This window comes from Nycticebus coucang, chromosome 16 (genome assembly GCF_027406575.1).
Source record: "Nycticebus coucang isolate mNycCou1 chromosome 16, mNycCou1.pri, whole genome shotgun sequence".
Taxonomy (NCBI): Eukaryota; Metazoa; Chordata; class Mammalia; order Primates; family Lorisidae; genus Nycticebus; species Nycticebus coucang.
The window spans coordinates 12,606,250-12,860,272 of record NC_069795.1 but is presented as its reverse complement, the minus strand read 5'-3'; the positions used below and the strand labels follow the sequence as shown (position 1 = coordinate 12,860,272).

At 39.6% G+C, this 254,023-nt stretch overlaps 4 protein-coding genes and 1 pseudogene across 19 annotated transcripts; all 5 read right to left on the bottom strand.

Annotated features, from left to right (window-relative positions):
- Positions 1-11,924: 11,924 nt before the first annotated feature.
- CFAP298 (cilia and flagella associated protein 298) lies at positions 11,925-36,827 on the bottom strand. 4 transcript variants are annotated; one of them, XM_053564851.1, is made up of 7 exons: positions 36,103-36,827; positions 33,679-33,846; positions 32,269-32,336; positions 29,201-29,359; positions 27,944-28,075; positions 27,076-27,171; positions 11,925-12,815 (listed from the first exon to the last, which is right to left on the bottom strand). In XM_053564851.1, the coding sequence occupies exons 1-7, from the start codon at positions 36,239-36,241 to the stop codon at positions 12,558-12,560; spliced, it is 1,020 nt and encodes a 339-aa protein (XP_053420826.1). In that variant the 5' UTR covers positions 36,242-36,827; the 3' UTR covers positions 11,925-12,557. The 4 variants fall into 4 exon arrangements, with proteins under 4 accessions (XP_053420826.1, XP_053420828.1, XP_053420827.1 ...); XM_053564853.1 differs by lacking the exon at positions 11,925-12,815 and adding an exon at positions 19,495-21,264; XM_053564852.1 differs by lacking the exon at positions 11,925-12,815 and adding an exon at positions 26,481-26,787.
- A 3,790-nt stretch (positions 36,828-40,617) lies between these two features.
- SYNJ1 (synaptojanin 1) lies at positions 40,618-133,362 on the bottom strand. Of its 13 annotated transcripts, none has more exons than XM_053564843.1 (33): positions 133,265-133,330; positions 132,124-132,269; positions 108,903-108,989; positions 106,885-107,152; positions 101,984-102,209; positions 101,225-101,308; positions 95,897-95,958; positions 94,009-94,105; positions 92,525-92,694; positions 91,185-91,266; positions 88,134-88,286; positions 85,239-85,404; positions 83,495-83,518; positions 80,736-80,927; positions 78,659-78,743; positions 71,448-71,588; positions 70,919-71,111; positions 70,490-70,648; positions 69,502-69,658; positions 68,892-69,009; positions 68,579-68,794; positions 65,091-65,169; positions 61,057-61,219; positions 57,669-57,878; positions 57,399-57,542; positions 56,766-56,804; positions 55,008-55,055; positions 53,580-53,618; positions 53,372-53,442; positions 51,649-51,757; positions 51,174-51,394; positions 46,523-46,546; positions 43,481-43,616 (listed from the first exon to the last, which is right to left on the bottom strand). In XM_053564843.1, exons 2-32 carry the CDS (start codon positions 132,245-132,247, stop codon positions 46,526-46,528), a joined length of 3,948 nt encoding a protein of 1,315 aa, XP_053420818.1. In that variant the 5' UTR covers positions 132,248-132,269; positions 133,265-133,330; the 3' UTR covers positions 43,481-43,616; positions 46,523-46,525. The 13 variants fall into 13 exon arrangements, with proteins under 13 accessions (XP_053420811.1, XP_053420812.1, XP_053420814.1 ...); XM_053564845.1 differs by having other exon boundaries at positions 46,523-46,543; XM_053564846.1 differs by having other exon boundaries at positions 85,239-85,395.
- Positions 133,363-138,920: 5,558 nt separating this feature from the next.
- PAXBP1 (PAX3 and PAX7 binding protein 1) lies at positions 138,921-184,230 on the bottom strand. The gene is made up of 18 exons (XM_053565167.1): positions 183,691-184,230; positions 182,151-182,279; positions 174,011-174,187; positions 172,107-172,328; positions 169,510-169,613; positions 167,302-167,519; positions 166,615-166,804; positions 162,597-162,720; positions 157,861-157,960; positions 157,657-157,772; positions 153,863-154,062; positions 152,679-152,823; positions 151,622-151,743; positions 150,151-150,227; positions 149,744-149,810; positions 144,037-144,183; positions 142,264-142,418; positions 138,921-140,078 (listed from the first exon to the last, which is right to left on the bottom strand). The coding sequence occupies exons 1-18, from the start codon at positions 184,037-184,039 to the stop codon at positions 139,961-139,963; spliced, it is 2,760 nt and encodes a 919-aa protein (XP_053421142.1). The 5' UTR covers positions 184,040-184,230; the 3' UTR covers positions 138,921-139,960.
- LOC128567722 (phorbol-12-myristate-13-acetate-induced protein 1-like) lies at positions 171,272-172,088 on the bottom strand (annotated as a pseudogene).
- Positions 184,231-198,850: 14,620 nt separating the features above from the next.
- Positions 198,851-217,675, bottom strand: C16H21orf62 (chromosome 16 C21orf62 homolog). The gene is made up of 3 exons (XM_053565825.1): positions 217,594-217,675; positions 208,495-208,549; positions 198,851-202,411 (listed from the first exon to the last, which is right to left on the bottom strand). Coding segments are annotated over exons 1-3 (768 nt in total). The 5' UTR covers positions 217,596-217,675; the 3' UTR covers positions 198,851-201,700.
- Between the last annotated feature and the right edge of the window lie 36,348 nt (positions 217,676-254,023).

The window sequence follows — 254,023 nt, the reverse complement described above, 5'->3', positions numbered from 1 at the left end:
GAAGGCTGGCTATTCTGAAAAAAATAATGAAAATGCATAGGTTTTTAAATGAGGTAGATCTGACATGAAAAATTCTCGACATCGTTATTAAATAATACATTATGAAACCATTGCTATTTTCTTTCTTTTAAATACAGAGTCTCACTCGGTCTCCCTGGGGAGAGTGCCATAATGTCACAGCTCACAGCAACCTCAAACTCTTGGGCTCAAGCGATCCTCTTGTCTCAGCCTCCCAAGTAGCTGGGACTACAGGTGCCCGCCATATCACCCAGCTAATTTTTCTATTTTTCATAGAAATGGGGGTCTTGCTCTTTCTCAGGCTAGTCTCAAATTCCAGAGCCAAGTGATGCAACTGCCTCAGCCTCCCAAAGCATTAGGATTACAAGCGTGAGCCACTGTGCCAGGCCACCATTGATATTTTTTTAAAAGACTCAAAAACTATTTTCCTGCATGTGTATAGAAATCTCTAGATCTGCCCCTAACATTTGCAGAGTCTGAGAGAAGAATGGAGCCTCACATAGCATACAGCTAAGTATTATGTTATAGTTAAGCCACAAAAAAGTGACAAGGAATATGTTCTCTTCTTCCACCTCAAAGGCCAAGCTCAAACTTAGAGTGCTCAGGGTTTGGTGTCATGATTTGCTTATGGAGGCCAGGGGAGGAAGGGGAGGATTGCCTCCAGCCCAGGCCCCAGGGCCATTTCTCTTCATACTCCAGCTCTGTCCACTCTGCGAGGGGCCACACATTCATGTGAGTAGACAGTGCAATTCTATGTTCATGCTCTGTCCCACCCCACCCCCCAAACAGCCACCACCCGACACTGCTTAAAACCAGGGATGTGCACCCCAGGGTCAAGGTTCTCCCTCAGGATGACAGGTGGGAGATCCCTGGCTGGGCCTGAAGGTGGTGTTGCCTGGATAGCTGAGCAGTTGCCTTTCCTATACACTGCCTCAAACAAGTCTTTAAATCTCTGATGTCATGGTTTCGTTGGCTTACACTGTCTCCAGAGGAGGAGGATGAGTGGAACTAGAGGTAAACTTTAGAACAAAGCACAGTCAGGTGCTACAAGTGGAGCTTCTCAAAGACTGCTGGCCTGGAAGCAGAGCCCTGAGTTCCAATTCCACCTCCGCCACCCATTAGCAGTCATCCTTGGACAGTTTTTTAACCTCACTGGCCCTCAATTTCCCCATCTGTAAAATGGAGACAGTGATTTCATATACCTCTTAGGGTCACTGGGAAGTAACAGCAGATGAGGAGCTGCTGAAATTCAACAGCAGAAAGGGAAGGAAAATGGGTCTTAAGGAAACCAAGTAAAGTGTGTGATCAAAGGCAAAAAGAAAAAATTAATAGAAAGTTGTAAAACAAGGCATTTCCTCCTCAACGGAAGGATCAGATTGGGATTTCAAGGTTGAGAAATTTTAAGCATTCTTCTTCTCTTGAGCGTTCCTGGGCCCCGTGTCCAGTTTAGCCCTACTCTGCTTTCATCCAGGAATCCCCAACCCATTAGTGCCAGACAAATTCCTACTGGTTTTTGAGGCCCATTGCAGGCACTACTTCCTCCATGAAACTTTCCAGATTCCTGCAAGGAGATATAGTGTTCTCCCTCTCAGGATATTGGCCAGGTACCAAGCTAACCACTTGGAATTTAAAGAATAAGATGGAGCCCCTGCCCTCCAGGAATTCACACTCAAGCAAGACAACATAGAGTGCAAAGAACGTGAAATGGAAAATTAAAAACGATACAGAAAACCTTTATTAAGCACTTACTATGTGCCAGGCACCGAACTCATCATTTTATAGTTATCCCTTGGTATCTGCAGGAATTGGTTTTAGGACCTTCGTGATACCAAAACCTGTAAATGCTCAAGTCCCTTATATAAAGCGATGGAGTTATTTGCATATAACCTATGCACAGCCTCCTGAATGATTTAAATCATTTCTAGATTACTTACAATACCTAACACAATGTAAATGCCATGTAAAATATATTTTTATTTGTATCTATTTTATTTCAAAATTAGAGTACAAATGTTTTTGGTTACACATATGCTTGAATCAGTGTTATAAGTGTGCCTATCACCCAGATAGTTTCGTTATACGTATTAGACTGGTTTTCACTTTTCACCTTCCCCCTCTCCCCTGTTTGATTTCCACTGAGTTTTACTTCCCACTGTGCACACGTGTGCTCAGTTCCAATTTAATAGCTAGTGCATGTGGTGTTTTCCCCCCCATTCTTTAGATACTTGACTTTGGATGGAAATGGAGGCAATTATCCTAATTTTTGCAAAAGGCCTTAATTCATCCTTCGTCATGACAGTAGTACTCCATAGTACACATATACCACATTTTCTTAATCCACTTGCAAACCGATGGGCACTTGGCTTGGTTACACATCTTTGTAACTGAATTGTGCTGAAATCACTCATATGCAGGTGTTTTTTTGATAAAATAATTCAAAGGAAAAGAAGTCAACACTCAGTGGTGGGATCACTGGATCAAATGGTAGGTCTACTTTTCGTTCTTTGGGGAATCTTCATACCATTTTCCATATAGGTCGTACCAATTTGCAGTCTAAACAACAGCATACAAGCATTCCTTTTTCTCTGTAATCATGCCAGGATCTACTGATTTGGGACTAATAAAAGGCATTCTGACTGGGGTAAGGTGATATCTCATTGTGGTTTAAATTTGCATTTCCTTGATAATTAGTGATGAGCATTTTTTATGTTTATTGGCTATTTATCTTCTTTTGAAAGCTTCTGTTCAAGTCATTTGCCTGATTTTTAATGGGTTGTTTTTCCTTGCTGATTTGCTTGAGTTCTTTCTAGATTCTGATTATTAGCCCCTTGTTAGATGTATAGCTTGCAAATATTTTCTCCCATTCTGTAGGTTGTCTATTTACTCTGTTGATTTCCTTACCTGTGCAGAGCTTTTCAATTTAATGAAAACCCATTTATTTTTGTTGTTACAATAATTACTGTCTTCATAAATTCTTTGTCTAGGCCTATATCTGGAAGATTTTTTACAACATTTTCTTCCAGAATTCTTATTGTTTCATGTGTTACATTTAAGTCTTTTATTCATCTTGAATTTTTTTTTTTTTTTTGAGACAGAACCTCAAGCTGTGGCCCTGGGTAGAGTGCTGTGGCATCACAGCTCACAGCAACTTCCAACTCCTGTGCTAAAGCGAAACTACTTGTCTCTGTCTCCCAAGTAGCTGGGACTACAGGGGTCCACCACAATTCCTGGCTATTTTGGTTGCAGCCATCATTGTTGTTTGGTGGGCCGGGCTGGATTCGAACCTGCCAGCTCAGGTGTATGTGGCTGGTGCCTTAGCTGCTTGAGCCTTGAATTAATTTTTGAGTGGTGAGAGGCAGGGGTGCTGTTTCATTCTTCTGCATGTGGCTATCCAATTTCTCCAGCCCTCTTTATCAAATTGGGCTTCTTTTCTGTAGTATATATTATTGTCTTCTTTGTCAAAGATTTGGCCGTATGTGGGTGGTTTTACATCTGGATTCTCTGTTGTGTTCCATTGGTCTATGCCTTTATTTTTGTACAGTACCATGCTGTTTTGGTTACTATAGCCTTGTAGTATAGTTGGAATTCTGGTAGTGTGATATCTCCAGATTTGTTCTTTTTGCTTAAGATTATTTGGAACCAAAAGGAGCCCAAAAAGAGAAAATAAAGTGTAGACTTATTTTTCCTGGATACATGAAATATGATGTTGGTATTTTGGTGAGGATTACATTGAATCTGTAAGTCACTTATTTATTTTTTGATCCACAGTTGGAATCCACAGATGCAAAACCCACAGATATTGAGGACTGACTGTACATTGTTATTCACCAGAAAACCCATGTGGGCCTGGATTTTCTTTGTGGAAGTTTTTAAGTTAGTTCAATCTCTTTACTTGTTATAGGTCTATTCAGATTTTCTATTTCGTTTTGAGTCGGTTTCAGTAGTTTTTGTCTTTGAATTTAAGTTGTCTGAATTAGTTAGCAAACAATTGTTCATTATATTCCCTTATAATCCTATTTATTCTGTGGTGACATCCCATTCTTCCATTTTAGTCAATCTACCTATTGGTTTGTCAATCTTTTCAAACAATTGATTTATTTCATTTATTTTCTGTTTTTCTATTCTCTATTTCATTTATTTCCATTTTAATCTTTATTATTTTCTGTTTTCTGATTGCTTAGGGTCAGTTTGCTCGTCTCAGATTCCTAAGGTAGAAGTTTGGGTCATCTGGATCTTTCATTTTTAATATAGACATTTGTAGCTATAAATTTTCTTACAAGCATTGCTTTTGCTGTTAGTTTGGGTATGTTAGTTTTGCTTTCATTTATCTCAAATTATTTTCCAATTTCCCTTGTGCTTTCTTCTTTGACTCATTTGTTATTTATGTTTAACTTCTACATATTTTTTAATTTCCCAAAATTCTTTGTTGATTAATCAAGTTACACTATTTCCATGTGCACTTGAAAAAAATGTATATTGTGCTGCTGTTTAGTAAAGTTTTCTATAGATGTGTGTTAAGTCTATTGTTGATATTCTACCTAATTTTTCTTTTTGTAATTGAGGGAAAATATGGAATTCCCAACTATTGTTGGATTCTCTATTTCTCCCTTCTATTTTGTCAGGTTTTGCCTGCATTTGGGGGCTGTTGTTAGCTGCATATGTTTATAATTGTTATTCTTTCATGCTCAACTGACCTTTTTATCACTACAAGATTTCCCCCCTTATCTCTAGTAACCATTTGTCTTGAAATCCATTTGTCTGATAATAATTGCCTCTTCAGCTCTGATTTCAATTTGTGTCTTTTTCCATCTTTTATTTTCAATCAACTTATATCTTTGAATATGAAGTGTGTCTCCAGTAAACAGAATACAGTTGAATCATGATTTCTTTGTCCAGTCTGTCAATTGTTGCTTTGATTCAATTGTTTAACCCATTCCTATTTAATATTATTACTGATAAGGTTAGACTTATGCCTGTCACTTTGCTTTTCGTTTTTTATATGGCTCGTGACTACTTTGTTTCTGTTTCACCTTTACTTTTCTTTTGTCTTATGTGGGTATTTTCTAGTGTACAGCTTTATAATTTTAACTATTTTGAGACAGAATCTCAAGCTGTCACCCTGGATAGTGTGTCATGGCATCATAGCTCACAGCAACCTCCAACTCTTGAGCTCAACTGATCCTCTTGCCTCAGTTTTTCTATTTTTAGTAGAGACAGGGTCTCGCTGTTGCTCAGGCTGGTCTTGAACTCATGAGCTCAAGCAATCCACCCACCTTAGCCTCCCATCGTGCTAGGATTACAGGCATGAGCCACCGTGCCCAGCATAATTTTAATTATATTTTTGAGGGGTAATTTAGGGGTTTCCTTGTAGCTTACAATATGTATCTTATCCAAGTCTACTTCAGATTTATACTACCTTAGTTGAAGTTATGGAAATTTTACTCCTGTATACCTTCATTCCTTATCCCTACTCTGTGATTATTACATATGACAATATGTATTACAAGCCCAATACTATACATTGTTAAAATCATTGCTTTTCATAATCTTATGTCTTTTAAAGAAGCTACTAGAAAAAAAGGAGAGCACATATTTGAGGACTTTTAATGTTAACCTTCCTGATTACTATTCTCAGTTCTTTTGTAGTTAGTTCAAGCTACTCTGAGAATACCACAGCCTCTTCCAGTTCTGGAGGCTATTAGTTCAAGATCAGGATGCCAGCAGGGTTCTTAGTGAGGGCTCTTTCTGGTTTACAGATACACACTTTCTTGCTATGTCCTCACATGGTGGAGAAAGAAGGGGGCAGGTCAAGAAGCAAACCATCTCGTGTCTCTAACAGGCCACTAGTCACATCGTGAGAGTGCCACTGTGTGATCTAATTACCTTCCAAAGGCATCATCTCCAAACACCATCTCACTGGGCATTAGGGTTTCAACATATATATTTTAGGGAAACACAATCATGCGATCCATAACAATTTTCTTCATTTCTCCCTGTGGATTCGTGTTCCATCTTATTCATTTCCTGACTATATAGTTTCATGTCCAACCTTTTGTGTTTATGTTGTGAAATGTATTTATGTATGTTATAAGCCCAACAATACAATTTAATATTTTATACAACTGCTTTTAAATTAGTTAATAGAAGAAAAAGCAATAAAATTATGCTGTCTTATTACCTATACAATTCCTTTCGCTGGAAGTCTCTCAGTGTTGTGTTTGAATTATCTGGTGTCACTTCCTTTCAGCCCTGGTAAACTTTCTTCAGTTATTTTTTGAAGCCCTGTCTGCCAACAATGAATTATCTCAGTGTTTGTTTATTCAACTTTTACTTCTGAAAGATAAATTCCACATCTTGCTCTGACAGTACCTAGGGGGTTCAGCCTCAGACAGGTCCACAGCCTCTGGTCCCACAGGAATGTGCGTGGTCCCAGGAGGGCTCTTCTTAGCTCTCTCTTTCCCCAATTCTGTTAGATTTCTGGCTGGCCTACAGTTTTTCTTGCTGATACTAGTAGGTTGGAGCTACCAGCCCAGGATTGCTTAAAACCATGCTCTAGGCTCAGCGCCTGTGGCTCAAGCGGCTAAGGCGCCAGCCATATACACCTGAGCTGGCGGGTTCGAATGCAGCCTGGGCCTGCCAGACAACAATGATGGCTGCAACCAAAAAATAGCCGGGAGTTGTGGTGGGTGCCTGTAATCCCAGCTACTTGGGAGGCGGACAGGAGAATCGCTTGAGCCCAGGAGTTGGAGGTTGCTATGAGCTGTGATGCCACAGCACTCTTCCCAGGGTGACAGCTTAAGGCTCTGTGCCAAAAGAAAAAAAACAAAACAAAAAACCATGCCCTAAAGCAGGCTCTGTTCCAGATAAAGTCAGGCCTTTCAGGCAGAACTGTGCCCCTCTCCACACTGAAGATCTGCCCTTCCCTTTTCTCTAACCTCTCTGCCACTGAACAGAGGCCATGGCAGGGGCCCACCTGTCCAAGGAAAGAGTTTAAAGGAGGGGCAGCAGACCTGGTCTTCTCACCTTGCCCTTCCTGGTGTGGAACCTCTGCCCTGAAAGTGAGCTGGACTGAGGGCAATCTTTGCCCCAGTGTTCTGGACTTGCTGTGCCTTTGAGAGTCCTCACCCTATAGATAGAAGCTGGATGGCGTAAGGGAGCCAGTCTCAGTCACACCCGCCCACAGCACTTCTGCAACACCAGGCTGGTGGGCGAGAGTTGCTGGCAGCCTGCTGTTCTCTGCACCAGGGCCTTGGGGGAGAGTGAGCACCCCTACTCCCCAGTCACTCCCCATCCTTAACCACCCCCCACTTCCTTCTTGGCCACAACTGCCCAGAGTAGTTTCTGTCACATATAGCTGGGAAGGGCATACGGGCAAGTGATGCCTGTTCAAATGCCACAGATTCTCAATTTACTGGGATTTGTAGGCTTTCTGGAAAAATTGTTCTCCCATTAACTGTATGCCCTGAGGACAATATCCAGAAACTTTGAGCGGTTGGTTTTTATTTCATCTTTTAAATAATGTTCACAGTTAAATGTCCACAGACAAAGCCTCCGGAAGGCAGGACCTGTGCTACCCGCATTTCTGGAAGCTGCACTGTCTGCAGTGACCCACACAGAGACGGCTACTTGCCGCCTGACTGCCACACTAATTTTTCACTCACTGTTTGCCCACGGAGCAGGGCACAGCTGCCCCGGACCCACGTTTTCTACCTGTCATTTTACTTCTTTGCCTGACATGTGGACCTCAAGGGGTTGAATCCTCAGTGGACACTAACCGTACTCTGACGAATTCACAGATGTAACATTTCTGTACCCACTCCCTCCTCAAAGTCAAGACGCAAGTAGAAATCAGTGTCCCATGTCAGCTAATAGCTGCTACAGGGGGAAAGGAGAAAATGAAAATACTCCTAGTCTCTCTTGAAAAGAAATTTAGAAATCTCCAAGACCATCAACACTTTTTTCAGGCCATTCTATGCAACCCTGATGAGTATTTATGAGTGTGAACTTTTTCTGCCGTCTTTCTCTGTGTCCCCGTGTCTGTCCGTCTCTCCCAACCTTATTCTCTCCTCCCACAGCACTAGATCCTAGAAGCGCATGCTGTGGCAGTTGAACTCCAAGCGTACCATAGAGAAGGTCCTAAGGAGTCTAGCAAGGAAGGCCAAGAATATCAGTGCCTTCTTTTGGGGGGAGCCCTGCCTGTGGTTTGCCTGATGCTGTGTCCACGCAGCTGAATGGAGAGCACACACAAGGCCCCACCATCTGCTACAACTTCTAATGAGAGCATCAGGTTGCTTCACTTTGGGCTGGAACCACCTCATCTCAGTTACCTCCCACAGGTATGAGGGATGACCAAGGAGTCACAGATGTTTTCAGTTAGTAAAAAAATGTGAAATAAATGCATTGTTCCTGACATTGTCTAACACTTTCAAAATACGGAATCTTTGAGCACAAGGAAAAAAATCGGAAAAGAGGTTGGCAGAGAGGGAGGTGAGTGCCCCGACTGGTGAGGAGAAATTCTCTCCCAGTCCCCACCAGCACATCCCCTCCATGACTTCCTTGTACCTCCAGGCTCTGGGATCAGGGCTTGCTTCCCAGATGACTTAACCTGAAGAGGAATTGGTCTTGACCACCTCTGCCAGAGGAGGGACCAGCCGTGCCTGGATTTCGTGACAACCTCCCAGCTCCACAGAAGGCACTGGCCCCGGAACAGGCCTGGCATCTTCCTCTCTTCCTCCTTTGTCTGAGGCTCTGTCCATCCATCCCTACGTCAATTCATTCATACATTCATTTAGTGAATCTTTGTACCAGACGCTGCTCTAAGGCCCTAGAAATAACAATGGTGAGCAAAATGTAGACCCCGCATGAGGGAGTTTCGTTCTGGTGCGGAGACAGATAGGAAACAAATACATGCAGTCGAAGATGCAGTTGCCCGTTAATGAGCGCTGCGAAGAGGCACAGGGTACTCAGGACACTGGGGACAGGCCCTAACTGCGATTGTTGGCTCATGTGGAAGCACCCAAAAGAGGTCACTTTCCCCTCCCCACCCACCACCTCAGCTCTGGTCATAGGAAGCCAAGGGTAAACCCCGAGACCATGGGGAGAGTCTGAGGCTCAACCATTTTCTAGGAGTTACATTACCAGCTGTCTTGGAGTCAGAGTTGGCGTTTTAAAGTTCTGATCTTGGAACCTAGATTTCCTTGTGAAGAAAGCTAAGGGTGGGGTCATAGAGAATCCACACACACTAGGAAGGGGCCTCTTGGGGGACAGCCCTGTTCCTCTACTTGCCCAGCAAGGACAGAATTAAGGAATCACTTCAGACCAGGGACAGCGGGACCATGGGGTGGGGGTGGGGGTATCACTCAAGTGGGGTGAGACAAAGAACATCACCTCCAATTGCAGGAAAAGTAGCCCAGAGTGACCTACAGAGTTGAGCAAGCCAAGTGGCCAGGACTCCTTTCATGTTGTAGAGACCTCAGGATGTCATCTGAGGAGCTGGTCCCCTGACTCCCAGCACTTGGCTCCTGTTTCACAACAGGTTAAATTTAGAAAGGGCCAGGAGCTGATCCTGTCTCTGTTGCATACTCAGCTCTGGGGAGTCCCAGGGGAGCCTGGAAGTTTGTCGCCCACCCTGAGTTGGGTTCCTGCTCAGAGACAATTTGGTGGTGGAGGTATATGGTTGAAGCCCATGCCTACCTTCCAGAGGTGCAGGGAGGCCCCAGGGAGCCAGGTCCCAGCTCTGGGGACCTTGGGATGCTCCCAAAGCAAAGGCGGTGGCCCTCTAGCCCACAGCTGGCAGCGAGGTTGGACCAGGATTGTATGAGCCCCAGCTCAGGCTGGGTCCTGGTGGGCTCCTGAAAATGTTTGCTCACAACTGTTCAGAAGCAGCTCTGTGGTTTGGCCCTTGTCCTCTGAGCTCTCATCCTATATTCTGTCCCCATCTACCTGGCTTGTCCCAAGGCCTATGCGCTGAAGCCCAAAGGTTGTCCACTCAGGTCAGCTTGCTCACTCAGCCCCAGAAGGTGGAGGAGAAGGGAAGGAGAGAAAGCACAGACTTCCAGGATGGGCTGAGGGAGGGCTTAGAATTTCTGGAGGCATGATGTTGAGCTGTCTTGATCTGTGCGGATTCCTACCCTGACTCTCCCAGGCCAAGACCTCCAGCACTAAGGCAGGCCTGGTGCTCAGCCGAGCCCATCTGCAGCCCTGCCCCAGCTCTCTAACACCGGCTGAAGACATCTAAAAAGAGATTCCACCCCCCACCAAGAGTTGTTGAGACAGACACTCAGGGTACAGGGCCCAGGGATCTGCATTCCTCACCCAGACTCCTTAGGGGTTCTGATGGGCAGGCAGCTAAGAGCCAGGCCTGCCTCCTAACCCAGGCTCCCTGGACCCCAGCCCAACTCCTGAAGTTGGGCCTTTTGCTCATTCCGTATAGGAAATCTTTCATTTTCCCCCAACAGATCTGCTCTCCACTCTCCTCCAGCCTCATCCACTCTTGTGCCTCTAGACTACCATCAGCCATCTCCCCTGACTGCTGTTGGGTTCAGGCAGTGGGGAAGCCCCAGCAGAAATCAGCTTTGTCTCTCTCTCCCCGCCCCTTCTCCTCCCTCTTTGATAAGTTCTCTCTCTCACCTAGGCTGAAGTGAAAGCATATCACCATAGCACACAGCAACCTCAGACTCTGGGCTTCAAGTAATCCTCCTGCCTCAGTCTCCCCAGTAGCTGGGATTACAGGTATGTACCACAACACCTGGATAATTTTTCTACTTTTGTCTTGCTCTTTTCCCAGGCTAGTCTCAAACGCCTGACTTTCCAGCCTTGGCCTCCCAAATTGCTAGGATTACTGGTGTGAGCCACTGTGTCCGGCTCCATCAGCTTTTAAAACGCTTTCCTTTCCTGAATTCTTATCCTGGGGCTTGTGAATTCTCAAGGGGACCACTGATCTCTTCCAAAGGTCCATGAACCCTCTTACGACTTTCTCATGGGATTGTAATGAGCATGAAATAATACTAGTGATGTCAGCTTTGATAACCACTAAGGGCTCAACAAATACAAGGTATTACCAACGCCATAAGACTGAAAGAGGTTAATGTACGTCTCTGCGTCAACAGTGCTCACGAAGCTTCCTGTGCAGGAGCGGCAGACAACAGTCAGCTTTATAAGTCATCAGAATGAGAGGCTGAACCCTAACTTCCAGAAGGTGACATGGCAGAGGCCACCCAGAGGTGTGGATCTGCTTAGACAATGAGTCAGTCACTGAAAATAGAGAGCACGCGGGAGAAAGTGGAAGGGGAGACGCCAAGGTGGATGACATGGCTGTACAGCAAGTTTGCTGTTGTCCACAAGGCAGCCATAAAAGCAAAGTAGCAGCCATTTCACCAGTGCTTTTGCTCGTCGGTCATGGCTGGCATCGGGCAGCTCTCAGGGCTCACCTCACCCCTTAGGAACGGCACTCCAGTGGTTTTACTGCAGGGACTCCACGGTGGGTTGAAGAGTGTCCCCCAGAAATTCAAGTGCACCTGGAACTCAATGTGATCTTTCTTGGAGATAAGGTCTCTGCAGATGCAATTAGTGAAGATGATGTCACACTGGATCAGGGTGGGCTCAATACAAGGGCTGGTGTCTTTGTAGAACAGGAGATGACACACAGACGTACGTGTGTGTGTGTGTGTGTGTGTGTGTGTGTGTGTGTGTGTGTGTGTGTGTGTGTGTGTGTGTGTGTGTGTGTGTGTGTGTGTGTGTAGAACGCCACGGGACAACAGAGGCAGACACTGGAGTGAGGCAGATACAGACCCAGAAGTGCCAGCAGCCACCAGAGACTGAGAGGCAAGGAAGGCGTCTCTTCAGCCTGCAGAGGTTGTGCGGCCCTGCCAGCACCAGGATCCTGGCCTCCCCACCTCCAGAGCTGTGAGAGTGTTTCTGCTGGGTCCTAGCACTTAGTTTGTACCATGTTTTTCCATATATAACATGCACACACGTTTTTGGCCCAAACTGTCAGGAAAAACTTTGATTTTAATTTTTAATTCGAAGTCAAAGCTTAACGCTTGCAGTGTTCAAAAACTGTTGACATTTTCCAAGGGATTTTCCCATAATTTTTTGTAAAAATGTCAGCTAGATTGTTAGCTCCTGCCTAAAGTATACGAAGAGAAATACATCACTCTTCGTTAGCTAAAAATACTTTCATTGCAAATTCGTTATAAGTTCAACGAAACCAATTACCATATTCCAGGGTATTTTACATACGGATATCATTATTGCTTTCTAGAGTTACACTTTGAACGCATAAGCATAAATAAAACTGAAAACGTTTACATAGAAATGGAATTCATATCCCTATGTAATGTGCCCCCTTATTTTTCCCTCAAAAGTTTGGGTAATATACACATACACAGCAAAAGATGGTCATTCGTTATCAAAGACACAGGAAACAGGATAGGTTCCAGAGCCAGTGCCAGAGCTGGCAGTAGCACAAGGTGAGCTGTCACAGGGGTCCCAGCAGAAGCAGGTGACATACCCACACTGGGATGAATTCAGGAACTTATTTATGAGTTGTGAGCTGAGCCCTGTTCTGTGCCAGCCACACTGGGCTGAGCCAGTGGGTGCAGGGAAAGGTAAGACAACCAGTGATCTGTGGGAGAAAGTCTTGATTTGTAGCATTTGCCAATTTCTGTGGTATAAATACTCCCTCTGTGGTCAGAGCAGGCTACCAAAATGCCTCGCAGATGCAGAGCTGGATGGAGATGCCTGTAGCTCTCATCACACAGTGCTTCCACCCTGCAGGGATGGTAGATGTCGGTGCCCTGGACAGAATAGATAGTAGCAAAAAGTGAAAGGATTAGGATGTGGTGAGAATTGACTACTTCTGCGCCTAACATGATCTATGCGATTGTAAGCTTACATAATTAAATTGTTACTGATGTCTGTGATAAACAGCCAGTTTGCAAAATTTCTGAATGTTTAACACAAGCCAGAACCAACACACAGCCGGATGAAGTACAGCAGAGAAGGCAGATGGCAAACATAACCTCAGCCTCGTGGGGAGTAACACAGTGAGCTGGCTCCGACCAACGCTTGGGAAGAGGCTCCCGAGGCACCTCTCCCTTTGACGGCTGCAAAGCTGCCCTGGAGGAAGTGTGGTCCACAGAGTGACCTTGGCATTTGCTCTCAGCTGGTTTGGGGGGCCAGTGTGGGGTAAAGAATGCTGACCTACATCTGTGAACTCTTGGAGAATCGGTTGACACCCAGGTCCCCAGAGATGGACTATAAAATGTCAAAGGGCACAGAGGGGGGTGGGTGCTCATGTGCGCACAATGCACACACACACATCCTTTTTGCATTTTTACCATCACAATTTCCTCCAAAACAGCTATTTATTGACGGCTCTTGTGTGTCAGGAACCAGGCCAGGCAATGTAAACACGAGAAGTCCACGTTCAGGAATATTAATACGGAGAAGGCAAAGCCCCGCCTTTCCAGAAGCTTACGATCTAGTGAGAGGACTGTGGTTGGCCACAGCGGCCTAAGTCTTGTTCTGGGGCTGATCCAAGGAAGCTGTTGGTCACATCTCAGCCCTGGTGTCCATTGTCAACTTTATCTGTCCTGAAGATGACAGGTGGTTTCCGGTTGGTTCAGATCCCAGGTGGGAAACAGGGTGCTATTTCTCAAGCCCTCACAGATACCTGAATTTGGCATCATGTACGGGGTAGGGTGCAGATGCAACGTGAAGTCACATGGTGGGAAAGCTTGGTCACCTGCGCTGGGCTGTGTGGGGCTTTGTGACTACTTCTCGTAGGTACTGTTATCTCCGCGAGGGTGACCAGCAATCCCTGGTTGCTGGCGATGGAGGGTTTTCCTGCAACGTGAGATAGATGGTGCTAAAACCCAGGGGAGTGGTCCTGAGCCATCTGTGATGAGGGGTGTCACCCTAATTCTCACCTGTTGGCAGCTACAGTTTGAATTCTGAAGCCTACAAGGACCTTTTACTGAAACCTGCGAGGATGTATCTTTTGCATTTCAATCAATGGCCCCTGGGTTCTAAATCTCATTTCCCTTAAATCTGTTTCTGTAAGAAATATAGCATTTGCTTCTTTTCACTTTATAAGACATGTTGAAAAATAGCCATTCATTTCTAAATCCCTCTTTTCAGTCACTTTTAATATTCTTTTAAAAAGAAAAAAAGACTCTTGGGGCTAAAACTTCACATACTTGGACCAAACCCAAAAGGTGAATATTTCAGCAAAATTCATTCAGGGTCTTGAAAGTCAAGTGCGTGAATATAAAATACACCTTTTTTAGCCTAGGATCATGCCCTTTTCTGCGCGTGGATGGCTAGGCTATGAAATGTCACTTTGACATACTCAGTGCTCTCAGGAATGTGACCCGAGAAGAAAGAAAGTGAAGCGTGGTGCTGGCAGAGACTGCCAGGCTAGTAGGTGGCTTGTGTTCTAGAAAGGTCCCATCCATCTGCTCCCACCTTAACCCACGTGGTTCTTCCTGCTCAGGGCTCACAGATCTGGCTGTCACACTGGAGGCATTCACGGGGGGAGGGGGCAGGGCAGATCTGTCAGTCAGCGCCTTCAAATTCCAGCCCTCATCCCCGCCAAGACAGAGCGCCAGCTCACAAAGCTCATCCAGCACCAGAGCGGCACACAGGGCTTTCATCCTTCCTTGGTGCACTCACTCCCTCCATCACAATCGTTAGCTTCTTGTAGGACAAAACACACGTGCCCTATGTGTGGGTCTGTTCACTCATGGACGTGTGCACGTCTGTGCTATTTCCCCCAATCCTTAAAACACATTGCAAAGTGGCCAGGTGTAGGGTGTCATTTCTTCTTTACATCTTGAATAGAGGCCAGCCTGAATGGGGTGCTGAGGGTGTCTGTGGCTTCAGTTGACCTGGGTTCCAATCCTGCCACTGCCATATGTTAGCGGTGAGGTATTGGTGGCTTGCTGGCCACCCTCCTCCCTGTGCCCCTGTCTGCTCATCTGTGAAATGGAGATTTCAGCAGCAGCAAAGGTCTGCCTCAAGGAGTAAATAAGGTAAGGACTGCAAGGTGCTGGCATAGGACGCTTGTGGGGCAGTGCCAGTGAGTGGTAGAGGTTGCTCCCCCAGGATACACCCAGTTGTTTTAGCTTCAACAGCCACACTCCCTGATGCTGTGTTGAGAAAGGCTGGTTTAGGCTGGAAAGTGGGAAATTTTTTTTCTCTTCTCTCTGGTCACCAGTCCAGCCACACAGGATTCTCAGGAGATTTGCTTGGCTGTCATGAAAAGGAAACTAGGGAGGAGAAGAGAATGGAGAGAAGATGTGCACTCTCTGTGCACAGCTGGCTGGGCCCGGGGTTACGAGCCCTCCCTATGACCCAGCATGTCTCCCTGGAGAAGGCTTAGTTCACCTTGGGCCCAGAGAGTGAGTCACCAATGGTCAGGACCATAGCCTGCCCTTTACCCTGGAAAGCCTTGGGTGGTCCACACAGCATACGGCCCATGGACACCCACCCTGCTTAGCTCTCCAGACCCCTGCCAAGATGATCACGGGATGTGATGCCTTCTTAAAACCTAATTTTCTAAGGTTCACCTAGGAAAACAGTAAAATTAGCATATTTGTATATAGAAAATAAAGACATCTGGTAGGATGTACTGGGCTATATAATTCCTACATATGAAAAATCAGCATTAATACAGTATTGTTCATAATACCCAAAAGGTGGAATCAACCCAAGCGTCCACCACCGATGGAGGAGCAAAATGTGGTCTATCCACACAGCAGATATCACTCAGCCTTAAAAGGGGATTCTGACAGGTGCTACAACACAGACGAACCCCAAGGACATTACAGGAGAAGAGCCCTGAGCTGGCATGCTCTTGCCTTCACACCATGTTATGAAGCAGCAAGAAGAGCCTCACAGATGGCAGCCCTTCAACTTTGGACTTCCCAGACTCCAGAACCATGAACTAAATGAAGCTGGATTCTTTATAAATTACCTAGTCTGTGGTATTCAGTTGTAGCAACTAAGAAAATGGACTAAGACAACATCTATGAAGTTGATCAATCTTAGTTTGAACTGCTTTAACAAATCATCACAGCCTGGGCTGCTGAAACACTTATTTATTTTATTTTTTGCAGTTTTGGCCAGGGCTGGGTCTGAACCTGCCACCTCTGGCATATGGGGCTAGTGCCCTACCCCTTTGAGCCACAGGTGCTGCCCTGAAACACTTATTTCTTACAGTTCTGGAGACAAGTCCAAGATTTAAGGCACTAGCAGAAAGTGGCGAGGGCCCACTTTCTGGTTCATAGATGGCAATTTCTTGCTGTGTCCTCACATGGTGGAGGATAAGGGTCCTCCCTCCAGCCTTTTAGAAGAACACTAATTCCGTTCATGGAGATTCAACCTTCATGATCTAATCACCCCAAAGGCTCCACCTCCTAATACCATCACATTGGGGGTTAGAACTTCAATTTAGTGGCCACAAACATTCAGTCCATAAAATCATGAGATATTTCCCTGATCTGTTAGTATGACAGATTTCCTAATTTAACACTTACATTCCTGGAATAAATCTCACTTGGTCAAAATGTTATCTTAACATGTTTTTGGATTATGTTTTTTTATTTTTATTTAAAACCTTTGCAGCTCAATTTACAATCGCCAAAATGTGGAAACAGCCTAAATGCCCACCAACCCAGGAATGGATTAACAAGCTGTGGTATATGTATACCATGGAATACTATTCAGCCATTAAAAAAAAATGGAGACTTTACATCCTTTGTATTAACCTGGATGGACGTGGAAGACATTATTCTTAGTAAAGCATCACAAGAATGGAGAAGCATGAATCCTATGTACTCAATTTTGATATGAGGACAATTAATGACAATTATGGTAATGGGGGGACAGAAAGAGGGAAGGAGGGAGGGGGGTGGGGCCTTGGTGTGTGTCACACTTTATGGGGGCAAGACATGATTGCAAGAGGGACTTTACCTAACAATTGCAATCAGTGTAACCTGGCTTATTGTACCCTCAATGAATCCCCAACAATTAAAAAAAAAAAAAACCTTTGCATCAAGCTCTGTGCCTCAGAGTACTGGCCACATACAATGGGGCTGGCAGGTTTGAACCCAGCCTGGGCCAGCTAAAACAACGACAACTACAACAAAAAAAATAGCTGGGTGTTGTGGTGGGTGCCTGTAGTCCCAGCTACTTGGGAGGCTGATGCAAGAGAATCGCTTAAGCCCAAGAGCTGGAAGTTGAGGTGAGCTGTGACGCTACAGCACTCTATGGAGGGTGACAAAGTGAGACTGTCTCAAAAAAACTTTTGCATAGATATAGTGAAATAACAGTGTCTTTGTCAGTTGTGATAATATTACGTTAGTTTCACTAAAGTAACTTATAAACTTGACTAATGTTTCTGTGCTCTAGTAACAATTTAAGCAGCTTTAGAATTAACTGTTCTTTAAAATTTTGGTAGTGTTCCTTGGTGATTTTTTCAGGTCTAGTTTCTCTCCTCTATGGAAGTTGTCTTTATATGTATTCTCTGTATTTTAGTCAATTGAACACATTTTATTTTCCTAGGAAATGTATCCATTTCATCTAGGTTTTCAAACGTATTTGCCTAAATATCATTGCTGTGGCTTGAATGTTGTTCCCTCCAAAACTCATGTTGAAACTTGTTACCCAATGTAATGGTAGTAAGAGTTGGGTTCTTTAAGGAATGATTGGGTCACAAGGGATCTACCCTCATTCATTCAGGGATTACTGGATTAATGTGTCATCACGGCAGTGGGTTATTACAAGAATGGGTCTGTTATCAAAGCCAGGTTGGCTATCTCTCGCGAGTCCCTTCTGGGTGATGGCCTGTGCCACCCTGGGGCTCTGGAGAGAATCCTCACCAGCAAGAAGGCCCTCACCAGATGCAGCTCCTCAACCTTGGGCTTCCCAGTCCCCAGAACTATAAGGAATAAATTCCTTTCTTTATATATTTACCCAGTCTCAGGTATTCACTTACAGCAATAGAAAATGGGCTAAGGGGGTGGCGCCTGTGGCTCAAATGGGGTAGGGCACTGGCCCCATATGCCAGAGGTGGTGGGTTCAAACCCAGCCCTGGCCAAAAACTGCAAAAGAAAAAAAAGAAAATGGGCTAAGACATTAAAAAAATACTAAATCGTTATTTTCCTTTTGTCCTTATTTTGTGTAATTGTGACTTTAAATTATGTCGGTGACTAGTTTCAGTTTTGTTGAGTTTTTCTGAACTCAGGTATTCAAATTTTGCTATTCTTTCTCAACTCATTAAATTTCTGCTTTGATCCTTATTCATTCCTTCCACATACTTTCCTTGGCTTATTTGTTGGTCTTATTCTTTATTGATATGGTTATTTTGTTTTCATTCTTTACTGATTCCATTATTTAATACTATACATTTCCCCCTATTCCTGTTTAATCCCCTCTGTAAAGGCCTTCTCTCCAAAGACAGTCACCTTTTGGGGGTTGGGGCTAGGGCTTTAACAGAGCTTGGCAGGGGGGAGCTTGGAGGAGAATGACGCGACTTACTGCCTAACGGTTTAAAAAATAATGAAGTGTCCACACATTCTGAAATGGTTCCCCACCCCCCAATTATGTGTCCCTTCCTTTTCTTCCATCTCAGCTCAGAATGAATTTTCCGATGGAGACCATGTCAAACTTTAATAGGTCAAATCATATTTGCTAACAGCCAACTAATGGCATTTGTTTTCTAGATGTATTCCTTAATTTATGATTCCTTTCAGCGTAAATCTATGAAAATCCTGTATCTAATAACTGAAATCATGTTTATTCCCCAAGGAAAAAAAAAATCAAGAGCTCTGCCACTCAAACCTCCCTCTGCTGTTGAATGCAAGTTACCTCTAGAAATACTATGTTTGGGGACCCAGAAATAGTTGCCAGAAGAGCTGGGAATCTGATCCTGAGTGTTGCGTTCATTTTGTCTAGCAGGCAAGCTCAAAGCGGCTCTCAGCGGGGGGGGGGTTGGGTTTTGCCTTTCAATGCCCTTAATTGCTTTATCTTCCCTCTTACCTTTGCAATCAGAAGTGATTTAGCCAGAATTTATGATCCTGGTAGAGTTTATATTTTGCTAATTTATCATCAGCTCTGAGCTCCATCCCAGCACCGTACCAAAACAAGGAGGGAGAACGCAGAAGAATAAAGCTCCCTGCCTTTTTTTTTTTTTTTGGCAGTTTCTAGCTGGGGCTGGGTTTGAACCCACCACTTCTGGCATATGGGGCCAGTGCCCTATCCCTTTGAGGCACAGGCGACACCCTCCCTCCTCTGTTTTGAACAGGGTATGGCCATGCAGCAGGCGTGGAGGACGGAAAGGAGGCCGGTGGTCAGCTTTTATTATATCTGTCATGTCTCCGTGTCTTGGCATCCCTGGACACCGAACTGTGTCTCCCAATGAGTGAGGGGACAGTGACAAAATGCACATGGGTACCTGGGGCTGTCGTACCACCTTTATTCTAGAAAGGGTTCAAGAGAAAGGCAGTGACAAAGCTGCAGTTATGTGGCTTCTTGGCAAGGCTGCCACTCAACATGACCGGGCATAGGGGCGGGGATTTAGTTACAGAACTACAAATGGGGTTTTTGGCACTTACATTCTGCATTTTCTAAGGATGCTGGCTCATGTGCTCTCTTGGAATCCTGCCTCACTGCTGGAATAGCAAGACAGCTACACTTATTTTCTTGGTCTGAATACAGACGTTTGACTTAAGGGGTTACGTCCCAATAAACCCAGCGCAAGTTAGAAGTATCCTAAGTCAAAAATGCACTGAATACATCTAACCTAGCAAACATCATAGCTTGGCCTAGTCCACTGAAGTGTGCCGAGAACACACATTAGCCTACAGTTGGGCAGAATCCTCTGGCAACACTGTCCTCTATAGGGTATGGGTTCCTTACCTTGTGATCGAAGGGCTGACTGGAGCTAGGCAGGAGAGAGTATCTATACTGTTAGCCTAGAAAAAGGCAATTCAAAATTCAAAATTTGAATAATGGCATCTATTCAATGTGTAGCATTTTTGCACCATCATAAAGCCAAAAAATCTTAAGTCAAACCCTGGTAAGTCTGGGACTATCTGTATATGGAATTCAATCCATTCAAAGTAATGACAGACCAGGACTTAGCCCATGGGAATCCGTTTATACTCTAACTCTGAACCATGCTGGAATGACCAGAATCCTACACTGGGTCTGCAAGCAGGTGAGGGTTTCTTCACCAGCTGGCATGCAACCCCAGCTGCATTCGTCTCTCATTTGGAGCCGTAGTTCTCAGATTGAAACAAGCTTGTTTTCACTTAAAGCATCTCAAGGATGGGCTCACGTATCTTCCTCTAACCCCCTCACAACAGTTGGTAAACTACTATGGACTGAATATCTGTGCCCCTGAATTATTTCCCCCCCCCCCCAAAATTTTTATGTTGAAACCTAAGCGCAAGGTGATAGCCTTAAGAGTTTGGCTGCTGGGAAACCAAAACCCTCATGAATGGCATTAGTGTCTTTATAAAAGGGACACAGAACAGCTCTTGCCCCTTAAGCCATGTAAAGTTACAGTGAAGAGACCAGCTGTCTATGAATGAGAAGGCCGGCCCTCACCAGACACGGAATCTATCCTGCTGGCACTTCACTCTTGCACTTCCCAGCCTCCAGAACTGAGGAAGAAATCCATGGGATTTGTACGGCAGCCTGGGCAGACTACAACATGAACCAAAGCCGAGTCTTGGGAACCACAATTTCGTCACCGTTGGCCCACACATTAAACTCAAAGGCTGTCATCTCTCTCCAAATAGGCCACTCTTCTTTTGGGCCCACCAGTTATATACTCCACAGACGTCCACTTGTCACTCTTCACTGGCAGCGATTTATAACGACATCAGGCACAGTGGGGGGAACTTAGGGCAGACTAGGGCATACAGGTGATTAAGATGCTTCACCTTGAGCAACTTAACCTTTTGGGGCTTTGGTTTTTTAATTCATGAAATCACAACAGTGGTTTATTGTCACATCTCATTCCTGACACCACTTGCCAGGGGCCAGGACTGGCCAGGGTTCAGGCCGGCTTAACTAGGTTCCGACGCAGACCACTCAGTTACCTCGCTCGGCTGTCAGGTGCATGAGGGCTAACTACTTCAGCTGGAGAGAGAGTCTTAGAGTAAAGCAGTCTTCTTAGATAGATCCTAGTCTTTCGTATAGCTTGGTAGTCAGACACGCCGCCATGCTGGCGTTCTGCAGGCAGAAGAGAGAAGTCAGAGTAAGCGAGTCCGTGACAGAATGCGCATGCTCCCGACTGCCTTCTCCTCCAGCCTAATATAAGGCTGATCTCGTGCCTCTCAACACCACAGGTGTAGAGACTGCCATTTCACCACTGCTCTCATCTCACGAGCTCTCATGCTTGTTAGGAGAGCTAAATCCCTCTCCATGCCCTTTTCACCAAGGTGTTCCATTATTGAGCTACACAGGTATTTCTTATAACTCACTCCTCCTAGCCATAGGCTATACGGGCTGCTACCTGTCCCCCCTTTTTTATATACAGGCAAAATTTTTAATGTGGTAAGGGCAGTTCTTTCTATTATCTAGCCCTTTGATAGGCAAAAGAATAATTATCAAAAGTTCAGAATTCCAGGTATGGGCTCTTTAAATGAGGAAGCCCAATACAGATGTAAACTATTAGCCACTGCTAGGGAAAAACGATGATTGTAATGTTAATTCCCTTAAAGGTCTTTTTAAACTGAGAATCTTTACTGAGAGAATTTACCATTTCTTTAACTGTACAACTTTCCTTTGATATTTACTTAATGGATGAACAAAAGAGCACTTTCCTTGCAATCTTTGCAAGCAAGGATTTTTCTCTGGCTATTCCAAAGGCTTTTCTACTCGCGGTTCTAACAAATCCACCCTTCACAGATCTCAAAAGACTTACTCATGGAACTAACGGTCCCACACTTCAGTCTTCTCAAAGGCTCTGTTACTCGTGGTCCTTCAGTGGTCCCGCACTTCACAGTTCCTCAATAGCAGAGTTTTTCCTGCTTTCAAGCTGCTTTTCCAGCAGCATTTTTGCCAATTGATTCTAGACTTTTTCTAATGTAACTCCCTAGCACAAAGGTGGTTTAGCTCTCACTCTTCCCTTTGTCTGCGCTCTCATCTTCCAAAGGAGCCACTTGTGCAGTGTCCCTTTCTCCTTTGGGCCGTGTCCAGGCTCTTTAGCTTGACCCGGTTATGGTACACAGACGCTGATGAGAGGTGGGTTACCCCTTCACCACGCGGGATAACCAAATATTCCACAAACATTTCATCTAATTGTCATTCATTGGTCTGGTTTAGTTTCCTCAGTTTTATGCTGAGGCACCACAGGTCTAACCAAGCTGGCAGAATGCTCCCATAGCATAGAATTGAATTATACTGTTTTTCTGAGAATAGTTTGAAATGAAAATATTAAAGAAACTGTTTTAACTTTTTGCATTTACCAGTGGGTCCTATTCTGGCCCAACTGATGATTGCCCTATAGTGAAGGTGTTCCATCTTTATCAAATTGAGAACAGCATTCGTTTGCCCAATGAAAGCCTTTTTTACACTTGGGACATACACCTGGAGGTTTACACGCTCTTTGTTCCTTTTCTTTAGCACTCAGCATTTTCCCTTTTAAACACTTTCTCTTATGACCTAACTTCCCACATTTATGGTATTTGACGTTAACTGGGGGAATTTACCCTCTGATCTTCCAGCTGCCCAATTTGAGTTGTCATGTCAATATAGCATTTACCTGCTTCAATAAGATTCATCTGATCTCAACTGTTTTATATCAGCTGCCATGATCTTAATCTCGTCTTTAAGCGGTTCCATCTGACACTTCAACTGCTGTATCTCATTTGCCATGATTTTTCTGACTTTCTTTCGGCCTTCTACTTCTTACAATTTTTTATTACCATTTTTCCTTTTCAACTTAGAACCTTTGGCTGCCTTAAAGGGACAGAACTCTTTAGCTGTGTCTTTTTACTCTGGAATCTTAGCTGTTTTACAAAGCTTCCCTTCCTCTATTTCTTCACCAGCCCCCTTGATCTGCCTCAATTCAGAGCTCTTAACTGCCAAAAAGGGGATTCGGGCGTCGGTCTCTCAAAAGCTACTTCCTGCTGGCAGTGGGCGAAGATATAGGGGAAGGCAGTTAGAAGTTCTTTCCTAACTTAATAAACTCTTGCAACCTGTTCCCAAACTTTTCTCTTTGCTGTTTTACCGAATGTTTTTCTCACCCCTGAGGCTAAAGGCGTGTTTACTAAAGGTTATCTCCTAGTTCTTTCTCTTTCCCTCTTGTCTAAAGGCTTTCTACCTTTTTTTCCCCAGCCACTTCCCAGAAGAGGCTAAAGGCTTTTAGTGGCTTTTCCCCAAAGAAGTAGTTAGAATTTTGAAAGAAAACATAGGAAAGATGAGGAAAAACCAAATGAGAAAGGCCTGTTTTTGGCTGTCTTAGATATTTCTTTTCCCTTTAAGTATTTCTATTTCTCTTCTTATTTGCTAAAGCTTATTTCCCTCTTGGTCTGCGTTCACGGGATCCTGCCGACTATGCCATTTGTCACATCTCGTTTCTGACACTACTTCAGGGCCCAGGAGTGGCCAGGTCTCGGGCCCGGCTTAACTAGGTTCCAGATGTGGACCACTAAGTTACCTTGCTCAGGTCTGTTAGGTGCCTGAGGGATATCTAGCTGGAGAGAGAGAGTCTTAGAGTAAAGCAGTCTTAGAATAATAGATAGATCTTAGTCTCTAGCATAGCTTGGTAATCTTCAGCAGAGAGACGCCGTGCTGGCGTTTTGCAGGCAGGAGCGGAGACAGAGTAAGCCGGTCCGTGACAGCATGGCTCCCGACTGCCTTCTCTCCAGCCTAATATAAGGCTGATCTCGTGCTGACTGCCAATTCACCACTGCTCTCCTCTCGCGAGCTCTCATGCTTGTTAGGAGAGCTAAATCCCTCTCCATGCCCTTTCCACCAAGGTGTTCCATTATTGAGCTATACAGGTATTTCTTACAACTCTCACTCCTCCTAGCCATAGGCTATATGGGTTACTATAGGTTTTTTCCCTAATTTGGCTGTTACGAGATATTTTTGAAGGTGTAAATAGAAAAAACACAGATAAAGTGCTTAGTACAACCGTCTGGGAAATAGTAAGATCTCAATAAATGCCAGCTGCCATTACTGTCATCTCCAGTATTGAACTTTACCTGGAAATCAACCACAGCTCTTTTTGAACTTTCTCTGTGATCAGCAGGACGTTCAACATGGAATGGTGACTCCTAGGGTCTTGTGACAGTGTGTGTGGTGGGGTGTGAGGGTCAGGGTCCCCTTGTCACCTCTCCACGGGGGTTGCTGAGGCTTTGGCAGAGCATTTGGCTGAGTCCAAACCCCTCGAGGCTATTGTGTTCTAAGCATGTAGCTGGTCATTTCAAGCTTGATGGCACATTCTTCACAGAGCAGCTGCCAAGGAACGAGGTAATCTTGTAACAGAAACACTGCCTGCTGCTGTCAGTTTGCTGGTCAAAAGGGTTTAGGTGGTGCCAAATTTTATTATCAGCATTCCTGGTCTCCATGAAATAATCATGTAAGAAGACAAATTATGTCAACGGACAATATAATGGCCCCAGAGAACTTCCATATCCCACTGGGTTGATAAGGATTCCTGATGACATGGAAGGAGGGGTGCTTAAAAAGATCTACTGTGATCACATGGCTTCATTATCTTTTTCTTGCAAGTGTGCAAATTTAATGCACATAAACATTGACAAAGAATGCTCATTAAACAAAATCATAGGATTTTTTTTTTTGACAGAGCCTCAAGCTGTTGCCCTGGGTAGAGTGCCATGGCATCACAGCTCACAGCAACCTCAAACTCCTGGGCTCAAGTGATTCTCCTGCCTCTGCCTCTTAAGTAGCTGGAACTACAGGTACCTGCCACAATGCCCAGCTATTTTTTGGTGGCAGCCGTCATTGTTTGGCGGGCCTGGGCTGGATTTGAACCCGACAGCTCCGGTGTATGTGGCTGGCGCCTTAGCCGCTTGAGCCACAGGCACTGAGCCAAAATCGTAGGACCTTATTGCAAATTTTACTTCATCTAAAGCCAGAAACTATTCATGGGAGTTTTAAAATGATAATCAAAGTAAAAATGAAAATGATGCAAATTTGGCTTTACCAAATTTGACACTTGACTGAAAGAGTACGTATACCAAGATCCAGTTGGCCACAGCTCACTTTAGGAAACACCACTCTGCGATTAGGTCTGGGGTTCTGGCCCTGAGATAAGGCTGCCTGTCAGCAGGTGGGCACTGACCCTTCCACTTGCCCTCACCTGCACAGCTCCTCTTTCCAGGATGGTGGGGCGCTCAGGCACCCAGGCAAGAAGGCCAGGGTGAGGGAAATGTCCCGGGTCCCCCACTTCCCCTCAGGGCATGTGCACTGTCTTCTATGGCAGCAGTTCTCAACCTGTGGGTCGTGACCCCTTTGTAACAATGAAAATACATCCTGCAGATCAGATTTTTACATTACGATTCATAACAGTAGCAAAATTACAGTTAAGAAGTAGCAATGAAAATAATTTTATGGTCGGGGGTCACCACAACATGAGGAACTGTATTAAAGGGTCATGGCATTAGGAGGCATCAGAAAGGTTGAGAACCACTGCTCTATGGGAACATAATCTTGCAGGTGTGAGGCAAGCATAAGGCAAGCGTGAGGAAATTTCTAGGCCCAGGAAGTGTTTTTCGGATGCTGAGATATAGGGTTTGAGGCTACCTGAATGGTTTATGAGGATGTGGAGTGGAGGCATTTAAAGTCAAAGGCTCCCGCTCCCTAACATGATGGGTCCAGTGAGCCTGAGAGCTGGAAGCTGAGCCTGAAGTCAGACCCTGCCTTCCACAGGGACAGCCACACATTTTTACCAGGCTCTGAATTCATTTTCAGGACTTATCCCGAGGAAGGAGATGTTGAGAAGCTGAGAAACCACAGAAGAATTTAAGTGTCAAGGTTAGCCAGTTTGGCTGCTCAATACCTAGCACAGGTGAAGCCTTTACTCCTAGAAGAAAAGGCCAGAGAGGCAGCAGCCAGGAGGTGAACTTTCCCCAGGGGAATGCCCAGCTTCAGAAGACTGTTCAGTGGTTTCATAGGAATCTCTAAACAAGCTTCAGAGTTCAGCTTCCAGAAAAATCTACAAACAGCACCAGAAAAGGGCTCGTGGGTGGCTAGCGGCGCCTAGTGGTCACTCGCGGTCAAGTTTCCTATCAAGTGCCTGACTTGCTAAGAAGGAAAAGGTCCTTTCAGATTTCCTCCACTATGAGTTATCATGACAATACAGAACAAAGTAATGAGGGAGAAAAAAATGTTTGTAATTAGTTTTGGTATTTTCTCAAAGAAAACCCTGAGATATTAAATAGCTGTCCTGAAACAAAATAAGTTACACATTATTCTTCTGAGGATGTATTTATTAAGTTCTAAAACCTTGAATAATTATTTTGAAAATTCAAACTATAAGAAAACTAGAAATTTCACCATATTTTATAGTGAGTGGCCTTTTTTTGGTGGGTGTCCTTTTTATTATTATAATTACTTTGCCTAAAAGCAAGGCGAGGTAATATTTTTGAAAGCTTCATCAACTGGTGAACTTCATCTTGGTCTCCACTTTATGTCTTTCACCCCCTGAAAATGTCTTTTCAAAGCAGTGTTATCTGCCCATGGAGAATTTAAACAGGTGTCGTCATCATTTTCTTCCAGTCTCTGGAAATAAATACATTTTACTCAGGAATGCATTTCAGGAGAATGTTTCACACATAGATTAAAGAAAGAACCCATGGCTGCTCTCCCTTCTGGGTTACCCCAGAACAGGACATGTTTAGTGTCTAATGCTGGGGGTCACCTGACAGGGCCCAACAGCTCTCGGACAGATGTAAGTTCCAGAACCATGCACCCCAACACCCTACAGAACTTACTGTCCCCGACCTGCCCTGGTAAGACATGGAGGGTACGCCCAGAGTGCCAGCTCTGTGGCAGACCTGTCTGCTATACCTTGAGCTCCTCTTGTCTTCTGTGATAATACAGCATCAGCTGCTTCTGCTCCTCGCTGCTAATAACAGGCTCGCGGGCTGGAGCTCCCTGTCCCCTCTGAAAAGATTAGGGCAAAAGCAAATCGTGGATTACTATGTTCTTATAGTGACAATCCGAGAAGTTATAGTGAATGTTTTACAATTGCCTGTGCCAACTGCTAAAGGTGAACGAGTCATCCCCATCTGGTCATCTGGAGTGAGTCATCAAGGGAGGTCTTGGTCTTCAGCAGCCCTGACTCTAAACTCTCATGGTGACAGAGACCAGATGCTGTCTCTGTCATGGCCATTCCCATGGCAGCCACAGCAGCTCCAGTGGGGAGGGGAGGCACCTCAGAGCCCCAGGCTCTGAATATTGATAACGGTGGTGGCCTCGTTTCCCCCAGTTGCAGTGCAATGATTCTGAAGCACACGCAACACCAAGGCAGCCAAGCATATAGAGAGTTCTACCTGACGCCCTTCAGTGGCCTCGGACCCTTCCTCCTCATTTACAGAGCACCAGCAGTTTGAAAAAACTTGAAACCAGTGTTCTGGGGTGTGTTTTTCATTCCAAGAAACACTCTGTTTATGTGTGGCCCTCTTTTTAAGGTTGAAATTAACATGGCATATTCTTTCTCCCTCACAAATGAAAACAAACTGCAGATATTGCTAGTCAATCCATGTTTTCTTCCAGTTCTGGTTGGTGTGAAGAAAGGATGTTTTTAGTTTAAGCACAAGCCAACTGGATTAAAATATTTGCACAAGAAGTTTAAATCTTTCAGAGTCACTGTAAATTTTTACTAGTTGGAAGGCAAACAACAAAAATACTGACCTGTTAAAGTTCAAGTACTTACTTGCTGAATCTTGACGATAATTTTGGTTTTTTCATTTTTCCCCACATAGTCTGAAAGCTTCTTTGATTTTCTTAACTCCTTGGCTGCCCACCACAGTTGTGCTTCTGACTCCTTTATGACATTCAGTCCTGCCTGGGAAGACCAATTGTAAGGACTGGTGTTAAGGAGCCTACCAGGGCCCCCACACGTGTGTGGTTGCACCCAGGGCTTCTGGCCCCTGCTGTCTTCCCATACCACACCCCCTGTGGAAAGCCCTGACTCCTCTACCTCAAAATCCTCAATTTTAGTACCCTCCCTGTTAGGTTTCAAGTGGTACCATGATTCAGTTAACTTCTTGCTCTGGGAAATGGGGGAACTTATCTTATTTGCACCCTCATCCATAATATAAGGTCCTTCTTGGATAGAAGGATAGATTTGTAGGTTATTGCCAGGGAAGGCACTGGGATACTGCTGAGTTGGTTCTTGTTTGTTTTTGAGACAGGGTCTTAGTCTGTTGCCCAGCAGCACAGTGGCATCATCACAGCTCACTGCAGCCTCAATTTCCTGAGCTCAAGAGATTCTCCTGCCTTGGCCTCTCAAGTAGCTGGGACTATAGGCACCCGCCACAAGACCAGCTAATTTATTTTTTGTAGAGATGGGATCTTGCTATGTTGTGCGGGCTGATCTTAAACTCTTGGCCTCAAGTGATCTTCCTGTTTTGGCCTCTCAAAGTGCTGGGATTACAGGCATGATCCACAATGCCTGGCCCCTGCTGGACTTTTTAATAGAGTCACAATGGGTCTGTTGTTTGCTTTTGCATATTCCACCTATTTAAGATGTCTTAGAGAAATACTGTCCAACAGGATAAGGAATGAGTGAGGAAAACAAAGAAAAATGGAAATAAAGGTAAGAAAATAACATGAAGCAAAGGGTAAGACTAGAATACCAATTTCCAAGCAAAGGGACTAATACATTGGGTATAAATAGAAACAAATTAGGTTTCTGGCTTCCCAGCAGCCCAGGATAGTGGAAGTGTTATTCCTGATGGCCAACTCCCCCATCTGCCTCTGCTGCGTCTGGGTGTGGGGGCCCAACCCTCAACCGGGAGCTACTCAGAGGAGCACACCTCTCCTGCATTCAGAACTCTGCTCTGAAGCACAGCATGACAAAGACAGAAAGCTGTGCAGAAAGCAAACGCAGCATCCATCAGAGGAGAGTCAAGTCCAAACGGCTTTGGGCACAGGAGCTCAACTTCCAGAGTACCCAAGAAGCACACACCTGAGTTCCTGACAAATCTTCTTTATTTTCAAATTCCATCTGGATGGGATCATACGGTGGCAACCCCATGGGATAAACAATCATCACTGCACCTCGAAGCTGGTCCAAGGCGTCTTTCACCATCTCCATAGTAACACACATGCTGGCTTCCACGTGTTTCTGCAAGTGGACAGGCGTCATTGTCATTATCTACAGTGTGGCTCATCACTGCAATATTTACCCATCAAGTTCTTGTACCAGACCCTTACCAGATACTGCCAGAGCAACAAAGGGGAATCAAACAGTTCTTGCTCCCGAAGTGACTGCCATCGATTTTAGGGGCTGAGCCAAGTACCCCATGGTCTATATTATAAAGCAGACAACAACAGCCCACTTGGTGAGGGGCAGGAAAGAGAAGGCTAAGCTGGTGGGGTAGGCTGGAGTTTGTTTTTGTTTTTTTGAGACAGAATCTCAAGCTGTTGCCTTGGGTACAGTGCTGTGGCATCATAGCTCCTAGCAACCTCCAACTCAGGCTGAAGTGATCTTCTTGCCTCAGTTTTTCTGTTTTTAGTAGAGACAAGGTCTCGTTTTTGTTCGGCCTCCCAGAGTGCTACCGCAGAGTGTGAGCCACAGAGCCCAGCCTGGAGTTTGTTTTTGAATGGCCATGAAAGCCAGGCTGAGGAGCTTGAATTTACTCTGTCGGCTGTGGGCAGCAATCACTTATTCTGGCAAGGACAGGGAAAGTCGGGAGATCAATCTTGGAGTGGAAGTGGAACAGACCTAATTGGAGGGACACCAGGGAGCAGGCTCTGAAGACTACAGAGCAAGGTGTGATAGCATAAAGAATACATCTGGTCTTTGTGCTCGATTCCTGGCACAGAGCTTCAAAAACCTGTGGGATTTCTGAGTGATAGGAGTGTCTTTGTTGAAGAGACCCTTTGTACCATACCTCAGTTTGGTACAAACTAACATGGTAACCCCCAAGGAAGGGTTGGCACAAGGAAGTGGCCAGGAAGACCAGGCACATGATTAGCAGGTAGGAAGTACCAGCCTCACTCCTACCTTCTCCAAGGCAGGGAAGGGGCTAAAGACAGAGTTCACTTACATGGCCAGTGATGTAAACAATCACACCTACTTAACAAAACCTTGATACAAGTTCTGGACATGAAGGCTAGTGGAGCTTTCTGGATAGTGAATACACTGACGTGCTGGTGCTGCAACTGGATTCCACGAAGCGAGAGCATGGAGCTCTGCACCCCAAACCCCTTTCCCACCTGCTGTTCTTGATGTAACCTTTAGAATAAAACCATAATCACAAGTATTTGCCTTCAGTGAGTTCTATGAGTCACCAGTGAATGACTAAACCTGAAGGAGAGGTATTGTGGGAAGCTCCAACTTGTGGCCAGGTCAGACAGAAGTATGGGCTGCCTGGGGACCCCACTTGTGGCTCCATATCTGAAGTAAGAAGAGTCCTGTTGGTCACCTTGCCCTTTAACTGGTGGGATCTGATGCTAACTCCAGGTAGTTAGTGTCAGAATTGAGGGACTCTGCCCCTCACCTGTGGGGTCTGGGCTAACTCTGCGTAGTGTCAGAATTGAATTGAATTGTAGGATGACACAGTTGGTATTGGAATGCAAAAGGCCATAGAAGGGTTTGAAATAAAGTGATAGCTTAAATAAAGTGGAAATGAAAGGAGGTGGATTTAAGAGGTATCCAAGGAGGAGACAGTACGGGATTGAACTGAAGGCACATGGGTGATGCAGTGGGAGGTGTTGACGGTGGCACCGAGGACTCAGCCTATAGAACCAGGACCCTGGGGGCTCTGGGACTGGAAAAAGAAATGCAGGACATGCTTATCCTTGGGTGCCAAACACAAAGGCAGAGGAGTGAGGAAACAATGAATTCGTGTCTAGAGACCATGACTTTGAAGTGCTGGCTGGATGTTCAGGTAGAACCATCTTGGAACCAGCTGGAAATTCAGGTAGCAAGTTAAGGAAGATGTCATGAGGACAGGACAGAGCTTTGAGAGTTATCTGCAGGGGGCAGAATCTGCATTTGCAACATAGAAAAAAATGCCAAGGAGAAAGCACTCTGAGAAGTACACAGGCCAAGGGAAGATGTAATGAACAAGTGGGAAGGATTTCCGTGCAGAACATGTGGGCACAAAGGGTGCGGAACAATGTCCAGACCTCTGTTTTCTTACCATGTTCTCAGATCTGCTGATGTGACTAGGTGCTATAATTATTATTTGTACTTTTTGAAAAAGTTTCTGTGGTCAATGTGTTTTGCAGACACTGAAGCAAGGCTTTCCTGTAGGGCTTCACGGAAACTTTACTTTACAGGGGCAGACTTTCCTGAAGCTCTTAAAAGATTAGTGAAGAGCTTGAAGAGTTTAGGAAATATTGTTTTGGCAGTAACAGTTTTGCCAAGCAAGCCAGGAGGAGTAGAAGAAAAAGCAACAGTCAACCCAGAAGATTTTTAAAAGAGGGTGGTAATAATGTCACCAACACATAAATAAAACCAATAGATACAAATACCAATTCTTTGAAGATCTTTAAATTCTTTTGCTGCAGATATGTGATATTAGCAATGGTATAACCGTATGCTTCTCCCTTTATGAAACGCTTTTTGTATACGTACTTAAAACGATAACAAAAAACTTACTTACATTAAACATATGTCAATAAAGTATCTGTAAAGCTATTCAATGGCCTTGAAATTCAAATCTCCCTGACTTAGCTTTCTCCAGTTCTTCAAAAAGGTAAAAGAAAATCAGTATGCATAAGTTTATATCTAAATTATACATGAACCTATATTTACATGGCCAACAAAAATTTGTGTCTGCTCATAAGAAACGGAGGATTCTGGTCACAATTAGGAAAAGGAAAAGCTGGGGCTTACTCCAAACATGCTTCTTTCCTCTGCCTCTGGGAAATGAAAAGAAAATAATGGAAAAGAAAAAAAAAAAAAAAGGAAAAGAAAAAGGTGGGGGGAGAAAAAGAAAAGGGAACAAAAGACTATGAGATAAGTCTTAAATGGAGTTTGTATCTCAAAAGACAAGTTTTAGAGCATCATTTAGAAAAGCTAACCTTAGATATTATTGCTTTGGCTTCTTCTATAGTCTTCTTTAAAACTTGCTGCATTTTTTCATTTGGAGCTATAAAAATAAAAAAGGACAGAAGGAGAGACAGCTTCTTTAAAACGTTTCTAAAATATCTCAATCCCTTCTGTTTTATTTATTCTTAATAAATAACAATATTAGACACTGAAAATACTCTAAGTACAAAATTATATTAGAATAGAGAGGGTTAATTTAAGAACATACTGGTTTAGAGATGAATAATTAACTGCTAACTGGTTCATGAGATACTGTTTTGTTTTGTTTTTTTCATTGATATATCGTAATTCCTTCTGAAAAGCAAAGACTTCTCCAGCTTGAGAATGAATTTAGGTATGAAAGGTGTGGGAGACAACTACTTTCTCAAGCCACAAGTCTAAGGAAATAATACTAGGAATTCCTATTATCTCTGATATTTTATAAAATATATTTTTGAGCTTGCAAAGGCCTTCCAAAGATACTGTTTTTATTTCTTCTGCTCCTAACAGTGTTTTAGGGACCAAAAAGTACATTGTAGTTTTTTTTTTTTGTAGAGACAGAGTCTTACTTTATGGCCCTCGGTAGAGTGCCGTGGCCTCACACAGCCCACAGCAACCTCCAACTCCTGGGCTTAAGCGATTCTCTTGCCTCAGCCTCCCGAGTAGCTGGGACTACAGGCGCCCGCCACAGCACCCAGCTATTTTTTGGTTGCAGTTCAGCAGAGGCTGGGTTTGAACCCGCCACCCTCGGTATATGGGGCCGGCGCCTTACCGACTGAGCCACAGGCGCCGCCCCACATTGTAGTTTTTTAAATGGAGCTTTTAAGACAGGTTAAAAGGGATACACTATCAAAAAAGATCATCCTTTCTTCCTTCCAAGTCCACATGAGCAACCATACACTGAACAGAGAAGAATTTCTTCAGTGTTCTGGCAGGGTCCTGCTGAAGCACTGCCCCAGAGAGAGGTATGCCCTTGGCCCAGGGGGAACTCAGTGCTGACATTCCCAACCCTTTCCCACAGAGTCTCTAAAGAAACCCCAACATCTGCAAACAATAGCAAAATGCAACCTCCAACACATTTTCAATGGTATCTACCAAAGTGATTAGGTTAAAACATATGAAATTGTCAGTTCTCAACCATTTTGACTTACAAAAAATGGTAATTTCATCTAGTTCATCTATTATACTTAAAAGTGAGCTGTAATTCAGTAAGAAGACAAACTTCCTTTATACCTCCAATTTATCATGGATTTGAGTTTTACCACAGAGGTTACATAGCACAATATTTTGTTAATTTTGTATAGAAATACTGAGGTCAATTTTTTAATTTAAAGAACTGCTTTCATACTTATTGGTATATTCAAGCATGTGTGTATACACAAGTGAGAGAAATGCTCACTCACCTTGCCCATTCCTTCGTCCAATATCATCCTTTTTAAATACTGAACCACCACTGGGTACACATTTTTCACCCCATTCATCCTTCAACTTCAATTCTTCAATCTGGTCATCAGTCAGACCTTGCATATTAGGAGGGAGAAATATTCCATGTTCTGCTAATTCTTCCATTTCTTAAAAACAAGAGACAGACAAAGGTATCATAATCACCACAACACCTTATATCCCACTGGAATGGAAGGTCTCAGGGCAGGGTCCTGACCATCTGGTTCCCTATTTTATTGAACACAAACACACCACCACTTGCTATTTGCCAGACCTGTCCAGGACCCTTGACAAAGAGTCACTGACTCATCCTCAGTCAACAGACGCACAGAGCTTAGGAATTTGCTCTTGTCCCAGAGAGGCTGGCTATAAATTCTGTGATCTAATCCTCTGGGCTACTTGTGCTTCCCGGACCTCAGGAGGTACAAGATTAACCCTCACCGAAAGTCTGAACACATATTCACATAGGGTTTTATATTTTTCCAAGTGTTCAGTTAGATGATCACACTTAATTTAACCTTGTATGTAGGCAAGATAGTTACCAATACCCCATCTTCCTTCATTTACAGCTATATCATCTGAGGCTGGCTCAATTGACATAGCTAATACTTGATAGAAAAACTTTGTAAATATATAAATCAGTGAGGAGGATTTGAGGCAGCTCACATCCCATGAAAATAGGAGACAGAACAAGGACTTTGACTTTCCAGTATTACATGTATCCACTATTTAAATGCATGGCTATATATTTTTCCTAATCCATATGTTTACCACCAAACCAATCCACATTTTAACCTGGAAAAATTGCCTGCCTTCCTTTCTCCCTTCCACTTTCCTTATCTTCCTGCCTGTGAAGGAGGCACATGGAGCTGGGTGTTCCCAGAATGCTGTGAAGCGCGCATACAAAACTATTAAACAAACTGGTAAAACTGAATCCGATGTTATTGTCTTTCTCTCTACCACCATCTAAGCAACTGGGGGGCAGGAGGCTGATCTCACTTGGTCTTATCAAGGCCAAGTACTGGTATCTCAGTCACAGTTGACACTAGAGACTGTGGAATAGTTCAACGGATTCTAAGTTCACTAACATGACTCTTTAATGTTCAATATCACATTTCCGATTTATAATGTTATAGAAAAAGAATTTGAGTTTCTTTTTTCCTCAAGTGCTTTAAGTTTTAAATAACTTTTTTTTTTTTTTGGCCCAGGCAGGTCTCCAGCTCTTGGGCTCAAGTGATTCTCTGGCCTCAGCCTACCAAGTAGCTGGGATCACAGGTCCACCCACTGGACACAGCTTAAAAAAACATTTATTATTGAGTTTGTTTTGCAAGCACAATTAAACCATATACAGGATGGCCATAAAGTTCGTGTGCAATCTAAAATAGACAACTATTCTAAATTGTACATGAACTGTATGGCCACTCTGTGTGTGTGTGTATACATGCTCCATCAAGAGGCTATGACCCTTAAGTTCTCCATAATGCAAAATTCACGTATTTAATTTATGTAATTTAATAAATCACATAAAGTAATATATTATTACATATATTTATGGATTTTATATATACTTATATAAATACTCAACTTGTTTATAATAATATAATGGTACTCTCATCACTGCAAGTTTGACAGCGGGGCTAATTCAGAAGGTACTAGCAGCATTAATTAAACAAATTCAAATTAAACATAATTAAAAATTTAATTGCTTGGTCGCACTAGCCACATTTCAAATGCTCAATGGCCACACACGGCTCGTGGATACAGTCGGATGGCACGAAGGCACATTTCCCCGCGGGGAAGTCCTACTAGACAGCGGTGCTCTGGGGAGGATGCGGAGAAGCGTGGCCACAGCCCTGTGACTGGAGACTCAGAATCGCGTCTCCAGGAGCGGTGGAAACCCAGTGACCAGAGTGTGCGACGCCAGGGCTTTCTCACCGTTTTCCCACCTCTGAAGGGCAATCCCAAAGCCGGTGGCTCGCCACCGGAAACTGCTTCACCTGGGAAGTCTCAAAATAGGCAATTCTCCTTTCAAAACCTCACCCAGTTCTCACCCCACCGCTCGGGCTGGTTCACTACACCTGCTCTCCAGCCCGGTCTCTTGGCTCCCTCCTAGGGCCTCTTTCCTCTCGCAGCTCCCCACACTTGGCGCCGCCCGCTGGCCACCCCGGAGCCGGGGGCGCCAGACAGACCCTACTTTCTCTGGTTCTTTATGCATCCCCACTTAACTCCAAAGTCCTACTTCAACTCGGCTGCTGCAAATCTTTTGCAACCTTCCACAAAACTGACTCCTCGCCCGAGCCTGCCCATCTTTCTCCATCACAGATTGCCGGTTTTCTTCACCTCTCCCGGGCCCGCCCAGACCTGCCCCGGCCGTCTGGCCACACCTGAGCAGAGGCGCTGCACCTTGAGCCGCCCGTTGTAGACCCGGGCCACCTGCACCGTGAGCTCCTCCAGCTCGGTGCTCCCCAGGGCCTGCAGTAGGAACTGGCTCTCGTCGCCCCGCTTCACGTGCAGCAGAACCATGACCGCCCGGCTGAGTGGTTGGAGCGGCGAAAAGACTCCGGATGCGCGGCCCACGGGCCCGGCCGGCCGAGGTCAGCCGGAGGGGCGAACGGCGGCGACCCACTAACTGTAGCTTAGACGGCGGAACGCCTGGGCTCTGGCGCCAGCGGTGCTGAGGGGAAAACAGCACTATCTCCTGGAAACAGCTGTTGCCAGAAGCAACGATCAAACAGTCAGAGGAACTGCCAGCGCAAGATCAGAACCCGAGGGTGGAGAACCTGGGGTGCGTGGAGACCCCCCCAGCCCACCCCGTAGGGAGCTGCTGCCGCGGCAACAACCCACACAGGCTGGGAGGGAGGCTGATCACCGACGCACCAGCCGAGCTGGTTCACAGACCACGCTCCCGGAAGTGGCTGTTGTCCAGGCAACCCTCAAACACAAACCAAGTTGCTGCAGGCTAGCGCGAGTTGCCCCGTCGATTAGCCTGGGGCCGGAGATTCACTCAGGGACAAGGGTGGGCCAAGGTAGGGGGTGCCAGATGGAACATGTGTGGGGTGGTGGGCATCACCGGTGCCACGTTCCACAGCAGCCCAGCGGCGGCCGCCTTCCCTACAGCCACGCCAACTCCCGGAGTCGCTTCCGCCTCCAGTAGTCTCCACTTCCGGAAACGCCTCCTCGCTGCTTCCGGTCTGCAGACTATTGGCTTTCCGGACCCAAGAGCGAGAGCGAATGCCCGAACTTCTTTGTGGAAGCTGTTTGGGATTGGCATTCATCTAGGGTAGCCCCAACGACTGCTGCTAGAGCGACCCTCCCCCAAATACCCGGGCAGCAGCCATAGTCCAGCAAATTCTTTCTGAACGGCAATCGGGGCCAGGCGCAGTTTTTCAGGCGCCCTGGATCCAGCGATTCACTGCTCCCACACATCTTATATTTATGTGTGATAAAGAGAAAAAAATGGACGGACAAAATTCAAATGCAGGTATAAAGGAAACTAAACAAGGAGATTGATTTTTTTTTTTAGGTTGGATGGTTAGGCAGTGCCTTAAGGGGTGGTTAACGTTTGCAGTGGATAACAGACACCAGCTAAACATGATAGTACGAGGCCTCTACCCATGGTTGTCTCTTCTTGGTAGGGAGCAGGGCTGGTAGTGCTGAGTACAAAATGATTTGACTCTTACAAAGCATCCTCTACTGTCTGTTCCAGAAACTTTAGAACTTGTGTGTGAAAGAGAAGAGTCTGACTGTAAAACTGGGAATGCCCAAAGCCAATTCTAAGTCTTCGTATGAAGACTGACACTAGATAGAAAGGTGACAGACTCTAGGGAGAAGGGAAGATGTGTTATCTCTAGTTAAGTGTTGAGGCAGGGATCACCCAGATCCTGAAACAGGCAGTATTAGTGTGACTGGCAAGTATTTCCCTAGGAAGAAGTGGGCTACTCTGTTTGTTCTCTTAGCTCCTACCAGCTGGCCATAAGGTCATCCCGTTTCTCCTGAATCCAATTCTGCACTCATCAAGCTAACTTCTTAAAATTTAGTTTATAGTCTAGCCTTCTAGTTAGAGAGAACCACTTGTCCACAAACTCATGTATTACAGGGTCTCTAGACATAATTTTTAGTAATGTTGAGAACTGCAGTAAATTGTTGCGTAAAACCCCACATACTATTAAGTTTTGTTTAAAATATGTAGTTTATTAATCATCTGGTGGCTGCCAGGCATGGTGGCTCATGCCTGCAATCCTAGCACTTTGGGAGGTCAACATGGGAGGACTGCTTGAGGCCAGGAGTTCAAGACCAGCCTGAGCAAGAATAAGACCCTTTCACCTCAAAATATAGAAAAAACTAGCCAGGCAGGGTGGTGAGTGTCTGTAGTCCCAGCCACTCAGGAGGCTGAGGCAAAAGGATTGCTTTGCTCGAGCACAGAAGTTCAAAGTTGTAGTGAGCTGTGATGAGGCCACTGTACTCCAGCCCAGGGGACAGAGCAAGAAGACCCTGTCTCAAAAACAAAACAAAATAAATAAACCTTCAAAAGTTAGGGTAAAAAACCCATTTAGAAAATGGGCAAAAGAACACAGATTTCACTGAATAAGATAGAAGATGGCAAATAAGCACTGGAGATGTTCAACATCATTAGTTATTAGAGAAATGCAAATTAAAACAAGGAAACATTTAGCATGCAAAAATAAAGTGACCACAGCAAATGAAGGCAAAGATGTGGAGATGGATCACTCATGTACTGCTGATGGGAATGTAAAATGGTAGGCTCTCTGGAAATCGTTTGACAACTATTTATCGAGACAGAGTCTCACTTTGTTGCCCCTCATTGGGTGGTCTGGTGTCACAGCTCACAGCAACCTCAAACTCTGGGCTCAAGGGATTGCGTTGTCTCAATCTCTGAGTCGCTGGGACTACAGGTGCCTACCACATTGCTTGGCTAGTTTTTCTTTTGGTAGAGGTGGGGTCTCACCATTGCTCAGTCTGGTCTCGAACTGAGCTCAAGCAATCCACCTACTTTGGCCTCCCAGAGTGCTAGGTTTACAGGCATGAACCACAGCACTCACCTTGGCAATTTTTCAAAACAGAAGCATGCCCTTACCATGACCAAGCAATTGCATTCTTGCGCATTTATCCCAGAGAAATGAAAATTTATGTTCACAGTAGCTTTATTTGTAATAGCCCCCAAATGAAAACAACCCAGGCATCCTTCAGTGGGTGGATGAATTTTAAACTGGTATTATCTATACCATGGGAAACTACTCAGCAATAAAAAGGAACAAACTATTGATACAATCTAGACAATCTCCAGAGGATTATGCTGAGTGAAAAAAAAAAAAAAACAACAAACCCAAAGGGTTACATACCATACTATTCCATTTAGATGACATTCTTGAAGTCACAAAATCAGAAATGGAGATCAGATTAGTGGCTGCCAGATGTTAAGAACGGGAAAGGGGACTGAAAAAGGGCAAAGTGAGGGATCCTTTGGTGATGGAAATGTTCTCTATCAATGTCAATGTCCCGGTAGGACTGTAGTTTTATGTTACACTGGCTGAAGTGTGCATGAGATTTCTCTGTATTTTTGCTGATAATTGCATATAAATCTGCAATTATCATAAAACTTTAAAAAAGCCTATTATTCTGTAACTTAATCCAAGGTTAGAGAACATAATTCAACTAAGAATCAAGGTCGTTTTGAATATTAATCATGTAAGTCTGACAAAAAGGCAACACTCAGAAATCACTAGAGTTGGCCTCTTAATTTGTGCCTTTTTAGTCAGTCCCTTTTTTGGTCTGGCTATTTGGTTTTTGTTTTTTATTTCTATTTATTTTTTAGAGACAGAGTCTTACTTTATTGCCCTAGGTAGAGTGCCATAGCGTCACAGCTTACAGTAACCTCCAGCTCTTGGGCTTAGGTAGTTCTCTTGCCTCAGCCTCCCAAGTAGCTGGGACTACAAGTGCCCGCCACAACACCCGGCCATTTTTTTGTTGCAGTTTGGCTGGGGCAGGGTTCGAACCCACCACCCTCAGTATATGGGGCTGGCGTCCTGCTCACTGAGCTATAGGTGTCACCTTATTTATTTATTGAGACAGAGTTTCACTTTGTTGCCCTGGGTAGAGTGCCGTACTGTCATAGCTCACAGCAACCTCAAACTCTTAGGCTCAAGCAATCTTCTTGCCTCAGCCTCCTGAGTAGCTGGGACTACAGGCACCCACCACAAAAGACCAAGAGCCATCTTGCTCTAGTTCAGGCTGGTCTCTTAACTCATCAGGTTAAACAATCCGCCAGCCTCTGCCTCCCAGCATGCTGGAATTACAGGCATAAGCCATTGCGCCTGGCCTTCTGGTCTGGCTGCTTGTGTCCCAATTCCTCTCTGCTCCCCAGTTGTTTCCTCTGATGTGGGTCAGAAACTCACCATTCACACTTCCTGTGTTATTTTCAGGCCAATATGATTTTGAATGAAGGCCTCTCTTAACAGAGTAAGTACATGAGATTTATTTTTTTCTTGGCTGGTGCTGGGTTTGAACCTGCCACCTCCAACATATGGTGCTGGTGCCCTACTCCTTTGAGCCACAGGCACTGCCTAGTACATAAGATTTTTAAATGATTAATAATCTCAGAAAATATTTCTTTTAGAGCAGCGGTTCTCAACTTGTGGGTCGCAACCCCTTTTTAACAATGAAAATACACTGCAGCATTAGGAAGGTTCGGAACCACTGTTTTAGAGTAAGTACTATAGAGATGAGATTGATAAAAATAAGATTTTGAATTAAAACACCTAGTTTGGCAATAAGAGTTAATCTATTCTCCTCAAATGTTACTAAACTTGTATATATATATGTAAAGTATAAGAAAAATGGCTAAGAAAAGTTCTTCCCTTTTGAGCAAAGAAGTCAGCATGGTAAAGACAAGTATATTTATTTCATACAACAGCACATTTCACAGGATATGTACATGTCTGTATTATCACCGACTTTAATACTGTACTTCTATAAAGTATATAGTTATAAATATGGTATGCCACATAAGCAATAAAATTCTTACATATAAACAGCAATCTACTGTAGAGAACAAAGAATTCACAGAGAGATCCTTAGTGTCTAACTTCTGTTCTGCTTTTAACAGAACTGCTAAATATTTAATAATACACAGAATGGCTACTTATTTGCAGCATACCTTTAACTTTCATAACTCTGTGCATTTTCAGCAACTTACCAAATATAATTTTCCTGATAAAGGCTGAGCTGCTGCTGATATGTATACTTTAGACAGTAGTTGATATTCAATAGGAAACATTGCTCACAGAACTGCAATTTGCACTAGTGAAGATAACCTAACAATGTATTATTTTGCTAATGGGGAGCAAATACTGTATACACTAGTCACATGGATGTTAAAGCCACGATTTCAACAAGTTAATTCACATTTTGAAGCATACTGCTTTTAGTAACACTGCTGTTTAAAAGATACTACGGCTGAAATGATTAGAACCTCCAAAAAAGCACAATATAAAATTCACAAGAGTTATTTCTGACAGGAAATCCTGGCTGTTAACAGAAAGAGTTACTTCTATAAATATAGTATTTTGATAACATTTGAGCTTTTAGAAAAGTGCTTTTTTCCTAATAGATTTGCTTTATGTTAGTGCAGTGCAGTTTGCTGTGCTTTACATTTTACATACTCTAAGCCATGAACTCTATTTTTGATATTCCCTCAATACACATCTTTAAAGGTTAAATGTGGACATAGGCATTTAGATGGACATATACAACTCTTTATATAAAAGGAACATTAATATAAGTCTTAAGATGATTTTAACTTAAACTGACAACAAAACTATTGCTCAAGTTGTTTTCTGATTGGTTTACTTAATGATATCAAAATACTACATTCTGTAAAAATTCTGTGTACTTCATAAAATTAATAAAAGCAGGATCAGTTTGCATATTGGCAGTGCAGGAGACAAAATCCACAGCTAACTTGAGGTATAGCCTCTAAAAACTTAAAGCAGCATCACGGACATGTTGTGTAGCCTCCTAAAGGGAGAGAGAACACACAATGGGTATAACCTCAATTCAAAGCACTCTGAAGACAGCTTCTTTCCTTGCTAAAAGCAAAGTTCCAGAACAGAAGCAGCAAAAATAAGAAGTGTGGGAGGTAAATGGCCAACATATCCCTTCATGTATGCAAAGAAAATAATATAATTAGCTCTAGTATTTCTCACTGAACATGGGGGTCTGTGCCTTCCCTGAATGTAAGGCTACAGTGCTGTTCTGAAAAGGCTGGAATATCCGTCCATAATGACCACAAAATATGCTGCTGCCAGCTGTAAGAACCTTCTCCCAGAGAAAAGCATGTGGAGGTGCTAGAGTGACAAGTAACAAGGTTGTGAGTATTTGAAGGGTGTGGAATGGTAGAAAATTTTGGTTCTGTATTGAGATTTTTCTTGTTTTGGAAATAAAATTAATGAAATGTTCAAAATACATTTGCAGCCATCTTCTGGTAATAAGATATTGAAAAGATGACTCTGTTAGAACTTTCAGGCAAAATTTGGTCCGATATTCTAGAATTATGAGTTGTATAGACATGTAAATGTGTACATATCATATGTTCACATATACATACATACATACGTACTTTTTTTTTTTTAAAGCAATGCCTTTCAAAACTCTGTTTCACTCTAACTTTGGCAACTCTTTGGTAAATACTCATAAATACCAATTGTTAACAAGTATGAAAAAGGGCTGGTGGTAATGTCAGGTAAAAGTTGTGTGGGCTTTTTGAGATTCTTCAGAAAAGACAAAAATTTCTCAATAAGGACTATTTTCTACAGTAGTTTTAAGCACTTTTTATGGCTACTACTGGCTGCATTCATCCAAAGAGAAACACACCAAAACTCCAGTTATAATGAGAGGGATTTTTCCTTATTTCCAATATACACATATTCCAACTCTGTATGCACCAAATAGTGGTATTTCATGAAGATATCAGTGCACTTATCAATTATTGCACATAATGAAAACCTAATGCCCAATTCTTTTGGCTCTACCCTGCCAAAACTAAGAAAAAACTGGTTTCTATTACATGACATTATCTTTCTGTGAAGTCTAGGGTGGGTGATGCCTTAGATGCCAAAGTCGTGAAAGGATCTACTGGAGGGCTGGTGCCAGGTGGAAGCACAGAGACTGGAGCTGGAGGTGGTCTTCTTGATGGCAACACGCAAAAAGAGACATTTTTATCTTTATTCCAGTCATCATCCAATGTCACGCTGTAGCCAGAAAACGAAGATGGTTGATTACCCTGTAAATCTGGACAAGCTGACTCTGATTTCCCTTTTACACTGAAGTCGTCGTCTTCTTCAAAGGTTACCCATCCCTTTGGGTTGCTAATTGTTACTGTAGACTGGCACTGCAGATCAAAACTGTCCTTAAAGCCATCAAGTGAAGATGAAGGCTTACTTTTGTTATAACCAGGAGGTTTCAGAGAAGGGAAAGGACTGTTACTAACCGGTTCTTCCTTGGAGAACCACGAAGTTGCTTCTAATTCTTGAGATTCAGTTCTGAATGGGTTTCCAACAACAGTCCTGTCACTGAAAGGATCTGTGTTGGTCAAGCTAGTAATAAATGGGTTTGAAGAACTTCGCATATTTTCCTGGGATTTACTCCGAGCTGGAATTGGAGGCATTGCCAGCATGCAACTTACAGAACTCAAAGTGTTAACATTATTTTGTGTTGCAGAAGGCAACTGAACCAACCTCTTTGGGTCTGGGGTTAGAACAGGTGACATTTGAACAGATAGCTGAGCCTTTGATACAGCAAGCAGATTAAGTGATAGATCTTGAAATGGGTCACTCTTTAATGGTGATTCTTCTTTCACACCAGAGACTCCATTTATTTTTACCTGGAAAAAAAAAAAAAGGAGAATATGGAATAATCAGTTTATATTGACTCTTAATAGCCCCTTCCTTAATGCTTCCTGTCTCAATTATTCTTCGTTTTTGGGGGGTAAGTATACAAATCTAGAAACTAAAGAGCAGTTTTTGTATAGTTTTATTACTCTGGCAGTTTAAGTAAGATGAAACACCTTTTTCTTTAAAAATTCCTTACTGAATAAATCCTTTTATTAAATCAATTTTTTAAGATCTTGGAGTAATTAGAGTTTATTTCAGTCATGCAGTTTTTGAAAAGGTAAAAAGAACTGTACAGATTAGATTTGTTCATGTCCAATTCTATCATATTTTAACATAAATTTAAGAAACCCATATTTAGAACTTATGCTAAATCTATATAAATGAACTTCTAACATCTACCTATGATGTTGATGTGGTTTCATTTTAAATATATTTTCACATAAAATTAAGGTACTATGGAAATTCAACTTTATAGATTAACAAATTAATTTTATCGGTATATTTGCATTCATAAACCAAAGACTGCATCTTTCCCTTTTCCTTTCATTGGAAAAATGAATTTCTAGGGTTCTTTGCTTTATAATGTAAGTTCTCTTTTGTAGAATAAACTCTGAGTAATGCAACTTTTCTTAACTGACCTTCCCATCTTGTGAAAAATGTTCCAAAATATACATGCTATTAATAACCAAATGTTAACAACTATTTAAAACTTGTAGAAGCTCAATGAAGTGAACCACAGATGTGGGACAAGCAAAGCCAACTGTTTGGATGGGGAAAGAACTAAGATCCTGGACTCGCTAGCAAATGAGCTCATTTGATTATGATTTTTTTTTTTTTTTGAGACACAGCCTCAAGCTGTCACCCTAGGTAGAGTGCTGTAGCATTACAGCTCACAGCAACCTCCAACTCTTGGGCTCAAGCGATTCTCCTGCCTCTACCTCCCCAGTAGCTGGGACTACAGGCGCCTGCCACAACGCCTGGCTATTTTTTGGTTGCAACCGTCATTGTTGTTCCGCGGGCCCCGGGCTGGATTCAAACCCGCCAACTCAGGTGTATGTGGCTGGTGCCTTAGCCGTTTGAGCCACAGGCGCCAAGCCTTATTATGAATCTTTTTTAAAAAAAACTATGTAATTCTTAAAATTAGGGTGAATGACTTGGACACTTATGCCAACTTCAAAAATAAGAATACAAACTTCAGCGTTGGCTAGGACAGGATGAAAGAATTTCAGTTCAAAACTCACAATGTTTTGAAAATGGAGTACTACTCAAAATGAATTCAGATAACTGTTAAAGCAAAATAACTGTAAAAATATATTTGAAAAAATAGTCCCAATAAAATGTAATTGCATATTATGAAACACAAACTTAGTGCTTAAGAATAGGGAAGGCCGTTCCCTATTTCTTGTCAAAGGAAATGGTATAGATAACTTCATTAGTGAATAGCTTTCAAGTGTCTATTTTATTCCATTATACTAGAATATACTTGATAATTGAACAAGTATTTTTCTTCAAACTTAGTGTGAAGAATTTTATATAAATGTGTATAAAACATTAAAAGGTAAACATGTCACAGACTGTATTCTATGTATTCTAAATGTATTAAAGATAAGTAGACCTATATATGAAATGCACTTGAAGAAAATACAGATATTGTAAAATTATAATTAATGACCAGGTGTGATGACTCATGCCTATTATCCCAGCACTTTGGGAGGCCAAGGTAGGAGGAGCACCTGTGGCCAAGGTAGGAGGATCATCTTAGGAGTTTGAGATCAGCGTGATGATCACTGTGTGCCCATCTCCACAAAAATAACTAAAAAAATTATTTAAGCACACCAGAGTGTGCCTACAGTTCCAGCTATCTGGAAGGTTGAGGCAGGATGATTACCTAAGCCTAGAGTTCAAGGCTAAACAGAATTATGATTGTGTCACTGCACTCCTGCCTGGGTGAGACCATGTGTCTTCAAAAAAAATTGCAATTAACTCCATATTATCAATAATCTTTGGATTATTTATGATTAATACATATGGAAATATTTGACTGGGTCTGGGACCTATTTCTCTCGTGGCAGATCTGGGACCTATTTCTCCCTATTTCACAAGAAATAGGTTATATACATAAGGAGAATTTTATACTCTGCATAGGTTAGAATAGTAATAGTAGATGTCTGCCAAGTAAATGCTATACATTTAAATATCTTTATTTTCATATATAAATAAAAAGTGTTTTTCAAAATAAGTTACCGTGATAGAAACAATCATTTTTCCCAATCAGACTTGAAATTACAATGAGAACCACATCACCATTCATTATGTTAGAATTAATTTGTAACCTAAATATTACAGGATTTATGATGGTAACATTAAAGTTGGTGGTATTTTTACAGAGAAAGGTGTTGGAAGGACCTTTAATCATGTTATAATATTAACTTTCATCTTTCCTTATCAATAATTCTTCCTTACCCAAAGGAATCCTGCTACTAAAACTATTTGTAAAGGTATTTCCCAAAGGAAATCTAAAAACCCCCTGAATTTTGTGTTTATGTAATTATGCCATTATTAAAACCAATAACCAATATGGTTTTGCCAAATTACCTATGGTTTTCCTATTACCTAAAGCTTACCTTCTTGAAGTTACACTTTTTAGTTTTGTTAATTTTCATAAAAAAAGAAGCAAAATATGGTAAAGCATTAGCAAGAACTAAAATGGTTCCTAATATCCAAAATACTAAGGAAAAGAAAAGGCAGGTTTTATGATATGATAATAGAATTTATTAATGTGGATAGGTGGTTTTAAAAATGGGTGAAACTTTAGATGTATGTATTAGAAGGTTCATACATCTAATATGCTAAGACAGATGAAAAGCACATGTAAGACTGATAAATAATCAGATACCTGTTACCCTGATGGTTGCTCCTGCTTTGAGAAAGGAAACACAGACATCAAAGGAAAGAGTTAGGAGGACAATCCAAGATCAACCAGCAACCCTAATAATTCAGTCAACAAAATACTTTTAGTTCTGTTATATAAAGAATCCAAGAGCAGCAATATTTCCGGGTTGTAGCTTAAGTGCAAAAGATAATTTGTTGAATTAAGGTCCAAAGTTAAATTTTATGTTTGATTACTAACCAGTTCAAAGTTTTGTTACTTCAAAACTAACATTCCAAATAGGTTTTTGGAGCGCTAAAATATTTTAAGCAGCCTTTTATGGACAATGTTTGTGTCCTTCTCAAAAATTCCTATGTTGAAGCCCTAAGCCCCAATGTGATGGCAGCTGGAGGTGGGGCCATCAGGAGGTAATTAGGGTCAGCTGAGGTCATGCAGGTGGGGCCGCAGTGAGAAGACACACCAGGGAAGAATCACACACTGAGGAATGGCCCTACGAGCACGCAGTGAGAAGGAAGCTGTCAGCAAGCCAAGAAGACAGCCCTCACCAGAACCCAACCATGCTGGCATTGAGACTTCTAGCGTCCAGAATTGTTAAAAAATATAATAAACTTCTGTTGTTTAAGCCACTCAGTCTATTGTATTTTATATGGCATCCCAACAGTCTAAGACACAGCCTTAGGATAGCCTATGAATGTAATTATTAGAGAAAATGTACAAATGGTACCATTTTGCAAAGTGCAACCAAATTAGTATTTACTTTAACAAAATTGTTAGGATCCAGGCTTGTTCAATATTACTTAAATTTTTTGAAGGATGACACTATTATTAATTTACCTCATAATTTATTAGTTGGAAGATACAAGGTAAAGCTGGATCATACTTTTGTTTTTGAAATATCAAATAATCTTTCTATAATGTAGCAGTATTTTTAAAATCTAGCATTCACGAGAAACAGTTTTGAGGCAAATCTTCCTGTCCTAAAGCTTGCCTTTTTTTTTTTTTTTTGAGACAGAGTCTCACTTGTCACCCTCAGTAGAGTGCTATGGCTTCTTAGCTCACAGCAACCTCAAACTCTCAGATTCAAATGATTCTCTTGCCTCAGCCTCCCAAGTAGCTGAGACTATAGGCACCCACCACAATGCCTGGTCTTTGCTTACCTTATTTTTAAATAACAAAACTAATTTTGGCAATTTAGAGAGATAACATCCTTAAACGTATTAAGCACTCTAGAGCAGAAGTGTCCATGCTGATTTTGTGAGGACTTTTTTTCCTTTTCTGTGATGTCAGATATCACAAAAAGTACGTATTGACCTTTTTTTTTTAAATAATGAGATTGTGTTAGTGTTTGTATATTTAATGAGTGGCCCAAGACAACTCTTATTTTTTCAATGTGTGGCAGAGAAAAAATATGCTGGTAACTCCGCTCTAGAGTTGCTTTGAATTTAAGTGATCACTGTTTTAATGCTCATCAGCTCTGGTGTTAGATGAGAGATCAGGAACAGACTGTTGTACCCTCCAGTAAATGGATTTAGAATGCTTAGATTTTTCTACCTGGTCTTTTTCCTCACTGTCAACTATCATTTCAATAGGATAGCAGTGAGTTCTGTTAGTTTACTTCCTGTTGGACTTCCCCACTTTTGGTTCTTAAGTGATAACCAGATGACTAAGATGCTGGAAGTCAGACCGATAATTCAGGCATTTTTATGCTTTGTAAAGGATATCTGACATGTCATATAATCATTCAAATTAAAATAATCTTTTCTTTTTCTTTCTTTTTTTTTTTTTTTTTTGTAGAGACAGAGTCTCACTGTACCGCCCTCAGGTAAGAGTGCTGTGGCGTCACACAGCTCACAGCAACCTCTAACTCTTGGGCTTACGCGATTCTCTTGCCTCAGCCTCCTGAGCAGCGGGGACTACAGGGGCCTGCCACAACGCCCGGCTATTTTTTTTTTTTTTTTGTTGTTGCAGTTTGGCCGGGGCTGGGTTTGAACCCGCCACCCTTGGCATATGGAGCCGGCACCCTACTCACTGAGCCACAGGCGCCGCCCAATCTTTTCTATATAGAATTATAAAATTAAAGAATACTTAAGTAATGAACAGTAAAACTGGATCATGTATGCATTTATTTTTTAAATACCTTGTAGATTTGAGGCAGTATTAATAAAGAGTTATAAAAATTACTAAATGTAAAACTAGTAATGTAAAATTACTAAATGTAATTAACAAAATATAAAATTTCACATACTGAAAAATCTCATCCTTGTCAGGTTTTAAAAGCATATTTTTCAACTTATTGCTACTTCAGAGAATTAAAAAAATTATTATTTTTTGAATAGGTATTATTCTTATGATTCAAAAGTGTAAAGGCACAAAAAGGTAAAAAGCTTCCTGCTCACCTCCTTGGTGGCCCCCAGGATTGTGCATCCCTGGAGGAAACTATAACCATTTTGATCTTTCACACATAAACAAGACCTCTTTGCTCCAAAAAAGAAAATGTGTCTGTCTGTGTATATACTTTGGAGGAGTTTGATACCAATGACTGAGGCAAAAATAAATTTTAGAATTTAAAACAAACACTTTTGTCTTTCTGATGAACTATAACAAGATTTAGGAACACAATCTACCAGGTCACACACAGAGCCTGTGCTTTTGGTCACCAAGTCACTATATTCATGTCAATAAAAAAACAGAGATCAAAACAATTGAAAATCATCTCAGAAAATGCTGTTTGGCAGTCACTGGCATATTCATATATAGTACTGTGTGTATTCTAACCTATGGAGACTTTATAATAACTGCTACCTTGACAGCTTGTTCTTCCTAAAGTTTTTCACAGTACTACATATTGATATAGCTTAAACCATTATAAAGTTTTAAGAATTAGGGCATATCTTACTATAAAATAGAGGCCCTAAAACAGTAACAGAAAGCTCAAAGTGGCTTTGAGTTTGAAAGTTTTTTGCCCTCCAATTACATTTTAAAAAATAAAATAGTACACATTACAAGAAAATGAGAAGAAAAATTTGTGACTCACTAAAAGTGGGTTGGCAGAGAGCAAAGAATAGTGGACATTTATTCTTAAAAAAATTCTACCACTATTAATTATCTTCAGCATCCACAATTTTTTGAACTGAAAAAATATAGAATACTTTTTGGTATTAATCAACTGTAAGATGAACAATTTATTTTTCTTTATTATATATCCTTCAACTTTTACAAATTTGATAATCTAATATTTGCTAACTGCTAACAAAATTCAGATTGTATTAAAAGTAATATTTACTTTAATATCTGTTTTCACCACCTAGGAAACAAAGTTACTCTTAACTTCTGCCAACCAGCTGGACATACTCATATATCTGTAAAAGTAAATGCAAACTATTTCTTATTAAGTATGCTTAAGGGATATTGCCAATATACAGTATTTCCATATTTTAGATCTTTACCAAGTTTAAAGGAGACTTAAAACTTCAAACATGTTTTTGGCCTTGATGGCATTTTCAAGTTAGGACTTTATTCATGTATATGGGTAGACAACAAAAACTGTTACTAAATATAAATTTTAACAATTTTACTGAAACGTATATAACAAAACTAAGTAAAACAAGCACACAAATAAAAATGTAACAATTTAATTTACACGATTCTTCTTGTATTAAAATAAGTCTGTATATATCAGAAGTCTTTCCAATTTAAGATAACAAGAGCCTGTGTGACTACGATTTCAACACACCAAGGCAAAGGCACTGTTTTCTGTGAGACACTAATGGGATGACTTTATTTTAATGATTTTTACTTTGGTGAATGAGCCTACTATTACACGTCCAAACCATTTAAACTAGTGGTTCTCAACCTTCCTAATGCCTACTAATGCCACGACCCTTTAATACAGTTCCTCATGTCGTGGTGACTCCCAACCATAAAATTATTTTCATTGCTACTTCATAACTGTAATTTTGCTACTGTTATGAATCGTAATGTAAATATCTAATCTGCAGGATGTATTTTCATTGTTACAAAGGGGTTGCAATTTACAGGTTGAGATTTAAACTGACCCGGAAACGACTACAACTGTTTGAAATACATAAGGAACCCTAGTACCAGCTCCAATGCAGAAAAGTACCACTGCCTGCATCAAGAGGAACTAGGATTATTCTGTTTATTGGAAATTAATCAGAATTTCAGTGGTTCAGGGTATGATCTGATCTGCCTCTCTCTAGGAAGTGAAACCCAAAACTAACTTATTACTGTGAGCAATAAGGAAAATAAATTATTACTGTTCATCCTAATTTATTAACTGTACACAGATTATGTATTTTTAAAAAAGTCACAAACTTTTAATGTTAACATGAGAAAATGGCCTGGGAACCACTTGAAAATGACCTGAACAATCCTGGTCTAGGATCACTCTCTCAGAATTGTTAATCTAAGCAACAGGTTTTTTTGGGGGGGGGAGGGAGCCCAAACGCTCAAATAGCTAAAGCATGCATTTGTTATGTGACTAGTTTGAGATGTCAAATGACACTTGTTGATACTATCAAAAGAAAAAATAAAATTAAAGCTCACATATATTTCTTATAACAATAATTAACACAGTATATTTAAAGACCATGCCATGTGCATCAAATAGAGTATTTTGTGTAATAGTGAGACTTACTTGCAGCTGTGATGGAGAAGCTTCTGAAGACAAGCTATGGGATGACCTGCTCCGAGGTGGTGGTTGTGGCGGGGTTTCCAAATTTGGCTGGGGGGCAGATTGAGGCATAGGTGCTGTCACAGGGACAAGTGGCTCCTGCAACCTTTGAGCAGGTGAGGGCAGAGAAGACTGAGGAGGAACTGCAGCCTGGGGTTTCAGTGGTTCAGGAAGGAAAGCTGAGCCTAAAAAAAACAATAATTGTCAGATGTTGGGCGTATTCTAGAAAAAGGTGTTTTCTCTTTAGTGTAATGTTAGGAAAACATTTTAGTTGTTTTTCTCCCCTAAAATAGACAAGTTTCTTGTGGAATAAAGGACAGAAGGATAGCCCCATTTGAGTATATTGTGGAAAGCAGGAGATGACAGAAGGGAAAGGGAAAAGAAATAAAGGAAAAAATGGAGAATAAAATTGGCGCAGTATTTCTAATACAGTGCCTACTTTTGGCTGCTTCTGTGGGCTTGCTTTGGCTTTCAGGAGTCAGTCTTCCAGCAGCTGCCCGAGCATGGCTCTGGGGGGCACTGATAACTCCGGCACGGGGTGGAATTGTCTACAGACAGGAAACGTAACACTTGAGACATTTGTTTATTTTCAACAGGTAAGATCCTATGAAAATACCTGCTTTTCATTTCATTTACTCTTTTCCAGTATTATCTTGTCATTGTAACTGTTCTTTCCTTATAGCCATATAGTGGTAAGTTTTAAACCTTTTTTATTTTCGACTGTTCACTGTGCGCCAGGCACTATGTTACTTAAGCATTGGGAGGCATTTTCATTTCATCGCCTTGAAATTCATTCATTAATCCCTCAGAAGTAGGTATTATTTTATTAGCCCTAAATTAAGATGAAGAAATAGATACAACTTATCCAAGGCCATATAGTTAAAAAATGAGGCAGAATCCAAACTCATGTCTGACTAGCTGCCATGTTGCCTTCATGGAAGAGACTAATGATTTTTTTTTTTGAGACAGAGTCTCAAGCTGTCACCCTAGGTAGAGTGCCATAATATCATAGCTCACAGCAATCTCCAACTTTTAGGCTGAAATGATCCTCTTGTCTCAGTTTAATACTTACTTTAAGTAAATGTTAATATACAGGGTGTACATAAAGTTCGTGTGCAATTTAAATTGAGCACGAACTTTATGTCTACCTGTATATTTTTAACCTCACAAAAATCCTTACTTCCCTTTCCTATCCTTACAGAATAAAGTTCTTGTGGGAAATGTGATAGTGGAGACAGTGAATGGCAATTTTCCCTTTATTGAAAAAAGGGGAATGGGTAATAGATATCTGTAGATAAATTCTACAGCCATTTTAATTTGGAAAGTAATATTAACATATAGAAAACGATGTTAAGATCGTTAAGCAGACATCTACAACAGAAAAGACAAATAAAGATCTCTATCTTTATCAGAATTAGTTTCTTAAGTATAGCAGTAGCTCCCAGTTCCTCACTCTTCAGCTATCGGCCTCTCAGTACTTCTAGGCTCAACTGGATTAGCCTAAATCATCAATTCCTCTTTCTCTCTCTTTTTGGTTACCTGTTATAGTCCAGAGAAAATTTTCATTTGGGTAAATAATGAAAATATTATAAGAGAATATATGATAAACATATAAAAACCATAGATTCATAAGGTAGGGAAAAGCCCTGCAACACCACCTACTCTATTTTTAATACTTTTAGAACCAGTTTTAGTATACTGACTCTATTGAAATTTTTTTTCTGAAATCTAGTTAAAATCTTTCTTATTGAAGGATGACTTTATATCCTCATTAAATTACTCAAGATAGTACGATAACAAGGTGCCCAAATACATCATTTCTCATACATTGACTCTAAGACATTTATTTCATGACCATAATTAATTGTATCATTTTTATCCAAACGATGAAGTGTGTTTAGTTATTTTCAAAGAGTATGTTAAAATAATATCAGAGTTACAGTGTAACCTGGCTTATTGTACCATATAGTGGTAAGTAATAATAAAAAAATAATAATATCAGAGTTGAAAAGTACCTTAGAGATCCAAGTGCAATTCTGTCAGAGTTAACAAAATTGAGGCCTTGAAGGGTCATATGATTTTTCTAAGGTAACAAAACTGGCCAATAGCAAATTGGGACCTAGAACCAAGACCCCTTGGCTCTCAGGCTGGATCTTACTTACTGGTCTGGAGGCACTATATCCAGCAGGTCCCGGGCCTGCAAGTCCTGCTTGAGGTGAAGGCTGAATGCGTCCTAGAAAAAAGACATCACATCATATATTTAAGTTTAAAAAAAAAAAGTAAAAACAATCAAGAAACCATGTACTTATATTCCAAGTGTTTCATGGTCCACTTTTCAGGGTAAAGTAGGCTACATTTAAGTCTTTTTACCTATGTTATCTTTCCGTGTTGTTCCAGGGCTTTTGGGTGCTTGAAGCAGGAAGGAAAAAAAAATTAGTCATAAGTAAACACTAAAGCAGTATTATATAACATCAACTGGCTGTTCTGCTTCATTACCATACATATGGTAACAAAAAAAAGTGCTTTGCTTTGGATCATGATGAAGGGTGTTATCAGTACTGAATGAAATACTCCAGAAGAGAGAAAAATCAGAGTACTTAGAGAGTCCTTTATAGGAGACAAGTATAGCCCTTAGTTTGATACCTCATGTATGGGGCCACTTTTAAGGTACTATTCCCTACAGAGCCCGCACTCGCTCTCTCTCAGGAACCTTGAAAACATGCTCTCAGCCTTACAAATGGTCACAAGACAAGGCTTTGCTGCTCCTCAGAGCTTGGCAAACAATTGGTTCCTGAGTGATGACTGCATTTACGACCGTTACACAAGAGGCTCCTAACAACTCTGCTTTAGGGCTTCACGTTGTGGCTATCATTGTGGATAAAGTTATCGATGATGAAAGCCTTTGGATTCTGATAACAATAACAAAAAAAATCCTATGAAAATCTAATTACCAAATACATGCCTTATGGAAGACTTTGAGAAATTGAAATAAATCAGTTTTGGGGCCAAAAGAAGTAGGAATTACTATCAAGGGAGTATCTTAGATTTTCCTTTTGGAAAGAAATTTCAGTGTAATTGTTTCATGAAATGCATTGGCCCTTTAATAACTATAACCTTAAAAAATGGCCTCTCATCTTAATGTTTTTTTAAACAGTACCCGTATACATAAAAACAGCTATGTTCAGAGATGTCCAACCTTTTTTCTTTTCTGTGGCACACTGGAAGAATAAGAGTTGTCTTCGGCCACACATTACACAAACACTAATGAATGCTGAGCACAAAAGAAAAGGTCTGCACATATTCTTCACAATATCTAACACCACAGGTGAGTAAAATAAGCCTCAAATAATCTATATGCAGCCTGCAACCACAGGGTGGACACCCCCGTTTGAAATCATCTACAAAAGTATGCATTCTTGAATCTGAATTAATAGGGATTGGTTATAATTACTAATTTTTGAAACTTCAGATTAGTACATTTCTAAAATATGACTTATTCTGAAAAGAATTTAAGGCATTCCTCTTCAATGGTTATTTCACAACCTAAGTATGTATAAAAGACATGAAACAGTACAAACAACATATAAGAATCTCAAGAAAATTACATGGATATCATTAAAAACTATATACAACATAGAATGAAAAGACAAAAAATACAAGATATACATAAGGAGGGGAGGAGAAGTTTATAGCTGGATTAAGAAAAGACTTACTACAGAATGTCTTTAAACACGGGGGAGGGCTGACACTGAGAAATAAAATGAGGGAACTGTTTCTAGAATGCACATGTCTGGTTACCTTCCATCTCTCTCCTAGCCACCCCAGGACTGGGAGGGGCTCCCATACCTTTTTAGAGAAAGAACAGAAGCTATATATGGTGCAGGGCACAGGCACAAAAGAAAGGCAGGCATACATAATAATTTCTGCATTAAACTTACTTTTGGGGAAGGTTCTTTTATTGTTTTAAATTTCTTCTAAGATATCAATATGAAATTCACTTTAGATGCCTAGCCCAAACCTGAGTCTTCTCTTCCCCCAAACACAAGAGTAAAAACAGGATACATTTGCCTTCTTCCAGAAAACAAATTACTAGCAGGTGGGAATTTTAAAATATATTTAATGAAGACCTTTGCTTTCTAATCATCTAGTCCTTATACCTAGAGCAAATAAAAACTCTAGTATCTGATAATCAGAAGGAAAAATTCATCAATGAAGTTTCTATTTCATTTTAAATTTTTATGAGACAATAGTTTCTAGAAGTTAGTTTCTGATGCATTATTTAAAAAAAACTCTAAAAATATTATGATGAAAAATAAAATAAAATGAAAAGTACTATGATGATTTAAGCTTACTGTCTTAAAGGAATTATTGGTTAAAGGATAAAATAAAATACCTATGAAAGAATTATGAAGAGAATCAATTTTTAAAATCAAAACAGATTTCTAAGCAAGTCACTGGGCTGCTAATAAGATATAACTCCATATAAATTCATTTTAAAATTAATTTTCTACAGGTTATTTTCCAAATTAAAACAGAAAATAGAAATTATCATGAAAATACAAATGAAAGCAGGAATTTGAAATGGGAAACTATGTTTTCTGTAAGTCAATGAAAAAGTTATCACCTAGCAGTATTCTGCAAAAGCTGTAATGCTGAAATAATTTAGCTATCCTTGTAAGCACAAAGTCATTAAAATCTATACACAGGCGATGTCAGTCCGTATAAAACCTGAATTGGTAAGCAGTGTCAGTTAGAATAGAAATAGACCTATACGTGTACAGAGGGCCTTAGTAATATTAAAAATGGATTTATAAAAAGCTCTTCTGAGAAACTGCAAAAGTCTACCTTATCCTTTGAGAACAGGATTAAATAAACTGTCAGAAGTGTAACTCCAACTAAGCTCTGTGTTTTCATGTAAAAGCTCTCTTTTCATGTAAGTCAAGCAGTCAAACAAATTACACTGCAAACAAAAAGTAATCTGTTGTAAATAAGTTTCCTTATTGAAAAAAGAAAATCATAGTTTTTATATAACAGATGAAGCATGAAGTTTTATGACAAGTTATGATAAATGCAAAGAAAGATATTCCAGATGATTATTATAACTAAATTGTATTCCTAGGAAACTTTGCTAATCTGCAAGATTTTCCACTAGAAAAGGAAGGTACTAAATATAATTCACTAATATAAATCACTAATCTTGGGAAATGCTCTGTATTCACCTGAATCCCTTTTGAAATTTGTTATGACTTTTGAGGATTAAATCTTTGTAACCAAATTGACTACATTTATCAAAAAATGTATATCAGACCTTATGAGTGGTACAACTATATTTGCCTGGGATATGGAAGCCCTCATTAGTTCTATTTGCAAATAAAACTAAGCTCAAATCTTTAATGTAACAGAAAGTAACAGAAGTTTGGAGCTATTTTTAATTTGGGGTACAAATGTCATTCATTTTGAATTTTATCAAACAAACCCTAAATGTCTTTCAGTTGTAGGGATCAAACTCCAAAACATTAATGAAGCAAGACTCATACATAATAAAAAATGTATTACCTCCAAATTCTTTTCTAGCAGGTGCAGGACTCCTAGCCCCTTATAGTTCATAAGAAAATATGCAGCAGAAAGGAAATGACAGTAAATAGAGAATTGAAATTCAAGTCAAAGATTTACTATAGTATTTATAATGTCAAATATTATGTAGGAATTACATATTAGTATGTAGGTACTATAAGAAAGCTATTATTCAATGTATAGACTATACTAATTAAAACACTAAAGAATATTTAAACAAATACATACAACTATTATACATTTTACAGAAACCAGTACATTTTAATGATTTTATGCTATAAATCCAGAAATGAGGATTTTGAAAAAAATTAAACCTAGTTTTACCTAAGAACAGTTTATATGCCTAGCTACAGTAAATTAACAAGAAAAACACAACCATCTCTGGTACACTGGTTGAGAAGGCAGCTACGAAAACATGTTAGGTAAATCTACTGGGCAAACAGTCTACCTGGTCTGTCACACATATCACGGTCTTTGGAAAAAAGTTGAGAAGTAGCAAAAATGAGAGAAAAACAAAATGTAGAAGCTAGAGACTGCAAAACACACACAATGTTTTAAAAGAGAATGGGGGAGAATTTTAAATCTAGCGGAAATGAAACTAAAATGGTCTGTCACCTGAAGGTGGAGGAGGCCTCTGTGGGGGAGCGGGACGGGTGGGAGGAGCCACTGGGCGGGGAGGTGGTGGCCTCTTGGGCTCCAGGGGCTGGAGCGGATCTTTCTGCTGCGGTGGGGGTGCTGGTTGAATGTCAACAGGAGAACCTAAAACAGAACATTAGGTAAGATCAGATACCAAGTGGCTGCTGGCAGAAAGGGATGGTACTATATACATGTGTGTATGTATATATATTCACGGTTGCCATAAAGTTCATGTGCAATTTAACACACTCTGTGCACTTGGAGGCCCAGGAGTCCTTGATGGTGCTCGGCTTGGTCTGACAGGAAAAGAAGGTACAGGAACCTCTGGCACAGTAGGTGACTGGCAGGGACTAGTCCGGGGTGAGGAGCCTGGGGAAGTGCCAAGGCCAGAACTTGAAGATGGCTGGAGATGCTGAGGAAGAAGTTCCTCCACTTCTGCACTGTAGTCATCAACATCACCTATGGAAAAGCAAGATTATCAAAGATACCACCATTTTAACTTGCTTAGGAAGTGTTTTTCACCTTAGGTTTTTGTTTTTTTTTTTTTTTTAAAGACAGGAGTCTTACTTTGTCACCCTGGGTGGAGTGCCTCAGCATCACAGCTCACAGAAACCTCAAACTCTTAGGCTCCAGTGACTCTCCCGCCTTAGCCTCCCAAGTAGCTGGGACTATAGGTGCCCAACACAATGCCCAGCTATTTTTATTTTTTGAGGCAGTCTCACTTTGGTGCCCCTGGTAGAGTACCGTGGCATCATAGCCCACAGCAACCTCAAGCTCCTGGGCTCAAATGATTCTCTTGCCTTAGCCTCCTGAGTAGCTGGGATTATAGGCTCCCGCCACAATGCCCAGCCGGCTATGTTTTTAGAGGTGGGATCTGGCTCTAGCTCAGGCTGGTCTCAAACTTGTGAGCTCAGGCAATCCACCCACCTCGACCTCCCAGAGTGCTAGGATTACAGGCATAAGCCACCACGCCCAGACTTTACCTTGGGTTTTAAAGGCTTAAAATACACAAAATAAACATGTCAATGTTATGGAATTACAAATATATGTGGATTAAGTATATCAGGAATGTAAAAAAACTAGAATTAGTACAAATACTCTTACAGAAAATGTAAAGATATCTATTATCTTAGAGCAACAGGATGCCAGAAGACTAACCACGTGGGACTGGAGAAGCTTGGTGGCCTTTCCATCTTACCCTGAGCAGCTATCGTAGAGCTGGCTCAAAAGTTTCCTACTGTCCCTCCAAAGCTGTCCACTGTGCTCTGTGGAACTGCCCTGCTCCCCAATCCAACCTGGGCCCAGCCTTAGACTCAACAAGCTCTCAGGCAGCCACACACCTTCTTGAAAGCCTCGTCCCTGGCACAAGCCCCATCCCACAAAGACCCTCTTTGCTTTAATTGAACCTCAGTTTTCCTAAAGTTTCCTTGTGTCTACTTTCCTTAGGATTAGAAAATGGGATTGGGATGCCCTTCCCAACCTAATTCCAATCTAGGACATCAACCTTCCAACCTTGAACAAAAAGTCCTGTTGCTTTCAGGTGATGCCAATCAGGACCTTATATAACAGCCCAACCACCTCTTGCTTCAGTAATCTCCAAACTCCATTCTTTGGTCTCTTGAACCTGTTCATTGAGGACTAAGCAGAAAGTGGGATGGTAAGTGGGGTCCTGTCATCTTTCTGCATGACATCAAAGTCCATGTGGACAACCCATCCTTGGGTTGGTCTCATCCTTACTAACACTGACCTCCACTCCTAACACACATGCCCCTCTGAACTGCACCACTTCTGACATGCACTCAACCCTTCATCCTGATCACTGCCTCCAGCCTTTCAGTTCTCTCCCTCAGTTATTCTTTCTTCCTTTGACCTCATCAGGATCCAAAGCTTGAACCCTCAAATCCTTACTCCCATCTGATTATGCTTTCTTCGGTGTCTAGCTTCAGATTCTACAGTTCTTTACCTCAACAATTCCCTACCCCACTCTTCTTCAGTCCCACCAGCCTGACCAAACTCCACCCCCACCTGATTCCATTGTCTCGTTCTCCTGCTGCACTTGGGTTGCTAAGTGTTGCTGCTAAAGGAAACAACATAGTCCAGATGACAGAAGTCATGTTCAACACGTGCTTCTGTCTCTTCTGGGCTCCCAAAGCTTCTAAGCAATTCCATGACATTTCCTGGTTGGCACGCCCCCTAACCCCTTCTCCTCAGCAATTTTTGCTCAAATTTCTCAGCTCTTCTGAAACTGTGGGTTGACCCCCTGCAGATACCTTCAACACTTAACCCTTCCCAGAGAAAAGAGGACTCTCAAGAAGGGAACACCCTCTCAAAAAGCATGCCCCAAGCCTGAGTCTCATCATGTAGCTGGCACTCAGGTATTGGCAGATGACAAATGGGTCCTATCTACCCCAGTTTTCTCAGTGACCTTGCTCTAATTGAGCCCTGCCCTTCCCCAATATTGGCAACCCTTCTTCCCTCTACTAACAATTTTCCATAAGCCCTAAGCATTCTCAAGCCTCTCCCATTTAGAAATAACTATGCTTGGCTCCCCTATCTCCCTCGAGCACTTGCCCTCTTTTTCTCTTTTTCCTCAATCTCAGCCAAATCTCCTCCCCTCTCAACTCCTTCATTTTCCATCCATACCAATTTGTCACCATCTGGCTTCATCATTTCACTGAAGTTATTCTCATAAATGCCACTAATAGTTTTCCTCTCTGTTATTCCACCAGGACACGTTTCTGTCCTCATTTCTCATCTCTCTGTGATAGAAGACACCACTGACTACTCTCCCTTCCTTGTTCCACTTCCTTGCAAGGATGATATTGCATATGGCATTTTAAAAAATCCATTGTTTAACCATGTTTAAGGAAATTGTTATATCCACATAATCTGTCCCAATTAAATAGTTACATTTATACAGACAGCTTCAGTTTCAAATGTATGTGTTCCTAGCCACTTTGAGTCTTTTTTAATTATGTTGGAAAAGATCACCTTTGTAATAATTATTTTAAACACATTTCTGCTGTTAGAATATCCACTTGGAACTTCTAGTTTTTTGCCTTCACTTTAAATATTTAGACTAAACCACTCATCAAAAATACCAATTTGAGTTCTTATCACACAAAAATACAAACTAATATTTGTGGGTTTTTTTTTTTTTTTTTTGAGACATAGTCTATTTTGTCGCCCCCAGTAGAGTGCTGTGGCATGTTAGTTCACAGCAACCTCAGATTCTTGGGTTTAGGAGATTCGCTTGCCTCAGCCTCCCAAGTAGCAGATACTATAGGTGCCCACCACAATGCCTAGCTATTTTTTAGAGGCGGGGTCTTGCTCTTGCTCAGGCTGGTCTCAAACAATCCACTTGCCTCGGCCTCCCAGAGTGCTAGGATTACAGGTGTGAGCCACCATGCCTGGTAAGCTAATATTTGTAAAAGTCTTAATATTGAATGGTAGAATGACAAATACATTTAAAGGTTAATTATAAGCAAAATAAGCATAATACAATGTAAAATAAATTCTAATTAATACTGCTATGTGTGTCTCAAGAAGAAGAAAGATAAACCTGGATATTATAACTTTACAGATGGAAAGAAAACGGATCCAGAACTATAGACATAAATGAATTTAATAAACAAACCTTCCATATCAAAATCTGCTGTGACCTCAGCATCTTCACCAAGCAGGGTAGAGCTTGTTGATGATGGTAATGCAATGCTAATTTTTTCTAAACTCATTTCTTCTTCCAAATTTTTGATCCAGTCTGGACTTTTTAAAGTAATAGTTATTGTCCGATTCAATAACTAGTTGAATAAAAAAGATAACAAAATTAAAATTCATTACCATGAAATTTAACCACTTTGGAATAAAAGGACTGCTTAGTTATAACATGCAATGGTGGAGACAGTTAACTACGACTCCAGTCAACCTAATTCTTTCACATGTATTAAATCTTCAACTAGTTTAAAGGTTGTTCCCAATTCTCTTTTAAAAGCCAAAAGCCAATGTTAATAAACAAAGGTCTTCTTTTCCAGGCTGCCACAGATTCAAGTTTCCTTTGCTACAGCTAGTATCTTTTCCTGGCCACATGTAATCACTCAAAAGTTTTCTACGTAATTTTTGACTTTGATCCAGAGATTAATTGTTTCTACATGAAACAATTACAAATGAGACAGTAAAAACATCTTTAAATTACATTTCCTGTTCATTTTGTCTTTCTTACCTTGGCATATGGAGCTGCTATACCATCAGCTGCTCTATATTAACCTGTACAGTTTTAGCATTTCAAATGGCAAAAGAATATTGAGGGAACTAGAGACCATTTTAAATCTTTAACAAAAACTGATCATTCTAAAAACAGAATGACTGCTACCTATGGAAACGGCACTCTGCCTTTCCTATACATTTGAGTGGCTTTTAACCTAAAGTATAATCTAAAACAACACTTTAAAATCAAATTATACCACATCCTGTCAATGTATTTAAAAATACTTAAACTTGCCAATAACCATAAGACTCCACAGTCAAGGATAAATAGATTTTGCATTAGAAAGAATTTCTCACTTAAAACACACATATATATATGGATGGTGCCTGTGGCTCAACGGAGTAGGGCGCCGGCCCCATATGCCAGAGGTAGCGGGTTCAAACCCAGCCCTGGCCAAAAACTGCAAAAATATATATATATATGGAGACTCGGCACCCATAGCACAGTGGTTATGGCGCCAGGCACATACACCAAGGCTGGTGGATTCAAACCCAGCCCGGACCAGCTGAAAAACACTGACAACCGCAACAAAAAATAGCTGGGCGTTGTGGCGGTCGCCTGTAGTCCCAGCTATTTGGGAGGCTGAGGTAAGAGAATCGCTTAAGCCCAAGAATTTGAGGTTGCTGTAAGCTGTGATGCCACAGCACTCTACCTAGGGCGACAGAGTGAGACTCTATCTCAAAAATTTAAAACAAAACAAAACAAAACAACCCATATATATAAAACAAACTTGCTTTCTTTTCTTTTTTTTTTTTTTTGTAAAGACAGAGTCTCACTGTACCGCCCTCGGTAGAGTGCCGTGGCGTCACACGGCTCACAGCAACCTCTAACTCTTGGGCTTACGTGATTCTCTTGCCTCAGCCTCCCGAGCAGCTGGGACTACAGGCGCCTGCCACAATGCCCGACTATTTTTTTGTTGCAGTTTGGCCGGGGCTGGGTTTGAACCCGCCACCCTCGGCATATGGGGCTGGCGCCCTACTCACTGAGCCACAGGCGCCGCCCCAAACTTGCTTTCTAAATTGTAAGCTCTCTCCCACATAGTTGCAACTTCCTTTGTTTAAAGAGCTTCTTGACATGAACAAGATGTGAACATTTTTGGTAACTGCAAATGAGCTGTGCAGCTGCGACCAATATGCTGTGCTGACAGTTGGCATCTTTGTGGGTACAAATCTTCCTTGGTTCAAAGTGTTATTGATATTAGAATTCCTTCAAGGCTTAATGATGGAGAAGTTGAAAGGTGCTGACCTGAATGACATGACTGTGTTTAACAGTAACTTAACATCCACGCTGAACTTTGAAGTCAGATTCTTAAGAATTCATTAGCCTTTACTAGCTTTTTAGATCTCAGTATTAAAATCAATTCAATTTCAGAACTTAGCAATATGCTTTACAGGTGACATATACTTTTTGAAGTCAACAAAGTTCTTTTATATTTACCAAATACTAACAAGCATTAAGCTCCTATCTATAATGGCCATTCAAAGTATAATTCCTTGGAAATAACCAGTTGGTAGAGATCCAGACTAAATGAAAATAAGTTTAGATGACAGAAAATACTCAAGAAGGTGCACAGGGGTTCCCTGGAATGTTGGTTTAAATAATCAAAAATCAGGCCAGGCATGATCAGGCTGATGTCTGTAATCCTAGCACTTTGGGAGGCCCAGGCGACTGGATTGCCTGAGCTCATGAGTTCCAGACTTGCCTGAGCTAGAGTGAGACCCCATCTCTAAAAATAGCCAGGCATTGTGGCAGGCACCTGTAGTCCCAGCTACTTGGGAGGCTGAGGCAAGAGAATTGCTTGAGCCCAGGAGTTTGAGGTTGCTGTAAGCTCTAAGGCCATAGCACTCTACTAAGGGCAACAAAGTGAGACTCTGTCTCAAAAAGAAAAAAAAAAATTGGAACCAATCTAGATGCCTATTAACAGCAGTAGCTTAAATAAATGTATACATTTATCCACGCAATGAAATTTATATAGCCATTAAAAATGACATATTTGTTTATATGAAAAGATGTCTATGACATGGTCTCAAGTAGAGAAATAATGAGAAAACAGCATTTATAACATGGTCTCATTTGTGTTTGTGTATATGTATATTCCATTTGTGATAATGTGTGTATACATATATATATAAATCCCATTTGTATTAATATATGTATATGTTTATATGAAGATTAAATTATTTCATAGTGGTAGGATTTTGAGTAATCTTTTTTTTATGTTTTTTCCATGTTTCTTGATACATGATTTTGCATAAGCATATTAGCATTACATTCAGAAAAACAAATAAAACCCTACAAAATCTATTTCAAAAGCAATATAAGCAATATATTTTTTCCTCCAAGGAAGTTTAAATAATGTGACAGAAGAGGAAACTCTTTATGAAGTTGCCCATTGTTGGAGAAATGAGTCTTGGATTGTAGTGCAACCTGTGTACTGACCATATACTTAGAAATTTAGGCTTTATCTAAAAGAATTCAAAAGAATGACAGATGCGGCACTTCAGAGAAATATAACTATTCCAGGGTATGAATATAAATTTCCCCTGTCAATGACATTTCAAATCTTACATTAGGAATAGCTTCATTAATTGATTATTTCTAAAATATCTCAATGGGATGGATTTGTTATATATGGGGAGTTATTTTCACTCTGCTTGAAAAACAATAACTGGGTACCACAACCCAAGCCAATAAAATAATTTCCTAGGTGGGCTGGGCATAGTGGCTCACACCTGTAAATCCCACCACTTGGGAGGCCAAGGTGGTTGGACAGCCAGGTTTGAGACCAACCTGAGCCAGAGTAAAACCCCGCTTCTAAAAATAGCCAGGCATTGTGGCAGGGGCCTATAGTCCCAGCTACTTGGGAGGCTGAGGCAAGAGAATCACTTAAGCCCAGGAGTTTGAAGTTGCTGTAAGCTATGATGCCATGGCACTCTACCAAAGGTGACAAAGTAAGGCTCTGTCTTAAAAAAAAAAAAAAAAAAAAAAAAAAGAAAAGAAAAAAAATTCCTAGGAATAAGCATAATCCTCCTTCGTTTTCTTATAAATAAAGTATTTTCCTCATTTGACAGAAATCTTTTCTACTATACAGATGCAATAGAATATTTATCCCTAACTAAAAATTTAAAACTTTTACATCACAAAATACGAGAAATCAAATTAGTTGGTAAACATTTTTCCTTATTGGTCCATATCAATGGTTAATATGTCTAGGAAAGAACCAAAATAACCCTATACTATTCAGAAACCTAGTGGAAATAAAAAAATATTAAATAATTCCTCAACCATACCATAAGATCTTTTTTACTTTCCTTAACTGAAAATACATTTAGACAATCTTGCTGCATATCTACAAAAATACTTTAGTTAACTTCAGAATAGTTTAGAGTCAACAAATGGTACCTTACCTCTTTACCATTCAGGCTCAGAACATTCAAGGCAGAGCTTCCCTCCAAGAATGTGACCCACATTTTATCTTCTACAAATCTTTAAGACAAACAATAAAAAATTGTGATGAATACTATAAACATAACTAGCCAAATTATTAGCCCAATGATTACTGATTTACAAGGGCCTACAGAGGCCTGGAAGAAAATTAGTCCAAGAAGGAGAGCAACAGGGTTGGTGGTGACCCAGAGAGGATACTCTTTCCCCTCAAAGCATTCAAATCCCACAGCAAATACTATGCTAATAGAACAGCCACATGAAAGGGGCCTGAAACCTCTACTAGTGATGCCCGCTATTATCCAACCCAATCCTTCCTCCCATTGACAAGGAAAAACGAGGCAGAGGTTAAGTGACTTGTTCGAAGTGATCCTACAAGGAGAATAAGCTACAGGGCTAGGATCCAATTCTTCTAACCTCACAGTCCAGTACCTATACATTTTTACTATCTCGATGACTTTCTCTAGGAAATTTCCTATGATGAAGAAAGACAACAGGGAGTTCTCAATGAAAACAAAACAAAACAAGGTTGTGGTCCTTGTACTTCAGTCACTGACAGGACATTTACTCTCGGGACTTCAGTAGTTTTACTATAATTTCAAATTTAAACTTTTGAAATAGAAAGCCCTCAAAAAGGACACTGGAAGTTGTTCTGAAAAGCATGGTCACTGATGGAATAAGGTGCACAAAAGAACAAATTATAACGTTATCAGTCATATTTATAGAAACAATTTTGCAAGTTGAACTACTCGCAATTGTATAAAACAAGTTCAGACATCCTTGCACATTTTTCAAAGATGAGAGAGGGGTAAACATGAATGCACACACATGCACTCCCTCTTTCTCAAACTAGGATTCAAAAGTATAAATTGTAGATATTAAGAGGAAAAGACCAAATATAAAAGTACTTTACCACCTATTGAAATCAAGAGTCTGGAATAGATTTCTATGATCACTCAAACATGACTAAGGTAACATTCAATTTCTGTAGCATAAAGTTATTAAACTGCAGAATCCTATCATTTGAAATACACAGGGATATTATTTATTTATTCATTTATTTTTATTTTTTATTTTTGTAGAGATAGAGTCTCACTTTATCGCCCTCAGTAGAGTGCCATAGCATTACAGCTCATAGCAACCTCCAACTCCTGGGCTTAGGCGATTCTCTTGCCTCAGCCTCCCAAGTAACTGGGACCATAGGCGTCAGCCACAATGCCTGGCTACTTTTATTTATTTATTTATTTATTTATTTATTTATTTTGAGACAAAGTCTCAAGCTGTCACCCTGGGTAAAGTGCTGTGATGTCACAGCTCACAGCTACCTCCAACTTGGGCTCAAGAGATCCTCTTGCATCAGTTTTTCTATTTTTAGTAGAGATGGGGGTCTCGCTTTTGCTTGGGCTGGTCTCGAACTCATGAGCTCAAGAAATCCACCTGCCTCAGATTTCCAGAGTGCTATTACAGGCATGAGCCACCATAGCCTGACAAGACCTTCACTTCACTCCATGAAGGTATCTTCTTCCGAATTGTTGGCAATGAAGAATATCCCTTCACCAAAAGTTATAATTGCCCCTGGAAACCTGCACTTATGTTGCACCAGTCCCCCTAACCCTAAACATTCTTTGTGCTTTCAGAGTAGTACCAAAGTATTATGGTCTTAGGGCAGGGCTAATATCTTGGTCCTTATCCTCAATTAGCAATGGGACCCCTTACACATTTCTAACTTTAACAAGGGATTCCATGGACTTTCTGCTTACATTCACTAGAGTAGAAGCTTCTAGACTTTCCCCTAAATCTATGCATATAAATTTATCCCATCCACATTTCCAAGGAACTTCTTATTTAAATATACAGGGGTTTTCAGGCTTTAATGACTCTTTAATGGCTTAATATAAAGACCAAAAGGATAATAATCAGTATCGTTTTATAAGTTACGGTAGTCCCCTCCCTGTTGACTTTCAGTGTCTGCTTTTTCTTTTCCAACTTGGCTGACTTAGGGTATAACAACCAGAATATTTCTGGTGTAGAGACACCTCATAGTTTTATAATAACAGGGTAATGCCTAACTTTCTTACTGATATTTTTTCCTAATGATAACCATTTGTGAGAAAGCTTTTGGTTCTAATTTAACACCAAGTTCTTTAGAGACTGGGTTATAAAAACAGGTCCCTTTCTGGTACCAGAGTCTTTCATCCCTATACAGTTTGGATTCTTTCTAGCTCACTGCATTATTTTAATTTGTGCATGAAGACATTTGTCTGCTACTTTGCTGCCCACTCACATAATCCACATGATGCTTCTGGTGGTTTGGCATTTCTGTACTTGGCAAAGCTTACTGTCATCTGTAAACTTGGAGATTTCACTATGTACTTCCTACAGCCTTAAAATTTTGGAAAATATGTAAGGTGTCTCAGTGCTAATTGTTTCATTTTAAAGCTTTGGGGTATAGCTTTGTAAAAAGATTTGAGGAAGTCTAAATACAATTCCTTTTCTATTTGTTCATTTACTCTCTGAAACGACTTGATGTGTCTTAGGCATGATTTTTCTCTCTATAGAAGCCACACCACCTTAATTCTGTGGACTATGATGTTTAGGATGCAGGGAAGCCATTACATATATGCTGAAGTTCCCAAATACATCACAAGCAGGAGTTATAAATTTAATGTCTTTTGCTCTTCCATAGCACCTAACAGATTTGCCTAGGAAATATCTATAACATAGCTAAATAAGCAAATGATCAGCACCAAAAGGAATTTAATAGTACTCCTTTCCCTATGGAATTCTCTCTCACACACACACAGAGACTCACATACACGCAATCAATCTCTCAAAATTGCTGTACATGAGGAAGAGAACATTTTTAAAATAAGGAAAGAAGCTTCTACAAAAGGCAGATGGTTAAGTCCATGAGGCCTCTAGGACTGTAATAAATGTCTCTTGCTTATTCATCACATCTCTGTTGGTTAGAAATTAAACATACTTTAAATTACTTAAAACATCAAATTTCCTTAAACTGGGAAGAAACATCACCGTACTTTACTCTTATCATTCCTTAAACAAATAATAGCAATCATAGCTTCATTCCGTTATAGGGCTTTGCTATATGTTCTATCTTATAGCAATCTTGAGAAGTCATAGTTAAGCTTGCACATATTTTTGTCTTTCATTGCCTGTATAAGGTTTCGGTCTTCCTTTAAGCTTTCCAAGTACAGAATTCAGTTTCAAAACCTATTGAATAATATTTATAGTAAGATTTTTCTTTAGTTTGAACTAGAAATATTCAAACAGTAAAGAAGGTGATTTCTAATATAGAAAGTATTTTTTAAACGGTCTATGAACCAAGTGTATGGTGCCCCACGATCATACTAATGTACACAGCTATGATTTAATAAAAAAAAAAGTATTTTTTATAAATCATGAACTTCTTCTAGATAATTTTTTTACTCACCTTATGAGTATAACTTCACCAAAATTTGCAAACTGCTGAAGGAGCTCGTCAATCAAGGCATCATCGAAAAAATTATTTTCTGGTAAAGAACTTTTGATTGAGACCAATACTGTACCATCAGGTGGACCCTGAACTGCAATTACTTCTTTATAAATGTTTTGCCTCTCTTCAGCTTCAACTTCAAAAATATCTATATCGATCAGGGCAACGACAGGCCTTAAGGCATAAAGGAAGACAGCATTAGAAAGGTTTTAAAATGAGTGTATTTCAAATAAATTTCACGCATCATTAGAAATACTGAGACTGTTTAAACCTGTGATCAGAAGTCTTCAGCTCAGCTCTTCCATAATGCAGCAAGGTGCCAGGAGTCCATGTGTAAAGGATTTTGCTATCATCCTGAAAACTGGCATTTAGAAGATCCAGATCTTCAGCTGCAGTACAGAAGAAAACAAAACACAAGAGAATCCATACGACAGATCACGTGAAACAAAGATGTATCTTCTTCCTTTCATTAAGCTCAGTGTCTAAGGCTAGAAAGCCAGATACATTTGTTAATAGGCAGTCTAGACATCTTTAAGTTAGAATGATTTAAAGCTATCATTTTATTCTTTACTTAGTAAAAATGAAGATTTTTCTTTTAACCACTTTTGTTATTTAAGTTAAAAACCTCATCAACATTCAATAGAAAATTTCACAAAAACGTTTCCTTTCTTCCCTTAATATGAAAAATTAATTACTATACTGAAAAAATATTATAAACAGATGGTAATCTTTAAAAAAATCTGTCTTTATATATAAATTTTATTTATTCTAGATAATGTTTGTTGGAAAAAATCACTCTCCTCTTATGTGATATTTATAACATTCCTTTTTCTTCATAAAATCTGCACTAATTCATTTAAATAAAAAGTCCATTTTCAAACCTGATCTATCAAAAGGCCATTTCCTTCTTCTCCAGAGGACACGGTCTGTCCATGCAGGGGTACGGCACTTTTCACTGGTATCATAGTCATCAGAAAATAAATCGTATTTATACGTTGGAGCAAAGGTTACTTTTCCCTCTAAAAATCCTCTAAAAATCTAAAATAAATACACACAAAATAAGTTACTCCAAAATGCAAACATTCTGTTTCCGTTCAGGCAGCCATTCATTAAATGCCCATTATGTGCAAGAAACTTTAAGATGAAATGTGCATGTACCTGATGAACAATTCTATCTGAATGGAACATTTAAAAATTAATAACCTAAGACTTAGCCTTTTTCATACCACTTATTTGGCATTCGATTAAACCACAAAAGCATGAATAAAAGATTTACTTGGGATCTCTAAGTAATGAGACATTTATGAAAACCCTCTAACCTGATACATTATTCTCAACTGAAGAGCTGGAATGTGGAAAGGTTAAGTAGTACCCAGAGTGTTAGGATTCCAGTCTGATGATCCCTTAGGCACCATGACAAGGGGCCTCCAATCACTTCTCTTAAAAATTTTTTTTAAATAAATTCGTCCAAAATGTTATGGTCTTAAGTTTTAAGAAACAAGTTTCAATAAGTTAGATGACATTAAAAAAAAAAAAAGGAAAAACCAAACATGATTACCATAAGACCTAAATCCAAAAAACAGAAGCCCTGAACTGAGATTCTAAACAATTACCACCCCCTACCCCACAAAAGTTTATCCTTTTATTTGAAAGCAAATTTTTAGGTACACAATATATTTTTCTTTCTAGGAATGTTATGGGTTTTCCTTGTTTCTTAAAGGGAAGATAACTCCATTATCTGTTTAGATACATATTTAATTATAAAGAAAATCCAAGAAATATTTAAAAAATCCTATTTAAAGAAAGCATATTTCATGACCCTCCCATTCTCCTTCTCAATATAAGTATCTTTTCAAGGTATGTACCTACCTGTCCAGCATTTTTCTGATTGATAAGTTGATCTCCTGCTATAAGAGAATCCCAATTTTGCTGTCTTATGAGCTCTTTAACTTCTTCATTAGGGAGATCAATTCGATAGTTGAAATCGCCACACCAAAATACATAGTCATGGGAAAAAAGCATCCTTCCCTGAAAGCAATGAAATGGAATTTCAGATTTAAAACAAGTTCATTTTAAAAAATGTTTTACAACTATTTCTTTGCCTCAGATATGCTTACACCTTCCTTCCATGCCCTGTTTTTTTAACTGAATAGTAATAATACATGAAATACCTACTTAGGTAAATACTGTTGATGTTTCTAGGAATTACCTTAAATTTTCAAAAATTCTTACATAATTTGGGGTATATTAAAATACTTTTCAAAGCTTTATCTTCGATAACAAGCAGCAAGAGCTTACCATAGGAAAACTCAATTTTCGTGCTATTTCTACAAAATCTTCATTTCTTTCTTTGACTTGTGACTGCCCTGCAGCAAAGTGGCTACAGACAAAGCAAAGGCTGGTTGTATGGAACAGCATTCGGATTGCAACTGCTCCCTTATTTCCAGTTGCACCTCCCATTCCAGTCTTCACTGTATCAACTGCAACATCCCTTTAAACAAAGAATTGTAAATCACAGATTTGAAATTTTAATAGTTCTCTGTGTATCAGAAATTAGGAATAGGTATATACAATTATATAACCATCATATGGCACCAAGGGAGGAAGCCTATAAAATAATACAGTGACACTAACTCTTTAATCGAAAACCCATTTAAAAACAAGAACTAGGAACAGGTGGTTTCTCTGAAGCAACCAACATTCTAGGCCTCTTTCTTGTTACTTAATGGTAGGAAGTAGCCTTAGGACAGCGGTTCTCAGGAATTGTATTAAAGGGCATTAGGAAGGTTGAGAACTCCTGCCTTGGGCGATGGTTCTGTTTACTGACCTGATAAAAGGAGCATGCTGTGGTCTGATAAAAACAAACAGACAGACGCCCACCAACTGTTCAGAAGCCAGCAGCACATACTTATTGTCTCTGGAGATTGTCTTCTGAAGTTCCACAGCCCAGAGCTTCTGATTTGTTGTGCTATCAGAAAATATTAAAAAGAGAATCTTTTAAGCAGATACTGACAACAGCCTATTTCATAAGACAATTGTTAATCATATCTTTATCTAACCAAATTTCCTAAGACTGAAATGTTTATGCACACTGCTTTAAAAAGGAAAACCCAGTCTTTAACACAATAACTAAGAAAATGCCGTGAAGGCTATGTTAACCAATTTGATGAAAACATTTCAAATAGTATATAAAACCAGCACATTGTACCCCATGATTGCATTAATGTACACAGCTATGATTTAATTTAAAAAAAAAAGAAGGAAAATCCAAAACTTAGCCAAAAGAACACCACACTTCAAAAATCTAATCTCTTACTCCTTTACAAAGGAAATGCTGAGCCAATTTATTAAATGACTACATCCCAAGTGAGTAATCTCAAGCTTATATATTTCACTTTTTCTTTAAGATCATAGGGAAATATAGTCGCCCTTGGTATCGATGGGAGATTGGTTCCAGGACCTCCCTCAAATACCAAAATCCAAGGATACTCAAGTCCCTTACATAAAATGTCATAGTATTTTGCATGTAATACACAAACATCCTTACATATACTTAAAACCATCTCTGGTTACTTACAGTATCTAATACAGTGTAAATGCTATGTCAATAGCTGCTATACTATTGTTATCTGGAGAATAATGACAATAAAAAGGTCTGTACATGTTCAATACAGACACATTTTAAAAAATATTTTTGATCAGCGGTTGGTTGACTCCACAGATACAAAGGACTATATGTTTCCAGATACATGTCCCCCCTTTTTCTCATTTTTCTGAGTTATAATGAACGTATTTTTTAAAAACTTACTATGGGAAACTTTAAACATCCAAAAAGAGAGAGATAGTTGTTAAACCACCATATACCCATTATCCAGCTTCAAAATTATCAATATTTTGCTAATCTTTTTTCTATCCTTCCTCACCATTTTGGGGAAAGGTGGAGGGTACAAAGTAGAATATTTTAGACAAAATCTGAGGCACATGCCATTTCACCCATAAGTACTTCATATGCATTTCTAATGCAATGGGGCATTTTATTTTTACAAATCACAATGCTATTATCACAGTTAAACATTAACAATTCCTTAATACCATCTAATGCTCAGCTCATATTTAAATTTCCCCAATTATCTAAAAAAGGTTTTCTTGCAATTGGTCTGTGTCTTTAAAACAGGGTACAAACAAGGAACACATATTGCATTTGATTGTCATGTCTCTGGAAGTTCTCTTAATATTTAACAGTCTTTCAACCCTTTTGACCTTCTCCAGTTGTTAATGCCTTTTTACTTTTTTTTTTCCTTTTCAGACACTGGGCCATTTGCCTTTAAAATGTTCAACAGCCTGACCAGGCACAGGGGTTCATGCCTATAATCCTAGCTCTCTAGGAGGTTGATGCAAGATGACTGATTGAGCTCAGGAGTTCAAGACCAGCCTGAGCAAAAGTGACACCCCGTCTCTACAAAAAAAAAAAAAAAAAGGAAAGAAAGAAAAAGAAAAGATTAGCCTGGCTTGGCTACTTACGAGGCTAAGGCAGGAGGATCACTTCAGCCTAGGACTCTGAGGCTGTAGTGAACCAGGATGACACCACTGCACTTTAGCCTGGGCAATAGTGAGAGTGACTCTCTTAAAAAAAAAAAAGAAAAAAATCAGCAGTCTGCATTTGGCTGATGTGTCCTCATGGTATCTTAACTTGTCCTCTATCATTCATATTTCCTTTAAACTGGCTGATGTAGAAGCTTAAGAAACATATTCAATTTATTTATTTAGGCAAAAATAGACACAGGGCTGGTGCTGTACTGCCCACAGCATCGCGGCAGGGGCACGGAACTCTGAGACGTTACACCGGGTCAGCTGTTGACATGGGGACTCTAACTGACTCCTTATAAACTTCCCCATTACCCTTCCTGCAAGGATACATCTACAATGATCATTGCTAGGATACATCTGGTCAGCTGTTGCGATGGGGACTCTGACGCCTTAGAAAATTCCTCATTACCCTTCCTGCAAGGATACATCTACTCATGATCTTTGCTTATAACCATAATTTTATTAGGGGTTGCAAAATATTGATTTTTATAATTGCAGCATTCCACAGGCAATTGTAATAAGCTGGATTCTTCTATGAAAAACTTTTATCAACTATTCGGTTACCCTAAAATACAGTTCATACAAGAAAGGCAGTATAAATGTTTGATTCTCTTTATAAATTTTCATAGCAGTAAGTTTGTGCTTAAGAACCTCCAATGCAGAGCAAAACAAAAAAGCTTTTCTCATGGTTTCAATCACACAAATGATTTGTGGTAAATCAGAATATTCCCTCACATTTACCCATCTAATCTAACACTATGCCATATCTCCTTCAATCTTGGATTACCAACCACAATCCCACAAATGTGACTTGGATTATATAAGGAAAATGACTTTGCCATTTTCTTCACATTACTCCTTAAGTTACCTTCTCAATGAACCCTACCCTGACCATTCCATTTAAACTGCTACCACCTCTTTACCTCCACATACCTGACGCACTTCTCCTCTATTTGTTAACCACTATACGTTTTTTTTGAGTCAAAGTCTTACTTTTTCACCCTCAGTAGAGTGCCATAGTGTTATAGCTCATAGCAACCTCAAACTCTTGGGCTCAATGATCCACTTACCTCAGTTTTTCATTTTTAGTACAGATGGGGTCTCGCTCTTGCTCAGGCTGGTCTTGAACTCCTGAGCTCAAGCCATCCACCCACTTCTGCCTCCCAGAGTGCTAAGATTACAGGCATGAGCCACCAAACCTGCTCCCCGCCCCATTTTTCTAATATCTTCTATAATTTACTCATTGTAATTATTGTTCATTATTTCTCTTCCCGCCAAAATACAAAGTCCATGAAGGCAGGAGTTTCTTTTTTTCTGTTTTATTCACTGAGCTATTTTTAGCACCTGGAGTGGTGCTCAGTAGATATGGTTAAATAAATAAATGAATATTCACCACTTCATTTTTTATTTTTTTTGAGACAGAGTCTCACTATGTCACCCTTGGTAAAGTGCCATAGCGTCATAGTTCACAGCAACTTCAAACTCCTGGGCTTAAGCAATTCTCTTGCCTCAGTCTCCCAAGTAGCTGGGACTATAGGTGCCCACCACCACGCCAGGCTAATTTTTTGTTGTAGTTGTCACTGTTGTTCTGGCAGGCCCCGGCCGGGTTTGAACCTGCCAGCCCTGGTGTCTGTGGCCAGTGCCCTAACGACTGAGGTACAGGGGCTGAGCCTATTCATCACTTTATTAAAGAAAAATTTTAATAAACTCTATTTAGACAAACAATTGGTCGATTTATTTCGTACTAGGAAACCTAAGAGTACAATCTATTTTAAGACCTGAATATATATTTTCAGGAAAGATTATCAAACATGAATGAAGTCTTATATCTTCTTTACTTCCCTGATATGAACTGTTATTAATTTTGTCTAATAAAATAATTGCCATTTGCAATAGTGATGACTATACAATAGTATTTCAGCAATAGTTTTCTTGTGAAAATCTTTTAAAATGTCACAAAAGATGGGCAACTGCTCAAATTTCAAAGCAAGCATACTTTGTGTTAAAACACGTAAGCTTTAAATTCCATTCAAAGCAGCAGTTCTCTGTGGTCTGGAGACATCTTTGAGGGGGTCCCCAAAACCCACAGGGTCCCAACTCTTTCCCTAATACTACTAAGACATTATTTGCCCTTTTTACTGTGTTAACTGATATTTGCACTGTTAGTGCAAAAGGAACAATGGGTAAAGGTCCTGATGCATTCACTGACCAGGTACCAAACTGAACTAGTCATCTTCATAATTTTACTGTACTTACAGTAAATAAATGCCATTTCACTTAAGTATGTCCCTAATGGAGTAAATATTATTAATTTTATCAAAGCCCAACTCCTGAGCCTTATCTTTTTAATATTCTCTAGGATAAACAGAAAATACACACAAAGTACTTCTGCTTCATACTGACGTATGAAGTTTATCTAGAGGAAAAGCATTTAATATTTTAAGTTGTGAGTTAAAGTGCCACTTTTTACCTAGAATACAATTTTTTTTTTTTTTAGACAGAGTTTTATTTTGTTGCCTTCAGTAGAGGGCCACAACATCATAGCTCACAGCAACTTCAAACTTTTGGGCTCAAGCAATCTCCTTGCCTCAGCCTCCCTAGTAGCTGAGACTACAGGCACCTGCCACAACGCCTGGCTATTTTTAGAGATGGGGTCTCCTTCTTGCTCAAGCTAGTCTTAAACTCCTGAGCTCGGGTGGTGCCTGTGGCTCAGTCGGTAAGGCGCCGGCCCCGTATACTGAGGGTGGCGGGTTCAAACCCGGCCCCGGCTGAACTGCAAACCAAAAAATAGCTGGGTGTTGTGGTGGGCGCCTGTAGTCCCAGCTACTCGGGAGGCCGAGGCAAGAGAATCGCTTCAGCCCAGGCGTTGGAGGTTGCTGTGAGCTGTGTGAGGCCATGGCACTCTACCGAGGGCGATAAAGTGAGACTCTGTCTCTACAAAAACAAACAAACAAACAAACAAAAAAACTCCTGAGCTCAAGCAATCCACCTGCTTTTGCTTCCCAGAATGCTAGGATCCCAGGCATGAGCCTGCACCTGGTCCCTAGAATACAATTTTTCCTTTAAAAAATGACATTTGCACAAATGGTGGGAACTACTCTCCTAAAACAAACAAACAAAAAAAAGAACTAATGACTATCTTACTCAGAGTTAGATTATTTGGCAGATATTTTTTCAACCAAACTTGTCTCTTCAAGAAAAACCATTAGGAGTATTTGATTCCAATGATTAAAACTTGAATTTTAAAGCTAAAATTAGTATTGTGGGTAACTTATATCGGTTATCATGATCTTTACAGATTCCCAATAATTATTTTCTCATGAGATGACCAGTGATTTTAACCAATTTAGTGCTTTGATATTACATAATTGTCAAAATTTGGAAGATCTATATAACTTAGTGAACTATATTTTCTAAATGACCAATATACAATGTTACAAAATCATACAGTGGTTAAAAACCAATGAATTTTAGTATAACAGCACAAAAAGTTAATTTATATGGTTTCAGATTCCATTTTGTAATTGATCTTTAAGACTGTGATCCCCGGGCGGCGCCTGTGGCTCAGTGAGCAGGGTGCCAGCCCCATATGCCGAGGGTGGCGGGTTCAAACCCAGCCCCGGCCAAACTGCAACAAAAAAAATAACCGGGCGTTGTGGCGGGCGCCTGTTGTCCCAGCTATTCAGGAGGCTGAGGCAAGAGAATCGCTTAAGCCCAGGAGCTGGAGGTTGCTGTGAGCTGTGTGATGCCACGGCACTCTACCAAGGGCCATAAAGTGAGACTTTGTCTCTACCAAAAAAAAAAAAAAAAAAAGACTGTGATCCCCAACCCCTGGGCCTTGGACTGGTACCAGTCCATGGCCTGTTAGGAACTAGGCAGCAAAGCAGGAAGTGAATGGGCAAAAAAAGAGCAAAGTTTCCTTCATCTGTATTCACTGCCTGAGCTCCACCTACTGTCAGATTAGGGCTGGTATTAGGAGCTAGAACTCTACTGTAAACTGTGCATTTGAGAACTTTAGGTTACATGCTCCTTATGAGAAATCTAATGCCTTATTGGGTAGAGCAGAGCCAGTGATGCTAGCACTGGGGAGCAGCTACAAATAAAGAATGGGACTATCTAGGTGCAGGAAAACAAGCTAAGGGCTCCCAACGATTCTGCATTACGTTGAGTTAACAATAGAAATAAAGTGCACAATGAATGTAATGTGCTTCAATTATTCCCAAACTATCTCTCCCTACTCAACCTCCAGTCCATGAAAAAACTGTCTTCCATGAAACCAGTCCCTGGTGCTAAAAAGGTTGGGAACTGCTGCATTAAGACACTACCATTTGTTGAGTTTTGGGATGGTATCAAAGAAGAAATTATCTGGAAAGGCTATTAAGATATTCCCTTTTCAAACTACATAATTGTGTGATTTTTCTTCATATACTTCAACCAAAACAATAAATTGATGCAGAAGCTGATGCAAGAATCCAGATGTCTTAAGCCAGACATTAAAAGGGATTTGCAAAATTACAAAACAATGCTACCCTTCTCAGAAAATTTTTGGTTTTGAAAAAGTTACTTTTGGAAAATATATCATTTATATTAACATGGAATGGGTTTATTATTGTTTAAATGAATGAAATAGGGCAGCACCTGTGGCTCAGTGGGTAGGGTGCCACCCCATATACCGAGGGTGGCAGGTTTGAACCCGGCCCCTGTCAGCTAAAACAGCAGTACCAACTGCAACAAAAATAGCCGGGCGTTGTGGTGGGTACCTGTAGTCCCAGCTACTCAGGAGGCGGAGCGAAGAGAATCACTTAAGCCCAAGAGTTGGTGGTTGCTGTGAGCTGTGATGCCACTGCACTCTACTGAGGATGACAGAGTGAGACTCTGTCTCAAAAGAAAAAAAAAAAACTATGAAACTAATTTATGGCTTTCATATGAAAGCTATAACCCAGTTATAACCTAAGAATATGGGGAAGGGGGAGAGGGAGGGGAGGGAGGGGGGAGGATGAGCAGAGGGAGGGTGATTGGTGGGATTACACCTGCAGTGCATCTTACAAGGGTACATGTGAAACTTAGTAAATGTAGAATGTAATTGTCTTAACACAATAACTAAGAAAATGCCAGGCTATGTTAACCAGTGTGATGAAAATGTGTCAAACTGTTTATAAAACCAGTGTATGGTGCCCCATGATTGCATTGATGTACACAGCTATGATTTAATATTATTAAAAAAATAAAAAAATGAAATATCTTAAAATTTCAATTTTAATTTCTAATATATCAGGAGATATAAGCATTAATAAATCCTTTAATATTCTCTTAGACCAAAAAGTTTGAGAACTGCTCTTTTACAGTTTAAAAAGTACCTTCCCAATCTATCCTTGTAACATCTACTTAGGTATCTGTCCTCCATGTTCCTCAACTGACAAATTTTTCAGTGTTGTTACCTGGGTAGCTTACCTTGCATTCACAATGTTTCCAGCATTCAACTCTACCATTTCTTCAAAACCAATTGCAAATATATCAGTTGGCTTACTTCTTTTATCTACAATTAAGCATCCAATAAATACTTTAAAATAGAGCTTTAATCAAAAGGCAACCCCACCCAACACAACGTGATACCAGATCTCATAAAAATCCATTTTTGTGTTTTGAGAGTATTCAAACTCATTCAAGGGAAAAAAACTCATGAGTGGATAAAATTACCTTAAATTTACTTTCTATTCAGGTGTTCTAAGTTTCTTTCTATAAGATTGTTATTCTTAAAGATCCTTAAGTCCTTTCAGAAATCATTCTGAAAGAACTCCTGCTAAAGTTTGTACCAGGGACAGCAGAGAAGCCAGTCCTCCAAAGCTATTCAGGTAAGGCACAAAGAATAAAGTGGCTGAGAAACTCTCTCAAATTAGACATAATAGCCTGGAGAAATTTTTCACATTTGAATCTGAAAACCCTGAGCTTGATCTTTTTGCTATTTCCTAGGTGGAAGAAATCCAGGAAAACTACAAGAGATCCAGGTGTTAAAAGATACCACTCCATCCCAGCTAACAGTGCTCTCCTAACTGACAAGGACGAAAAGAGAACACAAGCTGCTTGAGATAAGCAGCCCAGGGGTACTTTGAATACCCTACGTATCCAAATATAAGGACAAACAGAAAGAACCTATAAATACTACAATAAAAAATATTGCTATTATGTGCAAGGCTCATATATCCATCCTCTCATTTAATTATCACACAAACAACCTGTAATACATATTGTTTTGCCTTTTATTTAAAGACAGGAGGCTTTAGAGTACCTAAGCAACTTGCCCAAGTTCACACATAAAATGCACATGGCACACAGAAACCAAACTGCCTGAGCTCCAATCCTGGCTTTGCCACTACTGCATGACCATGAGCAGATTAAGTCCCTTCTGTATTTCTGTTTCTTTGTCTATAAAATTAGAATAATAGTGTCTGTGTAATAGATCTGGTCTCAGGATTAAATAAATGTATGTAAATCACTTAGAATTACAGTGTTAGCTGTTATTATCATTATAACTTCAAGTTAGGTTCCATGTAAATGAAAAGGGGCATTTTAATAGGCTTAGGGAAAATCTAAGTTAAGTTAAATTCTCAGTACTTAAAGTGGATAGAACCTTAACAGGACTTCAACCTCAACATAATTCTCAACACAGAATTACATTTAATTGGTAGTGAACTGGTAAAAGGGAAAGGAAATCAAAACTATTTTCATCTTTTACCACATAATCTTATTTTATTATGATACTATTGATGATTTTATGATACCAAGAGTTTAAGATATGATTGATTAAAAATAAATAAAAAAGAAAAATTTGTATCTCCTCTATTTGTCATATAAGTCACCTTCACATATAATATTTGGTAATTATATGCAATTTTTAGAAGGAATTAAAGTTGATTTTTAAAAAGAGAAAAATTAAATTCATGATTCTAATCAAAATCTTAACCAAAGTATCCTCCACTAATGCCCAGCTCTGGTAATACCTTGGTGCACAACACCCAAACTGAATGACAACAAAGTTTTTACTGGAACAAACCAGTAATGTCATTATGTACCAACAAATATCAGAATGAGTTTCATAAGGCTGTTTGTGACCCAATCTGATATTTCTCATGTTAGAAACTAAAGGGCTAGAATTTAAAAATGGGATATGAAACTCAAATTACTGATTCTAAAATAATCTTGGTTTATGTCAGTTTAAAATAAAAACAGAACTAGTTTTTCTTTATGTGTATGGTTGCCTTTAAACATTCCTATTTATGTATTTTACTTCCTGATAATCAATTATCAAAGAAAAGGTTTTTTTATCTTACTATTATGTTTTTTGTGAAGCAAAAAATAAAGGTCTAGAAATTTAAAAAAGGTAAATACCTAATCTGTAAAAATGGTGGCCTTCAAATTTATAGCTCCAAGTTTGTTTCATAAATCAATGCAATATGAAATGCTATATTTTTTAAGATCAGTAAGTCATAATCAGGATTTATTAGTTAAATCTATATTATAAAAAGCCAACCTTGAAACTCCTGGATGCCAGCTAACTTGGGTGCATCAAGAAGCCAGTCAGTGAGTGTCTGATTCTTAAAAGCTATGCTGCGAAACTGCTTCCCACCATTCACATTCCAGGTTCCAACACATACTCGAATTTTCTTGGGCTTTGAATACTTGTAAAAATTCTCACACATGCTCTTTAGTACTTTAGAAGATGCTAATCAAAAACAAGACACAACAGAATTTTAGCTGCATTAAACCATTTATAAAAATTGATTTTCATAAGTCAGATACGATGTCTAGAAAGTACAATTATCATCACAAGCACAAACAAGCATAGGACACATGCAAAGGCACAAAAAAGATCATCCTTAAACACAAAGCCTGCCATGAGGCAATTAACCAACAAATCTGAAAAATAAAAAAAATCAATGACATTAAATACAATAGCCAAAGTAAAAAAAAAAAACAAAAAACTATTACAAAACCATTGTGGCAACACAAAACATGCAGAACAAACAATTCTGTTTCAGTGAAATAGCATATTATTTCATGATGTACAAAATCTAATAGCTATACAGTTTTAGGAGTGTAACAATTAACTTTCATATAATTTTTACTAAGAGGCTGGTAAAAATATAAATTTTATTAATGCTTCTCCCCAAACAAAAACATTTAAGGTCCTAGCTATTGACAGGCACCTTGATGAACAAAGGCCCCTGACAAACATACAAATAATGTAAGATAATGAGATGTCTGAAAATGAAAGCTATTAAAGGCTCCCCATCTTGCTCAGAGAGGAAGGCAAAGTCCTTAAATAATGGTCTACGAGACACTAAACAGTTTCTCTCTTGCATTGTTTCTAATCTACTACCTATTTTTTCCCCTTCTAAACCACATTCCATTTTGGTTAAGTTAAATTCTCAGCACTTAAAGTGGATAGAACCTTAACAGGACTTCTGCCTCAAAATACAGAATTACACTTAATTGCCAGTTAACTGGTAAAAGGGAAAGGAAATTGAAACTATTGTCATCTTTTACCACAGATCTTTTACCAAAGATCTTATTTTATTATGATATTATCTATTATTTTATGATACCAAGACACAGTAGTCTTGTGAGGAAATGAGAGTGAAAAAGGGAAAATAACATCTTACATTATTGCAAAACTAGTTTTGACCTGTGGGCTCCCTGAAAGAATAGCTGACTTAGATGATATGTACACAGTATATCCCCATTGTTCCCAAGAACAGATATGCAAACTTCCCACTCTTCTGCTATTTGGTTTTCTGGGCTTTTTTTTTTTTTTAAGAGAGACAAGGTCTCACTCAGTTGCCTAGTAGGCTGGAATGCTGTGATGTGATCGTAGCTCACTGAAGCCTCCAACTCCTGGACTCAAGTGATCTCCTGCCTCAGTACCCCTAAGCATCTGGGATGACAGGCATGCACCACCACATCCAACTAATTTTTTATTTCCTATAGATACAAGGCCTCACTATGTTGGTCAGGCTTTTGCTATTTGATTTGATTACTTATATAGAGGAGTATGGGTGGTAATTAAAGCAGAAAATTTATTTTGGCCTTTTGGTATAGTTATTAAAAGCTAACTGTACCTAGATAAAAACCATTCTCTATTATTATGGTCATCAATGGTCTTTATAATTGAAATCAATGCTATTGTTACTACTGTGAAAAGAGCTTCTACAATCCATTCTATATCAATATCCAAGTTCTATAATGATTACAAAGCTTGAAATATCCAGCAAAATAATTAAGTACATGAACAAAAACATGTTGCCACATTGTATGAATAAAGTCAAGTCAGTTACTAAATCCAATAAAAAGGTATAAATTATACTTAGTTATTCTTAACTGGCTAGCACCTTAACGTGCATAAATAATGAATCTATACTCAAACAACAGACACCCATCCCTAAATTCCATATCATTTCAGAAAACAGGTGCTCCCTTCCTGCACCCTTCTCAGAAAAACAGCAAACATCTTTTCAAAACATTCAGAATAATAACTAAGCAAAACAAATCTTTAATGATATCAAATATTGAATAAGGGAAAGAAAAGATGTCATTTCCAGGTAAATTCTGGCAAAAGTCAAGCATTTGTTCCTTTTGCTATAGGAAACAATAAGACAAGATCATAAACCTTACCCAGGTACAAGATTCCTATGAATAAATAGGCAAGAAAAATAATAACCTTTTGGTCTTATACACTTAACTCTTCTTTATTGGCAATCTTGGAGTTTTTTAAAATTAAAAGACGTCAGTTCATATTTTAGTACCAATCTACAGTTAATGAAAATGTTTCATCCTCAATATAAGAAAATGAGATAATCCCTTCTTAAATACTGTCTGTGAGAAACACTTTGAGTCACCATAAATTATCACAGATGGTGCTCTGAGATTAATCCAATATAGTCACATCTTTTTTTTTCCGTTAGCCTCTTAAGAGTAAGGTATAATACTAACAATGTCTAGTCAATGAAATACAAAAGTGAAATTAAAATAAACTGAATTATCTTTAACTGGAATTAAGCAATTTGCTACAGGAAGACAAAGAACATTGTGTATTTTCTTCTGCATGAAGTATTTAATTTTCTCAATATTATTATAAAATTTCTCAGATTAAAACAAGGAATCAATTTCTGTTATTAGAATTTGAGGGCAAAATGAAAAAGTTTCCACTTACATAGCTTTGTTTACAATATCAATTTTAAAAAATAAAAAAAAAGTTGCTTTTTATTTATAGATTGATTTTCTATACTGTACCTGACTGTAATGTCTGTTCAGAAACTATGGATGCATCAAGAAGAAAACAAAGAATCATTAGTAAAACAACAGGTTATAGTTAAAATCTAGAGTGTTACGAAAAAACATTCTGAAGTGGTCGTTCTCTTTTAAGTCAATTTGATGACTATTTTTTTCTGTTGGCTACAGAACACAAACGTTACAAATAAATGACAAAAAATGATACAAACCCCCTATAAGTAAGGAAAATCCTACACTGACTCAGTGATGTCCACTATTTCACCATCAGAGATCCCAGACTTGTCCTTCTGGTTGCTCCTGTGTGTGTACATGTGTGCACATGTCCATGTGTACGTATGAGAATATGAATAAGAAAACCTAAGAAGCTGGAGGATGCTGAAGATATGGAAGATAGTACAGACTATTACACATATTTTAGTAGTCTTTCTGGTACTCATCAGTTGATAAGTACAATCAGTTCAGTTATAACAGGACACATGCACTCTAAAAACATCACAATGCTATTTGCACAATGGTGCAAATTCCCATAGCCACAAGGCTTATGGCAAAAATGGAGTTAGGGGCACTATCATAAAAAATTTTAATGGTGACACACCAAAAAAGATAGGAACTAATAAAAACAGTAGCACAGCATTATGCAGGTTACTTGATTAAGAAATGCATGACTGGGTGGTGCCTGTGGCTCAGTGGGTAGGGCACTGGCCCCATATACTGAGGGTGGCGGGTTTGAACCCAGCCCCGGCCAAACTGCAAAAAAACAGCCAGGCATTGTGGTGGGCGCTTGTAATCCCAGCTACTCGGGAGGGTGGGGCAAGAGAATCGCCTAAGCCTGAAAGCTGGAAGTTGCTGTGAGCTGTGACACCACCGCACTCTACCAAGAGCAATAAAGTATGACTCTGTCTCTAATAAAAAAAAAAAAAAAAAAAAAGGAAAGAAAGAAATGGGTGACTACAATATAATTTCATCTTGAAAATAATACTGGCTTATAGAAATGGGCATCCAACAGGGTGTAGCTTGTGAGTAACTGTGAAAGATGGAAGAAGGGTTATCTGAAATTAGATGGAAAGTTAAAACAACAGATGTGGGTGGGGATGACTCACAACAACACATGGTGAACTAAGGAAGCTGTTTCAAGTGTATACATAAATGCATGTGTATCTTATATATTTCTATCCATCTCACTTCTGCTGGGTGTGGTTTTTTGTATTCTTGTTATTTGCCAGTGAAATCACACATAAGCTCATGCAAAGTTGACATTTTATTGGTTTTCTCAATAAAGCATTTCCCCCCCATATAATTAGATTATTGAATGCTCTTTTAAAAATACTAGCTGAGGGTGGCACCTGTGGCTCAAAGGAATAGGGCACCGGCCCCATATACTGGAAGTGGCCCAAAACTGCAAAAAAAAAAAAAAAAGCAAACAAAAAAAAAAACTAGCCGAATATTCCATGAAATCTTGCCCTCTATAAAATTACGAATACTTATTTACCTGCTCAATCATAATCTATAGAAAAAACACGCCTGGTTTTCAGTTTACGGCTTCTGCCACTGATGGTATAAACATTTAGGAGAGACCAACTTTCTTTGGAAAACGCAATTTGCAATTCCTTTAGGAAGGAAATTCCTTCCTAAAGTATTTTAATCAACAATCTAAAATTATTTATGTAAATATATTTACATTTACCTCTTGAGCTTTTAGAAGGACAATAAATAACAAAGTAAATAAAACATAAAGTAAACATACCACGCAAACTTCCAGTAGTTAAAAGAGCTCGAGCTTTGTCAGCTAAGTCACTATTTAGAGTATTTCCCAGTAGCAAAACATCAATTGCCTCTTGCTTGGAGCTGTCAAAGAAGTTATTCTGAATTGTTCTGGTTACAGAACGAGCACCATCTTTTAACTTTCCAGCCTGTTGAGGAAGAAAGGAGTGTGAACGTTCATTCTAAATATTGTTGATTTGACTCAATAGGTATTTTTGAAACTTTACATCAGTTTTATATGATTTTAATATTAAAAAAGAGGCCTAATCATTCTATTTTGAATATATAATCATCACAATAAAAACTGTCTTAAAATGTTAATTTCCTTTCTTCTTTTGGATAACGACTTTACAGGAAGAAATGAAAAAGCTCAGTGTCACAACTGATCCAGTAATAATATCTAGAGCAGCAAATGCTTAGTATTGTTTACTATAAAGGAAATAAACTGAAGTGTACTTATTTAAAACAAGAAAATTTATTTTTAATGGTAACTTTTCGTAAAAATTAAAACTTAGTCTAGGGCGGCACCTGTGGCTCAAGGAGTAGGGCGCAGGTCCCATATGCTGGAGGTGGTGGGTTCAAACCCAGCCCCGGCCAAAAAAAACCACAAAAAAAAAACCAAAAAAACTTAGTCTAATAATGAAGGTCTAGTCTAAAATGAAATTCACAATTACAGTTCATAAATGTTACATGTAAACTAGTTTGTATATTTTGAGTCATTTTATTGCCTACATATATAAAAATCACAAAGTAATAACCTATTCCTATAATAACAGTTGATTATGACTTTTAATGAACATACATTTTATTTAGGTATGTTAATTACAAAAAAAAAAAAAAAACAAAAAATTATTTTGGTCTTACAGATCTTGATGATCGTCAAAAAAAAAAAAACCTCTTGCCTTTTAAAAAACTTTAGTTTGTGATAATTTGTATAGCTCAAAGGAATAATGGTAATTAGAGGCTTCTTTTTAGAATAAAGAGTCATTTTCTTTAAGTGCCTCTCAGGGGTCCTCAAACTGCGGCTCATGGGCCACATGAGGCGGTGTGATTGTATTTGTTCCTGTTTTGTTTTTTACTTCAAAATAAGATATGTGCAGTATGCACAGAAATTTGTTCACGGTTTTTTTTTAAACTATAGTCTGGCCCTCCAACAGCCTGAGGGACAGTGAACTGGCCCCCTGTTTAAAAAATTTGAGGACCCCAAATGTCACTATGTTTATCAGCTATTTATATGTGGCATTAAAATGTTATTTCCTTCCAAAAAACAACATATACACAAATGACATTTTTTCAAAAGACACTCACCATTCACATTATCAGGCAATTAATCAAAAGGAACCCAGAGAAAGGAAAAGAAAGAGCAGTGCAGATGTTAGATTTTAGTTCAAATCAGACTAGCATACTTAATATATAAATTTTCATATCTATATATTATGTTATAGATAAAGGACCACTGAAAATATTTGTAGCCTCTGTACATATATTGTCTTAGACATTGCAGAAACAAAAAGAATATAAAAGAATATTTTAAGCAACAGTTGAAGAGGACCAGCTTTTAATAGCAAAAATTCTGTATTCTATTTAAACAGAATAAATGAAAGTTTAACAATTTCAAGTTTTCAAATGTCAGAACCGTTTGAAAAAAAAAAAGAAAGAAACTGCAGGTTTGGACAGAGGCATGACATTTTAACAAGCAGAGAGGAGGAGGAAGATTTGGAAATTAAAAGGAAACTTGGGGGCCTGGAATGATGGTTCATGCCTATAATCCTAGCACTTTAGGAAGCCAAGGTAGGAACACTGCTTGAGTCCAGGAGTTCAAGACCAGCCTGGGCAACACAGCAATTTCTGTCTCTACCAACAAAAGAAAAATTAGCTGGATGTAGTTGTGTACACCTGTAGCTCCAGCTACTTAGGAGGAGGACCACTTGAGTCTAGGAGTTTGAGATTGCTATGAGCTATGATGATACCACAGCATACCAGCCTGGACAACAGAGTAAGACACTGTCTCAAAAAAATTAAAATTAAAATTAAAAGAAGACTTAGAGATAGTCTTTAAAGAATTTCAGTTGCTACGCTAAAGCTGAATGAGAACTATGAAAGTGGCAAATGTTCTCATTTATATTCCTGAAATAATATGAGAAATCTGAGATTTAGAATATTACTAAATTTGAGTGAGGTCAGGATACTTAAAAAGTTAAATAATATTTAAGTGTATAAAATGACAAAAAGTATCTCAAGTATGGTTCCAAAATCTCACAATAACCATTACATGTTAGAGAACAAAATAGTCTGTAGATAATATCAGCAATTAAAAAGTAACTTTTAATTATAACTAAGTCCATATCTCACATTTACTCGGTACATTTTGATAGCTTCCTTATCAAGGTAAGATAAATGAAAGTATAAATTATCCCCTAATCATAGTAAGTATTGCATAAATTGTCACTTAACTTATTTGCCCATCCAGCATTTGTCACATATCTATTAAACAGTAGGGCACTGTGCCAAGAACCTTTACTGGGAGGATATGGTTTAAAAAATCATAATCAAAACAATATAAAAAGTAAAACAGATATACAAGGGGAAATCATATAAAAAATGTAAACAATACATATAATCTTGCTGCATTATCACTAAATGACTAAATATGTTATATCTACATACCCCCCAAACCTCAGGAAATCTCTACCTTCCATTTGAACACTAATATCTATTGTATAAGCAAGTATCAAAGAAGGCACAAAAGCACATGATAAAACAGAACTCTGAAACATATTTATTAATTTAAAAAACTATTAATTAAAAATGACCATTTAAAAGCTTTATTAGGAGAGAAAAAAGGACTTTTGTAATGTTATGACAGATCTAGATCTACCTTAGCCTTTCCTTCGAGAGCACCAGTCCCCGCGTATATCTTACTGATGGAATCACCGTTCACGGACCACATTGACCGAAAAACTTCTTGAAAGCGAGTCACCAACTGAGGCTTTTCAGCTAAACTGAGAGCTTCTAACTGTTTAGTTAGCATCTATAACAGCAAAAGAGAAACTTATATAAATATATTAGTATGTTAATTATGATATGACTTTTAAGAACTGTCAAAATCAAACCAAAAATTTGGTCATTATAGGACTATTTGGGACTGGATTTTGAAAACGAACATAGGCAGGGTTTACTGGGAGGTGTTATTTCCCACCATTTCAGTTTTTAAAGTAAATACAACATCAAAGAAAACTACAAGTAACTTATTATTATCTTGTATTACAAAGAATGTCTTTATGGTTAAATGATAAAATTAATCTTATTAAAATATCCCTAAAAATCAGACTTGTTTATCTTGCTTACCTAAAAGAAATAATTAATAACATGCATTAGAATAGAGAAAAATATTTACCTAAAATACATACGGAAGTAACTAAGTTTCTTTAACTTTTAGATTTGGTTTTATAATTTTAAGTAAGGTCAAGAGATTATGAAAAAACAAAGAGCTGCTCTTAAACTGTCACAAAATAAAAGTTATAGCTCTGAATAAAGTCATAATACCATTAATGTCTAAAATATGTATCAGTAATATGTAGAAGGATGAACAATAGGAAACAGAGCATGAGATGAATCCAAGGACCTTTGGGCCACCACAATTCCTTCATCAAAACAAAAGTGCTCAGAAAAGTTAGTGATCTTTACTCTGTATAAATTCTAGCCTTAAAATTGGCAGAGTCAAAGCAATGTGTAATACTTATCTAGTCTGTTTCTCCTTTTCAGAATCTAGTCACATTCCATGCCTTGCATTTTTACTTAACTCCTTTCCACTTAGGTTTTATTTTACTTTATCTATAACTACAGTAATTATCCATGATTACAGAAGAATTAAACACCAAGATAATATTTAAGAACTCTAAATTATGTTCATTTTATTAGGTAGAGACTTATGCCACAGCTGTTCTTTGTTAGCATGGACAATAAAACAAAATGAGTCCCAGGGTCTCCTTTACCATTTAAACCTCTCTCTCTTCAAGGAATTGGGCAAAAGTGATTTTACATCCCTATTAGTTTGGCTTTGCCTACCTTAGCAGTAAATTCTATAACCAGTTAACCAACTGCTATACTAGGGAGTATGTTTATACCTAACTACCAACGGTGGAGAATTAGGTAAGTCAGGTTCTGAAATTAACATGTCATACTTTTAATAAAGAGGTTCAAGTATTTCAGTAAGTTTACTCTTAAGAATCTATGCAAACTTATTTGGCTACTTAAAACTAGAACTTGAAATAAATCTGAGCCATGTGACAAACACTATCTAAATGACAAACATGGGCAGCACCCATAGGTCAGTGACTAGGGCACTGGCCACATACACAGGGCCTGGTGGGTTCCAACTTGACCCAAGCCTGCTGAGCAACAATGACAACTGCAACAAAAAATAGCCGGGCGTTGTGGCAGGTGCCTGTAGTCCCAGCTACTTGAAGGCTGAGGCAAGAGAATTGCTTAAGCCCAAGAGTTTGAGTTTGAGGTTGCTGTGAGCTGTGATGCGACAGCACTCGACCCAGGGTGACAGCTTGAGACTCTGTCTCAAAATAAATAAATAAATAAATAAATAACCAACATGCCTGCTTTCACTTTGTTTCTGTCATATTTTCTAAACAAATTACAATGATAAACCTCAATTGTCTTTCGAAAAAGTTCAAACAGTAAAATTCACTTAGTTACACACAAAATATATTTTTATAGCAGAAAATTATACACACTGTATTTTCATTCTTGAGATAGAAAGAACCTTAGCTGCGAAGCAACTAATTAACCAATATTCTGGCCAAATTTCAGATCATTAACTAGAGGAAATAAGAACATGTTAGAAGTACTTCCTATTCCTGTTTAAATAGTATTTGAGAGCTATTCTAAATTCCATGGAACTAAATGTAGATCTGCCACAGCCTCACAACCCTAACTTGTGTACCAGGGGAAGACTTGGAAAGCTCAATATTGCTACACGGTTTGTCAAACAGTTGGGACTATATTTACGTTAGATTGAATTTGAGGAAAAGTGGTAAAGAAAAAAAACTTTTTTTTTGTAGTTTTTGGCCGGGGCTGGGTTTGAACCCGCCACCTCCGGCATATGGGGCTGGCGCCTACTCCTCTGAGCCACAAGCGCCACCAGAAAAAAAAACTTTTTAATTTTTTTTTTTTTTTTTTTTTGTAGAGACAGAGTCTCACTTTATCGCCCTCAGTAGAGTATCGTAGTGTCATAGCTCATAGCAACCTCCAACTGCCAGGCTTAGGCGATTCTCTTGCCTCAGCCTCCCAAGTAGCTGGGACTACAGGCACCCACCAAACGCCCGGCTAGAAAAATTTTTAAACGAAGACCATCAGAGAAGTTAAACCTCATTCATTTTCAATCTAACTATAGCATTTTCATCAGATCCTGTTTTTTTTTCCTTTTGTTTTTGTAGCTACTGCTTTGAAAACACTAAACTGGACTGGGTTAAAAACTGTCGAAAACATAATCCTATAAAATTGTACATGTGAAAACAGACTTTCCCGTCCTACGACAGACTTTTAAAAGACAATAATGAATAAAAAGCCAAATACACATATATATTTTTCCCCCAAAGAAACAATGGTTGGAAAAGTATGAATGTAGTTTTAAAAAGGGAAAGTTAAAGAACAGAAGAAAGTAAATAAAAAAAAGAAAGTAAATAAACAAACTACCTGAAGTGAATATAAAGAGAAAGTAAAGGAAACTTTTAAATCAAAAGGGAATTTGGCCAAAAAAAAAGATAGGAAAAAGAGACAAACAAATGCCTTTAATGAAGCATAATTTAATTCATATTTTCTGAAAAGCACCTAATGAAATATACTAAAGTACATTTTAAGACAAAAGTACTTAAAGGGGCATAACAAGGCACATACATTTTAATTTATTTTTTACCTCTAAGCCAAGGAATGCCTGCACACTATTTGTTCTATCAAGACAATCCAAGCAGTTTGTTCGAACAGTACCACTCTGGCATCTGTAACAAATTCAGTAAGTTAAACTGCTAGTTTCAAACAAAAATAAGCTAAAACAAACTAAGAATAATTGAGGTTATTAAAATGTAGTGCCCACTTTTCCCCTCCAACTTATTTTATTCTTTTTTAGAGACAGAGTCTCACTTTGTAGCCCTCGGTAGAGTGCCGTGATGTCATAGCTCACAGCAACCTCCAGCTCTTGGGCTTTGGCGATTCTCTTGCCTCAGCCTCCCAAGTAGCTGGGACTGTAGGCGCCCACCACAATGCCCGGCTATTTTTTTGTTGCAGTTTGGCTAGGGCCAAGTTTGAACCTGCCACCTGCCACCCTTGGTATATGGGGCTGGTGCCCTACTCACTGAGCCACAGGTGCCGCCCCCCCCCCCAACTTACTATTAAAATTTTCAATTGTACAAAAAAAGATGAAAGAATTACACTATGAACATCCAGACACTCACCAGAGTCTACCACTATTAACATTTTGCCATATATTTATCACTTACGTCACATCCTGATTTTAATTAGGCAAGTAGTTAGGAGCTAAACATACATTCATGTTTATAATCCTATAGCTCTTTGAATAATAATCTCATGGAAGGAATTTTGAAAAACTGAAGATCTATTATCTCTACTATCCTATAATATGTGTTAAATTAACTATATACAAATTGAAAAAAACTAAAAATCTGATCTTTGTTCACTAAAGTTTACCTCACCCATTATTATGCACTTAAAATCTTTCAATATTTACTTGTCTTCTCTATTTCACACGCAAAAACTGAAGATTTGAATTATAAATCTATAATTTATAGATAGTAAACAATTTCTTTTACTTTCATTTGCGCTAATAGTCTTTGCTGAGGTCAAGAAATAGTAAAACATTAGTATTAAAAGAGAAGTAAAATAGTTTCATAGATGACAGCTAGAAAAATTCTAGCTGTAATACTGTTATTAACAGTTATGTGATTTGTAGCAGATTACAACCTGTCTCAATCTCTTCAAATGTAAATGACCATGATAGAACCTATCTGGATAACTGTTGGTAGTGATACATGTAAAGATCAAATACACTGCCTTCCCCATACTATGTGCTCAATCATGTAACCTCTGCTATTATTAGCTCAAAGAAAAACAAGCCTGAAATCAAGTGTAAAAATGATATTTAATTATAAACCTGAATTTAAAAAGTAAATTTAAAAGTTCGTTAAGAATAATTTTAAAATTATACCAAGTTCCTAAGAACAGAGAAAAGAGCAGTCAAACCTTTGAACTTCATTTCCATTGAAATAAAAAAATCCATAATCTAGAAACTTTTGGACTTGAGGTTTAAGAACACTATGTAATTTTTCTGCTTTTCCTCCTTTAACCATTTGATGATAGTCAAAATTCACCATCTGGATATCAGCAGCATGTTCTGAAGCTTTCAAATGACTCTGCAAGTAAAAAGGCAAATATTAATCTAAAGGTTAACTAAATAAGATCTTGATACAATGTTATACATAAAACCTCACACTTTAAAATGGAAAATTGCTAATACCTGAGAGATTAGGTGATATAATTAAAATCAGGGAACTTAAATAATGTTCTTTTCTAGTTTAGAAAATGAAAAATTATTCCTAATCACCAGCATTTTATAACAGAAATATAGTAACTTTTATACCTAAAATGAAAATAAAGTATTTTATTTAAGAACAGAGCCTATCAAAGTTTGACAAAATAATTTTTTATACCTTCATTGAATATACACAAATATTTTTTACCATAAAAAGTTATTCTCTAAAGGATAAGCCTTTTATTCACAATATTTATTGTGAACAGAAAAAAATAGCTAAATAATTAAGTTACTTTTAGAATTATGAAATTTAACTTTAGAAAATGTTTTCCAACTATTTAACTTAAATTTATAATCTTATATAATACCATTTATTAAGCCTTTATTGATTCAGTAAGTGCACATTAAAATATTTTTCTTTAGAAATCAGGTATTTCTTTCTTTTTAAGATAGAGTTTCATTTTGTTGCCCTTGGTAGAGTGTCGCGGTGTCATAGCTCACAGCAACCTCAAACTCTTAGGCATAAGCGATCCTCTTGTCTCCCAAGTAGCTGGGACTACACGCACCTGCCACAATGTCCGCTATTTTTAGAGACAGGGTTTAGCTCTTGCGCAGGCTGGTCTCAAACTCCTGAACTCAGGCAATCCACCTGCTTCAGCCTCCCAGAGTGCTAGGATTACAGGCATGATCCACCACCCCTGGACCCAGAAATCAGGCATTTCTTTCGATTCTTTTGCACCTGAAATTCTCAAGTTTTCTCTAATACAAAAAGGTATAGTTTTGCATGTATATAAATGCATTATTCTCAATTTCATAGTTTAAAAACAAGGACTATGGTTTCCAGGAAGTAGGCAAAGTAATGAACAGATGAATAAGGAACTGCCTGACATTTCTCTGCTAGTGATAAATGAACATTTTGGTGGGGATGGTATTTTTTTGTTTCTCTACAAAATAAATAAGCAGATTAGAAAATAGTGCCAACTGCCTTGAAAGCTTTCATAATCTCAGTTTCAGCAAAATTAGTTTAACCTAAACTATTTCCTAATAGCCCAAAGAGTTCAAGGCTCCAATAAGTACCCAACCTTTCTCTAGAAAGTAATTACTTCCTGGGAGAATTTGATTATTGTGTTATTTTATTTAAAAAAAAAAAATAGATGTCCATGGGCCAGGACAAAAGAAGAAATGACATACTTACCTGGAAAGCTTTACTGAGCATATGTTCACCTTCCTTAGATCCAAGCAAATTTACTATTATTTGTTTACCATATAAATTCTTAAGTGTTCTAAAATGCCTAATAAAGAAAGAAAATAAACATGCCAAATGGGTAAGCCTAATTTTTTTTCAGTAAACAAGAATCCATTATTAAGCAGAATCTATGTGGCAGTATTTCAAACTCACAGAATTGGCAAAATTGGGTACAAATTCATCATACATGGTCTTAAAACTTTGAGTTTATGAAAACCCACGAATGCAGCTTTCTTTGTGACTTATGGGTGCTGGATTCTCTCCTATGCTACAGCAACAGAGACCTCCAGCTCTCGGCCCACTCTGAGGCTGGCACCAGACCAGACAGACACAAGCTTTTAGCTTGGCTACAGAAGCAGTACAGGCAGATGGCGAAGGCTGCACCTTATGTATGAGGACATCACATACTCCTTGAGCATATGGAGGGACCTCCTTATTAACTCTAGCTGCTTTCACAAAATTAGGCCCCAAATATGAATCTTTTTTCTCTCCTGCAGTTCTAATCATCCCAGAAGCTATGTAGAGCAACAACAAAGGAAATATAACATGAGCTGTATTGATAATGTTACACTTCCAAGAAGGAACATTAAAAAAGTAAAAAGAAACAGATGAAATTAAATCCAGGGTGTCCATAAAGTTCATGTGCAATTTAAAATTTACAACGATAATAGTTGATATAATGAACTTCATAAAGTTAATATAATGAACTTCATGGACACCCTGTATACAGTAGAACAGTGGTTCTCACCTTCCTAATGCCTCAATGTATTTTCATTGTTAAAAAGGGTTTGCGACCCACAGGTTGAAAACCGCTACTGTAGAACCTCTGAAAGCTGACCACCCAAGGCATTATAACAAGTTGGTCAACAAAAGGACCACAGAGGTGGTCAACAAAAAGAACTAGGCCTACTGTACTGACACATACATGTAATGCATGTCTAGTCTATGAAAAATAAGACAATTTAAGGAAATAGTGAATGTAAGGAGGTAGATAACTATAGAAGTACTACTAATTTTATTTAATTCAACACATCTGAAATATCATTCCAACATGTAATCAATATAAAACAGATTCAGTTGGTCCCCTTGCATGTGGATCTTTTTTCAACCAAACAAGGATCTTCTTGGCATGCAAAATCTACAAACATGGAGGGCAGACTTTTCACATACACAGATTCTTCAATGCTATCTGTGAGACTTGAGTATACACTGATTTTGGAATGGAAGTGCTTCCTGGAACCAATCCTCCATGTATATCAAGGGACAAATGTTCTAATGAGATTATCTTACATTCTTTTTTTTTTTATACTACCTCTAATGTCTGCTTTGCATTGTATACTTACAGCATATCTCAATTAGGACTAATCGCTTTTCAAGTACTTAGTAGCTACCTGTTGCTAGGGGGTCCTGTACCCACAGATGTTTTAATGTCGAGACCAAAACCCACACTTCCAGCACCATCATCCCTAGAAATCACAGTATTAGGTATCCTAGTCTTCCAGTTTATTAGGAGTCAGAAGGAAATTTACTTAGAGGCAAAGATGTTGAATTGAATCAGTAAATGAACTATGTAAAAATAATCAGTCTTGGGATTACACTGCAGTGCATCTTACAAGGGTATATGTGAAACTTAGTAAATGTAGAATGTAAATGTCTTAACACAGTAACTAAGAAAATGCCAGGAAGGCTATGTTAACCAGTGTGATTAACATGTGTCAAACGGTCTATAAAACCAGTGTATGGTGCCCCATGATCGCATTAATGTACACAGCTATGATTTAATAATAAAAAAAGATTACAAAAAAATAATAAAAATAATAAAAATAATCAGTCTTACCTGTCAAAAGCAGGTGCATTAGCTTCAAATCCCCTTGACATACGAACACGATGGGATCCCACCTTAAGCAAGAAAAATACATTTAATCATACCAAAAACCAGTATGTAGACAAAAGAAATACCACTGCTTATAATATGTAATGGTTCACTTACTGATCACAAAGTGATTAATCAAATTATTGATTTTCATTCACAATATTATTTTATTTACTTACTTACTTATTTATTTATTTATTTTGAGACAAGAGTCTTACTATGTCGCTCTCGGTAGAGAGCCGTGGTGTCACAGCTCACAGCAACCTCAAACTATTGGGCTTAAGCAATTCTCTTGCCTCAGCCTCCCAAGTAGCTGGACTACAGGGGTCCGCCACAATGCCCGGCTATTTTTTTGTTGCAGCTGTCACTGTTGTTTAGCTGGCCCGGGCCAGGTTCGAACCCACCAGCCTTGGTGCATGTGGCTTACGCCATAACCACTGTGCTATGGGCGCCAAGCCCACAATATTCTTTTAAAAAAACAACTTCCAAAAGGTTTCCCCTACTCTTATTTTTTAAAAAGCAAGCTTATTAAAAAAAGAACTAGAAATTATACCATTGTGAAATACTTGTAAATCAATACGAACTTTTATTGATGAAAGATATTTTTAAGAGTGCTTTCATATGCATTACCTTATTTTAAGCTCAACTACTATTATATACCTCTGTGTAAATTAACAGATATTACTACCCTTTGGGCAATAAAAAAAACTGAACTATATACAAGTGAAATAATTTTCCCTCTTAGTTCAACATAACTATTTCCAAAAGAGATGCAGATGTGATTTTACAACTTAAATTCCTATTCTTCCAAGACTACCCATACAATGTCTTATGTGTTTTATTTTCTATGCTGAATACTCTATTCACTTCTCCCTCACTAAACGTTCTAATTCAAAATATCATTCCTTCCTAGAAAAGCAAACTTACCAAGTCAATCATATAGTCATGCAACTATAATAACTGCATATTTTACAAAATCAGGAATTTTAGACTAAGTAAATTAAACAAAATGAAAGGTATTTAACTATTGTATATTATTTTAATTTTTCTTTTCTCACCTTGGAAAGTGGCAGAGAAATGAGGAAGAATTAAGAAAGATCTAACAGATACTAAGAAGAAATATCTTTATTTTTAACATTTCACAATAAGACACAGGGATCAAGGTTGCCCCAAATTCATTTTTGCTAATCTGTGAACAAATTGCCTTTAAAGGGGGTATAGGAGCAGGGTTGCCAAATCCTAGCACTCTGGGAAGCCAAGGCAGGAAGATCACTTGAGCTCAAGAGTTCAAGACCAACTTGAGCAAGAATGAGACCTCATCTCCACTAAAAATAGAAAAATTAGCTGTGTGCTATGACAGGCGCCTGTCATCCCAGCTACTTGGGAGGTTGGAGCAGGAGGACTGCTTGAGCCCAAGAGTTTGAGGTTGCTGTGAGCTAGGCTGACACCACAGCACTCTAGCCTGGGCAAGTGACTCTGTCTCAAAAACAAACAAAAAAGTCCTTGTTGACCTTCTATGGATAATCAATCTTTGAATTTGGTACTTTCATTTTTACAAATCAATTATCTATTTTTCCAGTTTCTTAAAATCAATCATATATTTTTATTCTGTTACTACTTGAATTTTTAAATAAAATAACAGTTACTACCTTCTCTTTTGGAATGATGGGGAAAATATTTTGATGTAAAAGACACTCATAAGACTAATCCATTCCTACGGCCTACAAAAACTACTAAGCTAAATGCTGTGGTTTGAATGTATATCCCAAGTTTCATGGGTTAGAAACTTTGTCCTCACATTATATGTCAATGACATTTGAAAGGTAATTGAGACATAAGGGGTATGGATTCATGGGTTATCAATGGAGTTGGTTAGTCATCACAAGATTGGGTAAGTTAGAAAACTAATTTGGCTGCCTCTTATGAGCTCTCTCTTCTTGCCTTGTAATATCCTGCACTGTCTCAGGACTTTGCAGCGAGTCCCTACCAGCAAGAAGCCCTTAACCTTGGACTTCTCAGCCTTCATAACTACAAGAAATAAATTATGTTTCGTATAAATTACCTAGTTTCAGAACAGAAAACAGACTGAGACAACAAATAACTAAGAAAACCACTGACCCTAACACTCAACCCAACCCAAGTCAATAATAGGATAGCTTAGTGACAATTTGGCAGAATTGTTGGACTGTCTCACTGTCCCAAAAATTATAATCTCTGCTAGGCATGGTGGCTCACACCTGTAATACTAGCACTTTGGGAGGCCAAGGCAAAGAGGATCATTTGAGACCAGGAATTTAAGACCTGTCTGAGCAACATAGTGAGACCCTATCACTTCAAAAAAATTAGAAAATTAGCCTGGCATGGTAGCACATACTTGTAGTTCCAGTTATTTGGGAGGCTGAGGCAGAAGGACAGACTGAGCCCTCAAATTTGAGGTTGCACTGAGCTATGATGACACCACTGCACTCTAGCTTAGACAACGGTGCAAGACCATGTCACAAAAGAAAACCAAAAACCCATCTCTATGAAGAAACGCATGATCTTAAATTCCATAGTTTTCAGCCTATCACACATGACATTAACCAGCCAGGCTGTCTATGTGGGGAGACCACAGCATACGGAAGGAAGTAGCAAGGAAGACCTACGCAAGGAGATCTCTCATTACAACTACTCAAGATCCAACCTTATTGAATAATCAAACACTGTAATTCTGCTTTCTTAACAAAATGACACAGAAAGTGATAAAACAAAGGGCCCATACTAGCCTGTCCCTAAAACAAGAGCGTTCACCTTCTGGGCGGCGCCTGTGGCTCAGTGAGTAGGGCGCCGGCCCCATATGCCAAGGGTGGCGGGTTCGGACCTAGCCCGGGCCAAACTGCCCCAGAAAAATAGCCGGGCGTTGTGGCGGGCGCCTGTAGTCCCAGCTGCTCGGGAGGCTGAGGCAAGAGAATCGCGTAAGCCCAAGAGTTAGAGGTTGCTGTGAGCCATGTGACGCCACAGCACTCTACCCGAGGGCAGTACCGTGAGACTCTGTCTCTACAAAAAGAAAAAAAAAAAAAAAGAGCATTCACCTTCTATCAAATCAAGGTTTCAGGAATGTTCTTAAAGCAAATATTCTAAACACCCATTGCTGATCATGAAAGCTTAGGAGTAAAGTTGGGTTGGGATTCTTTTCCAAGGGAGATTTGTGTAGAGATACATCTATTTAAGTTACCCCTAGGAGAAGGAAAGGTGGGTTGGGATTCTTTCCTATGGGAGATTTGGGCAGAGATATATCTATTAAGTTACACTACAAGACAAAAGATAAAACAAGTCGAACTAGTCTCAGTCTTGACAAGTCAAGAATTTCTGTAGAGCAGAATGAAATGTATTACTAAAAAAGTTCAAGTGGTCTGTAATTTTTTTCTACAATAATCAAGCTAGAATGTAAGAGATCCAGCTGCAAGATTATTTTTTTCTTTCTCTTTTCTCAGACTGAGGCACAAAACTTACTGGATTATACATACTGGCCTACATATACATAGGCCCAAAGGAAATATGACATGCTTTAGGGACTAAAGTTGTGAATAAAATGCAAAATTATACCATTATAAGCAATCCAATATCACGACCTTATATTTTTTATTTTATTATTTTTTTTGAAACAGAGCCTCAAGCTGTTGCCCTGGGTAGAATGCCGTGGCATCACAGCTCACAGCAACCTCCAACTCCTGGCTCAAGCGATTCTCTTGCCTCTGCTTCCCAAGTAGCTTGGGACTACAGGTGCCCACCACAATGCCTGGCTATTTTTTGGTTGCAGCTGTCATTGTTGTTTGGCAGGCCAGGGCTGGATTCAAACCCGCCAGCTCAGGTGTATGTGGCTGGCGCCTTAGCCACTTGAGCCATGACCTTACATTTATAAAAATCTTATATTTTATTTTGTTTAGTTTTTGGTAGATGCACATTTCACTATGTTGCCCAGACTAGCCTCAAACTCCTAAATTCAAACAATCCTCCCACCTTGGCCTTAGAAAGTACTGGGATTACAGGACTTCATGTTTTAAAAATTAGACATGTGGTGGCTTGGTACATGTAGCTCAGTGGCTAGGGCACTGGCAACATACACTGGGGCTGGCAGGTTCAAACCCAGCCCAGGGCCTGCTAAACAACAATGACAACTACAACAACAACAACAACAACAACAACAAAAATAGCCAGGCACTGTGGCTATTTGGGAGACTGAGGCAAAAGAATCGCTTAAACCCAGGAGTTGGAAGTTGCAGCTATTTGGGAGACTGAGGCAAAAGAATCGCTTAAACCCAGGAGTTGGAGGTTGCTGTGAGCTGTGATGCCACTGCACTCTACCAAGGGTGACATAGTGAGACTCTGTCTCAAGAAAAAAAAAAAAATTAGACATTTAGGCCAGGCATGGTGGCTCATGCCTATAATCCTAGCACTCTGGGAGGCTGAGGTAGGTGATCACTCAAGCTCATGAATTCGAGACCAGCCTGAGCAAGAGCAAGACCCCATCTCTAAAAAATAGCTGGATGTTGCGGTAAGCACCTGTAGTCTCAGCTGTTTAGGAGGCTGAGGCAAAAGGATCTCTTGAGCCTAAGAGTTTGAGATTGCTGTGAGCTGTGACGCCACAGCCCTCTTTTGGGGGCAAGAAAGTGAGACATTGTCTCTAAATAAATGAAAAAATAAATAATAAAAAATTAGGCATTTATTTCAACGAAGGCCTACTAGAAAGCAACTCAGAAAACATTGAAGAAAACAAGTTACTACATATAAACTATAAAATTCCAGTAGCAGATATATAGATAACAACAACAGCTAGCTTTTATACGGTGCTCCATGAAGTAAGTACTATTATTCTCATTTTACAGGTAAGGAAACATGAGGGTTAAATCACTTGTTCAAGATCACACAGCTGGCAGTGATAGAATAAGTAGCCCAACTGAGAATGAGGCTTTATTTTAGTTACTACATTCTTCTGCCTAAAGAGATTAAATTATTATATACTAAGATAATAAGATGATAAATATGGGATCACTTTGAGAATCCAAGTGCTATAAAGAGCTCAAAATTTTTAGAATTAAATATAGCAGCTGAATTTCTATGGCTATTTGAAATAGCATTAAAGGAAAAAATATCTAAGACAATTCTAGGAACTCTAATAGAAGTTTATTTGTGAAGCAAGCTAAAATTATTAAATGGCACAACGGGACTATCAATAAATTGATGAACTATTCCAAAACTTTAGAAAAATATAGAAAGTATCAAAAACTTAAAAACTGAATGTCAAACACATACTTGCAACCCTGGTTGCTCCCAAAATAATGGAACAGATCCTCGGATTTGTATGAAGGAAGAAACAGAGTCATCTAAGTACACGACCTACAAAGAAAAATAATAGGTAAATTATTTCCACAGAAAAAGTTATGTCTGTATTGAAAAAACCACATTTACTAAAATCTGTTCTATAATAGCTATATTTTATCTCTCATCCATAGCTGTCTTATTCAAAATATCCAAAATAGGTCACTACTGACCTTTTTCTACTGAGTAATATTAAACAAAGTAATAGCAAAAATATAAGCTTAAGAATCACAACTTTTAAAAGGGAACTTTTCTTAAATCTCAATATTTTACACACATACCTTTATATTTCATTTAATATTTTGTTCTTTAAAAAAAGAAAAAAATAAGTTTGTTCTAGGGAAACCTTTTTTAAGGTCAATAAGTTACCCAAGACATTCATTAAATAATATTATAGCTGTCAAAATGAGTTCTAAATCAAATAAAAGTCTGTTATTCGACAGGGTGTCCCAAAGGAAAAATTAACAAACTCACATTATATTTTACAGATTTTTAATATTTATATATCAACACGTAAAGAAATATTTTTTAAAATGTTGTGAAAATGTATAATGGATATTTTATAAATAAAGGCATATTCATCCACAACTTCCTATCTTCCCTGTGTATGTATGGTGACCTTTGGGACACGCTATAGTATTTTCTGTGCCTCTCCTGTAATAGACAAATTAAGCAAGATAAAATACTATATACCTGTTCTGTTTCTACAAAATTAGCAACATGACCATCATCATTTGTTCCCCGAACATTAAACCTGGTCCCAGCTCGTTCGCAGCTTAATCTTGAAATGAGGCAAGCCTTTGCCTGTTTGTGAGCAGCATAAATTGTTCTGATTTCTACTCCTCCACACATGAGGCGTAATAACCACTCGTCACAATTCACACCATAGTGCTTAAGATGCAAATGCAAAGACTGATTCCTAACAGAAAAAGAAACAACTGTATTAGCTTTTTGAGTACTAAATAACACAGTATAAATTTTATTTATTTATTTATTTTTTTGGAGACAAGGGTCTCATTCTGTCAACCTGGGTAGTTGCTGTGGTATCATAGCTCACAGCAACTCCAAACTCTTGGGCTCAAACAATCCTCTTGCCTCAGCCTCCTGAGTAGCTGAGACTACAGCTGTGCGCCACCATACTTGATTAGTTTTTCTTTTTCTTTCTTTCTTTTCTTTTTTTTTAGTAGAGATGGGGTCTCATTCTTGCTCAAGGTGGTCTTGAACTCAGGAGCACGAGCAATCCACCTGCCTTGGCCTCCCAGAGTGCTAGAATTATAGGCGTGAGTCACTGTATTCAGCCTGAAGTATAAATTTTAAAACAGTGCTCCTGGAACATTAATTTAATATTGTTAAATTAAAAGGCACCAAAAATAAATCAATTCATTCATATTTACCATGCTATGAATCAGAAGACTGGGCTATAAAATGAAATCCTTCGATATATTATCTATGGTCCATACAAAAGAAGCACCAGTGCCTCAGTTCTGTTATGTCTTTATATATAATGTATCTATAACCTAACTTGTTACAAAAAGTACTACCTATACACCTCCCCACCCCACTTTATAAAGCTCTATTTTTAAGGCTTGATTTTTATAAAGCTCTATTTAAATTTATTTTGTTTGTAATTTGAGACAGAGTCTTGCTCTGTCACCCACTCTAGAGTGCCATCACAACAACCTCAAACTCCTGGGTTCAAGCAATCCTCTTGCCTCAACATGAGGCATGACACCCAACTAATTTTTCTATATTTATTAGAAACGGGTTCTTGATGTTGCTCAAGCTGGTCTGTAACTCCAAGCTCAAGGGATTCTCCCACCTCAGCCTCCCAAAGTGCTAGGATTTACAGACATGAGTCACCATGCCTGGACAATTTCAATTAATTTAAATAGCCAGAGATGGCTAATGGCTATAGTGTTAGTGTAGAGCTAGAGTTCGTTCCAAATACTTTTAACATTGTAGGTAACAAATAGGGCCTGGTTTCCAAACTTTTTGAGAAAAAAAAAGTTTTATTCAAACAAACACACAGAAACCCAATGTTTAAGATATAGCTAAAAGCAGAAGCCCTATGGCTAAAGTGGGGTCCCCCCACTTCTCACCCCATCACTCTGCACCCTGTAGGGGCCTCTGTTAGAACTGTAGTCCTCCAGAGAACACACTGAAGCTTCTAACCAACCTACCACTAAGCAAAATAGACTGTTGAGGACAAAAACTCTAGTAAGTCAAAAGTAGATTTTCCATATTATTAAAGCTTGGTTCTCTGAATTTTAAGTAGAACTCCTAAGTGCTCTGTACTACCTTCTCAACTTAAACAACTGGATTTTCTTGAAGACTAAAGTTCCAGCTGAGACCCCAGGGTGACAGGGTGAGAAGGCCAGCATGGCAGGGCTGCAACTTCCACCCTTGCTTTAGCTATATGGACTCTGCTTTTATCTGTAGCAACTCCCTGCCCATCCCTCAGGTTGAAGGCTGCAGTAGAGACAAAATAGGTAGTGGTCAAGTGCATTTCTGGGTCAGTATGACTTCAACCCCTCTTATCCATCAAAGAAGGCATATAGGAATGTAAATGAGCGGCTGAGATAACATTAAATCTGATGACTATTACTTATTTTAAAAATACTCAAACTTTCACATTTGACTATTTCCTACATTGATCTGAAAAAAAGTTCACATTCATTGTGACTTATGGCCAGACACCATAGCTGAGACCCATGTCACGGTGACAGTATACAAGATTTATTTTTCTTACATTTAAATAGACCTCAAATCCTATGCATTTTTTTCAGGCAGAGTTTCTCCCTCTGCTGTCAGTTTTCATGATGTGTTTTATGACAGGTAATTTGCCACTCTTTGACCATAAAAATTACTTGGCTGTATCCTGAAAAATACTTCTACTCGTTGCAATGGTATACACAATGAATTCTAAATTTTCATTTTTCTATGCAAAGTGAAGCTGAAGAATGCAAATCCTGGATGGGTACAATAGCTCATGTCTGTTTAATCCCAGCACTTTGGGAAGCCTAGGTGGGAGGATCACTTAAAGCCAGGAGTTTGAGACCAGCCAGGGCAACAAAGCAAGACCTCGTCTTTAAAATAGTCCTAGTTACTCAGGAGGCTCAGCCAGGAGAAATGGTTTAGCCTAAGAGTTTGAAGTTACAGTGAACTAAGATTGCACCACTACACTCTAGCCCAGGCAAGAGTGGGATGCGTTAGCTCCAAAAAAAAAAAAGAAAGAAAAGGGCGGCTCATGTGGCTCAGAGGGGTAGGGCGCTGGCCCCATATGCTGGAGATGGAGGGTTCAAACCCAGCCCGGGCCAAAAACTGCAAATAAAAAAAAAAAAAAGAAAGAAAAGAAAAGGAAGAGAACAGGAAAGAAAGCCAATTCTTAGCAAAAGAACAAAATTCATCTTTGGTGTTTTAGCCATCCCCTTGTTCAACCTGTCTCCTACTGGACAAACCCCCTTAGGCTTTATTTAAATTTGACTCTATCATCACTTTTAATTGAGTGAAAAAATAAATTACTTCTACTGATTAAACTTAGCCAATGTATCTGCACTTGATTAGACTTCTAAGTGTTGCAAAAAAAGGTTTTATCTCTCAATATAAGAAATTTGGAGGGCAGTGCCTGTGGCTCAAGGAGTAGAGCGCCAGCCCCATGTACCGGAGGTGGTGGGTTCGAACCCGGCCCCAGCCAAAAACTGCAACCACCCCCCCGCCCAAACCAAAAAACAAAAACTAATATTGACATTTATGGTGGTGCCTGTGGCTCAAGGGGGTAGGGCGCCAGCTCCATATGCTGGAGGTGGCGGGTTCAAGCTCAGCCCCGGCCAAAAACTGCAAAAAAAAAAAAAAAAAAAAGAAATTTGGGGTAGGAATGAGAAAACAAAAAGATGAGAACAACCCTAAGCACAGCTACATGTTTACCTTTTCCAAGGGATTTAACATCTTTCACTAAAAAAAGTAGTGTTGACAGTTTTAACTTTCAGAGGCCTATTCTGAATGCTAGACAAAAGTCACTGGCTTCTCTGAGCAGACAGGACCTTATGTCCATTCACTGCCTATTAACTCCTCCATCCCCCACCCCAAACTCAAGTATCTAACATACAGGGCTCTAAACTTTTTACACTCTTCCCCCTCTCCTCCACCATGACACTACTCTGGATCGAAACACTGCCACATGAGCTAGAAGGTGACAAAGTTGTTGCTCTAAAATTAGTTTACTATCCTAAGGTTGACCCTAAGCCCTCTGACAGCTAGGGAAATGGGTCACACCTGAATATGCTACTCAAGACCCATGTAAGTGATAGTGTGAAAGTATGACAGAGAAAATAACATGGGGTGGGCATAGAGAGGGGAAATGAATGATACCTTGAATCTGAACAGGTGGGCAAAGAGTCCTAAACTTTGGTCTTATAACATATTTGAATATACTGAAACATAATTTGCATATGACAGTAAGGAAAAAAGTCAACATCAAAGCTGGCTGTAGACAACAGAACCACTATATTAGAAATGCAGTCTACTACAATAAAGCAATACCAATTATAGTCCCATGTGTTCTGCTCACCATTCACGTCTACTTACAATACAGCACAATTATGCGTAATTATGAAATATATCACAGCTACCTACGTAAGTTCTATCTTATTATAGTACTAGTCTTTGTCCCAGTATACTACTACTTCACAGTCTGCTACTCTGGAATCAGGATCACCTACTTATACTCTTAAAATTAAAAATGAGACCGTTGGCTTAGGCAGGGAATACTGCCAGAGATAACATCACAAAACTAAATATAGGAAATATGAACAACACAGTTTTGTTACAACTGAATTCATCCCTATATTAAAAACAAATATTTTATTTATTTTTTTGGAGACGGTCTCACTTTGTTCCCCCTGGTAAAGTGTGGTGTCACAGCTCACAGCAACGTCAGACTCTTGGGCTCAAGTGATTCTCTTGCCTCAGCCTCCCGAGTAGCTGGGACCACAGGGGCCCCCCATAACACCCAGCTACTTTTTAGAGATGGGGTCTCATTCTTGCTCAAGGCTGGCCTCAAACATGTGAACTCAGGCAATCTACCCGCCTCGGCCTCCCAGAGTGCTAGGATTACATGCCACCACACCTGGCAAAAACAAATATTTTAAATATACAGTAGAACCTCTATAGTTGATCACATCCCTACACTGCTCACCTCTTTAAGTTGATCTAATTTTCATAGACCAGACATGCACCACATGTACATATCAGTACAGTAGGCCTAGTTCCTTATAATGACCACCTCTATATGTTGACCAGTTTGTTACAGTCCCTTGGGTGGTCAACTTATAGAGGTTCTACTATATTTCTGAAATGAAAGATTGGTCTAGATCAGGAGTAGTAAATGGGTTTCACGTCACATTCCAACTTCAACAAACTGACTGTGGCTACCTGCCATACTCGGCTGAGGATTCTGGACCAGAAAAGAGAGGTATGTGCAATCAGCAAAAATGTTACCTCTAGAAATAACAACTGTTGAACATCTTATGTCCCAAATCAGCAAGCTATTAAACAGCACAATTAAAAACGGGAAAAAAAAACAAACATGAACTCACCAGAAAAATCTATTATCAGTTGTCTGTTCTTGCATACTACGATGTGCATTAAGACTCAGATCTAAACTGATGCCAGAAGCAGACCATGCAAAATAAAAGTTTCCTGAATTCAAAACTTTTCGTACTTCTGAAATGCGATCTTCATCTGAAGAATCAATTCGGAGTGATATAAACTCAGTGGAAGTAACACGGAACACTTCAGATTCTTGAATTTTTCCAACAGACATACATCCCGTGACAAGGACCAGATAATGTAACATAGTATCACCTATAAAAACCAAAGATGTTATTGCGTGAAAAAATCCCAACATTTTTCAAACTATTTAATTTCTTCTTTTTTCTTATACCTCTATGTTTTAAATCTGACATTGTGATTATTTTAAAGCTATCACGGACATGTTTAAACTCACAACTAAATCTGTTTTAGTTGAAAAAAAATCCTTCTTTAAATATCTTAAGTTTAATAAAGCATTTAAACATTAACGGGGTAATCTTACACTTATGAAATTGTTCTTCTACTTAATCTGAAGCTATAAAAAAATTATCAAATGAAAAAATGTGTTACATTCTCTTTCTCCTTATAGGGAAATTCAGATTAGATAATGAATGTGAAAGTGCTTTGTATAAATGAAAAAATGGTATACAAATGTGACCTGATAATGTTGATAATATATGGACAAAAGTCCTTAGTAACAATTTATAAAGCAATTTGGTTTGCAAAACTTTCATAGAGTTTTTTTCTTCTAATTGTGATTAAAAAATCCTATGAAGGGGCGGCACCTGTGGCTCAGTGAGTAGGGTGCCGGCCCCATATGCCGAGGGTGGCGGGTTCAAACCCAGCCCCGGCCAAACTGCAACAAAAAAATAGCCGGGCGTTGTGGCAGGCGCCTGTAGTCCCAGCTGCTCGGGAGGCTGAGGCAAGAGAATCGCGTAAGCCCAAGAGTTAGAGGTTGCTGTGAGCCATGTGACGCCACGGCACTCTACCCGAGGGCGGTACAGTGAGACTCTGTCTCTACAAAAAAAAAAAAAAAAAAAAATCCTATGAAATCAGTAAGAACTTGAAATTCAGCAGATGTACTTTGAGCCTGGGCTTTGACATAGACAAAAGTGGCCCTGAATCTTGGCCCCCCTATTTATTATCTGCATCAACTTCAGCATGTAGCATAACCAACCTGGGATATTATCCTTTCTGAAAAGGAATTAAAACAAATACCTCACTAGGTATCTCCAGAATCACCTAAGATTAATTAGTAAAGCATCTAGGCATGGTGTTTTACATGTGACAGATTTGTAACAAATGACAAATTTTCATTTTATACACCAATGCTATTCAAAGCATGGTCCATGAACTGTTATCAGCTCACAACAAGAAAAGGTGGTATACCAGAATGCAAATCAATTACATCACTAAATTTACCTTTTAGTTCAGCTAACCTTTTTTCTCATGGTAAGACTTTATCAGTGAGGGAAGCCATATGTTGATATGCATGATGGTGCAAGTTCCTTATATCATCACAGACCAATAACAAAATAATTCACCGACTGTACCAGTCTTTGGGCCACACTTTGAGTCACACCATTACAGGTAAACTGGTCATCACAAAGGCAACTCTGAAGCCCATGGTGACATTAAGTGGCAGAGACAGGCTTGAGTTGAGACCTTTTAAATCCAAAACAGATTTCTCTTTCACTGTAAACCCAGAAAATCAGTGTTTCTCATAAGACACCTTTCCCTAAATGTATTGAAGGAAAGACAAAGAGCAATGCTCTGATTTTCCTTGACACCCATCTCCTAAAGTGTTCAAACCAAAGACTATCTCTGGAAGTTAAAAATCATAAGAGCCTGAGCATGCAGCATGACTTTTGGTGCAATAACCATTATGACAAAATGAGCTAAATTGAGGTTTAAAATATGTTACCACATTAATAGCTTAAATATGGAGTTTGAAGTAATATATGGGTAGAATTATAAAAATAGAATATAAAAAAGGATCAATTATATTCAATAATAAACTTACCAAGATTTAAACGTAAAACACCTAGTAGTCCATATGCATCCAGTACCTTGGAGTATGTACCCTTGATTGCCTCTTTTTCTGCAGATGCTATAAAAAAAGTTTTAGGTTAAGAAAAATAACCTGAAATATCAGATTCTATTTAGCTACAAAGACAGAGTTTCAACCAAAAATATCTAAATCTGATGTTTTTAAAACCCTCTGTTATTAACATAAATGTATTGCATAAAGTATTTTCTCAAATTAGCAACTCCTCTTCCCAAAGAGTTAACACATTATTCCAGAACCATCCATCAATGAACCCATCTTCTCCCACTGATGTGAAATTTATCTTATTCATCCTTTTATCCCTGACACTTAGGATAGTGTTAGAAAACCAACAAAAAATTAAATAATGAAAGCTAATGGCAATTCTTGACTACACAGTTCAGCATAGGATGGGCAAGTTTGAATCTGAAAGGACAAAAGTCTAGGCTTTGCCTTAATTTATTTCTTCTGTTACAATGTTGATGTTGTCTTGCTAATGAATATAACCCACAGAATATTTTCACCAGGGCAGGCTGCTGTGGTTGTTCTATTGAGAAGAAAAACAATAAGCAAATCCTGAAACTTTAAAGGAAAAATTTGTCATCCTAGTATTTAGCAAACACACATTAAAAATTTGACAAAGGCAATTCTTTGCACTCTCAAATGACCCTGAAAAAAAGAATTTAACAAAGGACCAAAGAAATTACAGCAGCTAATATTTCAAAAGACAATTATAAATAAATACATTTTAGTCTATGATTCAGAAAGGGGTGATCTCCTTTCTCCTCCCTTCCTTTCCTCTTCCAGGTTTCTTTTCCATTCCCCACCTCACTTGTGCACTCCCTACCCCACAGCCAACTCACCTCTTGGCTGACTAGTCCACTTCACATTTACCTCTCTTTCTTACCTCTTGCACTTATCCCTTTCCTTCACCTCATTTATATACAACATAAGACATTTGGGCAACACTTGTGTGTTCCATGTTAGAAAGTCATTAAAAGATCCTTACAACCTTCTCTTTTCCTGTCCATCTTTATAACCAGTAAAAGGGTTCTTCTCAGCCTATTGCTTTGCCAAATACTCCTTTGTACTTTATACTAGAGATCTTTTCTTTTGCCTGGAAGCTCTTCTCCAGGGTTCTAGAGAACATCTCACTCTTCCTGTTTGCTTCGATTCTTTACAGACCATTTACTCTAAACCTTCTTCCTAGTGATCTCACTTCTGCCTTGCACTGAGTGGTGCTCTGCTAGCTGGCAGCACAGGCTAAGACTAACTGACTCCCATCATCACTAATATAGTAACATAGAAATTACTGTTATAGATATATCAGGTTCAGCAGCAATCGTCATTCGAGTTCAAATAGCAGCAGCTAGTAAGATGTAAAAAGTATATGCTTAATGTACAAACATGGCATTCTATAATTTAAAGTATCATGCAACAAAATTGTTCTTTTATGATAATGCATACCTTCCCATTAATTGCACTCCAAATACATATCATATCTCTCAGGACCAATGAAGGTCCATCTATGATGTCAACCTAAATCAAATACACAAAAAAATTCCTTGCAGTATTTATACCTTTGTATTATATTTGGAACTCAGGGAACAGAATCACATACACCTTAAAGTGTAAATGCTCAGATTAAAAAGTATGCTAAAGGTGGCCAGTCGAGGTGGCGCACACCTCTAATCCTAGCACTCTGGGAGGCAGAGGCAGGTGGACTGCTTGAGCTCAAGAAATTCAAGAACAGCCTGAGCAAGAGCAAGACCCCATTTCTACTAAAAATAGAAAAATTATCCAGGTGTATGGTACATGCCTGTAATCCCAGCTATTTAGGAGGCTGAGGCAAGAGGATTGATTGCTTGAGCCTAAGAGTTTGAGGTTGTAGTAGGCTATGACGCCACGGCATGCTACCCAGGGTACAGATTGAGACTCTGCCTCAAAAAAAAAAAAAAAAAAAAAACGTATGTTATAGGAAAAAAAATAATTAATTCAAAGAAAAGATGACATGTCATTTGTGATTTTCCCTACCAATTTTTTTATTCCCTTCGAAATATTAGAAAAATAGTTAATATTTCAGCTGAGGAATTTGTACATTGCTTCAGTGATGATTATTAAGAGTAACTAAAACTGGGCTGTCTTCATGCATTATTTAATTTTCACAACAACCCTATGAGCAAATAATACTACTACTTCCTTTTGACATACAGACAACAGGCTTAGAAAGGCTGTCAGACAATGCAGCTTCACGAGGGAAGGCCCTCTGCCTACTTCACTGCCCTATCCCTAGAAACCTAATCAGTGTCTGGCACTCAGTAGGGGGTTCATAATTGTATGTTCAATGAATTAGTGAACTAAATTTAGGAGCCATATGCACTTTTATTCTATTTGTACACATATGCTTCTGAGGTCAAAGCTGTGTGCAGAGATATCCAGTGCAGGCTATCAGTGCCCAGGATGGTCCATGCATGGAGGTGAAGCCAGAAGCAGGGAAAGAAGGCATCCCCCTGGGGAAGGGGCAGCCTGGCATGAGGTGATGAGGTCCAAGGAGGTGAGGAGGAGGGTGTCCACCCGGGGATGTGGGGATGGCCCGGCATGGTATGTCAGAGCTTGAGAGGGATGGGAAGAGCAGGGTGTTAAGAGCCCCAGTGGGGTGAGGAGGACACCCAATGTGGTAGAGGCTACAGTGGCAACAGGAGAGTGGTTATGCAGGAGAATGGTCAAAGATAATGAGAGTCAGGTTTCGGACTGTCAGAGAGGACACAAATAGAAAGAGAAAACTAGAATAAATGGTGTTGATTGAATTGAGTTACCAGTGTTTTCTAGATAGAAGACAACACAGCTATAAGTGGGTATAAGAATTTATGTCACAAACACACATATTTACATAATTCCTTAGCTCTATCCATTGACAGGACCTGGGATCTGCAATATTTCGATAGCAATAAGCATAACTAGCCACTCATACCTTGGTTTCTAAATACCATTCCCTACTAAAAAGAACTAGGATTCTAAGGAGAAATGGCTGATTCCAGGGAAAAAGCAGGGAGCCCAAAATATATTCTTACACCAGAATATGTTCACAGAATAATGGAGACGTCACTAATGCAAGAACCAGCTTGAAGGGATTCTACTGGAAAACTCGAGGCAATGTGAGCATGAAGTGAAAATACCAAGAGTAATAGATTATAACCCACTGAATAAGCCCATGAATTTGAAGTCTGATGAGGAACAGGATATATACATAGTCTGAAAGCATCTTCTTTCAAAAGGAAGGAAAATGTCTGCCAGATTATAACCTTAATCAAGTAATCAAAGTGAACACCAACAGTAATAGAACAAGACAAAATTGTGTGCCAGCTGACAAGATACGATGAAAAGAACACAACAACACTTCTGCAACATTTCTGCTGATGACCAGCAGCAATGAGGAACCCTAAGACAAACCTAGAGAGAGGGCTGTTCTACAAAAATAACTAGCCTTCATTTCCAAAATTTTTAAGTTCATAAATGTCAAACACTGAGCAATTTTTCCATTTAAGGAGACTAAAGAGAAAAGTCAACTAAATAAAATGTACAAATCTGGATGGGATCTTTTTGCTATAAAAGACATTATTGGAATTATTGGTGAAACTTGAATGGAGTCTGACAATTACACAGCTGTAATGTATCAGTGTTAGTTATATAATAACTATATCATAGTTATCCAGAAGAAGGTCTTTGTAGGAAATAAAGTATTTGGGGGTGACTTCTTACTCTGAAAAAGTTCAGACAAAAAAAGTTTCTTGAACTGAACTTTTAACTTTTCTGTATGTTTTAAATTGTTCAAAATAATTTTTTTAAATGTAGCCAGCAAAAATAAATCTTTAAATACATACACTTATTCCTAAACTAAGAAGCTTTTACCTCTACACAACGTTAATAAGATAAACTCTTTTATTTTTTTTTTTGAGACAGAGTTTCACTTGTCATCCTCCATACAGTACCGTGGCGTCACGGCTCACAGCAATCTCAAACTCTTAGGCTCAAGTGATTCTCTTGTCTCAGTCTCCCAAGTAGCTAGGACTACAGGCACCCACCACAATGCCCAACCATCCCTCCTGATCTTTTTAATGGAGAAAAAAATTCCCTCATTTTATGAAATTCTATAAAATACACAAAAATACATGACATACAAGGGATGAATCTAAGTTACTGTCCACCTTCTCTGGCAATTTAATTCTAGAAAATACTTTGAGAATCTTCCACTATAAGGAAATGATTTAAAGTAAAAGAGCCTATACTACATTATGTAAGATAGTATGTGTAATCTTTAGATAAAATACAGCACCTATAAATATTTATTCAATCCATCTCCACCTTTCTTCTGTCCATAATACTCCCCCCTTGCATTCCATGCCTCAGCCAAAAGACTAATTTTGTTGCCCTTTCCATATGTTCCACATTATCTTCTTTCTCTTCCTTTGTTCACAGTGTTGTTTCCATTTGGAATAACCTTAGTCATTTGTGGATTTCCAAATATTACCTACCCTTCAGTCCCTAACTAAAATATCACTTCCCTGGCTGGGCTTGGTAGCTCATTTCTGTAATCCTAGCACTCTGAGAGGCCAAGGTAGGTAGATTGCCTGACCTCACAGGTTTGAGACCAGCCTGAGCCAGATCAAGATCCCATCTCTAAAAATAGCCAGGTGCTGTAGTGGGCGCCTGTAGTCCCAGCTACTTGAGAGGCTGAGGCAAGAGAATTGCTTGAGCCCAAGAGTTTGAGGTTGCTGTAAGCTGTGATGTCAAGGCACTGTACCAAGGGTGACAAACTGAGACTCTATCTCAAAAATAAAATAAAATAAAATATCTTTTAGAAATATATGTTGAAGTATTAATGGATGAAATTAAATGATGTCTAGGATTTACTTCAAAATAAAGTCTGGGGAGGGACAGATAAAGGGATACAGATAAAGAAAAGTGTCTGGGCAGCGCCTGTGGCTCAAGGAGTAGGGCGCCAGTCCCATATGCCGGAGGTGGCGGGTTCAAACTCAGCCCTGGCCAAAAATCACAAAAAAAAAAAAAAAAAAAGAAAAGTGTCCATGAGTTGATAACTACCAAGCCTGAGCAGTAGAAACCCAGGAGTCAAATAAAAGGTTAAAAAGTGTTTATCTCACAACATTCTTTGGCATACTGTATAAATTCAGAAAAGAGAGAAGCAAAGATAAGTCTTGCTAGTTAGTGTGAGAGCCAGAATCTACTGAAATTCTAAGTGATCAGAGAAGTACTTTCTCCAATTACCCTAGACCATGGGTTTATTAGCCTTGGTTTTTTGGACCTTTATGAACTTGAAAGGAGCAATAAGACATTTACAGTTGACCAGCCTGAGTAAAAAGCAAGACCCTTTCTAATAAAAGAGAAAAACTGAGGGAAGGAGACTGCTTGAGCCCAAGAGGTGGAAGTTGCTGTGAGCTACGATGTCAGAGCACTCTATCCCCGGTGACAGCTTGAGACTCTGTCTAAAAAAAAAAACTTTTTAGTGTTCCCATAACCTGCTTTCCCCAAGGCTATCAAATAGTCATCAAATAATAAATATATAATAAACTGGAAAAGGAGACTTGGCAATTCTAGAATGGAGGCTCAGGAAGGGTAAACATTCCTATAATTTGTCATAAATGTTTTCCTTACATTCATCCTAAATAACACAGCTTTAACATTCTACTCTGCTGGAACTGGTTAAAGCTATCCTTAGAAAATAATAAGCTCTCCTTTGCTCATCATCACAGAAGAGGTTAAGAAATATTTAAAACTACATAAAGCCATGAGGTGGTAATATTCTACAAGTTAATTGTGATAACTTAGCATTTTAGCTATGTTCATGTTTTTCAAAGTTCTTTTACCTGAACTTCATGAACTAAAAGCAGGCCCAAACTACAAATTTTCCCATTTAAGCTACTGGAAAGTATCAAAAATAGAAAGTGTATTGATTTTCCTTTTCCAATTGTTGCCTCTGGGGGACGGGGTGACTTAATTGCTGGTATTTCTCCACAGCTAAGACTTCAACCCAGAGTAACTGATTCACGAGGGTAGGACAGAGACCAGCTCAAAACAAGACAGAGCCACTCAGCCCCACCACACCAAGCAGGTCCCCAGTTTCTCAGGCCGTAGCACTGTACAGGTTCTTGACAAAGCTCCAGGGAAAAAGGTACAGACACCAGTCCCAGCTTCTGAGCAAAGGGCTAGTAAATCACTACTCCTGGAGCCCTGAACCCAACTTCTCTTTATCTGCTAATCTGGTCAAATGGTGTAAAATAATCATGGGGCGCAATCAGCGGAAAAACTCTGGTAACATGAATAACCACAATTCATGTTAACATGAATAGTAACATAGATCAACCCCCTCCAAGGAAAAATATAGCAGATGCAACAAAAGATCCCATTCATAAACAGATGGCTTAGATGTCAGAACTCGAACTCAGAATTTGGATTGCAAACAAGATTAATAGAATAGAGAAAAAGTTGGAATTAGAAATTCAAGGAGCAATTCAAAAGTTGTCTCAAGAATTCAACGAATTTAAAGACAAAATCATCAAAGATTTTGACACATTGAGGCAAAAATCTGCAGCCCTCAAAGATCTGAAAAATATAGTAGAATCCCTCAGTAACAGAGTGGAACAAGAAGAAGAAAGGATTTCTGACATTGAAGACAAAGCTTTTGAACGCTCCCAAACTCTCAAAGAGGAAGAGAAATGGAGAGCAAAAACAGATCATTCTCTCAGAGAGCTCTAGGATAATTCAAAGAAAGCTAATATTTGCCTCATAGGAATCCCTGAAAGCAATGAAATGGCTTCGCAAGGCACAGAGGCCCTTCTCCATGAAATTATGAAAGAGAATTTTCCAGACATGCCAAGAGATTCTGAAATTCAGATAGCTGACAGTTTCAGAACCCCGGCATGACTCAACCCGAATAAGACATCCCCCAGGCACATTATAATTAACTTCATTAAAGTTAATATGAAGGAGAAAATTCTGAAAGAAGCCAGATGTAAAAAAACCATAACCAACCAAGGGAAGAATATTAGAATGACTGCAGATCTCTCTGCTGAAATCTTTCAAGCCAGAAGAGGGTGGTCATCGACTTTTAATCTCCTAAAGCAAAATTAACTTTCAATCCGGGATCCTGTATCCAGCTAAACTGAGTTTCATTTATGATGGAAAAATTAAATACTTTAATGACATTCACATGTTGAAGAAATATGCCATAACTAAACCAGCTCTTTAGGATATTCTCAGACCTATCCTCCATAATGACCAGCCCAACCCTCTACCACAAAAGTAAACTCACTCAGAAACTTTTGATCAAACTCCAACTTCCACAGGGGCGAAAAGATTAAAAATGTCCACTGGACTTTTGAAAAACTTGATAACCAAAATTTTACCAGGCTTATTAATATTCTCCATTAATGTGAATGGCTTAAACTGTCCTCTAAAGAGGCACAGGTTGGCTGACTGGATACAAAAAGGCAGGCCAGATATCTGCTGTAGACAAGAATCTTTACCTTACCTTAAAAGATAAATATAGACTTAGGGTGAAAGGATGGTCCTTTATATTTCAGGCAAATGGAAATCAGAAAAAAGCAGGTTGCAATTCTATTTGCAGACACAATAGGCTTTAAACCAACAAAAGTAAGGAACGATAAGAATGGTCACTTCATATTTGTTAAGGGTAATACTCAATATGATGAAATTCCAATTATTAATATTTATGCACCCAACCAGAATGTGCCTCAATTTATAAGAGAAACTCTTACAGACACGAGCAACTTGATTTCCTCCAGCTCCATAACAGTCAGAGATTTTAACACTCCTTTGGCAGTGTTGGATAGATCCTCCAATAAGAAGCTGAGCAAAGAAATTTTAGATTTAAACCTAACCATCCAAGATTTGGATTTAGCAGACATCTACAGAACATTTCATTCCAACAAAACTGAATGCACATTCTTCTCATCAGCCCATGGAACATACTCCAAAATCAATCACATCTTAGGTCACAAGTCTAACCTCAGTAAATTTAAAGGAATAGAAATTATTCCTTCCCTCTTCTAAGACCACCAAGGAATAAAAGTTGAACTCATGAACAACAGGAATCTGCATACTCATACAAAAACATGGAAGTTAAATAACCTTATACTGAAGGATAGCTGGGTCATAGACGAGATTAAGAAGGAAATTACCCAATTTTTGGAACAAAACAACAATGAAGACATGTTACCAGAACCTCTGGGACACCGCAAAGGCAGTCCTAAGACGGAAATTTATAGCACTGCAAGCCTTCCTCAAGAGAATGGAAAGAGAGGAAGTTGGCAACTTAATGGGACATCTCAAGCAACTGGAAAAGGAAGAACATTCCAACCCCAAACCCAATAGAAGAAAAGAAATAACCGAAATTAGAGCAGAATTAAATGAAATTGAAAACAAAAGGATTATACAAAAGATCAATAAATCAAAAAGTTGGTTTTTTGAAAAGATCAATAAAATAGAGAAACCTTTGACTAACCTAACCAGGAAAAAAAAGAGTAAAATCTCTAATTTCATCAATCAGAAATGACAAAGACGAAATAACAACAGACTCCTCAGAAATTCAAAAAATCTTTAATGAATAGTACAAGAAACTTTATTCTCAGAAATATGAAAATCTGAAGGAAACTGACCAATACTTGGAAGCACCTCACCTTCCAAGACAGCCAGAATCAAGTGGAAATGTTGAACAGGCCTATATCAAGTTCTGAAACAGCATCAACCATACAAAATCTCCGTAAAAAGAAAAGCCCAGGACCAGATGGCTTCACGTCAGAATTCTACCAAACCTTTAAAGAGGAACTAGTATCTATATTACTCAACCTTTTCCAAAATACAGAAAAAGAAGGAATACTACCCAACACGTTCTATGAAGCAAACATCACCCTGATCCCCAAACCAGGAAAAGACCCAACAAGAAAAGAAAATTATAGACCTGTATCACTAATGAATACCATTATTTGGTCTTTGACAAGCCAATTAAAAACATTCAGTGGGGAAAAGATTCCCTATTTAACAAATGGTGCTGGGTGAACTGGCTGGCGACATGTAGAAGACTGAAACTGGACCCACACCTTTCACCATTAACTAAGATAGACTCTCACTGGATTAAGGATTTAAACTTAAGACATGAAACTATAAAAATACTAGAAGACAGTGCAGGGAAAACTCTTGAAGAAATCGGCCTGGGCAAATATTTTAAGAGGAGGACCCGCTGCGCAATTGAAGCAGCATCAAAAATATACTACTGGGACCTGATCAAACTAAAAAGCTTCTGCACAGTCAAGAACACAGTAAGTAAAGCAAGCAGACAGCCCTCAGAATGGGAGAAGATATTTGCCGGTTATGTCTCTGACAAAGGTTTAATAAGCAGAATCTACAGAGAACTCAAATGTATAAGCAAGAAAAGAACAAGAGATCCCATCTCAGGCTGGGCAAGGGACTTGAAGAGAAACTTCTCTGAAGAAGACAGGCACACGGTGTACAGACGTATGAAAAAATGCTCATCATCCTTAATCATCAGAGAAATGCAAATAAAAACTACTTTGAGATATCATCTAACTCCGGTAAGATTAGCACATATCACAAAATCCCAAGACCAGAGATGTTGGCATGGATGTGGAGAAAAGAGAACACTTCTACACTGCTGGTGGGAATGTAAATTAATACGTTCCTTTCGGAAAGATGTTTAGAGAACACTTAGAGATCTAAAAATAGACCTGCCATTCAATCCTACAATTCCTCTACTAGGTATATAGCCAGAAAACCAAAAATCACATTATAAAAAAGATGTTTGTACCAGAATGTTTATTGCAGCCCAATTCATAATTGCTAAGTCATGGGACAAGCCCAAGTGCCCATGGCTCCATGAATGGATTAATAAATTGTGGTATATGTACACAATGGAATATTATGCAGCCTTAAAGAAAGAGACTTTACCTCTTTCATGTTTACGTGGATGGAGCTGGAACATATTTTTCTTAGTTTAGTATCTGAAGAATGGAAGAAAAAGTATCCAATGTACTCAGCCCTACTATGAAACTAATGTATAGCTTTCATATGAAAGCTATAACCCAATTATAGCACAAGAATATGGGGAAGGGGGGAGAGGGGAGGCTGGAGGATGGGCGGAGGGAGGGTAATTGGTGGGACCACACCTATGGTGCATCTTACAAGGGTACATGTGAAGCTTACTAAATATAGAATGTAAAGGTCTCAATATAATAACTATGAAAATGCCAGGATGGCTATCTTAATCAGTGTGATCAAAATATTTCAAATGGTATATAAACACAGTGTATGGTGCCCCATGATTGCATTAATGTACACAGCTATGCTTTAATAAATAAAATAAAATAAATAGAAGGTGTAGAAATAGTCTATTTATAGACTACAAAAAAATGCTTAAAGTCAAGGGGTGGGGTAGGGGAATGAGGTAACAGGGAGAGGGGAGGAGAGGGGGGATGGGAGAAACAGTGTACAGCACCTCTTAAGGGTGGGACACAAGTATAACAGGAACTTAATCTAACCAATGCAGTCAGTATAACCTAATTCTTTGTACCCTTAATGAATCCCAAACAATAACAAATAAACCCCACAAAGTATAAATATATATATCAATTGTTATCTGTCAAAATTTTAACATATTACTTGCTCTCTATCACATTATTTAACACCCTTTTTCCCCCTGGAGTGGCTTACTTTTATAATACTAGGACATATTACATAAATGTCATTATTTACCATTGTTGTTATTACAACCTCCCTTCTCAAATAAGAATTAAAGGCAAAATAATGAAGCATTAAGATCATAGAAATTTAGATGAAAACATAATCATATACCTTATATTTCTTGATTTTCATGAGTTGTAACCCTAAAACAGTCTTCCTAATCATACAATAGTTATCATATAGTAATCACATCTGCATTGCTAACTCTACCATCCAACAGTAAAGAATCAAAATTAACACTACCTAAGCTCCACAGATGAAAGTTACTTGTATTTAACTTAAAAGTATTGGGAGACTGAGGCAAGAGAATCGCTTAAGCCCAAGAGTGTGAGGTTGCTGTGAGCTGTGACACCATGGCACTCTACTCAGGGTGACAGCTTGAGCCTCTTGTCTCAAAAAAAAAAAACCAAAAGCATTTTGAAGATTTAAGTGTAAATCTCTAATTTGTGATGAATTATAATAATTCCAACTAAATAATAAAGCCACCCAATGAAGGCCCTACTATCCAATATCAACATTCTGCTGTGGCTCAAATCTTTTCAGCCTAGGAAGAGACTGTCTTTCCCAGGTGATAAAGAAGACAAGCTAAATAAGCTCAATAAGAATGTGAAAATAAGACTGCAAATTAAAATGATCTTCCTAGAATCATAATTTGCCTGTGGTTGCATGCACTACAGTTTGTGGTCAGCTTATTTGCATGCAGACAGCACTTGGTATAGAACCAGAGAACCTCTAGGTGATCCTACAGATCGTGTAGTCAAAGCTTCTCATTTTCAGAAGAAAAAGACTACAGCTTAGGTGATTCATCCAAGATCACATAACTAGTTGGCAGTAAAGCCTCTTTCATTTCATAATATATAAAGAGAAAAATTATAAGGTTTTCCTTGTATAATTAATTAAAATTCCAGCTGAAGACATTAAACAATTCAAATTAATGTTTTTTTTTTTTTGAGACAGTCTCATTATGTCACCCTCAGTAGAGTGCTGTTCTGTCACAGCTCACAGCAACCTCAAACTCTTAGGCTTAAGCGATTCTCTTGCCTCAGCCTCCCAAGTAGCTGGGACTATAGCCACCTGCTACAACACTAGGCTATTTTTGTTGTTGTTGTTTTTGCAGTTGTCATTGTTGTTTAGCTAGCCAGGGCCTGGTTCAAATCCACCAGCCTTGGTGCATGTGGCTGGTGCCCTATTCACTGAGCTACAGGCACCGCCCCAAATTAATGTTCTATATAAACTACATATTCCAATCTTGGTAACATTTCAGAAAAAATAACCTTTCATTCATTCATGCAACAAGTATTTACTGAATGCCTACCTTACATCAGCACCCTGGGAAAAGTTAAAGGAATAAAAATAGTACCCTGATACATTCTTGGGAATCAGATTAGGAAGATGACTATTATGTAAGCATACAAATGCAAAATTATAAATTACAATTAAGTATTATGATGGAGTCCAACAGACTGCAATGGAAGTACCTAATTTAAAACTGTTTTTAAAAGGACAGCGGTTAGAAAAAGCCTGAATGAAGTAGTGATCTTTGCACTGAAACCTGAAGAATAAACAGGAAACTAGCCAAATGAAGAGTAAAGGGAAAAATATTCCAGGTATCACACACAAATCTTATGACCAGCCATTCCATTCCTAAGAATGTATCCAACAGAAAGGTGCACTTAAGTATACCAAAAAACATGCGCAAGAATGTTCACACTAGCGTCATTAGCAGAAATTGCTGCAGGTAAAGAAAATGTCAACAGAACAGCTAAATACTACAATATTCATATAAGAGAATACTACACAGCAAGGAAAATGTGTCAACTACTGCCATTTCCTAAAACACAGATAATGACCTCCCACATACAATACTGAGGGAAAGAAGCCAGATACAGTGGATGGTTCCATTAATGTTAACTTGAAAAGCAGATAAAACTATTCTATGATGTAAGAAGTCAAAATAGTCATTCTCTTTGTACATCATGATGGAGATAATTGGGAAGGAGCCTCAGGGCATTACTCTGGAGAGGTGGTAATAACGTTTTAATTCTCAACTGAGTGGTGGTAATATGGGTATGTTTACTCTAATAGTTCAACGAGCTATGAGTTTCTATGTGTGCTATAATTTAATATGATTATAAATATACAAATTTGAGCCTAAGAAATAGCATATGTGAAGACCCTGTGACCAGAGAGAATATGGTACATTCAGATTTAGAAGGCAGCCAATGAGGCTGGAACCCAGAAACCAAGAGGCAGAGTGATATGAAATTGAAGAGGAGGCAGGGACTCAATTTTATTACTGCAGGTTATCTTGGAGTTTAGATTGTAAGGTCAGTGACCAATCACTGAAGGGTATTAAGGGAATAATATGATCTAAATTATGTTTTTAAAATATTGGGGGTAGTTAAGAAAAGTAGAAGCCGAGAGACCAGGTAAAGAGGCAACTGTAAGTCTGTGAAAGAGAGAACAGCTCGAATGGAATAGAAAACGGTACGAATTACACGGATTCCCAATGAAATTAGGAGGTTGGGTTGATTGGACTTGCTAACGTAGTGAATATGTGGAGTGAGAGACTAAGGTATTAAGGATGATTTTAAGTTCTGGCTGAAACAATGGGGTGGATGGAGTAGGATCCATTGAAATTAGGATGACTGAAGGAGAAGGTTTGAGAGTATGCAATGATCAATGTGACCATCAACAGTACTTACTCCAATCCTTCCTAACCGTGTAGCCACTATACAGTTTGGGGTACTATGGGACTCTAGACATTCACAGTAGTCACCATCTTCTGCCAAGGATCTGCCTGATCCAAATGGTACATGATACAGGTGGTATAGCAATAAACACTCAATTTGATCCAGAACATGGGGGGAAGTGCATTTCATTTTATGAGTTCTAACCCATGACCTCAGTTTAATAAAGCTGGATCTCAATAATGCCATCCAACATAATTATTATATCCAGCTCCTTAGTGATCCTGCATATCTTCGCAACTACATGTGATAACTACACATGTGATAACTATACTTTCTACCCCGTTCTACAAGAGAATTGACGAAATTGTTAAACCAAGGACAAACAGCAAATGACAACTAATATATAACAGCTAGGAATTTAATAAGATTCAAGAATAAAAAAAATTTTTAAATAGGGCGGCGCCTGTGGCTCAGTGAGTAGGGTGCCTGCCCCATATGCCGAGGGTGGCGGGTTCAAACCCAGCCCCGGCCAAACTGCAACAAAAAAATAGCCGGGCGTTGTGGCGGGCGCCTGTAGTCCCAGCTGCTCGGGAGGCTGAGGCAGGAGAATCGCGTAAGCCCAAGAGTTAGAGGTTGCTGTGAGCCATGTAACGCCAGGGCACTTTACCCAGGGCGGTACAGTGAGACTCTGTCTCTACAAAAAAAAAAAAAAAAAAAAAATTTTTTTAAATAAAATAAGATTCTTCTTACCTATATTTCACATATTGGTCCACAGACTTTGTGTATCTACATTTCAGTAAGTTATTCAAAAGCCTTAATAATTAGCACACGACCCAGGTACCCCATCACCACCAAACAACAACAACAAAAAAAATCAAGAGTTTAAACTTGGTGCTCCATGCCCGTCAATAAGCCAATGACGCTTCGTGCAGCACTCCTATGGCTCCCATGTGTTCTCAGTAACAGTTTAAAGTGTTGGTTCGGTGCCCATAGCTCAGGGGCTAGGGCGCCAGCCATATACACGGGGGCTGACAGGTTCAAAGCCGGCCCAGGCCTGCCAAACAACAATGACAACATCAAAAAAATAGCCATGCGTAGTGGTGGGCGCCTGTAGTCCCAGCTACTTGGGAGGCTGAAGCAAGAAAATCGCTTAAGCCCTAGAGTTTGAGGTTGCTGTGAACTCTGACACGACCAAGGGCAACATAGTAAGACTCTGCCTCAAAAATAAATAAATAAATAAAGTGTTAACACATGCTACTTGAAGTTAAAAAAAATACCATAGTGAAGTTGAAAAGTGTTATTGACTGCCACTTAAGTAAAATTGTAGTATACACTGCATTTACAAACCTTTTGTAATACAATAAAACTGTGTTAAAGTGAAGTTTTTCTTAATTTGATTTTAATTAGTGTATTTCAATATTAATAATCAAGTTGACAGTTTATATGGTATGGTATAGTATGGGGTATATAATTAGGCCTATTTTTAGCAACTCTAAAGCAACCATAAACTATATTTACCTGAAATCTACAAATTCCCATGGGTGCCAGTTAATAGGGAGATTACTGGAACTCAGCCGAGAATTCTGGCTGCCTTGGTTTCCCCTTGCTCTCTCCTCTCCTTCCCCAAGGAGCCTGCGAAAGCCAAGCTTTGTCTGGCTGCATCTTCTGCTGCTGTTGCTTGGAAGCTCTCTAGGCTGTGAGCTGGAGCTATCATAAGGCACACCTAACTTACCCTCTTCTCAGGGGTCAGTGCCCTGTGCAATGTCATTCATGCCATAATTTTGTTTACTCTGTTGTTATTGAAGGTTGAGGGTAAATCTAGCTCCTGTTATTCTACTACAGTCAGAAACAAAAATCTTCTTTTAGTCCTGGGCTAGTTATATTTTACAGACCAATTTAGAACATCTAATAGACCTGAAAACACAAGGTCAGGCAATTAAGTTTTTGAACTCATCCTAGAAAAAGAGCAACATAACTCATTGCTAAATATCACTGTGGTCACCTTTGAGGTACTCTCCTTGGGAAGCTATGCATGGACACCAGTGGCTAGTCCATCCTTCCAAGTAATTTTGAAACTTTTTCTGGAATGGTCACAGAGTCATTGTCATCTGAGGTTTGACTAGATATCTAGTCATCCTAGATAAAGCACTTTGAAGGGTGGACTAGGCTCTGGCGGGTGCATAGGTTCTCAAGGGGAATGCTTTGAAGACAACTATAGTGATAAGTAGCAATGAAGTATGTAGAAGTCACTGTCTATGTGATTGTGTATGTAATAAAAAGACGCCTAATAGCACTTTAGTATTCAGTGAGAGAGAAGTTCTGCCTTTCCCTTTTATTTCCTCATTGTCAGGTTAAGCGGTAAAGAAATGAAAGAACTTAGGAAATACTGGTTTTGTCCTACATGTAGACTAATCCTATTACCAGTCCAGGATAAAAAGGGTGGGTTGATTTTATTTTTTAAAAAGTTGATATTTAAGTTATTTACTTTCTATTAAATATGTACATTCCAAAAATTATTTATAAAAAACCCAAATTTTTCCAACCTAACAAAGTGATATATAACAAGTCTAAATTTCATCACTTCTGTGTTGAAAAAGTCAACTATAAAAAGTTATTTCTTCCCTCAGCTTGCAAATGTTTTTAAAAGAGATAAGACACTGCAACTTATCTAAAGGTCAATCATGCTGATGGTATTTGGCAATAAAAAAAAAAAACAACTATGCACACTGTTTTTCATTACCACCTACTTACCCAAAATTCTAAAACCTGACATTTAACTTGGCCCAAAAAAGAAACTTCATTTTTAACGACCTTACTCTAAATTAAACCATGTTTTCACCTGTCATGTCTCTTGAACTGCATGCTTATATGCCCCAGGGCATGGCAGCAAACTCCCAGGGAAGATGCAAGATAATTTAAATTGAAGGAAACACTGAAATTCTCAACATATATTGGATTCCAGACAAACTATTAGCTTGAGGTGGTTCAGAGTTGTAACATTAGATTGCAGTGCAATCCTTGCATGACGTATATTTGTGAAGCTGGGTTTCTAGTGGTTGCTATAATAAAAGTACCACGCAAAAATCAGTGTGAAACAGGAAATGAGGACAGTGTTTAATCTGACTTCAAGGCCTAAGAAGCTGTTCTGTGCTCAACAGGCACACATATCCCATAAATCAATAACTGTGGTTACTTATGAAGAAAAGAAATTATTTTCAATTTATCCTGAATTATTTTTTTCATTTAGCTACTAAAGTTGTTAGGGCATAAACATGTTAGACCTAATGATTTAATAAACAGAACTACTAAGAACTGCTTGTGGCCTAGAAGTGCTATGAAAAACTTAATGACACAGAGTCCTGTGAAATAATAAAATTTAGAAACCTGGGGGCCACCCGTAGCTCAGTGGTTAGAGCACCAGCCACATGCACTGGGGCTAATGGGTTAGAACCCAGTCCAGGCCTGCTAAACAACAACAACAACAACAACAACAAAAATAGCTAGGCATTGTGGCAGGCACCTGCAGTCCCAGCTACTTGGGAAGCTGAGGCAAGAGAATTGCTTGAGCCCAAGAGTCTGAGGATGTTGTGAGCTATGATGCCACAGCATTCTACAGAGGGTGATAAAGTGAGGCTCTGTCTCAACAATAATAAATAAATAAATAAAGTTTAGAAACCTCTGGCGTAATGTTGTGATTGGCAGGGTAAACTACTATTATAATGGCAACTATTATTCCATTATTATTACTCCTTTACACTGTGCAGTTACACAGAAAAGATAGGATATTTCAAGTTCTCTGACAAAGGTCTTCAAAATATTGTTCTATAATATTGACTCATATTTCCATGACTGCAAGAAAAAATGTGTCTACTGTGTTCACACACAGATACTGAGACAAAGGATCTCATATGGATAACCTGGTCAAACTAGGTCCAAAGTTAAGTGACCCACAGCCTTACTGTCTGTTAAAGCATGATTTGAGCCCTAATCTGACTCAAATTATACTACTCAGTAAACCTGAAAAAATTCCCTACTAGAAAGATGAATGCAATTCATCCTTACCCCCATACTAGCATGTGTGAAGAGCAAAAGCTTTAAGAGTTAAGAATTTTCATCACTAGGTTACATTTTCCAATAGGAGATCCACAACTTCTATTTTTAGAATCATTTTCCATTTCCAATGTATTCTCTTTATCTTCCATTTAGGATACAATTATGAAGAAAATTATTTACTTTATTGAAGCATGAGGGGCTATAAATTAAGATTCTGAATTTAATGCATGTAGGTCTGACAGACAGCTTGTCTTCTTGTGTGTAAACTATAGAGAATAGAACACTGAATCATACACAAACCTAAGAGAGATGTTTTCTTTTATCTCTTAATAAATTAGTTTCCAGGAAAAAAAAAATAATGTACTGTTATAACTTGCTAACCATCACACTCACTGCTTATACTAGTACAGATGCAGCATACTGGTCACCAGCTACACTGAACCACCAGAGATATCAAATTTCAGTTTAGGATAGGCACGGTGGCCTCATGCCTGTAATCTTAGCACTATGGGAGGCCAGGATGGGAGAAATGCTCTAGAGGCCAGGAGTTTGAGACCAGCTGGAGCAAGACCAAGACCCTGCCTCCACAAAAAAAATAGAAAAATTCACTGAGCCTGGTGGCACATCCTCCCAAGCTACTTGGGAGGCTGATGCAGGAGGATTGCTTGAGCCCAAGAGATTGAGGTTGCAGTAAGTCATCATAACAGCACTGCACTCTAGCCTGGGTGACAGACAAGACCCTACTAAAACTTTTTTTTTAGTTTAAGTCAACATTTTCTATTCTACTAATTTAAAAAAAATGGGTATACTAATAAAAACATATTAACGATTATCTAAAGATAAGAACATTTCAGAAGGTTTTTTAAAATAAATGCAACAGAAGAAATCAATAATGAAATTATTTTCCATTTGAAGAAAAGCTCTTTTGCCAGGCCCAGTGGCTCACACCTGTAATCCCAGTACTTGGAAGGCCAAGGCAGTGGACTGCCTGAGGTCAGGAGTTCGAAACCAGTCTGAGCCAGAGCAAGACCCCATCTCAAAAAAAATAGCCCAGCATTGTGGCTGGTGCCTGTAGTCCCACTTACTTGGGAGGCTGAGACAAGAGAATTGCTTAAACCCAAGAGTTTGAGGTTGCTGTGAGCTGTGACACCACAGCACTCTACTGAGGGCAACAAAGTGAGACTGTCTCAAATTAAAAATAAATAAATAAATAAAAGTTCTTTTATTGCTTTTTTTTTTCTATAGCTCATTGCAGCCTCAAACTCCTACACTCAAATGATCCTCCCCTCTCAGCTTCCTAATTAGATGTAATTATACGAGCACACCATTGGGCCTACCTAATTTGAAAGGGTCCAGCTAGGTTGCCTAGTGTAGTCTAAAACTCTTGAGCTCAAGCTATTCTCCCATCTCAGTCTCAAGTAGTTGGGACTATCAATGTGTACTCCTACATCCACCCAAGAAAAGTAATTTTAAAACAAATTGTTAATAATATTTATAAAAGTCATAAATAACATTCATCGGACATTTTTAATTGCCATTTCGGAAAGACCTTAATAATGTGGTTAACCATTATTTCCATGTGGACATTTCAGTAACAAATCTAAGTAATGTATAATATATCTTTTGTGTCAGCAGTTCAGTCAAATAGCGATTCATTAAAACATACGAAATAAATTTTATAGAAAAAAAACCCGTATTTTCAATCATAATACCTGTTACGTTTGTCAACTTTGTAATCTAGTTTAGGTTAGTCTTTCCCCCGTTTTCGTTTAATAACCATTTATTGAAGTGGGAGTAAAACACTATACTAAGCACTAAGGATACAAAAATTACTAAGACATGACTTTTGTTCAAGAAGCATAGCATCCAGACATAGAAACCTAAGCACAGTTCCATGTGATATGAAGACACTATACTCAAAGTATGAGGGGAGCATTAGCACTTTGTTCAGCCTGAGGGTTTCAAGAAAACCACTTATTAATTACACAATAAATAATAATAGCACTAAAATTCTGGAAGCATGGTTTATTTTGGATAAAATCTGCAAGCCAAAAAAAAAACCTCATCCCCTAATCTATCATGGAATGACCATCACAGTCTAATTATATCAGAATCTCTAAGGAAATAAAGCCCAGTCATCACTATTTGTAAAAGCTGCCCAGGTGATTATAACTTTATGCCATAATATCATGAATGATTTAAGCTTTGAATCCTATCAACATTAAGACAAGAGTTCTGAGGCCAGATTAGTGAACCATCGTTTTCTAAGGAGATCCATGGTCTGAGATTACTTTCATTTGCAATCATTTTTTGGTATATGCTTATAATATGAAAGATAAAATTTCATGTTTCATATCTCATCACGCTTCTAGCATAAGAAAATTAAGTGACTACCAATTCTCAAAACTGTGTACTAACTAAAATGCCTAAATTTTTAAACTTTACTCTTTAAAGCCAGAGCCTATAGAGACACTATAAACTTTGGATACATGAAAACTAAGTCCTCTAGAGTCACCTTCATCATCTATTTTAAAGAAAAACACGTGCATACATGCATTTAAAGAACAACAAATCACATAAAAAGTACTCAAATTATGTGGACTATGCTGTATAAAAACGACAGGAAGGCAGAGATAGAAGCAAGCTGCAGGGGTAAGGCAGATTCTCATGAAGGAAGAAGACCAGAGTGGGACCGCCAGGCTTGAACTACAAAGGTAGAGAGGTGGGTGTGGGCACCATGGCTCACGCCTGTAATCCTAGCACTTTGGGAAGCCCAAGCAGGTGGACTGCTTGAGTTCACATGTTCAAGACCAGGCTCACAAGAGACCAGCCCTAGTAAGAGTGAGACCCTACCTCTACTAAATAGAAAAAAAAAAAAAAAAAATCAGCTGGGCATTATGGCAGACAATAGCTCCGGCTACTTGGGAGGTTAAGGCAAGAGGATCACTTGAGCCCCAAAATTTGAGGTTGCTGTGTGGTATGATGCCACATCCAGCCCCGGCAACAGAGTGAGACTCTGTCTCAAAAAAATATAAATAAATAAATAAAAGATAGAGAAAAGTACTCTAATAGCACTGGAGGAAGTAGGTGTAACAAGGAACAGCATAACGAAGGCTAGAAAAGTCCTTCATTATGAGAATTAATTGAGATAGCACTGAGGAAACACCAGTCTCCTCAAAGGAGAACAACACTAGACAGATTGAGGAATTTGAACATATCTTGGTGAAAAACAGGTTTATAAGTCAGTTTAATATACAAAATGATTTTAGAAGATTCTTCTGATAAATTGATATCCAGGATGCACTAAAATTCTGGGGGCTGGGATTGCTGAAGATAAGGAGAACATGTCAGCATTTTCTAAGCAAAGTTCCCTGAATATAACTGGCATTTTAAAATTCTGAAGGTTTTTAAAAACAAACATTGTACAGCATATATTGATACCTTGGTATCACTACAAACTGAAGGCCACATAATTTCGTAAGTCAAGTGATTAATAAAAAAGGTTTGTTAGCCTTTAACATATCCAAGAGATTATACATCCATGTATGCTTGTTTTAGAGAAAGATGCAATATTCAAACATTTTTCTCTCAAGAATTAGTCTACATCTGATGAAAATAAACAGAATAAATAATATTTTAATATTCTTTCTCCTTAAAATGAATATTAGCACCAAAATGGATGTTCAGGGTTTTTTCTTTTTGAGAGAATCTAATTCTGTCACCCTGGGTAGAGTGCAGGGGTGCCATCATAGCTCACTGAAACCTCAAACTCCTGGGTTCAAGCTATCCTCTTGTCTTAGCCTCCCAAGTAGCTGGGACTACAGGAACCCAAAACCACTCAGAATAATTTTCCTATTTTTGGTAGAGGGGTCCTGCTCTTGCCCAGTCTGGTCTTGAACGCCTGAGCTCAAGCAATCCAGCTGCCTTGGCCTCCAAGAATGCTAGAATTACAGGCATAGGTCACAAGGACTGCCTCCCGCACCCTTCCCAACCCCACCCCCCGGACTTTTCTTTCTTTTTTTTTTTTTTTTTTTTTTAAAAACATTCTCTGGCACAAAAGATGGCTGCTGGAGGTTATGAAAAGATGATTATTCTGAGGTTTCCTGACCTTGGAATAAAGTATAGCAATAATCCTAAAAACTATAGGTGATCCACACTTTACAGCTGAAAATTTTACTTCTCATTATAATCACAAGTATCCACAATTAGAGAAACATTTAAAATTTAGACAAGATCAGTAAATAATGTCACCAAAAACACAAGCAGCTGAAAAATGTTTTCCATACTAAACCAAACCTTCACGCTCCCCAGATACTTTTAATTAAAAATGTATTAGTGTAAGAATTATACTAGTATAAAAATAACATGCTATGAAAACTAATACTGTAGCAAAGTATATTTTATTTAAATATAAAAACAACTTGGAACAATTAAGTCCATACTGATTGAGTAAACCAGTATTATTTACACTTGTTTTTAGAAGACATACAGCCCCTTTTCCTTCATTCAAATCATGTTACTATATGTACCAAAAATATACATATTTCTTACACACTGTTCTTTCTGGTTTTTCATTATGTTACTACCCTTTTCCTCATCAGGATATTAATTATACTATCTTAAGTTAACACTTTAACTGAAATTAATATTCTGTAGGCAAAGATTAGAATCTTCTGCTTATCACTTCCTAAGTGTGGACAAAGTTTAATAGTCTAAAATATTTAAGGGTTTATATTTGCGAGCATGCCTTTCACACACTTTTTGATTTATAAAATTAGAACTAGTTAACTAAACTGATCCTAGCATACAAAAAACACGAAAAGAACAAGAAGTTAACACTAAAAAGCCTCGAAAAAACACTATCACATTTGAAATAACCCCAAACTGGGGCTATCTGCCTAAATCTTACATTAAGAAAGAACCATAGGGCAATACCTGTGGCTCAAAGAGGTAGGGCGCCTGTCCCATATGCCAGAGGTAGTGGGTTCAAACCCAGCCCTGGCCAAAAAAAAAAAAAGAAAGAACCATAATATTCGAATTAATTTTTTTAATTGCATCCATCTGCCCACAAAATAACCTAATCCACAGTAACCTATTTCTTTTGTGATGCAGTAATCCTCTTTGTTAAACAAGATTAACAAAATAATTTTTTAAATAATAAAAAAATCAATCACATATCTCACAAGAATTCTAGAGGTTGTTTACAATTCTCTCAATGAAAATATAAGGGATTCAACATAAGATACTCTGACAATAATGGATAGTATTAAATAATATCCACTACTATAACCGATCTACAAGAAATTCTGTTCATTACAGGAAAACTGTCAAGCGAGCCATTTTATGGGTTTATATGATCTGATATAAAATGCCAACAACATTTCTTTGGAAAAAAGATTTACTTTTGAAAGCAGCAGCAGAACCCAAGAATGCAAAATCCTGTAACCAAAACCTGCATCCCCCTGCACCCCCCCCCCCAAAAAAAACCCTATTAACAAAAAGTTTACAGGAAGGTTTGATTAAAAGGAAAAAATGGTGTAATCTCCTGGCTGAAATACAGTGAAAGAGTGGTCAAAATCTTTTCTAAAAAACAGTTGACTCCGAATTATTTCAAATCAAAACAGAGACCACGACCAGGTGGGCTACAGCAGTTGACTTACAGAGGATGGCTACAGCCCCAGACTCGAACATGAGACATTCTTCCTTATTCCTAGTTTCCACTATGAGGCTGAAAGGCGGAGGATCCAATTTGTGATAGATCCGAAATCCTTTGCTGAACGCCATTCTCCTTTCTTCAGAGGCAGCCCTGTGAAAAGCAAAGCAAAGCAAAGCAAATGAAGCTGTTTCCTTCTGCAGCAAGGACTGCAAGGCATCAAGAAGTCCCTCCCTGCCAGGTTTTGATGGGGGAGGGAGGGTTGGGGTGGAAAAAAGGGGAGCTAAGGGAGAGAATGGTTTATTCCAAAAGATAAGTCGTCACTTAATTCTATCAAAAAGCAAGAGGAAAAGCTACCAAGGCAAGACAAGGTTTTAGCATTGTTAAGTGCACCAACGGTTTTGCTGAGTTTCCCATTTAATTTATGTTTAGTGAAAGGAAGATTTTTAAGCGTATTTCCTTTGGAGTTGTTTATCAGCTTCCTGCTTCAAGATTTCTCACTATGTTAAAAGGGAAAAGGGAACCGATTCGTAAACTTCAAGCTGTTCCTTCGTGGGTAAAGGAGAGAAGGTGGAAGGGAAGGTTACAAGCCTGTTTCAAAGCTTCTTAGGGGGCCAGAGGAGGGCAAGGATTATCCTACACTACAGGCTGTCCCAGGGGCAACAACTAAAGGCAAGGGAAGCCGCACAGGTGACCGCCGCCTCCCGCCCGGGGCAGGACCACCGCCGGCTGGGAGAACGGCAGGTGGAACGGACAAATACGAATGGCCACCGGGAAGTGTCACGACTCCAGGCACGGATCCGCCTGGGGATTCTCGGGGGTCCAGAGCAGTCGACCTCCCAGAGGGTTGAAGGCACCAAGTAGCCCTACCCCCAGGCGCCAGAAGAGATGTCCCGCGCCCAGACAGTCGGTTCCTTGCTACCGGCAGGCTGACAGCCGCTGTCACCACAGCCCCCGGCCCTACGCGGCGCCCCTCGCAACCTGTGATCTCCTCATAACCCCGCCCGCCCTCCCGCACCCAGGCGCCCGCGGTCGCCCCTCACCGCTCTCGCTGAAGCTGCAGCGGCGGCAACTGCCTCAGAAAGCGCCCGCCCGGCTGCCAGTGGGTCTGGCCGCGGCCGCTCTCCGCCCCCCGCCGGCTTGCTCACCTTTTCCTCCGGCTCCTCCTCCTCCTTCTCCCGCAGCCGCCGCCGCCACAGCCGCCGGAAGCGTCACTTCCGCTCCAGCAAGACCAACTCTTCCGCATTGCGCCGCGGCCGGGGGCGGAAGACCCGCCTCCCGCGGGGAGTGGGCGGGGCGCGAAGGGGGCCCCCCCAGCTCCCGGCAGCCCCGACGGGCCCGACCTTAAGCCAGCTACGGCAGCCTCCGCCTGCGGCGACCCTCGCCTCCGGCGGCGACTGTCGCGGGTCGCAGCTGAAGGTTCCGCCGCTGGGGATGCTGGGAAAGGGAGGATCCGGCCTTCGCGTGGGCTCTTGAGAGCTCGAACGACAGGGAGGGACTCTCGGGGACAGCGGTGGGGGCTGGGTGTTGATGCGCGCCCAGGCCAGGCGTCCGGACCCCCCCCCCGCCCGCCTCCTCCTCTGGCACTGGAGGAGGGGGCTCTGGACCGTCGGCTGGGGGCCAACCAGGTGGCGCCTGAAGAGCTGTCCATGGTGTCTCATGGCAAACAGCGCTGAGTTCTTAGCTTCTGGATAGGCAGCAGGGAGAAAAACCAATACCTGCTTTGGACCGGTTCTGTTTGCTACCTTTTCTTCGTGTGTGTTCTGTAGCTGTCAGGAGTACTGGGGGAAGAGTGTGGAGAGCGAACGGGAAGTCACACACCAGAGTCTCAGGGCTTAGTGAAAACATGGCTGTGCTGAGGCCCAGGCAACTATGATAGCGCTTGTCAGCCGTGGAATTTAGTAACTGAAAGCATCTAACCCATTTATCTTATCTTAATTTTTGAACAAATCATGGTTTCTGGCCAATACCAGTCTGTCCCATAGACTTCTTTTTGTGAATCCATTTAATACATGCGAGAATGAAGTCGAAGTCAGTAGGGCAGAAAGGAACCGAAAACTTGAGGAACCCAGCACCCTTAATTAAGAAACAGTTTCCAACTGTTTTTGCTTTTTCCTCACCCCTTCCTCTTCTTGCTTTTATTTTAAAAGCAAAAGCAGAATTTAAATTTGGTCTATGTTGCACAAAATCATTTCCTCCTCCAGGCCCTCTAATGTGACTTCATTTAATATTTCTTCATCCATTTTAGAAAAGCTGGATCCATCCTGGTTTCAGAACACTAACATAGTTATAATTCATTAGAAAGTAAGCCACTTCCAAGGCCAGTGAATTGCACCGATATTTCTAATTTAGTACTATCTTCTTTAAAAAAACAAATGGGGTGGTGCCTGTGGCTCAAAGGGGTAGGGCGCAGGCCCCATATGCGGGAGGTGACAGGGTCAAACCCAGCCCTGGTCAAAAACTGCAAAAATAAACAAACAAAAAAACCAAACCTCTGTTTTGCTCCTTGCAGTGGTTACCAACAGCAGCCTCCAAATTAAGCTAATATTGAAATAATCAATCAACTGGTCTATGGTTACTGGAGTTTTTTGTTTGTTTTCTTTCCAGAAGAGTCTGTTTCAATTGGGGGTTGCATTTGACAGAGAAAACTAAATGGGAATGGATGAAAACGTTATTTTCCTTAGTTGCCTGTCCAGTATAATGTCTCTATAGTCCAGATATGCACTGAGGGGTTGGGAGGAAGGAGGAAAATAGTGACTCCAGGAGACATGTTGATGTTATCAAATGCACTACTTGGGAGGTACTTTTTATAAGAACTAAAATTATTCAGTTTCAGATGGAGTTGAGACCTGAAACCAAACTTGCTTACCCTAAAACCCAAGATTTTCTCCACCTTGCCTGTGTCTGAGGCTACACTAGAAACCCCTCCTTTCTCAGACTGAGAAGCCCATGCAGGAGGCTCTTCTAGGAACAAGTGTTCTGCCTAATTCCTAGTTCCTTTTGATTTTGAACTGAGAAAGTTGAGGTCCAAGTTTCTGGATTCTGGATTAGAGTTACGGATTCCTGAAATGAAACTTGGTGGTAGGGTAGCAGGACTCTTATTCCTACAGTTAGAAGGCCACAGCTTTTCCAAATTCTTTAGAGATACATAGCTTTAGTCATGAAATAAGCACATCCACAGGGTTTGAAAAACATAAAGAAGATATTACTAGTAGCTTTAAAAATGTTATTTTTCTTGTTCCTCTTTCCTATTTATATTTTCCTTTGGTTTGTTATAAAAATAGCTGACCAGGCAGGCACGGTGGTCATGCCTGTAATCGTAGCACTCTGGGAGGCCAAGGTGGGTGGATTGCTTGAGCTCAAGAGTTTGAGACCAGCCTGAGCAAAAGTGAGATCATCTCTACTGAAAATAGAAAAAAACTGAGGCAAGAGGATGACTTGAGCCCAACAGTTGGAAGTGCTGTGAGCTGTGACACCAGGGCACTCTACCCAAGACGACAGGTTGAGACTCTGTGTCAAACCAAAAAAAAAAAAGTTAGAAAGAAAGGGAAGCGAGGGAGGGAGGGAAAGACAGAAAAGAAAGAAAATAATAGCGCGACAAATTTTCACCAAACTAGAAATGTCGTTGTGATGGGATGACTAAATATAGGTTAAGTGTTATACGCAGACTTCTTAGTGAGATGCTACGGGCCTGCAGAGACAGGCCAACACCCTCTTGACCCTTGAAACTCAACAATGAGGGGCCTGGAGGTACCATCATATTCCTGGAGCCTGTGAATGTTAATTTAGGTGGAAAACAGTCTTTTCAGATGTTGATTGAGTTAAGAATTTTGAAATTATTTTGGATTACCCAGGTGGGCTCTAAATACAAGTGTCCTTATAATAGGGAGGCAGAGGAGAGAGAAGATTGGAGCAATGTGGCCACTAGAAGCTAGGAAAGATGAGAAAAGTTTTGAGCCTACATCCTGTGGAAAGAGCATGGCCCTGCTGACGCCTTGATTTCCAACTTCTGGCCTCCGGAGTTGTGAGAGAATAAGTTTCTGTTGTTTAAAATTACCCAGTCTGGGGCAGCGCCTGTGGCTCAGAAGAGTAGGGCTCTGGCCCCCTATGCCAGAGGTGGTGGGTTCAAACCCAGCCCCGGCCAAAAACTAAAAAAAAAAAAAAAAAATTACCCAGTCTATGGTAATTCATCACTTTAGTCATGAAATAAGACTGTAATTTGTTACAGCAGCCACAGCAAAATAATACCAGGTTTATGTGACTTTCCATTAGGAGACAGACTGAGAGCAGAAAAACAATTCCAGACAGGTGTTTCAGATACTACATCCAAAACAAACTGAAGGCAAACACCCTAATTTTTAGATGCTGCCTTGTGAATAAGTTATTTCTCTTACAGGCAACTCTCTGTATTATGTTGAACATGTAATTGCCATTTCTGTAGGTAAAAAAATGCTCACATGGTGACAATGTAAGGCCCAACCTACTAAATGTCCCACAAACTGTAGCAAGGCCTTTTTTTATTTAGAAATGATTAATGATTTTTCCCAATAACATAAAAAAACTATACCATATAGTCCCATGACTATGAATTTTGACAGGTGTTTACCATGTGAATTAGTAGTAGGGCTTACTTTTCTGTATAAGTCTGGTTTTTCTTGTTGAAGATGCTAGAAATTGTGTGGCAAATCTGGGAAATAGTTTGATCCAGTAACCATCACCAGCTTCTTTTCAAGTCATATAGGCTACAGCTAACTTTTCTTTTATCAGGATCAGGATCTGCAGAGGTCTATTAGTCAATACAAAGGGATGGCTCCTGTTAAAGAGAAAACTGTGGTCTCTTAATAGGTAACAGTGTTAGCTTTTTGCTTTATCATTTGTAACCAGCTAAGGATAAGATTTTATAAATTAGAAAAATGAAAATCCTATAAACAGGAAATCTTTTTTCATGGTTGATAATTTGTTATTTTTTATTTCAGTCAGTTAATTAATAGATGAAATTCTACTGAGAAAAGGGTAAGAAGTGGTTGTAAGCAACTTGTCAATAGCATTATGTATTGTCATTAAAAGTCACTAAAAAGTGAAATGAAAACATGAAAATGTACTCTCAAATCTTCTGCCACTTTTGTCAAAAAATACCATTTAATATTGATACCAATTTTTCAGAAGTACTGGTGCTCCCTGGGTTAACATCCTGGAGAATGTCTTAAGGTTGGATTTGTATATAACTCAGATCCCTGATGAACAGCACATACACAGTAATAATAATGATACCAACAACATTCCTTGTAAATATTTTATAGTTTCAATAAAATTAACTCTCTAAAAACCTCTCTCACCTGTATTTTTTTTTTTTTTTTTGTAGAGACAGAGTCTCACTTCATGGCCCTGGGTAGAGTGCCGTGGCCTCACACAGCTCAGAGCAACCTCCAACTCCTGGGCTTAAGCGATTCTCTTGCCTCAGCCTCCCGAGTCGCTGGGACTACAGGCGCCCGCCACAACGCCCGGCTATTTTTTGGTTGCAGTTTGGCCGGGGCCTGGTTTGAACCCGTCACCTTCGGTATATGGGGCCGGCGCCTTACCGACTGAGCCACAGGCACCACCCTCTCTCACCTATTTTGGAGTTAATTCAGAGGATTACTCTGAGATAAAAGAATGAAAAGCCCAGAACTTTAGTTTTATCAAAACATAACCCTCTGAATTTATCTTTTGACAATTCCCTTAGTATTCTTAAGAAATATCACTTAGTTATTTCAGGAATAAAACCTTCTAAGATACAAAACCCACTTCTTTTATGTACTGTTCTATTGCTAAATTCAGCTTCCATCAAATTCCTAGTGGTGTTCAAACCCAAATATGAATTTCATTAAGTAGTAGGATAAAGGTTGAAGTTTATTGTAAAAGTTCTTTTATTTTTCTTTGATAGCACTCACCCTTGGTAGAGTGCTATAGCGTCACAGCTCACCTCAAACTCTTGGGCTTAAGTGATTCTCTTGCCTCAGCCTTTCAAGTAGCTGGGAGTATAGGTGCCTGCCACAATGACCAGCTATTTTTAGTAAGACGGGGTCTTGCTCAGGCTAGTCTTGAACTCGTGAGCTCAGGCAATCCAGCCGCCTCAGCCTCCCAGAGTGCTAGGATTACAGGTGTGAGCCACCTTACCCAGGCTATCATAAAAGCTCTTAAAAGAAGATACAGACAGAGTATTAAGTCTACTAAGTTTGGAAACACATAGGCCTAAATAACCCGCATTATGATATATATATGCATGTTTATATATTTCTTTTCCACTGACAATGAGAGTACAGGTTGTAACTTTAATTCTACTTAATAGGCTCCTAAGATATAATAAAAAATTCACCCAGAATGAATATGAAGGGATAAGATAAAACTGACAGAGCAAATAAGAATGCATGACACTATTCTATTTTTTTTTTTTTTGTAGAAACAGAGTCTCACTTTATGGCCCTCGGTAGAGTGCTGTGGCATCACACAGCTCACAGCAACCTCCAACTCCTGGGCTTAAGCGATTCTCTTACCTCAGCCTCCCGAGTAGCTGGGACTACAGGCGCCCGCCACAACACCCGGCTATTTTTTGGTTGCAGTTCAGCCGGGGCCGGGTTTGAACCCTCCACCCTCGGTATATGGGGCCGGCACCTTACCGATTCAGCCACAGGCGCCGCCCACATGACACTATTCTAAATATTATTTGCCTTGACCGAGTGTACACATGGGCCTGGTAATAGTCTCACTTTGTGAGAGTCATTTTAAATGGTGTAAAATTAGTCATCAGGAAAATACAACAAAGGATATATTTAAAAATTAATTTAATGCTTGGCTAAAGCTTAATTACATATAATTATCAAACAATAGTCCTTAATTTCCAAAAAGTTCCTCTTTTGAAAATCACAGAATCAGAAAGCATAAACTTTAAAACAAGTTTTCTGAATATTTACAATGTGGTATAAACATTATAGAAGACCATGGATATTAAATTGCCTGGATATGAATCAGCAAGGCGTATTCTTTATTGCATATATAACTCACATATGTGGGATTTTAAATATAACGACAGACTACTGAAATTCAAATGCATGTACCTGTGAGCTTGGCAAGGAGTAAAATCATGAATGAGCTAGGACATCCCAAAACCATGCAATTAGATTGTGGGTTTATTATTCTCAAAAATTAAACTGCTATGTTCTGTTTTAAACTATGTTGCATATATCATTTAGCTTTCACATTAAACCCATTTAACTCTAATGCTGATTCAAGGAAGAAAGTTCAACATTCACTCAATGACTAAGTTCACAACTCAACTTTGTTTTAAGGCAGCACAGCTACATGATAGCAATGCTAACCAAAAGGTGATGAACACTTAGTCACTTGCCAGCCCTTTTGTTGCAACAGTATAGTTAATTTCCCTAAGACAATTTGCTACTGGATAATTTTCCGCTGTTAAAAGGCTTTCTCTGTTAAAAAAACACCACAAATTTCCAGTGTGAAAATTAAGTTCATGGTGATATAAATATATATATGCATAATTACATAATTTACACTGCACACATCGTTTACAGAGGACAATTAACTGAGAGGGTTAATTTGAATGACCATATAAAATACTTCTGTAAACAAAGTATGACAGGTAGTAAAGAAAACATTCATTGACTCCTAGAAATAATCTGAATTCCTTTCATTCTGAAGAAATTGCATTTAAGGACACAGGATTGAATATAATGTTTTTGTATTAAAACAAGAATCAATATTTTACAGTTTAAGAAACTTTACATATATACAAAATTTATACACTGGGAATGGTTTTAGAGCAAACAGGCTTTTTAGTCTCAGATCTATTTCCCTTCAATCAAGGACTTAAATTCTTTCACATTGTGGTCACTTGCAACAGCCATAGCATGGTCCAAAGCTCGAACACTTGCAAGGAGTTTTACTATTTGTTTTATGTTTTCCCTAAAAGAGAAAGAAAAAAAAAATAGCATCTCATTAATCAGTCCACTGAAGGGAAAAATTGTTAAATTGACTTTATAGCTATTTTAGAGACTTTGTAATCAATTTTTCTAAGAATATGTTTTTGTTTTTTTTTTGTAGAGACAGAGTCTCATCTTATCACCCTCAGTAGAGTGCCGTGGCATCACACAGCTCACAGCAACCTCCAAATCCTTGGGCTTAGGCGATTCTCTTGACTCAGCCTCCCAAGTAGCTGGGACTACAGGTGCCCACCACAACGCCCGGCTATTTTTTTGTTGCAGTTTGGCCGGGGCTGGGTTTGAACCCGCCACCCTCGGCATATGGGGCCGGCACCCTACCCAATGAGCCATAGGCGCCGCCCTCTAAGAATGTTTTTTAAAAAGGGAAACAGAGATACTCAAACTACAGCATGTAAAAAAAGTAGGTATGTATCTATATCAAACAATACATACATGTATGTTTAAACAACTAGCCTTGAGAAAGATTTCTTTTTCAAAACAAAACAAAATTTAATTCATATCAATGATTTTCATTAATATCTAGAAACAAAAAAGTAATTTCCAAACTTTCTCAGAGCCCTCTCAACCCTTCTCTAACTAGCTCTTCTGGAGTATACCTAGAATACAAATTATATTTGTATGTCTTTATTACCATCAAAATCCAGCATAAATTCTATTCCTCCAAAATTCACAAAATTCAGCATAATCTGGTGTTCCTTATCACCCCACGTAGAAGTCATTCTGCCTTCTTATAAAGGAAACCTCAAATTTTAGCACACAAGAGAACTACCTAGCAGGCAATTAAAGCACAGATCACCTCCTAGACCCATTCCCAGAGTTCTAACTTGGCAGGCCTGGAGTAGGGCCTGATAATGTTCACTTCTAACAAGTTCCCGGGTAATGCTGCTGCTGCTCTTCAGGAACCACACTTTTAACGATGACTGTTTTAGTCACTGATCATGAGAAACAACACACAATGTGACATTAATTGTCTCCTCTACAAAACTATAGTAAGCATAAGGATTATAATTTGCAAAACTTGCAACCCACATGAAATCTACTTTATGTGCACTATACCAGAGTGGGTGCTTAAATAGCTACTAAAGTTTTTATTCTGTAAATAAGTAAATTATGTTTGTTGATATTTAACTCCCCAAACAAAAATATGATTAAATACACGTAAATCAAAGTTTAAAAACGTGATTAAATTTATCAAAACAAAATTAGCACACCGAGAAAAGATATAAGTGCCAATAAATAACAACCAAAATGATATGTACTCAGAACAAACTTAAAATAAAAACCAAAATCACCTGTCAAAGGATTTTACCATTAAAATCTTTACTATCTATTTTGCTTTTAATTTTTGGGGGAAAGAAGGCAAATTTTCTCACAAGAAAATAAGGTTCTTTTTCAAGAAAGGGGAATGAGGGAACAGAAAAAGGATATGTTATATGGGTATGACTAATGATGTGATCTAAACAAAAAGCAACTTTGACATTAGGAAGATACAGGAAGGAAACTTTACGAGTAAGTTTGAAATTTTTTCCAACTGTACTAGTTATTATTTACATTTCATGTAAGAGATTTATCCCCAAATCACATGAACATTCACAATATTAATACCCACATTAAGGAATGGTTCATTTGTTCCTTGTAACCTTTGATAAAATTAGGAGAGTTAAGTTGCTCCCAAAAAATCCTAAGTGATGACTGGTAAGTCTGTGATATGGATAAAGAAAAATACAACATGGAGCACGGGGAGATAACCTCCAATATACTTTGTGTTTAAGTGACCATTTTTATCAGAGTTTACATCTGTGTAAAGAACCTCCAAATAAATTGGTTCATAACATTCTAAGACCCTGAGATCTCTAATCTTCAAGGGAGAATACACAGAAAACAATAGTTTATGCATTCCTCCAAAAGCTGGCCTTTACCAGAAGTCTTAGCTTAAAACCTTCACAAACAGTATATTGAAAAAAAAAAAAAAAGAAAAAAAAGAAATTTTGGTAGGATTTTTGGTAGGATTACATACTGAGCGAATGTACAGTTTAAACTAAAATATAAACTTCTCTCTAAATTAAAACATCTTAATACTAAATCTGATGACAACTAACTAAAGAAACTCTAGGTTACCATTTCATCAACTTATTACAAAAAATTACCTTGCATTTCTTTTTTCCACATCAGAGCACCCGATACTGTTTCTATAAATTGTATCTGCTAAGTGTACAAGGTATCGACAAAAGTTTTCTAGTTGAGAAATAGTTCTTTCTCCTTTCAGATTCATGAACCACTGTTTGGGGAAACAATTGATTACCTATGGAGAAGAAAGATGCAAAACAAAATAGTCAAAACAGAATAAATGAAAGCATCTACCCTGACTTCAACACAATGCATTATATCAATGAAACAAAATTACACTTGTATCCCATGAACATACAGGGTGGACATAAAGTTTGTGTGCAATTTAAAATAGTTTAACATAGTAAATCACACACGAACTTTATGTTTGCCCTATATATACATATAAAAATACATGAAAAGAAGTTAAATTTGCGCCTGTGGCTCAAAGGAGTAGGGTGCTGGCCCCCTATACCGGAAGTGGCGGGTTCAAACTCAACCCCGGCCAAAAACTGCAAAAAAAGAAAATATCTAAAAGCTAAGTCCAGATCATGGGCATATTGTATTTAATTAGACTTGCTAGCTATTGGGCTCTAAATTACACTGAAGGGATATTTTTTAAAACCTAATTTCCTACATTAACTACACCAATATACCTAAATTTTTACTCCAACTCATGAGTTAAGTACTCAAAGCAAAAGATACACAATTTGGTATTTAAGTAAATTAGTAATATAAAATTAATAACAAATTGCTTCATTTTCCAGTCTTCCAAGATTCCCTAAATTGACTTAATTCTTTTTTTTTTTTCCCCTTTGCCTTTTTTTAAAGACACAGAGTTTCACTCTTACTCTGGCTGGTCTTGAACTCCTGAGCTCAAGCAGTCCAATAACATCATAGTTCATAGCAACTTCAAACTTTTGGGCGCAAGTGATCCTCATCTTAATTTTTCATTTTTAGTAGAGAAGACAGGGTCTCACTCTTGCTCAGGCTGGTCTCAAATTCATGAGCTCAAGCACAATCCAGTTGCCTCAGCCTCCCAGAATGCTAGGATTACAAGCATGAGCTGAATTCTCCTTTATTAACAGCTTTTGAGATATATATATATATATAAATGTGCAGTATAAATATGAAATTGTAGGCCCCCTTCCAAATATTTCCATGAGTTAAGCATCCATGCTGGTAGTGGGAGCCAAACTAGCCCAGACTGAGGTTAAGAGAATAAAGATTTCATTATTCTAGAATTAAAACTGTTAACTAATACCTACAAAAATCTAAAACTGGCCAGGTGCAGTGGCTCATGCCTGTAATACTAACACTCTGGGAGGCTGGGGCAACTGGATTGTGCTTGAGCTCATGAATTTGAGACCAGCCTGAGCAAGAGTGAGACCCTGTCTTCTCTACTAAAAACAAAAAATTAAGACAAGAGGATCACTTGACCCCAAATGTTTGAAGTTGCTACAAACTATGATGCTATGGCACTCTACGCAGGGCAACAAAGTGAGACTCTGTCTCAAAAACAAAACAAAATAAAGCAAAAAAAACTTTTACTAATACATATAAAAAATTAAAACTTTTACTAATATCTACAAAAATGCTAGAGATAGATGGATGGGTACATATTGTAGTACACATTTTTACCGAGGAAAATCTTGTGAGGGTTTGAACTACCTACTTAGGTAAACTGAACCTTACGAAAGTCCAATAATCAAAGGAGATTACATAAAATTCTCAAATCCCTCTTCAAATAAGGAAAACTTAATTCATTTCATCTCATGTACTTTAAAAACTACACTGTATGTCATTTAACTCACATTTTGGGCTTTTTTGATGCTGTCATCTCCATATTCTGAATTCTGAAAAGCCATGAGAATGTATCTATTTAATAAGCCATCTATTGATAACTCCTGAAGAGTTTTATTTGAGAAAATGCCATACCATTGAAGAAAATTCCCTAATAGCTAGAAAGAAGAAAAAACATAATTGAGAGGCAATGTCAAGCAATTAAGTTAAGGTGTAAATTAAATCAGTTGTACAAACACTGTATGAAATATAGTAGATAATGTCTTGCCAAAGTACCAAATAACTACTTTCAAAGGTCCAAATATTTCCTAAAATTACCAAAGAATTGAATTTTAAATTTTATATTAGTTAAAATTTAAATAGACACATGTGACTAACAGCTATAATGCTAGTCAGCACAGACAGGTACAGAACATTTTCCTTCCCTGCAGATAGGCACTCCTAATTCAAAATGTCTCCTCCATTCAAAATTATGCCTAAACTAGTCTATGGCTCTTCCCTCCCAGAAGATGAGAGGTTCTCTTTCTCACTACAACATGCATGGCTACCAGACCTCATGAAACTGGACCAAGATATATCCCTTGGACATCTGAAGCTACATGCATATAAAATGAAAGCCATTTTCATAAAATGGAACTCCCAATCCAATCTACCATAAACATTTCCCAGTTATTTCCTAACACCATCCAACTACTCAGGTCAGAAGCCTGGATATATTTCTGGACCTCTCCCTCAAGTTGTTTCAGTTCCACTGCCATCCAATCCATTCATTTCTCTCAGTTCTCGCTGCTACCCCCTAATCTTAGCTGCCATCATCTCTTTTTCAATCTTGCAGTCATTCCAGTGATATATTATCAAGAACCTAGAATAGCCTTTCTCTAGTCGAGTTCTGCAAGAGACATAAATAAGGGGGGCGGCGCCTGTGGCTCAGTCCGTAGGGCGCCGGCCCCATATGCCGAGGGTGGTGGGTTCAAACCTGGCCCCAGCCAAACTACAACCAAAAAATAGCCGGGCGTTGTGGTGGGCGCCTGTAGTCCCAGCTACTCGGGAGGCTGAGGCAAGAGAATCGCTTAAGCCCAGGAGTTGGAGATTGCTGTGAGCTGTGTGATGCCACAGCACTCTACCGAGGGCCATAAAGTGAGACTCTGTCTCTACAAAAAAAAAAAAAAGAGACATAAATAAATCTACAGAAAATTATTTGAGTGATTCTTTAACTTAATTTTCCAATGATAATACATAGCTAGTACCATTCTAGATGCAAAGGAAAGAGAATTCATTTTACATAATGGAAGCCTTAGGGCATCAGGTGTGAGTCCCAGTTGCAAAGAGTACTCAGAAATCAGACTTGCCTGAGTTAGATTCCCATGTCCACCACCAGCAACAGAATGAACCTTGGCAGGTTGTTCTGTATTTCACTGTCCCAGCAGTAGAGTTTTTAAAAAGTGCCTACCTCACAAAGCTATTCTGAGGATGCCCTATGTAAAAGATGTGGCACCTAGTAAATATACAATAAATATGAGTTACCATTTTCATTATTACTTCAATAATGTATCTCACTTCAATCCAGTATCTCCACATAGTAGACAGACTAATCTTAAAAATGGCAATCTGTTGGCGGTGCCTGTAGCTCAGTGGTTAGGGTACCGGCCACATACACTGAGGGAGGTGGGTCTGAACCTGGCACAGGCCAGCTAAACAACAATGACAACTGCAACAACAACAAAAAATAGCCACGCATTATGGCAGGCACCTGTAGTCCCAGCTACTTGGGAGGCTGAGGCAAGAGAATTGCTTACGCCCCAGAGTTTGAGGTTGCTGTGAGCTGTGACACTATGGCACTCTACTGAGGGCGACATAGTGAGACTGCCTCAAAAAAAAAAAGGCAATCTGAGCAGCGCCTGTGGCTCAAAGGAGTAGGGTGCTGGCCTCACATGCGGGAGATGGCAGGTTCAAACCCAGCCCCGGCCAAAACACACACACACACACACACACACACACACACAAAGACAATCTGTTTATGTCACTTCCCTGCTAAAAAAAAAAGCCCTTCCAGGACCCACACATATATGGTCAACTAATTTTTAGCCAAATCACAAAAGCAGCTCAATGCGGAAAGAATAGCCTTTTCAAAAACTGTTCAAACCGTGAACCTAAATCCAGACCTCATGCCCTATAATAAAAATCAACTAGAAAAGAATCACACACCTAAATGTAAAACTTAAAACTATGAAACTTCTACAAGAAAGTGTAGGAAAATAATTTTGTGGCCTTACATTGGGTAAAGATTTCTTAGATATGGTATAATCCATCATGGGAAAAAATGATCAACTGCACTGCATCATATTAAGGACTTCAGTACATAGAAGACTGTTAAAATTTGCTGCAGACTGAAAAATCTATGCAAATTGTTGTCTGATAAAGGACATTGTTCCAGAACATAGAACTCAAAATTCAAGAAGAAAACCGCCCAATTTAAAACACAAGCACAGATTTGAACAAGACACCTCACAAAAAAAAATAGATGGTAGGGTCAGGTGCGGTGGCTCACGCCTGTAATCCTAGCACTCTAGGAGGCCGAGGCGGGTAGACTGCTTCAGCTTGCAGGTTTGAGATCAGCCTGAGCAACAGCGAGACCCCATCTCAAAAAATAGCTGGGTGTTGTAGCAGGCACCTGTAGTCTCAACTACTTGGGAGGCAAAAGAATTGCTTGAGCCCAAGAATTGGGAGGTTGCTGTGAGCTGTGACGCCATAGCCTTTCTACTGAGGGTGACAAGTGAGACTGTCTCAAAAAAAAAAAAAAAAGAAAAAGAAAAAGAAAAATAGATGGCAAATAAGACACGAAAAATGCAAGTTAAAATCCACAATAAGGGGCAGCACCTGTGGTTCAGTGAGTAGGGTGTTGGCCCCATATACTAAGGGTGGCGGGTTCTAACCCAGCCCTGGCCAAACTGCCACAAAAAAATAGTTGGGCATTATGGCAGGCGCCTGTAGTCCCAGCTACTTGGGAGGGTGAGCCAAGAGAATCACCTAAGCCCAAGAACTGGAGGTTGCTGTGAGCTGTGACACCACAGCACTCTACCAAGAGCAACAAAGTGAGACTTGGTAGACAACTTTTTAAAAACTCTTGTCTCTAAAAAAAAAAAAAAAAATCCACAGTAAGATCCTACACCTTGTGGAATAACAAAAAATGCACTGACAACAGAATGTGTGCTAAGAGTGAGGAATTACTGGAATAATAGAGTATCAGTAAGAATATAATACCACACAGTCACTTTAGAAAATAGATTTGTCTGGCAGCGCCTGTGGCTCAAAGGAGTAGGCTGCCAGTCCCAGATACTAGAGGTGGTGGATTCAAACCCAACCCTGGCCAAAAAAAAAAACTACAAAAAAAAAAAGAAAATAGATGTGTCCAGTTGTTTCACCCAAATGAAACAAAAACTTATATACTCAGAACACCCTTACAGTAGTTTTATTCATAATTACCCAAACTTGAATACAATCCAAGTATCTTTTAATATGGGAATAGATTAAAAAAAAAAAAACAAAAAAACCAACTTTGGTACAACCATACAGCAGAAACAAATCTCAAAATATATTATGAATATATTGTCAAATGAAAGAACCCAGACTCAAAGGACTCCCTACTATGTAATCCATTCACAAGACATTTCTTGGGAAGAAAATCACAGAATATAAACAGATTTGGAAATGGCCAGGAGTTAGGGGTGGGCTTGATTATAAGGGGCATGGAAAATTTGGGGAGACAATAAGTGTCATGCATCTTAATTTTTTTTTTCTTTTGACTCTGTCTCACTTTGTCACCCTGGATAGAGTGCATGACATTACAGCTCACAGCAACCTCAAACTCCTGGGTTTAGGCCATTCTCTTGCCTCAGTCTCCTGAGTAGCTTGGATTACAGGTGCCCACCGCAATGCCTATTTTTGTTGCAGTTTGGCCGGGGCCGGGTTTGAACCCGCCACCCTCAGTATATATGGGGCCAGTACCCTACTCACTAAACCACAGGCGCCACACCATGCGTCTTAATTTTGGTAATGATGACATGACTATACTTGCTTATCAGAATTCACAGGACTATACAATAAAAGAGAAATTTACTGTATGTAAACTATACCTTAAAAAACTTGGAATATAGAATTTTTCCATGTCTTTCTACAACTTTTAGGATAAAGACCCAAGCCTCTAACAAGGCCTACTAGATCCTGTTTTGCCTGGACACCTTTCACTCTCCTAAATCCCAACCACCCTGTACTTATTTTGGTTCCTCTAGTGTAGCCTCCTCTCTCTCACTTCAGGATCGCTATTTATTCCTCCAGTACAATAATATGAACTGCCCAGGTGGAAGGTGATCTTCTGGGACTGGATAGTCCAGGTCTCTGTGCTGTCATCATGTGCTCCAACACTAACTTTCATAACTCATCACACCTGTGATCACCTATTTGTTATCTGCCAACTGTGCTGGACTGTAAACTCCACGAAGGCCCCCTCCACTTCTACCTTATTCAGTGGTATATCCCCCAAACTTAGAAGAGTACCTGCGACAGCAGTCCCCCTTGTCTACAGTTTGTTACCTGATACAGTACATTAAGGTATTTTGAGAGGAAAAAGAGAGATAGAGACATAGAAAGACCACATTCATATAATTTTTATAACAGTACATTACGCATAATTGTTCTAGTTTTATTATTAGTTATTATTGACCTCTCGCTGTACCTAATTTACAAATTAAACTTTATTATAGGTATGTGTGTACAGGCAAAACATAGTATATACAGGGTTTAGTACTATCTGCAGTTTCAGACATCCACCAGGGGTCTTGGAACACATCCCTGTGGATAAGAAGGGACTACTAGGGCCGGGTGTGGTGGCTCACTCCTGTAATCCCAGCACTTGAGAGGCTGAGGTGGATGGATTGTCTGAGCCCAAGAATTGGGAGGTTGCTGTGAGCTGTGACGCCATAGCCTTTCTACTGAGGGTGACAAAGTGAGACTGTCTCAAAAAAAAAAAAAAAAAGAAAAAGAAAAATAGATGGCAAATAAGACACGGAAAATGCAAGTTAAAATCCACAATAAGGGGCAGCACCTGTGGTTCAGTGAGTAGGGCGTTGAGATTGAGACCAGCCTGAGCTAGAGGGAGACCCTGTCTCTAAAAATAGCCAGGTGCTGTGGTAGGCGCCTGTAGTCCCAGCTACTTGGGAGGCTGAGGCAAGAGGATCGCTTGAACCCAAGAGTTTGAGGTTACTGTGAGCTGTGAAGCCACAGCACTCTACCAAGGGTAACAAAATGAGACTCTGTCTCAAAAAAAAAAGAGGAGGGATTACTGTACTCTTATCTGGTTTAGTTATTAGACATTTTGTTGAACACCTTGGATCTTACTTCGAAACTCAGGATTTATTTTCTCTTATTAAAATATCAAACTTGAGGGGCAGTGCCTGTAGCTCAGTGAGTAGGGCACTGGCCCCACATACCGAGGGTGGTGGGTTCAAACCCAGCCCCGGCTAAACTGCAGCAACAACAAAAAATAGCCAGGCGTTATGGCGGGTCCCAGCTACTCGGGAGGCTGAGGCAAAAGAATCGCCTAAGATTTTCATGTATGTATAGCTAAGCCAATGGAGTTAATTAAAAACTGAAATACTTTTCAACATACAACATGAAGTCAAACAAAATCTGAAGTCTTTTGCATAGTTTAAGGACACATACCTTAACCGAAGACCAAAACTGTCGTTGAAAAAACAAGTAAGGCCCAGAATTTTTATTTTCTAAGACACTATTGAAAAAGAGAGAAACATACAATAAGCAAATATTTTTATAAGTAGGTGTCACATGATTACTTCGAGAAACAAAAGTTTTTCTACAAATAAAATAGGTAAACAAAAAATCTTAAGTTTTTCAAACTTTCAAAAGCAATGGAAACTTATTGAGATACTAAAGGTGAACAGAGGATTAATTGCTTTATTCTGCTTAAGGGAACAATCTCCCAACTGTGCTACTATCTTTGGCATATTGGTTTACACTACATAGGTAAATTTGATATTTCAAGCTACCTTCAGTCAGTTTTCCAGAATTTTAGAATTCTATTGTTTTTAACTTTCTTCAGAGTTACTTACTTTTTGGGATATAAGGGCATAAATACATCATCATCTAGAGTTCTTCTCATTCTCAGTAAAAGTGCTTTTAGGTATACCTGAAGAGATAAAAGTAGATCACATATTATCATAAATAAGGACTATGATAATAAAAATAAGCCATGTTCTAAATCATAAACTTTGAAAGTATTAAATTTTGAGTGAATCATTTTCTAAAATTTATTTTCCTCATTGAAGGCCCATAAGCCATTAATACATTTGAGTTCATTCTTCAAAAATCACCAAGCAATAAAGCCACTTAGAAATCTTTCAGTACCTTAGCCTACTACTAAAGATCAGCTACATAATCTTCTCAAAATGAGGTCAATGAAAATTCAACATTAGTAAAAGAGCACCCACATTCTCCACGTTTATACAGCCCATCTGATGTCCACTGAGGAACAGCATCACCTTTCAGTTTGGAAACTAGTTTTATTAAGTAACAGTTGTTCGTATATGCTATTTAAATGTTTTACCATTTAAACCAATTATTAACCATTTTAGTAATTTTACACTTCTCTTTCCCCAAAAATACAGGATTTATTTAATTGATTATTTATTTATTTATTTATGGAGACAGAATCTCACTCTACTGCCCTGGGTAGAGTGCTACGGCATCATCTCAGCTCAAAGCAACCTCAAACTCTTGGGCTCAAGTGATCCTCTTGCCTCGGCCTCCTGAGTAGCTGGGACTATAGGCACCCACCACAATGGCTGGCTAGTTTTTCTAATTTTTAATAGAGATGGGGTCTCCCTCATGTTCCCTCCTGAACTCTGGAGCTCAAGCTATCCACCCACCTCAGCCTCCCAGAGTGCTAGGATTACAGGTGCAAGCCATCATGCCCAGCAAAAAAATACAATTCTTATTGACACATTTGGTTAGTTGGATTAGGAGTGGGGTTGTGGTGGTGAGAAATAGTACAAATGAGAGGCTATCTAAACTGTAGACAGATAGATAACACAAAACACCTTCCTTCCATGTAGATTTTTTTTTTTAATGGAAAACTAGCATCTTAAATTTCATATACTTGAGGCATTCAAAGCTTGAATGGCCTGAGTGGAGAATCAAATTTCTAGCTGGTTTAGAATAATCACTCATTTTTCAACTTTTGCTGATTTTCTTTTTCTCTCTCTTTTTTTTTGAGACAGAGCCTCAAGCTGTCACCCTGGGTAGAGTGCCGTGGCATCACAGCTCACAGCAACCTCCAACTCCTGGGCTCAAGCGATTCTCCTGCCTCTGCCTCCCAAGTAGCTGGGACTATAGGCACAACACCCAGCTGTTTTTTTGGTTGCAGCTGTCGTTGTTTGGCGGGCCAGGGTTGGATTTGATCCCACCAGCTCTGGTGTTTGTGGCTGGCACCTTAGCTACTTGAGCCACAGGCGCTGAACCAACTTTTGCTGATTTACAATAGAATAAGAAAAAAAAACATCTCAAAGATAATAATTAAATTACCTGTGTATTTTTATTTTCTGCATTAACTACTGAAGGATATCCATTTATTAATTTTAGTGTAATTCCAACCATTCTTGAAGTTTGTGTTGTAGAAAAAGGGTCCCACATATTTTCAGCTATCACTATTAAGAAAAAAATAAGATAGGCTGAGATACAGAAGTAAATACACCTTACTTAAATCTAATATCAAGCATTACCCTAGTTATAGACGCAAATTCTAATTTATTGTTCTTTTCTCTATACAATATACCTATTGGTCTTCTTTGTCCTATTAACTGTAGGAATTTTGAGGGATAGCGATGTGGAATGAGAAGAGACTCATCTCATTTATGCTACTCAGAGACAACAGTGATGAGGGGGATTTCTGCCTTGAGTTGTCTCAGCAGCAAGAGTTTCTAACCGAACTCAAAATTTATTTCTAATATAGGTTTCTATATCAATGACTCCTAATCTTTTTTGGAGAAACTGATAAAACTGTACCTAAGATAAATGCATATCCCCTCTCAAACTATGTATTCAGTTTTGCTCCCACAAGCTTTGAGTCTCTAAAACTCAACTATTGATCAAATACTGTCCCCCAACTCCAAGGCCCATCCTGCAAAGGTCTTTGAGTTCCACATGAAACCCCTACCCCTTAGCTATCTCTGAGCCATACAGTAACCATTATTTATCAGGCAACATCCATGAGAAAATATGCTCTGGATTAAAAACTCTCTTTTTTGTTTTGAGACGGAGTCTCACTATGTCACCTTGGGTAGAGTGCTTGGTGTTACAGCTTACAGAAACCTCAAACTCTTAGGCTTAAGCGGTTCTCTTGCCTCTGCATCCTAAGTAGCTGGGACTACAGGCGCCCACCACAATGCTGGGCTATTTTTTTGTTGTTGCAGTTGTCGTTGCTTAGCTGACCCGGGTGGGTTCGAACCTGTCAGGCCTCAGTGCATGTGGCCGGTGCCATAACCACTGTGCTACGGGTGCCGAGACTAAAAACTCTCTTAAAAATAGTTTTGAGAAAGCCAGTGTATTTGAGAACATTCAACTCAGAAAACAGGAGATTTACCTGTTAATTTAGGAAGAATCACCTTTTCCACAATGGTAGGTAGCAGTGCAACATCTACATCATCTTTTTCTTGCTCTCGTTCTTCACATCCATAAAACAGCAAAGACTCAAACCACAGCATATTCTCAAAGTCACGACATTTTGCCTAAAGAATATTAAAATCATTGCCTATACATTTAAAACAGTGGCCATTTCTGCTTCCCGTCATAAGAATAATGGAGACTGGATTTAGCCTTTGGTTGTGAACAATTAAAAACTGGACAAAATGTATGAATCCATTTTTAGACAAGGAACCATAGGCAGCACCAGACTAAAAGGTGGGAATCAAATGAGGTTCAGGACAGCACAGCAGTCCTGCCAAGGGGAAGACAGAGAATGTGGAGTCCAAGGAGGATGGGAGACCTGGAAGCTACAGGGCAGGTGTGGGCCACATAGAAAAACAATCCCAAAATGCACACGGCCTTTAGCTTTTGCTATTTACCAAGATACAACACACAGGGTAAAACTCCACAAGGTCGGGCAAAGATCATCTGGAGCTGAGAGCTGAATGCTCCCCAGAGCTAACATTATTTTCGGTTATGTTCTCAGGACTTGAATTCAGCTTTTCTTTCCTTGGAGTTTACACATTCAACCTAGCCGATCTCAATCATGTCTACAACTCTCCCCATATGTTGGTAACTTCCAAAACCATACTGTAAACACACCACTAGACCTACCTATACAAGCTAATTCTAGTCCCCTCCCTTATACACCAGGCTAGCAAGGCCTTTTGATTCCACCTCCTAAGTTTATCAACTTGTCACACCCTCCTGATTTCCATTACTGATGACTTAGTTCAGGCCTTCATTTTACAACTGCTTCGTTATACTTTCCCATTAGTTTCTAAGTTCCTCTAGGATCAAAGGACTAAGTTCTTTCTACTCATGTTCACATTCCAGTGTCACTATATATAATTTTAGCTGACTGAGAAAGGATTTAAGTTATCAATTGAAAAGCAATAGATAGCATTTTACGGAAGGGATGAAATTTAAGGAAGAGGAGCATAATTATACCCAGATACAATTAATTTTATCTCCCTATCTCCCATGAAAAATCTTTTGCTTAAGCCTACATCTCCAGCTTTGAGATGAAAATTACCCAGATATCAGGTTATGCCTCTTTCTAACAATGACAGAAGCACCTACCTCCAGAGGAGTCCAAGTGAGGAGCTGCAGTCTTATAAGGGGATTGAATAACTTTGGCAAACAAAGGCCAATGTAAGCATCCTTATAGGACATGTAGTATTTTGAACGCCATGCTTCAAACTGTGATTTAATACAGTCGATGGAATAGAAACTTTCGAGGACATCTTCAAAAACTTTGCTGGATTCTTTTGAAATGCGATCTAAAACCAACAATAAAAACCCGCAGAGAATAATAACTTAGTATGAAATAGAAAAAAAGTTCAATATTTTTAGTTTTCTTTGTAGCCTATTAATCACATAGGCTCGCTCATTAATAAAAGACTATTAATAACAATTTAGAAGAAAGGACAAAGGTAGTTTAGGTTTTAATTCATCTATTATGCAATCTAAGATACAGCCAGTCCTTGTTTTGAACAGTTTCATTATATGCAATTTTCTGTTACCATGATTTAGCCAAATAATACCTGTACCCCAACAACATGGTTTGAATTTCAGTTACCTGTTATATTACATGTAACTGCATAAATATAAATGCTTTGATGCTAGCGTTAGTCCACAAATCACTGTATAAATAACATCTATGCATCATGATCAATGACACTGCCTCTTTCAAAGTTGGTTGGTGATTACAATAACACCAGAAAAGTCTCAGCTGAATGGATGCTAGGATGTTTAAGGGAGCATTTATTTGGGAATAAGATATTATCATGATGCCACAGATGACTTAGAAAAAGGAAATCTTTCTAAGGGAGAGATTAAGTCCTAACAAACTTCATTGCAAGATCAATCTTAACATCACTAACAGTGGGGCAATCTAACATGTTTCATGTGCTATCACATAAGAAACAGCATCTTGTATGAAGTATTCTTGCTAAAAAATAAGTTTAACCTTAATGCAATCAAACCTTTAGACCTTACAAGAAATACTAAGAATGGAAGAACAAGTTAAACAGTACCCTGAGAAAACATACAGACAAATCCAGAATGTAGGACGTTCTATAAGACAAGTGGCCTGGTCTCTTCAAAAAGTTAATGTCCTAAACAAATTCTAGGGGTGTGTGAATATGCAGAATACTCATTTATTCCAGATGAAAAATTGCGACAACCGAATGTGTGGCTCCTGGTTTGAAAAATATAAACAAACCCACAAAATAAGCCATAAAAAATTCCAAAAGTTTATTTTTGAGATTCCATTGAGGAAAATTAAATATGAGCATGATATTAATATTCTTAGGTGTGATAATGGCAATATTATAATGAAAAATATCCTCACTCTTAGGAGAAACATGCTGAAAATTTTAGGAGTGAAGTCCATGACGTCTGTAGGTTACTTTCTAAATGGTTCAGCAAAACACACACAATTACAAAGACGCAGCAAACTTGGTGAAACAGCAAGTGTTCAGTCTGAGTGACAGGTATAAGAGTGCTTGCTTGGCTATTCCTGAACATTTTCTATATATTTACAAATGATTACCATAAAAAAAGTGGGAGAAAAAGAAGATTCTCCAACTAAGTTTCTTTCTTTTCTTTTTTTTTAGAGACAGAGTTTCACTTCGTTATCCTCAGTACAGTGCTGTGGCGTCATAGCGCACGGCAACCTCAAACTCTTGGGCTCAAGTGATTCTCTTGCCTCAGCCTCCAAAGTAGGTGGGACTACAGTTGCCCACCACAACACCCAGCTATTTTTAGAGATGGGGGTCTTGCTCTTGCTTAGGCTGGTCTCGAACTTGTGAGCTCAAGCAATCCACCTGTCTCAGCCTCCCAGAGTACTAGGGTTACAGGCTTGAGCCACTATGCCTAGTCTCCTAATTAAGTTTCAAATGGCTTGCAGCCAATCCAAATAATTACGGACAAAGACAGGAAATGAAGACTTTCATGTGAAGATCCCTCTGGAAATGCCTGGCACATTAACTATTCCTCTAGGTTGAAATGATTTATAACTCCATAAATCAGGAGTATTCTCAGGCTAGAGAGGCTGACATTGAGAGCTGCTCTCAGGATCTGACGCATTTTTTTTTAAATTTTTATTTTTATTTTTACATATACATGTGTTTATTAGGTTTCCATTTTTTGCCTCCACAAAATTAAAGAGGCTTAAAATTTAATAACAATAACAATGTTTAAGATAAGGATTAGAAACAAAAACCTCCTCGTAAAGAATGAACAAACAAATACATTCAGAAAAGAAATCAGAGAATTGCTGCATCGAAATATTAAGCAATAATAATAATAAGGCAAAGAAAGTAACATTCACATTGTCAAATAAGAGTATGTCTATTACAGAATGCTTTGACTCTGAGATTCAGTATGGAGTCATCAGTTAAATTCTTATTTTTTATTAAGTCTCAAAAATAGACAACTAATATTTACAAATAAAAGTAAAATATAATTTCAAACAACAGATCATGCCAAATCTTACAGACAACAGAAAAAGAAGAAATACTTCAAAATCATTCTACTTGATCTGGGTATACCTGATAATAAAACTGAAGAGAATGTATTATTATAAAGAAATTATAAACATATTTCACTTATAAATGAGGATGCAATATCCCAAACAACATATTAACAAGTTGAATTAAAAATTAATGTTTAAGTAATGTACTTTGGTCAAAATTAAATCCAATTTATATGAGAATTAGTCACTATTTTCTTGTTTTTTTTTTCCTTCTTTTCCTTTCCCTTCACACATTATTCTTTTTTTTTTTTGTAGAGACAGAGTTTCACTTTATTGCCCTCGGTAGAGTGCCGTGGCATCACACAGCTCACAGCAACCTCCAACTCCTGGGCCCCAGGTGATTCTCCTGCCTCAGCCTCCCGAGTAGCTGGGACTACAGGCGCCCGCCACAACGCCCGGCTATTTTTTGTTGTTGTTGCAGTTTGGCCGGGGCTGGGTTTGAACCCGCCACCCTCTGTATATGGGGCCGGCGCCCTGCTCATTGAGCCACAGGCGCAGCCCCACACATTATTCTTAGTAAAGCATCACAGGAATGGAGAAGTATGAATCCTATGTATTCAATTTTGATACGAGGACAATTAATGACAATTAATGACACAGTGGGGCATGGGGTAAGGAGAGACCAGACAGAAAAGGAGGGAGTGGGTGACGGAAAGGAAAAGGATCTGACACATTTTTTCGTCACTTAAAATACCACATTCTAAAGAATAGTATTGTTTATTATGCAAGTACTCACAAGAAAACCCCATGACAAAGTGTTACCCCTAATTTTGAGAATTCATCACAACATTCACTACTAAAAATGGGTACAAGTTCTTGCAATTTAACAAAAAAGTGTGGGCCAGGTGCAGTGGCTCACACCTATAATCCTGGCGCTTTGGTAAGCCAAGGCCAAGGTGAGGATCCCTTGAGTTCAGAAGTTTGAGACCAGCCTAAGCAAGAGTAAGACCCAATTTCTACTAAAAAAAAGGAAAAAAAAATTACATATATATACATATACATATAAAACATGGTATTGATATATACATAAAAAATAAAAATAAATTTAAAAAATTAGCTGAGCCTTGTGGTGGGTGCCTATAATCCTAGCTACTAGGGGCATGAGGATTGTTTGACCCCAAGAGTTTGAGCTTACTGTGAACTAGGCTGATAACCACAACACTCTAGCCTGGGCAACAGAGTGAGACTCTGCCTCTAAACATAACAAACAAATAAATAAATAAATAGTGTGGTTCTAATGTAGAAGCCACAAAGATTCAAACCATTTCACAGTAAAAACCATACCCAAGCAGAAACCAAACTGACAACAAGTTTCATTTCCAAATAAATGTCTAACCTTTTTCCAGATTGAAATTAGTAATATCTGTAGAAGTTTCTTCATCATCACTGGAAAGGCCTTCAAGGTGATCTGCCATCTTACCGGTTTGTTCTCTGGCTTGTCTACGACGAGTCCTGAATAACAAACATTAAGTTTCCAAATCAGATAGATAAAAAAAAATTCCTCCCTTCCTAAACCAATGGCAAACATTTTTAGAATCACCTCCGAGCCTCCCGCTCTGCAATCCGGCGTTTTGCATGCTCTTGATACAGTGCCCGATCTCGTCCAAAAGAATCAAGATTTGGTGCCATCAGGGCTTTATCTGTAAAACAACAATGGTTAAAATTAAAAGCCTTCCTTCAATAATTTTGAGGAAAGAGTTTGCACAGAATAAGCCATTATGTTAGACTGCCTGCTAATCTCAACAGCAGGATTCTGCAATAACTGGTAAACTGGGTAGTTTAAAACAAATCTCAGTGTTATTCTGGGTTCCCATGAAAAGAAGCAGAAAAGTTCAAGAACTGAATTATTTTGTAAGGGTTCACCAACCCTACACATATGCAACTGGGCTCACTCACTATTTTTATGTTTAAGTGGCAAGACTAGTTTACCCTATCATGATTACCAGATAAAAATAAAAATTACCTGAGCAAAGGGAAAAATAACAGATTACATTTTTAAGGAAGAACTTATGCATCACATATTGAATGATATGAAATGACAGCAAAGAAACACAGGAAGACTTAAGAAAACAGCTTTGTTGCAAGAATTTAATAACATCCTGTTTTATTCTAGTTTTGCTTTGTATACATTTATTCTTTATTACTATTTTTAGAACAAGGCAAGAGTATAGGTTAAAAACTATACGAAGAGAACCAACTTAACACACTGTACAACACTACTCTTTCATAGTACAACTTGCCTTATTTCCTTTTCTTTCCTCTTGTCCATCTCTCTTTAAACTTTCTAGGGTTAAATTTTCTAGCTTTAGTTTACAATTCTTCCATTAAGTTTATATTTCAGTTACCATGTTTTTAGTTTCCAACAGGTGGTTCTTCTTCCTACAATGTTCCTTTTCTGTAGCATTTTATACTGGTACTAAGATACTTCCCATTATCTTTAAAACATATCAGTTATGGCCAGGCATGGTGGCTCACACCAGTAATCCTAGTACTCTAGGAGGCTGAGGCGGACGGATTGCCTAAGCTCAGGAGTTTTGAAACCAGCCTGAGCAAAAGCAAGATCCCAGCTCTAAAAAATAGCCAGGAGCTGTGGCGGGTGCCTGTAGTTCCAGCTACCACGGAGGCTGAGGCAAGAGAATCGCTTTGAGCCCAAGAGTTTGAGGTTGCTGTGAGCTACGATGCCACAGCACTCTACCAAGGGCAACAAAGTGAGACTGTCTCAAACAAAACAAAACAAAGTATCAGTTATGTTTTCAAGTTTTCTGCTGCCACCAACAGTTTCCTTAAGTCCTTTGGTTCTATTGCTTGTGCAGGTGTTTATGATGATCATTAATTGCCTTTTCACATGTAAGAGTCAGGGTCTAGCCAAGGGTCCTCAAACTACGGCCCACGGGCCACATGAGGCAGTGTGATTGTATTTGTTCCTGTTTTGTTTTTTTACTTCAAAATAAGATATGTGCAGTGTGTATAGGAATTTGTTCATAGGTTTTTTTTTTTAAACTATAGTCCGGCCCTCCAATGGTCTGAGGGACAGTGAATTGGCCCCCTGTTTAAAAAGTTTGAGGACCCCTGGTCACTGGGCGCAGTGACTCATGCCTGTAATCCTAGTACTCTGGGTGGCTGAGGCTGAACGATAGCTTGAGGTCAGGAGTTTGAGAACAGCTTGAGCAACAGCAAGACCCCATCACTAGTAAAAATAGAGAAATTAGCTGGGCATGGTGGTAATCCCATCTACTTGGGAGGCTGAGGCAGGAGGATCACTCAAACCCAAGAGTCTGAAGGCGCTGGGAGCAAGGCTGAGGCCATGGCTCCTCTAGCTCAGGTGACAAAGCAAGGCTCTGTCTCACAAAAAAAAAAAAAAATACATATATAATAAAGAAAGAAAAAGAAAAGGACCTCTCTTACCTCTTGCATAGGGTAGAAGAAGGGATGGGGAAAATCTATCTGCTATACTTCCCTCATTTCTACATTTTAGTTCCACACTATGAAGATATCATTGAAAATATTTCTATATTCAATGGCTGGGCGTAGTGGCTCTCGCCTGTAATCCCAGCACTTTGGGAGGCCGAGGTGGGCAGATCACCTGAGCTCACAGGTTGGAGACCAGCCTGAGCTAGAGCAAGATGCCATCTCTAAAAATAGCCAGGTGTTGTGGCATGCGCCTGTAGTCCCAGCTACTTGGGAGACTGAAGTAAGAGAATCGCTTGAGCCCAAGAGTTAGAGGTTGCTATGAGCTATGACGCCAGGGCACTCTACTGGGGGCAACAAAGTGAGACTCTGTCTCAAAAAAAAAAAAAAAAGAAAGAAAGAAAGAAAAAATATACAATAGCAATAAGAAATTAACAATCTAAGGAACTGGGGAAGGGGGGTTTTCATGCAAGATGAAAGACATCCATTTAAGACACTGTTGGTTAGCACTTCTACTGATTAAAAAAACCACAAACACTTGGTGCGCATTTTTTCTCTAATATCAAAAATGTTTGTGGGCTAGGCACAGTGGCTCATGCCTGCAATCCTAGTACTCTCAAGAGGCCTAGGCAGGTAGACTGCCTGAGCTCACAAGTTTGAGATCAGCCTGAGCCAGAGCGAAACCTTGTCTCTAAAAATAGCTGGGCATTGTGGCGACCCAGCTACTTGGGAGGCTGAGGCAACGGAATCATTTGAACCCAAAAGTTTGAGGCTGCTGTGAGCTAGGACGCCACAGCACTCTACCGAGGGTGACAAAGTGAGACTGTGTCTCAAAAAAAAAGACCAAAATCAGCAGCAGGAAAAACAAAACCAAAAATCAGCTCTTACTTCAGAGTATTCTATTCTAGACTCTACTATTTCTAAAAGCTGACTATTTAAAAAAGTTTTCATTCATTCAAAATAACTCTGATATAAGGAAGGAGATATTCCAGAGTTCACCAATTATAATGAAAGATTACTACAGTAAACAAAAAAGATGCCCCAGCCACACCACAACTGTTGAGTTTACTGTACACCCTAGATGAAATAAATAAATTAGCTAAAATATTCCAAACTATATAGAAATAATTCCTCTTTCCTGATATCTTTCATTAACAAAATATTTTCAAAATTAATTCATTACATAATAAATATTTAACCATTGCTATATTTATAGGTTTCATAAAATATATATTAGGGGAAGACAAGTGAGTCTAGATGACTCAAGTGATAACTTTATTTCTACAAGAATCTAACATGAATTTCAGGCTATTTACTCCTTTAAAAGAAAAGATCAGAAAATGAATTGATTCTTCAGTGTCCCATGTAATTCTCCTCAAATCTTTGACAATTGATGTATACTCTCCTAGGATAGTATTTTTCACTTTCTCATTATCTTCCAAATTCCAACTTTCAATCTAATTAACAGACACCATTCAACTCTTCAAATTCTATGTTAAGAGCTCCATATTTTGAATAACAGATTGTAGATAGGTTAAGGTATTTGATGAAATGTATCTTTCACACAAAACATCTAAAAGAAAATGACTTCCCTTCCAAGTGTAATGGTTACCTGTGTTCTGCCCCAGAAATCTGGTTGTCTGGATCAAAAGTGATATGGGAAGGATCCATTAGTCATTTAGGTGCCCAATCTCAATAATTCAATTTATACTTAATGGCAAAAACAGAAGATCAAAGCCATTTATATGGCTCACAGCTGACTCTTGCTCAGCTGAGGGCCATATTACCATTGCTTTATGCCTCTCCAAACCCTATCTGACAACAGGAGGATGTTTTCTCAGGGATCCAAAGTATCTCTGACTTAGAGGGCACCCTGTAGGGGAAAGCTTTGTTCTCAGAAAGAATAACTTTAAGGTCCTTTTGCACTTGGATTACCTCCGATCATGTTTAAAATGCAGATTTCTGGACACCAAAGACCTGGCATCTCTAGGGCTAGGAAACCTGCATTTTAAATATCAGGTAACTGTGATTGTGATGTACTCTTCCATTTGTAATTGGTGACAAAGGGAGCAAAGAGATAATAAAAGAAGTAACAAGGAATCCACACGAAAACATTCCTACCAGGGCATTCGAGAATATGAAGGGAAATGGGAAAAAATAAAAGTTCTCAGGAAAACTATTTAAAAAGTGGTTCCAATTAGTTTTGGTTTTCTATAACACACGTCATAATCAAAGTAATATAAATTCAATTTCTACATTTTTACACAAAATTTCCAGTACTGTAGGCATAAAATAACTTACTAAAAAATCTAGTACATAAGGCAAACTAGAGAAAGGAACATCTAAAAAGAAAATTTAAAAAGACCACTTTATCCAAAGGGTGAAGCTCAAAACTCCCCTCATCTTGGAGTTGTGTCATTTTATTATATACAGCTCCTAACCATTCCCCACAAAATTTCCCAGTCCCCAAACTCAAAAATTTTCACTGTCATCAACAATAGCATTTGTACTGGTGTTATTAACAGGATGAAATGGAAATTAAAAAAATAAATTAGGGCCAAACAGTGGTTTTAAGATAAAATACTGATAGTGTCTTTTCTATACTCTAAAAGAGGATGAAAAAACATGCCCAAAGAAGAATAAGATTGATAGAATATTAGCACATGTATTTTGAGCTCCCTTGTGAAGCTATATATTCTTAAAAGCAATTCAAAGACATGCTTTTATAATTTTTAGATCTACCTGACATAATAGTGAGAAAGTTTTCTTTAAAAAAAAAAATACTCTGAGCTCTCTAATTTTTAATTAGGCTGCACTAAGTAAACAAGGTTGTTTAATGAATAATAAAAACCTTCAAGATGGACTGACTTGAATGGCTTGAAAACTCCGAAGATTCATCTTTAATATCATCTTGTCGTCTTTGGACAAGGCGGGAAGCTCGCTGTTTGTACAGCTGATGTATTGCTGATTCAAGTTCATTAATCAGTGGCACCTGTGAAAATACAACACACTCCGTAACACCAAACTCCTTGGCTGCTTACTTATTTGAGGATTCCATACTATTTCCGGATTTCTGAAAAAGTACCCTCTCTATGGACAGAATATTCACAAATCCCCAATAGCACACAATTACCAATTCAGTTTTGTAATGTTTAGAGAGCATGACTTCTTCCTTTAATCCACGTATAGAGCTATAATTATTGGAGCAAAAGTTTGGTTAAGAAATGTAACATTTCAATATTAAAAGAACAAGTAAATGTCAAAAATCTAAGTATACATGTCTTTTTTAATGTCTATTTTCCAGCAGCATGATCTGCATTGCAATTTTTGTAGTTTAAAGTAAATAAACCTTTATTGCTGTGCAATATAAAAAAATGCATCTGCTGTGAATAGGTAAAAGCAAGAGTCTGCCAGCTGCTCACTTTTGGACATTCCAACTGCTCTGCCACTCATATATACCAAGTATCTTACAGTAATCAAAAGTATCTTACTGTAATCAAACTACTTTGCAGCTTTATTACACATTTTAAGCATATGATTATGCTTAACAGAATGATTTATACGGCAAATAAAATTTCTAGCTATGATTAACCTGTCTGAAATCAATATATACCTTACAAGAAAGTTCTTCCCTTCCTATCAAATGTTTAAATTTGTAATGAAATTCTTCACATAGATTGTCAGCTCACAAAGTTTTTTTCATGTTAATATTTATAACTAAAGCATTTACTTGATTCACATTGAATATAAAAAGCTTATAAAACATGAGATTTAACTTTAAAAAAAAAGCAGAAAATTTTCTCTTTATAAATACCTTATGTTATAACCAAATGCTATGAAACTTTCACAAAACACTAATGACCACTACACATACCTGAGGAAACCAGAAATTCTAGTTTCCTGGTGGTTAGTGCAAATGGAAAACACATTATTTAGAGTTTGGGAACACTGGCACCAAGTGTTATAGCAGCTTCCTGAACTGAACAGACTGCAAATGGAAAATAAAAAAAGGCAGGTGGAATACAAAGATGTCTATAATAAAAGCAATTTATAACTTGTATGATTCCCTTGCAAAAGTAGCAAATGTTCACAGAAAGGTCAAACTGATGGGAGTCATATGCCACACCATAAGCAACAATGTCCCCAAATCTGCAATGATTATCCTTGACAGCTGAGTCCAGAGATTCTATCATTAAAATTTATTATAATCTGATGTTTTTAGTAATTACAGCTATAATTTACATTTTCCCACCCACTCACTGAAAAAAAAAAAGAAAGAAAGATGCAGGACCTAAGACAAATGTATCTCAGATGTATTCTTTCAGTCCTGGAGATTGTTAACCTTCCGTAAGAGCCCCATGTCTCAGCTGGCATCACATAGATTTTAATTTTCTAATTTATAATTAAGATTCTGACAGTGTATTCTTTCTTTTTAGGAAGTGGAATGTCTTTAACAAAGCCCAGACAAAAATTCTATTGAGAATAAAAGATCTAAACTATATTTCAGCTCCCATTCAAGTTTCCTTAACAATATTGATTTATCTCAAGAGTCTGCATCTTGGGTGGCACCTGTGGCTCAGTCGGTAGGGCGCCGGCCCCATATACCGATGGTGGCGGGTTCAAACCTGGCCCCGGCCAAATTGCAACCAAAAAAAAAAAAAAAAGCCGGGCGTTGTGGCGGGTGCCTGTAGTCCCAGCTACTCAGGAGGCTGAGACAAGAGAATCGCTTGGGCCCAGGAGTTGGAGGTTGCTATGAGCTGTGTGAGGCCACAGCACTCTACCGAGGGCCATAAAGTGAGACTCTGTCTCTACAAAAAAAAAAAAAAAGAGTCTGCATCTTGACTCTTGACAGTTTCTTTACCCTCTCCAAACTCAAGGCTGTTATTGATTATTACTATTTTAGAACCAAATTTAAGGCAAAGAACACAAGAAAATAGATGATTATAAGGAAATAAAGCAATGGAAAGTTCAAATGATTTACAAATAATTTAAAATCTAAGTTAAAAAACCATTTACATCTGTATAAGGAAAAAACAAAGGAAATCTTTTACCTTTTTAGTCTTACCCTGAAATATTTTTATAGTATAATAACTAAACTGAACATTTAAATCTATCCAGCTGTTTCGAAATATTCCCAAGAAGATATTACCAACTCAGCAGCATTATTAATAAAACTGAAGTCATATGAAGATGTCAAAATGAAATAAAACACTCATCTTTAAAAGAAGGTATCTCTCTTATAATATGTAGTAGCTGTATAATACATAAGATTTAAGACCTGCTGCAAAAACACTGAAGTGACTATACCCAATTAACACAATCTACAAGAATCTAATCAAGGAAAGATGAAGAGTACTAATAATTCAGCAATTAAAAACTATATAAATTAGGTATCCTACTGTTCTTTTAAATTCAAGAATGGTATGATCTAGCCATCACATTACTGTCAAATTTTTTAGTGTTAACTGCGTTTGCAATTACAAGTGTCTTTGTTTATTCAAGGTAAGTTCCAAATCAAAGGCCAAGATACTTCAACATTCTCCCCAAGGAAAACCTCACTTACAAAACATAGTTCAAAAAAAAGATCCCCTCTCTAATTACAAAGGTTAAGAAACCAGCTCCCACCATGCCCACTGGGCTCAGAAGGCTTTACCAGTAAGGACACAACTGTCAGCTCTGACACTCAGGTTCCAGTTCCAATCTTGACTCCAGCTCCTTGCATAAAGGAATACAATCAAGTCTATGCTTCTTTCCCAACCTAAGTGACTGATCAGCCGGATGAACTATCGTAACACAGACTCAAAATGCTTCTCCAGAAACCAGGTGATAAGAATAAAACATGATAAATCCTATAGAGAGTACATGGCGAATGCTGTCTCATCCTGAATCCGACCACAGACTGACTGGAACCTTTAAGATTCATTAGGAAGACACACTCTGGCAATAATGTTCTTTTGCCAACCTTTGGTTTTCCAGTAGTGAAGCAAACAGATTAAAAAAAAAAAAAAAGCAAGGAAAAAAAGTTAAAATTCTCATTTAACTGCACTATGTGCTTCTAGAGTCTATTCTACTCTGCATAACCAAAGACAAGAGGAAATGTACCTTCCAATCCAAAGATCAGAGATAGGAAATTTGAAGACCATAATTTTAATTTTTTAAAAAGATAAGGCTACAAAGTCCACTTATGCTTACAAACCAGCATCAAACAGTACCTTTAATTTTAAAGAAAAATCAATTATGAGGTCACCTGAAGAATTAGGTGTGCACCTAATTTTTAAAAATGCAAATAATAAATGATGTAATAGAATGCAAAAAATTGTGCCAACTACCATACTGAAAGAAATGAACTTGGAAGAAATTAGACCTTAGAAGAAACTATGTTCAATAAATGGTTTCTGAAATGAATAAAGCATAGGCTTATTGAGATGAAAACTATTAGCAGTAATGGTAACCAACTACTAGAGTGAAAAAAAGAAAAAGACTAATAAACATTTGCAACTTTATGCATATTTAGAATTACTGGTAGAAACCGTTTAAAAAATAAGTTTAGATCTGAACCATATAAAAGAAAATTTCATTAGATGAGTCCCTTACATTCTAGTAATTCAGTGTGCCAAATAATCTAGCATTATATTGAGATAAGACTCGCCAAAGCCTTATTTAAATGTGCTTTGAGGTATTCTTTTTTTCATTTCAACAAAGATACTATAATGTTCTCAAGTGATAATGTCACTAACGAAGTGAAAGAAATGAAGCACAACTTTCATCACTTCTAAAGTTGAATTCTGTGGATATATTCTGATAAGTACAGAACATTCTACACACGGCCATGGAGACCTTCCTAATTTTGCCTTATTCAAAGAGATTAATATTTTTGCATTCTTACCTTTTCACTGAAACACTCAAGCAAGTCTTGGACATACCCTCGCATTTCTTGCAAAAATTTATACCGTTCACCAATACCCCCAGAAGACCCTTCTAATCTTTCAATAGCCCTGGTCGAATCCACTCGGCTTTGCAGATGTTTCTCATGCTGCTGTCGATTTGTTTTGTGCAATTCTTTCATGGAGTCCAACCTTAAGAACACAAAAGGATAAATATAACACATTTACATCCAAAAGTCTATGCTCCGCGGACTCTTGCAATATAATAATGCATTTAGTTCCACTATTAGAACATAAAAATACTTGGAATGGCATCTTTTCATGTGTACTGCTTTTTTTTTCTCAAAAAACGCAGTTTATAGACTTCACATAAAGTTACTTGGTGAGCTAACCAAAATCGCACTCTTTTGCTTTTCCCCCCATAGCTTGACTACACTTTTTCAGAGTCCAAGATGTGCAAACTGTCTTCAACAAGATCATGGAGTGGCATTTTTTTATAATTTCTCGAGGCTTCCACAGAAGTAATCCAAGAAGGTAGAACAAAGTATGAAGTCATCTTCTGTTTAGCTTTTGAAGATGGGCCAGTGAATCTTCTTTGCCGAGATTTTGCATCTGCTACCCCAGACTACATGTTGCCTGAGGGAACGGAAAGCTAGTGGACAGGTCTTTAAGAAGTTGATCTGCCCTACCTGTCTTTAAGCTGTTTCTTTACCAAATCAATAGTAACGGGAGTCATCTCATTACTGGGAGTTTTGAAAGGGACTGTATTATCTGTTTTTTGAGATTTGGCATCTGATGATCCATAGGCCGTATAGCTATAAGGAATGCCATAGGAGGAACCATAAGGCATTGTCTGGTAAGTGTTCGGGTAGTACATATTTACTTCAGCAGGTTGACTTGCTTGAACCTAGGAAAGAAATGGGATATACATGAAAACTAGAGGCTAAAAATATGAAAAGAATACTATGATTAATACTTGCAGAATTCCTTAAAATCAGATAAAAGTAGGGATGGATAAATGTCCTTATATAATCACTAGTTTTTTTTGTTTTTTGTTTTTTTTTTTTTTTTTGAGACAGAGTCCCACTATGTCACCCTTGATAGAGCGCTGTGGCGTCACAGCTCACGGCAACCTCCAACTCTGAGGCTCAAGCGATTCTTTTGCTTCAGCCTCCCAAGTAGCTGGGACTACAGGCACCCACCACAACACCTGGCTATTTTTTTGTTGCAGCTGTTATTGTTGTTTAGCTGGCCTGGGCTGGGCTCAAATCCGCCAGCCTTGGTGTCATGTGGCTGACACCGCAACCACTGTGCTACGGGCTCTGAGCCGAATCACTGTATTTTTAAGTATTTTTCAGAAAAATTGATTGTCAGAAGTTTAGAGTTGTAAGGGACACTAAAAATAATCCAAAGCCACCAGCTTATCAATGGAATTGGATAAATGACTTGCCCATGGTCATGGAATAAACGAGTAGCCAGAGATCAAAATCTAAGATTTGTGACACCTGGGCGGCGCCTGTGGCTCAGTGAGTAGGGCCCTCATATGCCGAGGGTGGCGGGTTCAAACCCAGCCCCGGCCAAACTGCAACAAAAAAAGAGCTGGGCGTTGTGGCGGGCGCCGGTAGTCCCAGCTGCTCGGGAGGCTGAGGCAAGAGAATCGCGTAAGCCCAAGAGTTAGAGGTTGCTGTGAGTCGTGTGAAGCCACGGCACTCTACCCGAGGGCAATACCGTGAGACTCTGTCTCTACAAAAAAAAAGATTTGTGACACCTAGTCCAAGCCTTTCCTTATACTGTTTCTTGACACCACCTAAATGCATGTAAATTCTACCTAGAAACACTCATTTATGTGATTTTCCCCACTGTATTACTTCTATAAAATAATTATAACTATTTGTGAAGATATATTTTCATCTAACTCAATAAGTTTCTGCATTATTAAAAATCTATCTTGATCAAAATTTTTAAATTCTGAGAAAATAAGCTATATAAGAAAGAAACAGCCTATGTAAAGGTTGCAATGTAATAATGCATTTAGTTCCACTATTGCATTCTCCAACTTCAGTGCACATCAGAATCACCTGGAGGGTTTGTTAAACACACACTGCTGGGACCCATTCCCCAGAGTTTCTTACACTGCAGATCTTGGGGAGGAGCAAGCTCTTCTGCATTTCTAACAAGCTCCCATGTGATGGGTGATGCCGCTGGTTGAACGACCACTTTGAGGTATGATCTAAGAAACTAGAAATTCTTCCATCATTCTGACTACAAAAAGCAAAATATAACAGTTTCTTCTAAAAGCCTACGTACAAATAGAGGTCAAATACAGAAAAATAAAAAATAATAAAAGAATAAAAGCCTACAAATATATAACCTCATGTGATTTTCTTAAGTTACTTGAATGAATGACAAGAGATTCAATATGAAATATATTTTTACTTTAATAGAAGAAGCAAAAAGACATACATTTAAATAGACCATAAATACCCATATGGCAAAATATCTACCTCTTGGCATAAAAAACATCTTTCCAACTAAACAGCCTTAAGTAATACTGAGAAAAACAAAGGTGAGGTAAGTTTTCATAAAAAGTGACATTTTTTTTTTTTTTTTTGTAGAGACAGAGTCTCACTTTATGGCCCTAGGTAGAGTGCCATGGCCTCACACAGCTCACAGCAACCTCCAACTCCTGGGCTTAAGCGATTCTCTTGCCTCAGCCTCCCGAGTAGCTGGGACTACAGGCGCCCGCCACAACGCCCGGCTATTTTTTGGTTGCAGTTTGGCCGGGGCTGGGTTTGAACCCACCACCCTCGGTATATGGGGCCGGCGCCTTACCGACTGAGCCACAGGCGCCTTTAATATACATTTTAATTGTCGAAGTTGAATTCCTTAGTTCTTACCTGAGGGATATTAATTCCTTTTCTTATCTGCTCCTGTTCCCATCTGCTAAGCTCTTCATCTTGTTCTCCAGTTACTAAAGCATCATCATCACTCCCTTCAATACCTGCAACAAAGAAAAGTAAGTTAACATACAAAAAGCAAGGAGGGAAGAGATGCTAGCCTGGTTTTTTCACAAGAACTGAGCAAAACTATTATTAATTCCATCCTACTAAAAAATGTCTAATATGTTCTCACTGATATTTCTGACTTTGTTTTTTTTTTTTTTTTTTTCTTGAGTCCGAATCTTACTGTCACTTTGGGTAGAGTACAACTGCATCATAGTTCACAGCAACCTCAAACTCCTGGGTTCAAGTGATCCTCTTGCCTCAGCCTCCCAAATAGCTGGGACTATAGGTACTCGCCACTACACCCAGCTAGTTCTTTCTATTTTTAGTAGAGATGGGGTCTCACTCTTGCTCAGGTGGTCTCGAACTCCTGAGCTTAGGCAATCCACCTGCCTCAGCCTCCCAGAGTGCTAGGATTACAGGAGTGAGCCACCGCTTGCCTGGCTTCTTGACTTTGTATTAAACACAGCATCCCCTAAAGCTAAAAGTGGTGTTAATATAATGGTGGAAATCTTGGGTAGGTTTCTTTCTTTTGGGGGAGGGGGGTAGGTTTCTTAATCTCTATAAGTATGTAATCACTCCTAACAATACTGAATTATATAAATTTATGCATGTTAAGTACTTAGCACAATACTGGCCAAACATAAAGTGTTTGATAAATGTTAGTTACCATAGTCATGCTATAGTTTTCAAAAAATTCCAGTAAGACACTAGTACCCAAGCAAGAACAGTCCTCTAACATAAAACAGTTAAAATAAGTGTAAATACTTTTTTTAATGGTGATAACTTATAATAGTTTTATAGTGACCACATATCAATTTTCATATGTGTACATACATTTAAATAGACCATAAATACCCATATGGCAAAATATCTACCTCTTGGCAGAAAAAACATCTTTCCAACTAAACAGCCTTAAGTAATACTGAGAAAAACAAAGGTGAGGTAAGTTTTCATAAAAAGTGACTATACCCTATATTATTTTTACTGTAAAAATTCAAGTAGTTATAAAATCCTTGTCTCAGAACTCAAAAATGGAACTGTAACACACACCTTCAAATGAAACAATATTTTGATTATAAATAGATAAAATAAATAGTTACTTCTGCTGAAATTCAATCATGCCATTATTTTCATGTATGTCTACATGGGATTTTCATTGTGAATAAGAAATACCTGTCCCTTTTTAAATCAAAGTATATTCTAATTATGAAAATGTTATTTCTTTTAAAAGATTGCTTTTCATAGGCTACACACTGATTAGTATTTTAGTTTTTAGGAATATCTTTAGAATGTGTACTGGCCTTTTAACTGCATCAGTTGAAAAGTCAAGTTCTATTTTTTTCATTTTCCCTAGTTATACCAAATCCTCTTTTCTAATTTTATGTTCAATGTGCAAGACTTTTAACTGGCACCAAGTAATCCTTCTATAAAACCCAATTTTTTCAAAGTTATTTTCCAGTTTTCCCCACGGAACACATTTAATGAAAGTCATCTGAACAGAAGCAATACAATTTGAATCAGAACAAATTAACTTATTTTACATTATGTAGTGACCTATGCAATAAACATTCAATAACATTCAGTGTTCTCAGAATGAAATTTGTCCTTTTAACAAGACTATATATAAAACTAAATAGTATACAGTGCTCTGGAGTTGGCAATGAAAAGTAAAAAAACAAAAACAAAAACCAACACTGAACTATTTCTTTCAGCCTTAATCTTATTTTCAACTCCTTTTATACCAGGCTGGGCAATGACTGTCAGCAAAATAACAGAATAATTCTCTAACTAAAAAGTGTTGTTTTCAAATAAACGAAGTAGTTTTACTATGTTCTCACATCCCCAAAAATGACATATGAACCCCCCTCCCAGAAATTCTTCTGAGGTATTCCATCTTCACTTCTCAAGGGCGTCTACAAGCCAGTGAATGCTCCTTCTCACTCCTCTCAATTACATGCAATGAGACCTCGCTTCGAATTGATGAAATTTGTACCACTTGCACCCATTGTGGGAAACTTCTCTTTCGAAGGTGTCCCCTTATGCACAAGTTTTTGTTGCAGTCAGGTTCCTGAGCAGAATTTGGTTATAAGATTCAGAAGTTTCTACCAGAAATCCAGTTTGTCTCCCAGTTTCCTGAGCTGAGCAGCACACTCCTCTTCCAGCTCAGTCCGCGTGGGGCTCGGTTGCGCGTTCTTACGCGCCTTCTTCCCAGCCATCTTGGCAAGTGCCGCCACGAATGCTGCTGTGGATCTCGGGGTCTCAGTCTCCCAGCCTGAGCACCTCAGGCGTCTGCAGGATGCAAAGTGCGCACGGGCTGCCGGGCGGACCGGGTGGCGGGACGGAAAACGAGAAGCACGAAGCTCCCAAGAGAGCACGCTCGTGCCAGGAACCTCTGAGGTCCGTGTACTTTTAATTTGACAGAATATCAAATCACATTTAACAGTAATGCAATGGGTCAATGGGCTTACTATTCAAATAAATAACAATACCTATTTCCTCAGCGATTTTCTGTCTTTGTGACTTCTCTTTTACAGAAAAAACTATACGGCGTTTCTCATCATCATCTTCATCATCGCTGGCATCATTCTCATCTTCTCTAACAAGGCGGCCTTTACCAGGCTCGTTATCATGAGGGGTGAAATCTCCCAATTCCCGGGCCATCTGACGCTTTTTCCTTGCAGCATGTATAAAAGCTGCATCTGGTATTTCTCCTGGAAACAAATGGTAAGAATTATAAAATATAGCAGTATTAGAGGTATGCGTTTCTATGTTTTTGAAAATATGAAGGGTGGGCGGCGCCTGTGGCTCAAGGAGTAGGGCACCGGTCCCATATGCTGGAGGTGGCGGGTTCAAACCCAGCCCGGGCCAAAAACCACAAAAAAAAAAAAAGAAAATATCAAGGTGAAATAATCCAAGATAGCCTGGTCATAGTTCGTGGCACCCCCTTCCTAAACTGTGCCTGATTCGTTTTTAATTCAGTTTAAATGGCACCTAAAACTCACTAAGGAAACTAAAGAGAATATATAATGGCAATACATATGGAAAAGAGTGGGACAGGGGGAAAGGGAAAACCTACCAAAGCAGTTTCATTTTAACTGTAGTTCTTTTCTATTTTTAAGAAATGAAGTAATGAAACCATATTACTCAACTAGAAAATACATAAAATAAAAATGGTACCTATAATTGTTTCTCTTCATGTTGTTGTTTTACATAAATATAACTCTTAATGGCTTATTAATATTCCCTGAACAGATAAAACATAATCAACTATACAATCAAGTTGACTTTCTGACTACAATAAAAATTAATGCCTTGCTAATTGCCTAATTGTTACTTTAATAGCTACAAAATATCCCGTTAAGTAAATGTACTGTAATTTACTAAGTTTCCCCTTGTGCTAAGTAAGCACTTTTCCTAAATTTTGCTCCTTGCAAATACTGATGCAATAAAAACTTTACTTCCTTGGGATAAATTTTTCTAGGTATGGAAATACAGGTCAAGATAAATAACACTTTTAAATCTATCGATTCACACTGTCAAATAGCTTCCCATAAGTATTTTACCAATTAGACTGCCACTAGTGAGATATTTATAAAATTTATCACAACTTTCCCAGTACAAAGTAGGCATTTTTGAATTTTACAAACATTAACAGGAGTTAAATGATACCTCACCATAACTTAAATTTGGCTACTAAGCACTTATTCAAAAGCTAATTAGCTAGTAGATAGCTTTTTAAACAATTTCCTATAGAAAAGTTAAATAGAAAGAAAAATAGGGATATAAAATTAACAGCCATTAGTTTTGCTTTTAGTAACAATTCTAAGAAAGTGAAAGTCTTAATTTGAAATACATGAAGAAAGACTTTAGGACCACTTATCCATTTTCTTTCTTTCTTTCTTTTTTTTTTATTTTTGAGACAGTCTCAAGCTGTCACCCTGGGTAGAGTACTGTGGTGTCATTACTCGTGGCAACCTCCAACTCTTGGGCTCAAGTGATCCTCTTGCCTCAGTTTTTCTATTTTTAGTAGAGATGGAGTCTCACTTTTGCTGAGGCTGGTCTCGAACTCGTGAGCTCAAGCAATCCAACAGCCTCAGCCTCCTAGAGTGCTAGGATTACAGACATAAGCCATCACGCCTGGCCCACTTATCCATTTTCTTACAGACCCATTTGCTTTAATAATAAATTGTCTGTGAACAAATCTGTGAAAGTTAAGCAACTTCTAGTTCTCCCATTTTCTACATTTGCAAATGGAAACACCTTGGCTTCAAATAGGAATGTCAGAATAAGAAATCCCACTTAGCTAACTCCTTCCTTAGCATTCATTTTTAAAGACGGCCCATTATTGAGGGCTTCGTTCAGTTCTGATAAATATTTACAAGCACACACACACCTGGACGGAGAACATTCAAAGAAGATAAAGCATTTGAAAAAGCTCCACCGGCCTTTGGCTTTTCTTCCTCCTTTTCACTTTCCATATCCATTTCATCTTCACCATGTTCACTGATGATAACTCCATCTTCTTGATTTGTATCTTTAATATGTCCTGTTTTGTCCAAAGGTTGTTCATCTAAATTTTTGAAAAGAGTAATTTAAAAAAATTTATAAATTAAGGAGGAATTTTTAATCCAATTACGGGCTCAATACACTAAAGCTTGAATTCTTTTGTTCATAAACAGCCCAAACACTGATAGGTGACTATGAAATAGAATAGTAGACATTAAGTAAAAATAACAGAGGACACAAGGATGCATTTGGGGCTCCCTGCTCAACTTTACCTTTTGTTAATTTTATCAAAATGTTAACAATGTATGAGGTTTGACAATTAATGCTTTGGACCCAAGAACCTGGAAAACCAGTCTATCTTTTTTTTTTTTTTTTTTTGTGGTTTTTTTTTTTGGCCAGGGCTGGGTTTGAACCCACCACCTCCGGCATATGGGACTGGCGCCCTACTCCTTGAGCCGCAGGCGCCACCCCAGTCTGACTATCTTTTCCTATATATCCAGAACACAGAAACCAGTTAGACCACCTCTTCCTATGTTCCTTTATTACCTATTACCTAATTACCTAATATTCCTTTATTATTACATTAACGGTGCCTTGATCCCAAGAGCCGGATAAACCTGTAAACCAGTTCAATTACTTATTAGTTGCTGACATTGAGCATTAATAAAAAGAGATATTCTTGTATTAAAGGTAAATAACAATGAGTAAATGAAATAAAGCAAACATTGCTAGAGAATTAGGGAATGAGGTTAAATTGGTATAAGTCAGCAGGGTCCATGGGGTTAAGTTCCTGAACTCATCGAGAGAAAGTGCTGTATACCTCAGTGCTGAATATCACCAAGGTCACTTTTGAAGTACTACTACCTAGTCCATCCTTCAAAGCAATTTTGGAATTCTTTTTCCATAATGACCATCAGAGCTGTCATTATACAAGGTCTGACAATTAAGTTCAAGAACTTGCCACCATGTGCTTAGGTTGGCAGCACTGTACAAACAATTCAGGAAGGTTTTATAACTTTGGTGTATCAGAGCTGCACACCTGTGCCTGTGTTGATGTGTGGTGGTGTCTTGTTGAGTGGCGTTTGTTTTTGTTGGTGTATGTTTTGTGTGCCATAAGATGACAGCTCTGATGGTCATTCCAAAGAAAGAGCTCCAAAACTGCTTTGAAGGGTAGACTAGGTGCTGGCATCAGTGCATAGCTTCCCAAGGGGAGTACTCTGAAGACAGTGTAATGCTACTAGATCAAACTTTAAATGAAAAAAATAAAGCCTTGGATGAAGCAAGAAAGTGGAAGTGATTTGTGGCATGCCCAATACTGATAGCAGCATGTCCTGTGAGGAAAGGGACAGATACCCCTCGGGAAGACAGACAGTTCCCTTTAAGATCCTGAGATCCTTAAAGGGAATGGGACCCTGATAAACAATGTGACTGATGGTGTAAACATTTTCTAACATGTTTCCTGGAAGGTTTACATCAATCCAAAAAAAAAGTCTATGAATTATTCTAAGTTGTCTGGTCTGCTATTTACCAGGAGCAAAAAGGTGATGAAAAAACATACCCAACTGGAAACTGACTCCTTAAGAGAGCCAAATTACATTAAAAGATAAATTTGGGCGGCGCCTGTGGCTCCGTGAGTAGGGCGCCGGCCCCATATGCCGAGGGTGGAGGGTTCAAACCCAGCCCCGGCCAAACTGCAACAAAAAAACAGAGCCGGGCGTTGTGGCGGGCGCCTGTAGTCCCAGCTGCTCGGGAGGCTGAGGCAAGAGAATCGCGTAAGCCCAAGAGTTAAGAGTTTGCTGTGAGCCGTGTGACGCCACAGCACTCTACCCGAGGGCAGTACAGTGAGACTCTGTCTCTACAAAAAAAAAAAATAATAATAATAATGATAAAAATAAATACATAAAAATAAAAGATAAATTTATCATTCAGGCGGCACCAGACATTTTAAGAAAACTCCAGAAATTGGCTCTAAACCTGGGTATAATCTGGAGAATCTTCTTAAAACATCCACAGCAATCTTTTATAATTGAGATCAGAAGAATGAGGAGGAAAAAGAGAAGGGATGAAAAAAGAATGACAGGTCTAGTAATGGTACTCCAACAAACCAGTACCCGTTCAGGGACATAGGGAAGCCAGAGGAGCTAAGAACAAGTGCTTCCAATGTAGTCAGGCTGGCCACTTCATGAGAGATTGCCCCTGGCGGCACTGCCTGTTGAGCAAGCCACCAGGCCCCTGTCCAGAATGCAAGGGTGATCACTGGAGGGCAGCCTGTCCCCAGAGGCAAAGGCTTCTTCAGACGGTGACCCCCATCAGCTCCCAAACTGGTGGGGTGCCTGAGGCAGTTGCTCATGACTCTACCTTGTGTCATCATTCCTTAAGAGCCCTGGGTCTGCCTCATAGTGGAGGGCCAGGAGACAGAATTTCTTTTGGACACTGGAGCAACCTGTTCTGTATTTCTAACCCTGGTCCTCTATCCCCCACATCTGTACCTATATGGGGGTGGGGGGTGGGGAGTGGGGAGGAGGTGTCTGGAAAGCCAATTACTAAATTCTTCTCTCAGACTTTAAGCTGCAAATGGGGTGACTGGCTATTCTCTCACATTTTTCTAATCAGGCCTGAAAGTCCTGTTCTGGTTTTGGGAAAGAACATAACTACCATTTATATGGATATGGCATAAGAACCTATATTTTCCCTTATTGGAGACAGAAATTAACCCAGAAATATGAGCTACCAAGGGAAAGGTGGGAAGAGTGAAATATGCTTAACTGGTCCAAGTTACTTCAGGGATTTAGGGACAGCCCTCGCTTGTTTGTACAAGCCTTACTTAGCCCAAAACTTGAGCCATTTCTCCTGTCCCACAGCAACTCTTACTTAGTACGTAGATGACATCCTTTTGAGAGCACCAGATGCAGAGGAATGCCAAAAAGCTACAGAAGCTCTATTAAACTTTCTAGCTGATGGCAGGCCCAATTATGTGTGTGTGAAATGCACTACCTGAGTCTTCAACTTTCACAGGGAAAGAGAACCTTGGGCAAAGAAAAGAATAAAACCAATATTGGCTCACCTTAAACCTTGAACTCTCAGACAGTTTTGAGACTTCTTAGGAATCAAAGGCTTTTGCAGACTCTGGATTCCGGGATATAGTAAAATAGCTGGACACTCTATTCTTTAATTAAAAATGCTTAAAAAGAGTGCCTGGTCACTCTAGAATGGAAACCAGAGGCAGATAAGGCATTCCACCTATTAAAAGATGCTCTTCTACAGGCCCCTGCTTTAAAGTCTTCCTACCAGACAACAATTTAATCTGTATGCTACAGAGTGGACTTGAAATGCTGTAGGAGTGTTGACCCAACACCAGAGTCCAGTTTTACAACCTGTAGCTTAGTAAAGAAATTGACACCATGGCCAAAGTACAGCCACACTGTCTGCCTCTCCTAACCCATTAAGCTAACTTTGAGAAGAGACCTGATTGCACATACTTCTCATAACCTTACTGGACTTTTTAAATTCAAAAGGCAATCTTTGGCTGTCAGATGATGTACTAATCAGATTTATGCCTTCCAGAGATGATATCATAAGGCCACAAAGAGCAAAAAGGGTTCCAGCCCAAGACCTGATTCTGTTGAGAACCGTGGGATCACCCTTCCTCCAGAGAAACACTAACTGCCCCTTTCTATTGACACAGGGTTCTCCCATTCAAGGCTGGACAAAGGACCCCAGTTTCCTAGTCCTGGGCAATTTCATGAAGAGAATACCCTGACATTTTACCCCAAGCTAGAGGGATCAACCTGGATTTCTACTTACCGTGAACTCTGGATTGCCCTCCTCTGAGGAACCTCTAACTGCCCGCCTCTATCACCATCTATCTTCAGCAGGAAGTAGTTTGGAGCAGTCAGTGCCCCTTTTCTCTAACGGTAGTTAGAACTTCTATTCAGAGAGGGAGGATTGTACAGGATTCCCCTACTCAGGGACAGACAGGGGACCCTGTCCCGCCCAATTCTCTAGGCCCAGGTGAGCTCAGAAATCAGACCCCTATCCCTAGGCACAAATAGGCTGCTCTTTCCAGGCCACACCCTCTGGGCTCCTGCAAAGTCATAAACAAAGCAGCCTGAATCGTTTTGGGCAGTCCATCTAAAGTAGGGAGCGGGCACACTAATCCCTTCCCTGAGGCAAAAACTGCAAAGACCTAATACTATATATATATACCCCTAGACAAAGGGCCAGGGTGGGAGACTTCTGACCTAGATCTTCCCCTTTGCCAGAAGCTCTGGGGTTTTTTACTCCTGTACGGCTTTCTAATAAAATCCTTTCTTACCAATGGAAAATAAATAAAAGTAATACTGTGAAAGGTCTACTAGATTAGATATGCTCAAATAATGATTTGTGCAAATTTTTAAAGATTCAATGTCTCATTAAGCTCATTAGTATTTGCTTGTAATTAAGCAAATACAAGGCCAAAGGAAGGTGACAGGTGTTTGTTAATGGTCATGTTATCTTTCCAGACATCTCTAAAAATATATACATATCTCTATAAAGATGCTAAATAACCTAAAAACCTTTTAGCAACGTTCCTCTTATGCCTTCAATTTCATTTACTGCCCCAAGACACTTGCTCTTACAACTTACTATCGTCTTCTCAGGCTCTCCCTCTGCTCCTTCTCCTCTAACTCAAATGATTTTCATTCGTGTGGCACAAAAAAATTTTAAAGATTATTAAATTATTTTTGAGAGAAGTTCAAAGCACAGCAAGGGTACTCTTTTGTTTTTGGATCAACATAATTTAAGTGTGCCACAAAGTTTAACTATAGGTTCGAGTGTGCTGTGACATAAAAAAGGTTGAAAAGCATTATTCCAGGTACTGACCTCTACTTCTTTCTGCCAAACATCTCCCCAAAAAGCAGTTTGGACTCCCAGCCTTCCACTTCCTCACCATATTCCATGCCTCACTACTAGCAAATGGCCTTTGATCACTCCCATCTAAGCTCAGCTGACCCAAGCACTGCAGCCACAGCAATCCTGCATGTGGTATTGTTGAACAACTGAGCAAAAAGTATTCCTTCTTCCAAATAGCCCCGTGGGAACACAAACTGATCATGGACCACTGCTCCTACCATCAGATGCCTCCCCTCCAGAGAAAAGTCTAGCAACCTTGAAGATGGCCCTTCCTTGGTCGTCACTTTCCCTGATCTTTCTTATACTATTTCATACAACTGGCCATCATCTTCCTGAAACCTCCTCCCTTTTCTTCTTTGAGCTTTCTGAGTCTTTTATATCCTTGGTGAATCTTACCCTCTATAAGTAAGCTTATTAGACAGTAGAAGTTTTTGGTCCTCAGTAATTTTTCCTTTATACAGCTTTCCCATCAATTCCATCACTTTTCATTAAGCACCATATCTAAATTCCTAACTGTTCACTGGCTATGCCCCCTCAAATGCACATTAACGAGCAAATCCATTATCTTAAAAAATCATAAAAATGTTTTTCAAGTCAATACCGCTTTCGTTTAAGGCTAATTCATCTTTGCCTATCTAAGGAGGTTAGACGTAGGAAGGATTGTGATTTGAGCAATGGAAGATCCTTATTTTAGTAATAATGACAATCTACAATACAAACAGAGGCTCCACCTTTGAGGAGGAAGTAAACTGAGTTATGCAGTGAATGGAATATCAGAATAATGTGATGATGGATGTTAGGAAGAGGTCACAGAGGATGGCCTCATAAACTTCATACTTCCTTCAATTCCTAACCCTAACAGTAAATGGCAACCATTATAACAGTCCTTCCTCAGTTCTCAGGTCAGTTTTCCTGACCTTTCCTATACTATTTCTTCATATATAGCTGGTTCTCCAGAGTTCTGAGAAAAATGAGGCAGCTTCCTACACTCCAAAACCATCAGTTCTTCTAAAATACCCCTCCTACCTGTCTTCCTTATTCCTATATATAATACCTAGTTATTCTCAGTCACCCTGTGCTACGGTTTGTGCCCTCCAAAAGTCATGCTGAAATTTAATTGTATCAACATTAATAGGTGGGGAGAGCTCTGCCCTCAAGACTGAATTAAAGCCATCACCACCAGAGTGGGCTCTGAGAAAAGGAAGAGTTTGGCAGGATATCCTCTGTTTTGCATGCTTGCTTGCCCTTCCACTACGTTATGACCCAACACAAACACCCTCACCAAATTCCTGCACCATGCTCTCGGACTCCTCAACCTTCAGAACTTTGAGCTAAATAAACTTCTATTGTTTATAAATTACCCAGTATTCTGTTGTTAACAGCAAAAAGCAGACTGTGACACCATAGCAAAAAACTCAAATTTGATTCATTCTTTTAAATCCAATAGCAAAAGCGTGTATCAAGGTAATGAATTATTTCTCAAATAATCCTTTCTTACCATTTCTTCTCCCACACCAAAGCAGACATTTTTAACCCATCCATAATTTCCCACTGAGTCAGGAAAAGCCTCTGTCTTGCTCAACTGAGACCTTTTAAACCTGCTATTAATGGATCAAAGCTGGCCCTTGAGTTTAAAACTGCTTTAGCCCTCCAATCTTTCCTCATGCCAATCCATGCTTTATGTTAACACTAGGTTAAAGTTTCAAAAGGCATTTATCATGTCACCATCTTGGCAAGCCACTGACCATAGCAAGTTTAAATCCTCTAATGAATACTGAACATCCTTCACAATCTGTCATCAGCATGTCTTTCACACTAACCTCTAACTACTTCTTTCACAAATCATCTATTCTGACCTGTCAGGTGTACTTACTCTTTTCCAGAACAGCTTTAGTCACTTTAATCTTTGATCATATCTCTATACTTTCTTTCTTCTATCTTTTGAAATTTTAATTATCAAAGATCCAACTTCAAGTCCCAATCTTTCTTTCTTTTTTTTTTTTTTTGTAGAGACAGAGTTTCACTTTATGGCCCTAGGTAGAGTGCCGTGGCATTACACAGCTCACAGCAACCTCCAACTCCTGGGCTTAAGCGATTCTCTTGCCTCAGCCTCCCAAGTAGCTGGGACTACAGGCGCCCACCACAACACCCAGCTATTTTTTGGTTGCAGTTCGGCCGGGGCCAGGTTTGAACCCGCCACCCTCGGTATATGGGGCCGGCACCCTACCACCCAGCCACAGGTGCCGCCCAAGTCCCAATCTTTCTATAAAGCAATACTCCCTCCTCTTAAAAAAAAATTAAAAAAAAAAAAAAAGCGTAGTTATCCTCTGTACCACTCATTGGACATTCTGCCAAATACCGAGTCCTATTACACATTTACATGATGTTGTCTCCACATCTAGATTGCAAATGCCACATTTTCTCACACTGAGCCTATGAGAACCTAATAAAAAAATAATTCTATCTTTAATTTCATACAACAAAAAATATTTCCCTAAAACATCTACATGAGAATAACTCAGACCACAGACTGTTATCCTGGATCCACTATCCTAAAGACTGGTTAAAAAAATTTATTTTTTTTGCTTAAAAAATTTCAAATTTAAGTTTTTGAGAGACATAAGAGATGTCTGTACAATGTAAATGCCTCGTACTGAGGAGCCTTCATTCATGCACTGGATAAAGTTGCTGAATGAAGGTATACTCAATATTAAATTTAGCACTCCTGAAAGTTCTGTAAGAATTAAACTCTGTGAAAATACCAAAGAAACTGCAAACTTGTCTCCACATAACACAAGTTCAGGAATTTACATAACACTCCTTCAAAATCAACTCCTGAGGATGAAATGAGAAAGCTTTCTCTGTTCAGCATTAGTCTGTACATTAGCAGGAAATCTAGGAGAGGATTTAACTGTTGCAGCAGAAACATTCCAATGGCAACAATTTTGTGTTTTTAAAAAATGCATTTACAAGCAGTTGTTAGAATGAAATAACAGAACTGTATTGCTACTCATTGTGGGACCTTGACAAAGACGGAGTCACCCGAATGACTTCAGAAAATACACAGAAAGATCCCTGTGAGAAAGAGCTTTCCTTTTGTCATTTCAAAAGAATCCTATTACTTTGATACTTACTGTCAGCTGATGAATTAAGCTCTGTCTTAAACTTCGATTTTTCAAGATCTTCTTTATATTCTTTCTTGAGCAATTTCACTATCTTTTTGCTATAACTTGATTTCTTCACTTTGAAAACTTCTTCATTTTCTTAAAAAAGAAATTAAACAAACTATTTTCAGAAAGTATTTTTCCCTCTTTCACCTGATCTTATGTGCCATTCAAACTCCTCTAATTATGTACTCATATACTGAAATCGTTACATAATTTGAGGTTATTTCTAGTCTATCATAGACTCTCAAAAACTGAGGTCAACTTAATAAATTAATCTAGAGCAATGAGATTTTGAATGACTTTTTAAAGGAATAAATAGGCCATGTCACGTAACAAAATTTTCCATTTCTTGTTTTCCTTAAATCATTGATTTCAGCAGGAAAAAAATGCTTTAGAATGTTTCTGAAAAAGCAAATCACCAAGTTACTAAGGAATCTGAAACAAAATATCCACAAGCAAGAGGTGCTGTCAAGTCTGAGTAACTACAAGCTGACAGCTACTTCAACGCTAAACTCAGAGCCAATCATTTTCCAAAAATAAGTTTTGGTGATACACAAAACACTTTACCAAATAGCCCATGTATTACAAAAAGAAAAATCTTTTTGTACTTTTAAAACTAGACGAAGTATAACAGAAAATCCAAAGATAAACTTGACTTAACCAGAAAATGAAAACATCTCAATCCAAGGTGCAAGTAAGATTCCCAAAACATTTCATTTCTTTTCTCACAACACAGGATTAACTGGGTTACACACACCCAACTGGTGTAAAAAGACTTAAAGCTCATTTAAAATCAGAAATCTAAACCCACTGCAGCCTAGCCTCTTACAAGGGATTGGACAAAGTGCCTTGCTTTACTATTGCACCCGCTGTCTTTCTTCATTGTTCCTAAAGCCAATATAAAGGCCAAACATATGCTACCTCCATTTACTTTTATGGGGAAACGGAGGAACGGTGATTGCAAGGGACTGACTGGCCCAAGATCACTCAGAACCAGAGCTGCAACTCCAGGCTTCTGTTCCCAGACCTAGTAGTCCTTTTTACAAACCCGGTCTTCCCGGTCAAAGATGCCAGGTCAGAGCATCCCACGAAGCGTGAGCACAGGGACCTGCAGAGGGCTCAAAGAACGTGCTAAGAGCAGTCATTCAGGGGACCCAAATCAAGCTCTCCCTGAAACACACCCGGCAGGAGAGGCACAACAGAGAACACTAAATTTCCACTTTAAATTTTTCAGAATGACTGATGTGAGCTCAGGCCCCTCGGAGCAGAAAATGCACAGGAAGACGGTGAGGAGGCGGCGGTTGTTAAGAAAAGGCTGGTGGCAGCGCGGGAACGCGTCCCCTGCACGAGCAGAAGGCTGGAGGCGGGGAGAGATTCGCAGCCGGTCGGGCGGCAAGAGACTCCGTTCCGGAGTTCGGGGGCTGTGCGTCCAGAGTTAAGTGAGGACGCCGGGTGGGGCTCTGGGGCAGGGATGCGGAGGTCTACGGGTGCCAGAGGCGCAAGTTACCTTCCTCCTCGTCCTGGAAGCTGAGAAGGCTGGCCCGGGGTACCTCTTTGTTCTCACGAGGCCTCTTGCGCGGCTTCAGCCCGTTGCCGGGCTCCGCGCCGCCGGGAAAGCCGCCCCCGACCTCAGCCCCCAGACCCGGGGTTAGCGCGGAAGGTGGCGTCAGCCCGGGGCCCAGCGGCGCCTCTCCCCCGGGGGGCCTGTCGCCGCCGCCGCCGCCGCCGAGGCCCTGCTCTTCGCCAGTGCCCGGCGGCAACAACGGCGACATCTCCTGCTCTTCATCACGTTCCCGCTCCTCTTCTTCCGAGTCATTCCGCTTGCGCACGTTCACCCGCCGGGCCTTTCGGAACATCCCGGCAGCCCGCACCACTGTCGCACACCAGCTCCCACACGGCGGCCCCGGCAGCGCCGAGTTCGCGACGGCGCACGCGCCCTGTCCCGAGCCTTAGCTGGATTGTGTCTTCCCTCTCGCTACAGCGCACCACCAAGCACGCATGCGCTTGCGCTCCCAAGCGCGCTCAGTGCTCGGAGAGAAAAAGAGAGGAGAGCAACCCGCCACTCGCGTGAGTTCGTCTGCTCTGCAGCGTCCTCTACGGGCGTGGAGGGCTATTGGCGCAGAACTCTGGTGTTGTTCTACTGGTCACAAAGAAGATCATAGAGATGAGAAGAAAGATTAGACTCTGTGGTTCACCCGACTGAGCTGCTGCAGTGCGTCTTTCGCACGTACGCGGAGTGGTCATAAGGCAAAATAATCCTCCAAGGGCTGGACCGGGCAAGTAGAGAAGGAGGAGGGAGGAGCCTGGAGAAGCCGAGTTTGGGAAAGCAAAGTGTGGTTCAGGGGTGGAATATTTTCCAATCAAATGTGTGACTTAAGGTGTGACTATGGTAATTACTAGTAACTCCATTGAGCAGTACTTCGTATTTCTTATCCGAAAGCTGTAGACTACTTTCAAAGACATCGAATTTTATTTGTGAGAAAGTGTTACCTGGTGTTACCCATCCCCTCCCTCCACCGTTTCCCCCATTTCTGTGTTACGAGGAAAGCGAAGTGTTGAGTGTTTTCAAAAGAATGCAAAGTTTGCTAGCAAATCTGTGACTAAATACTTGCCGAAGCACAGAGAATTTCAGAAACAAACGGAAGGAATAGCGACTTGGATTGGGAATGGTTGTGACAGTTTTCAGACTTGCGTCATAAAGGGACAGTCTTAACTGGCAAGGTTTTAACAGGGTGATTGATTCTGTGGTTGAACTCAACGTTCATTCCTTTTTCATCACCAAACTTGGAGTTTTTCCTTCCGGCCCTCGCGTATATATCTGAATTTAAAAGGTGTTCAGTGTTGTGAAAACTCTGTACATGATCTGAAGCCTTCCAGTTCACCTCAGCGGGAAGGTTAACAGTGATCAGTTTACAGACTATCTCATGATCCTCCAGAGATAGTCTGTAAACATAAAAGCAAAAAAATACGCGTATTTTAATGAATTCTCCTTTTTACATAGAAGGTGGGAGTATAAACTGCATTTTTAGCCTAACATTAAGAGATCAATCCACATACATACATTATCTTTTACCCAGCCGAGGAGCGATCCATTGTTGGCATTGTCCATAGTTTTATTTAGCCAGCCCTGTAAGAATGGATATTTAGTTTATTTCCAGATTTACTATAATAATCAACGCCTACAACGAAAAGCTTTGAAAGATTCTCACATTGTATGATGAACAATAATAGAATTTGATTTAGTGGATCCCAGTATGCAGAGACTGCTAAAAAAATGTGTATACACGTTTTAAGAAAAAAAAAATCTATTAAACTTATAATATGCTGATAACAAAAGATGAATACAAGTCACATTGAACATCTCTTCTAATTGCAAAAGTCAAACATGAGTATTACAAATTTACTAGTTTTTTCCTAAAAAATGTATACTGAATGTATACATTTCCTAAAAAATGTATACTGTATGTATACGTTTCCTAAAAAATGTATACTGTATGTATACATATAGAGGCACCCTCTATACGCATTTGTGATTTTGCTAATTCTAAATTCTCTTTATGGAAGTTGTACAATTTGTACTCCTACGAGCCAACTTTAGTGTGCCTGTTTGCCCACACTATCCAGTCAAAATTTCAGTAAGATTTAAATTTCAAGTTGAAAAATATCCCAAGCCCTCCAAGAATTTGCTGTTTTCTTTGATTGGATTTGAAATCTGCCCGCCCAGGACCAAATTTTGGAGCTCAAAGCATCCTGTGTAGCATTTTCTTCCAGTAATAAGAAAAATAATATCTGGCTTCCATTCCGCTTATATTCTCAGTTCTCATATTCTGGCTGTTCAGCATTGGTTTAAGTTCCGATTCCAGCAGAATGTTTCAAAGGTGAAATTGAACCCGCATTTCTAATCAGAGAAGATTCAAATTTCACCTGGTCAGCCTTCAGACACCTAAGCCAAGAGACAGATCTGCAGTAAAATGACAAGGGTAAAGGTAGCAAAGTTAAGGACCAGAAGCAAAATATGTTAGTATGTTGGCCTGAAACTTCAACAAGAACTCCCAATGTAAAAGTGATGGGATATGGACAGAGGGAAGAACACCTGTCATTTTTTTTTTTTTTTTTGAGACTGAGTCTCACTAAGTCACCCTCGGTAGAGTGCTGTGACATCACAGCTCACAGCAACCTCAAACTCTTGGGCTTAAGTGATTCTCTTGCCTCAGCTTCCCAAGTAACTTGGACCACAGGTGCCCGCCACAACTCCTGGCTATTTTTTTGTTGTAGTTGTCGTCGTTTGGCAGGCCTGGGCCGGATTTGAACTGGCCAGCCCCAGTGTATGTGGCTGGTGCCCTAGCCACTGAGCTATAGGTGCTGAGCCGAGCACCTGTCATTTTAAAGTGAGCCAAAATACAGTTATGCATCACGTACTAACAGGACCATGTGAGAAATGCATCATTAGGCAATTTCATCATTGTGTAATCATCAGAGTGCATTTACACAAACGTGGATGGTATGGTCTACTACACACCTAGGCTATATTGCTTCTGGACTACAAACCTGTACAACATGTTACTGTGCAGAACACTGTAGGCAACTGTAACACAATGATAAGTATTTGTTCATCTTAACAGAAGAGATACAGTAAAAAATTAGGTATAAAAGATGAAAAATGGTACACTCTGTATAGGGCATTTACAATGAATGGATCTTGCACGATTGGAAGTTGCTCTGGGTGAGTCAATGAGTGCTGAGTGAAAATCAAGGCCTAGGACATACCATACACAATTACAGACATTATAAACACTAACACTATTTTTAAAAATATTTTTCTTCAATAATAATTACATTTTAACTTTTTTTACGTTATAAACTTTTTAATTTTATTTCCAAGTATAAAAAATAGACAACTAATATTTATAAATAAAAATAGAAGATAATTCCATTGAAATTATCTTCTATTCCACCTCTATATCTTGCCCCACTAGAAGGTCTTCAAGGGCATTAATATGCAGGGAGCTTTCACTTCATATGAAAACAATGCCTTGTCTTGGCACACCCTCTGAAACAGATCATGCCAAATCTTATAGGCAATAGAAAAAGAAGAACTTCATTCTACTTCATCTGGATATACCTGATATTAAAATTGGAAAAAAATATATTATTATAAAGGGAAATTACAAATACATAGACTTTTTAATTTTTTAAACTTCTTGACTTGTAACAACACAAGCACATTTTTACACTATCGATAAAAAAATTTATGTCTATTCTATAAGCATTTTTCTGTTTTCAATTTCTTTTTACTTTAAATTTATTTTTTGTTAAAAATTAAGACATTCATTGTGGCTCAGTGAGTAGGGCACCGGCCCCAAGGATGGTGGTGGGTTTGAACCCGACCCTGGCCAAACGGCAACAAAAAAATAGCTGGGCGTTGTGGTGGGCGCCTGTAGTCCCAGCTACTCTGGAGGCTGAGGCAAGAGAATTGCCTAAGCCCAAGAGCTGGAGGTTGCTGTGAGCTATGATGTCACAGCACTCTATGGTGGGTGATAAAGTGAGACTGTGTAAAAAAAAAAAAATTAAGACAAACATACATTAGCCTAGGCCTACACAGGGTCAAGATCATCAATATCACTGTCTTCCACCTCTGTATCTTGTCCTACTAGAAGGTCTTCAAGGGCATTAATATGCAGGGAGCTTTTACCTCCTAGGAAAACAATGCCTTCTCTTGGTACACCGTCCGAAAGACCTTTCTGAGGCTGTCTTACAGTTAATTTTTATTGTCAGTAGGAGTAACCTATGATAGGAAGTACAGTAAATACATAAACCAGTAACAGTTGTTATCATTATCAAGTATTATATGCTGTACATAATTGTATGTGCTGTATTTGTATCTTATTATTAAATATAAATAATATGTATACTAGCATCAAAACACACGTGACAGTGCTGCTTACACTAGCATCAACACACACACACACAAGTAATGCACTGTGCTATGTGACAAGAATTTTCACCTTCATTATCCCCTTATGGGACTACCATCATATACACAATTTGTTATTGGCTGAAAGGTCATTATGCAGTACAACAAATGTATTTAGAACTTTTCCAGTCTACCTATTAAAGAGCAAAATTAAACATGTAAAAGTTATTTTGCTGCCCACACAAGTCAAAGGTCCTTCAACCAGAGGTTGGGAAGAAGTGTTCCGAAAGAAAGTAGCTTTTTCTGAAATTCTTTGATTTTTTTTTTGTCACATATTATATATAGATTTGTTTTGTACCTTACAAAGAAATAGACCTTATCTCTAAAAATAGCTGGGCCTTGCAGTGAGCGCCTGTAGTCCCAGCTGCTTTGGAAACTGAGGCACGAGAATCATTTGAGCCCAAGAGTTTGAGGTTGCTGTGAGCTATGATGCTACGACACTCTACTGAGGGTGACAAAGTGAGACTCAAAAGAAAAAAGTCATTTTGAATTCACACAAATTCTACATTGCTGTACAAACCTTCTTTCAATAATTCCCATTACTGATTCTGTTCTTCGTAAAATTTGACTCTCCTCTCACAGAGATAACATTTTATTTAATACCTTTCCCTGGGATAGCCAATGCACCTGAGAATGATATGGCAAATACACACTGAATACCTCATCATTCAACTTTAGCATGTAATGAAGCCGATGATACCCTATTGCATTTGCACAAATATAATTAGCAACACCTATAAATTGTTGCAAAGTGTCACTGAAAATAGCAATTTTAGCACAGAGATATAATGAAAAGAAATGAGAGCATCTGGAACTATTTTTACTGCTTTTACCTGTGCAATAAACCCTTCATGTCTTCCTGTTGCGGAGGGTGCATCATCACATCATCGGTACATATGCTCACTAAATTTATCAAATTCAGTCCAGTTTCATAAAGTTTATCTTAAAAGTTGTGAAGATACATATTCCCCATGTTCTGTTCACGCCCAAAGACAGTGACTCTTTCTAGCAAAGAAAATCTTCTGTTATGACCTGAATGAAGTATAAAACCAGCACCAAGTTGGTAGTATCAGTTGATTCATCCAAAGGGATTAAATAATGTATATTTTCCTTTTGAAGAATTGGATGAAGTTCTGTTAAGTAGAAGGTTAATTAATGCTCCCAATCAGCTATGGTTCTCCCTGAAAGAGACAGTTGTTTGTACTTTGAAATGTTATTGTGTCTAAGCATCCTATAACTTCAACAATGCATTCTTTCATAATTTCTATGTCACTGAATGGCGTCCTTTTTTTTTCCCTGAGTGTATATATTTCCAGGTCTTATTGCTGCTTGAAAGAACTGTCTCTGTCTCTGCTTTTGCTTTTCATCTTTTAATTTCTGCAATATAACCTATCATGCCTCTCCCTCTAATTGAAAATATCTGTGGTCCTTATGAATGTTATAATGCTGATGAGCATCCAATTTCTTTAATATTGATATAGCAGTATCACAAAACAAACAAATCATCTTCTCTTTGGCAGAAACAAGATAGTTTTGCAATCTCCAATCATCATTAAAAAAATCTCTTTTCTTTCTTCAGCATTTTGTTGGTCTTCTTCGATATGATGGGCTGTTAAGCAGAACAATACTCTTTAGCTGTGTAACTATTTATAAATTCCACTTCAGATAGAAACACAGTGCACCCTTGCCAAAAGCTGATAACAGACTGGCATACTCAGTCTCCATAAACTCTCGCCAGCCAGCCCCCCTATAGCAGTGGTGCCAACCAGGTGGGGGAAGCTAGAATTAAATCATGAGGGTGGAAGCCACCGATTTAGCCCTCATGGCTTACTAATATTCTAATTCTGCTGGTCAATCTGGGAGGATTATTTCATTGAAACTTATTTCATTCTTTGGTGTTTTAGTACACTCATTTAAAAATAAAAACATAAAAGAGGAACAAACATGTATTAACAAAAATAAATAGATTCATAAAATAAATTCATAAAATTTATGAATTCATAAATTATGAATTTTATGAATTCATAAATTCATAAAATTTATATTCAGTAAAAAAAATAAATAGATTTGTTCTATAAAATTTGTATTAAGGACATAGAAGGCCACATGTGACCTTAGGCTGCAGGTTCTCCACCCATGTTCTAGAGTTACAATATGAAAGAGTGTAATTCAGAGCCATAGTAAGAAGATGTTTATGTTACATTCCAAATGGACACTATATATACATCTAAAAACAGTGTGGCCGATGAAAACGCAAAAATAGCCATGTATCTTTCTGAAAGAACTCACTGATCACTTGTGCTGGCTCAGTATCATTCAGACACTGTCTTGTCCTTCTTGGGAAAAAAATTAAGGTGGATTTTTTTTTTTTAACTATGGCATTATAAACATGCCTCTGAGAATAAAAGATAGAAGAATTAATGTTTCTTTCTGTATTGTTTGGTTTTACTTGAGGGCAGTGGAATTGTACAATACACGGATTATAGTATGTTTATAGAGAGAATAATCAAATGCAGCTGCAAATTTTTAAAAAACAGCAAGTGGACTTTAAAAAATAACCTTTTTCTAATTACTGAAACACTGCCTGCACATTTTAGAAATTTCAGAAATTTTCAATATTGAGAACAGTACAAAGAAGAAAATAAAAGCTATTTATAGCCTCCCTCTCCCCTCTCCGCCCCCAACAAGACAGAGTCCTACTCTGTTGTCCTGGGTTGAGTGCCGTGGTGTCATCACAGCTCACAGCAACCTCAAACTTCTGGACTCAAGTGATGTTCTTGCCTCAGCCTCCAAGTAGCTGGGACTACAGGTGCCCAATACGACACCACACTGTTACTTGTGATCTTATGAACATTTGACTTTTGTTGCATTTTCTTTCAGAATTGTTTTAGGAATAGTCATTCATTCATTCTTAGTGGCTCCAATAATCATGTGGGCTATCTTCTTACATTGGTAGTTCTCAGACCTCACCTTTAATAATCACATCCACCACCTGCCATAGTGATTGCACCTCGGTCCTTCTCCAAGTCACTGGGAAGTCATTGGGAGCTTCTCCAGTAACTGCGTAACTCCTGTTGGTCCAGTCTGCTTAGTCTGCCTCCAGCTCAGTGAACCATCATTTTTCACTGTCCATCCTCTTTTTCCTGTCATTGTTTCCCTCCTTATCCACAGTGGCTTTCATGGGTCCAGCTCATAACCACTCCCTTGCAACACCTTCAACTCTTTTTTTCTACTCTCTTTTGTTGTACTCACCCAGAAAAACCCTAGCCTTGATTGAGCCAGACAATGGCTTTCTTTGTCCCTGTCCCTTTTTTGTTTTGTTTTGTTTTCTTTGAGACAGAGTCTCACTCTGTTGCCCAGGCTAGAGAGCCATAGCATCAACCTGGCTCACAGCAACCTCAAACTCCTGGACTCAAGCAATCCTCCTGCCTCAGCCTCCCAAGTAGCTGGGACTCCAGATACCTGCCACCATGCCCAGCTTTAGGTATAACTTCCACAGCTTTAGATATAAGGAGATAAGGAAGAGGCCAAATTACTTATGAGAGAATATGAAAATACAGGTGTCTCAAAAGCTATCCTTAAAGTTACCATGCATAGGGAAAATGGGAAATTGTAGCTAAGTGTACCTTTACTTACAAAATATTCATTACAAAATTTTACAAAATATTTACAAAATATTCCTTACGTGTCGGCCATCTCTGTGTAAAATTTTGCAATTAATAATTTTTGTTTTGAGACAGAGTCTCACTATGTCACCCTCAGTAGAGTACCGTGGTGTCACAGCTCACAGCAACCTCAAACTCTTGGGCTTAAGTGATTCTTTTGCTTCAGCCTCCCAAGTAGCTGGGACTACAGGTGCGCACCACAACACCCGGCTATTTTTTTGTTGCTGTTGTCATTGTTGTTTGGCAGGCCTGGGCTGGGTTTGAATCTGCCAGCCACACAGCATGTGGCTGGTGCTTTAGCCCCTGAGCTACAGGCACTGAGCCAGCAATGAATAATTTTGTAAATAAGGATACATTTGTCTACAATTTCCCATTTTACCTATGCGCTATGACTTTTGGGGCACCATGTATTAGGTACAAGCCAGTGACAATACATCTAAATTCTACAGAAGATAATATTTTCTAGCAAAACACAAATCACACAAAACTACACAACTGACTCAAGAAATGCCTAATGGCTTTTGGGTTTTTTTTTTGAGATAGGATCTTGTTCCTAATGGCTCTTAACAGACCAATGAACAAATAAGAAGAAGGAAAGATTTTTAAGGTTGGGGTTAAAAATGTAGAAATAGGCTTGGTGTAGTGGGTCTCACCTGTAATTCTGGTGCTCTGGGGAGGCCGAGGTGGGAGGATCACTTGACTTCAGGAGTTCAAGACCACCCTGAGCAAGAGTGAGACCCCCCCCACTAAAAATAGAGAGCCTGGCATTGTGGCAGGTGCCTGTAGTCCCAGCTACTCAGGGGGCTGAGATGGCAGGATCCCTTGAACCCCAGAAGTTTGAGGTTGCTGTCAGCTAGGCTGATACCACAGCACTCTAGTCTGGGGCAACGGAATGAGAGTCTGTTTCAAAAAAAAAAATGTGAGAACGACCATTTAAAGAAACCAATTCTTTCATCACCCCAATAAAATAGTGGTAAAGGTTTTATTTTATTATTTTTGGGGGGCGGGGGATGCATCACAGCTCACAGCAATCTCCAACTCCTGGGCTTAGGGGATTCCCTCCTGAGTAGCTGGGACCACAGGTGCCCACTGCAACGCTTGGCTATTTTTTCTTGCGGTTTGGCCAGGGCCGGGTTTGAACCAGCCACTTCTGGTATGCTGGGCCAGTGCCCTACTCACTGAGCCACAAGCACCACCCCAACAATGGTACAGGTTTTAAACTGTCTAAACATATCACGATGAAGAGATGATACATGAAGGATTTCAACAAAGGTATCTACCCAGCGCTCATCCTATGTTTCTTGTTAAGTTTACTTTTCCATATCATAAGATGATTATTACATAGCCTCCTTTTTTTGTCTCAAAACCTTTCAGTCTGGAGGCAGTTCCTAGTATTTCCATATGTAGAGGAAATTTTTAACAAAAGATGCCTGGCACTCTAACTGCGGCTGCCAAGGGCTCAGACCCCTTAGGAACAGTTTTAGGTTATCCCAGGTGAAGAGCCTTGGGCAGCAGACCTGCCGGCTAACCGGCGAGCACAAAACGGAACAGGGTAGCAGCAGGAAGCGTAGGGTTTCTAGAGGAAGCTGTGGCAATCGGGGATGTGTGGCTAACATTCAGTGTCTGGTTCCCAGCTGCCTGGGTGTCATGAGGCAGTGCTGGAGTCAGCGGTGGTGGCATCTCAGCAGCACCGTCCCCTGCTCTCTGATGCGGGATCTTGCAGTCAACCCCCAAGTGCAGTGGCCGCCCCCAATGTTCACTCCTCCAGCCTTCCTGAGATTTTGCTGGCAACAGATGACCCATGTTTAATCTTTCTCTGCTTAAGATATCTAGAGTACGTTCTTTTTCCTGCGTGGATACAGCACCTGTCTATCTAGAGTAATGTTCCATGTATTTTGATATCACACCCTATGTGTTTCTTTGTAACTGGCTTTTTCCTTTCAGCTTGGGATTTGGAGCTCTTTCCTTATCAAGTGCATAAAAATCTACCTCGTTCATTTTCTCAACTTTTTATTTTGGAAAAATTCAAATGTATAAAACCAAGCAAGGACAGAACAATGAACATCCAAATACCATTCACTTTGATTCATTACTGCTAATATTTTGCTGCATTTGCTTTTTCTCTCTCTTTGCTGAGTCACTTGAAAGTTACATGTGGACATCCTGGCCCTGCACCCATGAATACTTCAGTGTGTGTTTTTTAAGAAAAAGGGGATATCCCCACATAACCATTCTACAGCGTTCACACTCAAGAAATTTAATATTCACATCCTATTGTTATCTAATATCCAGCCTATATTCAAATTTCACCCAATTGTTCCATAATATCTTTCAACAGTGTTGTTTTCCCCCAGTGGAGGATCCAGGATCAGTAAAGGTTGGCATTGAGATTAGTCTCCTCTATTCCACAACAGCCTACTCTGCTTCTCTCTCCTCTCCCCTTCCCTCCCCTCCGCTCTCCTCCCCTTCCCTTCCTTTCTTTGTCTTTACTTTCACGACACTGACATTTTTGAAGAGTCCAGATTAGTTTTTCTTTTCTCCAGATCTGGATTAGACAAAGTTTAATATTTTTGGACAAAATGCTTCTTCTCAGTGCATCACGTCAGGCATGGTGCCAATTTGTCCCGTAGTCAATATAATCCCTCAGTTATGGGCCTGTCTTCGTTGTAAAGGTGCCTTTTGTAATTAGTCTGTGGAGTGATGATACTGTTAGATGATGTGCATATTCCTCAGTATTTCATCCCATTATTTCAGCATCCATTCATGATTCTTTTCAGAATTCATTATTACTGTGGGGTTTGCAGAACGGTGGTTTGGTATCTCTGCTATTCCTCCTGCATTTATTAGTTGCCTTTCTTCTGCAAAGGCAACTTTATTCTATCATTTTTTAGTAACAGTGCAGACAGACTCTTAGAATCTATGTCAAGTCAATACTCTATAATCCATTTCTGTAATTGATTTTTTTTTTTTTCAAAGACAGAGCCTCACTTTGTTGCCCTCGGTAGAGTTCCGTGGCGTCACAGCTCACAGCAACCTCCAGCTCTTGGGCTTAGGCGATTCTCTTGCCTCAGCTTCTCAAACAGCTGGGACACAGGCTCCTGCCAGAAAGCCCGGCTATTTTTTGTTGCAATTTGGCTGGGGCCATGGGGCCGGTGCCCTACTCACTGAGCCACAGGTGCTGCCCTAATTGATCATTTTGATGTACAGATTATTCCTAATTTGGCTAGTGGGATTCTTTAAAATGGCTCCTGTATCTTTTTTCTGTGTCCCTTTCAACTTTTTCAGCTTTTATTACTTTGTCACGATGAGGTGTTCCACACTCACCTTGTATTTTTGCTGCTCTAGCTCCCTTGGATAAGCCATTTCTTCAAGGCCTATTTTTTGTTTGTTTGTTGCAGTAGGGGATGGTATTGAGAAACCGAAATTTAGGCATCTGGTGTTTTCTTTGCCACAAGAATGTCATTGCTTCTAGGCCCTCTCGGAGGATAAAGCCAAGAAATATGTATCTTTCTGTTTATTTTTCAGACAGAATCTCACTCTATCACCCAGGCTAGAGTGCAGCAGTGTCTTCGAAGCTCACTGCAGCCTCCAACTTCTGGGCTCAAGCAAACCTCCTACTCCAGCCTCCTAAGTATCTGGGATTACAGGTGCACACCACACACGGCTAATTTTTGTATTTTTGGTACATATGTGGTCTTGCTATGTTGCCCAGGCTGGTCTCCAACTCCTAGCCTCAAGGAGTCCCCACTTTAGCCTCCAAAAGTGCTAGGATTAGACATGAGCCACTATGGCTGGCCAAGACATGTATGAGTTTGACATATATGAGACTCTTAATAATCATGAGTTTGTACTAATACCCTTAATTCCAACCCAACACACTAGGCTTCTTTTTCTCCTTCCCTCAGTTATTTCCCACCCTTATAACCCTGGCCCCCCAAAAAACTCCAATGTACTCGCTCCTTGCACATTCCTGCAATACACACAAAATGGTTTCAGAATGGTTGTGCCAATGCTGCCAATGTCAACAAGCCTCCTAAACAAAATTTATAATTTCTTTGCAGGTTTTTTAAATTAATAGGATTTTAATTCTTTCATTAAGAAATCTTTAATGTGACAACATGTCCATATTTGTTAATTCTGTATGATAATTACATGCATTTGTCCAAGCATTCATTCTTTCCTTCTAATTTTTTTTTACTAAAGTGTAGTAAAAAGAAAGTAAAAGTGCACTTTTTTTTTTTTTTTTACAGAAAAGTGCACTTACTATAAATACCCGAACAGCTAAATAAAATTTTACAAACTGACCTGTGTGTATTTGTGAGGGGTACATCTCTATGGTGGACAGAGAAACAAAGAATTGTTGAGTTTTAGCTTGTGCACATTTTTTTTTTTTTGAGACAGAGTCTCACTATGTCACCCTGGGTAGAGTGCCATGGCGTCACAGGAACCTCCAACTCTTGGGTTTAAGTGATTCTCTTGCCTCAGCCTCCTGAGTAGCTGGGACTACGGGCACCCACCACAATGCCCGGCTATTTTTGTTGTTGTTGTTGCAGTTGTCATGGTTGTTTAGCTGGCCTGGGCAGTGTTTGAACCCACCCGCCTCCCTGTACGAGGCTGGCGCCGTAACCACTGTGCTATGGGCACCAAGCCAGCTTGTGCACATTTTGAGAATATTCCTAAATTATATGTCAAAGTGACTGTCCCAGTTTATTCTCCTACAAAGACCATGTGAGAATATCTCTTTGCCTACAGGTGTGACAAAATTCAATATCAAATAACTTTGGTTTTTGCCAATCTAAAGAATAGTTTCTTATCCTATCTCCATTGCAATTCTCTTGTGGAGATAATTTTTCCCATCATTTATTGGCTATTTGTTTTCATCTCATGTGGTTGTATGAGTATGTCTCTGTTTTTCTATTAGATCGTTAGTCTCTTTGTTTCTCATATTTTTAAGTTTTCTGATAGTTTTCTTTTCTTCTTTTTTTTCTTTTGATAGTTTTATTTTCATATCCTCTAATTCGACATTGTGATGTGACAATGTAAATTTAATTAGTGAGCGCTTATTTCCAGCATCATTCATGTATGTATGTAAAAATACTCTTACTGGGTTTTCTCTATTACAATAGTGACTATGTCTTCATCCAAAACCTTTAGAAAACCTAGATACTCGGGAAGAAGAAAATAAGGATTGCTAGATCATCTAGATACAATACTGTTAACGCTGAAGTAGTAAGTGTGAGTTCTGCAGCTCTTTCTTCTCTTCTAAGGCCATTCATTGAATTACTTCCCCCTTTTGTACGGGTGACTTACTTTTAGCATGTACTAATTTTTTTAAATTTAGGATTTTTAAGCAATTCTTTCTGCTTTATTTACCCTATATGGTGCCTGTATTATTTAAACTGGCTTAGGATCAACTCATGAGATGTAAACCCTCTGTAAAGCAGCTTTCTCTCAGTGATTTGCTAGAGTCTGGATTGGGTAAACAGGACTTTATTTGTCCTTCTGAGTTGGGACTAGGGACTCTTAAATTTAAAATGCATAAAACGAAATGGCCTCTGCACGTCATTATTTTTGTAACAAATCACATCAAATTTACACATGTCCTCCTGTAAATTCTGAAGAAAGAGAGGTCCTGAAATTACAAGTCTGAGAAATGGAAGTGGATGGTCCGATTCGCGTTTTTACTAATTTAATGTGTATAAAATGTTACTCATGTCTTTTCATCATCCCAGTGCTTCTTCCTTCCTTCTGGGGGGCTTTCCTAAGTCCACTAAGGAGTTTAAGCCCCTAACTCATTTTTTCTCCTAAGGCCTTAAATTCCACAGCCCCACCGTCTCCTGAGTTAGGGGATTTCAGGATCATAACTCTCATTCAAGGGCAGACTACTGCATAGAGGGGAGGTGCAAACTCCTAAAATTTCCTCCTCTAATTCTGGCAAGTGAGGAAATTGGGGATTTCAATCCTGCAAGTGATCCCTCCACTCCCCTAAACTCATGGTCTTCTCTCTGTTCCTTCAGCATTTCTTTCTCCCAGAGTCAACGTGAGTGCTGGTGTGCACTTGTCCTGGCTCCTGAGACTCATGAGAGCCGATTAGTAAATTTTTAGGAATTTTGCAAGCTGGTTGTTAAGCAGTCTTCATTAAAAATTAAATTATATAAACTTAGAACTAAATAAATTATAACAAAATCAAAATAATACCTACTCAAAACTAATCATTTCCTAATTATTTTACTACATGGTTCTGTAATTCATGCTCTTGAGATGATTTGTGCCTACTGTACCTGTAAAGTGGAAATATAGTGCTGTCCCCCTCTGTTTCTTTTCTCGACTCCGTGTTCCCTGTTGCATGGAATTGATTATGGTGGCAGAATTTACACCACTGGAATTGGAAAACACTACAAGTCAGAGTTTGATGATTTTCTTGAGTGTGAAGAAAATGTTAACAGTGCAGAATAATGTTGAATAGTTCTCCAACTGGAGGAAGTTATTTCTCAATTTCTATTATTTGATTTAACAAAGAAGCTGCTTACATCATTGACTGATAATGATGTATCTTTATTAAAAATGATGCATCTCACATGTATCTTTATTCTTTAACTTTCCTTGTACTCCTAATGCAAATGAAAACATTCATACAAGAACTATACTTGTTCATTCATTGCAATCCTAGGTGGTTTTGAATATAAGAGTTTGGCAAAAATCAACTAAAGCATTCTCTGAGAATTAATTGTGCACATAAAGTTTATAATAAAGAGTAACATGTTTGGTTATCATTTGTAAATTGTGTGCTACACATCCTTTACATCAGTAAAATTTATTTTAAACTGTGTACATCTGCATATTTTTATTTTTATTTTTTTGAGAGCTGGTGATTAAGTTAAGCTTTTACTAGCACACCACTAGCCAGAAGTGATAAACTACTAGCCCAGGCCAGATTAGTACCACATGATATTATTTAAAACTAAGAAAAAAACTTAATGGCATGCCGGCTTTTATACATTACAAGAATTCATATTAGAAACCTGTAATTCTTTTTTTTTTGAGACAGATTCTCACTATGTCACCCTCAGTACAGTGCCATGGCATCACAGCTCACAGCAACCTCAAACTCTTGGGCTTAAGCAATTCTCCTGCCTCCGCCTCCCAAGTAGCTGGGACTACAGGTGCCCGCCACAATGCCGGGCTATTTTTTGGTTGTAGTTGTCATTGGTGTTTGGAGGCCTGAGCTGGATTTGAACCCGCTAGCTCCAGGTTCGAATGTGGCTGGTACTCTAGCCCTTGAGCTACAGGCCCCGAGCCAGAAACCTGGAATTCTTAATTTTCCTGAGGAGTCAGATCTGGCCCCATCCTGTTCTTCTGAGGCAACACTCAGCTGGAGCTGAGCCACCATGGACCTTCAGGTGGAGTGTGCACCCTTACTTTGCCACTGTCCCCTCTCTTCCCTAGTTCCCCCAACCCTGTGGCTGAGTGCCAAATGCCATCTATCTCTGCGTGATGGGGATTTTCTCTGCCCTTTATTTATCCCACAATAGCACCACCTGAACCACATTTTCAGTCCAGAAATCTGAAAACCTCAGGCTTGATTTATAACTAAATTTAGCTTTCCTTTCTCTATTGGTTTAAGTCCCACTGACTCACAATTATTTTTCAAAAGAATCACTTAAGGGTGAACATGGGGCTCATGCTTATAATCCCAGCACTTTGGAAGCTCAAGGTAGGAGAATCATTCGAGGGCAGGAGTTCAAAAGCAGCCTGGGCAACATAAGGAGACCCAGTCTCTACAAAAGAAATATGAGAAAGGGCTTTGAAACTATGAAAAGCTACCAGATGGGAGAGATTTATAGCATGTATATAATTCCTAGCATTTAATTTTCTACTTCATTAATAAAAATGGATTTTAATGGTAAAATTCAATTTGTTACATTGTCAGCAACCAATGACAATAAATACATTGCTATCTTTTCACTTACATCTTTCTTGCCTTACTTTCTCTTCCTCTTTTTCACCTTCTTTCTCTTTTTCTATCATTTTAATGTTATCTCTGAAGTATAATGTCAGTAATGAAGTCATTATATTTTTCTATTGAAATTGATACTTTGGTCTTCTCTTTGGCCTAATTTAAACACTGATATTATGGACCCAGCTAATTAGCCTGAATGGCCAAATCCCCCACCAATTAAGCAAATGTAGAGAAAATTTCAGGTTATTTAAGTTACCATAGTTAAGGGTAAGGGGAAAACAATGTGACAAATGTGATCTTAAGTCATTAACTCCAGGACATGCTGTTATTTTCTAATTAATCTATTTCTTATCATTATAGTATCATGAATGCACTCATGTTTCAACTTCATTGCATTCTAACTTTAGACATTGGTACCACAATTGCCATGAATCTTTAGATTCCACTTTAATGGTAAGTTGGGTCTGTATAAGGGAAAATTTTCTTTGTACAATAATGATCGTACAAAGTAAATGAAATGATTTAATTTAAAAATACGTTGATTCAGTTCTTTTTATCAATACATATAAAACCATTTTGTGTTAACAATGTGGTCTGAAGTACCTTAACTTTCTAGTCTTAAACTTCCACATGGAGTGAGCCCTAAAAGTTCTTTTAATTACCTATTTGTAGTTGGAGCATTTTTACTCATAGGAATAATGTTATAAGTGGTCACTAGATTTGCAGGCTAGCCCCTAATGGAGGGAAACGGGTTCTAAGGGTCTTCATCTAAGTTCTGATTTCTGGAGCATGACAAGAAGGAGAAAGAGAGGGAAGAAGAAAGTGAGAGAAGAAATAGGGTGAGTGGTGGAGTGGGGACAAAGGTAAAAGACTCAAAGAAAGCGGCGTGGGGTGGAGTGCGAGGTGGGGGGAGGGGAGGAAAGTGAAGTGCTACAAGAGAAGGACTTTCCCTGGGGTTAGGCCTTGCTCTAAGTAAAATTTTGAGCTACATATAATTTTTTTATTGTATTTTTCAAGTTTCTTTTTTTTTAATTAATTAATTAATTATTTTCTGAGACAGAGTCTCACTCTGTTGCCCCAGGCTAGAGTGCCATGGCATCAGCCTAGCCCACAGCAAGCTCAACCTCCTGGGTTCAAGTGATCCTCCTGCCTCAGCCTTCCACATAGCTGGTGCCTGGCTAATGCCTGGCTAATTTTTCTATTTTTAATAAAGATGGGGTCTTACTCTTGCTCAGGCTGGTCTTGAACTCCTGAGCTCAAGTGATCCTCCCACTTTGGCCTCCCAGAATGCTAGGATTTCAGGCATGACCCACTGTGCCTGGCCTCTCTGTTTTCCTTCCTTGAAAGGGTCTCCCTCTGTCGCCCCGGCGGGAGTGCAGTGGTGTGATCAAAGCTCACAGCAACTTCCAACTCTTGGCCTCAAGTGATCCTTCTGCCCCAGCTTCCCGAGTAGCTGGGACCACAGGCACCCACTGCGATGCCCAGCTCTTTCTTCTATGTTTAGTAGAGTCGGGGTCTCGCTCTTGCTCAGGCTGATCTTAAACTCCTGAGCTCAAGCGATCCACGCGCATCAGCCTCCCAGAGTGCTAGGATTACACGCATGAGCCACTTTCTCTATTTCTTCTATGAATTTTCTCTGCAGAGACCTAGCTTCTAGCTGGCTCACAAGACATATCTCTGGACTGAATCAAGTTGGGTATTTCAGTTTCTTTAAAATTTGTTTTTCAAAAGGGCTCACACGTTGAGCACAGAGCAGAGAGAGGTTTATTTGTGTATGTACCTCTGTTGCCAATCACAGTTAGGAAGAAAGATGTGGCTCTGTGTGGGGACACCTAGCTCATGACCTTATTTCCACATCCCTCGTTCAAATTATGGGTGGTTTGCCAAAGTTCTTCCCCAGCTGAATATAGTTACAATGTTAGTAAATAAATGTAACAACATAACTTTGGTTGCTTGGCATTGGGGACGTTTTAAAGTAAGAAAAGTCAGGAAAGTTGTTGGCAATGCTGGCCACGTTTTCAATACTGTATGATCTTAAGGATGAGTCCCTGTTGAAAAGAGCCATATCTAAGAATGTGACATACGTGCATGTTTGCCAGCCTTTGCCTAATGATATGGGCTGGAGTTTGGAGTCACTGTCTGCAGCAGTGTGGACGAGTAAGCTCTGCTCTGGGAAGGGCAGCTTGGCCTCCGTGTTAATACGAAGCCTCTTCAGACCACAGATGGCCAGGTATTCAGTGGGGAGAGTGTTGGTGCTGCACAGGGAAAGCTTCAGGTCCCGGACCAATGTGAAGTTCAACAGGCGGCCCAGCACAGACGTGTCTGTGAACCAGATGGTCAGATGGCCGCTGTAGCTGGTTTGTTCAACGGCGAAGGGCAGGACGGTTTTACAGCGGCACATCAGGTTGGCCAAACTGTAGTCACAGTCCCGGATGTCAGCAGAGCAGCTGCAGTTCCGAATGGTGTTTTCCTTTGTGAAGATGAGCGTGCTATTCCTCTGACCTACCGCGGAGACGCCCAGCGCACAGATCAGGAGGAGGCAGTGCCCGCGAGGTGGCGCCATTCTTGGCCGGAGTGGGCCGCGGAGTGTTCGCGTTTCCGGTTGGCGAGCCGAGTGGTTGGTGCTCACCTGAAAGAAAACACACAGCTTTGTTATGGCAGCCTCTATTAGAAATACACAGCTAATGCAAACCAAGCCTTAGCAACCCGCTGTAAACTTTCCTCTCTTACAGGCCTAACAGAGACAGGCAGCACTCGAAACTCTGGCAGTAATCTCTTTTCTCAGAGCCTCTCCAGCAACAGCAGCCAAACCTGCAAATCTGCTCCAGGCATAAAACCCCCAGCGAAGTCTGCCGACTGAGACTAACATGCCCACGAGACAGCGCAGACGCCCGAGAGGAGACCTACTGTGTACTAGCAGGAATGTGGTGTCATTTGAGTGAGTACATCGACCAAATATCCAGTTACTAGTGGTTAGTACTTGCAACCCCCCTAGAATGGAAGTGCTCCTCTCCCCTTCAATATCTGACTTCCTGGAATTCAGGAGACAAACAGTTCCCTGTTGGATCCAGCTCCCCAGGCACTACCTATTAAACAACGTAGCAAGGAAACATTTAGTTAATGGTAAACTTGAATTTCTAAGTAGATGGATGTGTCCCTGGCCCCCAATTATATTCATCTACTTATGGGTCCATTCGTCCTTGTTCTGGCCTCCCACAAATGTACTACATAACTGTGTTAATAGATAATGAAAAGACTAATTGTCCACCAATTGATCACAATTATCTTGGCTCATCCACTTCTACACCAGACCAAATTTTACTTGTTGATTTTGTCAAATAATTTATTATAGAGCCCTTCAAGTTATCATCTCCGTGGGGTGGGGTGCAGAAAAAGATAACCCACTTTGTAGAAGGTGGAGATGCTGGTAACAGGGAAGACCAAATCAATAGGCCTATTAGAAAAATTAACTAAGGTAACTGCCCTGATCATTTTTGTAAAGTGGTCAGTTAATAAACAGTGACTGCTTAAAAAAAAAAAAAAGAAAGAAAAGAAAAGAAAAAGAAAAAGAAAGAAAGCAAAAGAAAAATTAGCTGGGCATTGTGGCAGGAGCCTGTAGTCCCAGATCCTTGGGCTGAGGCGGGAGGACTGCCTAAGCCCAGGAGTTTGAGGTTGCTGTGAGCTAGGCTGACGCCAGGGCATCTAGCCTGGTGACAGCAGGAAAGGAGGCTGGGCAGACATGCAGCACTTAGGGTATAAAAGGAGGCCACAAGATGACAAAATGAGGCAGTAAGAAATCCAAGGGAGTCAACGCTAAAATGCCAGGGATGGGGGGCAGGCAGGAAGCCCGAATCTGTCAGCAGGTGTCTGCAGTCCAGGGAGGATAAAAATAAGCTCAGCTCAGTGAACTTGAACAGAAGGCAAGATGTCAATTCACAGCAATTGTGACTACAATTCATTCAACAAATGCTTCTTGAGAGTTTAGTAGGTAGTACACACAACCCAGCTACCACTGGGGATATGGCCCAGAAAAAGACAATTCAGGCCCCAGCCCTCATGGAACTTGTGTCCTAATGGACTTGATTCTGTTTCCAATGCACAGGGCCAACACAGCCCAAGGTCAGGCCAGGCCTGCAGGTGAGGACCAAGAGGCTGCAGCAGTGGAGAGGAGGACGGGCAAAGTCAGGGGTCAGGCAGGGTCCAGCATGGGCTATGAGCCAGTAGAAGCAACGAAGATAAAAGCCACCTGGCTGAGCGGGGTGGCTCACACCTGTAATCCTAGCACTCTAGGAGTCTAAGGCAGGTGGATTTCTTGAGCTCAGGAGTTCAAGACCAGCCTGAGCATGAGGGAGACTCCACCTCTTCTAAAAATAGAAAAATTAGCTGGGTGTTGTGTTGTGCACCTGTAGTCCCAGGTACTCGGGACTGAAGCAGGAGGATTGCATGAGCTCAGGAGTTTGAGGTTGCAATGAACTAAGCTGATGTTACCGCACTCTAGCCCAGATGACTGAGTGACATCCTGTCTCAAAAATAAAAAAATTTAAAAATTTAGCCGGGTGTGGTGGCTCGCGCCTGTAATCCTAGCACTCCAGGAGGCCAAGGCGGGTGGATTCCCCGAGCTCATAGATTTGAGATCAGCCTGAGGACGAGTGAGACCTCGTCTCTAAAAAAATAGCTAGCTGTTGGGGTGGGCACCTGTAGTCCAGCTACTTGGGAGGCTGAGGCAAGAGAATCACTTGACCCCAAGAGTTTGAGGTTGCTGTGAGCTATGATGCCACAGTACTCTACTGAGGGTGACAGAATGAGACTCTGTCTCAAAAAAAAAAAAATTAGAAAGACCTGGATCCTGTTCTTCAGGGGGTGACACTCAAAGGAGGAAGACAAATAAGGCTGAACTCAAAAGCGCTCGATCGCATACAGAACACAGCAGAGACATGGGTTCAGTTCTATTTGGGGGACTGGGACAGGCAATATATAGTGTTCTGTGTTTACTTCGAGATTGACACAGGATTTTCTTAAAGGATTTATTAATAGATCCATTTATAATAAAGGAAAGAGCTTTGAGAAACGTGAAGAGCCAGAATTCTCCCTGAACAAAAGGTTTAACAGTTTTAAATAGTGTTAGAATGTGGTGGTCACTACCCCATTTAGCAGGGAGCAGTGAATAATTTACTAATTACAAGATAATTTTAGATAATCAGCTGTCCCAGATTCCACCAGAGGTTTCTGGGACTTTATGTCCCAGTAACCCTGTCAACTCAGAACTAGGAATACTGTCATACCACTAGTCCACCCTGATCTCAGGCTTAAAGGGAAAGGGAGGGAAGATCATTTATACATCAGCCCAGAACATGGTGAGAAAAGTGTCTGCCTCATTCTTTCAGGTGATGATGCTATTCAAAGGCATTTGTGGAAGAGGAAAGGGGGCAGGAAGAGAAAAGGATTGGTTTGCTGGAATACATGGGACTAAAAGTCCCCAAAAGGATTTGTGAACAACTTGCCAACAGTTAAGGTCCTGGATGGACCTCAGGATGGTCCCTGCTCCCTGACCTCAGGGAGCCCAGAGGCCATAACATGGAGGTCTGATGCAGAAAGTCTCACTGGGAGTATTGAGTGGGGCAAATATCACTGATAACCACCATGGGATTTAAGGGGTACCACGAAGATTATAGTTGGATATTTTTCTCCTTCAGTGGAGCATGAATTTCTTTCTTTGGGGTTTCTTGAGCAAAGATTGTGAACACCTTACTTTCACTATGTATTTATTCATTTGTGGGCAGATTCTAGTGTGGTGTAGGCAGAGTGGGGGCAGATATATTAAATGGCCCCTGCTCCTTGTGATGGCTCTGCCCATGGTGGGGCTGAGGTGGGCCAGTCTCAAAGACAAAGCACACAAAAAGTTGGGGTGCTGAGAAAATGAGTCAGGCTAGTGTGTGTCAGAGGGTTCCAGCCCAACAGGACCCACTGGGTGCCCCTTTCTACCGGCACCCATGCCGCTTCCATAGTTGTCAATCTTCTATGTCCTACTTCTGGGTTTTCAAATTCTTGTTACACTATGCCAATTATATAGGGATTTTCCTTGTCTTTTTCCCAGTCAAAAAATAATTTCCTTTCTCAGACATTACTTCTTCCATGAAGTTACCATGACCTTTTCTACCCCTAGGCGGTTAAGCATAGACTTAACACTCCACACACATTGTCATTATAGAGATTACCACACTGTACTGTGACTACTTGTTCAAGTATCTCTTCCTCTGGGGTATAACCTCTTGAGACAGCTCTTTTCTGGCTGTATGTTCTCAGTTTCCAGCATAATGCCCAGCACATAGCAAAGACTCAACACATTTTATTGAATGAATGAAAAAAAATAGTTTATGAAATGTCAGTGTACTAAGATTCTTTTTACTGCTAGTTAATAGAAATCCAATTCAGATTGGCTTGACCGAAAGAAAAAAAAAATGGGCTCACTTATTTGAAAAATCAAGGAAGGATTTCAGGCATGGCTTGATCCAGCTATTCATAAAAAGGTTGTCATGAAATATCTCTCCGTCTTTCAGTTTTTCTTTCTCCTGGGTTTTATTCTCAGACAAGCTCACACCTTCTGGGGAAAAGATGCTCACTAGTAGTTTCAAGTTTTCCTTCTACCTGCAGAGAAAAAAGTTTCCTTTTTAAGTAGTATCAGGCAAAAATTCATTTGCCTTCTGGAGTAATATACTCAGCCTTGGTGCCAATGAATAGGTGCAGTCATCTGGGAAACATGGACTTAGGGAACAAAAGTCAGGAGAGGCAGTCAGAATAATGGGTTACCATGAGACCTATGGGGTGAGTATGGCCACCTTACTTCCCTCAGTCTCAGTAAACTCTGGGCACAACTTTGCTAACCTATACTCCAATAGTGCAGCTACATTCCTTGTTTTGTAGGAAACATCCAGAATTCCAAATTGTCTCCTTTACTGAAATACCCCTCATTTTCATCACCTCAGAATCTTTAAGGATTTTTGCAGGGATACATTTTGGGGATTGTGTCTGTGAGGGACATCCTTGCCTAGTTCTCCAAGTCCTGGCTTCACAGGGTATTTCTTGAAGTTCCCAGGAAGACCCTGGCTCGCTTCTGCTTTTAACCTCGGGGCCATTGTTCAGATTTATTTTTGAGACTGCCTGCCTCTTGCTGAAGCATCTCATCAGTTTCTGGCTCTCTTATTTTCCCCATTTCTTCATTTGAAATTTTTCCCTTATTGCTTTTCCACTTTTAAAATAAAAATGACTTCCGACTTCAAGTTAAACTCACTTTTGAATTAAATTTTTAATTGTTCTTGATTTTTAATTGCTGTAAGGTTTTGGAGAATGTCATTAGATTTACCCACAATTATGTATATATATTTTTTGTCTTTTGTGTTAAGACTATAGGGTACAAAACATCATTATTTAAGACATTTCAAATGGTCCAAATGCTATCCTCCCACTGACACAGTATCTCCTTACTAGTAATATCTTCTTATAAACAGAACTAGTTCAGTTCGAAGTACTCCTTTTGGAGCCAAGTATAAACATTATCTAAATGTTGGGTGTAATCCTAGATTGAGGAGGAATCTGTGTGGAATTTGTTTTGAACTAACTGATGTCTGTATCTCCTCAATTTAGAACTCTTTGCCTTCCTGAAGCTGGTTGCTAGTATAGTATTAATTGCTCTTGAGATTTCTTCAGCTATAATACGAGAGTAATATTTATATTGTTTCTGAATAATAGTGCTTTTCTTTTTTTTTGAGATAGGGTCTTGCTCTGTAGCCCAGGCTGGAGTGCAGTGATGTCATCATAGTTCACTGCAGCCTTGAACTTTTGGGCTCTGAATGGTCCTTCTGTCTCAGCCTCCTGAGTGGCTCAGACTACAGGCATTTGCCACCACACCACCTAATTTTTTCTATTTTTAGTAGAGATGGGATCTTGCTCTTATTCAGGCTGGTTTTGAACTCATGACCTTACTGGATCCTCCCACCTCAGAGTTGTTTTGCAACTTATGATTTTTATCTACTCTTTTTCTCAAAATAAAATGAGAAATCAACATTTAGCGAACATTATTGGATGCTAGGCAATGGCCTAAGTTGTGGGAAATTAAAATAGAAGAAGACATCAAACCTTGCCTTCCAGGGACTTGAAATTTTCCTAAGGAATTTGGACTATATTCTGGGACCAAACAACTGGGTAACTAATTATAAGACAAAGTGATTGATGGTGCTTATTAAAGACATAGATAAAGCATTTGGCAGGAAGAGATGGGGAAGAGACCCCAAAGGGGGTCTCCTTTGGACCGGGCAGAGAAGGGGTTAGGGCTAAGAGAAGGCAGGCCAGTGCAGATATAAGGGTCACTTGAGCAAAATCTCAGAATGACTGAAGTCCTTAGCATGTTTAGTGCAAATATAAGATGTCTTGAGGCCCAGGGGAGGGAATGTGGATAGGACAGGGCTAGATTGGGCCTTGCTGGCCAAGCAAAGAGGATTGGACTTTATGCTGGCAGCAATTTGGTTTCCAAACTCTTCTGATCTTTAATAAAAATCTTAAAAACCTCCCCCAATAGATGTATTTATTTATAAAGGCCATACATATATTATCATGCTTATATATTATCTATATTACAAACAATACCTAAATAGAATTTTTAAAAAGTTTGAGATGAAAAATAAATACAGATTAAAATCTGAGTAATTTCATCTCTACCTCATTGGCTTGGCCAGAACATCCTCTTTGATGTAAACACTCTTTTCGGAGGCCCCTGCAAGAGACAAAAATGAGGTGGTGAAGGTTTGTATTAGGGGAGAGACGTTTAGATGTGTCTTTAAGGAAGGTAACATAGGCGGTCAGGTGGAGATTGAATTGGAGGGGACTAGACTAGACTTTAGGCAGAATAGTGAGTTCTCAGTAACAGAACACTTCCCTTTCATATTTTCTTTGGGAAGTTTACATCTCTCCATTTGTCGGCCCCTTCTGACTCCAGGCTCTCCAGATCTATCTGTTTCAATATCTGGAATCCTCATGGGGCTAGAGAGGATCAAGAAAGTAGGACTTAAAGTAGACTCCTTCCCTCTGCAAGCACACAGTTGGGCTGCCTCCAGAATCGCTCAGAGAGAATCTGTGGCATGGGAAGTAGGAAGCCCAAATGGGCACCCTGGAAGCTACTGGCCTCATTCTTAGCATCCTAACATAAGCTGCCTAGGAATTCTGCTCTTGGAGACACCTGCTGTGTGCCCTGATGGCTACAGGGAAAGCACAGTTCTTACAGTGAGGAGCCTCTGAGTGGTTCATGAGACTGGCAGCGAGCCCCACTGCTAGTGTGGGCTGGTTGCGGACAAGCTAGAAAGGAAGGGGGCATCTCTTCAATCTCCATTTTCGCCTTCATGTACCTTCATCTTAACTCCTTGGTCACCTCCTCATCCATTCTTTCCATGTGCCTGGTGCTGAAAATCTGCCCTCAAATAGGAGTTTAATATCAGCTGTTTCAGGCTTAATGGGGATATAAACTAACAAATTCTTGCCCTTTAGCTTTCTCCCTTGGGAGGGACAGCAAGGATGAAATAGGGAGCGTGAGAGGAGTGTCAGGTGGAGACGGCGCTTCAGAACTCCAGAAATGAGTGGTCCCCTGTTCCTTTGTCCATGGCTGTGCAATCCCCCTTTCCGCGAGGTCAGGGAAGAACCTTGGCCTTTCCGCCTTGCGTGGATGAGTTGCTCACAGAGGTGCTGTGTGAAGGCTTTAGGTGTAAGACCTTGAAAAGCTCTTGAACAGAAGGACTTTTAGCGTTTTTCTTTTCTTGGGCTCTATTCCACAAAGCACCGCAGGAGGTAGGTTAGAGACACACACTACGTAAGATGACATTTAAAAGGGAAATGCTCTCTTTGTGGTTTAATATATCAAAGTCTCTCAAGTTGCGAGTTAATTGGGTGTCTCCCCAATGTTTTCTTACTGTGATACATGTTATCTTTTCTTTCTTCCTCACATTCCACAACAGCACGCCTCCCATCCTTGGTACAAGCCACTGAATTTTCACATGACCTCACTAGCGTCCAGCGCCAAAGGCACTCTCTGCGCGTCTCTGTCTGTAAAGGTCACTTCCCTGCCACTGGGGCTCATGTAGTTCATTGGGACAGCAGGAGCTGCTTTCACAGTGACAATGATATGATCGGCATCTTGTTTGATTTACACGTGGGACCTGTTTTATATGCTATCATCTGGTGTATTTGCTCATCTAGAAAAAGAAGTAAAAGTTCATGTCTTTAAAAAAAAAGTCCATATCTTCATTAGGCAAAATTAGCTTCAAGCATGAAATTCAGCCTTTAAGAGGACACAGTTTAAATTTTTTTGTGATTGTTCCATTTCAACTCATAGTCCATAGGTGGGCCAGTCAGGGAGCCTTTCCAAGTCTGACATAGGATGACAACCCTCCCACACATGGTTATGACAGCAATGCAAGATGCATGTGGTTATATTTATATTTATATACACACACATATGTAAATAATGGTCTATTAGTGCTATTCCTAAGTACTATTACTACTAATTCAGAAATATACTGCAATATGCAGAGTATTATAGTACTATCCATAAACTATGATATTTTATAATGTTAGAATTATAACGAAAATGAGAATATATTAGCATCTCTGTCAAGGCATCCCAAAAGCCATCCCAAAGCAATCTAAAGTAATTGATTCATGTAGCACATTACTTGTGTCAAAAATTTGACGAGAGAATAGGCTCAAAAAACAATAGAAAGGCCGCTGCATGATTTTTACTGTAACAAACCAAGTGTGAGTTACAATAACCTCCTGTAAATTCTCGGAAATTTTAAGCAATCTAGTCTAGGAAATGGAAATTAATTGTCCAGTTCCCATTTCTTGTGATTTCAATGTGTGTGAAATGTTCAAAGGAACAGCAGGAGTGTGGGATGTGATCGAAATACTTTATTTTGGGCTTCCTACTGTCCCCGAGGAATATTGTGGTAGGCTGAATAATGGCCCCTAAAGATGTCAGTGCTCTAATCCCTGGAATCTGTGACATGTTACTTTATATGGCAAGAATATAAAGTAAATATATTAAAATATATTTGCAAATATAATTAAATTAAGAAACGAGATGGGGAAAGGATCCTGGGTGATCTGGGTAGACCCAATGTAATCACAAAAGTTCTTATACGAGAAATGCAGGAGGTCATAGGAAGAAAAAGGCCATGTGACACCTGAAGAAGAGGTTGGAGTGACAGGCCCACATCCCCGAGGTCCAGCATCCTCTAGGAGCCAGAAGGGTCAGGGAGCAGATTCTCCCTTGGAGTATCCAGATGGACCCAGCCCTACCTACACTTTGATGGTAGCCCAGTCAGGCTGGTTTTGGACTTCTGACACCCAGAAATGTGAGAAAATATAGACGTGTTGCTTTAAGCTACTAAATTTGTAGAAATTTATTATAGCAGCAATAAGAAACTAATACAGAGATTATCAGGAAAGCAAACCACCCCATCAAACCATCCCTTCAGACCCAAAAAACTAGCCTTTCTTTCTTCAAGGCCACACAGAGTTTGCTAATTGCCCATGTGGTTTATTACTCATGCTACACTGGATCATACGCCTTTGGGGTAACTATGTCCCGAGCACCATTATGACTTATCTGAAGCACCAAACTCAATACAAACATAGAAGAGTCACAGTGCATTGGACCCAGCCTAGCCTGAACTGATGCATCTGGACATGTCTTATGAATTGAGGGTGGGGTGGTTTTGTAGCAGGGGCTGTGATAGTCTGAGCAGACAGCAGGCAGAGCTCAGGCAGTGATGTGAGCAATGGGGAGTGGCTATAAATACAGATGACGCTTCCTTTGCGCCTGCCTGATGACGCCTGCCACTCAGCTCTTACCATGTGGCCTGTGTACTGGTCCACAGCTCAGGGTTTGGGGACCACAGTTCTAGACTAAGATGAGAACAACCCAATTGAAAAGCAGATATTTTTGTTTCAAAAGCATTGAGCTCAACCGGATGCTAGTTTCCACTACTAATTTGCTGAATGGATGTGGCCCCCTTGCTGCTGGTCTGCTGTTTTGGGGTCAGGTTTCATTCATTTTGGGGGGGATTGAGTTTCTCTCAGTCACCCTGGTAGAGTGTGGTGGAGTCATAGCTCACAGCAACCTCAAGCTCTTGCCTCAGCCTCTAGTATAGCTGGAACTACAGGCACCTGCCACAATTCTGACTAATTTTTCCATTTTTAATAAAGACGGGGTCTTGCTCTTGCTCAGGCTGGTCTTGAACTCCTGGGCTCAAGCAATGCACCTGCCTTGGCCTCCCAGAATGCTAGGATTATAGGCGTGAGTCATTGAGTCTAGCCAGGATCAGGTTTCTGATATGTTTTTGCTGATCGTGGTTTCTCCAGTTCTTAGCACGAGGCTGACCGTAGAAGCACTCCACGAACATTCATATTATCCAGATGAATTCCTGCAGTGGCTAAGTCAATGACGCATGCCATTGATCTTTCTCTTTTTCCATCTAGAACTGTGTAGTGTTATCACATCAGCAAGCAAAATTTATCTTTCTGAGCATGAATTTCCTCGTATGGCCTAGCCATGACAGGGAAACCATAAAGAGATTTTGTGTATGGGCAAGAGGATGGGGATTTGAGCTTACCTGCCTGTGCCCTTGGCTGTGTGTCGTTCTTGAAAGCCATTGTGTGACATCTGACAAACAACCCAGGAGCACCCCTTAACCTCCTGTGACTCTACCAAATAGCCTAGTCTCGGTTTGTGGTTGTGAGACTCTGCCAAGGGCGTGGCCTGAAATGCACTTGCCTAGAATGCCGACCGTGAGGCCCAGGTCAGACCCCTCTCCTCCCACGCCATACACTTTCCCAGGACTCAGGGAAACAACAGCAGAGTTAGCATATGCCGGTCTCACAGGTATTGGGGAGCATCACAGATCCACTTCCCTAATTGCTCTCGGTTGAGGGATTATAACAGCCCCTGCCTCAAAACTCCCCTACAACCCAACACTTCGGAGTCCAATCTTGCAAAGCAACTCAGGGAGAGCTTTGCTCAAATTACCGCACCAGTATTATGTGGACAAGGTTGCCAAGGAAAATGAGTCAGATGTTAATCCCTTTGCTAGGAGATGAGAAACAAAAAAAAGGCTGGCCAACTTCTACTATTTTAATTACCTGCTTCCACAACAATAAAAAGGGATTCAGATCTTCCACTTACGGCTGTACATTATTACATTCTCATAAAGTACTTGAACTATTGCCTCAAGATGTGAGCCTCAGCCTTTTTGCTTTCATCTGTGTTCAAGTTAAAGTTCTAACTGTCAGAGTTTAGATAAAAAGAAAATTAAAGTTTCCTTTGGAGGTTTTCGTTATGAGTATTGGAACCAGAGAACGTTTAAACCTTGTTGCCTTCTTAAAAATTTTTTTGAGTTTAAAAAATGCCTTCAGGGAATGATGACTAAAAGTAGTATGGGATCCTAGAATAGAAAAAGAACATTAGGTGAAAATCTAAAGAAATCTAAATAACGCTTTGGCCTTAAGTTTATAATGTATCAATATTGGTTCATTAATTGTGACAACATACCACGCTAATGTAAGATGGTAACTCTATATTGGAACTCTCTGGACTATTGTCTCATTATTTTCTGTAAACCTAAAACCATTCCAAAAAAAGAATTTTACTTACAAAGAGAGCCCCTGTTTTCATTGATGACTCTTTGGGGATTAGTTTTGTGATAGCGGCAGAGCTCCAGTAGATAATCTGGACTTCACAATTTGGGCTAAACCAAGTGCCCATGAAATGGTGTCTAGACATGAGTCCAAATCAATTCTTCAGACCTCCCGGGCCACAAGAAGGTGCTCCTTACTGATCCTGGTGACCAGGGATTTCAGAGATTCAAATGAGAAAAAGAGAAGTGATCTTTTTATGGGAAACAGATCAAAACTGGAAAAGGAAAGGCATTAAGGAATATTGTGGAAACAAGCCCTTATTCTCCAATCCAGACTTGAATCCTTCCTCATGCTGCTGTTTGTGTTTGGGGATGATTTCTCTTTCTTCACTAAGAAAACCCCTTTGACTATGAATTGTCCTCCAATCTCTCTTCTTTGATGAAACTTTACTAGGCGAGGGGCTCAGGTAACAGTTTTTGCTGGACTCCAACATGTTTTGTCCCAGTGCTACCTCCGTCTACCACAAAAATAAATCAAAGAGGAGCCTACATAAGCAATCTGCTATCATACACAGCCGAGTACCTGTTTGTGTTAAATTTTTAAGCCACTCCCAAAAGCCAGACTTTTGCTACAGTCATTCCATTCTAATCAGGTTCCCCGTCACTCCCTCCCAGCTTGTGCCAAGTCCAATGATTAATTTCCTGGTCTCCTTTTGCTGGGCTTCTAACTGGCTCTGGACATAGCTGCCTGCTCCCTTTTTGAGTGAAGAACTTCCCGTCCTTCCAGCACTCGGCATCCACATGGTTCTCCTGCTGCTTTAATGGGTGCTCCTCCCAGTCTGTCTGGCTGTCATCTGAGTCTTATCACCTGTCATTGTTTTTTTTTTTTTTTAGACTTTTATTTATTTTTACTTTTTGTTATTATTGTTGCAGTTTGGCCAGGGCTAGGTTCACCCCCGGTATATGGGGCCGGCACCCTAACTCACTGAGCCACAGGCACCGCCATCACCTGTCACTGTTGCACGCCCCAGCTAGGGGCCTGGCTGTCTTTCTCTGTGGACCTCTTCTCCCTCGGTGATAGCACGTTGCTCCATGGATTTAATTAAATACCACCTAGTGCTGGTGATTAACTGAGATATCCCTAAGGTCCTTATTCACATGTCCAGCATTCTACTTAATGGCTCTTCCAAAATGTCTAGTAGACATCTCTAATCTCTGTATGTCAAATATACCACTCTTGCTTCTCAAGACAGTTAAGGTTCCCAGGTAAAGGAGAAATGTTATTGTACCAATAATTTACTATCCTTCCGCCCTGCATTCCCAAGTTTGAGACAAGCCTCAGCAAGGATAAGACCGTCTCTACTAAAAATGGAAAAAAATTAGCTGGGCATGTGGCAGGCACCTGTAGTGCCAGATACTTATGGAGGCTGAGGCAGGAGGATCACTTGAACCCAGGAGTCTAAGGCATTCAAGGGAACTAGGCTGATGATGCCATGGCATTCTAGCCTGGTCAACAGAATTAGACTCTGTCTCAAAAACAAAACAAAACAAAACAAAACAAACAAAAAAGCCCACGATAGGGTGGCGCCTGTGGCTCAAGGGGTAGGGCTCTGGTCCCATATGCCAGAGGTGGCAGGTTCAAACCCAGCCCCGGCCAAAAACCAAAAAAAAAAAAAAAAAGCCCACGAGAGATATATGTAAATTTTTTAAAAATGAGATCGGGGGCGGTGCCTGTGGCTCAAAGGAGTAGGGTGCTGGCCCCACATGCCGGAGGTGGCAGGTTCAAACCCAGCTCTGGTCAAAAATGGCAAAAAAAAAAAAAAAGAGAGAGAGATCGGGAATTATACATATTTCAAATTTACAAATAATAACATTTAATGAGTACTTTTTTTGTGCCAGCTACTGTTCTAAGTACTTCACATGTTCAGTATTTTTTAATTCTTGCAATAATTCTATAGGTAGATGTTATGGCTACATTTTCTTTTCCTTCTTTCTTTCTCTCTTTTTATTTATGTTTTTTACTGACTGAGCTAGCTGGGAGTGGCTCCATGTTCATATCAGAAAATGAAGACGCACAGAGGTTAAACTTGTCCAAGGTCACAGAACCAGTTAATAATGACTAAAATTTGAACCCAGACAGCTAAATGCACTCTCGAGAGTCATGGTGGGGATTATGGTGCTACTTCATTTTCTATTACCAAATTCTGTGGCCTTTAACCTTAAACGTATATAGAAACTTCATGCTAAATGCTATGACTTGAATGTGTCTCTCAAAGTTCATATGTTGAAAACTTAACCCCAATGCAACAGTCTTGCAAAGTGGGACCTTTAAGAGATAATTAGGTCATGAGGGCTTTGCCCTCAGTAATGGATTAACTAGAACCACAAGAAATATATCTCTGTTCTTATTTATACATTGCTCAGTCTCAGGTTTTCTGTTACAACAATGCAGAACAGAATACTTTGTGGAAAGTACCAGGCCTATTCAGCTAAATGAGTAAGAAAAGGAATCGGTGGTTCTATTATCTAAAACATTTCAGAAACACTTTTTAAAAAAGGAACATTTACAAGTTAGATTTTAAAATATGAGTTTAACTTCCTGATTAAAGGCCCATCTGAACCAAGAGCTACATTTGCTAACAAAGGCATGGGATGTGGGGCAAAGAACATTCCAGAGAGTGAGCCATGGGTAGGTTCTAACTAAAATATGCAGCGCTGTACCTTTCTACTTGACACAGATCCTTGCAGAAGTGAATTAATCAATGGATGCAAACCCTTCAGGATTTTCCCTTGAATGACTTGGTATGCGCTTGGTTAACCGCATCACTGGGGTCCAAATCCACAGCTCGGCATGGATGCCCCTTAGTCCCACACCCACAGGACAGCAAGGGCCTGTTAGCTCTCCACTGTGTCCCTCTGACTTACTGGCTGCCACAGGCAGACACGAGTCCCTGGGCACTGAATTTAAAAAGCTGATAGTGCACTCGCTTTAAGCAATGAAAAATATTAGCATGGAAAAGAAAGCTGAGAAATCCCAGCTAGCTCCTGAAAAGCACTCATTTCCATAAATACTTTATTGAAACTGTTATTTTCAGAAAATGCCTAATTTCTGTAAGAAAAATTTAATAAAAAGTCCTTTTTCTTCCAAACACACTGCATTATTCAGTCTTTACAAAAAAGCAAAAAACTTGTTAAGGACTGTGCTTTTCAGCAAAAATTGTTTTCAAACAAATGAGGTCTGGTTTTTCGATTTTTTTTTTTAAAGATGGGATTTTTATAAATATTACACACAATGTTTTCGAAACATTTCCTTTCCCTAATACACACCAACATAATTTTTGCTAAAAAGTTTCCAAAAACATGCTTGTTAAACAATGAAATATATGCAGAAACATGCATGGTTTACTAATTTTTGAACTAAAACATCCTCTCATCTTGCTTTTTGCTACATTCTTTTTTTCCACTTATATTAAAAAAAACTTATCTTGTCCAAATGTTAATGCTTATCTAAACTTAGTTCCTTCTTCCCTTTCTCTGCTTTCTAATAAGTAAACTCTATAAAACCCAGCATGCAAATAGGGAAAAAATATAATACTATCAAAAGATAAATACAGCGAAGAAACAACGTAAGCCGATGTTTTGAGAGTTCCCACTTTTCTTTGTTTGCAATCACAATAAGAAAAAGAGATGTGACACATATCTTTTTTATTTAATTGTTATTTAGCATTGAAGACCAACAGAAAACTATAGCCAGATGTTTTAAAATAAGAAAGAAGCCTGGATTCCATGGAGATATCTGTTATATTAGCCTTATATGAGTTTATCTATTTAGGGCTGAAATGAGTAGACCATTTCATTCTTTGCTAATGCACTGAAACTGTTTCCTTTTAAAGGCAGGATCTCAGTAAAGAGCAATTCTTACACCAGAAAGCCTAAAAAAAAGTTCGGTAGTGAGCATCACCCGTATTTGTACATAGGTTCAGGAAACCCAAATGCAGCAAGAAGAAAGTGACCCTGGCAGCGGCCCTTCAAACCATCACAGTTACTGCCATGCAGTAGAAATTCTGAAGCTATTAAACTGTCTGTTAAACTAGATATGCTTTTTTTAAAAAAGAAGAACAGAGTATTTACTTACATCTTGGAGTTCCAGGGCAAGGCCTCGCCTCTCGCTCCGCAGACCTCTGCCTGGCCACTGATCTTTCACCCTGGCTTGACAGCTGGTTTAATCTGTAAGCCAGGGTGGAATGCTGGTCTTGCACTTGCCGTTCTTTCCGTCTTCAGAGGGCCAGCAGCCTGGTCATTTCCATGGCAACGAGGAGGAAGCCGCCAGCCTACCAGCTTCATTAACCACAGGCAGAAGAGAAACCTGCCCTGGTGACTGCCAGCTACTCTACTGGGACTATAAACTGGGAAGTTTCTAGAAGAAAGTGAGGTGACTGCTGCTGTAGGCTGATCCCAAAGTATTGACCCAGAAAGAAGAAATTCTACTTTACAGGAAACTGAATGGATTAAATATAGAGGATAGAGACTCCTTGATACTTTTACTTTTATGATTTGTTCCACTCTTTTTTTCGGCCTGTTAAAGTAAAAAGGGTCCTATTGTGATGGTTCACAAGAGAAAGGGAGCTAATTTCAGCTTCCAGGATTTTGTTGTGTTCTTTTTTTTTTTTAAGTTCAATTTTTTAAAAACACCAGAAGACACAAAACAGATAAATATGTAATAAACTTTGTGTACATTAACCAATGTCTTAGCCTATTTTCACTGCTGCAAAAAATACCATCAACTGGGCAGCTTTATTTATTTCTCATGGTTCTAGAGACTGGGAAGTTGGAGATCAAGGCGCAGGCAGATTTGGTGTCTGGTGAGGGCCTGCTTTCTGGTTCAGAAGTGGCACCTTTTAGCTATGTCCTTTCATGGTGAAAGAGAGAGCTATCATCTCGTTAGATCCTTAAAAGGGCACCAATCCCATTCATCAGAGCCCCCTCACTACCTGATCACCTCCCAAAGTCCCCACATCCTAATATGATCACATTTGGGAATTAGGTTTCAACATATGAATTTTGGGAGAATGCAAACATCCAGTCCTTAGCAACTGATGAGGACTCACTAAATTCAGAAGAAATGAGATGGATGATGGTGATGGAGGAAAGTCTCCTTAATTAAAAACTCTGGGAGACTAGAGCAATGGATTCATAATTACTTGGATACATTTGTCCACTATTTTAAACAAGTGAGCACGTCCCTAGGGAAATGAATTCATTCTTTGATTATTCATCTAGTGAATCCTTACCACACACATGTACTGTGCCAGGAGATTTAAAAGACTCAAGATAAATGTCGTGTTTCTTGTATTTCTTGTATAGGGGCAGCTATATCAGTTGCTTGTGGGAAATGTTTAAAAGAAAGTACAATTTAATAATTGAAAGTAGTTACCTTTTCCCAAGGATACTGGAGAAGTCTTTGTGGAAAGGTAGCATTTTATCTGGGCATTAAGGGATGGCCTTAGTGGATGGCTAGGATCTGGGTGGTCAGATATAGGGGGAATGAACAATAATGCCCCCTGGGGTGATTCTTTGCCCAACAGAGGATACAGGGTGACATTAATGGATAAATCTCTTCTCCCCTCCCGGCCCAGACAATTCCTACATACATGGTTTCTCGGGTGGCCCAAGAGATCAAGAAACTTACAACAAAGAAAATCGCTGGAGCAAAGGTTTGGAGACAGAGACGGGAAAGTACCAGACTTATTCAGCTATTTTGAAGGCCAATGAATCATAGTCAGGATGCAGGGAATTGAGAACAGAGAGAGGCTGTTATTGTTGGGTATTTAGTTTCAGCAACACAAATGGCCAAATTCTACCATAGGAAAATAGCGAAACGGCTCTTGGTTCAAATCTTGATTCTGTTACCTTCTTGCACATTATTTAAACGTTATGAGCCTCAGTTTCTTCATCCATAGGTGGAGATAATAATACTTTGTGGAAAGGTTGAGGTGAGGACTAAATGATATAATAGATGTAGACAGGATGCCTAAGATTAAGAGAGGAGAAGGCTGGCCAGTGGTACAGCAGGTGCCTCCACTTCCCAGAGCAAGCTCAGCTAATCCGCTTTGGTGTTCTCAACCTCGCTTCCAACCCCTTTCTCTCTTTGCCTGTCTCTCCTAAAGACACTGAAAAGCTACAAAACTCACCAGAGTTTCTTGCAGCTGGGATTCCAGATAGGATTTAAGTTTTATTAGTTATTTATATTTGATTCAGAACGTGGTCATGTGGAGAGACCATGAGACTTTTTTGGGAACTGAGTGGAGTGAGGGGACAGAGGGGAGCATCGGAGCATCTCTTGCTGGCCGGGGGCTCGGCAGACATGGCAGGGTCTGGGAACAAGCTGCTGTGGGTGTGGCTTTCTGATGGAGTTACTTCCTTCCTGGTGTTGGCAGGTGTGCATGATTCTGGAGCCGAGGACTGTGTCCCTGGCAACTCCCCGACTGTGGGCTTCTTGGCCTAATTCTATGGTGACTTTCAGAGTTCAGCCCAGAGTCCATTTATTCCCAGTGACTCAAGGAAATATCTGTATGTATTAAGAAATTACTAGCTGGTTTAAAGCAGACTCTGTTTTCTGCAATCAAAACTACCGAAAGACATACCAGTGCCTTAGTTCTGGCCAATAAAGGTAAGTGGAAGTTTGCTGGTACTGCCTCTTCTACTTTATTTTCAGGACTAAGATAAACAACAGTAAGTATTTAGGGTAAACTGGACATGTAAAAGGCAGTCAATAATGTATGCTATCATAATGATTAATCTTTGTCACTCTATGACCCAGATGCCTTCCAGGACCTCGTGCTCAGTGAGGGTGCTGGGCTGAAGGCAGACAGTTGGGGGAGGCAGGGGCCTCCCCTGGAAACTTGAAGGCCAAATGCATAGCTACCGATGAAATGTGGCTGCGTCTTTGTGTGCGGCATGTTAAACATTTACATGGGTTTTATATCTCCCTGTCATCTTAAAGCATTTATTTCTATTTGTTCTTTGTGCTAACTGGGTCATGTAGTTTAAGTTGATTTAGCAAAAGCGAATGTTGGGAGAACTAATAAAACCACACCTTAGACTGCCTGTTTTGTTCAGCTGTGGAGCCAACGGGTGGTGGACAAGTGTTTGTTCATGCTGGGATTGAATTCTAGTTTCATCCTTAACTAATTTTTGTTTTCTTTCTTTTTTTTTTGTGGGTTTTGGCCGGGGCTGGGTTTGAACCTGCCACCTTCGGCATATGGGACCAGTGCCCTACCACTTTGAGCCACAGGCGCCACCCTCTTTTTTTTTTTTTTAATCACAAAAGCAATGTAGGTTCCTGATAGCACATCTGGATAGTACCCAGTGTATTCAGTAAAAGTGAACATCTACACCCACCTTTCCAGTTTATTTTGCAGAAATAACATCTGGTAGAAGTCGGCATTGAAGTAAATCTTGGTTTGTTTCCAAACTTTAGCAATTGCTTTGATTGTTAACGAACATGCTGGTTCTCTGAAATCTTTTACCACAAGGCATCAAATCCCATTATTTCCAACATTTTTTCCTCCCTGTATTCTCTTATTTATTTATTATTATTATTATTTTTTTTTTTTTGTGGTTTTTGGCCGGGGCTAGGTTTGAACCCGCCACCTCTGGCATATGGGACCTGCGCCCTACTCCTTGAGCCACAGGCGCCGCCCTCCTCCATGTATTCTCATCTGAAGTCTCTACCACTACCTACTTAACTGCCATGAGATCATTACCAGTGTTTCCTATTAATGTTTCTTCCATCCTGGGCAACTTCAGTCGCCATTTCAGAGTCTCTTTTTCCTTCCCAATCCCTTGTTTGGCAACTTCAACTTGCTGAAGAACATGGACACTTCAGTCCTCACCCAGCAGCCTGGAGTGCCTAGAGCTTGCCATCAACATAGGGCCTGTGTTTATTCTTTTTGTTATTCTCCTACCCGCCTCCATTCTTGCAGAACCCCCTCTGGATATCAGCAACCAGCACCTCTGGCTTCACCTCGTCTCTTCCATCCCCCCTGAGTCTATCGTGTGCTGCCTCCCTGCTACCTCACCCCTACCCGTGGGCCCTGCCCATGACCTTTGCTCTCTGCTCCATGCCAGGCCCCCTAGGTCACCCCACTGCCAACTTTCTCAGCTCTTACTCTTGGAATGCAGATTCTTTTCTCAGGCTGCAAGTGAAGCCCTTCTCTGTCCTGGGGTCTTCCAGCCAGCTCTTGCCCAGAGGCTTTGATACCTCTTGTCCACGTATCTCAAATGCTCCCTTCCATCACAGCATCCCCACTCTTATAAGAAGGCCTTGCCTCTGTGAGGGGCCAGGAACTGGGCCTGGGCTTTCTCACCATCTTGCTCACACCAGCATATTTCTTCTTAAGCCACAAGTATCTTGGATTGGGCACTATTTAGGTACCACTGCAGTCCAGTCCTTTCAGCCACACCTGTCTTTAATTCCAGCCACCACATGGGATGACCAGTTCTGCCTCTGACTAGCTGCACATAGAAGCAAACTGAACGCCTCTTGCCTCACATCCGAAGGCTCCTCCATCATCTCTGTGGTTTGGGACACTGCAGGCACCCCCTGGCATCCTCACAAATGCAACCTGAAGTCTGGGTAGTTGACACCTCAAGGGACTGCTCCTAACCAACAGGGCATTGAAGCTGATGGATAAATGGCTCCCCTTTCTCACACCAGGTGGGCAGCTCTGCGATGGCCTGTGTCACGTGGCCCATGGGTTCGTGCAACTCAGTAGGGAAGCTCGTGCTGCCTTTCACTGCTACACTCTTCCTCCCTCCAGCTGCTGAGTATCACACTCTCCAGTAAATCACGCGCACCTCTCTCTGTATATATTTGAATGTTCTGCTGTCTGGGGGAAATCAGGCTGAGACACATCTTTTATTCTTTCCAGATTCTAAAATGAATCTCTCTCTCTTTTTTTTTTTTTTTTTACTTGTGAGCTAAAATCAGCCTTTCCCAACTCCTGAGAGCATTTCTACAAGAATAACCTAATTTCTTCCGGTTAGTGTAATCTTTAAATTTTTCCTTATTGTTTGGAGTGACAGGGTCTCACTCTGTTGTCCAGGCTTGTTGTGAACTCCTGGCCTCAAGTGATCCTCCCATCCTGGCCTCCTAATGTGCTGGGATTACAGATATGAGCCACTGAGCCTAACTAGTAAGTAGAATCATGATAGTTTTAATGAATTTATCCTGAGAGCTTCAAAAGTCCCACTTTGGGGAGGACCACTAATTTATAATTCCCTCTATAAAATGATAAGAAGAATACCTGAAGCATCGAAGTGATACCTTCTATCTCTTGGGTTTTCTAAAGTATTGAAGTAATTTGTCATCATGTATCACTCCCAGGACTTGCTTTTAAAATCTAGTGCCTTGGCCGGGTGTGGTGACTGATGCCTGTAATCCTTGAGAGGCCAAGACAGGAGGATTGATTAGGCTTAGGAGTTTGAGACCAGCCGAAGAAAGAGCAAGACCCCATGTCTTGCAATATCACCTGTGAGCTTATGTGGATCCACAAAGCAGAAGGGTCCGTATCTCTTCATGATAGTTGCAATGTATACAGAGGTTAGAGAGTAATGAGGTATTTTCTGATACAGATGTTGGGCAGCTGGCTAGGGATGCTTTCCAAATAAGTGACTCACTCCTATACTGCAGTTCCTCAGCAGATGTGACTCCAGTGTGCCTTGGCAACATTTAAAAATTACTACATGTCTTAGATCATTGGGATTAATGCCAAATGCTAAGAACCATGAATATTAAAGCCATAAATGTTAAGCACCTACTGTAATTTCTATCTCTTAATCTCTACGGTCTGGACTTTGGGCACAACCTCCCCACCTTGAAACCAACACATCTTCACTTGACTCTGCAGTGCCACTTAGCTCTCACCTTATTTCACGCAGGTCTACTGGAACTTCACTCTTCAGGTCCTCCCAGGACTTGCTTTTAAAATCTAGTGACTTGGCCAGGTGCGGTGGCTCATGCCTGTAATCCTTGGGAGGCCAAGACATGAGGATTGATTAGGCTTAGGAGTTTGAGAACAGCCTAAGAAAGAGCAAGACCCCATGTCTACTAAAAATAGACAAATTACCTGGGTGTTGTGGCAGGCACCTATAATCCCAGTTACTAGGGAGGCTGAGGCAAGAGGAACACTTGAGCTCAAGAGTTTGAGGTTGCTGTGAGTTATGATGCAACAGCACTCTACCCAGGGTGACACAGCGAGACTCTGTCTCAGAAAACAAACAACAAACAAACAAACAAATCTAGTGACTCTTGCTAAGCCTTCTTCTATTTTTCCCTCTGTGGTAGGTGACAATTAGCCAACCTTTCCTAGGTTCCCAATTGTCTTCTGTGATTTCATGGTATTTTTTCAGGTATTTCTCTTATTCTTTTGATCACGTTCTCTCTCTTTCTCTTTCCTTTGAGCATTACCTAAAGCACAGTCGTGGACTCTGTCTTCTTCATGAGTTCTAGTCACTTGTTTCAATTATAGGGGTCACCCCGACTCAGAGAACAAACTCAGGTTCATCTTCTTCCTACTCGGTAACCTATCCTCAGTAGGAAAGCTTCCGGAGGTGAAGGGTTTGCTTCCTTACACGGCGGCTTTATTTCATTTTTGGAACGCTCTATTATGTAAAATAATTTCTTATGTATGGCTGGACTTGTCTCCAAGTAATCCACAGATCAAGCAAATCACCAGATACTACAAGTTGTATTTTGAAATTTCTTCTGCAGAAATAGCATGCTTCAAGGCAGAATAATTAAATATCATAGAGATAATAACTTACTCAAATTAATTTGTACAGCTACTGCAACAGTGGTTAAAAAATCCAATGGGGATTCATACAAGCATCAAAGGAGTTGATACAGGTATTATGAAGTTCAACTGAGGTAATAAAGAGAATATTCCAATAATAAGGAGTGATAAAGGAGAATAATTACGTGAGTTATTAAAACGGTCATTAAAATAGTGTAGTACATGGAGAAAGGCAGGTCAATGAAAAAGTTTAGGCAATCCAGAAATATAGTTTATTAAACATAAAAACTTGATGAGCTGGGTTCAGTGGCATGCACCTGTATTCCTACCTACTTGGAAGCCTGAGGTAGAAGGATCACTTAAGCCCAGGAGTTCAGGGCTAGCCTGGGTAATAATGAGACCCTGTCTCTAAAAAAACATAATAGGAATATTAAAATATTGATATATTATAAAAAGCAATGCATATCATTGAGAGATTCAAGAGTATTTAGCAATAATTTGGAGTGACAGTTGACAATGGAGGACCTAGGAAAGGTTGCCTACTTGTCACCTATCACAGAGAGGGACAATAGAGAAAGGCTTAGAAAGAGTCACTAGATTTGTTTTTGTTTGTTTGTTTTTTGAGACAGAGTCTCATCTGTCACCCTGGGTAGAGTGCTGTGGCATCACAGCTCATAGCAATCTCAACTCTTGGGTTCAAATGATCCTCTTGCCTCAGCCTCCAAGGAGGAAAATTCAAATATAGATTGCCACTCTATATTGAAAGAACTCCATATGGGACTAATGAATCTGATAAAAACGTAGAAAAATCAGAAGAAAATTAATTGAAGAGTGATTAAATCTCTAGAACACTGAGAAACTTCTAAGGTAAGTAGTGATTGAGTATCCTTTATCCAAAATGCTTGGGACCAGAAAGAAAGCACTTTTAATCAAACCAGAAGTGATAAGCCCTTCACTTTTGGATTTCAGATATTTTTGGATTTTGGCATATTTGAATTTACATAATGAGATAATGTTTTTTTTTTCTTTTTTTCAGTTTTTGGCCGGGGCTGGGTTTGAACCTGCTACCTCCAGTTTATGGGGCCAGTGCCTTACTCCTTTGAGCCACAGGCGCCGCCCCATAATGAGATAATTTTGGTAAACATTTCCTCGAAAGGTTAAAAAGAGAGTTACTGTATGCTAGAAGTTCCACTGAGAGGTATATACCCAAGAGAAATGAAAACACATGTTCACAGAAAAACTTGTAGGTAAATGTTCATAGCAGCATAATTCATAGCACCTCCATGTGAAGAAAACACCTGCCCATCAACTGATGAATGGACAAAATATGGTTTATCCAAACAATGGAACATTATTCAGCAATGAAGACAAATGAAGTGCATGTTGCAGAATGTATCAACCTCAAAAACATTATCTAAGTGAAAGTAGCCTGTCTGATACGTAGGATATCATTTCATTGATATGAAATATTCATAGAGCCGGATGTTCAGAAAGTAGATCAGTGGTTGCCTAGGGCTGGAGGTTGGGGAGAAACAGGGAATGACCACTGAAGGTTTCTTTTTAGGGGTGATGAAAAGGTTCTAAAATTGATTGTGGTGATGGTAATATAATTCTTGGAATATTCTAAAACCATTGAATTTTGTACTTTATGTGGGTGAATTTTATGATATATGAATTATATCTCAATAAAGCTATTAAAAATAATTGAAGAAATCAGAAAGGAAATGTAACAGGGCTGTCTGGAGACAAAACCCATAGACTATATACAGATATATAGAAAGGGATTCATTCTGAGGGCTTGGCTCATGTAGTATGGAGGCTGAGAAGTCCCATGATCTTCCACTGGGAGCTGGAGGCCCAGGAAGGACAGTGGTGTAGTTCTAGTGCAAGACCAAAGGCCTAATCCCCAGAGGAGCCAGCTGGAGTCCAAAGGCTGGAGAACCAAGAGTGCTGATGTCCAAGGGCAGGAGAAGATGGTCATTTCCCTTACACACAGAGAGCAAGTTTACCCTTTCTGCACCAGCTATTAGCTTGTTAACCCCGATTTTGCAAAGACCTCAGTTTGCCAAGTCTATGTCCAAGCAGGAGGGTACTTAGCAGATCTGGGAGACAAATTGGCCTGATGTTTTAACAGCTAGCGTAATGGGATGGGCAATGGGTGTATCCAGGTGGACAGCCAGTTATTAGGGTACTCACTGGGCTTAGTGCCTGAGTCACCACCAAACTTGTTCCTTCAGCCAACCTGGGGTTCTGCTGGCTGCTTGTGAAGGGCTGCTGAAAATTATCCTGTTGTATAAATTTAACACAATTCATTTGCCCATTCTATTACTGATGGGCATTTGGGTTGCATCCAATTTTTTACTATTGCAGACAGTGAAGCCATGAACCTTCTTATGAATGTGTTTTGGTAAACATGTGTATACATTTCTGTTGAGTATACATCTAAGAATGGAGTTGCTAGGGTGGCACCTGTGGCTCCGTGAGTAGGGCACCGGCCCTATATACCAAGGGTGGTGAGTTCAAACCCAGCCCCGGCTGAACTGCAACCAAAAAATAGCCGGGCGTTGTGGCAGGTGCGTGTAGTCCCAGCTGCTCGGGAGGCTGAGGCAAGAGAATCATGGAACCCCAAGAGCTGGAGGTTGCTGTGAGTCCTGTGACATCACGGCACTCTACCAAGGATGGTAAAGTGAGACTCTGTCTCTACAAAAAAAAAAAAATGGAGTTGCTGAGTTAGAAACTGCCCATTTGTTTCAGCATTAACTGACATTTCCTGACGGTTCTTCGAGGTGGTAGACCATTTTACATTACCACCAGCAGTGTATGAGGTTCCCGTTGTTCTTCACTTTGCCCACACTAGAAAGTGTCTTCTTCCCGTCTGTTACTCTAGTCACAGCACAGAATTGTGGTCTGGGATGACATTTCCTTGATCACTCTTTGGTGGCTGTCTTCTTTGTGAAGTGGCACAGCTGCCCATAATTCTGTCCATTTTTCTATTGGGTTGTCTGACATTTTAAAAATCACTTTGTAGGAGTTCTTTTTTTTTTTCTTTTCTTTTTTTGTAGAGACAGAGTCTCACTCTATGGCCCTTGGTAGAGTGCCGTGGCCTCACACAGCTCACAGCAACCTCCAACTCCTGGGCTTAAGCGATTCTCTTGCCTCAGCCTCCCGAGTAGCTGGGACTACAGGCGCCCGCCACAACGCCCGGCTATTTTTTGGTTGCAGTTTGGCCGGGGCTGGGTTTGAACCCGCCAACCTCGGCATATGGGGCTGGCGCCTTACTGACTGAGCCACAGGCGCCGCCCGAGGAGTTCTTTATATAATCTGGATGAGTCCTTTGTGGAATACATGTATATTAAATATATTCTCCCACTCTGTGGCTTAACTTTTCCCTCTAAATAGTATCTTTGGATAAACAAAAGTGCTTAGTTTTAATGTGGTCTATTTTGCTTATTTTTTCTTTATGATTATTATATTTTGTGTATGAGTTAAATGAATCTTTGTCTAGTTTAATATCATGAGAATATTTTCCCATGTTTATTATAAAACTTTTATTGTTTTATTCGGTTGAACCATATGAAATTACTAATATTGAACTTAAAGAAATAGCAGTTTTATATGGTTTAACCTAACACATTTATCCTACATTTTGTCCGGGATTGATTTTCATGTTTGGTGTGAGGCAGGGATCAAGACTTTTTTCTTTTGTTAAATTGCCCAATTGTCAGGTTTTAAAAATCAGATGACTGTGTTTAGGTGTGGCTGTTTCTCCATTCACTGTTCTGTTTGTCTATTCTTGTGCCAATACCATACACTCTTAGTTACCATAGCTTTATGAGTAGGTCCTGATGTATTCTTCTTCAAGATTATGTTGGCTACTTTCAGCCTTTTATGTTTCCACTTAATTTTAGAATCTCCTGTTTTACAATTATTGCTTTATATATATTTATTTTTTATGGTGATACATAATTGCATATATTTATGTGGTATACAGTGATGTTGCAATGCATATAAAGTATGGTGATCAGATCAGGGTAATTAGCATATCCATCATCTCAAACATTTATCATATCTTTGTGTTGGGAACGTTCAATATCCTCCTTCTAGCTATTTGAAACTACATAATATATTATTGTTAACTACTGTCATCCTACAGTGGAACTCATTCCTCCTAGATGCTATGTTATGTGATGTCCTCGAGCTTAGAATTGCTGTTTTCTTGGTGAGCTGAATTTTGTAACAGAATCCTAAACACCCTCTTTATTGATATTTTGTCTAAAATTAATATGGCTATCTTAGATGCTGTTGGTTCATCTTTGCCTGGTATGTCGTTATCCATCATTTTACTTTGATTATTCTTCTTGGGATTTATCTTTTTTTTTTTTTTTTTTTTTAGCAGTTTGGCCGGGGCTGGGTTTGAACCCACTACCCCTGGTATATGGAGCCGGCACCCTATTCCTTGAGCCACAGGTGCCGCCCTGGGATTTATCTCTTATAAGCAGAAAAAAAGCTGAATTATTAATCCAATCTATTTTTAATGTGGGAATTTGATCCATTAATACTGTTACTGACGTATTTAGATTTGTTTTTATCATCTTACTCCATAATAGATTCATTTTTCTATATCAATCACTTTCTTTGTTTCTATTCTAAACTTTCTGAGGTTTGCTTTGCCAAGGCACACCTGGTAATGCTCACCATTCCAATTTGTCATACATCTGAAGACTTTACTCACGATTTGTGGACACAGTCTTTTTTCTATTTGATAGTTATTTTTTGATAGTGTATTTCTAAAGAAAAATCATCAAATCAGAATAGCACACTAGGAAGTTTTGCAAACACGAGCTTCTTGCCTTCATCTGTGTAATCTGCGTCCACTGGGTTGGATTAGCTGGTGAAGATTTTGACAAAGGAATCATGTGTGTTCATAAACAACAGGAAAGTACCAGTGATAATGAGAGAAACAGCAAATTGATCACAAATTGCTGATACCTTTGTTCTTTCTTTTCCTGTCTAGCTTAGGTTTCTGGTAATTCCCATAGGAAAGTAGTGCCCAATTATGCTTGATTCAATTCAGTTAAGAACAATTTTTAAGGAAGAAAGATGATAGAAACTATTCCTAGGAAAGTTTAAAGATAATTCAACGGAACGGTCAGATGGTTCTACAGATAGTCAATCCACGAACACCCAACTGTAATAGCTCCAGAAAAAAAAGGAGAGTGTTGCTTTTTCTTCCTCTAGATGGCAATGTTTCTCTGCTAACCAAACCAGGTGCACAGGCGCTCCTGCAAGGCCGCCAATGTCCCCTAGGAGGCGCCCGAGGCCCCCAGCACCTGCTCCTGACACTAGAAGGCGAATTCGAAGTGATACAAGGAAGAAGTGATGCTGACAGTCCCCTAAGGCTTGTGACTAAGTTAGAATTGGGGAAGACAAGAAGAGAATGAGTGAAAGAGGAGGAAGCATACACTCAGAACAGCAGGCTCTTCAGTGAACACACGCTGGAAGCAGATGCCTTGCTGAGGGACCCTCTTCAGACCTCACTTTGGATTTGAGAATGAATCTTCTTTTTTTTCCCCTTTCTCCATCCAGGTGTCTTGGACAGCATCTGAGTAATAGGCAGTGAGGCTTCAGGTCTGAGTATCACCCAGATGGGGGTCGATTCACCCGAGAAGATACCTACTTTGTTATGTCATTATATCTCCTAACTTAAAAACAAACACCCCCCCCCCAGCCCAACTTTTTAGAACATTTCTTTTAGTATTGCCCCTTGTCACTGGTAGGGACTTGTGGAGATAAATGTTCAAAACATTGTGCTAGCACCTCAGTTGGTACAGAGAAGTACTGGGATTTTGTTGTGTAATCATACTTGGCCTTCAAAAATGATACTGTCAGCCCCCTCTCTGTGAAGGGGTTGTATTTCTAAAAGTTTGGAACTCAAAATACAGTTTCTAGTTAAAATGGTGGTTAGTTTTCTGAGACAACTCAGAATATAACTTCCTATTTTATTCTATTCCTTTATCATTTGGGTCATCTATAGTGATTACCAAAAAAGATAAATATAAAGAAAAATATTGTCATCTTTCTAAATGCCATCTCTAGATACAACCACTGTGGTTCATTTTGGTGCCCATATTTACCTATGTGCCTTAAAAATTGTCATAATTTTAAATTATTCAGGTGTGTTTCTCTTCATTGATAAATATTCTTCAAATGTGTGTTGTGCACAGTGACCAAGTGCTAGATGTTGTGCGTGAGCTGACTTGTCTTCTCTGTGTTCTGCTATAATCAATCCAAGGCAGGGCAACCTTGGCCTCTGGTCTGAAGATTTTCCTGCTCATTTCAGGCTGCCTGGCTCCTCCATTTCTTGTCCACTGAGATGCTCAAAGGCAACCGCTGGGTTTTCAAGAATGATCAGTGTTCTACGATGGTTCATCCTTTCATCCTGTGGTTTCCTTTCAGAGTAGAAATCATATTTTAATAAGTGCCTAATAACACTTAATAAATACTTATTGATTAATGGGTTAGTTGAGGTCAAGCCCTCCAGGACTCAGTTTTTCATACATAAAATGTCAGTCCCCAAATTCACCACTGCCTTCTTCACAAGCACATATCTACATCAAAACAAGGACCAAAGATCCAGTGTTGGATGCCAGATCTGGATAAAACATCATGGCTGGATGCATTTCAGCCCGAAAATTGAAACTTGCTTCTTGGTTTTGGAGAATTCATTGATGACAGAATCCTGCCAACATTTTTATACCTAAGTGTTTGTTGTTTTAAAGCCCATTGGTTTCTCTGCATGATACAATCTTTTTCTCCTCACCTTGGGAAATTTTCATTCTTTTAAAAATGTTCTTAACATGGTATAGAAGATCACTTGCTTTTCATAAGGAAACATGCAAACTATTCAGATGTCATCAGTAGTCAGTGCAAATGGCAGCAACTTATATAATTAGCCATAATTAAAAAAAAATTTTAATTTATTTTAGACTATCTTGGCATCATAGCTCACAGCAACCTCTAACTCTTGGGCTAAGTGATCCTCTTGACTCAACCTCCTGATTAGCTGAGGTGCCCACCACAACACCTGCCTATTTTTAAAGATGGGGTCTCACTTTTGCACAGGCTGGTCTTGAACTCCTGAGCTTAAGCAGTCCACCTGCCTCAATCTCCCAGAGTGCTATGATTACAGGAATGAGCCACTGTGCTTAGCCTGCCCATATGTTTTAAAATAAAATTTTGCACTGTGGGTGAAGCTTTGTGAAAATGCTGTATCTGTATGTGTAGCCAGTTACAATGTATACAAATGGATTCCTTTTGAAAAGCAAGTAGTCATTCAGGTCAAAGAACTATAAAAATGTTTATATTATTTTGATCCAATAATCCTACTTTTTGGAACCTGTCTTAGGCAAAGAATCCAAAAGAAGTTGAATGCCGTGCGCTTGAAAGTGTTCACTATAATCACTATTTTTAGTATTTAAAATTTGGAAACAAGTTAATAATAACTATCAATACTTGTATGGGCTTTGCTGTTCAGAAACAGCTGTCACACACATCATCTCCTTTGATTTTTTTGGTGGCCCGGGAGGGAGGCACTGTTGTTGCCATCACTTCACAGGGGAAGAGACTCATGTTCAGAGTGGTTAGAGAACACAGATCACACTGTTGGGAAAAAATGCAGAACACAGCTGAGGTTTTTAGATTCCCAAGACTGAGCTGTCATGCCTGTAGTATGACATCCCTCCCAATATGTGGCCAGCAGCAGGGTAAAGGTTAACGGTGTGAACTTGATGGAATAAATGTCTAGCCATTAAAATACTCATTATGAAAGCAATATATTAATACTTTAAAAAATATGTGGCTGAAAAAATATGAAGTATAACACCCTTCCCTTCGCATCTTTGCTGTGATTATTATGTAAAATTAGATAGCAGGAGTACTTAAGAAGTGGAAGGGAAGGGGGAAAGTAAAAATCATTGAAAGGTTTCCTTTTATTTTATTATCGCCGTGCTAATAATTTCATAATGCTTTAAATCATCTGACACTCTTTGGCTCTCTACTAGAATCATACTTCCCTTCCTTTTTCTTTCTTTTCTTTTCTTTCTCTGAGTCTCACTATGTCACCGTTGGTAGAATGTCATGGTCTCATGCCATGGTTTGAGGTTTGAGCAACCTCAAACTCTTGGGCTCAAGTGATTCTCTTGCCTCAGCCTCCCAAGTAGCTGGGACTACAGGCACCCAAACCTGCCCGGCTATTTTTTCATTGCAGTTGTCATTGTTGTTTAGCTGGCCCAGGTCAGGTTCAAACCTGCCAGCCTGGGTGTATGTGGCTGGCGCCATAACCACTGTGGTATGGGCACCAAGCCTACTTTTTTTTTTTTTTTTTTAATCAAATAAAGGTATTTTTATTTCAAACTATTAAGGGGACTACAAATGTTTTTTGTTATGTGGATACCTTTCATAATGCTCAATTCAGGGCTTTTGGTGTGTCTGTCACTAGGAAAGTTCTTTTTTCTTTTTTTTTTTGAGACAGAGCCTCAAGCTGTCGCCCTGGGTAGAGTGCCATGGCATCACAGCTCATAGCAACCTCAAACTCTTGGGCTTAAGCGATTCTCTTCCCTCAGCCTCCCAAGTAGCTGGGACTACAGGTGCCTGCCACAACACCCGGCTATTTTTTGGTTGTAGTTGTCATTGTTGTTTGGCAGGCCCATGTTGGATTCGAACCCACCAGCTCTGGTGTATGTGGCTGGCGCTTTAGCCACTTGAGCTACAGGGGCCGAGCCACCAGGAAAGTTCTTATCCCTCACCCCTTTCTAGCCTCCTCCCCTTTCCTGGTTTCCAGTGTCCTTTCCATCTCTTTGTGCCCATGAGTGTCCATCATTTCGCTCTCACCCATTAGTGAGAACATGTAGTGTCTCTTTTCTATTTCTGAAATACTTCACTTAGGATAACAATCTCCGGTTCCATCCAAGTTGCCTCAAAAGACATTATTTCTTTCTTTTAATGCCTGAGTAAGCCCTTCATGGTATGTGTGATATACAAGCACACACATACATATATATGGTGCCAAAAGAATGTATACACAATTTAAGAGATTTTTTTTTCTTTTTTTTGAGACAGAGTCTCACTTTGTCACCCTCAGTAGAGTGCCATGGCATCACAGCTCACAGCAACCTCAAACTCTTAGGCTCAAGTGATCCTCTTTCCTCAGTTTTTTCATTTATTAGTAGAGATGGGGGTCTCACTCTTGTTCAGGCTGGTCTCAAACTCTTGAGCTCAGGAGATCCACCTGCCTCAGCCTCCCAGAGTTGTTAGGATTACAGGCATGAGCCACCGCACCTTGCCTTATTTTAGGAGATCTTGTTTGAAGTAAAATCATTTCTTCCCCCTAAGTACAAATTGCAAGTAAAATAAATATGTGTAGCATGGCTAGGTGGACTTTGCCAGTAACCGTACCTTCAATTAAACTTTGAAAAGTAATATATAGGTATACTCTCTGTATGTGTGTGTGTATCCATCACACATTGTCTTTTCCACTCAGAATCATACTTTTCTTAGGAAACTCATCCTATTGGATTGCACTTACTTTGAAAATATTAAACATAAAAGTTCCTAGACATCAAAATAAGACTTTGCCCGGAATTAAGGATTCATAGAGTAAAAAGGCCTACAAAGGATGGGCCAGTGCTGGTGGCAGAGCCTGGGCCTGGCAGTCTCCAGCCCAGGTGTTGGCTGTTTCATCTCAACGACACTTGTGAAGCAAGCCTTGGGTGCAGCACTGGGAGGTGGGACTATTGTGAGGCTGACAAAGAGGGCTGGGCTTGCAGGAGTCTTGGGTGCTGGGAGGCTGCAGGAGTCTCCACTGTGTTCAGTGCTGGAGAGTAAATGCTGAGTCACCTTTCACTGCCCTCCACTCATCAGGGCATCCACAAAACTCCTTCCCAAAAATACTGGCAGGGGTTCCCACAGCTGACACTGCAGCACACACAAAGTGACTTTAGGAAGTGGGTGGAAACTGGCAATAGAAGGAGTCAAGGACCAACACTTCAAAAATGTCACAGGGGCTCTAGGGCAGGGAAAACCAGCCCTGGACCTTGTTCCAGTCTCAGGCTCTGCCTAGAGCTGCACTTGGTTGTTTTCTTGTGCCTTCTACAGACCCAGCATTCTGTTTTGCTGCACACCTCAGTCTAGCTAGTTTTCTGTCATTTCCAGATAAGACATGTTTGACAACCCAAAATAAGTGACTAAAGCAAAGATCTCGACCAACAGCCGTTTGTTAAACCCAAGTTTGATGACGCTCCCAGGAAAAACACAAACTACAAATGGATCTGTGACTTTTTCTGAAAGTGGTTTTGGGAAGGGGATTTGCATATGAGGTCATGCCTTTCCAGGGGCATCCAAATGGAATCTGCCAAGATGCCCACAGACTAGGTGTCTTGGGCCATCTTAATATTCCCTCAGTCTGATGTGCTGGATCACAGGAGGTTGGACAACAATGTTGAAAGGTTGGGGAGAAAATCATATGGAAATAGTGCCTGGAATAAGGGTATACAAACTTTTTAGAGCCACTTCTTAGATTTAGATGTTCATCAAAGTATTCATTTGTTTATTAAAGGAAAACATTGTATAGTGCCTTCAAAATAGGAGTCAGTCAGTAAATACATGTTGCAGGTTAGATAAATGAGTGACTTAGGACATCAGAGCACAATTTTCATGGTGGCATACCTGGACTTGGTCACTTGCTACCTGCGTGACCTTGAATAAGTTACTTAAGCTCAGTTTCCTTAACTGATAAATGGAGATAATGATGATAACACTAGTACTTGTCTCAGAGGGTTGTTCTGAGAATTGAAAGCCTTAATACAAGTCACGCTGTTAGATTAGCATCTATTACAGAATGCGTTCTATATTAAGTGTGATCTACAAGTATTATTATTCTTTGCTTAGAGCAAATAAATCCTAGAGGTATAATAGCAGCATTCCCTTTCCAACAGTGTCAAAAAGAATATAAATATCAGTATGGAGAGGGATATATCTGATAATTTCTTTATCAGAAAGTGCAACTCTAAACAAATATCAGTATGTAGAATTCAAGAGTTCATTAAAATGCAAAGGATGGTTTGCAAGGATGGTTTGATATTATGAAATCTGTTATCATAATTCACTATATTGATAGGTCATAGGCGAAAAACCCCTATAGTTATATTTTTGGTGGGCTAAAGAGCTTTTATCAAAATTCAACAACCGTTTTTTATTTTAAAAGCTTTAATTAGGAATAGATTCTGAACACAATAAATAAACATGTAAACATATACACACATATTAATTGGAAAACCATAATTATTCTAGGTAAAATGCTAGAACCATTTTTCCATTATCAAGATAAGATAATATTGACCACTATGGAACTAGTTTTTCATTTGATTTTAGCCAAAAGACCAAGAAGCAATGGAAACTAGTTTTAATACTGTTCTAGGAGTACTAGCCAATGCAATTAGGTAAGAGGGGGGAAAAAGCTGTAAGTGTGGGAGCAAATCATTTGCAGATGATATTATCTAACTTTAAAATTAATGAAAATAAATTGAAAAGCTATTAGAAAAAACAGTATAACTAAACAAAGTACCTGGTTATGAAATTTAGCTATATAAAAATTACTACATTTTCTATACATAATATTATACATAAATATAGTGGGCTTAAATTGATCTCTTCCAAGTTTGATGGGCTGGGTAATTTGGGGGGTTTTTGTTGTTTGTTTTTTGCCTCTGTAACCAGACCTTGTCCCCTGCTTCTGAGAAGTGATCTGTGATAGGATGGATTTCTATAGCTCAGCTGAGGTGGTGCCTTAGACACCCAGGTAATTCTTCATCAAGGCACACCTTGTTGTTGCTTCTGATGACCTGCTGGTAAGCACCGAGAGCGTGTCTGTTGTACATGTGCTATGTGTGTCAAATCAGAGTCTTTGAAGTTGTTTGCAAGTTGTTCCTAGTTCTAGGGAGATGTGTAGATTAAGCCAAAGCTGCAGAGTTCACCTGGCTGAGAAGTACTTCTTTCTTATAGCATTGGTAGCTTTTGCATTGTTTGCCTTGAAATATCCACAGATTTAACCAGTTCTTTATGATACTAGACCTCTTGTATTCAGAAAGAAAGAAAAAATATTTTTAAAACATTTTCAAATTTCAAAATAGTAAGGGGGTCAAATGTGTTTATTACATGGATACCTTTTATAATGCTTAAGTTGGGGCTTTTAGCGTACCCATCAGCCAAAAGAAAAGAATACAGGGTGTCCATAAAGTTCGTGTGCAACTTAAAATAGTTGGCTATTTATTTATTTTTATTTATTTTTTTAGAGACAGATTCTCACTTTGTCCCCCTTGGTAGAGTGCAAAGGTTTCACAGCTCACAGCAGCCTCCAGCTCTTGGGCTTAGGTGATTCTCTTGCCTCAGCCTCCTGAGTAACTGGGACTACAGGCATCTGCCACAGTGCAGGGCTAAATTTGTTGCAGTTTGGCTGGGGCCGGGTTTGAACCCGCCACCCTTAGTATGTGGGGCCCATGCCTTATTCACTGAGCCACAGGCACTGCCCATTTGGCTATTTTAAATTTAAGTTTATGGACATCCTGTGTATTACATCACTATTTTAATAGCGTGTCTAATGCAGAGTGGTAGTACAATACCACCAGAAAGTTATTTCTCAGATCATTATGCATAAACTTTAAACACCATATTGCTTTTAAGTTTACTTTATGATCTTTTGCTATCAAACTTAATAAGTTGCTTTATGATTAGCTCTATGTAGTAGTTTATTTTTTCCTCTAAAATTTGTTTGAGGGGTTGAGGCCATATTTGGCATTTTTGAAAATATGTGATTTATTTGTATTTATTCTCCAGTGTTAAATGTATATTACTCAAAGATGTGTTACCATTTTCAAGTGCTAGCTAGTTAGAGAACATATAACTTGGCAAATGATATAAAGCTTCATTCACAGACCCCAAGCCCCTAATACTGCACGCTCACACATATCATCCTTAGTACAACAGAAATTGTGCTTTTAACATGTACGCTGACAAAACAGGCACATTCATGTGTTTGTAAAAACTTAATTTAAACAGAAGCCAATAATTTAGAAAAGGTCTAAAGATTTGTTTTAAAAATCAACTTGAAGAGTTCTGAGTTATTTAATATTTCTGTGACAACAGATACTTGATCAATGTGTAAGAGGCAAAAATAACTATAAAATAGAAAATGATTCAGTTTTGTTTTCCCTACAAGTATTGCACCATAAGCAAAAGGTAGTGAGACTCAATGTTACCACAAAGAATTCTTTTTTTGGAAGCAAATACAACATAAACCCTCAAACTTTTTGGAAAAATGAATTTATGGTCATTATTGTCTTTCTCTTAAAGTGATTATTTCACCATTGAGCCTTACACTAAGCTCCTCTAGAATAACTAAAAGCATTTAATTAAAAATTATAAATTAAAAACACATTTTAAAGCCCATCCAAAATTTTTTTTGGTTAAAAATTTTCTGATGGATACATTCTTATTTTCCTTATTTTTTACCTCCTCTTCCACTGGGCTCCTGACCCACTTGTAATGAATTATAAAACAAAAATGTACATAATAACATTATCTAACATTCTTACATTGAGTTTTTATTTTCTTTCATTTATTTATTCATTCTTTCATTCAGCAGATATGTATTGCAAACCTACCATGGGATGGGCATAAGTGCCCTTGGGTAATAGAAGTGAACAAAATTCCTGTCCTCATGGAGTTTATATTCTGATTCCGGTGGAGATAAGAAAATGGTGACCTTAAACACTTTTTAAAGTCAATCAGATACTGAATTTGTCATAAGAAAAGAAAGGAAAGAGTGCCCAGGTCAGCACATGTACCTAGCTAATTCACACCCTTCTTGGCAGTAGACTGGACACTACCACCCTCCCCCTATCATCAATCATTTCGACATTCTGTGATGACTGTGCTATCTCCTTAATTATATTGCACGGATGGAAAAAAAGTCCTTTCTGATTGCCATTCCTCTCTGATGAGCCATCTGGTGGGAGTGACGAGCAGTTAGCATTTGTCACAGGTTTGTACCAGTGTAAAGGCCATATTGGGAAGAACATTTAGCTTCCAGACTTACCTCTTCATGATACTGGGCTGTTGCTTGATTTCTCTAAGGCTTCCAGGGGTCCTCAAACTTTTTAAACAGCAGGCCAGTTCACTGTCCCTCAGACTGTTGGACGGCCTGACTATAGTTTAAAAAAAAAAAACTATGAACAAATTCCTATGCACACTGCACATATCTTATTTTGAAGTAAAAAAACAAAACGGGAACAAATACAATCACACCCGCCTCATGTGGCCCGTGGGCCGCAGTTTGAGGACCCCTGTGTCTAAGCCTATTTTTCCATCTACTAAAGGAGCATATTAATCTTCCCATAAAGAAGTCTCATTAGTATTAATAAAATAATCAGTGTATAGTATCCAGCAGGTGGGAGCGGCCCTACCTGAGGTCCCCTTTAAATAAAAGAGTCAGGATTGGAACACTGGAGCCAGCCCTTCTCTTGCACCATGTTTGCATTTAGCAATCCGGTTATTTTACTCAGGTGACAAGATAATAGATATATTCATCTCTGAAACAGAAGACGTTGAGCTCTATGCTGGACTACCTCCTGAGCCCTCTAGGTCTCAGTTTCGCCTCATGTAAGATGAGGGAGTTGGACAGGGGTCTCTACTAACCATGCACTTCTGTGACTCCAGGGAGGCCGGCCGACCATCCTGGCTCGCCTGGCACTGATGAGTTTCCCAGGACGCTTCCAGTACTAAAACTGCGAGAATCTGGGGGAGAACGGGGTGGTTGTTTGCCTTAACTCCAGGCTTCCTCTGCATTGGGTTTACACCATCAGCATCCTGATACACCACTGAATACCTGAGCTTAAACGTAATCCTGCAAGTGAATTCAAGTATGGGACACATCAAGTCCCAGTCACGTGCCCTAACAACTTCTTCATGTGTCCCCTCTTCTGCCTTAGCGGTTTTCTATCTGCATGGGGTTTTACAAACCCGCTTTAATCATCTACTGCCATGGTTTACTTTTGGTAGCTAGCTTGATGTCTGTGTTTACTTCAGTGGGAAGAAACCAGAATTTCCCTAATCTCACCACCTGGACTTGTCAGAAATATTCTCTAGTGAATGTAAATGCAAGTTTTGTTTTATTTTAGTTCTCTTTCTCATTATCATTGTCATTACTACCAAAAGGCAGTCACCTCTCTGGGATCCACAACAAAAAAAAACCTCTCAAGGGTGCGATGTTTTGATTCTGAGTGGAGGCTACACACCTTGCAGCCGCTCCCCGGCGAGGAGACAGGCTCTGCCAGCCCCAGCTGCGATATCACTTACCAGGTCCGGCTCTTCAGAGGCAGGGCGGGCTCAACATGTTTACAAGATGTGTAGCTATTAGCAACATCTTAGAGCTAGGCTAATTAATGGGGAGCGTGGCTGATGAAGCCCAACTCTAAAGAGAGCCAAATTGCATCAGTGTTTGGGCTTTAAATTGATACCAAAGAATAACTCACCACAGGTGTGTTTTGGGTAGCACCTTCCCCCACAGGGTGGTTGTTTGCTACACTTCAGCTGCAGCAGATCCCAAAGTGGCCCAAATGCCAGGGTTACGAGTTTATTAAGGTCATTAGACTTGGTCGTGCTGCAGCCATCATTTAGCTGAGTGGTAAAGACTGCACACGTGCACCCAGCCCCACGAATCCTATCCGAGGAGCAAGTTGGCCATTGGGTTCTGCCCCTGATGAAAGGGATGTCCAAGCTGTGGCCCGTGGGCTGCATGTGGATTTTATGAAGACCTTTTTCTTTATCTGTGATGCTAGATATCACAAAAATTATGCACAGACTTTTTTTTGACCGTCAGCTTTTGTCAGTGTTTGTGCATTTAATGTGTGGTCCAAGACAACTCTTCTTCCCATGTACAGCAGAGAAGAAAAAAGGTTTGGCGCCCCAGGAAGTCTTGTCATGGCTGACCCCACTCCCCACATGGAGTCTTGCATGTATTCTTTTAAAATGCTCTGTTCTTCAAGCAGGTACAAAATGTTTCTCTCACTTTTATAATGAAGTCTTTCCATGCTGAGTTTTCTTAATCAGACCAGTAGCTTCTTTACCCAGATAATGACCTAAACAATTATTAACTCAATTTCTGCCGTTTGAAGTTAAAAAGGTTTCATTTGGTTAAGAAAAACAACTTAGAATTTTGAGGTCACTTAAATTGCTGCTCATGGATTTTATTGTCTAGCTAGTTATTTATTGCTTTTTGTCCCTGGTGGAAAGGTTACGAGTTCTACCACATCCACAGCACCCCTGTGATACTGTATAATCCTACCAGGGTTAAATAAATCAGGATAAATGCCAGCATCCCTCCCCTGTGTCAGGGTATTCTCAGCAGAATGGAGCTACTGGACCATTTTGACTCATTCTCAGTGGTGTTGAAGAGATTCTAATATCCTTGGGAAGTTGACCAGGCACCATCCATCTAAGATCTCTTTCAGGAAATAGAACACCCAGTAACAGTGGCTGCTTTTAAGGCAGAAGGAAAGGTTGGTAGGAGGGGTCAGTTGACAAGACTTTCTTTCTTTCTTTTTTTTTTTTTGAGACGGAGACTCAGTCTATTGCCCTGGTTAGAGTGCCATGGCATCATTATAGCTCACTGAAACCTAAAACTCTTGGGCTCAAGAGATCCTCATGCCTCAGCCTCTTGAGTAGCCAGCATTATAGGTGCCTGCCACAATGCCCAGCTAGTTTTTCATTTATATATATCTATATATCTATATTTATATATATAAATATATATATATGTCTCACTTTGTTGCCCTGGGTAGAGTGCTGTGGCCTTATAGCTCACAGTAACCTCAGCCTCCCAAGTAGCTGAGATTACAGGTACCCTTCACAATATCTGGCTGTTTTTCTTTTCTTTTCTTTCTTTTTTTTTTTTTTTTTGAGTAGAGATGGTGGTCTTGTTCTTGCTCAGGCTGATCTCCAACTCCTGAACTCAAGCAATCCAACCACCTTGGCCTCACAGAGTGCTAGGATTACAGGCAAGAGCTACTGTACCCAGCCAGTTTTTCCATTTTTAGTAGAGATGGGGCTCTTCACTCTTGCTCAGGCTGGTCTCAAACTCCTGAGCTCAAGCAGTCCACCCGACTCAGCCTCCCAGAGTGCTGGGATTACATGAATGAGCTCCCGCACCCTGACAAGACTTTCACTTTTTATTTTTATACCTCTCAGTAGAGTTCAAAAAATTTTAAAAAGCAGTCATTTCTTGCTGTTGAATAATAATAATAATATCTTCTTTTAGGCTGTGATTCCAATGTTCTCTGTTCTCCAGGTTGTTTGCCTCTGCCTCTGAGCAGAGACCGGAGCAGGCTATGGGCTTTGGGCTGTGCCCCAGGGGTGGTGACAACTGTACAGTCAGAAGTGACAAAAGGTGACATGTGCACTAGGAAGTAGGAGGTGCCCCGTGGCAATCTCTACCCCTGCACCACCGCTGGTCAAGCCCTCTTATTTGTGGAGCGCTTTGAGGGCGTGAGAGAACAGTTGTAGTTGGAAGGGAGGAATATGGTCACAGTGACTTGCCCAAGCCCCTGACACCATTCCACACGCAGTTCACTGTGAGGCTTGCTGCTTGCTAATTCCATGCTGGGGAGCATCATGTTTCTTCGAGGAAAAGCCAGCCTCCTAAGTCTGGGACTGGTCTCACTTTCTGATGGCATATAAATGATTCATCATAAACTGTGAGGGGAAATGTGTTCTCAGCCAGCGTTCCTCCAGCATTCCTGGGCATCTGAATTATCAAAGTGCCTTATGGAAGTGCAGACTTCTGGGGACCCCCAGAACCTGACAGAGCTGCCCTTGAGCTGTTCCTTTCATCCAGCTGTCCCCCTCCCTCTCCTGATGGTTAGAGAGATTTTCTCCCTTTCAGCCACATGTAATTATGCCTGTCTTGATTCTAAAACCTGTCCCCAGTCTGCTTTTGCCTAATAGAGAAGGGGGAAAGTTTATTTCTAAGCACTCATCCAGGCAAGAAGAGTGAAAACAGGTATCTCTCCACCATGGACGCTGCCACAGTGGTGGGAGAACAGGAAAAGATGAGAGTTGATTTCTGTCTTCCCATTCTGAGTCCATCTCCTCTCCTTCCCATCGCACATCCTGGCCTTGCTTCCGACAGCAGCAAGCCTGCAATTAAAAGCAACCACTTTTATGAGTCATTGTTTTACAAAAGCAAATACCCTCAATATGTTGATTTGGAAGATTTCAGGGGAGTCCTGATGAGGCTGCTTGTGCAATGCCAGGCTAACTACTTTTGAAAGAGGACCATATGCTGCCCTTACAACATCCCTTTGGTGTTTAATTTGATGAAACAATGTGCCACAATGGGCCGTAAGGACAGCAGCCGTGATTGATGGAGAGTGGCTCACATGGTCCCACTCTGATTTCAATCTCACCACACTAATCCCATTATTCGCTTGAGTTGGCTTGTTTTGGACTACCTTTAAAAAAGTTATTTCTTTAGTGATCAAATTGCCGTGAGGTCTGGAAGATTTAATGTATCATAAAACTCATTAAATAACCTGCCTGGCAACCCCTACTGCTTGCCCCTGTGCTGGCATATGGGGGATCCCCACAGAAGACTCCAGCATTCATTTAAACACCACCCAGCCAAACAGCCCCAGGGGACAAGTTTAGAAGTGCAGAGAGAAGCGTGTTCTCAGCCAGCGTTCCTCCAATGTTCATGGGCTCATGGTGCCTTATGGAAGTGCAGACTCTGACTCAGCAGATCTGGGGTGGGGCCTGAGATTCTGCATTGCTAACAAGGTCATGTTGATTCTTCTGTTGGAACAGCAAGGATCCTGAGACTTACCCAGTAACAGCAGCTAACATTACAAACCCCACGACTCTGTGAGGTTATATGTGTTCATTTATTTAGTCTTTACTTTCAACCTCATGAAGAGGTATTATTATTATCACCTCTACCTTGTACATGAAGAAATCAAGTCACAAATGCACTAAATAACTAAACTGAAGTCACATGGCTTCTAAGTAGCTGAAATAAAATTCACAACTATGTCCACTGACTTCATAGCCTATTTGTTTTTGTTTTTAACTCTTTATATAAGTCATTTTTTTTTACATAAGATTTTTTATTTTTGTGGAGACGAAGTCTCACTTTATCACCCATGGTAGAATGCGGTGGCATCACACAGCTCACAACAACCTCCAACTCCTGGGCTTAGGCAATTCTCTTGCCTGAGCCTCCTGAGTAGCTGGGACTACAGGTGCCCGCCACAATGCCTGGCTATATTTTTTTTGTTGCAATTTGACCGGGGCTGGGTTTGAACCCGCCACCCTCGTTTTATGGGGCTGGCGCCCTACCCATTGAACCACAGGTGCCACCCTCTTTTTATATAGGACTTAATGCCCTGGCCCTAATTTTAGTTAAAGAATGGTGGATCTTGTTATAGATGGCTGTTGTTTAGCACTAAAGGGCTTGTACTGGGAAAAATGAAAAAATTCATCTTTAGCCTTCTCTCTCTTGATCTCTTCCTCTAAAAGATGATCTCAGGGAAGCTGATAATACTTGAATTTAATTTAATGTTATTTTATTAATTATTATTATTATTATTTTTTTTTTTTTGCAGTTTTTGCAGGGCCTGGGTTTGAACCTGCCACCTCCGGCATATGGGGCTGGCGCCCTACTCCTTTGAGCCACAGGCACTGCCCTATTTTATTTTATTTTTTAAGACAGGATCTCAAGCTGTAGGCATGGGTAGAATGCCATGATGTCATAGCTCACAGCAACCTCCAGCTCTTTGGCTCAGGCAATCCTCTTGTCTCAGTTTTTCTATTTTCAGTAGAAGTTTGAATTTTAGAAGGAGTCTGCTGAATCAAAGCAATATGTAGCCTGAGACATGAGTTGCTCATGTGTCAACTGGGCCCTGTGTGGGGTTGCTTTCTTAGCCTTTCTGGAGCTTCATGTTGAATGGGTCTTGGGACCAAGCTACTCAGGCAGCCTTTGCAGAAAGGGAATGGCAAAGGACAAAATAAATACCTTTCAGAGGTTTCTGGGGGACCTTAGGGAATCCTAGGAAACCTGTGTAAGGTGAAGTTCTCCTACAGCCCGTTTTAATTTGTATGCTTGCTCACTGTTTATATTATGCCTGGCCACAGTTTAGGCCATTATCTCAAATGAATTGATTTTTTACTAAAAACTGTATTTTTCATTATTTTTCAAAACAGATTTAAAATAACAGATAGGTGGTTTTGTTTTGTTTTGCTTGTTTGACTTCACAAAGAACAAAACAATAACCACCACCTCAGCATTTAACTGGGAAAAACTTCTAAAAACAGCTCTTCTAGATCCATAAACATGCCTAAAAGGCAAAACGTATCTAAATGATGTCAATCCAGAAAACCCTCCACACTCATTCAAATGTCCCATTTTATACAAATGAAATAGGAATTATATATATAAAAAGATAATGCAGGTTACAGTGTTGCAGCATCTCCTTTAGAATGAATGCGCTAAAGAGAAAGAACATCAGCCTGGAGTTCAGGTTTAACCCCGCATGAATTTGAACCTCTGTTTCCTCAGGTGTAAAAATGAGGGAAGCAGGTATGTGCACCTGACATGTCTGTACAGCCCTAGTGTGAGATTTACCACTTGGGTCACTTTTTAAGCTACAACCATCACCCTCTGTTTTCCTCTGGGCCTTTTTAATGCCTCATACAATACTAGTATTTTCTGCTTCAGCCAGCTGAGATTGCTCAAAAATCTCATAAGAAAATATATATTAGCCTGGTGCGGTGGCTCACACATGTAATCCTAGCACTCTGAGAGGCTGAGGCAGGAAGATCCCTTCAGCTCAGGTATTCCAGACCAGCCTGAGCAAGAGCTAGACCCTGTCTCTGCTAAAAATAGAAAGTTTGGCAACCCTGAGGCTGTATCTGATTAAGGAAGAAAAGAGTCTTTAATTCAAAGATATTACTTCTAACTTGAAGTTGAAAAAAGCTTAGTCTTTTACCTTTTGGGGGGTTTATTTTCCTTATAAAGTGATAGAAACACATGCTATTACTCATATCTGCTATTCTGTTGCAGTTATAATCAAAGAGTTATTTAACCTAATCCAGACTAAAAGTTACCACCACACTGAGAAATGACATGGTAAAAATATTCACCTTCTGTCTTACACAGGATTCTCTTTCAATGATTTTGCATTAGTTTACTTTATTCACAAACAATTCTAACTGACGTTGAAAACTAAGACAGTTTTTAAATCTAATTTGCACATAATTGCCTCTGAAAAAGTTTCAGGACTCTCAATGACTCATGTTAGATGAACAATGTAGTTCAAAGGAGGGGAGTTAGTATAACTAGTTTTAAGCAACAGGTACTAAAATGAATAGAAACAAATGTTTTTGATCTCTCTCCTTCCCCCTCTGCTCCCTATCTTTTAAAATCACACATCTTAAATTAATTCCATTAGATTTTCAGCTGCTTTCTGAGAAGCAGGGTGCCCAAGCAGAACAAAATGTTTCCTGCCAAACAATGGTCCTGTTTAATTTGATGCCTTAAGCAAAAACCCAACAATATTCCATGAGACCATTACACACTATTTTATCCTTTTCTTTTTCTTTCTTCTTCTTTTTTTAAATGTCTCACTTGTACAAGCAGGAAGGGGAGGGGAAAAGGCTAAAACAAACTAATTTTTGGTCATTTTATTCCTTTCGCAAATAGTTTGAAGACTAACCAATTTGTACTTACAAATCTGGGGCATTAGCAGACGGGGACCCTAAATCCGCATGCATACAAGCAGTAACTGTTTGTATGCCAAGCTGTTTGTAAGCCTGATTTGACAGGAGAGAGCTATTCATTCTTTTGTCAACTGTCAGTCTAAAAATGTTAACCTGCCTGGGTCCCGGGGTATGGGAGCGCTAAATCTTCCATCCTACAACTGTATAATGAACAGACTGTTTCATTAGTGGGACAATTCACTCGACAAATCCAGCCCAAACAACTTATTTCACAATTTGTGAGCAGAATTAAATTTTGGGGGAGTCGCAAGAGGGGGGCAGGAGGGGAGGAGGGGGAGAAGGTGAACAGGCACAATATACTGAGGGATCAAATGTGTTGGGATAAGTGTTCCAGGCAATTTTGCCGGCAGTTGTGGGCTAAGGCTTGTGAGGCCACCGCATGCAGATCAGCGGATTAGGGGGACCGCAGCATTAGGTCAAGTGTCTCGAGGGGAGCTGATAAACACCCCAAACCTGACAACAGATTTTCCTTTCTTCCTGCACCACTTGTTAAGTGTCAGAGCAAATCTTTTGAATGGCAGTGGAGTTTACTTAGAGGCCCTTTCTTCAAGAAGACACTCTATCCATTTTCTGAAGCCCATTCCAGGCTGCCTCAGGAATAAATTTGCCCTGCATCTCACACACACAAAAAACCTCTTTTTCCTCCACATCTTGACTATGAGCCTTTGTCTCAAGGTGTGTGAACCAGAACAAAAATCCACATTGTGAGCTCCTAAGGTTTTAGAGCCTCTGGATTTAGCTTTAATACAAATTAAACACTTTGAAGATTATAGAAATACCTTTTTTTTTTTAATAAATCACAGAAAACTTACTTTACACATTACCAATGTATGGATTCTGCTAAATGGGAAAATTTTAGCAGCAAATGATCATGGAAGAACTTGTTCTTAATAATATCTCATATATACTTTGTTATTAATCCAAACCAAGTAAAGAGCCAGCATGTTCTACTATTTAATGATTTTAAAAATCTGAACTAGAAGAAGCCACGCTTATTGTGTTCATTTGTATCTCTGCGTTAACTCAAAGTGCATGATTGAAAATCTGTGTTGGAGCGTCAAACATTTTCTAACTAGGTTTCAGCAGAGACGGTTGTTTTCACTTTGAGACTTTCCAAAATGTTGAAACAGCCTGGGAAGTTTTCGAGGACTTTGTGGCAGCTTGCTTTTGCATAATGGTTTTACTGTTTATTTCCTTTGGCAGTTTAATTTTTCATTTGGTATGGTGTGTAAATCTAATGTGAAGTTTTCAATAATAACGGTGAAAATTATCGAGTAGGAGAGCCCTCTGAATATTGAATGTCATTTTCCCAGACATTTGGATCAGAGGTCTTGGGGGTAATAAGTTTGAAGACATTTTCCTTGGGGGTACTAAGTTTGAAGATATTTTCCTTGGGGGTAGTAAGTTTGAAGACATTTTCCTTTTAATATGTATTTTAGGGCTATATTTTTATAATACCTTTTTTGAATTTAGGTAATGAGAAAACTATGTTATTGAAGTATTGAACAGTATTTCTGCCCTGGAACAACATTATGAAAATTCTTTTAAAATATTATTGATTCCTGTTGCTAGCTTCACCCAATCTATGAAGAATTTTTAATCAAGCAAGCTAGTACTTGCTAAACATGCTTCTCATCTCCCCCACACCATCTGGAAATTTTGTAACATTACGCTATTATGCTTTCTGGTAATATTACCCTTTCTGGTAATTTTATCTTTGGTTTATGAGAATGTCAAACCTGAATATAACTATCATAGAGAGCTTCTATAGCCACTCTGTACTTTTGGAGTCTGGTTATAATGTTCATCTTTTCAGCCCCCTTTCATCCTTATTTTTAGGAAAGAAACATTGACTACATTTTAATGCAACAGTTGGTGAAGAAGGTTTGCTGACCACCTGTGGGCCCTGGTGATTTAGTATGTTCTGTGGAACATTTTCTTCCCCATCTCCAAGGACTTTCTGTGGCATTTCTGAGAACCTTCACTTGGTATTTACTTTCCCTAAACAGGCCTCAAGCTAACCAAAAACCCCTCCAGTCAGCCAGACTGTTCCAATGGCCCACTGAGTTCTATGCTGGCAGGAATTCTATGAATAATAATGTGGACACACAGTCCCATGGAGCCTCACAGAGAACTCAGCCTAATCACCCGGAAATTCTGCTTCGTCACACTTCTTTCTCTTGTGTAAAACTGCTTTGGCTCCCTCTTTCCTTCCCATCAGTTAAGGCTTTCCACCTACCCGCCCACTCAGGGCTTCCCAGGACTTCTCAAGAGCTTCAGTCAGCTCTGTCCCAAGGCCTCTTTCCAGTGGCAGAAGGTGACGTCCACACGTTCTCTCATAGAATATTCAAGCCAACACAGGACAGAATAAGGAACAGAGTTAAAGTCATCCTGAACTCTCCACCTGGACATACCCACTGCTAGTGGACAGGGCCCATCCCTGCGGATTTCTCTCTATGCATTTGTGTATCCTGTTGAATTAGAAAAGCACCACACCATTTGCACCATTTGGTAAACTGCTTGTTTTACTCAATAAAATGTCATGAAGTTTTTTTTCTCCCTCGTGTCAATGACTCTGTATCTGCCTTTTTAGAGGCAGCATCAGAGTCCATCATGAAATACTCTTTCATTATTGAATGAATCCCCTTTTATGGGACATTGGTGTGGACATTTGTTTCCTATTAGAGACAATGCTGAAATAAGAGTCTCTGTCAAATGCCTTTTGTATACTTTGCTGGTTATCTTTTTAAGATAAAGACTTCTAAAAAATTGTTTGGCCCAGGATATATGTGTTTTCATGTATGTAGTTGCACTGTCCTCTTGAAATGTGTGCCAGCGGCTTTTGGGGGGCAGGCACACGGTGGAAGCAGGGACCCCGTATTTACTTGTAGTGACACAGTCTCTTGCAGTCTGCAGCTCTTACCCCTCAGAACTGTGGTTGGCCCTGTGTTGGGTTCTCATTGAGCAATTTCCAATGTGGCCCTGCTGCTCTCTTTCTTTTCTTTCTTACCTAAGTAGCACGTGACATTTTAGGGACCCATTTCCTAATGCTCATTCCTGAATTACTTGCATAAATTGGTGACGTAAGAGAAACATTATTTTTTGCTTTCATTTCCTGGTTCTGTGACTTGGTTGGCCCTGGGCTCATCTCTCTGTGCTTTCTTTAGATTTGTCCCTTTCTTTTGTCATTTTATGAAAAAGGACCAAATACTGGGACGGGCCTATTACCCGTGGTTACAGCAGAGGTTCTCTCTATGTTATTTTTGCAAAACATTTATTGAAATTATACATGTAAAACCAACATGGTCAAATAACATAAAGATTAAAAAATTAGAAAAAGAAACCTCGCAAATAATTTCTCTACGGTATGACGTCATTTTCACCACCATCACTGACAACAAGGCTTCAGAAATGTTGGCTCCATTCATGAATTTGCCACTTCCTTGTGGCTGGAATGTGATGCTTCTACTCACAACAGAGAAATACAGGGATTTATGAACTTTCAGAACACTGGCTTCTCAAGATACACAATGTTTTTTGTTTCTTTATAAAATAAGATTAATTTTATGCTTTAAAAAAATAATGATCTCTACCTGTGAAGTAAACTAAGATTTTTTTTTTTTTTAGGAAAGAAAAAAGAAAGAGAAAGCAAAAAGAGCCCTCCCTAAGATTTCATGATTTCATTACTGAATAAACAAAGTACCATGTACAGAATAAAGCGGCCACTGCAGGCTTTGCGTCCTATGAAAACGCATTTCTGAAAGTCAGAGGTGATTTTCCACAGTGGGACAGGAGACTGCTGAACACAGCCAAGTTGTGGCTGCGGCCTGGTCTTTTGCATGGTGTGGATGCGCCTTCCTGCTCCTGGGATCCATCCTCGCCCAACTTGGGTCCCCTGGAGCTTTGCTCCTTTGATGCGGTGCAGGGATTCTTGCATCTGTGTATTTTGATGTCCTTCATTTCCAACAGCTGTGGGCTAAACACTTGCAGGCCCAGAGTGCTTTCACTCTGCAAGTTGCCAGGATGGCTGCCAAAAACTTTAATGTTTTCTTATTCCATTTGTAAAGCCATTAAAAATGTTTTTAGTTTGTCTTTTGTCTTACTTCTAACAGTCCTGCCCTCTGTTTCAGAGGATGTGGCTGGCGACTCTGCATGTTAGGCTGGGGGCGTTATTTTTTCACAAGGTTTGATTTCCCCTCTCTTTTAAAAAAATGTTACTATGGGGAGGCGCCTGTGGCTCAGTCGGTAGGGCGCCGGCCCCATATGCCGACGATGGCGGGTTCAAGCCCAGCCCTGGCTGAACTGCAACCAAAAAATAGCCGGGTGCTGTGGCGGGCGCCTGTGGTCCCAGCTACTCGGGAGGCTGAGGCAGGAGAATCGCTTAAGCCCAGGAGTTGGAGGTTGCTGTGAGCTGTGTGATGCCACAGCACTCTACCGAGGGCCATAAAGTGAGACTCCGTCCCTACAAAAAAAAAAAAAAAAAAAAAAAGTTACTACGCTGTTTTCATTTCTCTTTGTAATCAAGTCTTCTTATCATCACTCATCAAATTATGTCAGCCAGTCATTTGCTCAACACCTATGGCTTTAATTAAGTAGTTCCCAAGAATCTTAAAAACAGCAACCTCTGAATGGAGATAAGAATCAGAAATTTAAATTAACTGAATACCTGCAGCAGGAGATCTGGGAAGGGAGGAAATGTGTCTGTGCTATTCACTGCTGCCTCTTAACAGTGCCTGGCGCTTAGTAGGAACTCAGAAGTTTTTTGTGGAATGAATAAATGTGGGAATTCAGTAAAAAATGACATACTTAGAATAATTCAATGTTGAAGTGGATCTTTTTTCTCACTTTTGAGACTTTGCCAGGCGTCTTGAATGATCTAAGTCACAGTTTCCTTATCCATAAAATACATACTTGCTAACTTCTGAAGTTCCTACATTTTTTTCACGGTGTGTGATACATAGGTAAAGAGTGGTCTAAGTTAGCCTGTGCACCTGCTGGTGGACAGAACTACTATGGAAAAGGCAGTTCCCAGTGGCGACCTCCCGAAAGTGTTTGAAGAATCGGAGGTTCTGAAGAACAAATGTATAATCTCGAGGCTGCGTTCTTCCTTTTCCTCTATCCCCTTTCCCTGCCTTCCATCCTTTCTTCCTGTGTTTTATCAGTCTCATTTCTACCTCAGGTGATTTACTGATGGTCCTAGGAATAAAATGAATTTGATAGCTAGTCAAAGAAGAAATAAGGCCTTTACTTGGTTTTTCATACTCAAAGTGCAATACTTTCTTTGTGCTTTTTAATCTGGGGAAACTTGAATATACAACTTCAGCGGGGCAGCTAGAATTTTACTGGTCAATACCACTTTAGTATAATTACTACCGCAATGCTCTACAGAATAAATTGTAAGATAATTTACTGAGTGCAGTTACGTTTCCTAAGTAGCTGGACATGTTCTGGAATGAACTTATTTTGTCTATTTTAAAATGATTTCAAGTGAAATTCTATTGCTTCTCCAGATTATTCCATATTTTAATGATTCTCACCTTTAATGGTTTTCTGGTTGCTTGGATATTTCTACGTCATATTTTTCTTACTAGTTCTCTCTTAATTCAACTGAAGGAAAGTGAGCAGTAAATCTCTTAACCCTGTGCCATCATTGTTTGATACTATTAAATCCTGTAAGTGAACAATCTCTGATTTTCTAAAGGTTATATGCCTAGTTCCAGTATATTAGCTTGGTTGGGATTATTGCACCAGAAGGCAGAGGACACTGTAAGGGCCTCTCCACATAACATAAACAGACACATCCTGGGTAAGGAAGGAGTGGGAGGAGAAGCCCTGAGGTTCTCTGTCAAACAAGAAATGTCTTGTTGGCCCAGCACACATCTTACCTTACAATTTAAGGATAATTTAATTTTTTTTTTTTTTGAGACAGAGCCTCAAGCTGTTGCCCTGAGCAGAGTGCCATGGCATCACAGCTCACAGCAACCTCCAGCTCCTGGGCTTAAGCAATTCTCTTGCCTCAGGTTCCCAAATAGCTGGAACTACAGGTGCCTGCCATAACACCCGGTTACTTTTTTGGTTGTAGTTGTCATTGCTGTTTGGCAGGCCCAGGCTGGATTTGTGGCTGGTGCCATAGCCACTTGAACTACAGGCACTGAGCCAGGATCATTCAAGTTTTTAAATGCTGGTTTCATTTAATCATTTACTTTTGTTTTGTGGAAATTACAAAAAGGAAGGAAGAAAAAGGAGGAAAGGTATAGAAGGAAGGAAGGAAGGAAGGAAGGAAGAAAGGAAGGAAGGAAGGAAGGAAGGAAGGAAAGAAGGAAGGAAGATAGTATAGAAGGAAGGAAGGAAGGAAGATAGTATAGAAGGAAGGAAGGAAGGAAGATAGTATAGAAGGAAGGAAGGAAGGAAGGAAGGAAGGAAGATAGTATAGAAGGAAGGAAGGAAGGAAGGAAGGAAGATAGTATAGAAGGAAGGAAGGAAGGAAGGAAGGAAGGAAGATAGTATAGAAGGAAGGAAGGAAGGAAGGAAGATAGTATAGAAGGAAGGAAGGAAGGAAGGAAGGAAGATAGTATAGAAGGAAGGAAGGAAGGAAGGAAGGAAGGAAGGAAGGAAGGAAGGAAGGAAGGAAGAAAGGAAGGAAGGAAGGAAGGAAGGAAGGAAGGAAAGAAGGAAGGAAGATAGTATAGAAGGAAGGAAGGAAGGAAGATAGTATAGAAGGAAGGAAGGAAGGAAGATAGTATAGAAGGAAGGAAGGAAGGAAGGAAGGAAGATAGTATAGAAGGAAGGAAGGAAGGAAGGAAGGAAGATAGTATAGAAGGAAGGAAGGAAGGAAGGAAGGAAGGAAGGAAGGAAGGAAGGAAGGAAGATAGTATAGAAGGAAGGAAGGAAGGAAGGAAGATAGTATAGAAGGAAGGAAGGAAGGAAGGAAGGAAGGAAGGAAGGAAGGAAGGAAGATAGTATAGAAGGAAGGAAGGAAGGAAGGAAGGAAGGAAGATAGTATAGAAGGAAGGAAGGAAGGAAGGAAGATAGTATAGAAGGAAGGAAGGAAGATAGTATAGAAGGAAGGAAGGAAGGAAGGAAGATAGTACAGAAGGAAGGAAGGAAGGAAGGAAGGAAGATAGTACAGAAGGAAGGAGGGAGGGAGGGAGGCAGGAAGGAAAGGAAGCAAGCTAGCCATGGTTAAGTCCGCGTTTCTCGTCTGCGTAGAGCATGTTATTGTGATGACAGGCAAATTCTGGGTGCCTGGAAGTCCCTTCCTTCTGATATTCTCCCAATTTCACTTTCTTCTTTCCTTCCAGCTTTTTCTTTCCCTTTCCACTTAACTCCTCCTTTTCCCCAAAGATCTCCCCACTATTGCCCAAGATGTGCCTGTCACTCAGGATGCTGTGGTGACGATACAGACATGATAGCACAGCCTCAGAGCCATCCTCTCCTTGGGAAGGACAGAGATGAGGCACTTCATCACACAGACTCATGAAGTTTCCATTTTGATGGGTGTTATGACAAAGATGGCAAGGGGAGACCAAGTTAGACTGATGGCCAGCAAAAATCTAAAAAAAATAAAATATTTGAACTGAGGCTTTAAGGGTAAGTAAAAGTTATCCAGAAGCAAGGGGTGTGTGTGTGTGTCTGAGGAAGTGGAGAAGGTTGTTAGTCCAAACAGAACGAACAACAGGTACAAAAAGGCCCTGAGATGAAAAAGGCTGAATGTGTCCCAGGTGCTGAAGGGCGGCTGGAACAGACAGAGAGTTCAGCAGGAGAGCAGAAGGGCTGGGAATGACTGGCTAGACCCTGGGGACTGTGTCTGCCATTTGGATATTGTACAGGGGTGTCCAACCTGGGGCCCATGGGCCATGTGCTTATCTATGGTGTTGGATATCACAA

What these genes read in the sequence shown, in the direction of transcription:
- CFAP298 (XM_053564851.1), bottom strand. Translation starts at nt 36,241, where the DNA reads ATGGTTCTGCTGCACGTGAAGCGGGGCGACGAGAGCCAGTTCCTACTG. An exon ending in CCAAAGCAATAATATCTAAG is followed by an intron (nt 29,360 to 32,268) that starts GTTAGCTTTTCT and finishes GTCCACTTGCAG; the next exon opens with AAACACGTGGAAGCCAGCAT. An exon ending in TTATCGTCAAGATTCAGCAA is followed by an intron (nt 27,172 to 27,943) that starts GTAAGTACTTGA and finishes TAATCTTTTCAG; the next exon opens with AGGGGACAGGGAGCTCCAGC.
- SYNJ1 (XM_053564836.1), bottom strand. Translation starts at nt 133,362, where the DNA reads ATGCGGAAGAGTTGGTCTTGCTGGAGCGGAAGTGACGCTTCCGGCGGC. An exon ending in ATTTTGTAGAAACAGAACAG is followed by an intron (nt 101,309 to 101,983) that starts GTATATAGTATT and finishes TTTTCTTTGTAG; the next exon opens with GTCGTGTACTTAGATGACTC. An exon ending in AATGGAAATGAAGTTCAAAG is followed by an intron (nt 91,267 to 92,524) that starts GTTTGACTGCTC and finishes AATTTGTTACAG; the next exon opens with ATGCCAGAGTGGTACTGTTC.
- PAXBP1 (XM_053565167.1), bottom strand. Translation starts at nt 184,039, where the DNA reads ATGTTCCGAAAGGCCCGGCGGGTGAACGTGCGCAAGCGGAATGACTCG. An exon ending in GGAGTTTTCAAGCCATTCAA is followed by an intron (nt 157,961 to 162,596) that starts GTCAGTCCATCT and finishes GTTGTTTTACAG; the next exon opens with ATAAAGCCCTGATGGCACCA. An exon ending in AGTTTTGGTCTTCGGTTAAG is followed by an intron (nt 144,184 to 149,743) that starts GTATGTGTCCTT and finishes TCTTCTTTCTAG; the next exon opens with CTATTAGGGAATTTTCTTCA.
- C16H21orf62 (XM_053565825.1), bottom strand. An exon ending in GTTCTGGCCAAGCCAATGAG is followed by an intron (nt 202,412 to 208,494) that starts GTAGAGATGAAA and finishes GTTTTCTTTCAG; the next exon opens with GTGAGCACCAACCACTCGGC.